The 248,138-nt window shown below is 39.2% G+C and overlaps 6 protein-coding genes across 6 annotated transcripts; 5 read left to right on the top strand and 1 right to left on the bottom strand.

Annotated features, from left to right (window-relative positions):
• Positions 1–5,261: 5,261 nt before the first annotated feature.
• LOC139730867 (neural-cadherin-like) lies at positions 5,262–70,214 on the top strand. Its single transcript, XM_071641742.1, is given in 40 exon segments — positions 5,262–5,384; positions 8,725–10,120; positions 28,653–28,838; positions 29,651–29,888; positions 30,491–30,704; positions 31,427–31,538; positions 31,820–32,215; positions 33,185–33,396; positions 34,480–34,756; positions 35,986–36,152; positions 36,772–37,100; positions 38,100–38,304; positions 39,176–39,323; positions 40,457–40,597; positions 41,182–41,459; positions 42,422–42,722; positions 43,423–43,614; positions 44,315–44,568; positions 45,823–46,112; positions 47,904–48,037; positions 49,055–49,291; positions 50,685–50,897; positions 53,334–53,357; positions 56,059–56,168; positions 57,756–58,160; positions 58,826–59,094; positions 59,446–59,812; positions 60,381–60,496; positions 60,823–60,892; positions 60,894–61,125; positions 61,894–62,069; positions 62,813–63,080; positions 63,509–63,686; positions 64,992–65,015; positions 65,017–65,059; positions 65,061–65,232; positions 66,447–66,574; positions 66,576–66,603; positions 66,606–66,713; positions 67,193–70,214. Coding segments are annotated over 39 exon segments (8,739 nt in total). The 5' UTR covers positions 5,262–5,384; positions 8,725–8,856; the 3' UTR covers positions 67,426–70,214.
• A 9,664-nt stretch (positions 70,215–79,878) lies between these two features.
• Positions 79,879–160,753, top strand: LOC139730870 (Golgi apparatus protein 1-like). Its single transcript, XM_071641747.1, has 23 exons — positions 79,879–80,615; positions 116,263–116,295; positions 134,388–134,474; positions 136,366–136,593; positions 138,292–138,537; positions 139,707–139,887; positions 140,641–140,852; positions 141,658–141,773; positions 142,908–143,009; positions 143,471–143,612; positions 144,765–144,902; positions 145,648–145,797; positions 146,359–146,475; positions 147,060–147,148; positions 150,868–150,982; positions 152,246–152,476; positions 153,177–153,256; positions 154,289–154,490; positions 155,442–155,477; positions 156,342–156,512; positions 157,129–157,249; positions 158,690–158,796; positions 159,351–160,753. Exons 1-23 carry the CDS (start codon positions 79,890–79,892, stop codon positions 159,516–159,518), a joined length of 3,798 nt encoding a protein of 1,265 aa, XP_071497848.1. The 5' UTR covers positions 79,879–79,889; the 3' UTR covers positions 159,519–160,753.
• Positions 160,754–170,463: 9,710 nt separating this feature from the next.
• On the top strand, positions 170,464–180,534 carry LOC139730858 (uncharacterized). Its single transcript, XM_071641733.1, has 7 exons — positions 170,464–170,570; positions 173,248–173,521; positions 174,772–174,835; positions 175,688–175,716; positions 176,572–176,652; positions 177,904–178,046; positions 178,968–180,534. The coding sequence occupies exons 1-7, from the start codon at positions 170,464–170,466 to the stop codon at positions 180,448–180,450; spliced, it is 2,181 nt and encodes a 726-aa protein (XP_071497834.1). The 3' UTR covers positions 180,451–180,534.
• Positions 180,535–191,983: 11,449 nt separating this feature from the next.
• Positions 191,984–206,901, bottom strand: LOC139730857 (uncharacterized). Its single transcript, XM_071641732.1, has 13 exons — positions 206,792–206,901; positions 203,317–204,264; positions 201,763–202,200; positions 201,203–201,287; positions 199,133–199,706; positions 198,138–198,196; positions 197,505–197,592; positions 196,247–196,394; positions 195,675–195,812; positions 194,928–195,081; positions 194,209–194,323; positions 193,563–193,801; positions 191,984–192,995 (listed from the first exon to the last, which is right to left on the bottom strand). Exons 1-13 carry the CDS (start codon positions 206,833–206,835, stop codon positions 192,792–192,794), a joined length of 3,234 nt encoding a protein of 1,077 aa, XP_071497833.1. The 5' UTR covers positions 206,836–206,901; the 3' UTR covers positions 191,984–192,791.
• Positions 206,902–209,223: 2,322 nt separating this feature from the next.
• On the top strand, positions 209,224–231,628 carry LOC139730856 (TBC1 domain family member 20-like). The gene is made up of 10 exons (XM_071641731.1): positions 209,224–209,321; positions 216,283–216,477; positions 218,439–218,624; positions 219,993–220,070; positions 221,013–221,107; positions 221,589–221,680; positions 222,382–222,483; positions 223,808–223,949; positions 229,645–229,829; positions 231,268–231,628. Exons 2-10 carry the CDS (start codon positions 216,378–216,380, stop codon positions 231,494–231,496), a joined length of 1,209 nt encoding a protein of 402 aa, XP_071497832.1. The 5' UTR covers positions 209,224–209,321; positions 216,283–216,377; the 3' UTR covers positions 231,497–231,628.
• A 13,693-nt stretch (positions 231,629–245,321) lies between these two features.
• On the top strand, positions 245,322–247,602 carry LOC139730855 (kelch-like protein 12). The gene has a single exon (XM_071641730.1). The coding sequence runs from the start codon at positions 245,323–245,325 to the stop codon at positions 247,141–247,143; it is 1,821 nt and encodes a 606-aa protein (XP_071497831.1). The 5' UTR covers position 245,322; the 3' UTR covers positions 247,144–247,602.
• The last annotated feature ends 536 nt before the right edge of the window (positions 247,603–248,138 follow it).

The raw sequence follows: 248,138 nt of genomic DNA, 5'->3' as shown, positions 1-248,138 counted from the left end.
ATCCGTACTTGTTTCACCAGGGTCAGTATTTCACTCTGTGTAGTGTCCACTAAGCGTTTAGAACGTTAGTGTTCCAACAGACTATCTTTTGGTCCTGTTGGGTTCATTACGAGGCCAACTAAGCAGCACTGGACACACATGCAGGCCTTTGCTGACTGAACCATCCCTCAGTATCTGGCTAATTAACAGAACAACCTATAGCACATAAAAAGGAAGCTAGATTCCCCCCCCCCCAGACACACACAGCACACACACACACACACACACACCGACAGTGCACAGTCGCCCACCTCGCAGATGTACTGGCACACTTCGAACTCTTTCCCCTTCAAGACATCACATGGTGGACACAACTAAAGATTTCTCACCCCCCCCCCCCCCCCCCCCCCCCCCCGAAACACCAGACACCACCAGAGAGAGAGAGAGAGAGAGAGAGGAGAGAGAGGGAGAGAGAGAGAGAGAGAGAGAGAGAAGTGTGTGTGTGTGTGTGTTTGGGGGGGGGGGGGGTGTGGAGATAGGCAAACACAAATACAGTTGAACCTCTCGTATCCGGACAAGTCGGGACCGGGGCTCATCCGGATAAGGGATTTGGCCGGATACGGGAGACTCAATGCTTTATACATGTACATATACATACACATGTACTGATGTAGCCCATGTAGTACCACATGTAGTAATGTGTATACTGCAACCTTTTCATTGTTACATTTGGGGATGTTTCGGGATGTTGAAATGTCTGAAGGTAAGCAATTTGGAAGGAAATTTGATGCAATGTATGTTAATCATATTGGAAGTAATATGTAATTCATGTGTGTTTGGGTAGGAGTTCTCAAGGAGTTGGGAATCCCCCTTTCTTCCCGTAATTATTAAAAAAAAAAAATCATGGCAAGATTGCGTCCGGATAATAGAGAGATCCGGATAAAGGGAGGCCGGATGATAGAGGTTCAACTGTACACCAAAGCTGCAAGGTACATTTTGTAGGCATTTTGTCGAAGTCCATTATTTTCCATCATGTTATCGTTGATGGCGCTCTAACACGACTACTGATGACACTGACTCCTGATAAAGCCGTGAGAGACTCTTAGAAGAGGGAAAAGGTTGTCACCTGTTCTTACCAAAAACGCTTTGTGATGTGGATTACGTAACACAAAAAAAACTACCATTCTTAAAGTTAAAGAATCTATTTTTCTACAGGATATTTTGAGATAATTATATATTCTACAAGACAGTACTTTCTTTTTTGGTTAGGTTACATGTTGGAATCTCGAAGTGATGAGCATAACAATAAATGGGGAAGTACAGTCATAATGATTATCCCCCCTCCAAAAAAAAAAAAATAAATGAATTATTCTCCTGCGTGAATCACCGTCTTACGGCTTTTTCAAGAAATCCTAAACAGCACAAACGGTCAGTATGCAGACAATGACGCCAAAAGGATACTGTACCATTATTGGTTTTTAAAGATTACTTGTGAGGATTGCAATAAGCCAGTTCGGAGCTACAATCTGTAGCTCGTTAATGAACATGGTACAAATTACTTTTCTTTTTTTCTCATTTGGTCAGGCACCTCACTCATTTTCAAAGCGACAAACCAATGTACAAGCTTGCCCGATATGACAACTTACGGAATTCTGTAGTCATGCTCAACTATGATTACGAACTGAGAAAGGTCCAACAATCAACATTTTGAAAAGCATCCACCTCCTTTTGTATTTTAATGCATTAACCATCTTTTTCCGTTGACAGGCTTACTGCCAAATACGCTGTCAGGTCAATGTACTGCCAAGCAACATGTATCACTTTGTTTATAAGGATGACTTGAATAATCATTACATAGTAGGCCTTATAAGATGCTTATCTCCGATTAATTTGAACATCTGCTCCTGCGCGAAGTGAAACTCCAAACTGGCTTATTGAGCGTCAGATAATATGCAGGAATGCTTCTCATGAAATGATATATCCTCATAGTTATTACAAATGAAGATCGAAAGGAAAAGTCACAAAAGAAAAATAATATAAATGCTGCTGTGTGAGTCACACTCAATGGACTATGTGCGTGTTGCTATTGCCAGACACTGCTTTGTCCGTTCGAAATTAATAATGCCCCGCAAGTTTGAATACAGCACTTTTTGCATAAAAGGGATCTACCCCAAACTCATTATGTGTATTGAGTTATAATGCAGTAGTTTTACAAAAACACATGATTATGATGATCCACAGCATTTGTGTGCCGCCAGATATCTGTTGTACAAATATTCAAACATTCAAAGGAACTTTGAGGAAAATCGGGCAGTTTGTTCAAAGTTATGGTTTAAAGATTGAATACCACCATTGTTGGATATCCAAGACTACTATAGGGACTGCAGGAACATTTTTTGAGGGTGCGTGTATGCTGGGGGGGGGGGGGGGGGGGGTCAAGGATCAATGATATTCGATGGTTTTGATGAAAGATCGGAAGCTCTATAATATTTATTATTGGTGTTGGTTTAATTTCAATTAAGTATGTTTAAAATGTGGCAGACATCTTTTCATGGACCCCATGGAAGAACAGATGGAACAATGAATCTGAAATGGGCAATCCATTTATTTTGTAATATTTCTTTGATTCATGAAGTTAGGCTATGCCCTAAAATTATTCTGTATACATTTGTAATGTGAAATTGAGAATGAATCAAACATCTCTTATTCAAATTGTAGAGGTAGGGCCTATGCAGAGACAGGGAAGTAACAAAGTTCACAGTCACTAAATGCAGACCTTGGATAACTTTTAACCTTGGGTTTTCCCACCGAGAAATCCTGACTTAAAAAGGAAACAATGTGATACAATGCATCGATCATTTTCTTCATTGTATACTTGGAAATTATAGGCACAAACAAGAGATTGCATAGAGCACAGGTATACGAACGTTTTCTCTGAAACTTCTGCAACTATACATTTCTTTCTTCAGCGCGGTTTATTTATTGTTATGACATAATATTTTTGTCTCATTGCTATCTTTCACTTCTGAAAGCGCGGGATGGTACACCATGTGTGCCAACTCTTAATATTCTGGAAACAATTCCTATATGTTGCACTCTCCCTTCCGGGCACAGAAAAAAAAAATATACATCTCATGGATTTCGTTTTCTTCTTCAACAACAACAGCAACAACAATAATGATAATAATAATAATAATAATAACAACAATAATAATAACAACAACAACAACAACATACAGGTGCACATATCTGATACCCAAAATCATTAATTACAATATATATTTTTCTTGTTAAAGGGTACACGTATAACGTACACATATATGTTATAAACACAGAGACGGAGGAAGATAGATAGGGAGAGAGAGACAGACAGACAGACAGAGGACAAAGGGGATATATATATATATATATACATATATATACAGTATACATAAGGATGTATAGGGCCCTACACAACCATAGTCAAATAATCTATGTTTCTATGTGGATTTTCAAATATATTGTCAAACAGCTGTAAGTTTCCTGCTCCTTTGCATGGTGCAAGAAAAAAAAAAACCAGTGCAAAATGGATTCTTTTTTAACGGGGATTTTCAACAGAACCTCTGTCATGAAATATATGTAGCAGGATGGAAATGTATCAATGACGAAATGTTCGAATCACATTAACAGAGACAACCCAAAGCACCTTCTGATCTTGAGATTCTCCCGCCAGAAACCCCTAGCAAACGGGAGACTCCAAGTTGATGTGTGCAAAGAGCGAAATTCCTAGGGTTCTAGATGCTCTCGAAGATTTTGGAGTGATCCCTGACGTCACTCCAAAATGAGTGAAAATGAGCATTTTCACCCAAAATTCACTCCAATTTCACTCGAAATTCACTCTTTTTTGTATTCACTCTTTTTAGAGTGAACATTTTCACTCGATTTTTTTTTTAGAGAGTAAGGCTTATTTTTTTCAACATACAATAGCAATAAGTAAGAAATCCTTTCCAACAGGAGACACGGAGCCAGGGCAGGAGAAATTAAATCTCAAACGGGAGAACGGGAGACTTTGCAAAAAACTAATGGGTTTTCGGCGGGAGATCTCCCGTCGAGAGTTGGAGTCTCTGCATTAAGAATTGATGGTTAACTTAAATTGGGAAAAGAACACGTAATGAGAAATATTTAGCATGACTATAGGCCTATGAAACACACAAACAGCAACGCGCTCAGAGTTTGTGAGTGTAAACACGCAGGAGTGACGATGGAAATGAAACAGCTCTCAACATTGAAGCAGCCCTGAAAAATAGAATTTGGATGACTAGGTCTTTGAAGAGGGCTCCTAGCTATTACTTTCAACTCGGGCACGATCATGGATAGACATTTTACGACATCGGGCACATTTAGTCCTCTTACATTCATTATTCATAATAATGAAAAAATAACGAAAATGTATTATTTTCATCGTATATCTCGTAATGTACATAAAAAGAAAATCATACACATAATTATGTTTGTCAAAAATAAATAGGCTATTTATTGCGCGAATTGCTGATGGTTGGTTATGTGTGATTACTGGATTATGGATATCTCTTACTTAGTATCTTAGTATTTGCTTGCACTGTCTACGCCTACACTATCATCGTGACTTGACTCGAAAGTTACTATAAATAAGATACGCTGGTGTAAAGAAGAAATAGTAGAAATAGAAGAAGAAAAGGAAAGAAAAAAAAATCCTCCGTTCCTCAGGTGCAGACATAGGCCTAATGTACTTCCGGTCGAACTTCCCCACGAATGATGATACAAGTGTATTACAAGCAATATCCTTATATGGCACACATTGCCCCGCCCTTTTATTTACCATTGTATGGTGTCATTTGTTGCGAAATTATGTACCGGTACTGGAGCGAGAGTCCCTAGCTAAAGTAGCTATGAAAACAAAACTCAACCTAGCTAGCATCTAGTAAACCGTTTCTCTTGTGCGGTTGATTAAAATATCCTATTGGCTATCCTACTTTTGGTTTAAAAAATCGATAAATGAAAGTAAAATGTGTACAATGTAGTATAGCATGTAGACTTTGATTAATGAAGACGTAAACTTCGGAATGCGAGCAAAACTTTGTGAGCCAATTTATCTGTAGTGGACGGTGTGGGATGGGATCACTGAAGTTCATAGTGTGGGGTGGATGGGAACATCGTAAAAGCCGTTGTGAGCTGTTTCTTTGGAATTTGAGTGACGCACACTCTGTGCGTCTCTCGTGCGCTACGTAAGGTACTATTTCGTGCACGACATAACGATACCGAACCTTACGCACACGCGCACGAAATATACAATCTGTCAATAGTGCGAGAGGGAAGGAGGACTAACATAGAGGAGACAAAAGTGACATCAAATTGGGGGCCTGATTTCACCAAAGTTAGTTACACTTGTAAGTATTTAACTCCTAAAAACTACGACTTAGGGTTTTCATTTCATAATCATGCATTTTGATGACAGTAGCATGAATGCTTTGACAACTTTTGTCGAGTGGATGTTCGACTCATCAGCTTGGCACTGCCGGTTTGCCCGTTATCTTTCAGCGGACGTCGCATTGCAAGCGGGCCTAGTGCAACGGGCTCTCGCTCGCACTGCACTCGCTACACCGCACACTGTCACAAGTCAAATGGAGATGGAGTGGAGCATATAGCTGTAGGACCTATAATATACGATACGCTAAGCTTAGCATACATATCCGTAGTCTATGCTTGCTGTATTAGACTGAGAAAATGGCAAATATCATTAACATTTGTAACAAGATACTGGTCAGATTATTACTGGTCATTTCTACTCAGAGTTGTAAAATCCTTGAACTCGCGCTTCCTTGATGGGGTCTGCATCAACTCACACAGACAAGTCACAACTGGCTGCTCTGCCACTCTCTGCTGCAGTGCGAGTGGCTTCAAAGTCAAGAATATCAATCATCATGACCTTAGAAATAGTAATTCATACTCAAGATTGAGAGCCCTTCCCTACATTTCTAATGATCCAAATTCCAATCAGGTTACTAGACTATCCACATTGGCCATTAACGCCATTTAACAGTCATTACTATGAAGTGCAGAGGAATTCACCTGTATTCACCTGTATTCACCTGTCTTGTCGGGCTTCTGGAAAGACAGAAGTCCTGTAATGCCCTCCCACTTTCAGCAAGTTTCCACTGTATGTCAACCTGAGTGATGCTTCGTCTATATTGCAGTAATGACTGCTACTAATCCATGTAATTATTCGTCTGAGTATGAGAACTTATTGTACTTCTTGGATAGGAAGGCATCTATTTCTGACTTGAATCTGTTGACTGTAGTTGCTTCCACGGCTGAAATTGGCAGCATGTTCCAATGAGTTACTACCCTGTGAGTAAAATTATTTTTCCTGATGTTCAGACGTGCATGCTGTTTCTGGATCTTTGAATTATGGCCCCGAAGGGAAACTTTCTCTTCCTTTGTCTTGAAGAGCTTAGAACTGTTGGTGTCAGCGAAGCCATTCATGATTTTGAAGACTTGGATCATGTCACCTCTGAGTCTTCTGTAGGCAAGAGTAGGCAGCTTCAATTTCTCTAATCTTTCGGCATAAGACAGATTATGTAGGTGAGGTATTATTTTTGTTGCTCTTCTTTGGACCTTTTCTATGGTACTTATGTCACGCTTGAGTTGTGGGCACCAAACACTATCGCCATATTCAAGATGGGGTCTCACTAATGATTTGAAGAGGAGGGAGAACATATCTTCATCGATATAGTCAAAAGTCCTTCTGATAAGGCCCACAATGCTGTTAGCTTTATTTGCCACTCTTCCTACATGCTTACTAAACTTAAGTGTGGGATCAAACGTTACACCCAGATCCTTCTCTTCCTCTCTTGTCTCAATTTTGGTACGTGTTATTCCATCTCTCATGTCATATGTGCTGGGGGAATGTTGTTTCCCATAATGCATGATGCCACATTTCCCAACGTTGAATTTCAATTGCCATTTCTCTGCCCAGTCACTCAAGCTATTCAAATCCTCTTGTAGTACATCGGAATCCTGTGGGTCCTTGATATGGGCAAATATTTTAGTGTCGTCGGCAAACATCTCTGCATGACCCCTCAGATTATCAGGTAGGTCATTTATATACATCACAAACATACATGGCCCTAAAATACTTCCTTGCGGAATTCCGCTTGTGACCCTTGCCCATGAAGACATTTTCCCACTCACCACCACACGTTGTGTGCGATCAGTTAGGAAATTTCTGATCCAATTTGATATGTTCCCACGGATACCCGGATACGGATACGGATACGGAATGAAAGTCTGTAGCCAGGTACTACACTAGTACTACTTTTACTAAGTAGTTAAAGTAGGACTGACCTACTGTACTAGTACTGTACTGTAGTGTAGCACAATGTGACTGATGACCAATGTGACTGATGAGCTCCCTGTCCTTGACTCACAGAGATGAGATGTAAGATATTGCATAGAACTCTGTCTACTAACAAATACTATACAGTGTCACGTCAGTGAGGTGAAACACGGCACTGATAGTGGTAAATACACTCCTTTAATACAGAGAATGCGAGTAAACATTGTTGTAGTGATTTTCTTTTTCTTACAACAAAGTAAAAATTCAAAGTTACTGTCATTATATAGAGCTAGCTAACTGCTACAACTTGTACTCTGTAGTTTATGGTACAAAAATTCCTTCACTTGTGACTTAACAAAATATGTAAAATATACAGACAAAATGACAGAAAATTGCTTGTCATGAGGACTGGTATAAAATGCTAACGCCTGCAATGTGAGATGTCTGTGTACAATATGTTGTAGTGTACTGTAGACTGAAAGATCAGTCTGTATTTAATCACTTATTGTGGAGGTCGGGAATACAAAATGTATATTCGGCAGAGACTATTATGTCTGGCTTCATGGAATCCCCTCTTACAGAAAAGAGTCTCCAGAGGAGAGCTAGATGAAAGTAAAAAATTGTTTTAAAACTCTTCTATACGGACAGATTTTACTGTTTGTGTACTGTAAACTAAAAAATCAGAAATGCTTGCTCGCATTAAACTTTGGCAAATGTGAGCAGCCAAGGTTTGCAAAAGTAAAATGCATGTGAAAAGTTTTTTTTTTTTTTGCTATTTGACAAAGTTTTGTGTCTGACTGAAATAGGGTGTCAGCTCCAATTCGTAAAAGTTTCATGCCACGAATGTTTCTGGTTTTATATTATGTTGTGTTTTTAATGTACTTAGGCTGTGGTTTACAGACACACACACAAAAAGTCCTGTTTCCTATCACATCATGAAATGTCATTTTGCTGCAACAGGGTTGTTTATTTATTCATTTATAATTTTTTTTTTTTTTGGGGGGGGGGTGCTGTTACTGAAGTGGTAGGTGAAAATGACATGGTCTGACGAAATACGAGAACAGATGTGTTTTCTGTGGATTAGCTAATGCACAGCAGAAGTGGTCATGATAGGGAAGATGCATGCAAAATGTAGTCAAACATGGGAACAGTGGAAAAAAAAAAAGAAATACATGGGAAGCACTGTATTATTTTATTGGTTTTCAAAAGTTGGTAGAGATGGATTGACCCTGTTCCTGCTTGATTTTTATAGTTCATAGATCTCCATTTCGGTCAATCAAATGGAGAAAAGTACTTTTTGAGTCTTCTGGGAAATTTGCAAGGAGAATAATTGACACAGTATATATGATGACATGCAGAGTCAAATCTTGTATCTTTCTGTTTCTTTCCAGGTAAATAACAGCCATATTTAATATGTGGATGTCGGAGGCATATTCTCAAGGGTGAAACACTAACAAGGTGGAAAAATACAGTAGATACTTTGAAGATCAGAGGACGAGTGAATAGTGACAACTGAACAAGCCATGGCTGCAAACTGTAAACTCAGGTCAGTTGACCTGTTGGTTATTTTTGTGATCATATGTTTCTTGGTAATGACGCAAAAGGCACTTGGCCTACACCTGGGCTTGCCTCAGTTCACTGTGCCTTCCAATGCCTTGCCAGGACACAAAGTGACTGATGTAATCAGAAAGGGACAAGTGTCAGAGATAATCTCTGAGCCACACTTGAAAGACCTATTTCAGTTAGCTGAAGATGGTGCCCTGAAGATCAGGGACTCTCTGGAGCACCTTGCAAACACTGACATTGCTCTCAAGTTGAGACACACGCTGGGGAATCACACGTGGGATGATGTCCTACGTGTCCGCGTCAGTGGAGAGTCAGACAAGCTTCCTCACAGATCATATTGGGGGAATATTGTAGAGGGTATTGAAAACCAAATTGTGGAAGGTCTTGAGGGTCTCGCCCTACCCTCAGCAGAGCACATATCATACCAGCTGGCTGGAGAGGGCAGCGACTCTTTCCGATTGAAGGCGCTACCCAACGGTACAGTGGAGATTTACTGCGCCGTGCCCCTGAGCATTACGGCCACTCCGCAAATCAACCTGCAGGTTGTAGCGTCTACCCCGACCGCTGTGGTAGCCAGAGCAAATGTGACCATCGCAGTGGTGGGAAGAAACAGCCATGCACCCGCCTTCGTAATGGACACCTTTGCGTCCAGTACCTACACAGGAGCACCGAGTGGAACGAGAGTGGTTACAGTTTATGCCACGGACGCGGATGAAGGAGAGAGTGGTAGAGTGTCCTATTCCATGGAGCCTTCAAGTGATGTCTTCAGTTTAGATGAAAACACTGGAGTTGTCTCTGTGAAATCTCCTGTGACTACCGGGGACTATTCATTCACTGTGCATGCTCGCGATCATGGAAATCCCCCATTGCCATCCCTGCCGTCAAAGGTTACGATCATTGTGCGTCCCCTGTCTGCAGAGTTTCATCCATACGGGGATGACATCATGTACGCCCCCGACCAAGGGAAGGTATTAAATCGTGTCGAGCGTGACGTTTTGCCCGAAGAAACCCACACAATCTCAGAAGCTGAGGATGTTGGTGATGTGGTATACAACATAGTAGCTGGTGGTATGGATGTTCGCTACGCCATGGGAACGCCTGTGAATGCAAAGTTCTCCATCGATCCAATTTCGGGGGATGTCACTCTGGAGCAAGCACTTGATTTTGAAACCAGTAACGAGGAGATCCTTAATGTGGTGCTGACCAATGCATCAGATCCAGGTAAGTGGAAAATTTTGATGAAGTTTTAGCACAAGTGACTGATAAGTGTTTTTAATGTTAGTGTTTTTCTTCACGTATTAAATAATAGATTACCCTTGTTCATTGTTTATGCTGTGTTCAAGAATACCAATACTCACATAATTGCAAGTATAATTGAATCCACATCGATCCTTGTCAATCCCTATCTCCAAGTCACAAAGATTCAACTTCAACATCACATTGTATACACCCTGTAATGCATACATTCTTGGTTCTTGTTTTACTATTCTTTGATGATTCCAGTGGAATGCTTTTATTTTCCAGTCAGTACCATTTGAGTACAGCCCTTATATCAAAGTAACAAGGGGAAGCCTGCTTTGATTTGGCAAGGCAACAAACTGAAGAGAGAATCACTTATGAATGTGAGATAGAACAACTAATCTAAATATGATTTTTGTGATCAGTTAAAGAGAAAATAATAGAAAAACAAACATACACTGCCAGATCATGTGAGAGATTTTCACTTTGTATCAGCGGTTCCGATCTTACATATTTGTTTTTGTACAGAGGTAGACAATTGAAGAAAACTCATACCCCAGATTTATACACTGTATGTACAGTACATGTATGCATGCTGTATTGCAAACCAAATGTACAAATATGTACAAGTACATTCTACTGTACATGTAGGCCTACATGTAAGTGAAAATAAAAAGTGGGTAGTGTTGTGCCTGTGATGAGCAATAGACAGACAAAGGAGACCATAGAATCATTTATTATTCACGCCCGGATGTACACCGTAAGTGATATGGTGCTGTGCTTGCTGTGATTGAAGGACCTCGTATAAGATTAAGAATAAAGAACTTATGAGGGTACACTGTACATGTATTTGTCTCAGCTTTGTGTGAGATACACCATGTGGTGTTTAGTTGCCCAAATACATGGTATGAATGTTTTTGTTTTGTTTTTTTTTTTCTTAGTGTCATGCCTCCGCCAATCAAGTGGATGGGACACCACTGACTTTAGGTCTGAGACAGGCCTGTTATAATGAAATATTAAAGCTCAAACAGCCACGTGGTAGAAACATTGCACACTATAAATGGATTTGAAGGGAAAGGAGTGGCTTTACAAAAATGTATAAGAACTGTACAGTTTCAGGTTTTTAAACTAGATTTTTTTTTCATAGATCTTTACAACTGATGAAATGAGAGTAAAGTGGCTGCTTCTTTCTCCTTATTTTGCTGAATGACATCATCTACTATTAAAAGTAATTCATTTTCTGTCAATAGATAACTATTTCCAAATACAGTACTAAGTGTACATGTGTGCTGTACCAGTATTGCTTCAATTCTGCATGTGCTGTGAAAGTGTAGGCCTACGTGTTGTACAGTAGAAAACAAAATGTCACCAGTAATTACATTTTAAGGTGTACAGAAGAGAAAACTTTTGAAAGCATGCATGTACCGGTATTTAACACACAGATATTTTACACAAATGTATGATAACATACCTTTAGACTTTTTTTTTAATGAAAAAAAAAAAATCCTTACGTTGAGAATGTTTGCCATCTTACTTACAGTTACACAGTAAACTTCAGCAAACAAAAGACAACTTGTGTAATAGTGTACACTGCGCTACAAAAATGTAGTTTGCATTCAAGATTTGCAAGTATTTTCTTGTACAACGTGTACATGTATGGACACACATGTACATGTAGGTACTGCATTGATATGCAGTATTAAAAATGGCATACCCAGTATAACTATTACTACCAATACATACAGTACATGTATCGGCTGACATTAATGCCCAGCTACGTTTGAAAGACATTTGGCAGTTTGTCAATTTTTTCTTTGTTGGTACAGTACCTGACACAAACTCGTATCAGTGTCAGAAAGCAGCATAGATATGGGATAAGGAATATGTATTTGACTGTAAAGTATGCTAATGAAGAAAGCTTTTCATACAAACACACAATGTACATGTATGCTACTCAAGGAGACAAATTCCTGCATGTCCCATCTATCATCTCTCAAGAGGAAAAATTCATCTGTAACCCCCTCCCCCTTTCTGTGGTTGCCAACAATCTCAATCACTCTTACATTGCTCAGACTGTAGAAATACCAATATTTACTCTGCCAGTGCCAGTGATAGGCACATTGTATGATAATGCTAAACAAATGCCATCAAAGTGTACACAGTAAAGACTGCACAGAGACGTACATTGGCTTGTACTGAATAACAATATTGATAATGCAAATGACCTGATGTCATGACTAATTTTGTCACTCAGCAACATTTCCACATTATGCTACATATTATTAATATGTGTAATTTCTAGTGCATACAATGTACTTACAGTTCTTAACATGCATGTACACTAATAGTACTGTAGTACACACTGTACCGGTATTTCAATATTTTGAGAGTTACATGTATGGTTTCTACAAGTCATTTCTTGAGTCAATTAAAAAAAAAAAAGAGTTTCCTAGCAATGCCACCACACATGTGACTCACTGACAAATACGACTATGTAGGCCTACATGATAACCATGTACAATGTGCAGTACAAAAATGATGTCTGTGTACGTACAATTGTATTTGTATGTGATGGTACCAGGGAGGTAAACTTCCACCTCCCTGATGGTACACAGGCGCACAAAACAATACAATGGAAGTCCTAAAACAGTTGTACAATGGTTGTAGGCCTGTAATGCTCAACAAGTGCACTGGTGCACCTTGTTTGTAATACTGCACATGTTTCTTACATACAATGTTATGATAGTCCTTGAAATGAATTGTTCATAAACAGTGACATTTTAGAAACTGTAGAATTATACAGACAGTGTGATACAATGTACTGGTACAGTATGTAACTTGTAATAGAGTATGAACACTGTGACTATCCTTAACTCCTTGATTGCAGACTTTTGAAATTAACTGTGAAGATAAAATGCCTGCAATATCATATCCATGTACAATGTGCTGGCAGGCCTACATTGTAGATAGTTTATGCAACCAGGGTACCGTTTCATCAAAGTTGTCAGCGCTGACAAGTTGTCAGTCTCTGACAATCACCATAGTAACAGTCAGTGACCAGAGCATCCCAGCCAATCAAAACCAAGGATTTTGTGGAAATTGTCAGCGCTGACTAAATTGATAAAACACCCCCCAGAAGTGTCGTTATAAAATCCTTTCAAAACCTTAGTCCTGTTTCATAAAACTAATTATTAGTAACAACTGCTTCACTTCTAGATGACAAATTTGCTCTCAGCCAATCAGATGCAAGGATTTCAGTAGCTTATAACAGCTATCGTAACCTGTTAAATTGATAACTAGAAAAGCACTCTGAGAGCGCAGACCTCCGCCAAGCATGCAAATCATTTTCATTACAGATCTTGTTCTTCCATAGAGATATTTCCACCTATGCTGTGCTGAAAGTCGCCGATTTCCCAATATAGAAGCCTTTGTTACGTCATAAACCCTCAGCTGCACACTGCGTGCCTCACCCTAGCAGAAACTAGAGCACGCACTTTAATGCGCGCATGCAAACCTCAAATACGCGCAGCCTGAACTCCCAAGTTCACTGACTCTCCCTGCCAAAATATCAAAAATCCTTCATGAATTCCCCCAAAATTCTCGGATCACTACCAAAAGTTAATCATTTGTTACTTGTGTCATTCTCAACCTTTCCTGCAAGTTTCATCCTAATCCATTGTCTACTTTTTGAGTTATTTTGCGCACAGACAAACGAATGAACGAACAAACAAACGAACGAACGAACGAACAAACCAACGGTAACGAAAACATACAGTGTAACCTCCTCCCTTGGCGGAGGTAACAAGTTTTATGACATGGGTCTGTGGTAGGCTTCTGCAGTTTATCTGGATCACTTGCATGAACTCAAATTGAAATTTGAATATATTCTGGTTTATGTACTTAAATCATCAACAGCAACTGAACAAATAAAAAAGAATTGGGGGGGGGGGGGGGCGGAAACCTGCATCTTGCAGTACGAGAAGGAAATAGCATTAGCTGTACGAGTTTCAAGTCGCTGTTGTGACAGCACTGAACTTGGAAGACTGCCATTCACACCTGTGCTGGGAAGTCACTCTGCGCCAATTAATCCCATTTAGGTGGCTGGCCCGGGCATCAAAAATAGCAGTCAATTAAGAGTCTAGCGCGGGTGGTGCAATGAAGCTGTCAGCGAGCCAGTGATTGATATCGCATCTGCCCTGCAGCGCAGGTATAGGAAAATATCACCCCCCAGTCATGTGTGTATATATTGCCCAGTCAAGACTGTCCAGCGATGGATAGACGGGTTTCAGGAAGTTGTAATATGTACAGTGTATCCCAATATAGTGTCTATAGATGCACTTGTAGCCAAGGTGCGTATTATACATGTACATGTTGCAGCCTTTGTGGGGCGGGATCATGCAACGGCTCAGACAGCATGCATCTCATGTTTTCAAATGGTCATGTGATATGAATGAAGTCATGTCACTATAATGTTTTATATGGGACAGTCTGTTAGGCAATCATGCTTGTAAACTGAATCACTTTTGACTATTGACTGACTGGGTGCAGCACAAATAATACTAATCACAAAACTTCAGTACAGACCCACTTTATATTACAGAGAAGGAAAGATTGATCACAGTCAAGATTGTAGAGATGCCTATTTATGGCTGGCTCACAATTTGTAGATCATGGCATGTCGGTATTGCGCCATGGTTTTGTGTCACACTGTACTTCCTTGAAAGCTGAAAACCTGTTTCTATCATGGCTGTATTTTTGAAGAGTTTGTTCACAAAAACCGATAAGTCCATATTTGCCAAATGGAGATTTTTGCGATTAAAGGTCAAGAAATATAAAGAGAATGATAAGAAAATTTTTGCTTCTTTTGACCATACATGTGTAACTTCAAAAATGTACCTTTATATGTAGTGACCAATAAAACATTTAAAAGGTATTATTTTGTACTTTATGACAAAGACCATACTTCAAAATCTTTAAAAATGGACTAATTGGTGTTTGTGAACAAACTCTGCATTTGCTTCTTGAATGTGATAGGCATGGCTTTATGTATGTAAATGAATCATTAGGGGGTGGAGGGGGGGGGGGGGGAGAAGGAGGAGAGGTAGGGTGGATGATCTTGGAATTGACAGCTCACATGATGAAAACCCCTCTGTTTTCAATTCGAAGTTCATATCATAATTTGACATTGTTATCCCAAAACAACTGACAGATGCCTACAATTGTACAATGTATCAAAAGCATTTTAGACCAAATTTATATTTCTGGGCCACATTTCGTAAAACTTGTTACTATGATAGTTGTTACGAGCTACTGAAATCCTTGCATCTGAATTTGTCATAGAAATGTGGCAGTTGTTGCTGATAACAAGTTTCATGAAACGGGACCCTGGTCTTGTACCTGTACCACAAACTTTTAAAAATCTGATGGAAGAAGTTCTTACGATACGAACTCCTACTATTCCCAGATGTATTCTCTGTGGTGGCCTTCGGGAGATCCTGCTGTAGAGGGCGACAACCACTCCGTGATCAAGATGATATTGCATTGTAGGCTATTAATTCCTAAATTGATGGAACAGAAGCCGTTTCATTATCAGTCAGAGGTTGAGAACATGTAGGGTTGTTATGTTATTGCATGAAACTGTGGTATTGATGAGGTGATAAGCACATGTGAAATGCAACATGTACAGTGTACAATGTACAATTTGTAATTTGTAGGTTGTTCTTCCCTGATTTGGGACTTGAAGTTCCAGAAATTGGATGACACATGTGCAATGTGTACATGAAACACACTGATCGTGATTTACAGTATGAATGTGAATTTAATGGATTCTTGGCATCAACAAATTGTGGAAGTACTACACCACATTTGTACATTGTACCACCACTACATCCGCTTTCCAAATTGCCTGAACAACACACACCAAGGGGGATGCACGATTTAAAATTCTTGAAAGGGAATAAACAGGAACTGAATTGGTACATGTAGGCAGGAACCAAATTGGCAGGTTTGACAGTGAATACAAGGTACATGTACCTTTGACTTGTGAAACTTTATAAATGCAAAACAATGCAGCGGGGAGAGATCTAATTTTACGGGAATGAGATTGACCCAGAGGGGGCCTCCTTGCTCTTTCATTACACCAGACATGAGCCTTTGGCTGTGTTAACAGTATTCAAGAATGCGATCAGTTGTGTGGGGGGGTGGGGGGGGGGGGGGGAGGTCGCCCATATCTACAACATGTCTGCTATCTCTGCGACTAGCACAGAGCTCATGAGAAAGGTCTCATACACATGACGGTCTCCGTGTCCGTGGTGCCTCTCCCTGGGATCGGCGGCTTGGCAGCTGAACTTCAAAGCATTCCTTTCTTGTCAACTCATTCATCGTGGTAATAGGGATTTGAAGTTTGATTTGTCTCGTCAGTTATTAACAACTTGGCAAATAAAAATACATCAACTATCACCATAGTATTATTACTTTAGTTTTTAGACAAATATGCATCAATGCATACAATGTGATTCTTTTTTCTACTTCATGGTAAGATACATACTATCTGTCGTGCTGAACTAGTACAAATACCTCTTAGAAAAAAAAGATGTGTTTATTCTTGTGCTAATATGTATTGGTTAAGTACATGTAGTATTTTGTCCATGTACTCAATTGAAACATGGCATGAAAGCCTTCACAAAAAGAGTATTTTTCTGTAATCAGATATTTTTTTTCTTCATTTTTTTCTGTCATTAGAAAGTTGTTCGGATTTATACATTGTACTACATGTATTACAGTGTTGTTGTACAATGTACGTTGTTCCAGTTTTTCAACATTTTTCTTTAACTCTAGGAATAATGTTGGAGTAAAGTGGTATTTAGTAACCCAGGTGATGACTGTTACATTTTGACTGGTTTAAAGAAAATACAAAGAAGAAGTGATTTTGGAATTATTTGTACAGTGTATTTTATTGTTATAATGCAAGAAATATCTTGTCTTTTGATTGGATTATCCCTGTACACATTGTAGAGTCATTGCAAGGTCTTACACTGTACAATTACACAATTCTCTTACCGGTTGTATACCAATAAAATGTGCTTCTCTCTTTCATTGGGGGATGGGATACTTACAAGTACCGGGTGTTAGAGACGAGTGATAGATTGTACATGATGTAGCAGATCGGTTTTGCCTAAACAGACTTGTCATTTCTTGTTGAGTGGGATGCAGATCTACAAATGGCCGGCTGGGAGAGGTGACAGGAAAATAAGCAAACCTGTCTTTAGAGCTATTACGGTGCGATCGATAAGACCCTTTATCCCCGGCTGATATTTACACTGCCTCCTGGCACTCAAAATGTACCAGAAGGATCTGCTGCTTTGCTATTCTCCGTGTGCAGCACTCGAACACAGCATCCTGCCTCGGGTTGGAGGCGTATAGTACATCAGCTGCATGCAGCCATGTCTTCAATGTACCATTTGATGTAATGGCTTGTCTGCGGAGATAATAAAACTGTTACTACACTACGTACGCTGTATTGTGTACTGTAGTTTCATACACACATCATGCAGGGATGCCAAGTTCAAAAAATTTTTATGAGTGAGATTTTCATGACTCGGCATCTCGGCGCGCGAATGTGCACACGAGCGAGGGTGTGGGAGGGGGTTTTCCCCCTCCCACGGCCCATTAGGGAGCTTTTTCAATTTTTAGCTCTTAATGGTGCGATCAGGTGCATACTTCAAGTGACTATATTTTTCACTTATTTTGAAAGACAAAAGGGAAATATATACCTTCAATTGCAACTATCACTTTAATCCTTTGAGCTATGCTCTATTTACTTGTAGGCCGAAGTTGCAGACATCGCCTGATGGGTGAGAATAATGGGCGCCATGCGTGCGATCGTGAGACGGACCCCAAATGCTTGAGTCTCACACAGAATGCGTGAGACTTGGTAGCTCTGCATCATGCTCACTGAAGAACGTTGTCACAGAGCACCTCTTTGAGGTAACATATTAAGTGCACATACTGTACATGTAAATGACATACAGTACTGTATATACAATACAAAATATACATGTACACCATTGTGTATATGTCCAACCTATTACTTTTGATGACTATCAAATAGTGTTGACATGTTTGGAATGGAGATAACATGGACATTGTATGATGACTTCCACGTAAGAAATGACCAAATACATTTATCATCATCTGCAAGTATAATTTAGAGGAATTTACCTTAAAAGAAAGGCCTATAATATTACTACTGAATAATAAAAATAATTGAGCTACTGGTACATTGTACTGTACAAGTGTATGTGTTAAAAGACTAAATAAACAGTATTCGTGCTACAGAACTTTGGATCATTTAAAACGTCATCTACAAGTAAGCGTGGCAGCAAAATGGAAATGTGCTGAAACCGAATCATTTCGTACTGCAGCTTGGCTGATGCACAATGTGAATGCATGGCATGGTCCTCTTGAGTCGTAACACATCTCCCTCGGAGTCTAGTGCATGTGACCTCATGCAGCAGGCAGGCAAACATGCATAATGCAAGGCAGATTCAAGTCAAGAGCTGAGTGTGAAAAGTTCAGAATGGGTGGACCCGAACCTGCAGTAGTATGCGTATTGCATTGGAGTAAACCTACGCCTTTTGTTTTTTTCCTCCCCTCGCACTCACAAACGTTGTGGGGGCCAGTGATTTGGTAACATGATGCCCTCCCGCTCAGACCTCCGCATCTTGATGGTGCGATGAAACAAAGGCGATGTGAAATCTTACAGGGTGGAAGAGGCCATCATCCTAAATACCAAGCCTGCCTGAACTTGGTTGCCTGAGCAATTGAGATAATTTGGAATTGAGTCTCTACAGTAGGCTATTTACCGTACACTACACATGCCTGGGAGAGGCAACAGATTACAAATAGATAGACCCTCTTTCTTGCATATCCTGCTTGAAAGACATCAAATCATGGACATTGTAACAGTGTTTTATCGTACAAACTTGTACAATGTGTACAGGGGCATGGGCTACAGGTGTACACTGTCACTGTATACTATTGATGTCCAATAGTTTCTATCATTGCATTCTGACTTGTAAATGACATCAACTTCTACCACAAAAATATTCTGTGGTACAAGTCTCATCATAATACATTTGTATGTTCCCTTTCCTTTCTAAAGTAACAATGCTGTATGCTATGGGGGGGGGGGGGGGGGATGGTGATAAAATGAGCATTCCGGCCTTACAAATCTTTAGTCTTGTTTGCATGTTCTTTTTCTTTAATATGGTCTGCAGTAGCTTTTTACAGTTTTGCTGTTTAATTTGTTGTTCGCAACAGTCAAGAGTACTGATTCTTCATTAATAGTACATGGACATTTGTGCAACTTTTTGGATATACTGTATACAGCAACATGTACACTGCAGCGTCTCTGCGTTGCTGTTTAACTGGCAGGGTTTGAATTGTCACGGGGTATGTACTTTGTTGCGACAGTTACACCAACTGTATCTATCCATGGATGTTATTATAATGGTATACAACACTCATTTACACCGCCAACCAGTCATTTGCATTGTGGGCAGTGTGTATGAGCCTTGCAGTTTGTCAATAAAATCAATGGCTGTGACCCATGAAATCAATGGAGTGCTCAGCAGGACCCCACCATATTGAGCTTACTTTGCATGGCTATGATTTGATCCTGTTTTGGAGGTATGCTTTGCAATAATCATGCGCACACATCCATTCAGGAAATGACTTGTCGGTGCCAATTGTAGGCAGATCCCATCAAATGTGTTCAAATGAAACCTTCATTAGTGTGTGAAGGCCTGCATGCAGAGAACACATATCGTACACATTTACACGCAGTTTTACGCAATCTTCTCACTGAAGACCAGCAATTTTGTCACAATCAAATCCATGTTTATCATACTTTTTTTTTCTCATTACAACAAAAAGGGGTATGCAAATGTTTATTTCTAATATTGTTTAATATCTTTAAACAGTTTTCTATGCCGGTAATGTAGCTAGAATATCTGTTACATTTGCTCCTGCGACAATTGCACCCATGAAATGTCTACACACTGAGCAAATTTTACAACACATTAAAAGATTGCAAATGGACAGGCATGTACATGTACATGTACAACTTTGTATAGGGCGCTTTCAATAGTCTCTGTGTCAAAATCACGAAACAACATCTCACAAAAATGTCTGCGACCTCCTCACTAGTAAAATACAGTATCTGTACGTGAAAAAACAAACAGCCTTTTCAGTACCAGAAAATAAGGAAATTTTCAGTGTGTGTATGTGTGTGTGTGTGTGTGTGTGTAAAGTGTGTGGAAGAGGTTGGCACCTGCAGTCGGTGCATTAATTCATTACTTCCTGAATGAGGAAGTTGTTGAACTACAACCTGTAATTCTCCTGTCATCAGTAAATCATGAGGAGGTAAAGTGTAGGCTTGCTGAAAGGGGCATACCCCATTGAACTATTCTCGCAATGTGGCATGTTGCAGGAAACTTTTATTCCAAGTAGTACTGTCGTTTGGATAAATTGCATCATATTGAAATGACATATACAATCATGTAACTCCTGAGTGAACAACTCAACATCTCAGTAAATACCACTGATAATAATGCACTACATGAGGTTACTAACACTCACCATATTCTAGTTATCGTACTGTAAATATTTTTGCTCATCACATCAACACATTTCGTATAATCAGTGAACATACTGTTGCACTTTGTACTTGACGTAAAGAATTAGTTTTCCTGAGCTGGAGGAAGTAAGTTAGCTCGGTCTTGGCATGGAGCTATAGTGAGTCTCATGAAATCATTAGGCCTATATACAGTGTAGTAGGCTGATATACAGTTTAGCTCACATAGCCTCTCCTCTGTCTTATTCTCTTCCATGTCTTAATTTTAGTGATATTGAAAATATGCATTTTCATGCACCTACATGTAGATCTACAACTGTACAATATGTAAGTTGCTGTATAGTGTATAGGCCTATACCTTACTTACTTACCTTACATTAATTTGCCAAAATAGAATATCAAACTTCCTAACTTGTACACTTCATTTTAGTCCAGGGGAGTTACATGTATCTTTCCTCTTCAGTTCTTAATAAAATTTCACAATATTTTTCCCATTTGTAGTACTGTATCACTTCATGTTTGATACCTATTTCACTGTGTCTTTTGGTGTCTTTAATACACTTCCATGAATATTTCATTTGCTGCCTTCTTGATATGATTAAGAAAGAAAGAATCACCCACTTCTCATTCCGGTTGATTTTTCTCAAATTACACGTACACCTCAGCCGCAAAGTCTTTGTTCGATCCATGCAGTTGTGAATCTGTGTTATTTGAAGTGCTCTCCCACTCCCATGCACGCACCACACATTCCAACTGACTTACACATGGCGTTGTTTTTCATAAAGGAGTCATTGTATGACCTCTTGTGGTTTCAGCCACACACTGACACCACTAGACTGAGAAGTGGTATTTTTGGAGTCATGTTGGGGAAAAACTATGTACATTTGTATCAGGTGTGTGTGTGTGTGTGTGTGTTTGTTTGTTGTGTGTGTGTGTGTGTGCTAGTCACAGTCCATTCACTGCACTCTTCTTTTCACATAGAGTAGAAAAAACAACAGCGTGTTATGAAATTCTGTTTATGAGTTACATTGTGTATGAAATATTTTTTTTTGTACAAGTGAGGTTTTTTTTTTTTTTTTTTTTTTTTTTTGCAGACATCTGATACAGTTCAGTACATACGTATTTGTATACATCACTGTATTAGTGTAATGTGACTTTGCAGTTTCAGCAGGAACATAAATTGCGAAAATGACGATAGTGTGTACCATTTTTCGAGGGTGCAATGTCAGCTCATGATTGCTGGGTACCATGAACTTTATTTTCATTCCCATTTCTTCAATCAAAATGGTGACATTATTTTGTTGTTGTTGTTGCTGTGTCATAAGTCAGAGACAAAGGAGTAATGAATAGTATAACAATAGCATGAGGATGGGCTGATTTTGCTACAACACGCATTTCCCATAGACACTTGTCCGAGACCGAGTATACTCGAGGACTCATCCTCAACAGGTTAAAGAGATGGTACAATTTCAATTGAGATGGGGCATCAGGTTTCTAACATTTTTTATGATTTTTTTTTTAGATAATCAAAAACTCCTTATCAAATATGAAAAAAGTATGTACAGTATAGGCCCAAATTCTTAGAGAAATATCAAAGTTTATTTGGTAAAATTGGTTTTGAAATGAATGAGACATCAAAAACAAAGCAATCCTAATAAAAAGTGGCACCCACCTTTTATTAGTCCTGTGATGGCTTTGTTTTACTTTGTTTTTGGATGTCTCAGCCATCTCAAAACTGATTTTCATGAAATAAACTGAATTCCTCTTAGAATTGTATACTCTTTAACATATCATAAAGTGATTTCTAAGTAGTGTATCTCAAAAAGAGTTAAAAGCTGAATTCTCACCTCAATAAATACTATGCCATCCCTTTAATTTCTTTTATACAACCTTATGTAAGAAAAAGTTTCTTTTACAGATAATATAGGAATTGAAATATGTATAGATTTATAGAATACCAGTACTGTAATTTTGTAAACAAGAATTCTGTATACATGCAATTATAATAATGTAATAGGAATAATATGATTTTACATTGTCCATTTACAACCATCTTTGAAAGTTCTCTCTGTAGTCACCAGTGAAATTTCTTGGTCAAGGCCATCTTCACCTTACAAAAATGTCTTTAAAGATAATATAAAGTTTTGGTACCTCAAAAGTTTCCCTGAGTTTCCTTGTCATAGTTTGTGTTTCACGTTACAGTACTACCTTTCATATAACTAACACTGTGAGAATTACTCGCCCCAAAGTGCTCTCATGTCTTAGTAATCATGCAATAATGGTTTCATACCAGAGCAGAGCGGGCTCTGAAAAATTCGAACGAGCTGTTAGTTTGACTCGACGCGGTACCGCGACAATCAATATACATGTATTGTACGAAACCATTATTGCATTCGATTACTAAGACATGAGAGCACTTTGGGGCGAGTAAGTCTCACAGTGTTAGTTATATGAAAGGTACTTTGACCTGAAACACAAACTAAGACAAGGAAACTCAGGAAACTTTTGAGGTACCAAAACTTTATATTTTCTTTAAATGTGTATAAGAAATGAAGTGTTTAAATGCCAAAACTGGACAATAGGCCTACAGTGTACAATGTACATTTTCATTAACTTGATAGGCCTGTAGATTGAAGCTGCTGCTAATGATTAAAATGTGTTTGATAATTTTAGTAATATCTTCAAAAATATCTCTTGTTATCTGTATTGTATGTTATGTAATCATATAAAAGATAAAAAATTTCTCTAATTAATGATGACCTTACTTTAAAAACTTTGAAAATGGCATTTTTCTGTTTTTACATTGAAACTCTTAAAATATTTGCATGTCTTCTTCCACATGATTTCAAAGAATAAAAGGTAGAGCTTTACAACGTACAAATGTGTTCTACTTTTCTGGCATTAAGCAAGGATCTGGAAAGACAAGTCCCCAGCCTTATCTCATGGAACATGAAGGAATTTGGGTGTATCTTTCTCTTTTCCTTTGTGTCATATCTCTTGTCTATTCACTTCTCTGATGATCCTGACTCCATGCTCATTCTCTGTGCCGACATGACAAAGTCCAATCCAACAAGCCCCTTTGTTTGTCAGACTGTTTGAATTGTTATTCCATTCGTTGATCACATAATGTGAACATTCTCTTATTGGAAGGCAAAAGGGCTTTTTACACTTGTAAATTTTTGCTTAGTCCCGTACCAACGGTGGGGCTAAGGGGGGGCCTTAGCCCCACCGTGGTACGGGACTATCCTTAGCCCACTTTCTGTGTACACTCGTTTTTGCCAAAGTGGGCTAGCCCCACCGATAGTCCGGTACTATCTGGCCCTGCAAAATAGCAGGGTTAGCACCGCAATTGCGGTGCCAAGCAAGCGAGTGTAAACAGAACGAAAAAATAATCCTGGGCTAAGCGACGGAGACGAAGTCCGACCCTCACTGACCAATCAGAAACGAGGTACAAATATTGTAATCAAGGGCTGCCGGTGCGTGTGTGTACGTGTACAGTACACAGCGTAATCATGAATATTCATTTGGTTTGGAAAGTCCGGGGCTAAGAAATACAAGTGTAAAAAGGTCAGTTTTCTCCTTAGCCCCGGACAAGAGATAGTACGGGACTAATTGGCCAGTGTAAAAAGCTGAAAAAATTGGTACGGGACTAACGATAGTCCTGGGTCAGAGAAAGTCCGGGGTTAAGAAACACAAGTGTAAAAAGGGCTAAAGAGAGACAAAAAAATCCCCTCCCCCCTTTAACAGAAAGACAAAAAGATGTGGAGGAAGAAAAGTCAACAGCATTACCAGTAGGTGGGGTTCTGTGAAAACGCATTTCATGCACAGTGAGAAGGCCAGGATTTGGCTTGGTCTGCATTCTCTGTGTATGACTCATTGTACTCCACAGTGTGTACATTGGCATTGATTTATACATGCTGAGTATACTGTAGACTGATCGGAAAAAAAAGGGGGGTGCTATATTCTGCAGAGTTGTGTGTCAGTGTGTTTGTGTAAGTGTGTTCATATATGCAAGTGTAAGAGAGGGAGAGAGAGATTAAAAGAAACTAAGACAAAGCATTTCATTATGGTGGATGTGTAAAACAGGTCCTTCGCTTCTGCGGTATACCGAGGTTCACTTGTACGGGTACCCTTTGTACCCCATATACAGTACATGGTATACCACACCTGGCAATTGTGTGTACAATGCTAACAGTGCATGGATGGTACAGGGAAGAAGTTGACTGGTACGGGTAGGGTTGTACATGTTGATGTGCTGATAATTTTGCAAGCACTTGATAAAAAGGTGGGGAATAAAAGGCCAAGGGGGTTGGGGAGTAGAAGCCTATCTTTTCTAAAACATGCCACCCAAGATTGCAACAAATAGTGACATTTTGAGGAGCAAAGAGGCCCTATGCTATCAATATCAAGTGTCTTCTGTGAGACTAAACGTAGATGCTCAATCTCCGTGGGGTATTGGTCAGATCAAGTGGATACCTTACTGCGCTGTCTGTCTTCTGTAGCTCAATGGGGACATTCATGCTTGAGTGATTACCGTCCCTTTAGCAGACAAGCCAGCTTCTTTGTTCTGTGAAGAAAGAAGGGCAAGATGTTCACAATGAGTTAGCTTCATCCTCTCTCAATGACACTACAGGTGTGACAAAGGAGGGGGGGGGGGTCATTGTGTATAATATCCAATTCGCAAAGCCAGTGGAATGTGTGTGTGTGTGGGGGGGGGGGGGGTGGTCTGCCTCTTGAATTACACATGACATACGCTGTATAGTGGGATTCTTTGGAAGATTGTTGGGATGGGGACAGGACAGGTTGGAAAAGTAACTGGGCTCCTTGTTATTCATTCATCCCTAGCCCAGGAAAGAGTGACTGGGCCCTGTCAGCATGTAGAATTTCCTCTTTGCTTTTCACGTCAAGGTTTAACGCAGATGCTAAAGGAAGTCAGTGGAATGATTGATGGGACTATCATTGACTGGTAATAGCCATCTTTCACTCTGTTTTCCATATCCTGCTACGTGATGATCCTATTCATTAGCAAACCAAAAGCAGGAGTGGCATGCAGTAAATCGGCAAGTGACGACCCAATAACAATTGGAAATGACAAAGAAAAGTATTTTTCATTTAATAATAATAATAATACTACATTTATAAAGCGCATAATAAGCCCATGCTTCTCTATGCGCTGTACAATTCAGATACAACATACAAACAAATGACTAACAAATGTAACACTCAACATAATAAATACAATAATTAACAAAAGGAGTAATGAATGTTTATCTTAATCAAGGAAGACGAAACAGGTGAGTTTTAAGACCGGATTTGAAATTTGCAAAACTGGGTGCACATCAAATTTTTTGTGGTAAATTGTTCCAAAGCGTAGGTCCAGCAACTGCGAAAGATCTGTCCCCCGTAATATGAAGTGTTGGTTCTGGGAATATGAAGAAGCGCTTGGGTGCTTGAGCGAAGGTTGCGAGGAGGGTGATACTGCTTGAGCAAATCTGCCAGATATATTGGGGAAGAACTATGTTGTGCCTTGTAGGTCAGCAATATGAGTTTGAACATTATACGTTTGTCGACAGGTAGCCAGTGTAATTTTTTGAGGGTATGGGTTATACTTTGTTGACGAGGAGTCTGTGTGACAAGCCTGGCTGCGATGTTCTGCAGCATCTGCATGCGGTGGATGTCGGTAGAAGGAAGGCCATACAACAAGCTGTTGCAGGAGTCTATCCGGCTGGTGACAAATGCATGAACCAGTGTGAGTGTAGCTTTATTTGTGAGGAAACCTCTGACTTGACTGATGCATCTGATTGCTGCCATAGCCGATTTGCAGACGGATTTTATATGTTCCGTTATACTGATGTGCTGATCAAAGATGACCCCCAAATTTCTAGCATGAGGCACAGGATTGATTTGGCCATCACCAACACAGACATTCAAAGGGTTGGGTTGAGAACAAAACTTTGATGTGAAATGGATCACTTCCGTTTTGGCATCATTCAGAGACAACTTGTTCTTCATTGCCCAAGCTCTGACATCAGCAATACAGGCGTTTAATCTTTTCAAAGATTCTTCACGCTCGGTGTTCTTAAACATTATGTACATTTGAGTATCATCTGCATAGAGCATTTGGGTTCATACTTGCGATTTCGTGACTATTACCTGTATTGTGTAGGCCCTAATTCATATAAAAGAAAATGAAACAATCATGACATCTATATGCTGCACTGCAGTTAAACACCTGTGGTAGTAGTCCACAATGTTGTATTTGTTTGTGTGTGTGTATGTTACGTACTTACAAGCACAACAAATAGAAATTGAAAGATGAAAAAAATATGCTCGTGTCTTGAAAAGTTTGAAGGAAAATAATAACTGTGTGGGACATAACCAGGGGGGGGGGGGGGGGGGGGGGGGGCAGTTTAGGTTGAAATAGTTGTTTGTGCACACGCCTTAATCTGTTGCAATACCATTTTACCAAGTTGAAGTTGAAGTCAAGGAAAGTATTGTGCCTGTCACATCAGCAGCAACGTTCGATACTTTCATCCAAATGAAATCTCAGGAAGACACCCGTTCAGCCTCCAATAGGACACCTGTTTAACCTTACATTGTTCCTCCTATACTCTGGCTACGTCTAAGCCAGTAATCACTGCTGTCAGGAGCTCCTCACTTTTATCCAGCAACAAACAAGTTGCTATTCATTTATTTGTGCATCAGATGCATGACAACCAGTAGATAGACTTCAGTGTGGCACACAGCAAGTTCAAAGGGGAATATGAGGTCAACACTGCATAGTTCGGTGCAGACTCCACACCCACTCTACAGACTCTCTACTTACATGTATACACACACTCATGTAGACAAACACACACACACACACACATACACACACACACACACACACACACACACACACACACACACACACACACACATCTCAGCATACACTATGCCACAGTTGAATAACTGGAAAAAAAAGAGGATGTGTTTTTCAGGTTGATGATAAACAAAGCATTGACAAATACGTAAAATGTGAAGAGAGGGGTATATTGTGTTGTGCTATTCCTATGTATGTGAACTCTTAATGACCCAAGATTTTTTTTTTTTTTTGTATTTTGTATTTATTTATTTATTTATTTATTTATTTTTTTTTGGTGGGAATGGGGGGGGGGGTACACTTTTTGTGGGGATGGGGGTGGGATTGACCCTGGGTAGGGATATACAAACGTAAATGTATGGAATCTGTGCCTAAATGATAGATGATATACATGTACCCTCAGTGTAAAAATTTATGCAACAAACTTTTACCTTTAGTAAGAAACTACAAGCGAGCACAATTACAATATGTACAGAAAATGTATGATAAAACTTTTCCACAAGACATTAACATTTACTCTTACCAAACCTGTGTAGTCATGATGAATAAAGACAGAGAAAAAAAAAAACACTCAGTAAAAGTAACAATTCCTTTGTGATGAATATTTTTCAGTCTCAAAAGAATTCCATGTACAGATCATGTGTATATATATTTTGTCCTGTGCAACTGTAATTGTGTAGAGAGTGAACTTTGATATCAGTTTCTCTCTGTTTTTTATTAGCACAACCCATGATAACCATAAGGTAATGTACAGTAACCAGCAATTCAGATGAAAATATTACAGCAGTGTCTCTCAAAATATGCATTGAATCCAGAGTTGGATTTGACGCGAGAAGTATCTCTCACTGTATATCTCAATATAGTGAAATATGTGAAGAGTCATTATTAAAGTTCATGCAGTCATGAAACATCTTGATACATGATGCACATGAAATTACTCGTCATATTTACTATTTTTATGTGTTATCTCTCCCCCCTCCCCCTTTCCTCTCCCTTGCTTTTCTAATTTGCAGATATGCTTGATACTTTGCGAGTGGTCTTCAGTATCCAAGATGCCGATGAGCCCCCTTACTGGACCATGGAAGTGTCCCCCTACATTGCCGTCGTACCCCTTGATGCCCCCAACCAGGCCTGTATCTACACCCTCACTGCCGCGGACGTCGACGTGGGGACCGAGATCACATACTTTCTGCGTGCCGGTGAGTGTCCGGCCTGTCTGATCTGCTAGCCCGAAGCCCATGAGCATATTTGGCTTGAGCCATGTCTTCAAGACATACATATGCATATCAAAACAGAACAATTTGGGGACTACTCTTCACTTGAAGATTTAATAAAGCTGGTATTATAAATGGTTTTTCAAAGATTTTGCTGATGTGATATTTAGTCATGATGTTTGTTACTTCTGTGGCAGTGTCTTTTATGTGTTTTGCATATCAAATATATACTTTCTATGTACTGTTAAAACTGTGAGACAAGCATTTAGCATCAATGTACTGGATTAAGCAAGAATTTAAAATATACAGAGTAAGTATCTGGGAGTCATGTCAGATATCTCAATAATGTCTTTTTCCATTTGAAGAGTGAGGTATATATCTGAGGAAATCTGAAATATATCGCAAGAGTCATTGTAGTACAGTTGTACATTTTGGTAGTTACCACATCGTATAGCAGGTGTTCAAGTTATGTTAGTTCAGCAAAATATTTGTTGTCATTGCTTATCACTGTTTAATTTCCATGCACTGATATTTTACAGTACACACTGTGATAGAAGTTTTTGCAAAATTTGATTTTACTTGACTGCATGATCAAGATGATATTCACATTGATAGTAACATGAACCATCTGGAACAATTTCAGCTCCATTCTTTGTGCATGATTTTCCACTGGAACTTCATGTTGATGCTTCGAAGATATTTTGACCCCATTGCATAAATCTTTTAGAAAGACGGCAAAATCAAAACAAGACAGAAGAATAAGTCAATGACGACGATAATCTCTACTTCAATTTCAGGTGGAAATGGCTGGTTTTCTGTCGATGAAACCAGTGGATGCATCAACACCGAAGTGACGGCCGACACCAATTACGTGGCGAATGAGGAGTACATCCTCAGCGTGTATGCCAGGGGCACGAGGACAGATGTATTCTCCGATGTCACGGCCTCCGTCTCTGTGTACGGTGGCTCATACCCGCCGCAATTTCGTGAGGATCCTTACGAAGCCTCTGTCAGTGAGGCTCAGGCCAATCAAGTGTGAGTTTAGCACTGAGATATACCCCTCTGCTGTCATTAGACAAATGAATGAACCCAGACTAAGGAAATGCTGGAAGTCAACCTACCCCCCCCCCCCCCAAAAAAAAAGAAACAGCCTTGATTAGTTATCTTCCCACAGAAGTATGGCTTACTATGCATTATGTGAGCAGAGAATCAAATGTGCTTTAAATGTATGTAGTCAAATTAAAAAAAAAAAAAAAAATTCTTTTGTACATCATGCCGTATTCTCTGATGCTTTAAACCCACAATTCACACACTGAGACACCCGTCAGCTCCAGTGGAAACTAGTACAGCTCAGTAGATAAGACCATGGATTTTCAAAGATTTAAAAAGCTACAATTGTAGCCCTGTAGTAGGCATGTCATATCATCCTCACTATCCAGTCCTTCAGGGGGACCTAACGCTGATGGTCCTGTGGTTGCTTGCTTGCAGGTATCCATTGCTTCCTACCAGCCGTGAAAAAATACTTGAATTTGGAATATCAGACTCTCCTTACAATCTTGCAACATTTTTCAGCTCAGTTGGCTTACTGCACTCTCCTCCATACTACTTACCCCCCCCCTCCCCCCACCCAATCACAGAGTCACTCAAGTAACTGCAGAGTCGTTCAAGCGCAATGTGGCGGTGACGTATTCGATCACCGGTCCCGCGAATCGCCCCACGCACACCATCAACGCTCAAGACGGCACCATCACCCTGACGGAGCAGGTTTTGTATGAGGAGCTACCGACCTACTTCCTTACTGTTCAGGCCGTAGAGAGCACAGCAGATGACCCTTTGACCTCCGAAGTCAGGGTAAGTCATCCGTAACCCATTAGTAACTGAACCGCTCAAACCTGCCTGTCTTATTACTTACGAAAACGCCCAAAACTGCCCTTCTGTTTTGTTATAGTTTATGCTTTACCATTTTTTTAATTTTCATATGAACTATATAATTACATAATTTCAAAGAGATCAAAGGTCAACAAAAGTATGTTAGAATTACTTTTGTGACACACCGCTCTCTTGGAAAGGTCCTGATAGGCTTTCAAATAAACATAACGTATAACAAACATAAATAAACATGCAGTGAGTTATTTAAAATAATTTAGAAAGTTGTCGAAATGAGAGTAGTACATATTGCTGTACCTTCTAGGGAACAATAGGGTATTATGTACAGAATTGTCAGTTGCTAAAGGGTTAGCAATGTACATACAGTGCACTTGTGTGTACAAATAACATTTGATTGGATGTTGTGTATATTTTGTTATACGATCACAGACCATAATCTAGTAATTTGACCACACTTACAATCAAATAGTTAAGGTCGATATAATATATTTTGTGAGTTTCATATGTAATGCCTAATTGTGGGAGTGGTGAATGCAAAGAGAAAGTATGCTGCCTCTAACAAGAATAATCACGATGTAAGGTGGGTTTTGACTGATTCATTACGACTACTGTGCTTTGCACTCTGCCCAGCATTTACATGGGCTCGGGATGTGCACTTTTAAACTCCTGCTTCCTTGTGTTTGCAGGTGAACGTTATGGTGGAGGACATCAATAACTGTGAACCGACCTTCAGTCAAGACGTCCTCAGTTTCAATGATGTCCCAGAAACTGCAGAGCCCGGAGACACCATAGCCACAGGTGAGGTCAAAGGTCATTCTTCTGTGAGATTCTCTGCCTGACAAGATTACAGTAGATGCCTTTTCATTGTGCGACAATAGCTTTGGTCTTCTGTGATCAAACAAAAAGGATGTGAAGGATAAATGGTATGATATAAGATGTTATAGGATCTGCACAAGACTGTGCTATCTTGTAGCATGGATATTTGTGGGGGATTACTATGCTGTTAACTGTTCGGCAGTTCTATGAACCACCTTGTATTCACGCTGATTATCTCACTGGATTTCTTCCCTGCTTTACAGTGGTTGCCACTGACTGCGACACTGGGGTGAATGCTGAGCTCACCTACAGTATCGTGACGACTTCCACCGTCTTCTCAATCAACAGCACCAGTGGGGACATCTCCCCCACTAGTGTCCTGGACTACGAGAAGGGTCCCCGCTACTACACCTTCACGGTCAGAGCCACGGATGGCGGCAGCCAGCCTTTGTCCAGCACGGCCACGGTGGTCATCTCCCTGGCCGATGCCCCGGAGGCGCCCGTCTTCAATCCCGACGACTACTTCTTCCGCATGGATGAGACGGCCAACCAAAACTACGAAGTGGGGACCGTCTACGTGAGCGATGACGATGTGGGAGATACCATCACCCTGGCCATTATTGGTGGGGATGGAACTTTTGCCATCAATCAGAATACAGGTAATGCCATGGGCAATATTACTTCAGAGAGATTTTATATCATCTTGTATTTTTTTACGCTGATTGTAGATAGGTGGCACTTCGAAATTAAGTTCAGGTCTGATTCGAAGAAGAGCACATGCACACAAAAAGGGGTCACAGTTTTCGTGTAAATGAGGAATATCCATTTCAGCAGATTACAATGCGAAGGCAAACAGGTTTCAATTCTCTCTTTCTTTTACAGGAGAATGAAACCAAAACATATATGTTAATTGAGGAGATGCAGCAATATTAGTTGATCACGTCAGCAGAGTTGAAATTGAACAGTTCTATGAAAAGTATTGAAGTTTTAACATTTTTGGGCTGCTATTGCTGGATGAGGAGACGTAACACTTCATGCATGTACAACAATATAAAGAAAATATTCAGAAAATTCGACATAATTTCTCATTTCTAGCATAATGAAAGATCACTTGACTTACCTCTTTCAGGAAACTGGGGAATAGCATTACTCTTAGCATTATGTCAGTAGCAATTTAAAAGAATTTGTCTTTTCAACAGCAATAAATGAAATTTTGTTGAATTCTGTGATATCTGTATATCTGTCTGTGTGCATGCATGATGTCATGAAGTTTGGTAGTCTTCTCATCCCGTGATGATAGCACTGAATATCTTAAAATTTGTAACTTGATTGAATTGTCTGTTTTGTTTGTTGTTGTTGGTTTTTTTACTCAAACTATGGTGACATATTCTGCTAATAATGCTGCATTCACTCAGTCCACATGTATAGGTTAGTCTCATTCCCTTTTTAAAAGCTTCACCATATGTGTGTAAACCACTGTGGGAATGGAATGAGTGGTGCTAAAGTTCCATATCTTCCTTTCCGTTCAATTTTTTTCCTAATCCTTGAGTGTTTTGTTATTTGTTGCTTCAAGGAAATACAGCATGTCATCACAGACATATAATGATGATTGTTTGGTCTTTCCTTAGGTGTAATATCAACAGTGCGAACACAGCCATTTTCATATCAGTCGGTGTACCAGTTCAACATCTCCGCTACGGATTCTACTGGACTTGTATCCATGGCGATGGCAGAAATTTCAGTCACAGACTTGAACGACAATATCCCGGATTTTCCAGATTGCGGCACCTATGCTCCAAACATATCAGAGGATGCTGACAACGGGGATGAAGTGATTCAGGTGAGCATGAGAGGTGTTTTTGGCTTTGCCCATGCCCACTTTGATCCCGTAACCCGCTCCTACCGCAATTCTCCGAGAGCCTTCATCAGTGCCCCCCAAACGCAATTCTTTTTGGCAGGTTGACAGAGAACAGATAGTTTCCTGATCTTCTGTGCAAAAGCGGTCAAGCGGTACATGTATTCCCAATTCCACGGTCAACTACATGTGCCATCGAACAATGCAAATCATCTGTCGGACATGAATTATGAATAGAGCGTGTGCTGATGGGCTCACGAAGTATTTTGTTATATGCAATAAGGGCACCTGATTCTGAATAAGGTCGGCAAAAGTCAAAATCTAGTAAGGTCAGCCGTGACAGCTGCATACTTCTTCATATGAGTTTTGCAACAAAACAAGTGTGTTACTGCATTGGAAAAATGGAGAATTGGCAAAAATATATGTAATTTTGAGACGGAAAGATTACAGATATTGGGAGGGTAAACTCTAATCTTTCGATCAAAGTCATTTTTCTTGGTCTCATAGCACAAATAAACATGAATTCAGATCACGAATACAGACACTCTTGTCTGCATTTTGGCCTGGTATACCAGGTTCCCGTATATCAGTTGACGCCATGGGAACCTGGTTCCTGTAATTAAGGGGTTAACAAAATTTTTCACCCTCTGTTTACATAAATGATAAGAAAATCTTAAATAGTTGTTACAATTTTTCAAATTCAATTTGCCCTTAAAGGTGGCAATTTTTTCTTCAAGGTGTCTTCAGCCATTCAGAACAATATGTACTCATATCTCAAGTAGATACTTATATCTTTTTGAATAAGATGTCATAACCTGAGCAGTACTTTGGATTGAAGGACCAAAGTAAGGTAATTCAGACAAGATGCAAGTTGTGTAATAGTCTGAACTTGCCAGAAATACTCTAATTAGAAGATGAACAATGCTGTAACATGTCATACTTATCTCATGTCTTACATAGGTCACACCTCATTTCTTGGATAAGTGACAGATGTCATGTTTCCACATATCTTCCCCCTTCTCCCATCCCCATTTACAATGCATTATGGGTATTCTTCCCTCTTGGCAGGTGACTGCAGTGGACGTCGACCAGGGTTCCAACGCCGAACTTAGCTATTCTATCTCCTCCAACGATAATACAAACATTGCCCTCTATTTCCGCATCGACGACGATGGCGTGATTACGACCACAGGGAACCTGAACCGCGAGGTCACCCCGATCTTCGAGGTGCTGGTGTCGGCGGAGGACGGTGGGGACCCTGCCCTGACCGGGTTCTGCACGTTCTCCATCACCGTCAACGATGTCAACGATAACCCCCCAGTATTCTCGCAGTCCCAGTATCGCAGTAAGTGTAGGAACATGTAGCTGAGAACTAGCAACTCAAGTCTTATGTTGGGAAGAATACTTATATAACTTTACGTGCGTGAAGTGTTTTGGAGGATGTAGTAGCGTTAGAATTCAATGAAAAAAAAAAAAAAACTTTCATTATGCTAACCTGAAATCAGCTTTGGTATGCTGTCTTTTTCTTCTGCGTGAGATATCATGGTTCTGTCATACCCATATAGAAAGTGAAATGTATCTGCTTGTACAAAAAAACAAAAACAAAAAATAGTCATGCTGTGTGACTAAGAGTGGAGCAGTGTGTTATTTTGGTTGTTCATCCGTCCATCCATTGGCCTGTCTGGCTGACAATTAATTTATTCTCTGCCCTCAGATTATGCTAGTTAAAGACAGCCAATGCTCCCCTGACTATTAGAGAGGCTCTCTGATTTTTATTCTCTAGTTTCAGTACACATTTTTAATGAAATATCAGTGCCTCCCTGATACAAAGTTTCTATCCTGTGGTCATTATATGATTTTGTATGGGAGGGTGATGCGTATGAGAAGGGTATTGCGTATTAGATGGGTGTTGCGGATTAGGATGGTGTTGCAAATTTGGAGGATCTTTTGTATTTGGAGGGTGCTGTGTAGTAGTAGGGTGTTGTGTATTAGAAGAGTGTTAGTGTGCTTGGAGGGTGTTGTGTGTTAGAAGGGTGTTGTGTATTAGGAGGTTGCTGTGTTTGAGGAGGGTGTTGTGTACTCTGAAGGTGTTATATAGTGTGTACTAGGATGGTGGGTATTAGGAGATTGTTGTGTGTTTGGAGGGTGCTGCCCAATACCATGTACACCATATATTTAATGAATCACATATTTTCACAAGTTGGGACTTGTCAACAATTTCGCAAGTGGTTAAATTTGCGATAGTGAACTACACCATGGAACCTAGAGATGACCAGTATGTGTGCATGTGTGTGTGCATGAGAGTTAATATTTTCTTGTGTTTTTAAATTTGTAGATAGCATCCGACTTGCAAAATTTGCCAAAATAAAACCTTGCAAAATATTTGGCGGATACTGTAGTCCTGTGGCAGTCAAGAATCTCAAGATTTTCTAAAGGAGTTTGTCTCAGGTGGAGTGACATTAAGGTGAAGTGGGTTGTTCAGGTGAGCTCTAGACACAGATCTCTTATTCTCAATAACTCTTCATTGTTTCATTTATTTTGCGCGTGTGTTTGTGTGTGTGCTTGTTGCTACAGCCTCAGTTAGATCTGATGCAGCTTCAGGTGACGTGGTCCTGACCGTGACAGCTGATGATCTGGATGAAGTGGGAACACTGATTTATGGTGTCCTGGACACCATAGACTTCGGCATCAACCCCGGCAATGGGGAGATTATCGTTAGAGAAGATTTGTCTTCTATTACGGTAAGCCTGTTTCCTTCCTGTCAGTCGTTCCCCTCCCTTTTCAAGTGGTTGAGCTTTGATACTACCATCCCCTGTAAACAGGACAGTGATGTGGTGATAGAACAGTGATTTGTAGTCCACATATTAACTGGGTGGTATTTCTGTATCCATATCATAATTCTTGTGTCTAGCAGGTTAACATTCAGATAACATAAAAGGAAGGGGGGTGGTGGTGTATTAATGAGGCAAAAAATCAGTCATTCAGTAAGTCCTCTGTAGGCGTGGTTTAATGACTCTGTCATTGAGTGGTTTTGTGTGTGGGAAATCAGTTACCAGACCCCCACATACCTGTCATGTTTCATTTTTGGCGTAAATCCTTTTGAACCCAAGGCCCTCTTTGGCTCCTGCAAAGTTTTTTGAGGCCTAGTTACAGTGTACATGTGTAGATTGAATATATAGAATGAATGGTGGCCCACCAGCAAGAGCTTCAACTTGAGAATCATAAAGTATTCAGGTGACCAGTGCCACACTGATGTGACTCAAGAACTCCCTCAGCAAAAGTGTGAATGCATCTTTGTGCTTTAATCAGTGTTTGATCTGTTGCTGAGATCCACAAAACTGTCTGTTTCCTTATCAACAGGAGGCTTCGTTCACAGTGACAGTGACAGACGGAGTGTTCACGGCGAGCAGCGACGTTCAAATTGACGTGCGTGACCCGACAGATACTGTAAGTCAGCCCACATTCGAGAACACGCCCTACCAGGTGACCATCCCCGAAAACTTTGGCTTCAACGAAGACATCCTCATGATTTCAGCCACGGATGGCGATGACCAAATCGGGTTCAACATCATCCAGGGATTACGTCCTGAGACCAACAGCGAACTAACCTTTACCCTGGACCTTGTGCCACTGAACAACACGGCCATCCTCACGTTACAGCAGTCTCTAGATTTTGAGACTGTTTCTAGGTACAATTCTTTTGTAGGTCGATGTCGGGCTACTCACTGATATATTTTGCCATAAATGATTGAGTCTTTCACTTGCATGTATGAACATGTGTTAATGCAGGAAAGAGATGTCATACGTACTGATATGTGCATGTGATCATGAATATTTGGCTTTTCAATCTCCAACCTACCAAATATCCATGTACAACACTGCTACTACCTTTGTTCTACACATACAGGCAAAAAGTTATAGGCTAAGGAAAGTTAGAATTGGTGCAATTTCTCCTCATGCATAGACATAGAGCATTGCGTTTGTGAGTATGCGCACATGTATGTCAAGCTAATCGCAGCTAATCTGTAAGTAGATGAAGGATGATGTCAGAGACTCCAACTCTCCTGCTTTCGACAGGAGATCTCCCGCCAAAAGCCCATTTTTGCAAAATCTCCCATTCTCCTGCTTGAGATGCAATTTGTCCTGCCCTGGCTCTGTGTGTCCCGCTTGAAATGATCTTGTATATAAAAATAAGCCTTCATAGCATGAGAGAGCATCTGGAACCCTAGAGCTTCCAGGGCCCTTAAGCGGGTCCTGGACCCCGGCCGCAAGGGACTTCATGCTTCGTGCACATAAAGTTGGAGTCTCCCGTTTGCTAGGGGTTTCAGGCGGGAGAATCTCAAGATCAGAAGGTGCTTGGGGGTGGAGTCTCTGTGATATGAATAGATGATATGATTAGTTAAGGGATGAAATAAATGCTGTAAATTTGTTACAACCGTTCAAGAAAAGATTGCAAATATAAGATTTGGTATAGAATTTAGGGAAGACTTTGTTTCGTGACATAATTGTGACATAGTCACATGACTATATTCTGATGATTGTAACTGCAGCAAAAACCAAGGTATAGCTCTCAGTGTGCCTTGCTGCACATACCTGTATCACTGTTGCGAGAGAATATTACCCTCTGCAAGTTTTGAAATCCATTTCAAGCAACTTTTCATGGATGTTTTACTCTTTGTAATCAACAGCTACAGTCTGACAATCAATGCCCAGAGCACTTCACCATACTCCACCGACACCATCGCTACAGTAACAATTGAGGATGTGAACGACGAGTTCCCTATATTCCCAGCCAGCACCTTCTATGCAAATATCTTGGAGAATCAAAATGCTGGTACACCGGTCATCAGAATACAGGCGACAGACAGAGATGCTTCGGCAGTTTTCCGTCAGGTAAAGCCAAAATGGCTTTCCTCCCCCCTTCCCCCTCCCCCTCTTCCCTCCTCCTCCCCCCCCCCCCCTCCCCCAGCAAACATATGAATATGCAAGTATTGTGCTTTGTAATGTGTGACTACTGGAAAACCTGCCAGACATTCAGTAGCAGCAAGAAATGACCACAAAGTGGTCCCCTAAATATTGCAGTGCATTAGGTAGGTTCATTTGAATGAAGTAGCCGTTTGGTAGGTCCTCAAAGAAAGACAGAAAAAATATCAGCTGAAATTTTGATATGTCTGTGAACCTACTGTAGTCTGCAGCAGGTTAGCTGTTACACACTGCAGTGGGATAATGAGACTTTAATTGTTTTTGATTCATTATTCTTGACTGGGTGAGAATCAGTAGAGGAGAAGCCTCAGTAGTGCCTTCCTGGGCCCTGTTTCATAAAGACGTTCGTAAAGTTACGAACGACTTACGAGCGACTGGTGATCAGTTCTTGTGCTGAATTATGGAAATTCTGATAAGTATAGCACATCAGAATTGATCACCAGTCGCTCGTAAGTTGTTCGTAACTTTACGAGCAGCTTTATGAAACACCCCCCTGGAATTATAAAGCCAGAGAGGCAAGAAGAATGAGATGATAGGGAATTGGGTCAGGGGTCATTGGACCAGGACAAATTCGCTGATGCTCACAGATGATCAAATGGGAACATGTTGCAATGGAAAAGATATTGAAGAAAATTTCAAAATCTCACATTCTGTTTTCATTCTACGTTGTTATTGTGTTGTGAGTACACCTTCCACAATGGTATACATGTAGCAGTTGATGCTGATGCGATGGGGAAACTAGTCTCATGGACCTTGTGACTTGTCTCTCCTCCGTGTGCAGATCACGTACAGCATACTGACGGCAGACACCAGCTTTGAAATAGATCCTACAACCGGAGAGATCACTTCCACGGAAACGTTTGACCGTGAAGCCCTCGACTCGGAGACGCTCATCATCACCGTGCAGGCTTCCGATGGCTTGAATACCAGTGAGTAATAAACCATGAATAATGTACAACGAGGAATGTCACTTGCATTTTAATTTCGCGGATTTCATGAGAGCTGAGTTTCGCAAAATTAAAATGCATTATATGCATTGAATGTTAGAGGCAACTTACAAAAATTTCATGCTCCGAATAAGGCTGTTGGCTGCCATTCACGAAAATTTCATGCCGCGAAAATATTGTGTTTTACAGTACTTTTTTTTTGTAACAATTTTACTCATTATATTGCATTACTGCACAGTTGTAAATATCTTCAGAGCTGCCAAGTCTTTCTAATTATGTAGGAGGCTTTTTGAAAACTTCAATATCTCATCATGTCTGGATAAGGGAATGTAAGAGTCACTCTGAAGTGGAATTTTTTTTTTCACATGGAGGTGCATGTCACACGCAAACATCTCCCTGATTACTCTGTAGCATTGCACAGATTTCTGATGGAAGAAGTGTTTACAGCCCTGACCTTTGCGATTGTGACTTCTAAGGGGAAGGGAGTTGTGGCTTGTAATCAACTGCATAAGCTGTAATTTTTGCAAGGGTTTAATTTTCATGAATTTCGCAAATGAATGTTGGACTGCAAATTGAACAACAGACCACGCACTGGGCAAATAATGCACCTACAATAGCCTGGTAGTGTCAATTCACGAAAGCAGCATCTGGCAAAAATGTCCATGACCTCATTTGAGAAAATATTTGTATACGAAAATAACAGCTTGTACAGTATTGACCAAGAATATGACTATTTTGTGTAAACCAGTAGAAGGGTCCTAAGCAGTGATATTACCACATTCACATATTTCTATAGGAGGTGGTGACCAATGTCATGAAAAGAAAAGAAGAAAGATGTGGAACTTTGACGTTCCATAATATTTGTATTCCATAACAGATGTTAATGAAATTGCCAATATTCTCTTTGTTGTTGTTCTGTTTCAACCTTTCTTATTTCTTGACATTTCATCATTTGTTAGTGTTTAGTTTTTTGTTTGGCTGTGTTTTTAGAAGATGATATTCTGATGCTAAATGCTACTTGGATACTGAATAATTGTTGCATTTAGTATATGCCTGCACAAGTGCTACTATGCCCTCCCCTGACCCCACTGCATCTTGCTCTGTGTTGACAACAGGAACCGCTCAGGTCTTCATCGAAGTTGTCGATGAGAACGACAACGAGCCGGTCTTTACAGGGGACTTCTCCTATGAGGTTGCCGAGGACACGCCTTTTGGGTCTGTGATTGGCACTGTCACGGCAACGGATGCAGATATCTGTGAGTTCTCCTCCTTACCCCTTTCTCTGCCAGGGACTTAGGACAGTGTGTACAATGCTATGGGTTTTTCTGTGCCCATTGGCATTCAAAGAACACAGGGGGTTAAACCATTGCACACACTTTCTTTCAAAGACTTGGAAGACATATTTCATGATTTCATACATAATCAGCAACTTTTTCATTCATTCTGTAGTGCATATCAAACTAGAAGTAAACTGCTCGTGTGCTTCAGCAGAAAATTCATCTTTTCCGTAATATGTGCCTTGAGAATTTCTTTTGGTGCTATGCTAGATATGTTAACATGAATTTACCGCCAAAGCAGTGCACAGAGGCAAGCAAGTTGAGATGATGCCGCATTCTGTTGTAGAGTTTGCATGAAAACTCCTGTGAGAAATGTTTGCGCAGGTCATGTTTTTCATCAATTCTGTAAATTATAAAGGCAGTTGGCCTGCTGCCATCAATAGATTAATTCTCTATTTATGTCTTCCCATCCAAATCATCAGGATGATTCATTTCCGGATCCATTTTGTCTGATTTGCCCGAGTTTGTGTATTTATTCATTTATTTTCTTTTTGTGCATTCAGCCCAAAACTTGGAGTATTTCATCAGCAGCGGCAACCAGGGGGGCGCTTTTGCCGTACGCATGAGCACCGGTGAGATAGTGGTGACTGGCAACCTGGACTTTGAGACGCAGACACAGTACACGTTGGGTTACAGCGTCAATGATGGCTTGAATACTGCAACCACCACTGTAGTTGTAAACATCACCAACGTGAATGACATTGCTCCGCAGTTCACCGAGAGCCTGTACACAGCCACGGTTGTCGAAAACACAGACGACTTTACGAGCGTGATCGTACAGGTATATGACTGTGACTGTGTATCTGCAGACAATCTTCCCAGCTCTTTTACTTCTGTTATTGTGTTGGGGGAGTGGTGAGGAGGAGGAACTTTTTTAGTTAAATATGATGTGTGAAAAATGCTTGAATTGAATTGAATTGAATTTTTATTATGAGCTCATTAACATAGCTGCTAGGTAAGCAGTGAAAGCTTCCATCTCGGCAACCACAGGACTGACAGCTATAAATCTTCCCAGTAGGACAAGGCAATAAGGATGAGGTGCCTTGCGTAGGGATACAGCCATTGCAAGCCAGGGTATTCACTGTCCAGACCTTTTTTTAACTGCTGGATGACAATAGATCCAGTGCCTTTCATCACCACAGACTTGGGTCAATTAGTGAAGCTACATAATTCAAAAACTTTAAAATCACTGTGAGGAATTACAAATGGTTTGAATGTTGTGTGCTCCATCATCTCACCCTTCTCATTTCTTCTTGTAAGCCTCTCGACCTGATTACTCTACATCTATTCCTGAAGCTCATATTCATCTTTCCAAGTATGTGTGCATTAATCTTAATTTAATGTGAGAATTGGGAATGAAATGGCAGCAAGCAGCACCAAAACCCAAAGATATGTTTCAATTCAATTCAATAATATATTTATTTCCATCAAAGAAAAAAATTTTTGACTCAAAGTGGTACAAAATGTTAATTTGACTTTCATTCATCTGGCCAGTTACGCCTGAATGATATTATAACCAAAAAAAAAAAAAAAAAAGAGGAAATAATGCACATTTTGTCATGGTTACAAAAAAGATAATCATAACAATGGAAAAGAATGTTTAAATTTATTTTCTTTACTTTTTATGTTGTACTTTGTAATCAATTTGTGGAAGGGAGGGGGCGAGCAGATGGAGTGGAGAATGCACTTTTGAAAGGGAAATAGTGTGAAGATAACTTAACCTGGTGTCATACATTTTGACAGGTGCAAGCTACCGATGGGGATGCTGGATCATCCAATGCTGACATTGTCTTCTCACTCATTGGCACTGGAGCGGGCGAAATCTTCGTCATCGACGAGCAGACGGGAGACATTCGTGTCACCCAAGAGCTGGACAGGGAGGAGGTCGCGCAGTATGACCTCGTCGCCATAGCGACCGATGAGAATGGCAACGGGCTCTCCAGCTACGTCGACGTCGTGGTGACGGTCGGGGACGTGAACGACAACGCGCCGTCCTTCCCCAACCTTGAATACGTGGGCAGCGTTGAGGAGAACAGGCCAATGGGTGAGAATCCATCCTCCAGGCTTGCTGTAACCCCTTTTTCTCTGTGATAATGCTGCCACAAATTATGAGGACCTGTCCAACATGAGAATGTAATTGATGGTTTCACAAGATAATCGTATGGCAATTTGTGTCAGACTTATCGTTGTCTGTAAAACTTCTCAAAGTAAAAAGATTAAAGCTTTTATGCTCTAACATTCATGAGTTTGAATGTGAGCATTTTTACTTCTACTGCTCAACATAGTATTTGTATATATATATATCTATTTTATTATTATTATTATTATTATTATTATTATTGTTGTTATTATTATTATTATTATTATTATTGTTGTTGTTGTTGTTATTGTTATTGTTATTAGTATTACTATTATTATTATTTATTCGACCAGGTAAAGAATATAGGATACATATCATAAACATATTCTATACATATATACATATACCAGGGCTCCACACTAGCTTTTATTTTTGGTGGCCCAAAGGCAAATATCCGACCTTTTTTGGTGTCCCGATCGGGCCACCAAATTCTTCATTTCTGAAATTTTGGTGGCCCGACGTGCATTTTCGGTGGCCCCTGGCCACCGGGCCACCGTTAGTGTCAAGCCCTTCATATACACATATACATATAATGCGGAGCCATTGATAACCTCTGAAGAATGATATATCATGCACAGTCATCTCTCTTAACTGTATCTTAAAGGTACGGAGGTGATGGAGGTTGCGGCTGTAGACCTCGACACAGATCCATTGGTATACTCCATCATTCAGGATGATGCAAATGCATTTGCCATAGACCCTGACAGTGGGTTAGTGACAACGACGGAGGTACTTGATCGGGAGGTCCAGAGCGAGTACGAGATTACGGTGCAAGTCTCCGACGGCAGCTCGACAGGTGAGTTGTAGCCTTCGTGTGTGCTCCGACAACGTAGAGCTGATGCACTTGTACTGTATCAGTATTCTAGGTGTCATGGCTAGTGAAACAGGAATAATGAATGTAACTTTGATTTCCATGACATGTTTTTTGGCAAGGTGCAGTCTGTAAATTCAAAATGCTCAACACATAAATTTCATTCTGTTGCTGTTCCAAATGCAGTTTTCTAATCCTTACTCTTTGTATACAAGGGGACAGTATTGGCCATTGCCATTTAAAGAAAAATAGAAGAAAATTCTCATGAGCGAGTGATAGTGGGCCTGCTGCTTTTAATGCATTTCACAACAAACCAACCAATCCCCATCAGGTGTAAATCATGTTCAATCTTGCATATGAAATGAACGAATTAGCATGACACCCAAATAAACTTCACAGCAGCATATTGCCTTTGGTATAAAGATTGTTTTTCAGCTTGAGAGTGCAAGGTGCATTGCAGCGTTGCGGCAGATCTGTACAGCTTGAAAATAGTTGTGCGTCAGGGTTTTATCAATCCTAAAAGATTTGAAGGGAACGCATCTTTATTTCACCCCTGACAAGTTTCTCTGGTTCTGAGTAGGTCAGGCTTCGTCCATCAGGATCTTAGTCAGGAGTGTAAAAGCTCTGAGCAAAGTTTTGCATGATGCCAAATGACAGCTTCCTTGTTTCCCTGTTTTCTTCACAGCACAAACCACTGCCACCATCACGGTTCTCGACGTCGACGATAACAGGCCCATATTCGTGGGTGAGCCGTATCTACCCACCACCATCTCGGAGGATGATAGTGTGGGCTCTACGGTCACCATGGTAACAGCGGCAGATGACGACGTAGACTTCCGTGAAGAGGTCACCTTTGAAATTACGTCGGGAAATATCAATGACCGGTTTGCCATTATCTCAGACCCGGCTACTCTTACTGGCGTGGTGGTAGTCAACAGTGTAAGTGCTGAGATGCTTTGTGCGGCTGAGTGTGTCTGTGCCATAATTTCTGCTAGCCCATATTGGTTTGATTTGAATAGATATGTGCATTTTTCAAAGCAGTGCAAACATGTGCATTATTTGATGCATAATATGAAATTTTGAACCAAAGAAAGAAATGTGAATAGTTTTTTTTCTTTCCTATACATTAGCATGATCTTGAAAGCAGCTATTGGGAACAGAATTTGCCAGTGTTGTATCAGAGATTCAGAAAGTATAATTTTTTGTCCCCGCCGAACGAGTTCGAGTGGACTATGAAACGGGCTCCGTACGTGTGTGTGTCCGTGTGTCCGTGCGTCCGTCGTCCGTGTGTCTGTGTGTGCATCCATGTGTGATCAAAATCTTCAATTTGCTACTTCTCTGTCATTTATCAGCCAATTTTGATTCTGTTTGCTTTATATGATAGCACTACATGGGAGCTTGGAAACTTGTACACCAAATTTCAGTTGTGACCTTTGACCTTGACCTTTGACCTATATTGTACATTTTGCTACAAAGTGCTACTCCTTCGCCATTTCTACACCCGATTTCGATTCTGTTTGCTTTATGTGATGGCACTAGGTGAGGGCTTCAAAACTTCTACACAGAATTTTGACCTTTGACTTCTTTGACCTTTGACCTTGATTTTTTACCCATATTGTACATTGGCTACAAAATGCTACTCCTTCGCCATTTCTAACCCGATTTCGCTTCTGTTTGCTTTATGTGATGGCACTAGGTGAGGGCTTCAAAAATTCTACACAGAATGTTGACCTTTGACTTCTTTGACCTTTGACCTTGATTTTTGACCTGTATTGTACATTTTGCTACAAAATGCTACTCCTTCGCCATTTCTAACCCGATTTTGATTCCGTTTTACTCTATGTGATGGCACTAGGCGAGGGCTTCAAAACTTCTACACAGAATTTTGACCTTTGGCTTATTTGACCTTTGACCTTGATTTTTGACCTACATTTTGTTGTACATTGGCTACAAAATGCTACAGTACTCCTTCGCCATTTCTAACCCGATTTCGATTCCGTTTGCTTTATGTGATGGCACTAGGTGAGCGCTTCAAAACTTCTACACAGAATTTTGACCTTTGACTTCTTTGACCTTTGACCTTGATTTTTGATCTATATTGTACATTTTGCTACAAAATGCTACTTTCGGCGGGGACATATATTACGCACCGCGTAATTTCTACTTTTCCTTGTTTGTACAAATCACCGGCAGCCTCTGGATGTGGATGATAGCAGTGAGCCCGGTCACGTCGCGGATCCCACCTCCTTCTCTTTGCAAATCACTGTGACCGACAGCGTCAATGCCGCCAACCCCGCCACAACCGCCATCACCATCAACATCGTCAATGCCAACGACGAGGTGCCCGTCTTCGACCCGTCGACGTACAGCGGGCAGGTGAGCGAGGATGCACAGCCAGAAGACCCCGTGATGGGCACGGGACCCAATGAGGAGCAGGTCATCTTGCTGACCGCCACAGACAATGATCCTGGAACCACCCTCACGTAAGTGTTTCCACATCACATTCTGCCCAGAGCCAAAGTGTTTCTGTCAACATTGGGACACTAATAGCGTTGAGTCACAGTCAACCTCACTTAAGTCAAGTACTGTATATGCCGAATATTTCGCGAGGTTTTTATTTTTGCAAATTTCTCGAGTTGGGTGCTTTTTCGCGAAATTAGAAACAAGCGAAAATAGTGACTCTGATCCCAGTGTGGGTGTGATGTATACATGTACATTAAAGTCTGTTCAGTACAGGACTCCATGATCGCGAGTTTAACCACTCGCGAAATTGTTGGGAATACCCGATTCGCGAAAATTTAGACTCGCGAAATATATGGCCTATACAGTATCATGGGACCAGAGAATATCATTCAACTTTCTACAAATTTTGACTTACCCTGGTACACAATAGAATCAACGCGTATATGTACACTGTATATATGTGTCGGAGGTAGAATTTTTCTTTTGACTTTTGCGAGGTCTACTGAAGTAAGATTGATCTCTTTCAATTTTTCTGTGGTAGGATTAACCCTATTCTAACTGGGCTATTTGAGACCAAGTTTTTACTGAGGGGGGGTCAATTTGACCCCCCCCCCTTCAGATCTCGGCCGCCGATCGCGCGATCGCCGCGAAATTTTGCCTGAAGATAGAGCTGGATGTCAACTACAAGATTACATGGTCACACAATAGAAAAATATTGCCTTTCTATTTTTAATAAATTAATTATGCAAATTTGTGCATGAAATCATATTTTCACCTATAACTCCATTAAAAAGACTGGAGGATTGCTAAATTTTTGTGTCAGAATTCCTCAAGACACATCAAACAATTTTTGTGTAAAAAAGTAGCACAATCGAAATCAATTTCTTTTCTTTTTTTTTGTTTTGTTAATTTCTTATGTATTCTATTGTTTTTTCGACCCTTTGTTTTGTATTGTTTTTTTTGCCAAAATTTGTTGCAGGCACTTTTTCAGGCTTATCTACACTAGAATTGATTAATTTCAATGGTAAAAGTTGAAATAATCTAATTTATATCAATTTAGCCAAAAAACACAATTTGCATTGGATTTGCAGACGATATCATGAATTTGAGCTGTTTTTTGGTTGACATGCATATGCAAAACATTACGTAACTTCAAAACGGTGTACCCGGACGTCGCAAATTTGGTCTCAAAATATGCGGGAGACTTCAATGAAAAAAGTTGTGAAACGATGCGGCAAAATCTTTGCGTGTTGCGAAATCGTGGCACAAAACGTCGAGGGGGGGTCAATTTGACCCCCCCCCCCCCCCAGTTAGAATAGGGTTAAAACATAAGTGTTGAAGCTGGTGGTTTTGAATAAGCAGGGACACTGATACATGCTGTGTGTTGTTTTGCGTGAAAAGTCTGTCTCACACAACAAACATATGTGCAATAAGATGCACCTAATGGGTGCCCCCAAATCTGCCCTTCAAGAACGTCAAAACCTCTCAATATCACATATGAAAAATCCTACATTTGTGTTAGTGTCTTTTTGCCACTCAACCAATAAAAAGAAGCAAGAGAGGCAGTGATTCAAATGTAGATGTTGGTCGAGCTTTGTTTAAAAAGTTGATATGATCTTTCTTGTTAATATAGGTTTATATGGTTATTTTTTTTTTTTCGTGCAGTGTCATTGATTGCAAGTTCCCTTAGACTTTTACAGCACAGTGCCTTGAGCACTCTACAGAGTGGATTTGGAGCAATACAAGTTGTTTTTAGATCATATCTGACATCACTGTTATTGCCCTCTGCTTTTTTTTTTAAAATTACACAGGTACGTCATAGACCCCACAACTGATCCCAATGGTCAGTTTGATGTTGCAGTTGATGGCGCTTTAGTGGTGGCCAGTGCACTGGACCGAGAGACCACAGCCAGCTACGAACTCAAAGTCTGGGCACTCGATAATGGTAAGTCAGATTTAGTGGCTGACTCAAGTTTTCTTGTGTGCATTGATGACGTGTGATATTTTATGATCCGTATCATCTGCATTTTAGTCCTCTTTCAGTCAGACCCACCAAGAACTATGATTCAATGATGCTTAATTTGTGTTTATTCTTTTTTCTTTATCTTCAAGTGATAGGCTGTGTTCATGAAATTATGTTTTTCTGTTTTCTGAAATATGATTTAGCATGCTTAACATGTCAGTCTTCCCACTTTTTAAACCAAAAGTAAATGAATGACTAAAAAATGTCTTTTTAAAAAAAAATTATCTGTGCTTCATAATGTACATGATCTACTGAAGTTGGTAGTCCTGTTCAACAGGATATCCAGATGATATTCTTTCATATGCTGTTGACTCCTATGTCACTGAGAACCTACAGTTGTGGATTGAGAAGAACCGATGTGAAACTCTTCCAATCCTTGACTCGGCTTATTTTTCTGTCAATAGATTAAAAAATCAATTAACAAACGAGTACCTGAAATGAGTGAATAGAGAAAGAGAAGGGAATAAGAATTTTCATAATAGGGAAGGTGTTCATCATCATGGTAGTTGTTGAAGGATTAAGATTAATCAGTTGTCACACAAAGCTAGGTAAAGATGAAAAGGATTTACAAAGTTTCGGCCACAAAATCTGCTGGCCTTCATCTTACAAAGTAGACCCAGCGCTGCAGTGAACATGTATTGAAAGTGCTAGCAAAGGACACATTGTACTCAGCAAAGTGGAACAATGGTGTACTTCTGAGTACAATGTTCACTTGCTAGCGCTATGAATACACATTCACTGCAGTCCTTGGTCTACTTTTGCAGACGAAGGCGAGCAGATTTTGCAACCGAAACTTCATAAATCCTTTTCGTTTTACCTCACTTCGTGTGACAACCGATTGATCTTATTCCTTCAAGAATCATATTAGCAAGACCCTGCTCTGCTCCCCTGCATATGATTAGCTCTTCCTCACCCGTTCATTTTGTCCTCATCTCGCAGGAACACCTCCGCAGACTGGCACAGCCACGGTGAACATCAACATTCTGGACGTGAACGACACGCCTCCAATCTTCGCCGAAGACTACCAGCCAGAGGTGATGGAGAACAGCGAGACTCAGGAGGTGATTGTCACGGTATTCGCCACGGACATCGACGACCCCCCGGCCGGGGACAGCTTCACCTACAACGTCCAAAGTGGCGCGTGGCAAACTTATTTCACAGTGCCCGACGCACTTAGTAAGGAACCAGGTCATTTTCTTTGTGACCAGTACAAGTTGTAGTATTAACCTGTTGAGGGATGAAATGATATTTGATGTGGCAAGCATTCCCTATAGACATCTGTCCAAATATACTTGGGATTAGTCTTAACCCGTAACTGCACTGGGGGGGGGGGGGGGGGGGGGGGGGGGCCTCGGAGGCCCCCCCCCTCGATATTTCGCACGATTACTCTGCAACACTTAATGCTCTCGCCGCGATGCTCCATGACTTTTTTCTTTTGAGTTTCCCGCACATTTTGACACCAAATTTGTGACGCCTGGGGGTACGGTTCTGAAGTTACATGACTTTTTGTACGTGCACGTGAGGTCAAAAATGGCTAAAAAATGTGATTTTGTGTACAAAGTCAATGCAAATTGAGTTTTTTCGCATGGTTCATATAAATATGCTTATTTTTACTCTCAATGGCTAAAATTAGTTTGTTTTAGGCGTATTATGCTTCAAAAAGTGTCTGTGACAAATTTTGTTACAAAAAACAACAAAAACAAAAGGTCGAAAAAACAAAGAAATACATAAGAAATTTATGAAACAATAAAATAAATAAGAAACTAATTTTGATACCGAATTTTTTTTTCAAGTACATTTGCTAAGAATGCCACAAAGAATAATTATACCAAAAATGAGCACTTTTGAAGCTTTATTTACTGATTTAGATGAAAGATTCTGATTTCTCACATAAATTATCATAATTAATCAAAATAAAATAAAAGAAGACTATTTTCTAAAATTTAAAAACACGATCGTGTAGATTACATCGCACACTACCATTGTGCAAAGTTCCGCGGCGATCGCGCAATCCACGGCTGAGATCTTGGGGGGGGGGCCCTTGAGGCCCCCCCCCCAGTCTTTCGAGCTACCAAAATAGCCCAGTCTTTTTAGGGTTAACCCTAAAATGGCTGGGGTGAAATCAACTCCTACCGACGGCCAAGATCTCGGGGGGGAGTTGATTCAACCCTCTCCTGACCACAGAAAAGCCAAAAAAGCCCGACCTGGTTAGGGTTAAACCGAATTCTGTTGTTAGAGCTTTTGGAGTGTTAACAAAACAGTGGCCATTGTAGACAGGTTTATTGCCATCATTTATTTGTAACAGTTTGATGGGCACATCCAAACCTTTGCACAATATGTACAGTGTATGTAATATGTGATGTTTGGGTGTGCCACATTGATTTGAGCTGAAAGAGTTTGCTTATATGTGATGAAGACAATTTTATGTGTATACTGTTCTGTTGTTGGTTTTGTATTTATTTTTTATGGATTTTTGTTTCCTCTGTGTGTTAAATGTGAAGCTTGTGTTAAGTGTAAAAATTGTTTTGCTAGGCAGAATTTCACATTTACCCTGTCTTCTCATTGTTAGATGTGCCCACCTCAAATGGCATTCGTGTGCAGACCAATGGCGTGCCCATTGACCGCGAGCAGTTCCCGTACTTCGACATGGTCTTTGAGATGGGTGAAACGGACACGACCGAGCTGCTGACGGGAACCAGCACCCTCACCATCACCATCCTCGATGTAAACGACAACCCCCACGAGGCTTACACCAAGAACGTCCTGGTCTACAACTACGAAGGTGAGAGAGGCTGTCAGTAGTGCCAGTAGCCAGCGTGATGACACTGTGATAGTTGCCTCTGTGTGCTAGAGAAAATAGTCCGTTTGATGCATCATAACTGCTCCCCGTGGTGAATTTGCAGTGACGCCGTCCTTAACTTAAACCCCGAGATGTTGCGAGAGTGTGTGATGTTTGTTTTGCAAATCTCTTCGCATATGGGCCACAGCAGCAAAATTCATAAGCTTGCTTCTGGATATACGACACAGCAGCTGTGGATAAAATGCTAAACAAGTTCTGTAGATCACAAAATTGCATTAAAAAACATTTTATTGCTCCTTCCACCCCATGAGGTCATCAATGTCCCTCAGTGGAACTTCAACGTGTCAGGTGAGAGTGGTAAGGTCCCTGGGCTTCCTTGAAATCTGCAGAGACTCCAACCCCAAGCACCTTCTGATCTGGAGATTCTCCCGCCCGAAACCCCTAGCAAACGGGAGACTCCAAGTTGATGTTTGTGAAGCGCAAAGTTCCTAGGATTTTTGGATGTTCTCTGGTGCTATCTAACATTAAGGCTTATTTTTTCAACATTCGATAGAAATAAGTAAGAAATCCTTTCCACCGGGAGACACAGAGCCAGGGCGGGAGAAATCAAATCTCAAATGGGAGAACGGGAGATTGTGCAAAAATGGGCTTTCGGCGGGAGATCTCCCGTCGAAAACGGGAAAGTTGGAGTCTCTGAATCTGTTAGCTCTGCAGTCCACGGTTAGATGGTTAGCACCTGTGATCCATGCTCAGAAGTCTTACTTTACATGCATTCTGAAGGATGTGTGCATCTGTGACTGTGCCTGTGTCTGTGTCTGTGTGTGTGTATGTGTGTGTGTGTCTGTGTGTGTCTGTGTCCGTGTGTAGTTGTAAACCCTATGATTAGATTCATATGGCAGTCAAGTCTGTTGGTGGCTGGATGTTGTTTTCAGTGGATGTTTGTCATTATGGCTGCTTGTCCAGGGTCCCAGCTGGTAGGAGGCTGATGGAGCAGTGATTGACATGTTTGTTGCCGAGACATTATAGTCTGCAGACAAAACTCTTGTCAGAGTTACATTACCAGAGGGTTCCATGGCGTGTTGTGGGATGTACAATGTACATGTATTGTCTGATATATTGTCTGATGGATTACTATAAAAGTGGATATTTTTACGCGAGTAATTTTTTGCGCTCTGCCGAGTAAGATGAATTTCGCATCATGTTTCTAATTCCATGGAATCCAGACATTACATTTTTGTACATATGGCGAGCAAAAATATTTGCATGGTTTTATTTTCGTGCTTGTTTCTGATCCGTGAAATGCACAAAATTTCCACACAGCAAAAATTTCCACTTTTATAGCTTTTTTTATTTTGTCAGATGCAGACTCTGCCCTCATCAAAGCGTGAAAAGTAGGGACATTGTAATGCAGTACATCTCTGTCGCAGAACATGTAACTTCACTTTTCTTTAGCTATTGTGTCAACCATACTGTAGTATCGTCTTCAAGAAATCTTGTGTTGTAACGTCATGTATCAAGTATCAAAAGTGTGTTGACCCCAGGACACTGTCAGGGGCTGTGGAAGTGGGGGTACCCTTTACCCTCTTTTGGGCAGTTCATCATTACATCTTGACACTAAGCATCAAAATGCCAAAGTCAATCACTAAGAATTTCACTGATGTCAAAACTTCCAAGAGAATCTTCTTTGCCCTGAAAAAAAAAAAAAAAAGATCCTGTAAGAGATAGGGTAACCTCTTCAAAGTTCTTAAAAGCGCTTATCAGAGGGAATTGAGTAGCCATTTGGCTGAAATGGGACATCTAGGAGGGAGTACCGATGTCATGTGGCGATATGGAATAAGTTCTGATATTACCACATCCCAGACTGGTAAATCGTAAGCTTTTGCTCTCGTTTGATTGTGTTCCAGATTAATTGTTTAAGAGACATTCCATGTGTTTGCAGATTTCCATGGGAAGAGTTTATAGAAAGTGATTGTGTGGATTCCGCTGTATACATCTTTTGTTCCATTTCTTGCAACAACTGTGAAACTAGAGTAAAGCTGCAATTTCATGTTCATGCTTTTCAAATGTGACTGTGTGTGTGCTGCAAATTTGCTACAATTTATTGAAGCTGTGCCCAGCCATCATAAACATACAGAAACAAAAAGAGAGAGAGAAAAAAAAAAAAGAAAGAGCAAAGCTGACAAAAGAATATGCTTAGCAATGACAGTAGATATATATAAAAGATTTCTTTCATTCATCCATATTTCATTATATAGTCTTGGCAATTAATACCACAATTACATCAAAAGGCTGTATATGCATATGTACTGTTCTGTTATTGTTGTTTTTTTTTTAAAATGAGAATTTAATATGCTTTTGAAAACTAACTGGTGTTGTTTTGCCTCTGTGCAACTCTGCGCTGCATCCATTATCATATAGGCCAAAATCCAGATGTTAATATTGGTATGTATTCTCCTCTTCTCCTCCACTTAATCATGATTAATATACCCCTGTGTGAACACAGCATCCTTCTAGCCCAAGCTGTCCTGCTAACCCCAATCCTTTTTAATCCCTTCCCCGCTGACCCATCCCACTTCTAGAATTTTTCCACTCACTGTGTTTGGACAGTGCCAAGTCTTCATTATGTCTTTACCTTGTTTGTTTGTTTGTTGTTTTTTTTTTTTTTTTGCCACACTGTTGAGCTTTGTCATTTGTTTTTTGTCCTTTTTTTGACATCATCATTTTCTTATGTGAGATGTGTTGTGATTAATTTTAGTTTTACATCGTCGCATGCTTCCATTTTATCAACCATCCCTCTTACGTTCCCCATACACACACCACCAAACTTTACTCCCATGCCCCCCCACACACACAAACATCACCAAACTTTACAATGATGCATGCAATTTTGACAAAGCATAGTTATGTGTCCCTGTTATTTCTGCTACACAACATAATGCAATGCCTGACGTACAATTTTTTTTTTCCAGTGTCGGTCCTTGTTTAAAAAACAAATATTAAGCTTGATAGCTGTTTGTTGACAATATTGTATGAAAATTCAAAGTAGGAGGAAAGAAACTTTTTTTGTTAACTTATATATTTATATTTTATATATATCTCTAGAGCTAAATTGGTGTGTTTAAGACACACAAACACACAGTATAATAAAATGCGTACACATTACAAGTAGTGTATATCTGCACTTATGATTGTTTTCACCATCATTAATCGCTTAGAAACACTTGAGTTTCTTTTCTTCCCCCAACCTCGAGAACTACTGTATACACTAGATATTTAGCAAGTCTAAATTGTTTGCGAATCGGGACTTCTCAACAATTATGTGAGTGGTTAAAGGGTGTGTACAGTTCTGGTTGAGGTGAGGATTTAGCTTTTAATGTTTTGCGAGATATTGAGAAACCACTCTATGAGATGTCAAAGAGCATGCAATTCTAAGGGGTATCAGAAGTTTTTTGATGAAAATCGGTTTTGAAATGGCTGAGATATCCGTAAACAAGGTGAAACAAAGAGATCCTGATAAAAGGCGTGGCCTGTCGCCTTTTTATCACTTTTTTGGATATCTCGGCCGTTTGAAAACCAATTTTCATCAAATAAAAGTTGAATCCTTCTTAAAATTACATGCTCTTTCATATTTCATAAGAGGTTTCTCCTTATCTCACGTAGGAATGTTATAAACCTGAATCCCCACCTCAACCAGTACTGTACAGTCCCTTTAACTTCGTGATCGTGGGTACAGTACTGTATGGAGAAATGTATGTTTGCATGTCACTTTCATGTTGGGATCAGAGTCAATATTTTTGCATGTTTTTCAATTCGTGAATAGACATGACTCACAAAATTTGTGAAAATAATAACCCCGCGAAATATTCGGCATATACAGTATGTCAACATGTTTACACACTCACATTCAACAATGAACAAATGTTGAATTTGTGTAGGTTGATGCATCTCATTGTGTTTTACTTTCTTCTCATAGCATGAAACCTATGCCCATCTTTTTGCTCTGCTAAACTGTAGATGTCTCAATTTAGACTAATCCAAAAGCTCATAATTCTCTCTGTTTTGTGTATGATGAACATTTTCCATACTGCTGTGTGCTACATTGTTTGTGTTGTGCCTTATCCTTCTTAGTTTACAGAAAGAACCTGTCCTTTGTGAATTTGAGAGTCTGACTTGTATTTGATCTTAGATGTAGTAGGATCCATCAACATTTGTTTTGTTTTTGTAGATTTTTCCTCCATAAGCTGTTTATCATGTGTTCAATGGTATTGTGCAGATTAGAGTTAAAGTTGATTTCAAGCTAACAGGTGCTAACATGTATGATCTGTGTTCTATGTGTTGTCGTGTCGTGATTGCAAGGTTTTAATGACTCATGCTTTGTAAGCCTTTTTTAAAATTTTTTTATTAGAGATAAAGTTGACCTCAGACACTATATGGGCCCTCCACAGTTGCAAAAATGAGATCTTGGGAGGAAGCTGTTTACAACAGTAGTAGTTTGAAATAAAAGTGTGCAAAAACCTCTTAAACAGTAATGCACTCTGGTAAAAGTTATTTTCTCCCAGTAAGAAGCAGAGTGATATCGCTAAGTGCTGAAAAATGTTACGGTTTGCACATCTGTGAAGTATTCCCATTACTTCCAGCAGGCAAAATGATGTCTGTTTTTAGGTTAGTCTCCTGTTGTCATTTCTCTACTGAGGGCTGCCATGACATTGTAACATCCCATATAGGTCCCTCAAATGAGCAGTTCTTAATTGTCTTTATTCAGAATTATGTCATGACATATAATGTGAATTATCTTAGCATATGACATGAACTTTAAGTTAAATAATAAAGGCAGATGACCAGAGCCGTGATAGTGAAATAGTCAGTACCTTTTTCATTTCAAATCTTGGAATGAAATGAGCAGAAAATAAAGTTGTTAATATTTGTTAATCTGTTCACAGTATTGAGATTTGTCTCTTCCCATAAGAGGACATAATTTGCTTGTTATGGTATAACCCATTTTCAGACATATGAATGAACTCTTCATCTTGTGAATTGAGCAATGACACAGCATGCGAGTATGCCATGATGTAATATCTTTAGAAGGAGCGTGTCTGATTGGCAATATGTGTTTCTTTTTTCGGTGGTGGCTGTCCACACGTAGGCGAGATTCCAACCACTCAGGTTGGACAGGTGGAGGTCGTTGACCCAGACATCCTGGACGACAAGACATACACCATTCCTGAAGATGCACCGTTCCCAGAGCAATTTGAGGTTAGCCACACTCTAAGATTCAACGAAGCCACCTCTTCTCTCTCTCTCTCTCTCTCTCTCTCTCTCTTGGTCTCCCCTGTCTCTACATCAGGCGCGGTCAGACTGGCAAAAGATCGAGAAGTTTAAGATCGTGAAGTTTGGGCCATTCGTACGCGCGCAAGAAAGAGTGCGCCGTCTGATGGCTAGTGATTGTGATGTAACAATGCACATCTGTACATGACAGTGGCCTCGCACTTCGGAGACAGCGCCCGCAAACAGATAGAGAAGTTTCGCGAGAAGTTTCGCGAGAAGTTTGCGGTCGCACTGGCAAAACTTCGAGATCTTAAAGATGGCAATCTTAAACTTTGCGATCTTAAACTTCGTGATCTTATGCCAGTCTGACGGCACCAGTTGTCTCTCTGTTAGTTAGTCTGTTGTTTATTTGTCTGTCTCTTTCTCACTTTTGTCTGTTGTTGGCAGTTCATTGCAATATTAAGATTATGCTAGGATGTGAAGGTCCTCAATAATTCTGAGTAGCTGGTATCTACACTAGATAGTGTATCTACGTTCTAACCTGCCTGTAGTGGCCACCCAAGGAGGACAGAAAAATGGCCCTTATAGACGGGTGGCTGCTACATACAGGGTCTTTAACAAGACTTTTAAATCTCGGGGAAGTTTTTTGTAGTGACCATATACTGTGACTGTATATATTTTCTCAATTTTTCTTCTTCTTTAAACAAGTATGTGGCTATTGAAATTACAAGGAATTGCTCATCTTGATGTCATACTGTAGGTATTCAGTTCGTGGTGTCAGACTGGTGTGTACATTAGTTCAATTGTGTGTGCATGTTACATGACATTTTATATTGTATACCTTGTATGAAGCCTGCATTCAATATAACGTTTCATACAGTACCTATGTAGAATGTAGCTGTCCGATTGGTCAATTGCCCATCACATGACATTTACTGAAAAGTTCCATTGCACACGCTCTGATGTCACAATAAACAAACATGTGCCACGCGCACTCAACAATTACAAGCGTGCTTACAAGCACATACTTTTGTCACTCATTTTTGTAACAACTTCGTTTGCCAAAGGTAGGTACGTACATTACACATGTACATACACGGTGACTGCGACTGTGAGGCTACTCATTTGTCTTTCACGGAAAATGGTTGCCATTTCTGTGCTAAGTTCAAGAATCTGTGAGTACCAAATCTGTTGACGTTCGAGGTGTTGTATAAAACAAATAGCGCATGGTCTTTACTCGTGCAATGGAACCAGATTTCGCACTCGAAAAATGAGCCGAGTTGAATAGAGCGCCTCTATCTTTCACCTCATGCGAAATCTTGTACCATCACACTCGTGACCATTCACTCTTTGTATAATATTGCATCTTTTAATGAACCGAAATAGGCAGCCATTGCTCTGTTGTTGGCATTTCATTATACTTCTAAACTTGCAGAGCAAAGCTAGGTTTTGACTTACTGCTTGAATGCAGTATGTGAATTTGGAACTTTGTTGTTGTTGTTTTTTTTTTCATAATTACAGCTTAATGAGTTTTAATGAGGTTTCTATCTTTGATGTATGAATTTCACATTCAAGCTGGATGAGCAAAGTGGGCAGATCATCATGAAGGAAGGGACTCCAGATGGCGTGTATACCTTGAAGGTCATTGTTTCTGATGGCGGGGAATTCCCCGACCAGACTTCCACCGTCATCGTCACGGTCAAGGAAATTCCGCGCGAGGCCGTCTTCAGCTCGGGATCCATTCGCCTGTCGGGCACCACCGCCGAGGCCCTGATCACCCCCAACGACGAGGGCGTGACCCCGCTAGACACCCTCAAGGGCATTCTTGTAGGGGCGACGGGAGCTCGGCCAGAGAACCTCGACATCTTCAGCGTCATCAATGTAGGGCCAAACTTGGTGGACGTTCGCTATGCTGCCCATGGTTCTCCTTACTACCCTGCCGACCAACTTGACCTGGCGGCTCTTGGCGTGTTGGACGAAGTAAGTTAAAGTAGCACATCATCATTCTCACATCCCAATGTTCATCTGCTGTCAGTACTGGAATTGGGTTTTGTGTAAATTTGTCCAGTTCTCTTTGGGTACCATGATGAAATGCAATTTCTATTCTCTATTTCACAGGAAAATTTTCTCTCTTTTTACACCCTTGATAATAGTCTAAAAGCGTTGAGCTGAAAAATCCTTTAAAGGGGCATTCCAGACGATTTTCATAATTTTACATCATGGAGTACATAAATCCACAGTTCCATGTATAGATTTGTGGAATTTATTGTGGTCCTTGAGCAGAGAAATCAATGTTCTTAAAATCTGAAACAAATTACACTGAACAGTGTTGATGACATGGGAACCTCACATAATTCACAAATGTAGCAACCTCATCTGTGTAAAATTTATGCATGCTTCCTTCATTTGTTCTGCTTCCTTGAACTCCTAATGCATTCATGTAGTGAGGTTGTCATGTCATCATCCTTGTTCACTGTGATTTGTTTTAAAATTTGAAAACATTCTTTTTCTTCCTCCCAATCACAATAGATTCTGAAACTCTATACCAGGTATAACCAATTTATAGTTGACCATATGTAAAAGTCTGAAAAATCATGTAGAGGTCTCCTTTAACCTTTGTTTCGTTTTATCCTTTGTGCTTTCAGATTGAGAGCCAGCTTGGTGTGACAGTAGCGCAGCTCCCTGTCGACCTATGTGTGGTTGAGAGCGTGTGTGAGTCTTCGTGCAGCAACGTTCTGAAGGTCAACAACACCCCCACCGTTGTGGATTCTGGCTCTGCATCTTTTGTGGCTGTCTCCTCCTACGTGGAGGCAGTCTGCGAGTGTGCGTCCCGCACAGAGCAGCCAGGCACCTGTGAATCCAGCCCCTGCCTTAACGGAGGCACCTGTGTAGATGTCTACGGTGGCACTTACCAGTGAGTTAACCTTCACTTAGACTTATAGGGAATATTAAAGGACAAATTCATTTGGGAACAGAGAAACAGATAATCTTCTGTCATAGATTTGTACGTGGTTTGGATAACATCATTTTTTTTTAAAATTCTAAACAGTGTGATTGCCAATAGATTTATGCACTTTCATGCATAATAAGTCTCATTTTGGTGTGTCATCACCACTATTTTGTAGTCTTAATTGTTAAGAGTCAAACTAAATATTATTTTAAGAAGAGAAAGCAATGTCAAAGGAAAAAAAATATGGGGAATGGTTTGGCTCAAGGCAAGTGACTTTCCCTCTCAACAGTATGCATTCCTCTCTCCCTCCAACAGATGTACGTGCCCGTACGGCTACGACGGCCCCAACTGTCAGCAGACCAAGCGCAGCTTCAACGACGGCTATGCCTCGTTTGCCACACTACGGCAGTGTGAGGAGACCAGCCTCTCCATTGAATTCATCACACAGGTCTCCTCAGGGACCCTGCTCTACAACGGACCCCTGGGGCCCCTGTCGGACGAGGAGACGGACCCCAGGGACGTGATCCTCCTGGAGTTGGTAGATGGCCGGGCCCGGCTCACCATCAATCTTGGCTCCATCGAGGGCACCACGGAGAACCTGGTACTCTCGGTAACAGGGGAGAACACACTGGAACTAGCGAATGGAGAGTGGCATCGCATTGATGTCTACAGAAATGGACAGGTAATGAACAGATTGTTAATAATAACAATGATAATACTTGTAATACATTTATATAGTGCATTTTCCATAAAAGTACATGCATGTTCAAATGCGCTTTACCATTTGATTATTAACATAAATGAAACAAATGAGTTTTTAGATGCTTTTTGAAGATGATTAGAGATTGCTGGTTGCGGAGAGTTTGGGGTAGTTGATTCCAATGTTTGCAAGCAGCAGGTGAAAATTTGTCGTCACCAAGTGTGACCAGCATCTTGGAAGTTGGATGATTCAGTGTGATACCTTGTGAGGAGCAGAAGGTGTACCGGGATGGATGAGGGATGGTTATGAGTTTGGATAAGTAAGGAGAGACGAGACCATGAATACATTTGAAAGTGAGCAGAAGTATGAAGAGAGAGAAAGATAGGAAAATGAAGAGAGAGAGAGACGTCTTCATGCACCATTTGCAATGTGTTTCCCAAATGCGTCCCTTTGCCTTTTATGCACGTTGTCAAGAAATGGTCCATCTTCAGAATGCTCGTTGCGATTTTGTTGGTGATATTTCCACAATGTGTTCCCTCTCCATTTCCAGTTTGTGGAAATGACGGTGGACCGCTGCGAGAATGCTGTAGTTACTGAAACGTCAAGCTCAACGTCAGCAGACTACAGCGTGTGCAGAGTCAGTGGTCAAACACCAGGACCAAACAAGTAAGGTTTCATACCTCCTCCAACCCCCTCCCCCACGCATGCAATTTCTTTCCAGATTTTGATACTGGTAACTTGTTCACTACACAGATCGTTTTTCCAATTACAGTCTGTAGGTTTCTTCTCTTCATAACCTTTGCAGTGTTTTTAATGAGCCTCATTACATTCAGTTATCATGCCCTTTAATGCCCGGTGTTTGGACATGTAGTGGCAGGATTTGATTCAAATTATCCATTTTGTCACTTCTTCCAGTGTCTGTATGTTCGGCTTCAATGTCTTCCACATTATAAGGAGGGGTTTCTAATTACTTGTCTTTTCTCTGACGGTAGATTCCTTAACGTCAAGACGCCCCTATTCCTTGGTGGAGTGGACCCAGCCTATAACATCCCTCATGTGACACCGTCCTCCCGGATTTGACGGATGCATCCGGAATCTGAAATCCGATGGTTTCCTCTACGACCTGGAGACTCCAGGCGTTTCCTCCAAGACCGAGGCCGGCTGCCCCCGCACGGACGGACAGTGTCTGGACGACGATGGCAATCCCGTCTGCAACAACGGGGTGTGCGAGGCAGACCTGGATTCCTACGTCTGCATCTGTTATCCAGGCTATTCAGGCAACGATTGCTTGACTGGTGAGACAAAGTGTACTTTCATTTGAGCAGTTGCAGCTTTTCTTGTTAAAGGGACTGTACAGTACTGGTTTAGGTGAGGATTCAGGTTTATAACATTTTTGGGTAAGATAATGAGAAGCCTCTTATGAAATATGAGAGAGCATGTAATTTCAAGAAGGCTTTAACCTTTATTTGATGAAAATTGGCCTTGAAATGGATGAGATATCCAAAGAAGCGATCCTAATAAAATTGACGGGGCCACAACTTTTATTAGGATCTCTTCGTTTTACCTTGTTTTTAGATATCTTGGTCATTTCAAAACCGATTTTCATCAAATAAACTTTTGATTCCCCTTAGAATTGTATGCTCTTCAACGTTTCATGGAGTGGTTTCTAAATGTCTCACAAAACATTACAAGCTGAATCCTCGCCTCAACCAGTACTGTACAGTCCCTTTAATATTGTCTTGCCACTATCTAAAATCTTTCTTCTCAATGCACAAAAGTCAATTGAACTCACTATTTCTGTCCAATATTAATGCATACATTGTTGCCTTCGTCTAACCGAGATTGATGCTACCAATCAAAGGGCTGTGTAGGAGTGTGTGGAGTAGTTACATACGGGATAAATGTTTTCACATGGCTGTAGTTTGGGCACATACATGTAAGTCCCGTATTGACAATGTCACTGTATGAAGGTTGAAGCCTTCATGAAGGTTGTAGCCATCACTTTCTAACACCTCCTCCATATTCTCTCTCTCTTGTCTCTTCCTCGTCTTTTGATTCTGCAGAGCTGACACCGTATGACTTTGGTGTGGACAGCTATGTGAATTACCGGCTCTTAGATGCCACCCTGTACAATGATGGCCGCACATCACTCTACCAGATTATGGTCCGCACACGAGAGCCCAGTGGTCTCATCTGGTCCATCTCCAATGCCAACACATACGAATACATCAAAATGGAGGTAGGTCACGACTCCACTTCTTTTACAAAACTCATCCCGTTGCTATGGTAAGGGGATTACGTAATGAGTGCAGATTGTCTGGTCACAACACATGCATATGCGAGGAGGACTTGTTGAGGGCAGTTTACAATAGTATGAACAAGTGGATCATACCAGTCATTCAAATAAATATGTTTATGATAGTGGTATGTATCCAACAATGCAATCCTTGAGAATATTTTTTATTCTCTTTTGGCCTTTTCGAGAAATGTTAAAAATGTGTTTTGGTGTTACATTTTCTCTTTACTCCAATATAAGAAGATTTTAGAGCCATACTACAGCCTTGTTTTGAGTAACTGGCCTGCTTTAGTCTGTCTTTTTTAGCTGTTGATTTGAATAGAAATGTCAACCTTTTCAGTGTGATGGGGTCAGAGGAAAGAAGACTTGGAACTACTTCGACACTTAAACCACAGAAATGGTGTGAAATTTGGTGTGGTGGAGGTGGAGACTGTCTCCCTGGTCAGAAGTGTGTTTCAAAAGGTGATTTGCAATCTACTGCATAATATACAGTGATTGCGTGAAGCATTGTCACAGTGAAATATTTGCAGCTGGTTGCTCACCTGCTACTATGGAGACCTGCAATTATTGTGCATCGCCATCGTTGTGAACTGCTTCTGTGAATTTAGACCCATGTTAGCAGTAGGTACAAGGTAGTGTCTGGCAACAAATCATGCAGTGTATTGTCCTCATCATCCTCTTCACAGGTGCTCAACTCAAACCTCAAGGTAGACTGGCATCTAGGAGATGCTCCCGTCTCAGTCACGTTGGACGGTTTCATCATCAGCAATGGGGCGTGGCATGTGGTCCGTTTCGACCGCTACGACAACCATGTGACCATCACCATCGACGGAGGAGGCGGGGCCAAAGAGACGGAGAGCAGGGAGAGCACCTTCTCGGAGCTGTCGGTTGACCCCGAAACACTGGTTATAGGAGCTGTGGTTGACTTGGCTGCCATCTCTGATGACTACATGGGTGAGATATTGCACAAGGTTTTGGTGTGTCTGAGTGCCAAGTTGATGAGTTATTGTTTATATGAGATGTGGTTGAAAGTGCTTGATCTATATGTACAACCTCTTTTTGGTGTGGTGAAGGTCGATTTCAGTGAGATTGTTCAAATTGTGTCCTGATATTTTATGTATAAGCAGTATTTTTCCCACTTTTTTTTTTCAACAAGGTATTACTTTCAGGAAGATCATTCACATACCGGAATGACACCTTGTTGTGATTTGTCATAGTGGGAGAGAATTTATGAGATTCTTTGTATTAGTATGTACATATCATGGAATGACTTGCAATAGACTCTCATTGTTAATTGCTGGGAGGTTTTGTGACCCCTACATTCTTCATGTGACGGCCACTGACCCTCCAATTAAAATCGTCTTGCCTCTCTGATGTCACAGGTTGCATGAATGACCCCAGGATCGACAACCGCTATCTTGGTTTCACCGGCACCAATGACTACGCCGCGGCCACACCCTCCGCCGGCGTGGTGGAAGGGTGTCCTTCGGACGTGTGCGAGAGCTTCCCGTGCACCGGAGATCTGGAGTGCCTTGATCATTGGCGATTGTATGAATGCATGTGAGTTGAATGTGACCTTTGACATCTTTCGTCTGTCCCCCTCCCCTCTTCTTCTGATGTAGTTAGTGTCTTGGTGATAGATTTAATTAACTGGACGAGACCAATTGCTGTGTATCTAATGCCTTGAATAGGAAATTGTTTCGAGTAGCCAGATCTGTGCCATTGTAAGAATGTCTGAAGGAATGAGAAGCTTGAAAGTGAAGTCATCATGTGGAAGATGATAATATCTGTGTTCATAACCTTCTCCCTCATGGGCCATGACGGTAAGGCAGTACTAATCAGTTTTGACCTCGACTGAAATCAACAGATTTACAATGATCAAATAGTGGAGTAGCTGTCCAAAAACAAAATAGATGAAGAAATGTTTTGCTCCTCCACATCACCAGTCTTTGCAGACTAGTCTTTCAGCATTTATACCACAGTGCAGTTGCCACATCTGTCATGCTTTTGGTTAAAGGACAAGTTCACCTTCATGTACATGAGGATTGAGTGAATGCAACAATATTAGTAGAACACATCAGTGAAAGTTTGAGGAAAATCTGAAATCCTTTCAAAAGTTATGAATTTTTTAAGTATCTGCACAATTACTGCTGGATGAGAAGACTACTACAGTGTGTGATGTCACATGCGTACAACGATATAATGAAAATAAAAAGAGAATTTCACAAAATTTTACTTTTTGAATAAAGTGCACCTTTCTTGGACTTGTTACTGATGTATGTTAAGGATAATATTATTCCCCTTGCCTTCTGAAAGAGAGAAGTCAGAAGTGTTGCTTTTATTCAAAAAGTAAAATATGTGAAATTTCTTTATACTTTTCTTTATATCGTTGTACGCATGTGACATCACAACTAGTAGTAGTCTTCTCATCCAGCAGTAATGACTGCAGATACTTTAAAAATTCATAACTTTTGAACGGATTTCCGGATTTTCCTCAAACTCTCACTGAATGTGTTCTACTAATATTGCTGCATTCACTCAATCCCTCATGTCTATGAAGGTGAACTTGTCCTTTCAAGTTGAAATTTATGTGTATATGCCTTAGTTTTTCTTGTAGATCAGTGTACGTCTATATGTGTTTTTAATCATGTTTTAATGATGAGTTATCTTAGTCATTTAGGGCCCAAGACATTAGATGGATAAGTCACTGAGATCCAAGAAGTGATAAGAAGGGGAATTATAGCAAGAGATTGAAGGACATGAGAGTATCTATTTTTAGACATTTCATCTGGATCTCATTCCCCTTTGCGAGGCATTTGTAAAATATTTCCACTTGTCCTGTCTGACACTGTGTGTTGCTCACAGATGTCCCATTGGCACCCGAGCCGTCTTCGGGTGACACGTGCACTGACATCATAGAGTGTGAGCCCAACCTCCTGCCAGAATGGAGGAACATGCAACGAGTACACCCCAGGGTTCAACTGCACCTGCCCCTTTGGATACAGGGGCACCTTGTGCACGGACGCCTACGGCACGCAAGTATCCAACCTGGGATTCAGCCCTCTAGGCATCGGTCTCCTCATCCTCTGCATCCTGCTCATTATACGTGAGTATACAAAGAAATACCCATACTTAAACCTGTGCATCATTTGTTTTATAAAATGGTTCTACGAACTATTTTGTCGTTTTACCTTATGGGTAAATGCCAGTCAGCTACATGTGGAACTTGCTCAAAAGCCACAATGTCTGGAGAAATGTTCCAATCACACTTAACACAAACTTAGGAAATGTTAACAGTAAATTGATTGAGTGCATGCTTTAACTGATTGAGTGTGCACTGTTAAAGTACGCAATTGTGACATTGGTGAGTGTGATTACGGCAAGCCACTGTCACATGGGTCTCATTGAGGGGTTGTTTGTACTGGTTGTATGCTTACAATGGTAAAATCTTATGCCTGCTGGGCAAGTTAGGCAAAATTAAAGATTTGTCATGTGAGTGCTCTTAACCAATCATTTGATCAGGATCCATACTACAATTTTCTTGATAGCCACCCTCAAACTCCCTGTCTACCCCTGTCCTTACATCTGCCTTCTGTGGTGCATTTTAGGATGACTGCATTTATTTGTTTGTTTGTTTGTTTTAGACAATGCACCCATAGCTGTCATGTAAGGTTTTTCCATGCTATCCCCATGCTGTAGAAAAATACAACTAGTGCAAACAGGATATAATCATTTCATAAAGTAGTTGTAATGCATTCTTTGGTTTAGGGCTTGGCAATTAGACTGCATGGCTGTTGCAAGCCATCACTGGTTGCACTGAGATGATTTTGCATCAAAGTTTATATCATCAGGTGCTCTGTTTCCTGTTCTAAGGTATATGATCAGATATGATATCATTGAATAATTGCACAAAAAAAAAAAGATAGATGTTTACTGTAAAACGAGGAATGTTTGCGTGCAATTTAATTTCGCGAGCGCCAAGATTCGCGAAATTAAAATGCACGCAAAATTTCTTATCTTCACTATATGCATTGAACACAAGTGGCAATTCGCGAAAATTTCTTGCCACGTAAAAGGCCGTCGGCTCCAATTCGCAAAAATTTCGTGCCGCGAATATATCATGTTTTACAGTATTGTCTATTCTATTTTTGCCTTGCCAGTGGAATGGGTAGCCTTCATGTTGAAGAGATCTTATGTTAGGCCCTTTTCATCAGGAATAAATCCTTTGGGCAATAGCTGATGATATGTTCATCGAGTTTGAATCTAATTGTTTGATCACTAATCTATCTATTTTCTTATCATTATTCTCTCTTCTTCCAGTGGTGCTTCTGTTCCTGATTGTCTACACCCAGCAGAAAGACCGAAAGTCAGCCAACATCTTTGCAGTGGACCCAGAGGACGACATCCGCGAAAACTTCATCAATTACGACGAGGAAGGGGGCGGAGAGGGAGGACAACGACGCGTATGACCTCAACACCTGCGAAAGCCGGTCAACGAGGTCGAGAGAATCAGCACGAGCAGCCTCGAGAAGAAGCCCATCCAGCCGGAGTCGGAGATGCCACGATTTGCTGCCGGCAGACCGCTGGGTAGGAGCAAAAGATCTTGCACGTTATCCCTTCCTCCCGTAGACAGTTTCAACAGTTTGCCTGATGGTGTGTAATGAATGATTGTACATCATGATGATCAGACTCACAGGGCTGAACATGATATTTTATCTTGATGACTAGTTGTTTAGTCCGTTTTTCTGTGTATATTTGAATAGCTTGTTTATGTTTAACAGAAAAGGGAAGCAGATCGCCCCCCTGACTGGGTTCTAAGCGTGTGATAACATGCGGTCACAATTGTAGATATTAATGTCACACTCCCACTATTTATGTGTGTGTACGTATGTCTTTCTGTCTGTTCATCAGATAGTGTACCTGTGTATATGTTTGTCCTTGTGTATGTGTGTGCAGGGTAGGACAGGAAAAAAAAGGGAAAAGTTACTGCCCATCAGTGCAAATCAGTCCAGGTTAATCGTACATCCTTGCATCAATTCAAACCTCTGTTCCTTTACCCTCCGTAGGTGATGACCCCAACGTCGGTGACTTCATCAACGATCGGCTGAAGGGAGCCGATGATGACCCCAATGGTCCGCCTTACGATGAGCCCCACTTGTACGACTACGAGGGTGAAGGTTCAACAGCGGGATCGCTGAGCTCCCTCAATAGCAGCAGCACGGAGTCGGAGCAGAACTACGACTACCTCAACGACTGGGGGCCACAGTTCAGGAAGCTTGCCGACATGTATGGCAGTTAGGCACGTTTGGTAGTCGGGTGGGAAACCAGCATGCTTCTGTCTCATTTGAGTGTAAAGATACTGTGCAGAGGAAAAGGGTTAGAGCATTGCACATATTTCTTGTAGAGGTCACTTTTTTCATGGATTTATATCCAAGATTTTTACCTGCTTCCAGGACAGTATCACCCAAGTCATTTCTCACCCATAGCTGTTGACATGCAATAAAACATTTTTTCCTTTTGTTTAATCCGGTCAGCTCATGTGATTACAAAATTAGCGAAATTGATTGAATTGAAAGTGATTCAGCTTATGTGCATTGTTAATAATTCACGCACATACACTTAGTGACCGATTCACAAGTGTGTATGGTCGTGTGCAACAGTTGCTCAAGTCTATACCTGTAAAGGATACCTAGTGCAAGAAAATGCACAAAATCTTGCCCGTCAGATGGAATATGTAGTTCTTTCGACGATTCCAAACAAAGTATCAAAATACAGAGGTGGTTAGATGACAGGAGCGATTACATTTAGTACTGAGAGTTTTTAAAGTTTATAGAGAAAATCAAAAAGAAACTTGAGTGTGTGTGTGTGTGTGTCTGTTGGTGTGTGTTTGTATATGTATGTGGGTGTGTCAGTATTCTGAGGGGGAAAAAAAGAGATAAGAATAGAATAATCGTGCGTATGCATTGAAGGAATATGACATTTACCTCACTCAGTGAATTGAGGTTAGAGTGAAAGATTTGTGTGCATTTTATATGTGTAACAAATGGCAAGGTCATGCATGTTGCTAGTTACAGTACAGCTAATTTATGATGTTCTTTTGTGTGCATTTGCTGTCATCTAATGGTGTTCATTCTGATGGTCCACAAACGCTAGGATAGTTTGCATTTTTCCAGTCGTAATTGCAGTTGTGCCGATGATTTGAGGATGCTCTTTACAGATGGAAAAGTGAAGTAAATCGAATCTAAGAAGCACGCCAAGAAACAGATTATCAAATGTTATAATACATCAGTTGTGCATTATTTAGATATGGTTGCATTTCTGCTTTGCTTCATACTTCATGCTTTGTTTAGCAAAAACAAAAGGATGTGTATTGACCTGCTTGTGCGTCTTTCAGAGTGGAGTATTCAGCATTTCTAGAGAAGATAGCACAGTTACATTGCATTATGTAGCAATTGCTGGTGATCTGTGAATAATATTTGTATTGGAACACTGAAACACAACATCTTTGTGTTTACGTATTTGTTTTTGTTTTTGTTTTTGTTTTTGTTTTGTTTTTTGCTAGTCATCCTACAGAAACATGGTGTATTTCTAGAGTTCTTTAGGGCCATTATGACCACCGCAAAATTTATGCATAAACATTGCTATAAATGTCTCACATTCTTGTTAAACTACTTTGCTTTGCTCTGTGGTGCAGCAGACATAATTCTAGAGATGGCACAGAAATGACAATGACTTATCAGAGAACATCAATATGGGATCAGTCATGTCGTAAATCCGAGCAATGGCGTCAATTCTTGTACAAACTGAAAACTGCTGCACCCATGCAAGTTGTCAATGCATCACAAATTTGTGGAGCAAAGGGGTGGAAATTTGCTGGCCATTCTGAAGGACTGTTTGCAGTATCGTATGCCTGTCCAAACAAATACAGCAAAATACTAGTTTTAAAAGGATAGAGAAAATGGATAAAAAGATATTATAAAATGGGCTTTAGAATCTCTGCAATCTGATTGGTAAATTGTCATGCATTGATTTTTACTGATCCACACTTATCCTATGCGTCCGGTAAAATCCGAAAGTACGGCTCAAGCCTTCTATAGTGTAGGTGTATCGGACCCATGATGGGCAAAATGGTTGTATTTCATGAATTTGTGGGCCCATTTTATAACACAAATGATGCATAGGCCTATTTCGTGGATCAGTGAGAATTGGATGCTCTCTGACCTGTGCATCATTTGTATACTAACGTACAGTGCCTTCATAAATCATGCATTATTCCTGCTATGTACGGGGGAAACACCGCAGTGAAGCTCGTTGTGAGCAAGTCATACATACACTGTGTTGTTTAAAACTCGGTGTAAAATAGGTTGCATTCCGTACGCTGAGACTGAAACCAAAGATGACCCCCCCTATTTAATCAAACATTGTTCGATAATCTCTCTTTTTTTTTCATACTGTATATTGTGTTTGCTAGTTCCAGAGTTACACCCCCACCCAAACCTGATAATCTTACTGTTGAAGAGATGTAAGATGCAGTTTGCAGTACAGTGATCCTACAGAGATGTAAATTATTGCCATATGGTGGCGTTGTGTGAATTTCTTACACAAATTATTACTCTGTTGTGTCCCGTGGAATCTTGCTATTAGAGAGATGTAATATATGTATACGGTGCATTAATTGAGTGAAGATTTAACTCATTTTCCGTGTAAACGAGATAGTACGATTTTGAGACAGTGTTATAGTTTGAGTAAAGAACAGTCAACACTGAGTAGATGTAAATGTCTAGTGTAGTCTTCTGTGATCCAGAAAATGTTTGTAGTACTTTGGTATTTACAGAGATCACCTACAATCGCAGGATTAATGAAACCTAGAAGTCAGGAGTTATTTATGTTTTGTTTGTGTTTCACATTCTTGTAATTGCATGAAATGCACAGTATTCAGTGATGAAATGTCTTTTCAGGACTTTACTTTACGTTTTATCAGAGGTTTATTTAACATATGTCAGATTAAAGCATTTATTCTTAATTCATTGCACTCTCCCCAGTGAAATTACCATCACATTTCCTCTTTTTTTTTGGGGGGGGGGGGGGGGGGGGGAACATAAGACTTTTTGGCTTACTGGGTTCTTGAATCTGCTGCGATGCAGAGTTTGGTATGCGGGCAGCAAACTTGTATTTCTATATTTTTAGTCAAACACATGTCTAGTCAAAATTTCCTGGGCATGCGTCTTCCTAATAGATTTTATTTGTTGAATTTTTCCGGGGGGGGGGGGGGGGGGGGGGGGGGGGGGGGGGGGGGGGGGTAGGGAGGAGAGACAATTTTTTTTTCTTTACACATTTTATGCTATTTGATATTGGTGTGAAAATGTAAATGAACAAATATTTTGTGTGATATCAAAGATAAGTCCAAATTCATATTACTTGATGTACAAAAACACAACAACAACTGCTTCATTTTGGTATTACGCAGTACATTTGCAAATACATTGCCTCAGCATTTACCAGTACCAGCCACTATGATGTCTCTGTGTTGCAACACATGCTTTGCATACTTTAAAATTCAAAGTTTCATGCCTTCTTTGTTCTTGTTAGGCAGAGAAGTAAGTTTCCCCAGTCTTGTAGAGATCAGTTTCCCTGTTTTTTATATAGAGGAAATGATGCAACATTTTTGAAAAATGCACTGAAACTCAGCACAGACATCTGTTACATGTGCCATGGCAGTCCTTTGTCGCATTTCTTGACAGGTTGCATTTCTACACTGCAAAGGATTTGCCCAGAAAAGACTAACTATTGTTCATGACTGCAAATAAAGCTGTTTCCGAAGCCATCCAAGCAACCAATGTCTTCCCTACCCCCTACCCCTCCCTTGTGGATTAGTCTGTCCACAATAATTGCTCAATTTGTATGTGGGGAGCTTATTTAAGATATTGTCCTGAATTTGAAAATCAGTTAATCATGGTTGTTACTGTACTTACTCCAAAATTTGTGGTCTTGTGTATTCAATATAAGATATTTGTATATATTTGTATTTTGAGAAGGTCATGGCTGTGACCAGATTTGAAGTTGTAAGATATCATGCATTTGCCATAACATGTCACATTATCACAGTCAGTCGCTTTTAACCATATTTTGAGTATTTATATCACCATTCTCCTGCTTTACAGTTGTGTGTAAGTTATTGTTCTTCTCTGACAAGTAAATAGCTGTATCCTAAAACTTGTTTTTTAAGGGAATAGTACTGTACGTAAAAAAAGATATTAAATTGATATTGCTAAGATTGCTTGTGGTCACATTTCTCATACAAAATGATTGATAGTAAAAAAACAAAAAAACAAAAAAAAAACGAAGAAGAAGGAGAAAAAAACAAGAAATGCTTCTAATTTCCATGCTTTGAGAAGTTACATTTGAGAACAAATCCTGTTATGCATTCATTCAAAGCTACTGTGTTTTATTTTGTTTTTTCCAGATGTTGTATAGGTTTGGCATTAGTTAGTCCAATAACTTGCAAAGAAACCATACAAGTTTCTCTGCAAATTTCAGCTGAATATAATCATGTCTTTTGCCCATTTAGTAAAGGCCTGACATCTCATTGCAATGCATATTTAGGCATTAAGGCATATTAAGGCATATCTGTAGAGTTTTTGAAATGTCCTTGATTGACATGGTAATCATTGAACAGCACTCGAATTTAACTTTTCAGTTTGTATTCAGAGTAAAGGAATATTTTGTATTCGTCTTGTATCAGTACTTTACTACAGTAGCTTTGACTGTCTTTGTTTGCAGTATTACTGAAAAAAAGAAGAAGAAATGATATCAACTGTAATTTTCATCCAGAGACTTTGTCATGCATTTTTCACTGCTTGTCAATGTAGTTTTAGCTGTATTTGTAGGAAACTGAAACATGTGTTTTAAAAAAAAAAGGAAAAAAAAACTTTGTAGAGTGGTGGTTTTTCTTTTTCAAAACTGTTGCTAGTGTTTCATGCGTTTGAAATAAATACAGTAGATCAAAACAACAAAGGAAGGAACCAAATGGTGTGCCAACAAGACTAGATGCTGTATGTTGTCAAATTATGCACGTTTGTAGGCTTGTGAGGTTATGTTTGTGAGTGTAACGTACATGTGGTGTGCCTTGGGTAGGTGGGATATTCTTCTTTCTTACCCCCTCTGTCATCTGGTCTTGTTCCAGTCTTTGCTCATTAACCCATTGAGGACGTTTTGATTTTGCTACAACACGCATTTCCCATAGACGCTTGCCCGAGTATACTCGGGACTCGTCCTCAACGGGTTAAGTGGACATGCAGCTATCAGATGCCATTCTCACTGCATATGGTCGGGCTAGACTACACCATATTTCCTGTTGCGTCCCACTATGGACCACCTCCAAGTTTTGTTGCTGCTTATTACGGGCTCTCATGTTTTGTTGTTATAATCCAGTTTTCCTTGAGCCTACTAGGTTTTCTAATCAGCACCATGACTACTGTGGCAGATTTTTTGACAGTTAAAAATCTGAACGGGCATCCACGGCAATCACGGCCGGTCATGTTTGCTCATCCTGTTCCCCTTCGTTGTCTCGCATTCATCCCATTTCGTCCATGGTGGCTTGAAACACGATTGTCATGGTCGCCGGGAACATGGATTAAATGTAGCATAAAGGTTAATGGACAAAGAGAGAGAGAGAGAGAGAGAGAGGTGTGACTGTGTGCATGTATATGTGTGTGTCACAAAATAATTGATATTACCCTGAAAACAAAAAATTGCTGAAAACAACAAAATTTGATATCAGTACTTGGCCTGGGCATATTATCTCCAATAGGGCCTTATTTCTTTGTTGTTGTTTTTTCTCTTTTCATAGTAATGAAAACGACAAAACAAAATCTCACTGGCTTATCTAAAAGATGTATGCCACTGAAGGCAGGGAAGCTGATGGCATGGCGATGTGTGGCTTTAGACTTCATCCTCCAACTCATCGTAGGCAGAGACTCCAACTTTCGACGAGAGATCTCCCGCTGAAAGCCAATTTTTGCAAAATCTCATGTTCTCCCGCCTGAGATTAAGTTCTCCCGCCTTGGCCCTGTGTCTCCTGCTTGTAGTTGTACGGTTATGTAGATGCCAGTCAATTTCATATGCATGCAGGAATAGCATCTGCACATGTTTTAAGCCAAAATATATAAGTGGTGGATCCAGAGGAGGGCGCACCGGGCGCGCGCCCCCTCTTTATTTTTGTTAAAACAAAAGAAATAAAAAGAAAAATGGGGGGGGGGGGCTCTTGCACTCCCTTTAATTTTGTTAAGGCGCCTCCCCTTTACGGAAATCCTGGATCCGCCCCTGTATGTGATTTGAATCACTGAATTATTACTTACCTAGTGCCATCGTATGTTGAAATATAAGCCTGAGATAGCACAAGAGAGCATTCAGAAAACTATTGACCCAAGGGACTTCGCTCTTCACACACATCAAGTTAGAGTCTCTTGTTTGCTAGGGGTTCAGGTGGGAGAATCTCCAGCTGAGAAGGTGCTTGGGGTTGGAGTCTCTGCCTAGGCTGATCTACCAAGTCTCGCGTCACAGCCAATCTCACGTTTGCCCACTCTGCAATCATTTCATCATCTCTCAAACAATAAACACAAACAAGCAAACCACAGCACGAAGATCAATAACTAACATTGAATGGAAAGCTTGCTAATGTTTAACCTGTCTGTTACAGATGACAGCTATTTGCTATTCAAAAATAATAATCCAAAAAGGTCTCTAAAACTTTTGCCACCTTTTCAGTTGTATAATTGGACTCATTCACCCTTGAACACAATTTTTGGGGAAAAAATTGATGAAAATAATGTCCTTCAAGACCCACCATCCCCAATAAATGGATGATAATTGTGCAACTATATTCAGGAATGAACCAAAGTGCACAATTTCTAATCGGAAATGAAAAATCTTACAGCCGTTTTTCTTTCTGACTACACTGTAAATATTCCAGAGAGGTCTCTGAAAATTGTGCCATTGGACTTCTCTGTGTTTTGAATTAAATGCGTATCAAATGACTGATTTTTACCCAAACAAGGGAAGTATAAACACAGCCTTTAACACGTTAAGTCATGCTAGTCATACAATCTAGACTCATTCACCCTTTACCAAAATTTGGGCAAAAAAAAAAAAAAGAGCTCAAAATGATGTCTTGCAGGACTATCTTGCATAATGAATAGATGAAAATTATGCTAGTGAAAGTGTGTTACAAGCGTGCGCCGGATTTATACAAGATCTTCTTCCAAAATGAAATCGCTAAAAGGGGGGGGGTTGGATGACATAAACTCTATCACTTCGGTTGCTTCACTAAATCACAGGTAGATCTAGTCACAGTTTCTCATTCCTAGCCAGTTGAGAAACTTGGCATAACTTGGCATCTCTGTACCCAGGACTTTCAGTAACCTCACAGACAGTTCTTGCAACCAGTGTGACAGTAGTTTGGCATCAGCTATTAAATCCAAAGCAAGAATTTCTGTTGCACAGTTCGCTGTTGCTATGGCAATTACAACTTGAGTTTAGACGAGAAAAATCTGTCAGGACACCCGGCTGTTGATAGTCCTGCGCCTGACGAGAGAGGGCGTTAAACACTTACCACCAGAGCGGGTTAACCCGCTCTGCTTACCACCAGTGAGTACCGTTGGTAGACGTATACAAATCGTCTGCTGTGAGTACATAATTATTTATTACATGTATAATTATGATGTATGTAGATATGATGTTGTGATGTCACATAAAAGTACTTGTTTTATGAAATTAAATTTCCCGAAGTGACAGTACGAAGCAGCGTTCGATTTCACAAGTGTTTTGTGACATCATTTCACTGTTTGGAGTGTCATGGAGTGTCAAACATGCTGACATTCATAGTCGAAAATACACTTTGGAAAGTTGAAAAGGTTGGAGTTCCGCAACCAATTCACTCCCAAAGAAAGAATACGTGCTAGTGGCTACTAGCTGGAGGGGCAAATGCTCTATGGTTCCAACTCGCTATAGTTATTCAGTAACTGTTGTCAGTTTTTGATGCGCAAAATAATCCACAAGTTTATTTTTTATGCCTATGCCTGATCGGGGGTTTGATGCCGCCATTTTCATTTGAACTCTATAACATCATAAAGACATATATTTTGTATAATTATTTTGAATTAGAAATTAATCCTGTAGTGACTGGTTGCCTAGAGCCACACATGATTATGTATATTTTACTATTTCAGAATGATGGTCTGTTTCACACTCCATTGTATACTGGAAATGACGTGAGTGCTTATCACGGCATTTTCCAAACAGTGCACAATTCGAGAAATGTCACAAACCAATAAATAATGTGACCTCTAAAAGCAATTCTGACATAGCGCGCTGCCTCGTATGGTCACTCGTGAAACTGTAACAATATTCCTAACAAAAGCAATTCTGACATCACGCATTGCTTCGTACGGTCACACTGTGTCTTTAACAATTTTTCACAAAGTAATTATGACATCACAAAGCAATTCTGACATCGCACACTTCTTCGTTGGCCACTTCGTAAAATTGTACTTTATTCTCTTTCTAATGTTAAATAAAGATAATTGTGACAGCCCGCCCTTGTCAGGTGTATAGGATCCCTCCATAACATCGCATCCAATACGAAACTTTTCACCTCACATTTTCCCATTCTTGTGTTTTAATTTTCGTTCCCATATTATGCAGAATAACTCTGCCGAACTTCGAGTTTCTGGTTAAAAATTTTGGGTCTTTGTGTCTCCAATTTACTTCGGGACTGCGCTCCTCAGTGAATAGGCGTATTGCTACTTTTGAATTCCCTCTGCCCATTGTTTTAACCATAAACTCTAAAGACAGTACCTAACCTATATCTTAGAGAGTGACAGATGATCAAGCAATGAGAGCCCGCTCTGCAAAAAGTCCGGTGTTAAATATGAAACACCGCGCTGGTGTTAACTTTCCGGTACTCATTCATGGTGTTAGATTAACACCTCCGGGTGTCATTACAAAATACAAAATTGTTTTTTTTTTTTTTTTAATACTAGTAGTTTCTTGGGGACTGAATTTCTTGTTAATTCTGAACAAGACGATGAAGAATTTCCGATAAAGTACTTGATTTAAAAAAAAAAAAGTGTAAACACATTTATACCACAGTAACACCAGTTGGTGTGGTCTCCTATTGAAGCTGGACGGGTGTTATACTATTGAAATTAACACCACCAATATCAAATCAACACCAGTAAGTGCGGTGTCATTAATGAATTAACTCTAGCGCAGTGTCAAAAATATCACCAGCCACAGTGTCAAATTAACACCACGAAGTGCCAGGTAAACACTTTTTAACACCGTCACAATACATTTTCTACACCTGTGGGTGTGGTCCTTTATTGAAGCTTGATCGGTGTTAGATTTAACACCCATGGTGTTAAATCTAACACCAACGTTTTTAAAGTGCGGGAATTAGAGATGAACCAAATGTCTTCCTTTCAGTGAGGTATATCAAGAAAGCACTTGTGTATTAATGTAGACAGTACTGTCTCTGTGTACATCTTTTTTTTTTTTTTTTTTTTTTTGTATTAGCGGATCAACCATTTGGGTTAACTCAAAGGGAATAAGATTGTTGTGACGCCATCTCTTGAACCTCCTTGGTTTTACTGTGTACCACCGCAACAGAAATAATACTATTTGAAGAGGTTCCTTAATTGATATTATATTTTGGATCAAAAATTTGTCCTTTAGTGATTGGTTGAAAGAGCTTCACGTGATTACTGGTATTCCCCTTGTTTTGTTTAAATTTTTGATCCAAAATATAATACAATATACTTTGCCTTATTTCGAGTTTCTTGTTAAAACTAGGCCTCGGTGTCTCCGAAAGAGCTATTCACCTCTGCCCATAGTTTTAACCAGAAAATGCTGTGCCGTCACCCTGTAAAATGCAACAAATAACAAAACAATTGTGACGTCATAAACCAACTCTGACATTGGCGCATACATCGTACCCGGACCCTCCCCCTGACCCTAACCCTAATCCTAATCCTGAACAAAATCCTAACCCTAACCCAAAACCTAACCCCAACCCTTATCTTTATAGAATTATTCTAACCTTTATCACTATACTATTTAATCGGGGGGGGGGGGGGAGGGGTAATTGCCCTCGGGGAGTAATTGCCCTGATCCGCTGACAGATCTCTTCACAACATTCCATCCACTACACGACGTCTCACCTCGCATTTTTCCCATTTCCCCCTTTTTTTCTGACCCAAAATACAAAACAAATATGCACTGTCTAATTTCGAGTTTCTTGTTAAAACTATAGGCCTCTGTGTCGCTAAAAGGACTATTCACTTCAGTGCTATATGAATAATCCTTTTGTATCAATCTCTTCCCATAGTTTTAACCAGAAACTCTCAACAGGGACGGCGCAGCCGTGGGGGCCGTGGGGGCCATGGGGGCTCGGGCCCCCACACTTTTTGTGCGCCATACAAAGGCTTTTTTCAACCCGGAAGTACGTAAGAGGCACTACAACGGGAGGGTAGAGAATGAGCTGGGGACTTTTTTATTTTATTTTTTATTTTTGCTTGTCAGCTGAAGAAACCCGGAAGTGGACGGGGACGGGGAGAGATAAGCTGAGGACCTTTTTTTTTGCTTGTTAGCTCATGAAACCCGGAAGTGGGCCCCCACACTTTTGAAAACAGTGCGCCGGCCCTGCTCAAGGCAAAGAATATTATTGTGCACAAACACACACACACACACACACACACACACACACACACACACACACACACACACAAGAAGAATGAGTCTCAAGCACGCCATCTGTATAGATCCAACAAGAAGGTTTTTATTCACAAAATTTTCAACCCGCCTCGGGCCTTCGTCAGTGAAGTGTATATATGCACATATATATATATATATATATATATATATATATATATATATATATATATATATATATATATATTATATAAGTATTGGAACAAGTTCACTCGGTTGACAGCAAGTTCATCCGTATTTATTGCTACTCGGAGTTTCATGTCACCTCCATGAGGCGCAATCATCAGGCAAATACGGATGAACCTGCTGTCAACCGAGTGAACTTGTTCCAATACTTCTGTCTAAAGCTCTTCCTTTGAGGATATCGAGCACTCTTCATAGAAGGATAGAATCACCAAGTGTATATATATATATATATATATATATATATATGCATACATATATAATGATACTTGTAGTCCGCGTGTTGGTACCAGCTAGTACAGAAAAGATGACGAAGTAGGGTGGTAATGCATTTCAGTCCACCAGTGCTATTTATTCAGACCAAATTTCGAATTGTCATTGTCGACCCTCAGGAAGACGAATGTATTCGACGAAAATCTGTTCTGAATAAATAGCACTGTTGGACTGAAATGCATTACCACCCTACTTCGTCATCATATATAGATATAAACTATATATAGTATAAAATGTATATTGTTTTTTGTTCACTTATTGTTCTCATATTCTATCTTCTATGATATCATAATTATGTTGTAAGGTAACATATCTATTCATTCTCTTTCTCAAGCCCCTAATGCTTAAAAATTCTTATTCTTATTCTGCTTCATATAGTTATTATCACTACTGTTATCATTGTTATTACTAATAATAACATTATTATTATTATTATCATTGTTATTATTATCATTATTATTGCTATTATTATTATCATTGTTATTGTTATCAACATTGTTATTATTATTAGTAGTAGTATTTTCATAATTATCATTATTATCATTATCATTACTATTATTAATTATTGTTATTATTGTTATCTATGACCACCATCTGATCCATTCGACAATTATGTAATAATAATAATAATAATAATAATAGTGGCTACTTGTATAGCGCACAGGTCCACTTTTCAGTGCTCATGGCGCTTCAAAAATGAAAAGATATCATATATTTACATGCATATACATATTCAAACATTTCAACAAAGAAGAAAATGGTAAACAAAAACAAATATATACCAAATAAAGAATACAACATATACCAGTTAAAAATACAATATTGATCCAACATTAATGACAAACAGCAATTGCAGTCCTCAGTATGAAAGGAACAGATAAGTTTTAAGTTTGGATTTGAATGACTCTGTAGATGACAGTTCCCTTAACTGAAGAGGTAACTGATTCCATAATTCCATGTAAGCGTGCTTCTATTATGATATACTCTTTGATGTAAGCTTCATCATGCGCTAAACCTGCATGCTGCTGCTACACATGTCCATGATGAATGAAACGAAAATCTGTGCAGATGACAGCATGATTTTGTTATCGAAACACAAACATACCAAAAAAAAACCAACAACACTGAGACACTTGTAACCGTGGTTATACTAATAGTGCATGTTTATCATTTTGACATTGTTCTAGGAATAAGGCCAGAGATGATCACATCAGTGGCGGGTGCAGTTCACACCAAAGAGTATAGAAGCGCACGCAGTGCTGCGCTTCTATACATACTCTTTGGTTCACACTAAGTTTGAGATGACGTGGCTGATCGGTACCTGCTACCTGCATAATATGTGGGTGAACTGAACAGCGTGTTCTCATAATCGCCGCGCCTGTGTGGCAAGTTCTGCGGTGCTAGCGCCAGCTAGCAAGCCGTACCGTGGGAACACGCACACACGTAGTAGTGAGTGCATGCAGTGTGTGTGGTGGCTCGCGCGATTGCGATTTTGATGTGTACTGAAAATTTTCAGTTGCGAAAGACATCGCATTCAAAATGGCGACCTTCCTACGTGTCAGGTTAGCGACATGTGTTGTATTTTTTATATTACTCGAAGTATCACTCGCATTTGGAGTGGGAAGACACGATGCTGAAAGACATGATGCCATCGAAAGGGGAAGAAACATTGATTTAGAGGATGTAAAGCACAGAGTAAGGCGTGGTGCATTGGCCGACCAGGAGCAACCTCCTGCTGGCAACGCCGGGGTCGGTGGCGGCATCGCCCGTGGTGGTAGAGGTATGGACATGCTGCAGCGGGGCCGTGGAGCCGGTGTAGTGCCAGGCAATGATGCCGATAATCAGTTTGGCAGGAGGAGGGACATGAGGGACGATTTGCAGATGCAACAGCAGATGCAACCAAACAGGTTTGGAGCGATGAATGCCGGTCCTGCTCGAATGCCGAATGATCAGGGAAGGTTTCAACAACAACAAGGCCAGCCCCAGGCCCAGGGAGGTTTTAATGCACAGATGCAGTTCCCTCAGGCTCAGGGAGTTGGAGGTCAGGGCCTGCGGGTAAACATGGATCAAAATCCAAATTTTAGGCAGCAACCGCCACAGCTCCCAGACCCTCAGACACGGAAAGATGCAAAGAAACAGCCACCAGCCAGACAGACACCCATGAGACCCATTAGGATAGCTGACCACCCTGCCTGCGCTGCTGATGTTCAGCACATGTGTGCCCGAAAGGGAAATAATTTTGCTGTGCTTGATTGCTTACAAAAGGTAGGGCCTAAACAAAATTAATCTTTTATTGTCCTACACCTAGGCTTTGTCATTGATCTTGCTAAGTAATATGGGTACCGTAGTTATGGGTAAACTCCGCCGAGCGGGTAAAGGCGGCCCCCAGTACAACTACTACTAGTAAACCTTACTTGTAATGCGCGCGCTGATCTATTCCTATTTGTTATGCGCGCACTGACTTTACCTGCTAGGCCGAGTTTACCCATAACTACGGTACATTTTCTTCATGGGGGGTTATACATTTTGTATACAGCCCAGTCCCTGTATAACTCGCGACAGGGCTGTACCTGCCAGAGAGGCCCACAACACGGAGCAAAGACAAAGCAAATTTTACGATGATACCTGACATCATTTTTTGTCACCTCAAAAAAGACAATCTTCATTAAATAATGAGACTTCATAGCAGGCTATGTTATCAATAATATTAAATTTGACATAGTCTACACAGTTTATAACTTACCGAAAACAAAGATTATACCAGAGCAGAGGTACTGTGCAGCATGTGCAAATGGTACATCGTCTTTCACACCAAGCCATTTTGAATAAATGGGACATTGGGAGTTCACGCGATCTGAATGCACTTTTAAAGAGATCCCTGCACTTCCAGCCACACACGCATGCGCATAATATGCAGAGAGGTCAACGCACCATTTTGAATTCTGCAACGATGAACCCCTACAGTCAGGGATTGCGCTAGAAACTGCCATTTCTTTGTTCCATGTATCGCGAGGGCTGTCTATGGACTTCTGTACCTTCTGTATTCAATAAGCATGCACTTTACGTGAGTAACATATAAATTTGTAGATGTTTTTTAGTGTGTTGTAGTTTCTGATGTGATGTCTGGGCGTCTGGTCGATGTCGGGCTATGCATTTTGTAGCAAGAAGGTCATTCACCTGGCTATACACAGTCCAGTCGAGTCGCTGTAAACAACGCGACAGGGCTGTACCAGCAAGGTCCAAAACATAAAGTGAACATGTTGATCGCGTTGAGTTTTGATTCCTGACGACATCTTTTTTGTTACCTTGGACTCATTAAGGACAATCTCAATTAATTAGAGGTCTTGCTTCATGTTTTTGTTATGGACACACACAATTCACAACTTGTAAACCGAAAACGAAGATTTTATGTGGGAGTGGAACATCAGTCTTTTCGTGCGGCCATTTTTTATCGCGAACGCTATCGGAACTGTACTTTCAAAGATCATGCTGTTGACCATGCTGCAACACTAGCGGCGCACACCACAGAACTCTCTGTGGCACACGCACAGACTTTGGTTGTGAAACGCATAATTTGCGCATTTTAACTAGTCTGGTTTCCAGACCCTTTGCCAACTGGACTCCTTTTACAAAATGCGCCCTCCGCGGAGGCGTAGGCAAACCAATATTCTATAGCAAATAGTACGAGCAGAGGATCTTGAGGCCAGACTACCGCACAACTTGCATCGTTGAAATCTTGTATGTATTTTTAATTCTGTAACGATGAACTCTGACGGTCAGGGATTGCCCTAGAAAGTGCCATTTTTTGTTTCATGGCCTTTGCGTGAGCATAATGTACAATTCTTGGCGGAACGTATCAATTTTCTTTAGTTTTATAGTTGTGGTGTGGTTTTCGCTTTGATGGCGAGGCCTCGCTTGTCCGACGCCGTGCTCTGCACGGCATTCATGCAAAATAGTGCTTAAGAGCATGCTGTTCAATCTGTTATGTGTAACACTCTGTAGTGGGACTGAGTATATTACAGATTGTGTCCAGCATGTTATATGAAATAGCTTTCAAGTGAATTGGAGCTAAAAATCATGTTTTAATGATATGTGGCATGTTGAATGAACTTGGTTGAGAAATACAGTTCATAGAGAGCACACAAACATGCAAAAACACACACAGACAGACAAGCACTGCATTTTGCAACTGACTTCATTCAACCATAAATAATTTTTAAACACAAAGCACTATAAATGAATTCAAAAAGATTGATTTTTCACCCCCGGTTTTAAATTGACAGACCATACTAGTACATTGCATACTAGATGGCTAACTTCAGTTTCAGATTGCGCAGGTTGCATACTAGATGATTAACTTCAGTTTCAGGTTGTGCAGGTAGCATTTACCACAATTGCTCTCAAAGAGTGAGTTGTTGCACATTCTCTGTATGACTGTGGGGACTTCCGTGGAAATGGTCTTTATAGACAGTTGCTCACTCACAAAGGTTTTTAGTTCTGCTGTATTTACTTCAGAAGATGTCTAAAACATATGACATTTGTATTTCTCAAAGAAAAAATTATAAAAACTCCCTAGCATGCATACATATCTGTATACAGTGTACATACCACCTGTATACAGTGTACATACCAATGATTAGAATTGTCAGCTTTCATTTGGATTTCTAAATTGTAAAATAATTTATACCAGATATGTCACATTCTTTGGGCCACAGGGAAAACATAAAATGCACAGTTGGAGTCCTGACTGAACTAATGGATAAAAGTGTGGAATTTTGTAAAATTCAGGAAATGCATTAGCATAGCCTTGACAAAGATTTTATATTGAAGTGTATGTGTATCATTTGTCATAGCATGGTAGCTTTTATGAGTACACTGTACTGTGTATGAGCAAATGAAATGATTAGACCACTTATAATATGTTGTTGAAAAATTCAACAGACCTAGCACTCTTTAAGTAAGGCATTTTGGTTGATTGTGTGAATATGTGCTGAAGTCTGAATGCAGTAAAACTTCGGGAAATAGTAAGGAAGGCCTTTGTCATGGTCAAGTCTCGTCACACCCAAATTGCATCATCAGAGACCACACAAAGTACACTTGTACTGTATGTCTCCATCTAAATAAACTTTGTACAATACACGTAAAGATATTGAAAGCCTTCTTTGCAGAGTAGGCCAGAAATACTGCACCTCACATACAGTGTATGATGTACTTACACTGCTATTGTTCTTCTATCAAGAATGTAAATACTGAACACTACCAATATTGATATTGCCCTTCTGACTTCTATTCTTCCTATCATGACCGCTTCTGATTTTTGTACAGCTGTCGATGCTACAATTGTTGTACATCTGGTATTGGTTCGTTCTGCATCTCTCTGATACAGGTCTAATTCAGAACTACAGATACAAGCCTGTAGACGTAATGGAATGGTATTTCTGAGGCATTCAAGATAGCACATCCACATACACACATACACCAATACCTATTCAGGGAATCAAAGATTGTGTTCTTTGCTAGTACTGGTAGTTGGTTTGCCTACTCAGGGGTGGCTGTGGAAAAGGATGTATTAAAGGGATAGTACAGTTTTGGTGGAGGTGAGAATTGGGCTTTTAACTTTTTGCGAGATACCAAGAAAACACTTTATATGAAAGAGTACAGAGCATACCATTTTAAGAGGAATTCAAAGTTTACTTGATGGAAATCGGGTTTGGAATGACGGAAACATCCAAAAACAAGGTAAAACAAAGCGATCGTGTCAAAGTGTGGGTCCCACACTTTATTAGAATCGCTCTTTTTGGATATCTCAGCTTTTTCAAAACCAATTTTCATCAAATAAGCGTTGACTTCCTCATGAAATTACATGCTCTTTCATATTTCATAAGAGGTTTTTCATTATCTCACCAAAAAATGTTAGAAATCTGAAGTTGGGTCTTAACCGAAACTGTACAATCCCTTTAAGGCTGTACAACTTTACAAAGTCTAACTCTTCTGTTGTTACTTTCTAAAACACCACAACATGTACAGGCTGTACTTCTAATATACTATTACTGCTACAGTCAACTCCAGTCATAACAAAGTCCTTAGGACCAGCAGTTCTATTCAGTTATCTCAAAATTTTGTTACAATGGAACAAAAATTTTACATATTCAAAGATATAAAGATAATTTTACACAACCTGAAATTTTACTTCGTAGTAACGAAAGTTAAAAAAAAAAATAGCCATGTTCGTTTTATAATGGCAGTGCCCTGTACTACACTGTACATTTTGAAACTACATTCTAATCCAATACTACTACGTACAATACTATGTGTACATACATGTACAGTGATAGTTCTATTGCTACTTGCTGCTATGTACAGTAGTGCCTGTCTGCTGTCTAGTTCAATCTGTCTTATGTTGCTTTGACAGATAATACATGTAGACCAAGCAGTCCGTAGAATTACAAATGTCAATGCCATCAATGTACTGATTTGTTTCTATTCAGACTCTGCTTTGATATTATCCACCACCCTCATTATTTTCAGATAGGCCTACAACGTACATGTGTTATCATCCACTTGATCGTGTGAAATGCAGTACTCCAGAAATAACATTCAAGCTGCTGAGTTCTGTATTGTGCAAATTCTCTTATAAATGATAAAATCTGCAAGATGAATATCAGATGAACAGTACGTGAAGCTCTGAACTTTCTACTCAATACTCGCCTCTGTCAGTGCTTACATTGTATATTTACATAGCACTTCGGCGGTCAAGTTCCAAGTCACACACATTATACATCCACACAGACGCAGATAGAAAGGCAGAAGCATAAAATTCACAGAATGTTTGTAACAGATCAATGGCTGTGTATTCAGATGTTCTCACCAAATAGCTGTACACTTTGTAGTTTGCTCCAGGGCTATTGAAATGCATGGAAGTTGGCAGTGTTTGCATTCATTTTCGATTAGATTTAGTCTGAAGATGCTAGCAAACAATCTGTATGGTGCTGTTGACAGCTGTAGACTCAAATTTATCTTTTTTTACCTACAGTGTTGTATTTTAAAAAGTTTTGTATCATTGACAATTTCTTTTTTCTCTTTGTGATAATATATTTCTTCAATTGATCTTCAACCTCTCCTCATACAATAGATAATGGCATTTTCTGGCTGTAATGATTGGTGTCTGGGTTTATATGAAATGGAATCCAGGAAGTGGTGAATTAGGATGTATGAAACAAATTAGTATTCACCATTTCAGTTATGATCGGGTATCACAGTAATATGACTGGAGACAAATAGTGGCTCCATTTTATCAAAAGATATAATGCCACTGTAATTTCCCTTACCACACAGGCTGCCATAGACTTGAATATGATAGAAATCAACTATATAGGCCCTAATCAATTATAACTCGTCATCAAACAGGGCCCAGGTATTCTTTTTACAATATCATTCCATTACCAGTAAAGATGTGAAGCAGTATCTTTAGGAGATGACTTGATCTAACCTTGCTGTCATCTGTCAGTGCCACATTTAACTTTAAGCATTAACATTGTAGAAATATGTATTTATATCTTTTTTTCTTAAATTGCAGATGTTTTGAGCTTATTTTTTTTCTGATATTAAGCCTTTAAGTTATTGGTTGAAAAGTATTCTACAAGCTTGTAAGTCATTTATGATTTTGTAACTCTTGGTGTAGTAGAAATGGTTAGATAGTATAAATGACTTGAACCTTCTTTATAATTTTCCCTCATCCTTTGACAATGCTCCATTTTGCATGACTGCTTCACTAAAAATAAAGTGGCTTATGTGCCCAGAATATTATAACAGTATTTTGCTCAATTCCCCTTCCATGCATTGAAAAAGAGAAGGCGTCTTCAGAGTACAGCCCCCCCCCCCCCCATTTCAATACATAGAGAGGAGAGTGCTTTACACACACAAACACATGTAAAATGTAAGGACTATTTATCATTTAAACAGAATTCCCCTTTTATGCTGTACTAGCTCATATTGAACGTGCTCTGCTTGTGTGTGTGTTTGTGTGTGTGTGTGTGTGTGTGTGTGTGTGTGTGTACTGTACTATACATGTGCATCCATGTGTAAGCTTCTGTCCTGGATAGGGCAATATGTAATGCTCTTCTTTATGTAGCTCACTGCTCACCATTTATATTTAGGCTTTTGTCTGCAACGAAAGAGGTCAGCTGAGGACACTAATTACGTGCTTCAAACCCACTGCAGCCAAAGTGTGTCCATATTGTCTGGCTGCTGTGTCTCTTCCTGTTTACAGAATGTAAACTCTTTAACATTTTGTAGATTGGAGAATATTTAAATGAGATTTTTGCTTGAAGCCCAAGTGGCTCCACAGTGCCAAATGTTACGCATTTGCATGGATTTTATTTTCTTGTTTATTGGGTGTTGGGTGTATGGCATATGATGTACAATAACTCCTTGAAAGGGGAATATAAGTGTATGTCAATGATGGGTGTGGCTTATACTAGAATATCACACACCTTTGTGTGTGTGTGTGTGTGTGTGTGTGTGTGTGTGGGTGTGTATGAGAGAGAGAGAGAGAGAGAGAAGGAGGGGGCAAGGGAGATACAGGTGGATATGAACATGCCAGAAGCCATTTTGAAAATGCAGATGGACCAATGGACAAACTGCCAATTTGTGCAGTTGTTTGATTGGAGTATTCTAATGTCATTGCACAACTGGGATCGCATGCATCACATTGACGAATAAATGACAAGTGAAGATGCCTCCACTTAATTACAATGTAAGTTAAAGCAGCAGTATTTAGGTGAACATTTGGTCCAATTGATGATACAAAAGTTGATTAAATATTTGATCAAGTGGTGTATGTACAATATTATCTGACATTATGACAACTGATTATTTCTTCATTCTGTCATAGATCTCAAATGACTGTAATAGTTAAATCATACATTTTTGGTTTGCCCCCTCCCCCCCCCCAAAAAAAAAAAAAAAAAATTAGAGTGTTTTGCTTTTTTTTTTCACATTGAGTATATTCTTAGAACTGTAGGTAGAATGTTAGCCTATAATTGCTGGCAAATTTCTGCCTATGATAGAGTGTGGTACAATGTGGGGGATGCACATGTCAAAGTTCGTTGTGGTCATGATTGAGATGGAAATGGAATGATATCTGGCAGTGTTCCTGATGATAACTACATGTAGCCTTCTGCTCTATAGTTAGCATGAAACAGTCACAGATTCATCAAACACAACAATGCAGCTTCAGTCCTGTGTAGAGAAAAAAAATTGTACAGATAGGTGTATCAATTTATCAGCTAGTGTTTTTTTTTTTTGTTTTTTTTACTAGCTTTTTTATTCTATCTAGGTTTAAGGGTAAAATATATAATTGTTTTTCTAGGCTTTAAAAGTTCAAATGTTATTTTGGAATGTTACATGAGGAATCATAATGCTGTCCTGTTTAATATTAAGTTTCTGTCGCAGTGTATTGTAGCGTTATGACCTGTCTATCAAATGATATACTAGTACATACATTCTCATTAATATTCCTCTCAATTTCAGTGGGAGAGAGAGAACGAGAGTGAAAGAGAGAGCAAACAAAAACAATAACATCAACCAAGCTTACAGGTGCATGATGATAAGGTGATAAAAAAAAATGAGTGCCAAATCGGACTCCATTGCCTGCCAGAATGAGAGTATACAGGATAGGTATCTTGAGATATTGTAAGTATCTTGCAGGTGGTCGGCTGATATAGTGATAAAGTATTGTACGTGACTTGTTTCTTTTTGTTTTATCGCCATGCATGAATGTCATTAATGTGACGCAAGTATTATTATTATAGCACAGGCAGCGTGCTAGGTACACAGCTGTGAAAGCATCCCCCATCCACCACTTTCTACAGAAGACTGTGTCACACCCCCCCCCCTTCCCTGGGGAGATACGACATTTTCGACTGCAATAGAAGCATCATCTATGCGCTTGGCTGGTATACTGGTGATCATGGAGTATGATGATCAGCTGGTGGGAGGGGAGGAGAGACCCCCCCCCCCCCCACCAGATTTCCCCAATGTCCTTTCGTCGCGCGGTCGGAATGTTGTGTGGTGTCACTAAGTGGTTCATCTCGCCGACGACATAATTCATAGCCCTTGGCCATACGTGCTTCTGCAGTCAACAGTGTTATAGCTCAGTGCCCAGACGCTTAACAACAAATGCGTCCCGCTGACTGCGTTATGATCAAATTGAAAATGGCGTTCAATTTTTCAGAGTATAGTGGTCATTCTTACCTCTCCCTCGAATATTTTGGGAATTCAAGGAATTTCATCTGAGAGGAAGGGTTGCACTTGATCAAAGCAGCAAAGTTTCAGGTGCTCTTCTGTGGAAAAAAAGAAGAAGAACAATTCAGCATATGATTTGAAAGTCACTACCATATGGTACAAACGTTGTACATAATTCATATGATATACATTGTATACAAAAAATGTTGTGACCAAGCACGCAACATCCTGGAATGGCTGTTATAATCCTATTCACTGCATATGATTTGTAGATTTTGCCAGGAAATATACTTCAGTGGTCAAGGTACACTATGTAGTTATCCCATAACACTAAAATTTCATCCATCTTGCCATTGTTCATGGTCTGCTTTACCTTTATTCATGTCCACCACTTCCACAACAGTCAACGCTGAAGAATTGCTGACTTGTGATTTAGACAATAGCAGTTATAGGATTCTTATTTAATTTAAACCACTTTATGAACAGAATGCCATCTTCATTTGTACATGTGAATACATCCTACTCCTCAATTATCTAACCAGTGTGCAACCGATGCATCGTGCCCTACAATAGTGCGAATGCTGCACAGGCGCATTGACAAGTTTAACCACATGTAGACATGGTAATTGCAGTAATTACAATATTCAAAGACTTGAGTAAAGCCGAAAGGGAAGTTTCAGGTTACATAATCTGGTGTGAGTAAGCCAGTTGTCCACTGCTCCTAGCAAGTCAAGGGACTTGGATACTCATAAAATGATGTCACTTGGAGTAATTTCCTAACAATGTGGGGCATTTTCTGTCAAACCAGTGTAGCATTATTGGATGTTTGTTCAAAGAAATGAATGCTGTGTAGCACACATGTTTGTACCATTTTATGAACTTTGATTCAATTTCGTATGGAATAGCTTGTAAACTGTATTCAAATTCTTGGTTTGTACATGTCAAATCATAATTCATGTTCTTTTGTCTCAAATATAAAAGTCTAATGTGTCAATTTGTCAATTAATACTGAAATTTGTCTCTGCTGCTAAGCAAGTTAAGAATGCTGAGATTAAATTTATCATTTTTGTTTTCAAATAAATTCTTTATTTTGTAATTCAAATTGGTCGAGTATTAAGTGGGCCTTTAACCATTGATTTTCTGTGTGTCGGTTGATTAGATATGTGGAAATCAGTGCTGTGAAAAGGGAATGTGTTGTTACACGTGATTAAAGTGACATATAATGTGATATGTGATTGATTTGAATAAGACAGCAGTTACATTATACTGTAAATCTGACCATTTTGAGCAAATATATGGAGTAAATGAATGACAAATAGAGGAATTTATTTTGTTGTCTTGTGCTTAACTACATGTACTTCGACCGACAAATTAAAATTGCAATTGATGAAAAGAAAAAAAAAAATGGATTACAAAGCACAAAATTGAATGACAGTGTTTCAAAGATGATTGATGAAATTGAAATGAGCATTCACACATTCCAAAGTGGATGAAATTGAAAACACATGTAAAAATTGAAGAAGTGATGGTATAAAAGGATAGGCAAACCTACTGAAAATGCTTCAAATGATTGTGTGCCCCTGTGTGATTGCCTATTGAAGGTACATGTACGTAGATGCTACAGAAGTTGTTTACAATCTTTCCATAACACAGTATTCATGTACATTGTAGTAGTGATGAAGTTGATTTAAAGAGCATCTGGCTTGATTTTCAAAATGATTGAATACACAGGTTCTTGTTCTGGAAATAGGTGTACATGTGGTGTACATAAAGTTGATAAGAAGGTGCGAAAGGCTTTGTAGGCTACTAACTGGTGACACAACAGCTAACCCCTTATAATGCCTCAGATAAGTAATATCTGAATATCTTGAGTACAATCGCATGCAGTGTGATCCAGATCTTTTCTTTCTTACTAAAAGAGAGAGGGAGAGAGACAGACAGAAGAAATGCATTTGATTAAAAAAAAGATGAGAAAGCAATTCTACGTTGTACGTATTTCTGGAAATTATAACTTGTAGCTTCAAGCTTTGCATATGTATGTACACTTGTTCACTTTGTGGCAAGACCAGGGGGGTGTTTCATCAATGTTTGTCAGCGCTGACAATTTCAGCAAAATCCTTGGTTTTGATTGGATGAGATGCTCTGGTCACTGACTGTTACTATGGTGATTGTCACTGTCAGCGATGACAACTTGTCAGCGATGACAAACGTTGATGAAACACCCCCCAGGAGTCTGGAAGACTGGTCTCAAGCAAATATTGATAGAGGCAGTACAGAGTACAGTTTGGGTTATACACCGAGTACACTAGTATGTAGCTACGTAACCCACTGTGTAAAACATGTCATGGTGCACACTATTAGGAATACTCTTTCATTTGCCTTTTAGTGATGTGAAATTTGGTGTCCGTGTTGAATGGCTACTGTTGAAACATGTTAAAACATTGTCCTCAAAAGGCCTCAAAATCCGTCTTTAACCAGTTGAATTTGTTTGCAATATATTGAAAGGCTCTGCCAAGAAACTTGTCTGAATGACGTTATTTGCTATGATGATGATTGTTTTGGAGCATTTTGAGATCAAAAGGGTGAAATGATTAAAGTCGGTGTACCCAACTTTTATTCATGAATTCCCAATTCACCCTTGCGCGATGGATACTGCTGTGGTCCGATATATCGTATTTGAATTATAAATCAATTACAACATGACATACAATGTAAAAACCATAATCAGGTATGCCCTGAGATTGCAATCTTCCTGTGTACCTTTTTGGGCTAATATTTCACATTGTCGTTGTTCCCCAACTGAAATCTTGTCATCACAGCATTAGTTCACACATTCCTTATGCATATAGGTCTCCATTTTAAAGCAAAAAACTACAGTTTCTGCAGGCATATTGGAACTGCGTTTTACCCTCTGGAAGACTTTTCTAGTCTTAAAATGTCATGATCATTTTCTCCAACAAATGTTATGGTCACGATTGTTCAGACATCTCTGCTCCATAAGCCAGATGAATTACCTGTATTTCCCTCTTCTGCTTGTGCAGTGCCAGAAACATTAAGGGCAAGTCCAAGATAAGGTCCCCTCAGAAGGCAAAATTTCATCTTTGCTCAATATTGACATGTTTGGTATCATTTTGAAGCTTATGAGTTGAAGTTTTGATTTCCATGGAGGAAAAAATTATATTACGTAAATTTATGCAAATTTCAAGGGCTTCATTTGCATAAATGTGAAACACAGCGTTACGTATGGGACATTTATAAAAATTCATACTAATTCAAAGGAAAGCAAATGATATTTGATTAATATGTGGACATAAGAAGTTCATCAAATAGTTTAACTTGGTATGAAAATTTAGGGATTATGCAAATTATTATGCAAATTAGCTCGTGTCCTATCATGAGATGTCCCATACGTAACAAATTGAGGTCATTTTTTTAGGTTTTTTCTGAAATTGCTAAGGTTATATTAATGCCCTTTTGGAAAGTTCTAATTTATTGTTTAGAGAAATTAAATACCACAGAAAAAAGAAAAAACAGTAAAAGGAATATTTTTTATAAGGCATTGAAATAATGTTACGTATGGGACAAGTGCGTTACGTATGGGACATCCTCATACATAATGCATGTGAATGCATGTAGCTAGCTGGGGAGGTCTCTCAGTACACAAATGGTCAATCATCCTGAAGAAAGCATCCCAACATTGTCGCTACTTTTTGAGTTATAGACACTTTAAACAATACATGTACTTGACTGAACAATTTTCAGAAAGGGGGAGGGGAAAATGGCAAAATACACAATGAAAAAACAGCATTAAAGGGATGGTATAGTTTTTTGTAGAAATGGGGATTCAGTTTTCAACATTTAATGAGATGATTGGAAACCAATTATTTGAATTACTAAAGAGCATACAATCCTAAGACTAGAGGAATTCAAAGTTTAGTGATGGAGATCCAATTTGAAATGGTTGTGATATAAATATTTAAAAAGAATATAAAGTAAAATGATTTTTTTTTTATTGCAAGTGATACACAAATTGTCCTTATTCAGGTTTCAATAATAGCCACGACAAAATTCATGGGTATACATACTGAGGTGTGACTCGAATCAATGACCTGACTGCTAGGCAGACATCATACAGTACGCGCAATAAGAAACGCCTCCGTCAATTTCGTTTTCCAACGAAAGTTCGTTATCGATCGAGTAGCAACGAAATCTGGACGAAATTTGGACGAAATTTCGTTATCGATCCAGTAGCAACGATTCTGACGCTTTGTGGACGCTTTGTGGACGATTTCACGCACGACCGCCCGCTCAATTCCGTTCGGCAAATGCGTTGCTCGTTCGGAAAATGCGTGTTCGGAGCTCGGCAGTTTCGTCCAAATTTCGTTAGAAGCGTCCGTGATCCGAGGCGCACATGGAATACAGTACACACGTGTGTGTGTAGTGGCCACAGCCGCTAGCCGGCAAGAATCACTGCAAGACTAAGTAGCACAGCGGTCGGGAATGAGAACAGTAGACAGGCGTGGAATTCACCTGATAAACATGATAATATTAAAATGGTAACATGTATACATACACTATATCGATGCCGTTTTTATTGAAGCAATTTGTAAAAGTTTTAGTTTCCCTTACCCTTGCTGTATACGGTACCGTTATCAGATTGTTCACTGCATTAAAACCACCTGATACATCACATGGATACATGCGGGCCGCATGTAACCAGGGAATGTGCACGTGTGGGAAAGCGAGTGCGCCGTGTGTGCGTCGCCATTGCTATGGCATGGCTCGCTCGGCTGAACGAAACAGAGATGTACGATGTACTGTGTAGTTCACGTGTTTGTTTGTTTTTTTACAAGCAGAAAATAAACAACTGTTGATCATGAAATAGACTAAATTACCAATCAGAGATCATGTGATTCGGGTTCATAGTATTTAAGAGAAATCACGCAATTTTGGCGAGGGTGAACCCACAGGAACCCACAGGAACCTTATCGTAGAATGCCGACCAAAAAGAAGATGGTTTCACTAAAATTGCGTGAACGTAAAATCCATTTGAGTATATAGAAAGAAAATTAACCCCCAAAAAGAGGGAAAAAGAAATTAGAAGGATTTGTCCGCCGTTATTTGGTCATTAAATATATTTTCTTTCTTCAGCAATTGCGCGTTACATTGCCCATTTTTTTATTAAATCAGGGCCCTGTTGCATAGAACCCTTACCGCTGGACTACCTCTCCTTTCTAGCGGTAAGTCTTCAAATCAGCGGTAAATTTTATCATCCTTGATGCTGATTGGCTGTGATGCCTAATTTTGACGGTAGTTACCATTGAAATTCAATGGTAAGTTTTATGCAACGGGCCCCAGAAAAGCAAAAAAAAAAAAAATGTTCAAAACAAGACAATAAGTTTAATTCTTAGTTTGATATCGTTTATTTCTTTATTGGACAGAGAGATAATTCAGACGGTATACGTGGAATTTTCAAAGCGACTAATTCAGACTGATTCTTAGTTTGACTTGGCTCGCTCTCTCTTTCTTTCTTTCTTTTTTTTTGGGGGGGGGGGTTGAGGGTCATGTTCGTTGTACCCATGCACCCATAAGGTTCGTTAGTACGAAAATGAAACATTCAGATACACGCGACTTCCCTACACAAAAAATTAGATGTTCGTAAATGTGATAGTCAAATTATGATTCATAATCCGAAAATGCACGAATGTTTGTGATTGGATAGGTGCGTTTTTGTCGGATTAGCAAACCTTATGTAATGTAGTATCGAGTATGTTGTATTCACGGATAAACGAACTTTTAAAATAATGAATTTTATATTCAGAGCAAGACAATAAGTTTAATTCTTATATACTTGTAGTTTGACATCGTTTATTTCCTAGTTGTGAAGCGGGAAGCGAGAGATAATTCTGAAAAGAAGTATACAGACGGAACGTGAAATATTCAAAGCAGCTATGAGATTAAATCTTAAGTTGTTTATTTGTATGTTTGCTTGCTTGTTTGTTGTTATGCTCAAGTGTTGGTGTAATTATATATACATTTTTTTTTTTTTTTTTTTTTTTTTTAGGGGGAGGCATTTTTGTAGTACCCACTGCACGTAAAGTTCGCTGATGCGAAAGTGATAAAATGTTCCGTATAAAAACACGCAAATTCCCTACACCTTGTAGATGTTCGTACGTAGTGTGAAAATAAAATATATTACTATTATTATTATTTTTTTTTTTTGCCATTGTATATCGATTAGCAAACCTTCGGAGTGTCAATCCTTTCGTTTTCGGATAAACGAACTTCCTTTACTCACAACACCACTTTCAGAGTAACAAACTATAGTCATTATTTTATTCGGGCATTGGGCATAGTTCAGGAAAGAAATATAGAAGGGAGGAAAATCTTTATAAGGCAAGAATTACGATGGATTCTTAGTTTGAAATCATTTATTCATTTCCGTGGTGTTCATTATTCCGAAAAAGAAAACGGGTGCGCTATTCCGATGGTTACGGCGTTATTTCGAATCCGAAACACGCATATTCCTTGTGCCTATCCATGTTTGTTGATTCGAAAATGTAATCATGCTGCGGGTAATTGCTGTAGGGCCATATATTGTTTTATTTCTGTCTATTATTATCATTATTATTATTATTATTATTATTATTATTATTATTATTATTATCGTCTTTAACATTATTAACCAATATTTTGATTAACGAGCATTTTGTGGGCTTTTTTTTTGGGGGGGGGGGGGGCGGCATTGCCCGATTAGCAAACCTTCGGAGTGTCAATCCTTTTGTTTTCGGATGAACGAACTTCCTTACCTCAGAAGAAGAAATCACAGTGACAAGTTACACTAGTCATTATTTTATTCGGGCATTGGGAATAGTTCAGGAAAGAAATATAGAAGGGAGGAATCCGAAACACGCATATTCCGTGTGCCTACGTCATGTTTATTGATATGATGCGGCTAAGGGCCTATTGGAGGTCGTTATACCTCTCGTTTGGTGTACGATTTCTTTCGTTTCATATCACTTTATTTGTTCCCTTCATATTCTGAAATATTTAAAGGTAATTCTTTCAATTGCCTCGCACTGTGTACACGCATTTTCGTAACGGCGATTTTCCGCTTTGCTGCAGTATTTCGAAGGGTGTTTGATCCCAGCAAGTTTTGGGAGTGTACATGAATGTTTTTAGGATAGAGTCAAAAGGGACCTAAGCTTTCGATCATAGCAAAATCTTCGTCAGAAGCAAAATGGCAAATAGGCAGAAAAAGCAACCACATACATGTAAAGCGACTTCACACAACAAGAACAGTCAGGAACAGGCAAGGGACACGGAACAAAGAAAACAAAAGGAGAGGGTAGGATGTCATGGGCAAGGAGCCCAACAGGTAAAGGGAGGGGATTAGAGCAGGAGGATGGACAGACAAAAGGCAGGGGAAGATAGTAATGGCCGTGAGGGCCAGGGGGCAACCATTGAAGGAAAAGGATGAATATGGAGGCAACATCAAACAAGATAAGGAACAACAGAGAGATAAAGGAAGGTAAAGTGTGAAATAGCAACAGCAAAGGGGGGGGGGGTGAGCAAACAGCAAGCCCTAGAAAGGATCTGTACAAGTACCAAGAGGAGGCAACAAAATGAAAGTGAGAGTCAATCAACATATGCAATTAACCATATCAAAGTATGGTAATAATAATACAGCAATAATGATGATATTGACAAAACAAATTAGAATAATAATCATTAAAGCACATAAAAAAAAAGGGGGGACACAAAGTCCATGGGAGAGAAAATGTATACTTGCAAAGCAAGTATCAATAGGCAAATTAAATACGTTTCAAAGAGTTGGTTCATATGAAATCACCTTTGATTTATGATTTTACAAACAAGAATTTTCATCGCTTACCTATTTCTTTTATTACTTTAGTAATGTCATGATATTTCATGATGGTATGTGTTCTGTCTTTACATGGCAAGATAGGTTTTTTTTTTCCATCCAGGGTCAAAGAAGAAAGTGATAGAAAGATAATTGAAAGGATAGAATGAAACACCTACTCAGCAGGCTCTTGATATAACACAAAAGCAATTCATCAGAAATGCAGTACAGTTCTAAATAATTTATCAGTGGAAAAATGAGCAAAGAAAATGGGATTTCGAGTTTAATAGGAGTAGGAACATCGCAATTTACAGACTTAGACCTGATGCAAACATATTGCCTAGCTTCTGGTTGAGTTTCTTCAGAGACATAAATTTTGGGAGCAGTAAACCAGAGTGAACAAGCAAAAGGATACAATTAAATGAAAAAATAAAATGCAGGTCTCTAGACCACTCCAGTGCACGATCGAGCGAGCAACACTAAAACAGCCCCAAGGGCCAGGCCATGTCGTCAGTGTCACTCTCGTCTTAGATCATACAGGCCTAAATGTATAGATTACTCGTTTCGTACTCGTCATCGCCAACGTCACAATGGTCGGTCACACGAAATAAATTGCATCATCATAAGAGCTCTTATATCAACACCACTAGATAGTAGAATCATTATCATTATCACTATCACTCCAGTCAATCTCATCCACCGCGAAACCCTCAAAATCATCGTGGGTAATACTCTCACAAAACACATCTGTAAACGATTCAGACATCGCAGACCTAGCTACACATCTTGCACACAAAAATGAAATGGAGGTGGAAAACTACGATGAATACACAAAAACTATCGACGATGGCATTTTACCGTAGCAGAAAATACACAGAGTATCTTGCACCGGAAAAAAAAAATGGATGTGGAAAACTACGATGAGGAAAACTAGGGTGAAAACCCGATGCGTGAAGACGAACGATGAAGACACTTTACGGTAAAAATACTAACACGGAAACAAACGAGTGGGTACGATGGTCTCGCACACACGAAGATAATCGACACATCGTTCAATCGAAAAACTCAACAAACACTCGAACAAAAACTCACCCCAAATTGTGGCAAACAGGGTAATCACTTAATAAAAATGGGGAAAAAACACTCTCAGAAGTATGATTGTACTCTGAAAAGAAAGGGATACAATGATACGAAAGCAAAATAGAGAAAATGAGAGAAATGGAGGGGAAACCTAGAGAACTTCGACGAAGGAAGAGCAAGCGATTCGCGATTAGAGCGAACTTTGTATACACTTGAATAGCTAGCTGTGTGTGTGATCGCGTGTAGAAAGGGTTGAAAGCGTTGAAAGCATTGAAAGCGTTGAAAGCGTTGAAAGCGTCCACAGCTTCGGAAAAGCGTTCGGGGATTTCGTTGAATTCGTTGAATTCGTCCAAAATCCGTCCATGAAGTCTTGACGCAAAAAGCGTTGAAAACGTCCCCGGCGAAATCAACAACGAAAAAAGCGTTGGGACGAAATTTGGACGCACTTTCGTCGGGCGTTTTCTATTGCGCGTACTGTATATCTACTCGATCACTGGGGTTCCACGCAGCAGGTATTGCTTATTTATAAAAATTAATATTTCTTGTGTCAAGTTGTTTTTTATTGAAACGAAATGGCAAACTGCCCTTCATCAATGGAAGTAAACACTTTAAACTATTCAATTTTTCAGAAGTAACTATCCTGATAAAAATAGGGCATACCCCATACTCAGGTTGGTCATGAAAATATAGAATATGATTAAATATGATTATGATGGTAAATATTTGGGGAATATTGTTCCCTTGTCAATCTGGATCAGTATTTGAGTAGTTTCAACTGATTCCATTTCAATAATTATGCAAAAATTTGTTTATGGGTATTTTGCAAAATTATTTTGCAAAACACCCATAAATGTTCAATTCATGAAATTCTTCCGTCGAGATGTTTTCATTGCAACTGATTGACAAATTGCCCTACATCGACGTAAATAAGCACTGAATTGATCAGTGTTTTAGTAGTAGCCATGATAAAAAATCATGGGCGTACAAACTCGAGCAGGATTCGAAGGTCGTAGGTTCGAATCCTGCTCGAGTTTGTACGCCCATGATTTTTTATCATGGCTACTACTAAAACACTGATCAATTCAGTGCTTATTTACGTCGATGTAGGGCAATTTGTCAACCCATAAATGTGTCTCTCCACACACTAAACGAATGGGGGACAAAGGGCATGCATACTCAGGTTGGTCATAAAAATATAAAAATATGATTGAATATGATTAGGATGGTGAATATTTGGGGAATATTGTTTCCTTGACAATCTGGATCAGTATTTGAGTAGTTTCAACTGATTTTACTTCAATAATTATGCAAAACACACATAAACATGTTTCTTCACACACTAAATGAATGGGGGACAAACTGTCCCATACGTAACTGTCCCATACGTAACACGTCATGTCTGTCTTTAATTAGAACCTGTAATTAGAGCTTTTTACCCAATGACACGAAACTTACCTGTGATAATCTTGAGTGTTGTGACTTTCATCACAGTGAGTTACAAGTTGTAGAATGAAATACTTTCAGAGAGTTTTGAGGTTGAAAAAAATGTTCAAAAAAACAAAATTTTTCTGGTCCCATACGTAACGGCACATATTTTCTCTTCTAGAATATAATTGTGAAGGTCATTTTTCTCCATTTTTTGCATGATTATACTTCTCCTAGATATCAATCACCATGATAAAGTTTGATATGATCAAAAGCCATTAACACTATTTTTCAGGTCATAAAAGTCTCTGAATGTCCCATACGTAACGCGCGTGTTATCTTGGACTTGCCCTTAAACAGGTACGTGTAGCTTGAGAAGTGTAGAGCAGAGCATTGACGCCATGCTATACTACCCTTGCACAATGGACAGGGTTATTGGGAAAAGACGTGCATGGGCCACATCCGTTGCTCTTTTATGTGTGTCGTCGCAGTTTTGCATTCCTTTTGTGTGAAATCATATTTCAGACGCTGTTGAATGGGTTGTACAGTTTAGCACGAAGTTTTGGAATCTATGGCCATTGTGACGTGGCAGGACCAGAAATAGTACACCTGTAGGTTGTGTACAGTGTAGCTGTGCAGAATGGATCATGAATGACATTTATTTGTATCATGCTCCAGCCTCAAAGTGTGTCATATTTTTTTTTTTTTTAGTTTGTCTGTCCGTCCATCCATCACTCTTTAAGATGTTGTCATCACATCTTATGCAAAGCATTTTTTTTTTTTTTTTTTTTTTGGTGGTGGTGGTGGGGGAGGGGGGGGGGAGGGGTGGGGGTTAGTTGTTAAATGCCTCTGCCCTGAAGGGTCCTGGTAATATCTTTTCTGATTGCATGTCTGTTTAAATCTGTCGCAGGATTTTGTCATGATCTGATTTAAGAAAAAAAAATTGAATGGATCTTCTCCGTACCAAGCACAAGTAATGCTACATGAGGTGTAGATATATTGATTTGGCGTGGAGCAGAAGACTTTCAGGTCAAGCTCAAAGGTTACTAGAGAACTTTGGCTAACTATGACATTTTCGTGATCAGCTCTTAATAACTTCATGTAGCACCTTAGGAATGAACAGTAAAAACAAAACTTGGTAAGGATGGGTGGAAATGGCTTGATATTATACGAATGTTGTATATTTTGCAGTGGTTTACTTTTGTGATTTTTGTGAATTTGCAAAATGAACAAATTGTGAAGATGTTGCTTCCCATAACATGAATACAATATTTGTAATGTCTGAGGCTAGAATTCATTTTTTTTTTAAAGAGAATCTTCTTCTTGCTCATTTCATCTCTTGGGTTGGTGATTTCAAATTTAAGAAGTCATGAAATTGTCTTTCAAGTCCCAATTAGCGAAAGATTATACCCTCGAACTACTGTACACACAACTGTAAAGTGTATAAATTGACAGTAGTGAAAAACCAAAGGTCATGTATGAAAATATATAAATTTACCTCAAAATATGTATTTTTAGCTGTTTTGTCACGTAGAAATGCCTATATTTGCATTTTAATTCTAGAGGAAAGGGTGAATATGAATTAATCTAATTATTTGCATGAATTTGATAGTGGTGATAGGTCAAAAGTCAAGGTCAGAGTTCACTGTTCTTCAGTTTAAACCATTTATTTCCCCACCATTACGTGTACAAAGTGTACATGTACTTCAACTAGGAATGCCCAGAAGTGATGTGTAATAGAAAGGATAAAATTAAATAGACAGCTGGTTGCCTGAAATGTCCATAGTGAAAGATCTAGAGGTCAAAATTAAATATGACTCTAATTCAGCTAAAGTACACCTTGTATCATATGTATGTATTTTTGCAAGAGCTCTGACTGTGGCAAGGCTAAGCCAATTACCATACCTTTCATCCCCTATCCATTTCTTGTATTCCAGAGCATAACAAATTCACTGTGGATGCATGATACAAGTGTTGAACATTGTGATGACTGGTAATCCAAATGTCCTTCATGGTAATACGTCGATGGGGTTCCACTTGATCTACATATGATTGCAAACTGTTGCATAGATTATTCAGTTCATTTCATTTCAATTCAAGTATTCCATACTGTAAAAGTGGATATTTTCGCGCAACTAATTTTTCGTGCTTGGCTAGGTCAGAAGAGATTCGCGTGTTTTTAATTCCGCGGAATCAAGACATCACGCGCAGGAACTTATGGCAAGCAAAAATATTCGCGTGCTTATATTTTTGCGCTAGTTTCTGGTTGCGCGAAATGTGCACAAATTCCAACACCGCGAAAATTTCCACTTTTACAGTATGCTGAAAAGAATACAGAAATTCACCTACTCATATTGCACATCACATTTAAAGGGAAAACGGAGGAAAAAAAGGTCATATGAGACCTACCGAGGCCAATTCCAGTCCAATGAATATAAATGGTACAAGTTTTAATTCAACAGAGAGATAGAGTATAACTACAGTATAAGAAGTATACACTAAGCAACAAATCGAAAAGGTCAACACACAAAAACAAACATACCAACAAACAAAAGGGCAGTTTTTTTGCAAAAATTATTCAATTACACTTTAGATTAAAAACATTTTGTATTTACACCTAAAGATAACAGTGTTGTACTCTCTATAAAGAGCTGGTACTGTAAAAGTGGAAATTTTCCCGCATTTCGCGCAACCAGAAACTAGCGCGAAAATAAAAGCCCGCGAATATTTTTGCTTGCCGTAATGTTCCTGTGCTTGACGTCTTGATTTCGCGGAATTAGAAACATGCGAAACTCTTCTGACCCAGCCAAGCGCGAAAAATTAGTCGCGCGAAAATATCCACTTTTACAGTAACTCATTCCAACATTCTGTTCCAATGTATCAGAATGTAGTGTTTGAGAACTTATCTGTATACTAGTAGTATCTGTATATTCAGGGAATAATCTTCCAACTCATTTTTGATAAGCACTTTCAGCTGATGAACAATACAATGTATTTCAAATGGTATTCTGTACACTTTATGTGCTACACAAAAGTTAGTTTGTGTAGCAGTGGTGTATAAATGCATAGCAAATTGCGATACAATGTATACCAGGAAAATTATTCCCATGTATTATAGTAGACACTGGACAATTTATGACGTTAAGATGCTTGGAGGTTGATTTTATCCTTTCTAAAAGATATAGTTGTGTTTTGCCAGTTCAGATGGGGAGCATTTGATGGTAAAATTAAAATTCTTTATGAAGTAACAGTGCTTAAAAAAAAAAATCAGATACTTCTAATATAATCCATATATCAGAAAGCTTGTACAATGTACAGTATGTGACATATTTTCTACATATTTTCCAACCTATGCCAATAATGTGCTGTCTCTGTAACTCCAAACCCTGAAAATCATCACATTCAGCACCTTGATAACTCTACCTCGTAAAACTGAGGTGCTATGGTTTTTTTTTTCTCTTCTTTTTTTTTTTGTGTGCGCTACCACTAAAGTTCAAAGTGCAGAGTCTCTTCTGTTCCTATAGAGAATATCATTCAATTTGTATTGATCAGCTCCGCTGGAGAGACAGTCCGGACAATATAGAGATCATCACCTTTCAGACAGCACTGTGATGTCATAAAGCTCAGACGAACCAGATAAAGCAAATTCTTGTGTGCTGGTGTGACAATTATGCTGAAATGTCAAAGGAGAAGTTACCATGGGGATGATTTTTTTTTTTCTTCATTATTATTAATCCAAACTGTCTGGTGATACCAGTAGATTGGTAGAATCCTTTAAAAAATACATTATGTGAAAAAAGCCATAATCAATTGAATATGAGATAGATGTATCATCCGCCATGAGTTATTTTGAACTGGCTGGCCTTATCACAGAGCTGTACATAAAATAAAAAAGGCTTGCCCAGTCACTACTGAGTACACTGTGTATGTGTATGCATCAATCATGGCTGACACAATCTTATTTTGTTTTCTTTTTTCATTGCGGTCAGAATATTGACACAGTCTACCACACACACTATCAAAAGTATGCAGAATTTAGCCACTCTTAGATGCTTTTCTTTCCATTTTATTGTTTTTCATTTGTTTGAAAATATGTTTGCTATGACTAGATTTGTACATACACAGATACACACACACACACACACATATTGTCTGTCACACACATTGATGTGCACATGCAGTGCATGCACACAGCAATATTGCCTCACCCCTTGTTTGATGGATTTCATGTATTAAACCTGTACATGTGCATAATACAATAATTGCCATAATTAAATACTAGTAGGCATGGGCTTGGGGAAGGGGGGGGGGGGTGATATCTTGGTGGCACTGGCTATTTTTTCACAGGACTGCACTTTTGCTCAGTGAGGACTATCATTTTTTACATGAGGCCCATTCATACTTAAAATGAAGGAGCATGATATTTTGTGCTGTATTCTGTAATGTGAATACAACTACAATGCCAAGTGCCTCATGAAGTACCATGGTATTTAGGCTTGGTAATGCAAACTTAACGGAAAATATGCATACAAGCTTTTGAGTGTGAATCGTGCCACAAAATTTGTTGTATCACCAACCGCACTGTGGTGTACAATGTATCAGCACCCTGACACACCTCTGTCTTGTCCCTATAAGAGACTATGTACACTGTAAAACAAGGAATGTTTGTGTGCATTTTAATTTTTCGAATTTCACAAGAGCTGAGATTAGCGAAAATTAAAATGCATGTGAAAGTTCTTGTCTGCACTATACGCATTGAATGTTAGAGGCAACTTGCGAAAATTTCATGCTGCGAAAAAGGCCGTCGGCTCCAATTCGCCAAAATTTTATGCCACGAAAATTTTGTGTTTTACAGTACATGCCTACATGTTGTGCTTATCTCAGAAAGGTACACAGTACTTTCAAGCCAGAAATGTCAAGTCTGTATCTTAATTTTATCACTGTGAATGAGGATAATATCATTTGAAATAGTGGGGTATCACCATGGTATTCTGCCAATGAGATCAGTGACAGCAAATCACAGTGGTATTTGATGCCATGGTAATTGTAATGTGTAGGCCTCTGCACAGGTATCTACCTGATTTTTAGTGTGTGGATGTTTGCTGCCTGCCTTGATTCATTGTAAATGGGCTCCATAATGCTTTTCTGTACATTTGACGGCAGAGAATATGTGCATTTTAAAAGCCAGTAGAATATCGATGTGACTTCCAGGAAATGGATGCATGAATTCCATTTTTTATTGATACAGACATGGCAGTAATTTAATCATCGTTATTCAGCAGTTTTTAGTCCTTGCTGTAGATGAGGTGTCTCTTCGTTTTCTCTGCATCTGATGGAAAAATATCGCTTGCATAAAATCTGATAGAAAATGTCAGTTTGATTGCCGAGACCTCGATAAATTGAAAGCCATTTTTTTTTTATAATGCAGACACAGCAGCCATTTGATAATGGGTGATCAGAAGTTGAGTCTGTGAGGGACAAGAGAGATGTGCTTTGGGCAGGAAGATTTGGAATATTGAATTATTGATTACGAAGGCCTACAGACCTTGCTTTGGGTGTTAAAAATGTAAGATATTGAATCATAGATTTTGAAGGCCTAATATACCTACTGTTGTGGGTGGCAAGAGATGAGAGAATAAAAAGCAGTTGTTATGAATGCTTTTTCTGCGTGTGTTCACTGGTCAGCTGCATGCATGCATACACCGAATGCACTGTTGCACTGTCGGCTCCAATTCGCTGCAGTCCGCTGGGGAAACGATATGGCTAAAGTAGGCCGCTGTGTGCAAAATGTGCGACGTGTAATTCTATCCAGGCCAACCTGGGTGGATGAGTATTGGTGATTCATGCACCGCCAGTATTACTGGTACATGTGTCAATTTTAGCCAGTGAGAGCCGACAGTGGGGAATAGGGTGGGGGATGGGGGAGGACCGATGTAAGTTAGTGGCACACCTTTTTCACCTCATCCTTAAAAAAAAAATCTCATAAAAAACGGGAAAAATACAGAATAATACCTGGAGCATAAGACTGAAAATTCAGTTGCTTTTTTATCATTTGCTTTGTTTGGGGGGATGAAATTTTAAAACTTGATGATATCTGTTAGAAATACTCGGGTTGCTAATAGAAGGCTTTATTTTACTCAATATTTTGAGGTGGCTTAAGACGGATAGGACAGCTTATCTTTGTTAGTTTGACGTGGTGCCACTAAAACTGATGTATACAGCACAAATATTTTAGAATTTCACATGCAAACAAAGGTGAAGGTGGGACCGATTCAAGTGATGGTGTACCAGTATATAGGATCAAGGGTTTTTTGTGTTGTGTTGTTTTTTGTCCCCGCCGAACGAGTTCGAGCAGGGGACTATGAAACGGGCTCCGTACGTGTGTGTGTCTGTGTGTCCGTCCGTCCGTCCGTGTGTCCGTGTGTGCGTCCGTGTGTGATCAAAATCTTCAATTTGCTACTTCTCTGTCATTTACGAGCCAATTTTGATTCTGTGTGCTTTATATGATAGCACTACATGGGAGCTTTGAAACTTCTACACAGAATTTCAGTTGTGACCTTTGACCTTGACCTTTGACCTATATTGTACATTTTGCTACAAAATGCTACCTGCTTCACCATTTCTAACCCGATTTCGATTCTGTTTGCTTTATATGATGGCACTAGGTGAGGGCTTCAAAACTTCTACACAGAATTTTAACCTTTGACTTCTTTGACCTTTGACCTTGATTTTTGACCTGTATTGTACATTTTGCTACAAAATGCTACTCCTTCGCCATTTCTAACCCGATTTCGATTCCGTTTGCTTTATATGATGGCACTAGGTGAGGGCTTCAAAACTTCTACACAGAATTTTGACCTTTGACTTCTTTGACCTTTGACCTTGATTTTTTGACCTATATTGTACATTTTGCTACAAAATGCTACTCCTTCGCCATTTCTAACCCGATTTCGATTCCGTTTGCTTTATATGATGGCACTAGGTGAGGGCTTCAAAACTTCTACACAGAATTTTGACCTTTGACTTCTTTGACCTTTGACCTTGATTTTTTGACCTATATTGTACATTTTGCTACAAAATGCTACTCCTTCGCCATTTCTAACCCGATTTCGATTTCGTTTGCTTTATGTGATGGCACTAGGTAAGGGCTTCAAAACTTCTACACAGAATTTTGACCTTTGACTTCTTTGACCTTTGACCTTGATTTTTGACCTGTATTGTTCATTTTGCTACAAAATGCTACTCCTTCGCCATTTCTAACCTGATTTCACTTCCGTTTGCTTTATGTGATGGCACTAGGTGAGGGCTTCAGAACTTCTACACAGAATTTTGACCTTTGACTTCTTTAACCTTTGACCTTGATTTTTTACCTATATTGTACATTTTGCTACTAAATGCTACTTCCGGCGGGGACATATATTACGCACCGCGTAATTTCTACTTTTCCTTGTTTTTTTTGTGTGTGTGTGTGTGTAAACCAGCCCAAAAGTGTGTTCATGTGTGTGTGTGTGGGGGGGGGGGAGGGGGGGGGGCTGCAGCATATGCCGTTGCGCAAATCTTAGGCCCTTCTGCTGGGCAGTCAATAAACTCATCTTCATTTTCCTTCACTCTTGTCAGATTGTAAATGTCTGATACTGGAATACACCTTGGATATTTGCACATAATATTGAAATTGAAGCCATTCCTTGCAAATGACACGCTATGGATATGAGGCTGTCATACATATTATATCCACATTCAAGTGTGTGTATCTTATTTAGTGAGCTGTATTGGAGACGGATCTATTTTTGGGAAACACATGATGTGAGCACCTGTCTGTGAGTCCCGTACATCCTGGAAAAGCCAGAATAAAAAGCTGAAATTGTGTTCGCTGCAGGATATGGTGTAAAAAGAGAGGATAAAGGGCTTCTAGCATCCATGGACTGCAGCCATTCAAGCTAATCTCGACATGTCACAAACAGACACTTGGCAACGAACATGCGAGCTTCTGTTCTTCCTCTTACACTTTTTCCTCTCTCTTCCTTTCTCTCCCTATCTTTCCCTATCTCTCCCTTTCTCTTCCCCTCTCTCTCTCATCTCTCCATCTCCTCATTGGAAGCTGCACTGCTATTGACCGATTCTGTGACGCGTTATGTGTATTTTTGGCATGGGCAGCGCCATTACTCGGTGTCTCAGCCGACCCCCCCCCCTTCCCACTCCCCACCCCTCTCCCTACATTAGCACGCGCACAGAATGAAAAACTGCTTTAGCCAATGGGCGTCTCGTACTGAGTGCGCGAATGCTTGCTAAGTGCGCGAACCTTTGTTACAAGTGCGTGATAAACATGTTGCCCGGGGTGGGGGAGAGCAGGGGGGGTCGGCTGAGACACCCACTATGGCTGCGCCCAGTGCCATGAAATGTCTGCTGCCCTCAACGAACCCGAATCGGTCAATAAAACGGCATTCGTTATATCCTAATAGGCCCGAATTCATAAAGGTGGTACAATTGAAACCATGGTTTAAATCATGGACAAAGACCGTAGTTTTTTATGGGGCGCCAAGTGTCGCATGACCTATTTCGTTACGAAATCAGTCATTGCGTCGATGAAATGACCATTTTGTTACTTACATTTCATAATGAAGTGAACATTTCATTGACGAAATGACTGATTTCGTAACGAAATAGGCCATGCGACACTTGGCGCCCCATAACAAAACTACAGTCTTTGTCCATGGTTTAAACCATGGTTTCAATTGCACCACCTTCGTGAATTTGGGCCTTAGTGTTTGATCATTTCTCGTGGTGTATTATCCAACTGAGTACCAACAAAACACACCAGAAAACTTGGATATTCACACCTGATTGTACGAGTGACCTTAAATCCAGGAGATGAAATGCGTTATAAATACACCTTCCTGTTCCCCCCCCCCCCCCTGCTCTATGAAAGAAACAACATTAAAGGGGGAAGTCCAGACAATTTTCATGATTTCACATCAGGTAGTATATGAATCAACAGCTCCATGCATACAAACGTAGATTTGTGGAATATATTGTGATCCTTGATCAGAGAAACCGATACTCTGGAAAAACTAGAAACAAATTGCACTGAACAAGGATTATGACATAGAGGCTCACACATTTCACGAATGTTGCTTTCTTCCCTTTTTTTTCTTCCTTGAACCCCTCTCCCACGCATTCTGATCATGGTAAAGCTGCCATAATTCTTGATCATTGTGATTCGTTTTGAGTTTTGAAAACATTCTTAATCCTGATCCCAATTGCTATGAATTCTGCAACTCTGTAACAAGTAGGCCTATAATCAATTTTGTAGTAGTTAAAATGTAAAAGTCTGAAAATCATCGGGATCTCCTTTAAGCTATTTGGTGTTAACTGGAATACAGCCAGTTCCTATGATTTACATCACAGCTTTAGCTGTATTGACTTTTTCAGTCCATTGCATGTATTTGTTTATGTATCTACACCATATCTATCCATGTATGTATACTGTACATTAATACAAATATAATACATGATACACATATAAATATTAATTCATACATTCATACAAACATGCATATGATTAGGGTGTCTGGAGTATTTTTCTAACTTTCGAAATTCTTTCAAAAGGCCATTATGAACAATTTCATATGAAAGAGAATTATTTCAGTTAGACATATTTCAAATTTCATGACGAAATGATGTTCCTATCATGAGAAATTAAGCTTTGAAATCACGCCAATATTACAACTTTTTCTCGCTGAGAACGAGCGAAACACGGTCCAAATCATGTTAGCAATTAGCGCTGAGAAGCTGCATGAACGTGCGGATCTCCAGCGACCGGTTAATGAGCGCACAGCGGTTAGCTAAAACGCGTAACCAGCGCAGAAGCCACTCCCCCTAATTGTGTTGTCATACCCATGTGCGCTGCGTGCGTTCGTACATGCTCGCTGGTCGCTACTACAGACGACATTCGATTTGCAGTAGTTTGAGCGCCCTACGTACCAACTAGTACTACCTACTGTTGAAACCCGCGTATTGCAGGCGTAGCCCCGCCAGTAAAATGCGGGGAGCGGAGAACATCGCGATCGTCAGCCAGAGCAGCCGGCGTGGCGAGCAGGGTTCAAAGAAAATGCAGTCGATTGTCGAGAGCAGGTGCAAGCAGCTCGCGTGAAATGTACAAGCTACTAGTACAACCTCTACAGGCATGGAATTAATGCCACATTAGCACTATTGGTACGTGCATGAATGACCAAAATGCGAGTCTTCCGAAATCTTTTGCACGCCCTTTTTGTCAATCGGGTATTCTTAATACAAATTTGCAGAAGTACCGCCACCACAGTACGCCTACTTCGTACTTGGCAAGCAGACATTCACAGTCGACTTCTCAGTGCCAGTGACTCAAGCATCGCGAGTGCACTTTCGAAATATAAATAAACCACGATAAGAACATTACCAATCCACATGTAAACTATAATACTAGTAGATAGAACTTTAGTAGAGTCTAGAGCTTGATGTTCTCCTTTTTCAAACTGATTAGCCACGACGTACATGATTTGTGAGCGTGACTGTATCCAAATGTACAGAGTGCTATGTGTGATGTGTGTTGTAGAGCTATATGTACCGCCGTTCTGATAAGATATGGAGAAAAACTTCCTCTTTCATATGATACTAAATTTGTCAGGATTCGTTAATGGCATGGTCTGGGGATTTGGCAATAAAGGCGAATTTTGGCACAAAAATGCTGGGTCAAAATAGCGTAGGGGCGCGGCTCCATTGCGTTCTATGGGACTTGTGTGTCATAAGATAGGGGCACGTTTTGTCTGAAAGTTGGCAGTGCGCGATCAGACACCCTAATATGATTGCAGATATATTTAAAGACAACTATAGAGATCTATAGACACACACAGACATACACAGACTGTATGCCTGACTCTAGCAGTCAAAATAACAAACATATAAAAAATAGGGCCTGTCAAGTAAATTTCAAAGTCATCCAGACTGTGTTTGCCTGCAGTGTGTAGTGTGAGTGTGCCACACAGATATATTGTACAACACAGATAAAATGTGTACTGCTGTGCCAACATACCAAGAGGAAGCTGAAAATGATAGAACACATGGTAGCAGCTATACAATTTATGTTTCAGTCCATTCAAACCAGCTGCAAGCCTGTGCACCAACGTTATACATGTATCTATGCCACATGGGCTGAAAATGGTAAAACACTGTTTTTGGTAGTGACTATGGGATTCATTTTAAATAGTCCATTGTATAAACCAACTAGGTACTGTACATGTATTATTCATGCACACACACACGCACACATAAAATGTACAATGTATGCCAACTGTTTCCTTCTGAAGGTGAAAAACCTCAGCATGCATGAGTTTCATATCTGCTCCTGGTGATGCAGGCTTGCCTAGTATCTCCTTGGTAAAGTGGACCATGGACCAGTGAGCACTGCTATACTAACACAGATACGACCTGTGTTATGATTGACCTTTTGTATGTCCCATGATTTTTATAGCATTTAATTTCCCAGCTCACGCTGAGAGTGTGATTTCATGCACGAAAATAAGCAGCCCTGATTTGCTACTGAAGCTGTAGTGCCAGGGAGAGGGAGAAAAAAGTCATTTGTATCACCTGAAGCACAGTGAAATGTAGACAGGCTTCCTTGGCAGTGACTTGCTATGTACCTGTCTTTCTTCAATTTGTCTCTGATGACCCTTTCATGGATAACAATAACATTGCCAATTTAATGTAGTACTGTAGAGGTGGAATTTTTTGTGCTGTGGAAATCTTCAGGCAGAGCAAAAATAAAAGCATACAAATATTGTTGCTTGCCATATATTGTTGCTAATCGCATTCTCTGCTTACTGGAATTATGTTCCAGTAAGATATGTCTTGATTCTGTGGTATTAAAAACAAGCGAAATTCATATTACCCAACTGAGTGTAAAAAAATACTTTTTTTTTTGGGGGGGGGGGAATGGTAAGTTTTGTGTCTTATTCAGGGAAATTTAGGATTATTTTAATTATGAAATGTCTTCTTTCCTAGTGACATTGTTGGTATAGTGAAGGGCTGGTTTCAGTCATTTGATCCATTTAATGATAGAGGGACATCAATTAACAGCATAGATATGGTTGTGGTTTGTACTCGAGGAAAACTCAGAACTTAGAATTAAAATGAGGAGCAAGGACAAGTGGCAGTTTAATATTGTCAGTGAAGAGATTTCATCTGTCTTGAAACCAACATGTGGTACTGAATAGCCATGGCCTTTATCTCACAAGTGACATAGATGGCGCCCTTTAGAGAGTCATTCGGCATTCCTTCTTGACAGCGTTGAGGATTCCAGTAAAGTATGATGGATGGCGATTATTTCCGCTTCATGATCAGGATAAGGGGCTCTCAAAATATCATTGGGCATGAATCACTTGCCATTACATGACAGGGATTCCCAGCTATGGGAAGCATGATGGTGCAGGCAGGACCACAATTTTGAAGCTCCAGGTAGATTCAAATAGTGAGGTTCATACTGAGGTGGCTTAAATTTAACTTATAGCTTTAATAGGGACACCCTACTAAGTTTAGTGATAGTGGAAGCTGTGAGAGTTAAACGAAAAAGCTTCAAGTTCAGGACTGTGTGAACACTTTTTGATGCTCCCACATAACCACAAGGTTTCTTGTGGGTCTGTTGTTGGTAGCTGAATGATGTACAAAGAGGTGTGTGGGGGGGGGGGGGGAGGGATGTGAATGCACATACAGTACTGTATACGGCATTATATATTTCGTGAGTCTAAATTTTCGCGAATCGGGAATTACCGACGATTTCGCGAGTGGTTAAATTCGCGATCGTGGAGTCCTGTACTGAACAGAGAAGTGTATGCGTACGTCACATTCACATCGGGATCAGAGTCAATATTTTCGCGTGTCTTTAATTTCGCGAATAGCACCTGACTTGCGAAATTCGGGAATCGGGAATTACCGACGATTTCGCGAGTGGTTAAATTCGCGATCGTGGAGTCCTGTACTGAACAGAGAAGTGTATGCGTACGTCACATTCACATCGGGATCAGAGTCAATATTTTCGCGTGTCTTTAATTTCGCGAATAGCACCTGACTTGCGAAATTCGCGAAAATAAAAACCTCGTGAAATATTCGGCGTATACAGTATATCATGAACTTGTGGTTCAGCTTGACTCCTGCAAACACTAGATTACTGTTGATATGAAATGAACATCTTGTTGGCACGCTTTTGTTGGCAGTTTTCTGTATCAATGTACCATTCCATGTTTCAGTCACAAAACACAGCTGCAGTAGATACATGTAGGTCGCTGAACTCTGCTGTTCTCTTCAAAAGTTTTTCCCAAATGCTTGCAATAATAATAGTAATAATAATAATAATGATAATGATGATGATGATGATGATGATGATGATGATGATGATGATGATAATGATAATGTAAATGATAATGATAATGATAATGATAATGATAATGATAATGATAATGCACTGTCAAACAAGTTATAAGATATTATATGCAATGCACAAAATGGGGGGGGGGGGGGGGATGGGGTTGTTGCATCCAGGACACAAGACTCTGGATTTTATCATTAGGTAGTGCTTGTTAAAAGAATCTATGAGACCTTCTTTATTGTATTAATGACAAGATCCATGTGAACAAGGTGAAGAATCCAGTTAATCTTGGAGGAGCTATACCTATCCGTATCATTGCTGGTATGTTGTAGTGGTAGCTATCATTGGCGGTTAACAAGGTCTAACAATGTGAACATGGTATGTGAAGTTCATGACTACATTATTTTACATATACGCATATATAGAAACATAGCTCAGCCCAATATGAATTTCTCTCATAATTTTTTCGTAAAGTTGAAGCGCTCCCGTGCCTATTTCAAGCCCCCCCCCCCCCAATGCTGTTTCATCATCAGATTCACAAGTCAGCCATGTATAGCATAGCAGGGAGTAATTTTCCAACTCATATTTGATTAGCAATTTCAGCTAACGAACGATATTTCAAGTGGTATCCTGTACACTTCTATGGAAGAAAACTGCTACACAAAAGTTAGTTTGTATAGCAGTGGTGTAAAAATGCATAGCGAATTGCGATGCGATACCAGGAAAATTATTCCCTGTATAGTGGGTTAATGGGGGGGGGGGGGGGGGGGGGCTGAACAATGGACAAGGGTGTGTTCTGTGCATTGCTTGGAGACATGTGTTCTCTTTGGCAAGTTCCCCTTCCAAACACACTTCCTCCAAGATAGATTTTGTCACCATCGTTATTAGTTAGCTAAAATTTGAAATCGAAAGAGTAAGTGTCGAGTTTCTATTCAACTACAGTACATCGTATCTTCATTGTGTAGTGATGAGGATGTAGAGAATTATATCCAGCGTGTAAGTCATTTCTCCATCCTTGAGTAGGCCTTACTGTTTGAGCAGCACCTTCTGCAAATATCGTGACGTGAAAGTTTATTCAAGTATGACCTGTCATTCCATGGTTTCAAATTTCTCCATGCCATGCTGTTTGTAGCTGCCTTTGATAGAGAGTATCTTTGGATTTCACCCCCTCTTCCATAATATTTTTTTTTCCGATTTTTTTTTTTTTAAATTAGACTTTGTCCATTTACACGTGGTGCTGTAAATTATACACAGTATCAACCATTTTTCTCTTTCAAACGATGTTGACACATGAATAAAATTAGCACCTTTGGACCTTCCCGCTAGACGTTGTCTCTATCGTTAACATGCTGCAATATCAAAAGTGTATGGTTACCACGTTCAGTGTAGACTGTGGTTCGCATGATTACAATAATGTTCTTGATGACTTACTAGAATCAGTGTGTCAACTTCCATATGTGCTACACAAATCTGTGGAATTAGTGTTCGGTACAAGGAAATTTATAAATTTGCAGACTGTTTCCCCAGCTCTATCCAAACTACCATTTGCTACTGGGCTTTGTCTGTGCATTGTAATTGAAAGCAGCATATGGTACATGCCATATGATATTTGGCACATTGTGACTTGTGAAGCAATTTCAAGAGTCTGAATTCTTGATCAAAAGCAACATTGTTGGAGTAAAAAAAAAAAGAAAGAAGTATTCTCTTTTCGAAAGAAAAATAAGTTAGTAATGTCTTACCTTTAAGTGACCATATACAACACAATTGTGTCATGGTTGCCAATATCTTTATGAGTTGTTTATTTCACCAATATTGGTCATTGGTCATATTGGTCATATTGGTCATATTGGTCATTGGTCATATTGGTTCTTGATCAAAAGCAACATTGTTGGAGTAAAAAAAAAAAAAAGTATTCTCTCTTTTCGAAAGAAAAATAAGTTAGTAATGTCTTACCTTTAAGTGACCATATACAACACAATTGTGTCATGGTTGCCAATATCTTTATGAGTTGTTTATTTCACCAATATTGGTCAACTTCCAAAGTTTGAAAAAATAAAAACACTGAAATATATGCCATGTACAGTGTAGACAGTAAATACCATGTGGAGCACATGTGTATCAAAATACTGTCTGAGGGATGTATTTAGGACTTTACTCTTGTTGATTTATACTTTCTCTGTTTCAGTATTTGCCTTACAAGGTCTTTCTCTCTGAACCCCCCCCCCCACAAAAAAGTAACAAAGTACAATGTATGTATTCACTTTGCCAGAGAGGAAATGGCACAAAAATGTTCTCCACACATTACCCTGGTGTATTGTTTACAACTACACATCCGCAGCCCTAGCCTGTTGCTGTTCAGTAAATAAATAGGCCCTATGTATTATGTGGCTGAATACAAATTTCGAAGTCTTGGCAAAGGCGGCTGTCATTGCAGGAGTCTAACGGTGCCTCAGTCCCAGTCTTGTCTTTCTGTGTTTCCTGGTTGCCCTTATTCCATTGTATATGTGTGCTATTGAAAGTGTGAGAAAGCCATGTTCCTCTCCATTGAACTATGACATTAGGCATATGTTTTCCCTCATGAGCAAGGGTGATGTATTCTCAGCCTCCTGCCCCTCTGCACTACAGAGGCAGCATTGAGCCTGTGTGGTCATTTTAATTCAGTTGTAAGCTAATTTCTTGAGATATTGTAGCCTAGGTGTGTTCACACTTTGAAAACCTGTCATAGAGGAAGTGCAGAAGAATTAATACCTTTTCAAAGCCCCCAGATATAGCTCAAATTATCACAAGTTATAATGCAAGCGGAAGGCTGAAATTGTTTGCAGTGGTTATACTGTGTAAACATTAATACTTTCGCATGATTGATTTTTCGCGCTCAGCGGCTCAAAGACATATTCGGGTGTTTTTGAATTCATACTGCACAATTGTCAACACATTCACCACGTGCAGAGAAAATTATGAAGACATTTTCGCAGGTGTAAGAATTTGCTCTAGCCAGAAGTAGCTCAAAATATGCGAACATTCATGTACCGCAAAAATTTCTGCGTTTACATGTACAGTATGTGGTATATTTTGCCGTGTTGCAAATTTTGCAAGTCGATTGATATTCTTGAAAGTGTTTCAGTGATGTGTTGTATGTCATCTCCAAGGTTGGAAATATGCTGAGAGTTCTCTTAAAAAGTGATAACATTTTTTTCATTCCATTGCTGTGATTTTTGGTCACAAATTCAACTACTCCTGAGATTGTCTAGCAGGTCCTATTGCACACAATGTTCCACAAATTCATAGATGTATCCAATCCTTGACATGCAGTTGGTCTTACACTAGACATGTTATAAGTACGTATACAGTACATACTTCTCTGTTAGAATAAAAATGTTTTCTACACAGAGATGAATAGACATTATTATTTTTCTTGTTTAAGGACAAATGTTTATGTGACCATGAGTTGGTATTCATATGTGTATGCTTTAATATATTTTGTTCATATTGATAACAATTTGTATGTTTAAAGAAATATATTGTATTCACATGTAGTTTCAATTGCATTTCTGATGTCATGACTGGTGAACAGATTGATATTTCAGTGGTCAAGTGTGATTTTAAAGTCCACAAATGGTAGTATTGTGTTCACTGTAGAATGCATACTACGGTAAATGTAGAAATTTTCGCTTTGTGGAAATTTTGCACGCATTGTGTGCGACCAGAAAGTAGCGTTAAAATAAAGCACTCGAACAATTTTGCTTGGATATAGTATATGCATTTCTGTTTATTCCAATGTCATATCTGCTACCTATTTTGCTGTTCTGTTTGTCGCTTGTGCTCTCTCCTTGTCATTTCAGTACTGACGACCTTGACAAGTAATGCATTTTATTGATAATTCCCCACTCTTTCATCTTTGCATACAGGGTGAAAATGACATATCACCGGACTGCAATCACGTGAGTACCTCTAGATATTTTATCGCTATGGCAACAACATGCCCATGCATGTAACACATTTGTATAATCTGTGGGATATTGATTGTTGTCAATCGAACTCTGAGTGGTAATTTCTGAGTGTTTGTGTGTTGCCGCAGTATTGAAAAGGCAGTGCACTGTTTTAGATTATTGGAGATTGTATTTTACAAACATGTATGAAATGGAGGTCTAACCTATGTTTGTCTCCAAATCTATGCCATCTGGTATTTACTTTTTTTTTCTTTTTGGCAAAAATCAATTTGGTGCAATTAGTTCTTGTTTGACAGTCTGATAATGTATGTGATTCATTACTGTTTGCCTTACCTTGCCCAGCTGTAATCATACTGTTTGATTTCAATAATTGGCAGAAATATTGCATATCTAAATTAATTGAAGGCTTTATTTGTATTCAACAATAAATTGTCTGTTCCAAAAAAAAAAGGTAGCATCTTTTGTCTCAAGATACCAGATTAAGATCTCGAAGAAAAAATAGCAATAAAAGATTTCCTCAATCAGTCATGTGCTTATAGGCATTTTGTAGCTAGCACTTGTCAAAGCTTTGCCATCAACGCTGAGTTCGCCCCTCCAATCATGACCTAATTGTAATCTGGTGCAGTGCTGTACCCCATTTAACAGGAAGACAATGGTGGCACGATAGGGATTAGTGGGATAGGGTAATCTCTATTCATTAGCAGGTAGTTTCTAGACATCTGTACCAATCACTGAATAAAGCACTCAAACAGTCACATCAATCAGTAAACAAATCTCAGTAAGGATTAACAAGTCATCATATATCTAGATTTCTGCCATCATAAATGGTGTAAAATGCAATGAAATTTGACATACTCTGTACAAGTTTCCCTTTCCATGCAAAAGTTAAAATACAGTCAACCTCGCGTAAGTCGACATAATCGGGACTGAGCAAAACACGTCGACTTACGCGAATGTCGACTTACGCGTAAGTCGACATTTTGTCGACTTATAAATGAAAACTAATTTCCCCTGTACAGAGTTATAGATTTGGATCACGATGCGGATCGCTATACCCAGATCTTATTCCTTTTGCCGCCAAAACATGCCTACTGACATCAGCAACAATTATGTTTTAGTTCATGCATAAATCTCGCGCGGGTTAGTAACGACAACGCACAATTCCCAAATCTCTAGAGAGATTTTGACAGTGCGGGATTGGAAACCTAGGCCCGTTTCTAGACACTTTACGTTTTAAACTTGATTTGAAATATCAAATGCAAATTCCCCAAAATTGCCTTAAACTTTGCGATTTAAATTCAAGTGCGTTGCTGCGGAGATATGCTTGTGATTTTGCATGATTCTGTCGAGATAATTTTTCAGTGCCGACTGAGTTGAAATATGTGTGATTTTCCTTCCTTAAGTCGCCATATTTGTTCTGTTTAAAATTTGTATTGCCATACTCTGAAAATGAATTGTTCTCGCGCTCCGATTCGTATTGACATTTCCGCTCTGTACGGCGCGGGCCCGTCTGAAATAAAAAGAAGAAGAAAAGTTTGTTTGAAAACGACATCTTTCGGACTACTATAACCTTCGCAAAAACAAACCTCTTTCCATTGTCGGACTAATTTAACTTTGGACTGAGATTTCAACCTTCGGCATAGCGAACTTTAACAATAATTCGTTGTCATTTTTTCATTGACATTTTGTGAAGCAGCATGCGTTTCGTCAGTTTGAAACGTGTGAATGTTGCGATGTCTTTCCCCTGCAAGTGCAGACTAAGTTCGGTTACGGCGAAAGTGCCGTTACGAAATAAAGAATAATGCGAGCCTTTTCAACTATAACTCACTTCCGTAAATTCTTATGCGTTTAAACGCAGTTTCTAGTTTCGGACAAAACCCGCAAGTCTTTTCTGCAACGCTTTTGCTTTTTGAATACAGCGTTGCTTGTGATTTGACGGACTTGCATTTGATTTTTAGAGTTGCGTTTAAACGCAATTGAGTTTAAATTTCATACAATTTTCTAGTTTCGTATGATTATCAAACGCAAGTCTTTTCAGCGTTCCGTGTGATTTGATGGACTTGCATTTGATTTTCAGAATTGCGTTTAATTTTTAATTTTGCTTACGAAATGAAAAATAATGCAAATCTTTTAAATAACACACTTCCGCAGATGTTTAGAGATGCGTTAAAACGCAGTTTCTTATAGTTTCGTACAAAATCGCAAGTCTTTTCTGCAACGCTCTTGCGTTTAAATACAGGGTTATGTGTGATTTGATGGACTTGCATTTGATTTTTAGAGTTTCGTTTAAACGCAATTGAGTTTTAAAAAGTTCCCTACAATTTTCTAGTTTAGTAAGATTGTGAAACGCAAGTCTTTTCAGCGTTCCGTGTGATTTGATGGACTTTCTTTTGATTTTTGGAGTTGCGTTTAAACGCGATTGAGTTAAAAAAAAAGTTCCCGACAATTTTCTAGTTTCGTACGATTATCAAACGCATGTCTTTCAGCTTTCCGTGTGATTTGATGGACTTGCATTGGATTTTCAGAGTTGCGTTTAATTTCTAATTTTACGAAGTAAAAAGAGTAATACAAGTCTTTTCAACAATAACGCACTTCCGTAGATGTATAGAGATGTTTTTAAACGCAGTTTCTAGTTTTGTACAAAACCGCAAGTCTTCTCTGCAACGCTCTTGCGTTTAAATGCATCGTTGTGTGTGATTTGATGAACTTGCATTTGATTTTTAGAGCTGCGTTTAAACACAATTGAGTTTCAGGTTCGTACAATTATTTTCTAGTTTCATGATTATCAGTCTTTTCAGCAACGCACTTGCGTTTAAATGCAAAAGTTGCGTGTGATTTGATACACCTGCATCTGATTTTTTGTTTTAGTTGCATTATTCGTTGCATTGTAATAACTTTTCTAGGAAGGGTCCAGGTTTTAATACCGCTTCGGAATAATTAACGTCAGAATATTCGGAGATTTACAAAAACATTTCATGTTCGGATAATGAATACCTACTGGGACATAGTTAAGTGTACACAATTTTTGCGTTTTGAGAAAAACGAGAGGGAGGAAAGGGGTAAAGTGAACTGCCTTGGGTACTACATTGTAATACTCCAGGTGTAAATGAGTGTATGTCCTTTCTATTCTGGCATACAAGACGATGGACGCATGGCGCGAACGCTACCGCGCCGTACACTAGCGAATTACCGAGTAGAAATGCAGCGAATCGGAGCGGGAAAACAATTCTTTTTCAGAGAATGGCGATAAGATTTTGAGCGAAAAATTATGTCGACTTAGACGAGGGAATTAACACGTATTTCAGCTCAGTTGGCACTGAAAAATCAGGTCGACTTACGCGAGTTGTCGACTTATAAATGTCGACTAAGACGAGGAAATTTTCAAGGAATAACAAAGGCAAAAATCGGGACTTTTTTATTGTGTCGACTTAAGCGAGTTGTCGACTTATGCGATGTCGACTTAGGCGAGGTCTACTGTATGTTAAACTGTTTGTGTGCTGCAGATTGTCCTGTGGTTGAATATTGTGATGCCCTCTACATTTCGTAAATCTTCCATCGATGAAGAATGCGAGTGGGGGACCATTTTTTCGTGAATTTTAGGTTTTCCCAGCACTGGTTTACTTTTTCTGGAAAATTTGCTTCCAAGTAGACATTAAAAAAAAAGAAGCACTTTTGATGTTTTGAAGGTTAGCACTGATGGTAACATCAGCCATGTTTTTATCATCTTGTTTTGTGAGAGAAAAAGCAGGTCATATTGCATGATCACATTTGTCCATGTTGCACCAAGGGTGAAATACCAATGGCTGAATCCCCAGAACCAGTATTCAGGTTAACCTGTCTGATACCTGTTAAAATCATCAGACAGGACATGACTTATCTGACATTTACTTGACCTGCGACCAAAAATGGTGTAAATTATTAGCTCGTGAGCTTTAGTTCCTTCGTTGTATGATCTTGCCTCATCGGATTACGCCCGACACATGTTTGACATTGATGTGATAGTTGACCAACACAAGTCAGATTAACCATAGACTGATATGATGTACTTCTGTGGCTGATGGGGAAAAAAAAAAAAAAAAACCCTTTGCTTCCGGACGACTAGTGACCGATGAGAAAACAGGCTCTGTGGATGGGGCGCGATAACAACCCTTGCTCAATGCTCCTTCAGTGCTCTGTGCCGAATGAGCTGACAAAACTCCTTGACCCATTTCATTTAGCATTTGGGGCTTTAGAATTCTGGATACATTGTGAACTTTGTATGAAGAAAAGTGGTAGGGGAAAGAGAGATGGCTGCATTGTCTATTTATCTCCTACTGTGAATTACCCTTCGATTAGAATCTCTTTATGAATGAGGGATAGCCAATACCTGTGAAGTGATATACTTGTATTGAGACTTCTAAATACTGCACAAATTCCACCTGCTTGATCCCTGCACCTCATTCAGTGTGACCTTGTTGAACGTTTCATCCTGGACGAGAGAGGGTCGTGGAGTGGATCCTTTATGATGATAGAAAAGCCAGGGTTGCTACTCACAGAAATCATACATGTGTTTGGAAAGTTAACGGCTGTTCAAATGGTCTACAGTGAGTCACCATTCACATACAATTCTTTAAAGTTCTATAAGAGCCATCATGGCTGGTATGTTTCTTGTGTACTAGTAGCCAAGCTGACATAAATGTTGTATTTTCCCATTTTTTTTCTTCATTATGTTAATTGGCATCTTATTTAATACATTTGTATTCTTGAAGATAATTTGTGTTACAAATCTTTAAGGAAGATATGAAGTGATCCAGTAAAGTGTTCTTTGTATGTATGTAATTTATATGCATGGTTACTTAATAGGTGACCACTTAGATAAAATGTAGGTTGTGATAATGGGCAATATTCCCCTGGCTTTTCAGTTTTTATGCCTCCGCCACGAAGTGTCGTCGGAGGCATTATGTTTTCGGGTTGTCCGTCCGTCCGTCCGTCCTTCCGTCCGTAATCAATTTTGTGGACAGCATATCTAAAAAACTGTTAGAGGTATCCTAATGAAACTTGGCATGTATATGTATGAGTGGGCGAAGTTGTGCCTATCAACTTATGAGCGTACATGCTCAAGGTCAAAGGTCAAAAGGTCAAGGTCAAATGCTCAAAATTTCACTATTTCCCCTATTTCTATGCAATGCCTGGAGGTATTTTCTTGAAACTTTGTGTATGCATGAACTACCAAATAAAGATTCCCCAGAGAGAGCTTTGGGTCATGAGGTCAAAGGTCAAGGGTCAAAGGTCAAGTGAAAATGTTAAAATTTCACTTTTGTTTTTTTTCTCCATTATCTCACAAATATTTCAAGGTATCTTCATGGAACTTAGTATATATGCATGTACTGACTGGCAGTGATCATGTAGGGAATTTAGGGGTCATGGCTCAAAGGTTGGGGGTGAAAGGTCAAGGTCAACTCATCAAAATGTCATTATTTCTCTCTTATCTATGCAATTCCTGCAGGATTTTTTCTTGAAACTTAGTGTATGCATATATTACCCAATACAGATTCTCTCGGAAGTTTCTTGCCTGAAGGTCAAAGGTCAAGTGAAAGTGCTAAATTTCACTTCTTCTTTAAACTTATAGAATGGTCAAAAGTTGGGTTCAAATCCCCAAATACCTGCACTCTTAGACAGTATAGCCATTCATCCAAATAAACCTAGTTCAAGGATAGTGAACACTCAATCCATTTGTGACAAACCTGTTATTTTAATACTTTGCCAGTTATGTGAAGCTGTCATCACACATTGTCAAGACATTGTGCTATAGACCTATTCGGAGAACCGTGCATTATGGCGGAGGCATACCAGTCGCCATAGCGACATTTCTAGTTAAATCATAGCTTCCACTAGGCAAGACTAGTATTATTTGGTGGACTATTGATAGATTGTATAGATAGGGAAATATTTTCTTTGGTTTTGCATACAGTATACTAGTAGCTCTACAAGTGTGTGTAGAGATTGTAGGGCTAAAGGTCAGTTCTCAGTAATTTACTCAGTTTCTATATTAGGATGCAATGCACATTTCATCTTTATCTTACCACTTCATTCTTCCATAGAAATTCTTTCATTGGCAAATCAAACACATGTATTATAGTTCTTTGTTTTTGCCTCATGTGCTATATTTCTCTTTGGTACAACTACACTTTGTATAGACATGGTGGTTATGCTCATATTAGGCCTACTACATGGCATTTGAACCAAGGAATTTGAATCAGACGGGTGCTGTTCGTTATTCCGAAGGTTCGCTATTCCGAAGGTTCGTTATTCCGAAGGGTTGTTAATCCGAAACACGCAAATTCCCTATACCTAGAGGTTCGTTAATCCGAAAATGAAAAAGGGTTCGTTAATCCGAAAATTTGTGGCGTTGTTCCGAAGGTTCGTTATTTTGAAGAGTGGTTAATCCGAAAATGAAATTCGGAACAATGAACCTTCGGAATAACGAATCTTAGGAATAAAGAGCCTTCGGATAACGAACCTTAGGAATAACGAGCTGTAACCGAATCAGACATGGTAGCTCTATGGTGATGTGTGTAGTGGTGATACATTTGCTCCTTTGCACAATTGCTCCTGTCATATTTTCTCCAAAGACTGAAGGGTTAGGGTTAGGGTTGTAATAGGGTTTTTGGTTTAGTTTGATATGAGGATTAGGATAAGGGTAAGCGTTACGTTTGTGAGTAGAATTAATGTTTAGCTTACCGTGCAGATATTTCATGGGAGCAATTGTCGCAGGAGCAATGTCACGGAACCGTGTGTAGCAAACATAGCAGAGGAAGAATTACCACATGAGTATACTGTCATCGCCTGTCATATTTCTCAATATTTTAACCAGAAACATGATTGGCAGATTGTGCAAAAAATAAAAGACCTTCAATAGATAATGCAAAACCCTGCTGATGTTAACTGAGTATAAAGGAAGATTGACATGACCTCATCCACGTCACAGCAGTGCATATGTCTGTATTTGTGCCAACTGAAACGATGATGATGTTCACTGCCAAAGCTCTGAAATCCATCCGCCGCAAATCAAATGTCTCCTTCGGCCGAGGACCTATCACGGTGATGCGTGTGATGGATTCTAGCCAGATCCTTTTCAGGGTGACAAGAGTCAAAATCAGTGTATAAACTGCATTGATAAACCACTGTGAAGGAAGCCATCCTGTTGAAATTAATTTTCATATTCTACACACTCCTGCCCAATGTAACAGCTTTCTCAACAAATTTAATTGACTTCCGTGTATTTTTTTTTCCACAACCAGAGTATGGTTGCCCCCCCCCATATCAAAGGGCCAGAGAAAAGTACTTGACATAGAGACATGCAAATGCATATATGTACATTGTAAATTCCAGTAGTGTATGAATATGCATCGAACGATAACTTTCATCTTTATCATAATGGTGATGGCGATGATGATGAAAATAGGAATAATAGAAATTGAAATATTAATGATAATGATTATGATGATGATGATAATAGTAATAATAATATTAAGATATTATTATTATTATTATTATTATTATTATTATTATTATTATTATTATTATTATTTATTGTTCTTATTATCATTATTATTATCATTATTATTATCATTATTATTATTATTATTATTATTATGATCATCATTATTATTATAACAAAAAAAATAACCATGACAACATGATAAGAATTACAAGGAAGGTATCAAAAAACAGACCACTTAAAGTCATTAATCAGGACAAATTAAAGCCCTGTCAGGGACATACCATGAGATGTCCAACCTGGAGATATGTTTTTTTCAGATGTCTGTAAAGTAGACAAAAATACCATCGTGAAAAAAAAAAAGGTGCTGTAGTGTACACTGTAAGTATTCACCTGATTTGCAGCAAGTTGGAGACTTGCCAGATCTGAAGTGTGAATTTCATAGCCTAATGATGTCACCAAACAGGTTTGTGCACATGACATCCAGTGCTTCCTATGGATATACACAGTGTAATGCATTGTACAAATACCACGTTTAGACGTGTTCATTAATGTAAGCCATTGATGTAAAAGCCCTGCATTTCAAGCGATTTCTCATATTACATAATAAAGTTGCGCGGTAGGCTGTGAATGAACCGAATTGAGTTGCTAGTGTGAGTGCAATTCCTGCCTTCAGTACTGTAAACGTGTGCTGCACGCATGGTTACCACTTTGTGAACACAGGACTAAAATGATAGTTTGCCTTCGTATGATATTGGCTAGTTAGCACACTCAGTGATGCACACAGACTCATGTCATCTCATTTTCCATGTGTCCACAAGGCTGGACTTGACCTTGACCTATTCTTAGACCTATTGGATGGTCAAAGGCATGAAACCTAGGGAGAGCTACTGACCTTTTACACTTAACAGTCATCTTTTATCAGTGACCCCGCCAGACTTGTTATTTATTTCTCAATTTCAGAAGCTATAGAAATTGGCATGAATTCATGAATTAATTTAAATAGAATACAGACCACAATTATTGTCGGGAACCCGACAGACCACCCGTTGGTAACCTAATGGACTGCTAGTCATTCAGTGAGAGGAATTCTGAGACCTCCTCACATTTCAATCAAAGGTCCAAAGGCAATGAAACCAAATAGAAATTTGCTATAAAAAAATGTTCATAGTACAAGGAAAATTATTTCAATGAATCAACGGGCTCTATACAAAGACGATCAGATAATTCCTCTCTGATTATATGGGAGAATACAAGAATGATTAGTAAATTGTGCACAGACATGTTGGCAGCTATTGTACAATGTATGCTCCTTGATGAGTCTGCATTCACGACAGTTTGGAAGGCAAGTTTTTATAACCTTTTATGTGTAAGTCGTTTTTTTTTTATTTTGAAGCAAACTAAATGTTGTAATAACTCAAGAACTATTCACTGGGAGTCATAAATGTCCTTGAAAAAGTGATTAATCTAATTTATGGTTAGTTTTTATGGTGTTTTTACTTTGGTAAATATCAGATGGTAGATTTATGCATGTCCTCTTTAGCATTTGGTGAATTGTGGAAAAATATCCCCAAACAAGAAGGTCATGGCCTTTCTTCTTTTGTTAATGGAGATGACAAAGAATTTTCTAGTCTTTTCCTTCAATTGGCACAATAAACATGATTTATGTTAAAGAAAAACAGGATGTGCATTGTACTCATTCACTACAGTCTAGGGGAATACAGCATTGCATCGATGTGTTATTTGCTTTTCGTCATGGCTTGGCTCTTCCATTCATGCAGTGATGAGGGGGGAAAAAAACCCACCCCACGTAATCCCATCTCATCTTTTTCCAAAATTAATGCACAAATCTAACAACGACAGGAGGATAATATCTGTCGTAAATTGTCCCAGAGCATGGTGGGTTGAGGGAAATTTTAGCCTTGAAGTTTAATAGGGAACGAATCCTGTGGTGATACAATGACAGTCGTCACTTTGGATGGATTACCTCGATACGTGTACTCTGTATTCGACAAAGGCTTCCTTCTAATTAACCTAATTTGTACAATTTAAGGCTTATACGGCGTCACATGGTTGGAGGTGTTGCTCTATTGAAGGTCCAGATTAGGTCATTAACAGTGTTTGAATATTACAAGGAAGGATTGCTCAAAGGGGGAAATTAGTCTGACTGAATGCACTGCCTTACAGTGCAGTGCTCTGTGAGGATTTTGCTCAAATACGGACAATCATGCAGTTCACTTTAAATGATGAAATGCAGTAGACTTTACAAGCATGGTGTGATCAGCCTTCTGGACCACTGTTTCAAAATACCATTGATATTGTACATGATTTACCTGACTTTGGCTGTAGTGGGGTTTTAAACGGCATCTTGAAATGCGTGCTGCATTTACAGCATTGTGGTGTCATGTGGCATGGTGATGTTTGTTTGTTTATTTGATGTTTTTTATCAACAAAGTTCACCAGTTTTAACAAGATTTTACTTTAGCCATACACCTCTGACTTCCCAGTTGGTGTCACCTTGCTTTGGCTTTTACCTGTTGGATTGCCCATACATTGTATGTGACCAATTTCAACCACTTTAATTATGTTGCTGTTTTCTGCATGAAAGAATTCATCTGAAATATAGTGTGTAGAATTGTCTCTATAAAAACATTGTGTGCATATATTTGAATATTCATGAATCAAATGTTGCGAAGATACAATTTGAAAGTGTTGGAGCTACAACCTATTTAATACTCCCTGCATTCAGTTTGGAGCAATTCCATCTACTTCCGTACTTAACTGTGCACTAACACATGATGTCGTGCATGTAAACGTACATTGTACCTTTACGTACAGCTCATCTTAGGAATCACAACATCTGACCTGTTCACAGTGCCATTGTGTTTTCGGCAATGCCCATTTTGCCCTTAGGCCAAAAAAAAAAAATTGTTGCATTGGCGTAACATGAGATTTTCAAATAGGGTCGGTCGGGCGGATTTTTTTTTTTTTTTTTTTTTTTTTTTTTGCTACCTGCATTTTACGTGTAAAACTCGTGCTCAGCTCAGTAAACAGTTACAACTGCAGCACCGAATGTGCTGTGTTCATCTATTCTACAAATCATTTATGAGGCCGATATTACTGGAATTATACCCCTTCACAGAATTTAAAGATGTTGAAATCCCTATCCTGAATGTTTTCACTTCATATTTTACTATTTTGACTTAGATAAGATAGATGCAAATTGACCCATATGTACGATCTTTTCATCGCACACAGCGATCTCTATTACAGTCCCACATATACAGATTCGTGTAAGTTCTCCACACAAGAAACCTATGGCATAACTGTGCACAATACATCGCAGTCTGAATGCTACGTATACACTGAATAAATCTTGTTAGAGTACGTGTCCGTGTTGGAAACAGATGACGTACTGATCAAGGAAGGCTTATGCGAGGCGCCCTCGTACATCCGATATCCCCAGAGCCGTTTCCACTTCCGGGTTTGTGCGATCGCGATCGCAATCAACAAGATATATGATATCGATAGCAAAAAAAAAAATAATAAAAAAACATGGGGTCGGCGGAATTTTTAGGGTCGGGCGGGTTACGCCAATGCAACAATTTTTTTTTTTTTGGCCTTAGGGTAGTTCATTGCAGTGATCAGTGTTAATTATGAATCAATTTTCCTTTGCACGAATGGATACTATTGTCCGTCTCAGCAGCGTGCTTCCATTGTTACTATGGTGATGACTGACCCACTTCGATATTGACCCGCCAAGTCCAAAGTTTTTTTTTTCTGGGTTTTAAATCATTTTTCCGTCTTAAAATGGCCAATTCTGAATTTTACAGAGTATCTTGTTTTGGAGAATGATTAGATAGAATGGGTCAGAGATATTGAATTTACACAAGATCAGAAAAATATTGCAAATTCCAGACTGAAGCATAAACTTTTATCTCCTAAAATGTATGGCCAGTTCTTTCTATGGCCAGTCATTAATTCAGGAATTTAGAAGCGTTGATGACTCTGCAACAGAAATACTTTCTAATGAAATTTGAACAGTGCATGTTAAAACTACATTTGTAATAATTAAAAAGATAAAGCGTCGATTCGAAGAAATGTACTTTCTCGGACTTGATCAGTCAGAAGAAAAAACAAAAAATTAGAGAATAAGGTCAATTACTACAGTATTTTATGATAACATTACCAAATGAAAGGAATAATTAGTGAGAAATACATGGGAATCGAGATATTTCAACAGTCCAGTCACGTCTGATCTCACAGGCCTGCAATGATCTCGCATTCATTCCTCTATTAAAGAGCAGTCAATATTTCTGCACTAGTTAGTGATTATTCCTCAAACTTACAGAGGAGAACGCTTGAAAATTTACCCTTCAATATTTGCAAACTCTCTCAGTTCATATGAGGTCGTGTATAGACAGTATTCTGTGAGTGTTTGACCAATCAAAAGTAAATATGCCTGCCCTTTATGGAGCAGGAAATCAATGATAGTTTCTCTTTCATTTTTGTTCTGACCAGCTGATGCTGGAAAACAAAAAAGACAAAGATCTACATTAGGTATTCACAAAAAGGAAAGGAGAAACCATGAAGAGTGTTCTGAATGAGGACTCGTATCATAGCCATAGTCATTAATATTAATCACCATAGACTACAAGATTGTCAGGCCAGCATTGAGGCCTGCAGACAAGAGAAACACATGTTATCACTTCACAGCCGTTATCCCTTTCCCTTAAAACTCCTCATTACCTAATTATGACAAGCCTACAATGATATGGTATAAATATCAATAGGATTTGATTTAGTCTTGTTTATTCAATGGAAAAAAAAAGAAAGTTTACTGAAAATTGGAGTGCAGTTCAGTGTACGACATGTTAAGAGGATATCATGACCTCATCTAATTTGCATTTATAAGTGATTGAAACAAACATTACCGTTTCAGGAAATATGAGAAACCTATTGAACTCTATAACTAATTTTGTGTCTGATGTTGTGTTAACATCTACTTGTGTGTTTGTTTTGATTGTTTTACTCTTTGTTAAAGTCAGTTGGACATGAATAGCTTGTTGACTCCAAGTGCTACTACATTATACAACATATTTGGGATTTAAGTATGTTGACAGTGTGTAAAGACCAAAGGATGATATTCAAATAACTTGAAACACTGTTCGTGCATAATGTAATATGAGATCACATGTTACCTTAGATACCATATGCTTTTAATGTGTACAATATGCTGGCCTCAGCAATTATTTGTATGTGCCTGTAGTATATATTTTTCGATATTTTTCACCCAGGGCTTGTTTGAAAATTGTCACACAAGATTTGAGAGTCTTTTACATGTATCTTTAATACAGTAATTCAACCGTTCAGATGGATTTTGAAACATTTATTCATGAACAAGACAAACAAACAAACCAGAATTACATAGACTCATATTTGATATTTTTATGTGTGTGTGAAAGATAGAACCTGTGAAATAGAAGAGAATCTTGTGCAGTCAGTTTTCCCAAAACCGTGAAGGAAGTTTGAGTGGTAGAAGCTTTCTTTTGTTGGATGCCAAGTAGAAATGGACTTCTTGCAACCTATGATCCAGAGCGATCCTTCCTTTTTCGTACTTAGCAGTCATTGTATCACAGTATTGCTCATGAAGAGCCAACTTGAGCCTGATTTGATTGCATGTAGTTCACATGCTGCTCCACCAAAGCTTGTGAGTGGTAAGCATGACATGTAGTCACAGGGATATCTTTCCTTTCAAGTTTTAGTGATATCACAAACAAAAACAACAAAAAATTGGATGGCGACCTGTAATCTTATAGGCTAGTGAGGAACAGGAATAAGATATATATGATGCTCGCAGGCTAGAGCAGTATGATACTGAAGTGTATCTTGTGTCATTTCTGTATGAAACCCACACTTAGCTTGATAAGGGGATCTCCGGCGAGCTGCGAGAGAGAAAGAGAGCAAAGATGTGCTGTCACCGACTGATCCCTCCCGTCTGAGGGAATGACGCTTTTTAATTTTTTATGTTTTTTTTCTCACAGATTTGTATTTCCTTGAAAGCTTAACAATGCCATTAGCCTAATAGCTGTATTTGATTCCAGCCACTCAGCCTATAGGTGTTTACAGTCATTGCCTTTTGAGGAGGGTGTTTCAAATGTCCTCAGGAGCATACAATTTGGTTTGCCTCACATATTTTAGTTCAGTCATTTGCAGGTAGAAAGTCAATAGCACTATGAATCCAAGCTTATTTATTTGTTTTCTGATTTGGGATTCTGGCATTATCGCTCCTGAAACTTGATTGTAAATGTGAAAAACACATTTTTCTCCCCTTGCCCACCCAACCCCCCCCCCCCAAAAAAAAAAAACCAACCCCCCCCCCCCCCAAAAAAAAAACCTAGAAAGTAACGAGTGACATCACATTAAAGCTTGTGGCTAGTTTTGATCCTTACTACAGGATCATGAGAGCATTCAAATCCTAAATGCTGTGATATATGATGTTCAGTTTTGGCTATGCCTCCACCATGTTGTGGCACCAGAGGCATTATGATTTCGGTTGTCTGTCCATCCGTCTGTCCATAATTGATTTTTGGACGATGTACCTTAACCGTTTGAGGTACCAACTTGGCATATTATGTTGGAATTGAAGAAGCCGTGCCCATTAACTCTGGGCGCACACGCCCAAGGTCAAATGTAAAGGTCAAATGCAATATTGTCACGATTTCCCCTTCTTTCGTGAACCTTCGTGTATTACCAGATCATGTTGTACAGGCAATGAAGAAACTGTATTGCTGTATATTGTAAAGACAATGAAGAAACTTACTTTATTAACATTTCTAATGTTTATGTATATATGTATGGTACCAACAATGTATGTGTATGTATCTGCATGTGCAATGATAATGCAGGAACCAATACATCAAATCAAATCAAATCAAATGTTTTAATATCTCCGTAGAATATCAAAGATATGAGCACCTGAATGTGAATTGAAGGCATTTAAACCTTTACTTGTCCAGGCACTTAGCCATAATTAGCCGTTCATCAGCATTTGGTTGATATTCCAAACTCAAACTGATTTTAACTTAGCCAGCCCACACAGGAATACAGTTTAGCAGTGAGCCTTAAAAAAGTCCAGTAAGTAAGTCATGGTAGGCCCATTCACATACAAGAGTTATCTATTTTTGGATCGTGTTGCAAAAATTGATTTTATTTGCCAACGTTCTTACATTTTCTTTTTTCTGCAATCGCAGCACTTTTATTCTCCAAATTGTGCATGCTTAAACAATTACCGGAGTTGTGCTTAAGGAGTCAGTAGTGCATTGTGTACTTAGGTGCCTCACTTTTAATTTTGAGTGCTTAATAGGAGTAATAACGTTTTAAGAGGATCAATTGAATATCTCTTTTCGGGGCTGAATTTCTGGAATTCTTTGAATTCTGCTGACTGCATTCAAATGTAGTGAGGTAAAATGCAGATTAGAAAGACTGACATTGGGCTGGCTTGTATTCCACAATATGCACACATGCTCACATGCTTGCGCTAACTAGAGTCATATGAACAAAATTGCATAAATTCCATTAAGTTCCGTCGTATCTTAAGTTTGTAAGTTTGAATTGATAACTTCACGACTACGTGTACGTCCCTTAACCCATTTTATTGTCCCTATGAGTAGGGTGGTTGTTGTTGTTTTTTGTAGTTGTGCAAAATGATTTATTAGGATGGACACAAGCTATTTTATTTTGTTAAATTCCTGAAGCGAGAGACATTAGAACATTGTGCAGAAGATGTAAATGCAGGTTGATGGCAGTGTTTTGAGATAGTGCCATCATCCCCTCATGTAATTAGCATGTGTTTGTGGTGACAGCAAATGTGACTGTTGTTGAAAACATGCCTGACTTGCAGATCCAATGGTTTCCTCTTTTTTTTCACTTTGGCTCGTAATGGAACTGCTATAACACTGCAAGTTCAGTTTACTCCATTAGATGTTGAGTGGAGGAGTGATTTGGGAGGATAAACTCCCCATCAGAGAGCTGTCAAGTCTGCCAGATTCTGCCCTATAGGCTTCTTGGTAACCGTAAAGGGATTGTATAATATTGGTTGAGGTGAGGATTTAGCTTTTAACATTTTGTGAGATATTTAGAAACCACTAGATGAATTGTTAAAGAGCATACAATTCTAAGGGGAAGTGAAAGTTTATTTGATGAAAACTGGTTTTGAAATGACTGAGGTATCCAAAAACAAGTTAAAACAAAGTGATCCTAATAAAAGTTGTGGCCTGTCACATTCAATATATCAGGATTGCTTTCTTTGGGTATCTCAATTATCTCACAAACACACACACACACACACACACACAAGTTGGACACCTGCAGCCCCATCTCAACCAAATCTGTACCTTCCCTTTAATCTCTTCATGTCTAGACAAGAGAATACAAAAATCTCCCTCAATGCGAGACTGATTTTTGCCCGCTGCTTTGAGATGTGTGTAATACACTGGTCACTTTTTCCTTGATTCCTCTTAAAGGACAAGTTCACCTACATAGACATGTGGGTTGAGTGAATGCAGCAATGCTAGTAGAACACATCAGTGAGAGTTTGAGCAAAATCGGACAATCCGTTCAAAAGTTATGAATTTTTGAAGTTTCCGCTCAGTCACGGCTGGATGAAAAGACTACTATAGCTTGTGATGTCACATGAGTACAACGATATAAAGAGAGAATAAAGAAAATTCAGCATATTTCCATTTTTCTCGCATAACAAAAGAACACTCAACTTCTCTCTTTCAGAAGGCAGGGGGAATAATATTACCCTTAACATACGTCAGTAGCAAGTTGAAGAAATGTGCACTTTATTCAAAAAGTAAAGTTTTGTGAAATTCTCTTTTTATTTTCATTATATACTGTAAAACGAGGAATTTTCGCGCGCATTTTAATTTCGCGAATTTCGCGAGCGCCAAAATTTGCAAAATTAAAATGCACGCGAAAGCTTTTGTCTACACTACATGCATTGAATGCCAGTAGCAATTCGCGAAAATTTCATGCCACGAAAAAGGCTGTCGGCTCCAATTCGCGAAAATTTCATGCCGCAAATATATCATGTTTTACAGTAGTTGTACGCATGTGACATCATACACTGTAGTAGTCTTCTCTTCCAGCAGTGACTGCGCAGATACTTAAAATACTCGTAACTTTTGAACGGATTGTCCAATTTTCCTCAAACTTTCACTGATGTGTTCTACTAATATTGCTGCATTCTCTTAATCCTTATGCATATGAAGGTGGACTTGTCCTTTAAGAATCTTCCAGATTTTGGGAGATGAGTGTTGGAAGCCCTGCTCTGACATACTGGTGATGCCTTGTGTTATGTAGTTGGTAGAGTAGTTTAAAGAATTGTAAGAGGGCCCATTCATTCATGATACCAGTGAAAAATTGCAACATTTGAAAAATCACAACATCTGTCTCAAAGTTGCCAGTTAATAAGTGCCGTATGCCACTGGAAACGTTGCCAGAAAACTTGCATACCATGAGTTTTCTGACTTCCTCTAAAGTTTATCATGATACAACTAGTCTCCAATGAGGACAGGTACTACAGAAACTCATTATGTCAGATAGTCATGTGACTTGCACTCAATGTTTGGATTCCTACCCCTGGCCAGACACAAAGGCCCGAATTCAGGAAGGTGGTTTAAACCTGAAACCTAGACATGGTCTAAAAAAAGCTGGAAATAGGCATATTAATGCGAGTTTGTTACTGGATGTCTGTTGATGTAATCTGTCAATCGCACTTACACAGAAGAAAATTGCATAAACCATCGTTTAAATTTGCACCACCTTCATGAATTTGGGCCAAAATGTGTCGCTAGCCGTTGAGGCTATTGAGGCATCATAACAGTAGTTCCATCACAGCTGCTGCTGAGCCGTATGTGCATGTTCCTTCAGGTGACAGTATCTTGCAGTATCTTAACAATTTTTTTTTTCACATAGTGTAAAACGTGGAATGCACACGTGGAATGTTCGTGTGCATTTTAATTTCGCGAAATTCGCGAGAGCCAAGATTTGCAATATTAAAATGCAGGTGAAAGTTCTTGTCTATACCATACGCATTGAATGTTAGAGGCAACTGGCGAAAATTTCATGGCACGAAAAAGGCCGACACCTCCAGTTCGCGAAAATATCCTGTTTTACAGTAGTGCAAATGGAAAATTTCAAATATCACACTGTCACAATAAGTTGCCTGAATTGGTCTCTGGTTATGATCAACCAGTGTGTCTGAACTTGAAGCTTTGAAATCAGTTCAGTAGAGGATGTTAACACACCTCGTTACTCGCCTCAAAGCTCTCGTGTACATGAAGTCGTGATTGGTTTATTGATCAATTTCTCTGAAATACATTTTGCTGTATGTTCAAGCTGCATCCTATTCTTGAATGCATTTCTCGATGAGAGCTAAACTCATATTACTACCCATATCTTCTCCCAATCTCTCTTTCCCCATTCTCCTCCCTCTCTTTCTCTTTTGTCTCCCCTGTTTCTTCTAATTTTTTCCTCTCTCTCCCTTTCTGTCTTTCTTTCTTTGCTCTCCTCATCTTAATGTTCCTCTCTGCAGTTTCTATGGAACTACAAGATGAACCTGACGAAGGACTACCGTTTTGACAATGCTGCATCGGAAGTTTGTCGTGAAGACCTCAGGAAGGTAAGTTTTCTCATGAACAGGGCATTCTTCAAGCAGCTGTGTAACAAACCAGGGCCCTGTTTCATAAAACTGTTCATAGAGTTATGCATGACTGCACATGCACAACCGGAATATGAAATGCCAACATGTGTGCCTTTTAACAAAGTACGACTGTACATCAGTATCTAATCTGCATTGGGAGAAAAATACACTTTCAACCTAAAATGTTTGTTAAAATGTATTAAGAATAATCAATTTTATCTGCAAATTTCAATTGTAGCTATTGAAATTAACAATGATTAAGAAACCCACTTGGCTGCCATATTTAAGCTGTTTGTAAAGTTGTGCGTAACTTTACGAACAGCTTTATGAAACAGGGCCTTGATTATTATGGACATTTGTTCAGATTTAGATGATTGTAACAATTTTTCTTTGTGGTAGTTTCAAGGATAATATGGCGTTATCACCAAAGCTTGATAGATATATGCTATGGTTTTTGTCTCGCCCACCGGAGGTGAAGGCGAGACTAAGGGATCCAAATGGCGTCCGTCCGTCGTCCGTCGTCCGTCACAAATGTTAAAGTTTACCTGCAAGACTCTCTTATGATGCATAACTTGGCAACTGTTACAGCAATGGCAGCCACACTTGGGTGATAGAAGCATTAGGGGTATCTTCATGTTATGGTGTTGTTGGAGGTCATGTGATGATGTCAAAGGTCATTTGAGGTCATATATTAAAGAGTATGTGCAAGACTCTCTTTTCTATGTTAAAGTTTACCGGCAAGACTCTCTTTTGACAAATAACTTCACATAAGTTGCTTGGATTACAACCTAACTTGGGTCATAGATGCACTAGGGGTACCTTCATGTTATGGTGCCGTTAGAGGTCACAGGATAAGGTCAAAGGTCATTTGAGGTCATACATTAAAGTTTACTTGCAAGACTCTTATCACACGTAACTCGACACACGTTGCTACAATGGCAATCAAACTTGGGTGATGGATGCACTTGGGGTACCTTCATGTTATGGTGCCGTAAGAGGTCACATGATAAGGTCAAAGGTCATTTGAGGTCATACGTTAAAGTTTACTTGCAAGACTCTCTTATCTCACGTAACTCAACACATGTTGCTACAATGGCAATCAAACTTGGGTGATGGTAGATGTCTCTTGGGAAGTTGAAGGTAACCACAAGGTTAAAGGTTACAGACAGGGGTCAACAAACTTTTAGGGCCCAATGTTAAGTTTTTAGGGCGCATTTCGTTAATGGCTCATAACTTTTGATCCCTTTGTCCGTTTGTGACCAAACTTGGATGGAAGATGTCCCTTGGGGAGGTGAAGGTCGTCACAAGGTCAAAGGTCACAGACAGGGGTCAATTAACTTTAAGGGCCCAATGTTATGTTTTTAGGGCGCGTTTTGATTGTGGCTCATAACTTTTGATCCCTATGTCCGTTTGTGACCAAACTTGGACGGTAGATGTCCCTTGGGGAGTTAAAGGTCATCAAAAGGTCAAAGGTCACAGAAAGGGGTCAACAAATCTTTAGGGCCCAATGTTAAGTTTTTATGGCGCGTTTCAATTATGGCTCATTACTTTTGATCCCTTTGTCCGTTTGTGACCAAACTTGGATGGTAAATGTCCCTTAGGGTGTTGAAGGTCACCACAAGGTCAAAGGTCATAAGCAGGTCAATTAACTTCTGGGAGTTATAAAAAAATATTAATTCCTTGTACGCGAATGGGCGAGACACAATTTGGCGATTGCCTCGTTAAAATTAGATTTTCCTGTAATTGACTTCAGGAGATCATACATGATATGTGTGTGTGTTTGTGTGTGTGTGTGTGTGTGTGTGTGTATGTGTGTATGTGAATATACATGAAAGAAACTACAGAATGCTCTCATTCCCTGGTCACACAGTTCAGTGACTGCACCGGTATGGAGCCCGGTAAGGGACTGATTCTCCCCTGCTTGCTGGACCACTTTGACGATATCGCCAACCAACAGTGCGTCCAGTACCTCAACCGCATGAAGGAGATCACCTTCAGCGACTTCCGCCTCATCACCGGCTTCTACGAACAGTGCAGCGACGACATTGCCACCTTCAAGTGCGGCGTGGTGAATGAGGACGGTAACGCTGCCACCAACGTGAGTCGAAAATCCATGCTGCAATATATCTGCTCTTCATTGCTGTACTTTCAATATGCAGATACAGTACCAGCATGATACCTGCTGGCACAAAGCCCCATCTCTTAAGGATGTCAAATATTCAGGAAAAGAAAAAAAAATGGCAGCCAAAACACAATAACAGTTGGGATTGCTTGTCCTTTGACATACTGTGCTGGTGTCATTTTGGGGCTAAGACAGCTCAATTTTGGACAGGACATCACATAACTGATTATCTGACATTAAATCCAAAAAATGATTTTCACAAAAACCTGAGATACAAGCTTTTGTCACCCCAGCAACGATAGGAGTGTATGGATTGTTGTCATAGCGACTAATTACCACCTGTGAATTTTTAAAGTGGTAGAGTGACAAACTGTGTGATCAGTATGATAGTTGACAAAAGCGTAGATCATTCACAGTGATGATGCTACCTTTGTATGTAACAGTGAAAAGGGCTTAATTTGGTACAGATACTTGTGTGACATTCGTTGAAATGAATGTCACACTTCAGTTGCATCAAATGCCATTTAGCAGTTAGCTGAGGCTGTGTATTGAGTGGTACACAAGCATCAATATTTGGACGCCGTGTGAACATTTGATAGAGTGTACATAATAAAGAGAAAATGTTACCTTTGGCAAGAATGCTAGACTGTTTTACGATGAACAAGATTTTTTTTCATATTGTTTTTATGTTGTTGTTGTTTATGTTGCCTTATATATGGTTGGAGAGGTATATTTTCTTCAAAAGTGCATGAAGAGTCTGACGAAAAAACAGTGAGTTTAATCAGTCGGAATGAAATGTGACTTGTGAATATGATTTAGATAATGCTTAGTCCCAGGGGATAGTTCCAAGGTTGTGTTTGTGTCTTATCACAAATTTTGTTTTGCCAACAGTGGTTTCTGTTTTTGCTCCATTTGTTTGTTTGTTTGTTTGGTTTAGTGATATTGATATGTCACCCTATGTCCTTCTGCTGCCTTGCTTCTTTTCAGTGGGTGGGACAGGAGCTTAGTCTGGTAATTGCCCTTTTCATAGCTCCAACCTGTACAATTCATAATTAAAAGGTATTAGAGAAAGCATAGTGTGGAAATGGTCTATACTGACAGACTCATTCCTCTTTAATAGGTATCGCATGGTACACTAGACAACATACATGGTGTGATTTATAAAAAAAAATGGCTTGTATTCATTTTTCTGCTCCTTTCACTAATGAAAACTTGAGAATAATTTTGAGAAATTTCTCTTTGGGCTTCATTCTATAAAAAAAAAAATGGGTGTGTCAGTCTTATCATATCTGTAATATCAAATTGAAGAATGGAGTATTATTCAATTCAATTCAATTCAATTCAATTCAATTCAATTCAATTCAATTCAATTCAATTCAATTCAATTCAATTCAAATCAATTCAGTTTTACTTGGCACATAATAAATAAAAAGTACATTATGTACACAATAAAAAAAAAGCAATGCGTATATTGTATATACAGTACATGCACATGTTAAGGAAATTAATGCCAGGACCCCTTTGGAGTATTATCTGAAAGGATGAAGGGAAAGAGATAAAATCTTCTTTTTATTCTCACCCTTCTTGAGCTGACAATCTGTGGAAGGAGACTTTCGAATGAAAACAGAATGACAGACAGCTTTGTGTGCAATTAATCTCTTTTTAATCCCTTAGCTCCACCATTCCCAAGGAGGCACCATCCACTGCCTAGAGAAGAACATCAAGAAGCTTGGAGGCAAGTGCAAGCTGCAGATACTGCGGGTCGCTGAACTCTCCTCCCGCGACTACCAGGAGGACCGCGCCCTCTTCTTCGCCTGCCGCGACGACCGGGAGCGCTTCTGCCCGAAGGAAGTCAGCGGCCAGGGACGCGTCTACAAATGCCTGTTGAAGAACAAATTTGACAAGGAGATGAGTGAAGACGTAAGGCATTACATTTGCAAGCTCTTTTATTTCTAAACTGGGAAAGCTGTGACATTCTATTCAGATTCAGATTCAGATTTATTCAACACTTTCAGTAAAAACAGAGGAAAAATACAGAAAATTGACAACACTATACTATAACAAGAAAAGAATAATCACAATAAGCATCAGTATAACATTACGAATATACAATACATTTGAAATTGTTCGGAGACGGACAGAAAGGCTATGCTTTATACAAAAGTCCTGTCCCCATACTATTTCATTCATAAAATATCAAAATATTGATTGAATACATTTCTTTATGAACTAATACACACATACATAAGCACACACACACACACACACACACACACACTGACATATTTTATAAGAGAACAATTTATCACACAATTTCGACATACTGATTCAAAACATGCAATTTTAATCTTCTTTTAAATTCATCAATCATGTAAAAAGTGCCTTTCAGTGTCCTCATACTTGCTTAGAAAAGCAGATTGATTGGTACATTCAAGTAGCCAAGTGTGCAAGTATTCAGTATCTAGAAAAAAATCAAGAAAAAACCCCAACAACAGACAAAAAAAAAGAAGATTAAATGCCCTATTAATACTGTGTAGGCCATGTTTTTAGTAGGGTTTTTATGTTCGCAAATTTCGAGAGGCAGGTGCTATTGGCAAATTTTAAGACATGCAAAAATAGGAATTTTGATGCCAACATGAGCGCTACTTGCACATTTCTCTGTCCATTATTGTGCTCGCAAAATTATCCAGAAGTCCCAATTCGTGAATATTAGACTCTTTAGATATATGGCATATGAAGAATAAAGCAAATATTAAAGAAATGACTGCATTGCCGTATCATTTCAGATGTGCATATAGACTCATTCGTGGGCAGTTGCTGGTCCTTACAAGCATACGATTACCAATTGCTTCTACAATACCTGATAAGATATTTGTAGTAATCAGAAAACCAAAGGAATTCAAACACACTGTGATATTCTTGAATGCAACTTCTCCCCCCCCCCCCCCATCTTCTCACCACTGCCTTATTGTCTGCCCTCATTCTACCCCATTAACACCCCTCTTTCTACCCCTCCTTGACCCCCTTTTCACCCACTCCTTCATTACCTTTCCGCCAACCCCTCCTCCACCCGTCTTCCCACCGTGCAGTGCAAAGAGAAACTAACGACGAGACAGAAGGTTGTCGCCGAGGACTACAAGGCCAACTTCAGGCTGATGCGCAAGTGCAAGAAGGAAGTGGCAGAGGCGGCGTGTTCCCTCGGTGACGCTAAGACCAAGGAGATGAAGCTGGCCAACATCCTGCTGTGCCTGGAGCGAGGGAGCAAAGAGAGTGAGTGTATCACAAGCACCCTCCTGAGACTCGTGATCGAGGGGGAACATTAATTTTCATGACTGATAAGATAATTCTGGTCTGTGACCTTTGCCCTTTTCATGTGTAGAAAAGTTGAGAAATGGCACATCTGGTCCTTGATGTCATTAGCACAAGACAAATTTATCCATCATTAGGGAATGTTTGCCTGTCACAAGAGTCAGAAAAAATAATGATTACTAATAAAAAGTTGATAAGGATAAGCCATATCTGTTACTAATGGAGCTGAAGTACATTTTGTCATGATTGCGATTCATGTGATGTAACAACTATAAGCCAGTTAGGAGATAGCTCATGTGCACATTGGTACAAATGACCTTTCTTATTTTTTTCTCTTAGGCGCTTCACTCATTTTCTCTTCACTCATTGCTCGATGTAACAGTTTATGGAATTCGTCAGTCATATTCAAACGAAGGATGAACCTGTGTAGATTAGATAGTCAGAATGGTCTGTCAGTTAACATCTGGGAAAGCATCCATTTAATCATTGTACATTTAAAGTATGAACAATTTCTTTCTATTGATATCATTTAATACCACTTCCTGAAAATTTCAATATCTGATCATGTCTCGATAAGAGAATATCAAAATCTCCCTTAATTTGGGAATTATTTGTGTCCATTGAGATGCATATAATTCACAAGAATCTCCCTGATGTGGATGCGTGAATGTTGGCAGCCGTGTAACGTCGTTCTTGTCATGTGTTGTGCCGCAGAGACCGTGACCATCAGCGGAGAGTGCCAGGCGGAGCTGGTGGACGTACGGAAGGAGATCATGTCAGACTACATGATCAACCCGGAGCTGATGGAGAGCTGTGCTGTGGAGATCGAGGCGGACTGTAACGGGGTGCGCCGCGAGGGCAAGACCATCCACTGCCTCATGGGCCTGGCCAAGCGCAACAAACTCTCAGACAAGTGCAAGAAAGGCGTAAGTGCAAGCCCTCAATGGGCTTTAGTCTTTTCTTCTCGCGGCGGCGCATGTGGGGGGTCTTTCCCTTTGGAAGCCATCGTGACAGGCAGCTTCCGGATTTAATGTCTAATGATGCTGCTAAAAAGTCATGGTGCATTCTAAAACTCATTAGTTCACCCCTTAATATTTCATATTTATCCTTCAGTTTTACGTGTATGCCGCTTCTCTTTGTGTATTATTTGTTTGTTAGTTTGTTTTTCTTGAGGAAACCATCCAGGTAGAGAGTCTGAGAGTGGTGTGTGTTCCTCTTGGAAACGTGTAGTGATGTGAATCAAAAATCGTCTATGGATGTGAGTGATCATCCTTGAGCAGATCCGTCCTCACTGGACTGCACCTATATAAAAAAGAAAAAAAAAACAATGGTTCTTATCAGGGCCGTCCATGTGGTGATCATCCCTTCAAGACTTCACTTCCTATCAAATAGACTATATCCAGTCCTTTTTAGGACTGTCCACATGGCACTTCACCTTCGCATCACACCCAATCTCAACACAAGAAGACTCTACTACCCCTTCTCAAATGGTGTACTGCAAATCTCTCCTTTTGTTAACGGATATGAGTGTTTTCTCATTTGCCCATTGTTGCAGTATAATTGATGTGAATGTAAATTATAAATGTAATGCCATGGCTGGTCAGTGAGATCAATGAATTAACTTGTTCAGATAATTGATATACATGTGAATTATGCAATGTAAGAGAAAACAGAGGAATCACTTCTTTCTTTTCTTTTCTTTTTTCTGTGATGTCGCTGTGATGTCATCAGCTTTCCGATCTGGTGGAGGAAGCAGATGCGGGATCAGACTACAGACTGGACCCCGCCCTCCACGAAGCTTGCAAACCAGTGAGGGATGCCCTCTGCCCCAAGAAATCAGATTCAGAGTGAGTTCGTTTGCGAGCCAGAGCCAAACCCATCCCTCTCCCTTTTTCTTTCATATCCATCCATTTACATTTACATTTCGCATATCGTCTCTTGGGTGACAAGACCTCGTATCGATAAAATGTCAAATGTTCAGGAGAGCATTAAAACATGGCGGCCAAAGCACGATAGCAAATGGGATAGTCTTTCCTTTGACATGCCGTGGTGGATTCATTTTTTTTTTTGGTATGACAGCTGGGATTTGGACAGAACATCACTTAACTGATTATCTGACCATTGATTTAAAAAAAAAGTCATTTTCACCAAAAGTTGAGATACAAGGTCTCGTCACCCTCGCGACGATATATATTTAAAAATATACTTAGGCATATGCACATTCAAATCATCACACTGACATACATGCAAATATGATTTATGAATAAGGAGTGTTACCATATAGTGAGAAATAAGAAAGCAATGTTGAATATTGCAGTGGATATCAAGGAATGACAAAGACCCTTGACCTAATGTAAAAGTGGATATTTATTACGCATGTAATTTTTCGCGCTCGATCGGGTAAGATGGATTTGGTGTGTTTTTAATTCCGCGGAATCAGGACTGGAACATAAGGCATGCAAAAATATTCGCATGCTTTTATGGTCGTGCTAGCATCTGGTTGCACTAATGCGCAAAAATTTCCACTTTTACAGTATCAGGCATCAGCCTTGATGGACTGGACTGCACCTTACAAATTTGCATCATAGCCTTTATGTAACTTATAGAGATTCAGAAAATACATGTAGACGTAGAGGATCAAGGAGAAAGACAGGCAGGCAAATAAAAATGAAAAATACAATTGAATGAAAGAATTGATACGACAAGGATTGATCTGGAAATGTTAAGTAATCAAGATTTAGGAAATATGAACTTTCCAAAGTAATTGTCTATGTGCATATGTATGTATAGCATATAGAAAAAAATTCTGGAGGGAAGATGCGTTTTTGTGTGAAATTATAATTGTAATTGTGAAAATGTGTCTTCCTTTCTTCAGCCCCGCCCCCTTTCTGTTTCGCTGTAATGTCTGAGAAGTGTACTGGTAGTCCAGCAACTGTGATTACTGCAGATTCCATCACATTTTCTCTTGTCCTTTCTTGTAGGGTGCTACAATGTCTGATGGACAATATTGATGATAACCAGATGAAGGATGTTTGTGCAGAGAAGCTCCTGGAAATACAGTACTTTATTTCGAGAAATTTCAGGTGAGCCATTTTGTGTTGTCTTTGATTCTTCCTGGAGCAGAGTGGTCCCTTCAGAGTGCTGTGTAGTTCTTAGCCTCGTTTTATCAAAAGATAAAATCGATTTTAAATGTCCTTACTACACAGGCTGCCATAGACTGACAGTTGAAATGAACTATGTAATCAAGTTTAACTCTACGTAAAACAGGGCCCTGGTCCGTTTTCCATTGGGATGACTTTTGTCTGTGCTAAATATGATACTGGCGTAGTAGTTCTGTATGCTTTCTGCACGTTTGGTATGCATTGGAATGTAAGTAAGAATGTGTGAAGTGAAAAGCTGACAACTTGGTCGTCAGGAAAAAGATTCACAACTTTGAGTTTATCAGTGTAACTTCCAAGTCGTTTTTTTATCACTGATTCCTGGCACGTGTTGAAGATAAGATGACATCCCCATTTTTTTTTTTACTCCATGTCATCTGCTACAGGTTAGATCCAGTGCTCTACAAGAACTGCCAGTCTGATGCCAAAGTTCTGTGTTACACAGAGAACTGGACAGCCTCCAACAACGTTCCTGCTGGCATCGTGTTCTCTTGCCTCCACGGCCATCTGCATAATGAGGAAAGTCCGGTAAGGAGATGAGAAACTACAGTACCGACAGCAAATTATTTTCCACGCAAACGTTTGGGAATATTTCCGAATATTCGCGAATTGCACATCGGCGAGTATTCCCGAATATTCGGGAATATTCGGAAATAATTATTATCCTGGATCAAAAAAGAAGAAGTATCCAATGCATTGCAAAAGCGTGAATATTCGCAAATTTATGATGCGCGCATATGTGTGCAATGCGCAAACATTCGCTAATATGTGGAAAATGATTTGCTGTCGGTACTGTAGAAGTAGTGGGAGAGTGGAGACATCCGGCAAAGCCTTAGGGTCTCTAGTGCCGCTTAACTGGACCTGAGTCCTTTAAAAAAAGAAACGACAACAAACAAACAACAACAACAACTAATTGCTGTTCACCGCAACTTCTTGGGTAATATTGATATTTTTATGCACACAAACATACAGGCTCCAGCAAGAATTCAACCTCCTTGGTAGAGGGTACAAGACAAAGCCAAATACTTGGTTTGGTCTCTTTTGATGCAGCATGTACAGATACCCTGATACAGAAGTTCACTTAGTTCTGTTTTATTCATGAATAACCGTGGTATATCTGGCAAGTTCTGTGCATGTGTCTATCTCACATGGGAGGAGATAAGAATTGTTTCGAGTGAAGTTGGAAATAAACTGCTGCATGATTTATAGTACTTCATGACACTATTACCACTTACATCTTGCATGAGTATTCCTCCTGAAGTGTGCATTACCACTCTAATCACAAGTACTAGTACTTTTGTAATGTAATTCTCATGAAATAGCATTCGTACTATGAATTACCATGTGACATACTGCAGTATGTCACCATAAATGCGAAGGTACCTGATGTTATACAGCAGAGCTTGCGGTGTACTGTTGAGTTCATTTGATAACAAACTTTTTGATTTGTGATTATTGTTATTATTTTTCTCACCCTCTGTGTTTTGATGTTTCATTTCCTTTTATGGCCAATCTCCAGGCTGTACTTTCTGTGGTGTCTACATGGATGAGACCAGATTATTTTTTTGGTTGTCTTTTTTTTAGGATTTGTGACTGTCTTTATAGATATGTGTCTAAAAAAACAAGAAGACTGTCCCCACAACTATACTGAACCTCTTTGCTGTTTTCCTGTCCGCTTAGCTCCAGCCCCGCTGTGCCGACCAGATCCATCGGGTCCTACGGCAGCGGGCCGTCAGCGTGCACCTCAACCCCCGCATCGAAGAGAACTGTCGGATGGACCTGGGCCTGCACTGCAGCGACAAGGTCAAGAGGGGAGAGGTGAGAACCACGCTGGAGGGTAAAAACCAGTTCGGGGTTTTGAAATGAGGAAATGAATTGAAATAATAGCGCTGTAGTCTGTATGAAGCATGCATGAAGGTGAGCCGGTGTGAAATGCAGATTGCATTCCAAGGACCTGTTGACCTGTTGATGAGGCATCATGATATGTGACAAGGAGGTGATGTAATAATGGTAGCTGTGACTGGTTGGTATGCTCCTGACTTTGTGTGACATCTATGTGGATAAGTCAATGATCTCTCTCTCTTCCGCTCTTTGTTTATCTATCTATCAATCCATCTATCTATCCATCTATCTATCTATCCATCTATCTATCTATCCATCTATATATATATATATATATATATATATATATATATATATATATATATATATATATATATCTTTCCCTCTCTCTCTCTCTCTCTCTCCCACTTCTCTCACTCTGTCATTTTTTTTGAGCAGTTTTTCTCACCAGTGAGTGAGTTGTTTTGCATGAAGACAAGAATGCCATCATGTCGTGTCATTCATGATTATAGGGACATAACACATAAAAACTAAATGAATGCCTCATGTGAACAGCTCTTCAACAAAACTAGATACCCGGCTGCTATTTGCATTGTATCTTGATCTGTTACATATGATTGCATTGTGGACAGAGTCTGTATGTAGCCATTCAAACTTGTGTACCTTCACGAATGCCACTGACTGCAATGCCATTTCTGTGTATGTCTGACTCCACCCTAAGGAACTCCAATGCCTGCAAGACAATGTAAACGACCTGACGGACCAGTGCAAGCAGGCTGTCGGGAACTTCACAATAGAGGAGGCAGAGGACATCCAGATGAATCGCAAACTGATCTCCGCCTGCGCCCCGATGCTTCGCAGGTTCTGCCAGGTGAGAATTTCAGCAGAAATTAGTACAGTCTGACCTCTGTTAATGGGCCATAACGGGACCAGCGCCCATCTGCATAAAGAGATCTGGCCGGATATGGGGAGAAACAATGTTTATGTATTCACGTGTATGGGTACAAGTAGGCTGCCGGCTCAAAGGTAGATACATACATGTAGGTAGTGTACACTACAACAGTAGTATAATTTCCGCTAGCCTACCTAAAATCATAGTCATGAAAAATGAAATATTTTACTGTAACATTGATAACATGTTTCTGTAGGGAATATTATAGGTAAATTGATCAAGTTTTGGAGGAGTTTTAATTGTGCTTCTTTACTTTCCTGATAAGAATGCATAAGCTCTCTGTGTTTTCCCGACAATGTTTCAGTGCTACAATAATGAAACATGAAATAAAAGAGGGCAGTTGTTTGTCATAAAGAATGGGAACTAACAGTAGCATTTAACTTTTCACTGCTGTCAATTGTCAGGATTTTTCCAAGGTTTTGATTGGTAATATCATAAAGACCTCATTTTTTTTTATTTTCCTCCACTTTTTCTTCCCAGGACAAACTAAAGGCTAAGAAGGTGGATGAAGGAGAGGCCCTGCGCTGCCTGATTGAAAACAAGAACAATGATGAAATGGAGGTCAAGTGCCAGGCCAGCATCGAACATTTCCAACTGGTGAGACCCTGCAGATGGTTGGATGGCAAGCTTTGATCGAGTGAAGCGGGGGCATTCCACGCAAACATTTTCAGGGGGTGTAGTGGGGTTTGTCTATGGCAGTATGCAGTGCCAAAATTGCATCTGTTAAAGAGGGGTGGATTTTAAGAAAAGCATATGCTGAGCCAAATTTTGTTGTTGCTATTGATTTTCCTGTGGAGTTAACAATGAGTACGAAAAGACTAATGATTTGACCAGAGTAAGCTTTGTCAGGTTTTGGGTGATTGTTGTAGCAGGTATTGTTGTAAGATGTCATTCTGTCCAGCTTACTTCAACAATGACAAACCATTTATCCAGCAAATTTGGATTTACCTGTAAAAATTAACAGCAGGTAGATGATTATCTAAAAAAGAGATAGGCTTATGGGTTTTTTTTGTAGTGCGCATGTATGTTTCTAGTCAGATGTTGTGATTTAACAGTCGTTGTGCATGTTTTTTTTTTTTTGTGTGTGTATGTGTGATTGTGAGAATTGGCTACAAGTAGTAGTAGAGATGTAACTTGTAATATCTTTAAATGGTATAATGATTTCTTTGCATGGGCAACAGCTGCAGCTGAAAGACTACAGATTTAGCTTCAAATTCAAGGAGAGCTGCCGTAAGGATGTCCTGAAGCTGTGCAAAGGAAGCCGAGACAAGTAGGTTACCATCTCTTTCAGTTGTCTGGATGATTGTGAGGAAGTTTAACCCTAAAATGGCCTGGGGTGGGGGGGGGGGGGAAGGGTTTGAATCAACACCCCCTCAACATTTTCCATGACCATTCTTCCGCGCAAAATTTTTTAACAGCACTGCTCACTGACTTTTTACTTTCAAGTCTCGCACACCTTTTGACACCATTTTTGCATAAATTGGGCATACCCTTACAACGCTGCATGACCTTTTATACGTGCTTATCAGACTGAAATGGCTCAAAAACTTGATTTTGTGTACAAAGTCTATGCAAATTGAGTTTTCTCACCTCATTCAAAAAGATGTTATTTTCACTTTCAATGGCTGAAATTGATGAATTTCAGCATAATTATGCTTAAAATAGGTTCTGTAATAAATTTTGCAGAAATAAAATGAAAACAAAAGGTCGAAAAACAAAGAAATACATTAAAGATTCGTAAAACAATAGAATACATAAGAAATCAATTTTGATACCAGATTTTTTTATTCAAGAACATTGTTAGGAATACTAGATTGAATAATGTCACCAAAAATTAGGGAGCTATTAACTTTATTTTCCAAGTTAGAGCAAAATTTATGATTTCACGCATGTCAATTAATATAAATTATAAAAAATGAAAAATTCAATGTTTTCTTTTATTGTGTGGTAGATTTTGCAACAGGTAATGTATGTGTCAATTTTCATAATGATTGCGCAATCGACGGCGGAGATCTCGGGGGGTTTTACATCAACCCTCACCCTCCCCCAGCTACAGAACAGCCCAAAAAGCCTTGCCTGGTTAAGGTTAAGATTTTTTCCATCACAGTGATAGTTGTCACGTTCACGCTATTGGATGATGTCATGGCTTTTCACATCTCCTCAGTGCTCAGATTCTTTCCTTCTCTAAGTGAATTTAATCTTCCGCTCAAATTGTTTTAAGTTTATGATGATGCATGAAACACAGATGACATTTTAAAGGGGAGGGCGTGAAAAGAGTATTTATTGGTGGAATTTAATAGTTTTGTGCAAACCAGTTTTAAACCAGTGGAAGAGAGAGTAGGCAGTTGCAATATTTCCTTCTGTTATTCACATGAGTGGTTGTGGTTGATATTACTCTTTCAGGAAGATGTGAACCGTCCAAAATGTTGATATTATTGTATTTTAGTCTGTCTCTCTGTGGAACATGCTGTTCTGTTTGTTTGACTCAACTCTTCTTTTCAAGATCAGCGTCAGCACATCATTTGGTTTTTCCTTTAATGCTTTCCTTCATCCATGCATATTATATAAAGTGTATAAGTAAGTCCCATTTTCAATGCACACACCAATTTCTCACTTGAACAGATGACAGGTTGGAAGAATCCTGATGCTGATTACGTGATTAGCATGTCCTCCAAAGTCAATGTGGCCTTGGAGGACGAACAACCTTGCACTGGCCATGCCTCTCTGTGAAATAGTGAAGGAAATGCTACGAGGTTGATTAACGAGTTTGGATGTGGCTGCGGGGGCATTGCCACTGCCAGACCAGTTTGATCATCCGTACAGAGCAGTGCTTGATTTAATTCATCGCCATTGCGAGTGCAAATGTTAACTCTAGCGCCTGGTGGTTTTTTTTCAGTGTGTCAACCTCTGTTCACTGCAGATAGCATTAAATTGCACAGGATTATTGGAGATTAGAATTGAATTACAGGGGAAGGATACGGGGATGAAATGAACCAGGCAAAGAATCACATCATCACACACCCACACCCCACATCCGCTCACATACGCACAGACACATGAGGGCAATAGTGGACCACTGTGTGATATTTGAGATGGTCCATTACAGTCAGTTCTCTTATTCAAGTCATAATTTGTAACTAATATGACAAGTGTGTGTACAGTAATTTTGCTCCCGTAAAAGGTTGAAGAGTTCACACTCTGCATCATGCTTTGGTTTTTATCAGTGATATGAGCTTCAACAACAACAAAAGTCCATGCGTATATGAAAAAAGTAAAATATAATGCTTCACAGATGAACTGCCAAAATAACAACAACAACAATACACTTGTAATGTTTCCAAGTGCAGAAAAGCAATATTCTTCTAGGTTTGATGGAGGCAGTCTTTCCTGAAAATGTTAATATTTATACCCCCGCCAAACGAAGTTTGAAGGGGGTATATAGGAATCAGCGGACGGTCGGGCGGTCGGGCGGTCGGTCGGGCGGTCGGGAGGTCGGTCCGTTGCAAATCTTGCGTCGCGAACTACTTCCTCAGTTTTCAACCGATTCCCATAAAACTTGGCACAGATGTGTGCCTTGGGTTGTAGATGTGCAAGACGTATTTTTTGACAGTACCTAAAAGTACGTTGCCATGGTAACGGCATATTATGGGCAAAAATGGGTACAAATCTTGCGTCGCGAACTCCTCCCACAGTTTTTGATCAATTTTTATGAAATTAGGTTTAGATGTTCATCTGAATATGTTAATGTGCAAGACACATATTTCCGCAGTGGCAAAAAGTGCGTTGCCATGGTAACGGCATGTTATTGGTAAAATATAGGGCAAAATGCTTCATGGCAAAACTGCTTCATCAGTGTTCTTCCAATTCTCATGGAATTCATATTGAATGTTTGTCTTAGGATATAGGTCAGCATGACACATTTCTTGACAGTGACAAAAAGTATGTTGCCATGGTAACAGCTCACATATTATGAGCCAAAATGATGGAAAATTTTGTGTTACAAACTACTTCCTCAGTTTTTGCCCAATTTCAATGAAACTTGGTACAGATGTGTGCCTTTGGTTGTAGATGTGCAAGACGCATTTTTTGACAGTACCCGAAAGTACGTTGCCATGGTAACGGCATATTAATGGCAGAAGATCAAGGAAAGATCTTGCGGATTTAGCTACTTCCTCAGTTTTTTTACCAAAGCTTATGAAATGTGGCACACACCTTGATCTTGGTGGGAAGATGTGGAAGACATATTTTTCGGACGTGTCGGAAGCTGCGTTGCCATGGTAACGGCATATAAATGGCAGAAGATCAAGGAAAGATCTTGCGGATTGAACTACTTCCTCTGTATTCGACTGAAGCTCATGAAATGTGGCACACACATTGGTCTTGGTGGGAAGATGTGCAAGACATATTTTTTGGACGTGTCGGAAGCTGCGTTGCCATGATAACGGCATATTAATGGCGGAAGATCAAGGAAAGATCTTGTGGATTGAACTACTTCCTCAGTTTTTGACAAAAGCTTATGAAATGTGGCACACACAATAGTCTTGGTGGGAAGATGTGCAAGACATATTTTTCGGACATGTCGGAAGCTGCGTTGCCATGGTAACGGCATTTAAATGGCAGAAGATCAAGGAAAGATCATTCCTTGGGTAAGACTGTCGTCACGGGGCGGGGGTATTAATCATTGTATCTGCAACATGCTTCAATAGAGTAGAAAGTAGACATGCGCAAATTCCTGTAGAGAGAACGAACTGGAGCCCCTCCGGTTCAAAGTCGAATGTATATGTTTATGATATTATTCCAGATTTATTCTGTGTTATGTTTTGTTGGAAAAACAAGAACAAAAATAAATAAATGAATTGAATTGAATTGAATTGAATTGAATCGAATTGTATTACATTGTATTGTATTGTATTGTATTGTATTGTATTGTATTGAATTGAAAAGAAAAAACAGGACTTGATGCTGTCACTCCTTGTACCCCCCTTGCAGGTCCTCCATCATCAAGTGCCTGAGCTCCAAGGTGAGGGATAGCATTCTCCTGAGCCAGGCCCCGCCCGTCACCGAGGAGTGTAGGCAGCAGCTCAAGTTTGAACTCCTCCAGAGGGTGAGTGTGCGTGTGTGTGTGTGTGTGTGTGTGTGTGTGTGTGCGTGTGTTGAGAGGCGCTTAGGCACATGGGGTCATTTACAAGGCACTGCTGACCGCTCTGGCCATCAAGTTAAGGGAATGGCCCCCTTGTCCCTCCCTCACATACACTTATTCTTATGTACAAGATATACTGTTAAAGTAGAAATTTTCAATTTTCATGAGTAATATTTTGCAATCAGCTGAGGAATATGAATTTTCATGTGTATTTTTTTTAATTCTGTGGAATCAAAGAGATGAAATATTATTACATACAAGAAGCAAAAATATTTGTGTGCTTTTACTTTCATGCTAGCTTCATGTTGCGCAGAAGACGTGAAAATTTCCACTATTAACAGTATGATTTTAGATGGCTGGAGACCATCCAATATTACATGTAGTTGCCCAGAAGGTCTGTCATGGAAGAAATAGATGCAATATGTTTGTAAGCGCAATGCAGATAGCGATATAGATCATTCGTTTCATATTCTGAGTATAAACATTCAGAATTTAGGAGGCGAGTATTTGTATGTCGTAAACATGTTTATTGAAAGGTATTTATACGATAACATCCATTGCAGCCCACAGGCTGAATCACAGACATTTTACATGAATTATCCAAGCTGTTCCAAGCCTGTACTGATAAATATCAAAGATATATCATAGACAAATGAGTTGCAGGCTAAAAAATGAGAGCATGAAGAAAGTTTGACTGTGGCATGTTTTCTTTACCCATGTACAAAGAGCAGGTCCATGTAATATGCATTTTCCTAGGGTATTGCATTGGAAAAATTGTCTGTGGACAGTGGTAGATAAAAGTCATATGAGTCTCTCATGTTTCTTTGGTTTGTGTGTGAAGTTGCCAATCCATTTGATGCTTTAGAAGATAAATCGTTATTGTAAGATACTATATACGCCATATGCATGTATCTAGCAAGTCTAAATTTTGCGAATCGGAACTTCCTGCCGATTTCGCGAGTGGTTAAATTTGCAATCATTGAGTACTGTACTGAACAGAGAAATGTATACAGTGCACGTCATATTCATATGGGGGATCAGAGTCAATATTTTTGCGTGTCTTTAAATTCGCGAATAGCACCCGACTCACAGAAATTCACGAAAATAAAAATCTCGCAAAATGTTTGGCATAAACAGTACACCAAGTTTGTTTGTTCTGTCACTTATGAATGAGGGTAGCACCGGTTTATTCTTCTGTTTGTGCTCTCATTTTGCTCGATGGTAAAGGATGAGAACATCGAGCTGGACCCTGAGCTGCAGAAGGTGTGCAAGTCGGAAATACGCCGCTTCTGTTCTACGGTGACCCAGGGCAATGCCCGGGTCATCGAGTGCCTGCGCTCGCACCAGGCCGACCTGGACAACGACTGCCACGTGAAGCTCTTCAACCGCGAGAAGGAGATGGCCGCCAAGCCGGACATTGATTATGCCCTCATGCACTCCTGCAAAAAGAGTATCAAGGTAGGTTGTCTCCTTTGTCATGTCAAGTTTTTGGTGTCTTTACATTCAGTTTGTGTCTTCATATGTTTTGTTGTGTCGAAGTAGCCTATTCTAATGTCACACTTGTATCTATTTACGTGTGTGTGCGTATTTGTGCATGTGTTTTGATGTTCAAATCAGAGAATGTAACTCTACATTGTAAATAACAAAATGCTGCAATGTGGCTGCTGGCCACAAAAGATACTGATATAATATCGTATAATGTCATATTGATGACATATCATTGTCAGGTGCAAATTAAATCTGTTCAAATTAAATCAAATCAAATCAAATGAAGCCCTTCCCAAATGGATCCACTCTGGGGAGACTTCTTCAGTTCTGTCATTGCCCTTTGCAACTTATCGTACAAAAAAGGTCGATGACATGTCTACAATTGTGATATGACATGGGTTAAATAATGAATTGATGGTATCATTGATCGAGTGACATTCTGAAGTCATAGTTTCGTTTTATTTGTTTTTGTCAAATGCTTTGAAATCTTATCCATTGAATGATAAGAAATAATGATTTGTAGGTATAACTTTTGTTTTTCTTGTTTGATATTGTTGTGTAAAAAATCGTTACAAGGTACATTTCATCTTGGAGAACTGTATGTGCTTTAATGTCTCATCAATCCTTGTTTGCTTTTGAACTGGATGTGTGTGGATGTGTGTGTTTGTAGACAAAGTGCAAAGATGCCAGCCCTGATACCATGATAGACTGTCTCAAGAGCCATAAAGATGACCCGGACATGGAACAGAAGTGAGTCTTCTAAAAACCGTTCACCCATTTCCCCAAATGTTGTGGATTGCAAAGTATGAGGAATGTATGAACGGGATTTAGCAAAAGCCGTGTATTCCGCACAGTATGACTTGCATACACAATTTCGTGAGTGGTTGAATTCGCAAGCCAGAATCACATTGACTAAATGAAAAGGACATGGTATCCATTACAAGAGGAATGTGAGGGATAGAATAGACCTGACATGTTGTCATGTCAAAATGGGTTCTTTTGGGTGACAGAAAATTATTCATGGGACTAGTTAATTGCATAAACACTATTTCTGTCTCATTCTTCCAAATAATGTCATACAATGTCATCTTTAAGGTTGTATTTGCTTACTTCAGAATTCTAGTTCTCTCTTTTTTACTTCTTTCTTGTTTAGAACAGTTTCATGTGAAAACCATTACCAGTTATGTTTCAAACTTCTATGTGTAAATTTCTTCTTTTTTGGGGGTCATTTTTGTACGTGAAAGTGGAAATAAATGTCAATTCAATCCAATTCAGTTCAAGGAGACTTACCCCCCAAAAAGTAACATGCTCCACATCAAACCTTTCTATTTTGAATTTCATTCATAGAGGACCAAGCATCGTGTATGATTTTTGTAGACATTTGGTACAAATGTGTCAATGTCATTATCATATTATGATGCATAAGCTGGCATGGGGTGTGATGTTCATAATATTATAGAGGAAAGAGCTTCCTATGTGGTAAAATCCCAGTTGGCTGACTTTGTATGGACAGACAGGATTTCGCAGTCAAACTAAGATGAAGTATTTACTGTTAGACTTTGGCTTGAGTCATGGTTCAGATGGCAGATTTTTCAGGCATTAATGACATGGGCGAAACTAGAATTCAACCATTTGGGATTAATCCATATAAATGTCTGAGAATCTTTCTGTGTGTATATGACACACTCAAGGCGATGAGCCACCAGGGTTCAAGTCAGCTTTTGAGGAGAGATTTTTACTACAACAAGTAATCTCTCCATCTCTCGCTTTCTCTGCACATAGATGCAAAGTTGTGCTCACCAAGCGCCAGATTGAGCGCAACTCCAACATCCAGCTGAACCCCGCCCTGCGCAAGTCCTGCAAGCTGGACATCAACAAATTCTGTCGCGACGAGATGAGCGCCCAGGAAGGAAAGGCCAACCCAGCAGAAATGGAGGGCAAAGTCATCCAGTGCTTGCGGTCAGAATTCCAGAAGCGACAATCGGTGAGCGTCCCCCTTCCTACTCGCTCCAGGGGAATGTTGTTGAAACTATTTACATTTTTATAAATTTGTTACAATAGATTGTAATGTACAGTACGAGTCCTATTACCCCTCCATGATGCTTTGTGGAGTAATCTTGGATTCCTTGTAATGTAGTGCCACTAGTCAGATGCAGAATACAGCCGACTGCTTGTCCCCGTTCTCACTGTGTCTGAAAAGTGCCTTTGTTCCATAAAACAAGCCTTTCAGGGCAGCCTTTCATTAAACTTGTCAGTCATTGACAACTGTTATAAGCTTCTGAAATCCTTGCATCTGATTGGCTGAGAGCAAATTTGTCAGTAAAGATTACTGCAAAAACACTTGATGAAATTCCCCCCCCCCCCCCCCCCCTTGGTGTTACTGTGTCTAATTTTGGTTCCATGTTGGGTCACACTTGGTTTCTGCACACGAGCTGTGGCATTTAGTTACTTTTGCGCAGAGATTGAGATTATGAGTAAACAGGATTTAAAGTAGACTGTATCAAAGTGCTGTGCATTGATAACTTCTGGTAGAGAAAGTTTTTGGATATTATTTTAACAACTTTTTATTGATTCTTTGTAGTTTGAAGAATTTCTTTGAATTTGTTGCCTTTATTTTGGGGCAGCATGCCTCAAGTTGGGGCTAAACATGGCTTCTTTTTATCTTTTAGTTGTACCGTTTTTGCTTTCCTCTAAACCTTAGAGCAGTCAGCTATCATTTGTCAATTAGATTAGACATGGAATAGTGAATTGGCTCTTTGATTTAATGAAATAAAAGTGCTGTGTCATTAGTCTGATTTAGGAATTTCAGTCACAATGCCTATAACTCTCAATTTTCATATTGCATATTTCTGTCTAATGAACTGATAGTTTTTCAAGGTATTCATTTTTGATCTGTTTGTTTTCCTACTCTTCTCTCTATTGTGCTTTTCCACAGAAATTGTCCCCGTCTTGTGCCAGGCATATTGGAGCGGTGAGAGCTCATGAATTCTGCTGCAGCATTTAAATCACAATCTATCAAGACTGGGAACATGAAGTGCATGAAAGGGGATGAAGCATTGGAAGTGGAGGGGTGGAGGGGTGGGGGAGGGGGGAGGGGGGAGGGGGATGTAGGCAGTGGGACATTGAACCTTTGCATGATGGGCTAGTGCTCAGCAATGAAAAGAGCAGTCGTAAAGTTGGGCTCTAGAATAGTTGTTTGTCTGGCCAAACACAACTTATTTTTCATGAAGCATTGTGGCCATCTTTCATCATCAGATATTTTAGATATTATGTAGGACTATTGATTAAGTATATATTAAAGAAGAATATTGTGCTTTTTTTTTTTAAAACATATTTCGGTGAGATTTATTGCGCAGGTGTCTTCTTTGTTTTATAGATAACCAGGTTTTTGAGCTACTTGGCATTTGCCTCATCAGGCAATTGAGGATAATAAAATTTTGTAGCACCTTTCAGTGGGTTCTGGACTTTGTGAGTTGCTACTTAAATTCAGAGCTGCCAACTGTCCCTTATTTTACAGGAGGCTCCCTGAAAACATGAATGTCTCTTTGTGTCCTGAAAGGAGAATAAGAAATCTCCCTCAATGTGGGATTATTTGTGCTCATTGAGATGTTTATAAGACACGAAAGCTATACCCTATTTACACTGTGGCCAAGTATGTTTGTTTGTAGTGGTTTGTTTTTGGAGGGAGGGGTAAGAATGAACACTTCAAATTTCATGCTTGGCAAGTTACAGGTGTGATAAGCACATGAGTGCATACAGGCCTGTTGTAATTTTAGAGGTGTGCAGTACCCCCTTTAGATTTCACAGTGTACTTTCATTTCACCCCACACCACAGGTGATCAAAGAGGGTGCAGAGGACTACCGCCTGGACCCCATGCTGAACAAGTACTGCCTGGATGCTATCAATGAGAGGTGCTCAGAGGAGAAGGAGAACCCAGGATCAGGGCGGGTGGAGGAGTGCCTCAAGATGAACCTACAGTACATCTCTGATGCAAAGTGTCGGCAGGTCAGTGCAGAGCGGCAAACCAATCATTTGGGAAACCTGTTAACCCGTTAGAAGACAAGTCCCGAGTGTTCTCGGGCAGGTGCCTATGGGAAATGTGTTTTCAGGCATGATGTTCTGTAGATTTAAATCTGATTTCAGATTTTATTTTTCTCAAGTCTATACACATTTTGCTTTTTCCATGTATCAAAATAAGCTGAAAATTGTGATTTCTGTTTTTTTCAACAAATTTCAATATCATCCCTGCGTGCTGTAGCAGAATCAGTCCATCCTCAATGGGTTAAGTTCATTTTTTATTTTTTTTTATTTCATGATTTCTTTTGGTATAACAAAGGATGGTAGGGGTGCAAGGGCATAACTTCTTTTCATTGAGATCTCGAAATTTGCGAACCGTTTCATAAACAGCTCCCACACTGTAGAGCCTAAAACATGTCACATCAATTGGCTTGCTGCATTCACCTGCTTTCAGAGGGAGATTGCACTTAACTCCTCTTCTCTCAGATTCTGCAAAATTCCCATGGAGTTGATTCCGTTACACATGGAATTTTCCCTGATGCGAAGGGTCAAATTTTAAATGACTCTTGTGATGTGTGTCCATCTGTTCTGCATCCTATAACAGCAAGTGATCCAACTCTTCCGCGAAGGCCTCGCCGATGTCCACGTCGATCCCCTTCTCTACAAGGCCTGCGCGCTGGACATCAAGCACTACTGTGTGGGAATCCCTCAAGGCCAGGGACAACGTGAGTACCCTGTCGAAGAAAAAAACAAACAAACGACTGCTTTGAACTTTTCTATGCTAGGGACTGAAGACAGTGAGTGCTTACGCTATGGTGGTTACTGTATAATGAGGAATGTTCGCGCGCATTTTAATATCGCGAATTTCGCGAGAGCCAAGATTCGCGAAATCAAAATGCATGTGAAAGTTCTTGTCTACACTATACGCGTTGAATGTTAGAGGCAACTCGCGAAAATTTCATGCCGCGAAAATATTGTGATTTACAGTACTCTGTTAATTGGCACTCAAAGCACACGAAGGATTAACCCTTTTTGTGCCAGGGAATGTGGACAGTGTGGGTAACACTATGGGGGGTTGTTATGCCAATTGATAGTGAAAGCATACTAAGGGTTAAAGGGATCGTATAGTTTTGGTTGCGACCAAACTTCAGGTTTCTAACATTTTTTTTTTGTGTGTGAGATAATGGGAAATGTCTTATGAAATGAGAAAAAGCATGTAATTCCAAGAGGAATACAATGTTTATTTGATGAAAATTGGTTTTGAAATGGCCAAGATAATCCAAAACAGAGCAATCCTAAATAAAGATGGGACCCACTTTTTATTGCGATTGCTTTGTTTTACTCTGTTTTTCGATGTATCAGCCATTCCAAAAAACAATTTTCATCAAATGAACTTTGAATTCCTCTTCGAATGGTATGTTCTGTACTATTTCATAAGTGGTTTCTTGGTATCTTGCAAAAAGTTAAAAGCCTGATCACCATCTCCACTAATACTATACCATCCCTTTAATGTGGGAGGCATGTCTGATTTTTGTAGGCTTGCAGGTATTTTACTGTCTTATCATCTCCCTGTAGCTTACATTGCAGCTGGTCTAAAGATGATACCAAAGCTACCGTATTGATGGAGTGAGGTAGAATGTGACTCCAATGAAATGAGGCCAGTCTGACATTGAAAGTGATGTGAAACTTTGCAATGTTTTACATACAGAAGAGAATTCAGCATGTTGGCAGGAAACAGTTAAACACATGAGAGAAATAGATTCTTCATCTGAGAGAATGTAACAACTGCACACGTTCATGTTCGTAATAATTACCGGTAATTCCCATGTGTTCTTTGAATGGAAGAGTAAAGACTGAACACAAGAAAATGATTTCAATAGGGCTGTACTGTAGGCATCCTTTAATTGAACTGATATGTGTGGGAATTTTTTTTTTTTTAAATATAAAAATTGCAGCAACTTTCTGTTCAGCTCAAATTAAATGCATAATGCATCAGATGGTAAGATAGCTGTAAATGTTACTGCATTGTCACCATACAATGTAGCAGGTTTTACCTTTATGGCGGACACTCAGTGGCTGCTGATACATTTTCCCGATGCCGGTAGATGCCACGGTGTAGATTGATCCGGTCTCATGTGAGCCCAATGCTCTCTTTGTGTGTGCAGAAATGTCCTGTCTGCTGGAAACATTGGATGATAAAACAGTGAGGTTACAGCCGGACTGCCGCCGGATGCTAGCTGAACGCAAAGAAATGTGGGAGTTTGCTGCCAAGGTGAGCAATACCAATGATAGTTTTATATTTTATTTCAAGCATTTCAAGACTTTTGGATTACTATAATTATGTTGCCATTTTTACCACTACTTTTCTTTTGTTGCTGTTGTTGAATTTTTCATATTCTTTATTTTTGTATGCAGAGAACTCTCAATATCTCTATTAGGTTTTTGTTTTTGTTTTAATTAGATATTGGGTTTTGACCTGCTGTAAAACTGTCATTTGGTAAAAGTGATGTGATATTCACAAAACTTCTTGCAGGTGAATTTGCTCATACAGGCCTTTTTTTTCATAGGTATCAGTATGATTAATTTCATGTCACTGTTTTTGTGTTACATTATATAAGCCTTTTTTCCTGTTGTGCATAGTGAATGAATTATATGAATGATGTAAGGTGTAATCTTTGGAACTCCCTGTATTCAGTATATTTTTACATTTTATGTGGTAGATATAACTGTGTCTGTTTTCCTGGTACAGTTAGACAGTGAAATGAGCCAAATCCAGAATGGTCTGATGAGTGTTTTGTCAATTGGGATTTCCTTTACCTCCCACAGGTTGCTCCTGCCGAGGACTTCCTCGACATCTTCAACCAGATACGGAATTCGCCGTCCCACAACTACTTCATGCTCGTCATCGTCAGTTTTATTGGCATGCTCTTCTTCTGTGGGCTGTGCTGCGGACGGGCGACAAAGCGCGTCAGGCAAGAGCTGAAGAACAAATAATGAAGGGCTCCCCCAGCCTTCTGACGTGCGGGCTGCAATAACAAATTTATATATGATGGATATTTTTAAAGTAGAATACATGAAACAAGGAAATCAGCAAATTTCTACCTGTCTCTATCTCACGCTACCCCTGTCTCTCCCCACTCCTTTTGATGTGTAGTATGTAAAATTAACCAGCATCTAATTTACTTATACTGGATTTTTCATTTTGATTAATTTCCATTAATGCCTGGGTCCATTAGGGTGCTGGAGGTATTATGACTTGAGGTTGCCAGGCCACCCATCTGTCTGTATGTATGTAGGTCAGTCTCATATCCCTTACCATGGTTTCACCACACACATTCAATGGATTTCCTTAGATACCTGGCCTAGCTATGCTACATGAAGTGTAGATGTATCGAATAGAATTTTGCAAATACCCATCGAGATTAAAGGTCTTTGTTCCCTGAACTTGAGCTACAAATCGCATTATTCAACTGTAATTTCATCCATTAGTAATAAGTAGGAAGGGTACAAATAGGGGTAAAATTTCAAAAGGGCAAATTTAACATAGTCCAGCCAGCCATAAGTCTGACAATCATTTCATGAAATGAAATGGATATAAATATATTGAGAATATTTCCTTTGTTCACAAAGGATGAAAGGTCAACCTTTTCTCTGTGGTCAGGATCGCATGAACTTCATCAAAATGTAGTAATGACAGATGTAGTGAATGCATGAGACGTGGAAGAAACCCAGTCTACTGTGCATAGCATTTAGACTGCTCTAGTGTTAGTTTCTTTGTTGTTGTTTTTGTTGTTTCTTGGTTTTTGTAAAGGGTATTTTGAAATTCCAGTTGGGATTTTTTTTAATTGAAAGAACCAACATCATGACCACAGTGCTGTGAAATGCAAAACTCAGTTAGCAAGTCAGGGCCATCCGAGAAGGGTCCAAGTGTCAATCCAAACTGGTGGCTGAGAGAATTGATTTGGAGGGGCTGGTGACCGATATGCTTTCCTGCACAGTTCGAGTGGCTGCTTTTCGTGTTCAGGGACCATCTTCTCTGGAAATGAAATTCTGTGGGCGTATCCAGTCGTCCGTAGATGGTGGATGTACAGTCCTTTCTATTAAACGGATACTTTACCGACTGTCTAAATTTAAACCTTGCTGAGAGCATGTGTGGAAATTTGTTTGTGAATTTGTCTACTGTGGTCATTCATTTATTTATATTTTTTATCTTGGGGGAGAGGGGCATGAGGGAGAAGTAGTGTTAATTCTATAGGAAGAATTGTAGAAATATTGTAAAACTGCTTTGTACCACAGAAGTGTTTCCGTATTTAATAATTCTGCATTCAAACATCACACCTTGGACGAGTCTGGGAGGAATCACATTATTACGGGTGCGGTTCTGCCAATGACAAGGAAAATATTTTGGCATAGTCCGGACATTTTGTTTGTTTGTGTATTTATGCCTGCAAGATTTTGTGATTCAAAGTTACAGAGGCCTTCTGCCTTCCAGACACTGTAATAGCATAAATACAACACAGCATTTGACCTGACTCCTTTTTTTTCTTTCTCTTATTGTTGTATGAACATTTAGTTGTCTAATTGTGATAGAGTAACTGCGGCCCAATAGTCGATACCTTTTTTCCCCCTGCAAAATACATTGTGTATTTTTTTCACTGTGGTATCAATAGATTGTCACTATGTGCGTTGAATATGAAATATGCAGTTGAAATACAGATGTGGAGGCTTTTATATGATTACATTGTAGCTGGAGTATGTTTCTGCTGTCTTTGCTTTGTTTGTAGTTGTGTCGCCCTCTGATCTATCTTTCTACCAGTCTGACATCAACGTAAGAAAAAAAAAAGAGATGCATTTTTTTGTTTGTGGGCAAGGGGAGTTTATGAATGCGTCCTTGATCATTCAGGGGGTGTGAGTGTGGCATGCCTCTTTGCTTCACCGATTAGCAGTTTATTGGATTCTTGGGCGATGCATGGCTCGTGCAGTGTTCTTGTGAAACTTTGGTAGTGGAACACCCATATCCCTCTTGTCTATCACAGTTGCAGTTGAAGGGAAAAGAACCGAAGCAAACTGCAAACCCAGAATGCTGTCCTCCTTGGGATGCCATAACAACCAGGGTGTACTCTTCTGGAAAGAGAAGACCTCAGTAGTTGCAATGATTGCAAACTCAAGGCTGCCTCGATGGCGGTAGCGGATGTCAGTTTTCACCTGAACGGGAGCATTCCTTAATGTCAACAGTATTGTCCTTGCGTGTTATACAAAGAACATCAGACCTAGCGCACAGCAAAGCAGTTCTGCAGATACATTGTACATCTATGTTCTATACATGATGTGATGTGTTGATATGTGATGATCGTTCGCATGTCTTTCATTCATATATGATGTTTCTTCTCGTCTTGGTCATTTTTCTTTTAGGTGGGGGGAGGAACAATATTCACTATGTTAGCACAAAATTACGGATTATGTTTATTTCTCTGATTTTGCATGTATTCTACAAGGGCATGAGTCATCGTGTCTGTATTACCAAAAGCCTTTAGATTAACAGTTAAACTGAGGGAAGGAATACCATTTGAGCTGTTGTTTTTTTTAGATATATGTGATAATTGGGAGCAGACTTCTTTATGTTTTGCACTTTCCTAGTTGTGTTTTGGGGCCAAGTTGTACATAATTCTTATTGTAATTCAAATGTACAGATATAATAGCCCTTGAGTAGCAGAGAAAAAATAAGACATAAATCATTGTATACATCAAGAGAATTAGAAAATGTGTTATAGCTTTCTTATATAGAATTTGTCATGTAGTTTATCTGACTAGCAGTAATGTACCATATATAGGCAATTTTTACTCGAGAAATACAAAACAACAACAAAAAAAAGGATTAGCGAAAGAATGGTATGCTTCATTTTTTGAAGCGTAATATATGATCCACTGTGTTGTTGTAATGGTCATTGTGATATCTTCTTCTTTCTTGTAGAGAGTTATCAGATGTATCTTTATTGACAATGAGCTGCTGGTGCTGCATGCACTCGCATCTGTGATGTGTTGTCGCTCCTTTCTGCCTGGCGTCACCATTGTTGGGTGCCGTCATTGTGTACGTTTGATCTGTCGGGGCTGGTTAGAGACCAGGCCCAGGTGGCAGAGCAGGCCAGGAAGTAGCGAGATTGTGGAGAAGGGGTCACGAGGTCTGATTAATGGTGACCATCTGTGAAGTGGACTACCCCCTCCCCCCTCCTTTCTATCCTCTCCTGTCGTGTTGAAGACGAGGGCTTTGCTGCTACAAATGCAACCATGCTGTGCTGAGAGAAAGATCGAGTGACGCAACACAAGTGAAATGGCAGAGGAAGAATGTCATGTCTTGTGGGCGTTATGGTTTTTGTGTCAAAAGCGCATATCGCTCTGGACTCCTCCTGTTGATGTTAGCTTCAACAGAGATTTAGGGAGAATAGAACGACTGACAAACATCCATTGAACGCAGCAGGTGGATGTTTGAACGTATTGCATCCTGTCTGTCTGTCTGTCTGTCTGTCTGTCTGTGTTGTTTCTGCAGGAAGTAAGATGTGCAATCGTGTTTGGTAGCATGTTTACAGTCTCTCTTTCTCCCCAGTTCTTTGACTGACAGAGAAGAACGATGATAAGGAGGGTTGTGGGGGGGGGGGGGGGGGGGGGGGAGGGGATTAGTGTCCACCTGCACTCTAGTGCAGTCATAATCAATCAAATTAACAAAGACTGCCTGAATTTTCCTTTTGTGGTTTTCTATTTGGATAACGTGACAATGGACTGTGGCTATTTGTGCTTAGATTTTACAGTTCACAAATGGCAAAGAAATAATTCTGTTCAGATTAGAGGAGATGTCTTGTATTGTTGTCGTTGTTGGGTTTTCTTTTTTTTTAGTATATTTATATGTGCATGTTATGTGTGGTTTTTTTTTTATGTGACTATCATTGTATGCAGGAAGCTTATTTTGTTTCTGAATGAAGTATTGCAGATAGTGAACATAATATATTTGGAGTTGCAATGTGATCTCACATGTCAAGAGTTAGATGCAGACAGTTTATATGTGAAATGGATCATGTTCATGACTTTCACACTTTAATTATGGTTCTCTCAGATGTTCCTGCTCTCCAAGCCTCGTACATGTATAAGCATCGTAACAAGTACAATATCAAGCTTTCCCAAGGAGTCCATGTTATCTGTTATGTTGGTGTAGACCTGTATGGTAGAGTAAATCTCCACATCTTCAACTTTATATTTGTGATGGTGGCTAAAATGGTACTAGGTGAGCGGTTATGTAATTGTAATGTAGCACATGTCTTTGCTTCAGTCGATGTACAAGTGTTCAGTATTTTTTGTATCATACTTGTCTTTTCTTGACACTGTCATGAGAGAACGAATCGAAGACTGAACTATATGTGAGAACATATTATTTTTTGTGTGTGCATGCCATGATCATTTTTTTTAAATATTATTTTTGCTTTTGCTTAGAAGAGCTGAAGTGACTTGTCTGTTTTCAGCAAGTGGTAGAGTATCTTGTATATCATTTCATCTGAAATCAGCTAAAACGTTACTTATATCAAGAATGCCATGTAGGAGGAGAGAATCACATGTCGCATGTTTGAGCTCTCAGCCTAGGCATCATGAATTTGTTGTTTGATGCTGATGATAGAGAGGTTTTTCTCTCTTTGAGTTCATCTGAAACACTTCAGTCATGTCCGGTGCTTGTAGTTGCACTCCTGGTTGAATAAAAAATTCCGTCAACACATGGACACATGCGCACATGCACGTACATTTAGATTATGAGGCATCACCTTGTATGATGAAGCAAAGTGGCAGATTGAAGTATAGCAAATTGTCCTAACATGGTGCAAAGACATGTAATCAGGTAACTAGTCTTCGATTCCAATAAAAAGCCCACCTTTACAATGAGAACAGGTAAAACTTATGTTCCTGTGATAGCTGAGTCACAAGAGGAGTTCCTGAATAGAAAACTGTGCTGTAAATGTCCAAGGATTCATGTCATTTGTTCGATAAAATATCATCATGAGATAAGAAACTAGCGTCAAAGGTATGTACCCTGAAGTCATTCTCAGAGAAAAGGGCAGTGTGTTTTTAAGAATGTTAGTCATCCTTGTATTTAGTGTGTATGACCTGATAGAATGCCAGAGATTTTCTTTTATGCAACTAGAGTTTATATCTTAGCATTTCTTTTGTGCTCTTAGAGGCAACTGTATTTTGCAGCCATTTTTGTCTGATTTTTTAAAGTCGGATAAAATATGTCATGTAAGATGAGCTGACAGAAGCATTAAAGGAGGACGGTAGGTATATTTGACAGGTGTGCCATTGGTTACAAATGTATTTGTTGGTATAGCTATCTTAAAGGCTTGGTATTCAGTTGAAAAAGTAAACAGTGTCAGTACTTGATTGAAGGAAGTGGCCAGCAGGTGCCAAATTTCTTCACATCAGAGGCTGCATGAATTTGTGGGAAACTGGAGTTGAGTTATGTCAAATACCTGTGCAGGTCACTGATAGTAAGAAAGTCATTTTTCTTTTCATATTGCGTGCCTTTATCACAGACTGTTTGCCAGGGGAGAATTGATAGACATACACATTGACTTAGAATTGACCAAATGCGGGCCATGTATAAGTACCCAGATACGCAGATCAAAATGTTCATGTGTTAACCCAGAGTCAAAATGTTTTTTGTTTTTATATCATTTCTCTCAATTCTCCATGGACCTCAGTGTGGCTTGAAAGTTGTGGGAATGCACTAAATGCCAGGATTTTAGCGCTTTTGCATGCACATATTGGTCAGTATGAAGGGGTGTGTAAGGTGGAGATCTTAAATGTGAGCTATATTACCGCCAGCCCTTCTTGTTCATATGTAATTTTGCTGCCTATTGTCACAAACACTTATCACTGAATTTTTCAAAAACATGAAATATTGTTCTGTGATGCATGACATAAGTACAAACTAGTGGTTAGACTTGTCATGATCACTAAAACAGTTCAGTTGTGCATGCAAATTTAAGTTATCTAACTGTTAGCTAGCATTTAAGTAATTAGTCAATGAGATTTTCACCTAAGGTTCACAGAAGTTCTAATTGTTGAATCCTGCAGCTTTGTATGTCTCTTTAATTTGATCTTGTCACATACGTAATTTGAGCAATTTAGACGGTGTCATGATTTCTATGCATTGGTAATTTTGTTTTGAAATCTGTTATTTTTCTTCTTGCTTTGTTATTTTTCTTATTCTTTTGGTGTACTTTTCCTCGTCTCAGAATCTGGAATGACATTGATGGATGTATGTATGTAATAAATGATTTTCCTTTTTCAATATGTGGGAGTTTTCAAATTTGTCTGATATGATTTCTCGTCATAAATGATCAGTCTCATCTACTGTAATCCATGTGATGCTTAACCCTCTGGAGACCACCGTAAACTAAAATCCTATTGACTTTATACAAGGCTCAATGCAGACTTGTTTTTCTTGGTAGCCTGTTCGGGCCACCAAAATTTTCAAATTCCAATTTTTGGTGGTCTGACAGTGAAATCTGGTGGCCTGACAGTGTAATTTGGTGGCCCAGAAAAATAAAGAAAAACAATGAAATAAAATGTTTTAATAGAACATTAGAACAATTATAGATCATGGTGATTATGTGAAAATTGGCAGGTATAGTAAAGTGCTTCAATTACATCGTATTGTGACAAGAGAGGGAGAAAGAAAAGCCTTTAAAAATTAAACAATTTTACGAAAGAATTATCAACCATGACGATCATGTTTAAATTGGCCATAAAGGGTTTCAAATACCATATACCATGAGTTCACTAACTCGGCATTTCAAAAACGAATTGTTGCATGAACTTAATTTTTTTTCCTCCATGACACATCATAATCATTATATTTAAAATACGGATGTACAAACTTCATTTTCAGGTAGATAAAATTTTGTTGTAAAATTTGGCCATGGGAAAAATTGTAAAAAAATAATTTGACTGGAATTTGGTGTGACGACTAGCGACAATCTGGCATGAGCCGTACAATTTATTCTTCCATCTTGTGGACAAAAAAGAAAAAGAAATATGTATATATATATATATATATATATATATATATGGGCCATGACGCGAGAAAAGGGCCCTTAGCACCGCTGCGCGCAGACGCCAGAAAACTGCGCGGAAGTTTGACAAAGCAATACGCGCGAAAAAGATCAACTATAACTACGCGCACACGCATAGACGTATCAAAAAGTGACAGGATTTGGGCAAAACATGCTTTTTTGAATGTCGTAATGGGGTCATTTAGGATTGGAATTTCAGAAAAAGGTTTGCATATCTAAATGCGTCAGAGTTTCTTCTACAATGTGGAGGTGAAATCTCATTTTCGGTATTTAATGCCCTAAGGGCCCTTTTCTCGCGTCACGGCCCATATATATATTTACATAGTATTCATACATACATGTATATACACATATAGATATACATGTACATTGCATCATGTTATATGTATGTGTTTAATTGTATCAGTGTGTGCGTGTGTGTGTGTGTTCGCGTGTGCGTATTATCCATTTCCACGCATAACCAAAAATTTACAGGATTGTAGAAGGCCCTAATATGAGACTAAATGTACTAACAGTATTAAATAAAACTTCAAAGAATAAACACAGACACACACACACAAAAAACCCCAAAGGATGACACAGACGTTTTTGACTCATATGATGATGACACGAGAAAAGTCACTTATTTGATTTGACAATATGACAAACAAAAAAGAAATTGAAGTGATAAATTAGCACTCTCCAGGCTTCTCTAAGGCCGTAAATACGTCCGATGTTTATTAAATGGTTTGTAAGAAAGAATAGGGGTGTGGAATAGGCGATAATTTGTTAGTCTTTCTATATTCCGTTACGATCAAAAGGGGATAGCATTGTTGTTTGTGTTTGTGTGTGTTTGTTTGTGTGTGTGTGTGTGTGTGTGTAGTGTGTGGTCATTATCATCTGCTATCTATGGCTTGAGAGAAGTGGAAAATGGAATAAAAAGACGAGAATTTTAACATCCCAGGCAGCTAAGATTTGGAAAGTCAAACGACAATGCACACCCTAGTCGGGCCTTGACCACGTACCTCATCATGCCTCTCAACACCCGCCTTTATTTGAAACTCGACTTTTGCTTACACACACACACACACACACACACACACACACACACACACACACACACACACACACACACACACACACACACACACACACAAAGATAAAAAGATTAAATGATAATTATCGCGTTCCGTATCGATCGCGATACAAAAAAATGATCTTTTGTCTTACTTTTCTTTTTGAACCTCTGTATTTTCAAAGACGTACTACTAGTCTCGCCTAGTAATTCCTAGGTATTTTCCCTCCATGAAAGAAATGAACACATTTTGTTGTGTGTACGTGTGTTTTTTAAACCCGATTTCTTTGCCTTCTTTAGTCTACCAAGAAATTCAACGTAGGACCCTTCTGTGTTTGCCAATACCTGACTCGTAGTCAGTGATAAGAAGACGAGGCTATAGATACATCAATTCAACATTTAGTCGTTGAATATTTGGTGAACATTTCTTGAGGAAAAAACTAGGTGTAGGCACTACGTGAATTTCTGAATGTTTGGTTCCACCTTACGGATTAGAGCTTTGTGACATCGATGTACAAAATTATGTCACTTGCCGATATAGAATTGACGCAGTTCTGGAGATAAATATCCCATGTTTACCCGAGCAAACGATCAATACGCCTTCAAAAGGTCAGGTGTTTGCTTGTGTGAATTGGCTGGAATGCGGCTCTCCGTGTATGAATGGCCTTTATTGGCTCGCTGAATGAAACTTAAAATCAATACTACTCCGGCAGTTAGACAAAAATACATGCTTTTGTCATTTCAGTGTTAGATTAACGAGCTTGGGCTGAAAACGGCCAAAACACCGGCTCTTGAACTGAATACGCAGGTGTATGGCCTGATATCGCCCTGCATGTAATTCACGGCAGCACAATGAGGCTCCGAACAATAGCTATTTACTTATTGCCACAACGACCCTGAGGCAACATCTGATCGTACCATCCATTTGATTTTCATCACTAATGCTGCTATCAATTGTCATTTAACTGCTAAATAAAATATACTAGTATTGCGATGGGAATTAAGGAGGAGCCAGCGGGACGTCGTGTGATTCTTCACTTTCTTTGCCTTTATATGTCGAGTTTTCAACAGCCGCTTTACTAGTTTCCTCCGGGCTACCGAGATATATATATATATATATATATATATATATATATATATATATATATATATATATATATATATATATATATATATATATATAGTCATCATCATCATCACGTTATCGATAGTTTGTGATATATATATATATATATATATATATATATATATATATATATATATATATATATATATATATATATGTAATCACATTATGAATAGTTTGTGATGTTTCCCCCTTTTCTCTCCGGGTCTAGACATCTTTTCAGATCAGTTTTTAGTAGTTTTAAGAATAGCTTTATACACTCACCCGTTCTTTCCTATTGTTCGTTGTTGTTGTTATTTTCAATTAAACATCTGTGCTTGTAAATAAAAATAATTCTCTGATATTTGTCTTTGCGTAATATTGAAAACAAAGAAGAAAACAAAACAAAAATCCTTCAACTTGAACGAGTTTTCTGTCTTGACAGTGTCAACCTCGCTGTTCGCCAGTGATGAAAAAATAACAGACGCTATACTAGTAGTTCATTCTTTCAGTATTGAGTTCAACCTGACTTGACATTAATCATGCAGGTACAAAATAAAGAATCAGATCAATTTTCACCTTCAGAGACGGAGTTCTGCCAATGTTGTAAACTATAGTCTTCTGTCTGTTTGGATCGGACAACTGTACTGGGCTCAAAATCAATAAAACCATTGATCTGGCAGGAATACTTCTTTGGTTTTCACTAGCCTTTTTCTCCTCATCCACCTCATGAAACTTTTTTTTTTCCTGCACGGAAATAATACGCTTATCAATCAATAGTTGGATAATAATTCGGCGCAGCTATTCTCTACGTTTGATAAGATTGTGTCAAAGAGCCTGAAGGCCATACCTCTGTTGGATTCATTGACCTCTATTGTGACTGGCCAGCTTACAATGCCAACGGTAACAATAGATAACAGGTACCGAATTAACTTTTGTTATGGTAAACCCATTGGTTGCCAAGTGGAGTATAGGGATATCTTTGCAATGATTACATTAATGAATATATCTTTCAAATCTTACTGTTAGGTGAAATTGTAAGCTGATAAATATTTTGAGAATAAAAACGAAATAGATGGTAGGTAGAATGAAAGGTAGAGCAGCAATATTGTTAAATAGGTTAATGTATCAATCAAAGAACGGAAGGACGACTTGTCGCACCCACAGAACCCTCTCGTGGTCGCGCCACTCAACAGCCCCCCCCCCCCCCCCCCCCCCCTCGCCCCTCCACGGAAAGCGTCCAGTTACTGTAGTGACGGTGCGACAGACAGGTGTCGCTACAGGTTGTGGTTTCAGGCCTATAATTCACGCACAGTAAGCACAACGTGAAGTGACTAGCCCAGAGTTTCGGCCTCAGATGTCAAGTGGCGGTCCGCTAGTCGTTGACGACTTGGTTCTTCGATAAACACCTGCAACTCATGCAACCTATGCGACATTATTTCCTCTGTGCAGTTGTATGCGGTATATCCACTTCGGATATAAGCTTATTATTAGGCTCTGCTGACATCGCAGCGTCGATTTCTGGGAATCAAGTTACTGCACGTTTTAAATATACGCACAAAATGAGACGCCAAAAGTTGTGGAGCCCTGGTGGTTTTCACTTTTCAGTGTAGTGCGAGTGGGTACAAATGGTGAGCGCTATCGCTTGTGATTGTCCGAACAAGAAGAATGAAGTCACAGCTTGACGTTTCCAACACTGCCGTGCTGACAGCAGTCTACAGTCAGTGTTGGCCCGCTCCTGACCCGAATAATACTCCGAGAAAGGGTTTTATTGGGTGAGTTATACTACTTTCCTGACAAACTTTGATTTGTAAACATTATTCAACATTGCCTTGGCAATCAAACAAGGGAACCATGGCCATGCTTGCAGCTCCAACATTGGAAGAAGCATATACACACAATCAACTCACATTCTTGTAACTAGAACCTTCATCGCTGTGAACATTTATGGTTTTCTGAAAATAATAGTAATTTATATAGTAAAGTAGTCTCTATAAGATCTTTTGAGTGGGGCACACAACTTGTAGATTCAAATCTACTTGTTGATACTGATACCACATGTACAATGTAATTTAACAGTTTTTGAAGTTTTGTGGAATTCACACACACACACAAAAAATAGGTATCAAGAATTTATAAGCACACATTCTATACCCCTGAGGTTGAAGAGGAATTCTGGACCAGTTAAGGTTAGTCTGGAGAGAAAGAGATAATTTTACAAGTACTATGAAGACATCATAACATTAGATATATTCTTTTAAAGTAGAAGAATTAAATGCTGTCATTTTTTTTTACCTTGATACCTTGATGCAGTAATCCCTTGAAGCAGCTTGTACTTGAAGCTAGAAACTATACTGGGATTAACTTGAGAGCTGTTTTTGTTTTTGTTTGTACATGATCAATGGAGAATTGTGAAATGATATCACCAGCTCACTCATTTGCATATTGATTACAAATGTATATCAACTATTTGAGAAAAAATATAGCAAATTTTTAAAATTTGATATTTACCTTTCAATTTTCTGTTGTGCTTGTAAGTTGTTTTTTTTTTATAACAAAAATTAGTTTTCAATTGGTCCAGAATTTCCTGAGGCTTGTTCTTGGTTGAATATGTTTCTAGATTTATGAATGGTTGTGTGCACATGGAACTGTGAATAGATTGATCAGTACGTATACTTTAAGGCATATGTGGTATTTCTGATCCATACATTGTACATGTGCATTGATATAGACCCCCGACTAAATACTGGTTAGTGATAAGGTTAGAGTGAAGTTTAGAGTTAGGGTTAGGTTTAGGGTTAGAGTCTGGATTTGGTTAGGATTAGGCTCAGGATTAGGATTAGGGTTAGGGTCAGGGGAAGGTTCCGGGGTAATTGCCCAGGGGGTAAATGCCCTGGACCCTATACAATGTCCATTTTGTACAATGGGTAAATGGAGTATCACCTTGAATAACAAGTTCTTTACTGTTATAAAGTAAAACAATGCAGGATTATATGCCACATCATGAAGAAGAAACAAACACTAAAGCATGGAACCCTAATGTGAGCAACATGATTAAAACATATACAGTGCACTCCCGTTATAACGAAATGCTCGGGACCGGCAGTTTTCTTTCGTTATAACGAAATTTCGTTATAACCGAACAAATACAATATATAACGAAAACAAGGAACCACGTATATATATCACATTATGTTTGCTGAATACTCATCATACACTGGAAAGCTATGTGAAATGTGATGGGATGACTGTATTACAATAATAAACGCAAGTTTCCCTCAGAAATTGTGCGTGACACAAGGAGCGAACACACAGTAGTGTGAAACGTTCACCCATGCAGAGACGCTATAAATGCTGTAATGTTCCGCTACGTATTTTCGAAAGCAAATCGCATTTCGTTATAACGGAGCACATTCCCTTTGTTTCTCTTTGTCTGTGGTGCTCGGAAAAGACTTCGTTATAACGGAAATTTCGCTATAACCGTGTTCGTTATAAGCGAATTTTGTACCATAGACTTTAATGGTGATAATTTTGGGACCAGAAGATCTACTTCGTTATAACGAAATTTCGTTATAACCGTGTTCGTTGTAACGGGAGTGCACTGTATCTAATACTTGGCTTATAAAGAATAGAAAAAAATCAGCAAAAGGTAATATATTAGGTGAAAGGGATGGGTGATTGTAATGAAAGAGGATTATAAGTAAAGGTACAAGTTAGGGAGACAAAATGGTAGAATTCTGATGTTTTTTGACACATTGTGGCATTTGTCATATTTCCATATCTTTCAGCTACAGAGAAAAAAAGAGAGATATAAATCCATTATAAAGAATGAAATGACCCGACATCCTCGTTTATCAAAAGACGACAAAGACAAAATCCTCCAGAATGTGCTTTGCTTCACACTCCTGGAGTAAATACCGTCTGCAAACTATCAAAAGATGATATTTGATTTCCACAAATTTGTGTTCAAAATTTAAAATGAAGGACCAAACATAATTGTTTTGTATGTGAATATGTGACACCAATGTGCATGAGTCTTGTAACTTTGAAAGAATTATAAAGTTCCCTGTGTTACATAGAAACCAACTAGCACGAGCGATGGGGATTGTTGTAGTTGAGTACACTGAAAAGCCACTTAGTTAAACTACTGAATCATGTCTGCATTATTTTTGGTATCTCTGTTAATATGGTTCACTCAAAAGGGCATTCGGAACATAATACAGATTATTATAAGGGCTTGATTGAAGGTTAGCGCAGTATGCATAATTTTATACAAATAATATATATGTACATATCGTCGGTTGAGAATGATAAGGGCGTTAAGTTGCCACTAAACCCATAGTGTTCAAGACAACTTAACGCCCTTCTCATTCTCAGCAGACGATATATACCTGGTACCATATCTGAAATAAAGCAAACCAATTTCTTTTTCTTTTTCTTCTTTCTTTGTAGGTCTCATCAAATGAAGTCATCTTCACCCCGGTCCACCCATCAAGCATCCTCCACCAACAGACCAACGTTCCCTGTCAGGGGGAACAAACAGGTGCCCCACCCCACCCATCGACCCCAGGGTGGGTTGGGAAGGGGAGTCAATAACCGGCGAGCCACCCAGGGATTATGTGTGAATGGAATGAGAGCCAGTGACCGATGGGGCTTCCAAAAAGACCGATCAGAAGAAGGCTTTGTTCGCAGCAATGATCTTCCACTCCATCTCGGTTTGGATAAGGTACGGTACAGTTTTTATCATCACCAATAATGTTATTGTTAATACTTTGCATTCCAACCAATGTTAAACGGACATATTATTCCAGACGATTTTCAAAACTTCACATCATGGGTAGTACATAAATCGACAATTCCATGTTTTCATAGATTTGTTGAATTTATTGTGGTCTGTGAGCAGAGAAACCAATACTTTGAAAAACCTAAACAAATCACACTGAACAATGATGATAGCATAGGAGCCTCACATATTTCAGAAATGTGGCAGTGTAATTCCATTACAATATCACTTGCTTAATAAGTTCACCTGTGTAGAATCTATGTATGCCATCTTCTTTTGTTCTACTTCCTTGAGCCCCAACTCATGCATTCTTATGGTGAGACTGCCATGTCATCATCCTTGTTCATTATTGCAATTTGCTCTAAATTTTGAAAGCATTCTTATTCCTCATCCTAATCACTATAGATTCTGAGACTACTAGTATGTACACCCAGTATAACTAATTTGTAGTTGTTCAAATGTAAAAGTCTGAAAATCATCTGGAGATCTCCTGTAAAAGGCCTACTGTAAAAGTGGATATATTCGTGTGAGTAATTTTTTTTTTCCGCTCAGTCAGGTAAGATGAGTTTTGTGTGTTTTAAATTCCACAGAATCAAGGCAGCGCTACTGGAACATATAGCAAGCAAAAATATTTGTGTGCTTTTATTTTCATGCTGGTTTCTGGTTTCACAAAAATTTCAACACCACAAAAATTTCTCCTTTTACACAATAGTACTGCCACAAGTTGCTTGCTTTGACATGTCACATATGATAAAAGAAATCATAACTGTGTGTGAGTTGACCTTGATTTTATTTATAACTATTTCATGTGTAACTTCATGTTGTGACCCGATTATGTGTATTCCTTAATCAGTATTTATGTGATATGTCTGTCTATGACAAATATTTTAAAGGCATAATGATCAATTTCAAGTAGAGCAAATTGACAGATAAGTGTGTGTCACAAGACAAACAAACAAATAAACAAACAAAGAAGCAGGACTCTGCAGATACATAGGTCTTTATATTTTTATTGAGTGTTATATGTTCTACTTATTTCACTGTAGTGTTTTTTTTTGTAACTCTGTAATCAAAATATCAAAGAGCAATCTTTGAACAATGTTTCTCATGGATGGAAGTTATCAGTTGATGCATTTGTTTATAAAAAGAAAGAAATTATAATCCAAAAAATTCATGTGAAATTAATGTCCCAGGGCACACTCCACTGGAGAAGTTGGTCTCACTTCAAGCAGGATTTGAATACTCAGCTTGAAGAAGGTATGTTAGGTAATTCCATATAGTACTTGTTGCTCGATAAATGTAATTTAAAACCAATTAAAAAAAAAAAAAAACACCGAAGTAGTGAAAGCCAAAATTTAGAAGGCCTCCCTCTCCTCCAAAAACGAAACATAGCAGTGAAAGCAAAAATTCAGGACTTACCCAAAAGACCAAAAAAAAAAAAAAAAAAAAGTACTTGACATAGCATGGAAAGTACATGTTCTGAATGACAACGATGTAACAAATTTGAAGAACACAAACAGACTAATGCAGGTGCATTATACTACAAAAGAGAAAGAAAATTTGTAGTAAATCTGCAAACATATTTATTTTCTTGTACACCACAATATGTCCATTTTGAAGGAGAGGAGTATGATGATGATGATGAATGTAAGCATTTAAATATAATGCCACTTGTCTAAAAAAAATGTGAGAAAGACATTCATTTGAATTGCATTGGTAGATATCTTTAATACTCAGTATATCTTGACTTCAAAAATGCAAGAGTACAATGGGAACATAGTCTTATATCTGAGATGTCATTATACTGTATCATATGTTATCTAACATACTGGCAAATTCTGCACAATTGTAGTGGAAAAAGTAAGCATAATATAATGCCATAGGCTATAGTGCAAATTGTTGATTTGCATATTTTATTGAAATATTTTGTGTACATGGTAACTCCGAGTTGGATTGTAGCTGCATTGTTTTAATGCATTACTGTTATGTTAATTTAGTTGGATTGATATTATGTGATTGTCATTATTCATCATTTATAATTGCTTCTTAAAATCACAATTTCCATGAAGGGACATCCTATAAAGTATTCTGTTTTTATTCAATTCACAGAAGATTTATCCCTCTACAAAATTACACAGGTAAGTTTAAACTTTTTAACATATTTTGAATTACCGTATTCCCATCTTCACAGTAGATAGATTTGTTATTGTCCTCTCAATTGTACATCTTAATATGTTCAGTGGATGTCTTGTTTAGATAGATGATTTAGGATGTGTGACATACTGTAGCCTTTAATCTCTTGCTATACAATGTGTTCTACATGTACCAAGAGTGTACTCTTGGTAGCAGGGGTGGATCCACAAATTCTGTAAAGAGGGGTGCCCTAACAAAATTAAAGGGGGCGCATGCACCCCTCCCCCATTTTTTCCATTTTTTTCTTTTGTTTTAACAATAAAATGAAGGAGGGAGGGGTGCACGCCTGGTGCGCTCCCCCTGGATCCGCCACTGGGTAGTGTCATGTCATGCTTACTTGCCTACAAGATGATATTGAATCTTATAATTGCAGGTGTACCAGTCCAAGATATAATCAAAATGTTCATCAAAAAGGAATGCATTTATTATCTTTTTTAAAACCCTAACCAGAGCCTTTCCTATCTTGTAACATTGTCTTTGAACACAAACCAAATAAGATGGGCTTTTTTTATTTCTTCTTAAATCTGGAATTACAATTTTTTCTGTTCTGGAGTTATATAGGATATAATGTTTTCAACACTTAGAGACACCTGTCGCTGGTAGATGAAATATCACTATTTTTATATGTCATATATTTCCAATTGAAGATAAATCATGAGAGTAATTGTGTGAAAAATGTAATCACAGTAAAATGATTTATGATTGTGGCGTGCCTACTGTACAACTTTTGTCATTCATCGCTATATCTTCTGGAACAGAGCATGAGTGAGCAGTATCGTTTGTTGATATCTTGTTGCTAGGATACCTTTCGGAAGCTGACCCAGCAGGTCACAGAAGCAAGCCTCCACCTGAATGGCAGATATGGTTCTACCGGGTTTCAGGTAACTTCCCTTCTCCTCTTATTCAATGTAAATAGAGCAGAACAGAACAGGAAACTAGTCTTAGCTGCAGACCCCTAAAAGGTTTTCCAGTAACTCATTTTCAGTATACACATAACTGATACTTCATATCTCCTGCGCTATAGAACCATATTTGACAGTTTTATAAATCAGCTGTGTCATCAGCCTTTGTTATGCTGTGAAAGAATTTTCATTCACCCACCCCCTCCCACATACACACAAACCAAAACAGATACTGTACATCTTGCACATACATGTATTAACATTGATTCTCCAACTCCTAATTGACAGGTGTAATGAATTATTTCAAATACTGTGCACTATGACTAATAGAAGTAAGAAAGAAAATCATTACAAAATCAAATTATTTGATAAAACATTAAAATGATTGTAAACCATATAATTACATTGTATGTGAAGATTGGTAGGTATTATAAAGTGCTTTAAAATACCATGTACTGTGAGAAAGTCCACTAAATCTAACATATTTAATATAGAATTAAGGCATAAACATGACTTTTCTGTGGCACCACATATTCATGAAATGTTTATATTCAACAATTTAAAGGTGTATACCTATTTCTATTCTTTGGCAGAGAAATATTTAATGAGAAAAAATTGATAAATTTTTTAATCTTGCAATGAGTTGTTTTTATTGCAACTGTGTGACAACTGTCAATTAAGGGTACTTGTCAATCAATTGCAAGAAAAATAGTTTCCCTGAATTTGTAGACTGAGCTTGGCTGTGAAGACTAGCGGCGATCAGTGGCAGCCCTGGTTGCAGCAGCTAGCTGAAATGCATGCAGTTATCAAGCACTGGTATGCAAGTTATTCTCTCTTTTTCTGGATGTCAAAAACATGAAAAGAAATGTACACAAAATGTTTGGTTATTTTTTGGTTTTTGTATTTATTTTGTATCATTATTATTTTATATATTTATCTTTTATTTATTTATTTTTATTTTTTTGTTGGGGGGGGGGGGTGGCCCACTTGGGCCACCAAAACATATAATTTCTTTAAAATGATGGTTGCTAGGCATCTATGTCTGGTGATGGTAGTCTACTATTCTTTCTTTGTAACTCTTTCAAACTTTGTCACATTTTGTAGTTTGTACTAGTAAATCAAATGCGTTGAATGCTGCAGTTCATATGTTTTGGATGGATTATGGAATCCTTCGTTGGCTCATGGCAGCCAGTATTTCAAGCGGTGTTTCCTTCCTCTTGATGTTGGTAGGGTGTGAGACGAAGCCAGCTGGCAGCCAACCTACCCTCCTCCCATCCCAGCATTCAGAACCATCGGGAGGCCTCGGGGGAGATGGAGAAGTTCCAGGCAGATCTGGCAATCCAGTGTACCCCTTTCAAGGAGCGGAAGAAGCAGTAAGATTTTCTACTCAATGACAGGGAAACCTTGCTATATAGTGCACTCCTGTTATAGTGAACACAGTTATAACGGAATTCAGGTTATAACGAAGTGAAAATTCAGGTCTGATTCTGATTCAGGTCTGAATATCATATCTCTCTATACTTCATTTGTTGAGAAATAACGAAATTTTGACATAACAAGAGAAAACTGTTGGTTCCAAGGACTTCATTTTTAGTTGGAGTTGCCTATATAATGAGATGCTTGAGACCACTATAATTTCCTTGTTATAATAGATTTCTCCTTATGTCGTGGATAAAAATAAAAGAATATAAATTACCTTGTTATACCAGGTAGCTTCATCAGATGTCATGAAAACAAGGTTTCACTTTACAATTTTGATTGAACAGTTAAAAACTTGCCCAAATGGGCAACTCCAGGGAACTAAACAAAAGTGACCTAAATAGACAGAAAGAATCACAGAAAAGAGTTGGTCACTAAATTTCTTATCTCACTTGACCCAATATTTACTCAATTGAATTTCAGCTCAGTCCTTTAATCATGTATCATTTCTATTCATCCCTTGCCCAGGTGTAGTTGTGTATGGTTTGTTGTTTTCTAGTAAGTCCAGTGTTAATAGAATATTGCTGTCGGCTCATAGACCGACAGGTGTAATGTTTATCATAAAATGCCATGTTTCCCGTTCCCTAATCCTAATATTCAATACATGCACCAAACAAATCTCATAATACTGACTGTTGATCAATAGTCAGAGAAAAATATATTCACCATAAACATTGATCTTGATATCTTCAAGCAAGAAGGTGGTATGTCTCATTCTTATTTTAGAGGAATCAAATTCGTAAGCAGATCCTGTATTAAACGAAGAAAGACTTTGGAAAGGTCAATTAGTTATTCTCTGTTTTTGCTGATTGCAGGAGGCCCAAGTCTCATATGGTCTCTTCAAGAAGGAGGAGATTGAGTCCACCACCTCGCCCTCACTCCACCCTTGGAATGGCTACCAACTTGTCTGATGTCAGGCGGTTTGATCAGCTCTCACCCAACGTGATTCACCAGCTACAAGGTGATGGAGAATATGGCAGAGAAGACGGGACATCACTGGACGGTGAGTGTAGCCTTGGACCCTACGATATCGTCAACGATGACTACAAGCTTGATGAATCAGACTCTGACTTGGGTGTGTCTGAAGACCTGCATTCGCTGGTGAGTGACGAGGTGGAACAGAGTGAGAGGCGGTCCATCGGATCCATGGATATGGATTCCTCGGAAGATGAAGAAGAGATCCGGGAGAGGATGGAGCGCATGCGTCGCCACAGGGAGAAGATGAAGAAGAAACTGATGCGGCTCGACCTCCCCCCAGAAGTGCTGTCAGGGAACATTGACTGCATGTTCCCATACAGTGGATCCAGTGCAGCCAAGAAGAAGAGGCAGGATCCCTTTGCCGATGCCCTGAGTGAACCCTACTGCCACATGGATCTCCTGGAGCTCAGCATGATGGACAAGGACTGGCGAACCATCATCAGGACCGCTCCGGATGCAGATGATGCGGCCCTGATGGAGAGGATGATTGAGATGGAGAAGCTGCAGTATCAGACAGCCGAGTGGGAGAGCCAGCAAAGTTCCCCAAAGAGGAGGTCTGCATCTGCCCTTGGGCTGCGGAAAGGTTGGAATGACACTGCTGCCATACCCACAGAGCGAGCGCACAGTGCTCTGGCAAAACCAAAGCAGTCAAAGAACTGCTGTGAGGAATGCCTTCAGCTGGTGTGTGCAGGAGACTGTCCAAACAAGAATGCAGCTGGCAGAGGCTTGTGCATCCACTGCCGACAACCTTACTGCAACGGGGTTTGCACAGAATTTGGTTACCACCTGCACATACGACATGCACGGCAGGAAGAGAAAAAGAAGAGGAGACCTAAATCATGCCACACTTGCAGACGGAGCAAGACTCCTAACAATACCATCAACACAAACAACATAATCCTTGGCAGGCCGCGGTCTGGCTTTGCCACATACAGCAGTTCAAGGGTGCAGAGCGCGAGGGCCAACAGAATGACTGTCGCCTCGACGGAAGGGGCGGAGCACGTTTCAGATAGGATGGAGAAGCTGGGGTTGTCTGCTCGAAAGTATGCAGACAAGAGTGGTGACGAGGGGGAGGATGAGAGGGAGGGGAAGAGTGACAAAAAGGCGAGACCAAGAACTGCAGGATCAAGACGACAGATACGCGGCAGGGATGCCCTCATAGCGGGCAAGAGTTTCCAGTCACAGCGAAGGTTCTCTCTGACCGAAGAACCAGTCTCCACTACAGCCGCCAGCATGAATCCAAGGATTCTCCGTGTGAGGTCAGCTCATTATCGCACAAGGAAAGCAAGACAGAAGGGTAGGAAGGTAAAGAAGAAGTAAAAATCCTCTAGGAAATTTCATGAAAGTATTGTTATCTTGGATGACATGGAATATATTAGGAGAGCATGAAATTTATTTTGAGAGCGTAGGGGCATGAAGTAAGGTTCTAAGATTCTAAGATCTAAGATTGTAAGATCTGTGTATGATCAGATTAACAAATATTCATTGGTTGTTGACATGTGATCAAGGTTGAATGAAATTTACTTTTGCTGCGATTGCTTAATTAATCAAAACCACAATGTACAAACTGACAGATAAGTTCTATGTCATCAAAGTGAGGACATTTGAATGTTAGTCTTTTTCCTCAGGTCCCACTAGGGCACTTTCCAAAAATTCATCTGGGACATTTTAGTGTGTTTTTATTTGTGTGTGACTTCCTATGCATTTTGGAGTTTTTAAGCAAAGAATGTCTCTATAATTGTACATTTTCTTCAAAGAAATATTTCCCTGCTGTTCTCAATGAACTCCATCAATGACATGTTCGTGCACATCATCCTATATGGATGGAGACAGTTCAGTCCTTAGTATTTGATCTTAATAGTTTTGTGTAAAGTAACTCTCTTGGTGGTAGAGGCCAAATTCTCCACAATGTTGCAAAGCAAACATTACAGTATGTGCATGCAACATGTTGCCATTTTGTACAGTCCTGAACTCTTGTACTTATGCCCAGGGCAAAATGGAGCAAGCTTATCACATGCGAGGTTGTGAACTGCTCTTGAAATTCCCCAACCACCAGTTCAATTCTCATTTCAAGAATTTTCAAGAATTACCATACTTGTAGCTGCCTACTGGTAATAAAAACTTCTTTGGAATCTCTGAATGTGCAACAATGTCTTCCACTTGTAATATCAACATGCAAAATGTCTGGACATGTCTAGACTAGTAGTGTCTTAACTATTTATGACATTGACATATGGCTGTGACAAGTGCAGTGCTTACTACAGCGCACTGCCGTTACAACGAACACGGTTATAACGAAATTTCGTTACAACGAAGTAAATCTTCTGGTCCCAAAATTATCACCATTAAAGTCTATGGTACAAAATTCGCTTACAACGAACACGGTTATAGCGAAATTTCCGTTATAACGAAGTCTTTTCCGAGCGCCACAGACAAAGAAAAACAAAAGAAATGTGCTCCGTTATAACGAAATGCGAATTGCTTTCGAAAATACGTAGCGGAACAAGCATTCATAGCGTCTCTGCATGGGTGAACGCTTCACACCACTGTGTGTTCGCTCCTTGTGTCACGCACAGTTTCTGAGGGGAACTTGCATTTGTTATTGTAATACAGTTATCGCATCACATTTCACATAGCTTTCCGGTGTATGATGAGTATTCAGCAAACATAATATGATATAATATATACGTGGTTCCTTGTTTTCGTTATATATTGTATTTGTTCGGTTATAACGAAATTTCGTTATAACGAAAGAAAACTGCCGGTCCTGAGCATTTCGTTATAACGGAAGTGCACTGTATGAAACCATTTAGCATTTTCTTGATAGCCTTCTGACAGTGTATCGTAATGATGGTTGAACCAATGCGCAAAAACATCTCGTAGTGTAGACATATTGTTATATGTTATGCAGTGAGGTTGATAGGATCTCTTCCAATGCTATGTGTTGTGTGCTGTAAGTGTAGCCAAAGTTTTTCTAGAATGTGTTGTATCTGTTTAATGTGTTCTTCTTGAAACAAGAAAATGTAGTGTAGTTGATCTAGAATTATGGGGATAGAATCCACCAACACCAAAGAGCTCATTAAACAGATATGATAAGGTTTTCGTTGTCTTCCGTGTGCATGCTACAATACACAGAGATGTGTTGGTGCCCTACAAACAGGCAGGTGAAATCTGACAAAGACTTTCTCAACACAAACAGGAATTATCGTTGATTATGATATAGTTATTATGATATCATATATATTAAGATAACTTATATTAATAATGATATTAAGATATATTGATTACGATACATGAATATATTGTAAGAAGCGGTGGATTCAATCAGAATGCCACACGACTCCTATTGCTACTACCAGTGATTGCTATTGTAAACTCCTAATTCTGCAGACTTGGCAGTATGTGTACTACTTCTGGCTCTGGACAAGAGAGTTGATCTTTACAAAGTATAGAACCCCAGGAATGCCACACTGGGCATAATCCCTCTCCGCTAATTGGGGCTATAAATACAGGAACAGGAATTATTGTACAGTGTATGCTGAAAAATCACATCAGCATAAAGTTTTACACTACAGTAGCAGCATTATATTGATTTCATTCTATTCCTAACATTAGTAATTTATGTACAATTGTATCATGGCTGATGAGCTATTTGTATTTTAATTCCTGATGAAATAGTGTGCAATAGCATTCTTTTTTCATGTCTTCTCAAGTACCATTGATGCATCAAATGTGAGTTTATGTTTCTGAGGTTTCTATGAATGACTGAAAACATAAACAAACAAACAAAAAGACCAACCTGTTGTACTCAATATGTTTGGTCCTAACTTATAGCACAGATCGGATCAGATGAAGGCTTTTTTTTTCAGTTTTATATTTCTTCTTCAGTGTTCACTTTTCAGGAGTGCTGCTAAATACTAGGGTACTTAAATGTTACTTAGCTTGTTGATATGTTTGTGTGTAGTTGTTGAGGAAGGGCATGGAGGAAGAAAAAAAATTTTAAAAAGTATATAAAGCAAACTGGGAGACAATTTGATTAGTATTAATTAGACAAGTATTAATCTCCAAGCATAAATCCATCTTTCAGGCTGTACTGGGTATACCCTGTTGGTCCTTGAGCAAAACAGGGATGATCTGTAGAGGAACATAACAATAACAAGAAGAAAAAGATACCCAAAGACCAGCACGCTGTGCCTCAAGTCAACTTGTCTATATTTCTTGTTGTTGTTGTTGTTGTTGTCTAGAACTGAAATCATGAAAACTGTGTATTGATTAGGTAACAACTCAGCAAGATATTTTCAGTGTCGATGTTCATATAAATTACATCAGATGCTCATAATTTCAAAATGTGTATTTGTGTAGATTGTTTCAATAGTACAATGTACTATCATATTTATTCTACTTTGTGTAATTCTTTTTAAGTATATGGCATATGTACAGGCATACCATGTACATACATACATACACACACACACACACACACACACACACAATTATTTGAACAGTAAAAGAATTAAAATTATGTTTTTCTGTGTAAAATATTGGAAGTAAATCGAAGCAGAAATGGAAAGCTTTGATACAATGCTTGACATCAAGATGCAGTCGCATTATAATGTATTATATATCGAAATTGTTGACACATCCACTGTCTTTTCCATCACCCGTGGTTGGAGCTTGCTGCTTGATACATGTAGGCCTACCATGAAACCAGCTGAAGATATTGGCTGTCAAATTTATTGCATTATGCGCATTCAGTTGCAGCTGAATATTTTAAGTCTCCATTAACTTTGCAAATTTGTATAAATTTTTTTTTTCATGTGAGCATTTAGAGGCTTCCTTGATGTGATTTGAACCAATTTCGAAAAAAGAAAATAACATACTGTGTAGAAACCACGGGGAGGTGGAAAGAGTGAATTGATCTGAACATCATAATTAATGTTTTATGGTGGTTATTCTATGGGGTTTCTAGTTACGATAGAAGCTGTCATACATGTATGAAACAAACAAACTTCTGACCCAATGCAAGCACAGATTTACTATATCAGTAACCAACAATAATTGTGATTATTATGGTAACAGCTAGAAACCTAAAATATTACAGTCAGTGGGCATAATATTTCAAGTTGTGAACATTTTCATGGTGGAAATTTGATGAGAATTTTGCACTCTAATACTAATGTGAAAATAAGTATATGTGCTAATGTTTTAGTTACATCGTTTTGTTAAAACATATTTATACTATCAGTAGGAAAGTGGGACAGTCAGCAAACCTTGGACATTTGAATATATCCCATTAGACAGTACTTATAAATTTCCAGTTTTGTAGCAATTGGCTGAAATCATATTTGTGGCGATTGTTTTAAATTGCTTTTAAAGTGAGTGATAAGTCATGGTGTGAAAACTAAAGAAAGAAAAGTGTTCTGTGAGATTTTGGAGGAAAATCGCACAATCCATTCAGTTGTGGATTCTTACAATTTTGGTTCCTCAGCTGAAAATACTACAATTATTTGTGATATCACAAGAGTAGAGAGAAAAAATAAAAGGAATTCTTTAGAATTAATTTTTCTAGGATATCGGACGATCACTTCACCAAAGACCTGCAGAATGATATTTGCGATGATATATCCTTGTAACAGGTTAAGGAAGTGTGTTCTTTCCATTGACAAAAAGTCAGACAAAAAAGAGACTTCCAAAGTTATGCCACTGACATGCCTACAGTCTTCTCTGTCAACTGGAGTTGTGTGTTCGCTGTAAAATGTAATCTAGGTCTACAGGGTGAGTGGCCACTGTGCAGTCATAGACTTGCAGGCTTTTATTCTAGGTATCAACTGATTTCATAGGTAAGATCAAGTGTGCGTTCGAGTGCTCAAAAGTCAACCAAAGCAAACTGATGCTAAGCGAACCATACCGTTTTGTGCCAGATTTGGAGCATTCGAGTGCGCTGTTGAGAGAGCGCACCTCACAAATTATTTTTAGAGGGAGGTCACGCATTTTGTAGCAACAGGGTCATTCATCTGGTGCACTTAAACTTCTTACAGATGTCCTAAACTGAGGAAATGAACTCTTTGAATTATGACGTATGTCCATGTTAAGCACATTCTTCAAATGCGAACTTTTGGTACCCTCTTGGTACCCTGTAGGGGCTCATCTTTAGGTGGTCCACTTTTGACTCGGTTAGGTTTGGTACGGTACACTTCAGGAGTATTCAAGTGTTCCTCTGGCACGGGTTTAGTACGGTTCTGTTCGCTTCAGGAGAGCGCTTGAAGGCACCCCAAGGGACATTAGTTGACTAATGTGCACTGTGCTGTGTGTGTTTTTTTTTATTATTTTACTTCATTACAAATCATGTCATATAGAACCTCAACAATAGGGAGCTGAGCTACAATGTAAAGTGCAACTACAACAACTATTGGACAACTACCAATCTGCTGTGATTGTGTATGAGCAGTTGCCATGGTATCCCATTATCGTCATACTCTACGACTGATACAAGTCTTGGCGTGATGTGGTCTTTAACCCATATTGGTGTTAGAGAAAAGACATAGCACTGACATAGTGCTAAGTCATGTAACTATGAACTGCATTTGGAATGTATTGTAAGAAAACAAAAATGACGCTACATGTATCTGTTGTGTACAATGAAGGCAATACCACTGCCTTGTCCATCAATGCGAACCTTTTTGATGAGTTGATCTAAGTACATTTGTGTCATGGTTTATGAATTGTTTGTGGATTGTGGTTAATGGACATCATAGCAGATTACAAATTGTACCATTTGGCATGAAATATTTTATAAAGTGTGCCTCAAGGTTGTGTGCCATATCTTGAAAAATTGCCTTGGATTCCAGGATGCTGCTTTCATCTTTGAAATTAAAGAAAAGAGAGAATGAAAAAACAAGGACTACAGATGCTTTTTTTCTTATGGTTTTGTGTATCAATCAGGTATGGTTTTCTAGTGTTTGTATGTCTTACAAATTTTCTGATAACGTACTAAATGTAAAATGGGATGAAACAGCTCACTTAACTATACACAATAGTCTCTGGCTCAGGTAAGTAAAAATGATGCTGGACTACACTGTACTACTTTTTTTTTTTTGGGGGGGGGGGGGAGTACTACAAGACATGATGAACCATCAATGACATGAGTAAAAGCATACACAACAATCAAGGATAAGTTTTAACAATTTCAGACTTATTTCCCCATTTGAATAATGTGAAGTACTACATGTATTTGCCTACACGGCACAGGCACTAAATATGAAGAATGGACAGGTGCATCATATACCCCTAACCTACCCCTAGGGCCTTAAGAGGGCACAATTTACTCTGTTATAAATACATGTACTCTGAACAAACGGGCATATGCCCGGTGTGAAATAAAATCCTGGTTGCCCGAAGTGAAACTTACCAATATCCCCTATTGAAGCCTTTTACGATAACATACACAACACACACACATACAGACCAAACTCATAAACATACATACGCTACTGTGCACAGGAACACACACACACACATGCATGCACGAATGCTGAGCCTTGCACTCTAGGGCATTTCAAATACATTATGTCACTACTCTCCAACACACGATATATGATGATGATACTGACTATTACTCCCTCCCCCCACCCCCACCTCCCCAATATACTTGCTAGCTAGCTGACTTGTCACTTGATTGGAGATTGACTTATTTCCTCCAGCTTGGTCATCAACTTTTCATCCTCAGCATTGGGCAGATGGCAGTCGCGAGGGACAGAAAAAATGCAAGAGAGAAAAAGAGACGGATCAGAACAAATGACTTGCAACAATCCTGTATCAAATATATCATGAAGAGGGTATTGAAATATCACTCTTACAAAATTACTGTCCTTGATTGGTTTGAGGGGTAAAAAATTCTAGCAGTAAGTCCTGAAGGAGTGCACAGGCAATTCTATTTCACATATGAAGTAACAAATTTTCAACACATCTATCAAGAACTGACTTTTGATTGGACAAATCATGACAAATCTGGAACCATGATGTTGAAGAATCGATATCATCCGTTCAGTGGTAGAAATCAGGCGACAGCTACACTGCAGCTGTAGACAGTCACTCATGCTGCAATATCCATTCTCCTACCATGAACAACCTCACATACAAACATTACAACCTTATTCGTCGGGTCACATCTTTTAGAGACAAGTTTTTGAGACAAATTGCCATTCACACAATGCTTCCATTCAACAGTCTATCTCCTTTTATTAAGAGTTTCCATAGCTGCAGTGTACGACAAAAATATTTCCTTTGACCTATGACACCAGACCACTCTGTCTGGCTAGAGGTTTGATGATTAAGAAGTTTAATAGAAGAAGAAGAAGACTCAAATTTCAGACGATCTTACATATTATTTGCTGACTATAATCTTTCCTGAAAATTAATTTCAGAGTTCATTTATGGAGTACGACTCATAACTCACATTCAAGAAAAGAAAGGATAAAAAAGTGCTCTTGGTAAAACACAAAATCTGTGACAATACCCAATTACCAAAAACATATAAACGTGCGCAACAATGCTCTCAGAGGAATATTTTGTATAACAGCTGTGCACACAGAAAATCTCAGTCTGGTACTCTTAACAGAGTGACAACATTGCGGTCATATACAGATCTTTGAATAGGAACAGCTAAAGCCAATCCATAGAGTGTGCAATGGTCTCCACCAAGTTCTAAATTATCCCATTTAAAGAAATACATCACAGCATACACTTCCATATCTACAAATATTTCATGCTTGTCATTCAACAAATTTTTACATGGGGTCAGCCATGTTCAACTTCCAATGGTTACATTCACAATCTTGACAAAATTACTGCTCTCTCTCAATTGCCTCAAGTTCTGTTCATGTTTAGTAAGACCTCATGGACTTCCTACACAAACTCTGAACTTACATGTAAATGTCACTTGAAACTCAAATTTTAATCAAAGAACTACAAAGTCAAACTTGTTTCTCTCCCAAATCTGTGGAAAATCAAATATTATGGAAACTTAAATATCAATGTTTATAATTCTTGACCTTGGAGAAACTATGAGTGTCACTGCAATAATTGAATTGTCTTGTTTTGAACCACAACACATGGAGATAACAATAATGGCGAGTACGATGATCTAATGAGGACAACCCATCTTCTTTTTTTTTCTTATGCATATTATTTCTGTAGATCCTCATTCTCACACATCATTCAGTTTGTACTTTACCCTTGTTAATAAGCAGGATGAACCAACTTTCTTAAATACTATCTTAGGGACCGGAGTGAGCTGGGCTGCCAACAGGGGTGCAAGTCGATCAGCACTAGTTGTGGAGGGGGAAAGAGAGTGGACAAAGGAAGTTAGTCGTGAAACACTATCCACAGAGTAGACCATTTGTTTGATTTTCATTCACAAGTACGCCATTTGTTATCCACTGATTTTTTTTTTTGCATTTCAGCAGCTTTATAAACGAATGGAATGATTAAAGATTTTCATTCGCATATATGCAATTTGCTATCCACTGAATTTTTGCATTTCGGTAAATTCCATTAACTTAAAATTACTTGAGATTTCAATGAATGGAATGATGAAAGAGAAAGGTTCTGAGTTTCTGGTGGAAACCAGAGTATTTTGCATTTCTGGCTGCATGCATTGGTCAGGCAGAAACAGCAAACCAATATACAGCATCGTTAGATCTGACCCCATCTTTCATTCAATGCATGACAAGATTGTGAAAATCAAACAAATGTCATCAAGCACATCAGTATGCCTACTCTGATGTAAGTAGAGACTGTAAACGTTCTGATGAAGTTATTGCATAATCTTTGCTTACTGTAGAATTGACTCAACCTTTCACATGACTGCTCTCTTATAATACATCACTTCTCAAAGTTTGATTACATAAATCTTTCACACATTTTTGCCATACTGAACAAACATGAACTTTTCAATATTTCATTTGCATCATACTTTGCCTTGAGTGAGTTTTACCATTTTAAGGTTTTGCACTAAAACAAATATGTAAAAAAGAAAACATTTTTAGCATTCATTGTTTTAAGTATAAGGTGCATGTGTTATTGATAAAGTTTATAAAACTGACTTTAGACCTTGGACCTTTGCTTGGTAAGATTTGGCCCACAAATGAATTCAGTAATTTTCTTGTCATTCTACACAGATCTTAAAGAGTGTAATGAAATAATGTATATTACTATCATGTGTTACTGAATTTTTGGAATAACAAGAAAGAATCAAGAAAGGCAACATCCGACCCCCCCCCCCCCCACCAAAATAAAAAATAGATAAATAAATAAATAAAATAAAGTGAAATTACAGTCTCTGTATACAAAATCAGTATGCAAACTATATTACAGAATCATGTAAACCCTGGCTTCATTACAAGAATGAATAATGTATCGTATCATTTTAATGGTTTGGTCTGTTGTGCCCCTTTTGGGAATGAAAGCCAGCCTATTGCCAAATGACCTGTTTGCATATTTGACAAAGCAGTCAAAACTCATCAAAAATTCAATCTACTGCTAAGCACTGAGAATGTCTTTGAAAATTGCAATTATCAAAGAGTCTCATCTAAAGCAAAAATACAAACATTACCTCACTATTTCATGTTAAATGACACATGCTCTAGTTTTTCCCTCAGAAATCTCTCTAGTATGCTATGAAATGCAAAAAGATATTGGAGAGACAGTTATCATTAAAAAATAGTAAAACATTTGACAGTCATTACACAAACTACTGTTGTGCTCACACATGACTTTTTAACATCTGTTGGTACAACTTGGTATGTGCAGAAACGGGCAGGTTCCTGTGAAGGAAAACAAAAGAAATATTAGTAGTACTTCTTGTTTCACTCTACTCAGAATTTGCACTAACAAAGAACTTGACAATGAGGTCATCTATGATGACAAATTATAAAACAAAACAAATAATACATGGCCATACTGAGTCCTCAAAGAAAAGACCAAAAAGTCAACTGCAAATAACAATTGAAAGTGTAAATGCATGTTAATGTCAATATTTTTTTTTCATGTTACCTTTGGAGTAATTTTCCTGCAACTGCATCACAGCAGACTTATATAGTGGCCTTATTTCAGGCAATATCTCAACAACACACACAAAAAAAAGAAATACCGAGAGAGAAAAAAAAGGAGAATACCCTTAAAACTCAAATGCAAAAGGGCAGGGAGTCAAATTGGTGTAAACGAATGCAATAACATGGAAATAGTTTCATTGATTAAGCTCATTATCAGAATCTGTTTCTCCTTCAGTAGCATGACAAATACGGCCAAAATGATCAAATTAGGGATTTTTTGTTCTAATTCAAACGACTGAACACATCTTTTCGTTCAGACTTATAAATTTAAAAAAAAAAAGGGTACAGTGCCCATGTGTGAAAGAAAAAAAAAATGAATCTGTGTTAGAGGATCGGTGCATAGCTTCACACTTCAGAATACATTTAGCTCTTGCCAATGAACCTGCAAAGGGAGACGTGGCTCCTACAACATGTTCACATGATGAAAGGAACATCATTCACCTGTGTGTAGAAGTGACCACGTCACATGGAACATGGCCAAGGAACACAAAAATGATTTGTGAGAAATCCAATACATTCTAAGTAAAGCATGTACATTATTCAGTGTTATTGCTGGTGGGTCACATATTTGACATACACACAATGCAAAATCTTACAAGATAAAAGAAATCAAATTCTTTCTCCTGTGAAACTCATTATCGGCAAATATACATGCAGCTGCTATTACACAAGGAAAATTCTCTTTTCTCCTGTTAAAACAAACAAAATATCCTTTCTATGTAGCAATGAAATTCTACTTAATTCCATCAAAAGTAAAATCCTGTTCAAAACTTTCCTGAGGCAATACGGGCAAATGATGACTGAAGACATCAGTTTTGTAACTGAAGCAGCAAACTGCAAAGTTTACAAATCTCCATTCTGTTTTGCACAAAGATGTGGTTTTGTCTCTTCAGTACTATTTGGAGGATTTGGTTGGGGATGAATTATTTGGCTCAGACCCAATGACTTAAATTGAAATACTTCTATAACATTTATCTGATGAATAATGGTTAACATTTCGCGACAAACTTTTCAGATTATTCCCTTGAGCCATAAAAAAGAGCTCCTCAAATTAAAGTATTTCCCGCTAAAAATTGTCTGTTTTTCCACAAAGACTTTGGACACTTGTCGGCTACAATCACCAGAGGGTAAAGGTGGTACACAGGTGCACATCAGATGTTTCTGAGAAGGGTAGTGTAAGTTTAAAAGGCCTTAATTTGGTTTTGGCAATGGAGCAGTGCCTCAAAGTTTCAAATGGAACTGGCTTGACTTTTTGTATTGAATGGCTTAACAGATGGGAATTCCCAAATATCGTGGCTTGAGTAGATTAGCAAAAGTTTAATCACCCTTTAAACAGCTTGCTACGGATTATGTAAGTTGAAAATACCAACAGAGGTACCTGTACAGGAGTTATACCATCACTCTATTTTGTTTCATTTATTATCCTTCATCTATGTTTTTTCCCATGAAGAACAACCTTGCTGGAAATTAATTATGCAAATGTCGGCTGCGATACCTTTTTCTTTGTATACGCGTACCTGCATGCTTAATTTGAGGACGACTTTGATATGATTGCACAAAAGAAGCATAAAGCTTGTCATGCATCATATTCCCCAAACCAAACTGGGGGCATTCAGCAACATACACAAGCAGCATTTGATTTCTAGACTAACTTCATTTTGAAATGATACACTTGCTAATTATCAACATTCTTACACGGGAAAAAAAAAATCATATTACTGTCACGTCAGATCTCGGGATTACACAATGACCAAAAAAACAAAAAGATCAAGATCAAACTGAAGAAAAAGGCTAGCCAGAAAATGTTGTCACATTGCAGCGAGTGTGACATGAACCATACCATATTAGTTCCTTTGGGTAAATGCTCGTACAAAATGAAATGCTCTCAATTCAGTCAGAACAACATGTACAATTAAAAACTAATCACTCAAGAATTATCATTGATATATTTCATCTCATTTGGGGATAGAGGACAGAAAAAAAGAAGACGACACACTCATAATACATCTTTTGACAGAAAAACTCTTAAACTTTGACACTTTTTTTCAACCTGCATCTGTTCTCCAATCCTCCCGTTATCTATACACCTTATTGGGGTCTACTACACTAAAAAAGAAAAAACCCACATGATACACTATGCAACAAAGAAAATTGATTGCCCAACATCAAACCTTTCATGAGCCTCTTACTCTGCATTTGGACTCAGAGAACTTGTTATCGAAGGAGTAACTCTCATTTCATGATTGGTCGGTGCATGGCAACCCGCCTTCAGCTTGCCGCAGAGTTATGCGAGCTGATGATAGCTGGACGCTGTGGACCCCTGTAATCTAATACCTGCCATTGTAGCACACAGCGATCTGTGGGGTCAGGCCCCAGTCATCCATACAGGATGGATCACATGAAAGAATGCAGGGGAATATTATACACCTAAAACACAAATGGTTTGATGCTCCTGTAATGAATCACCTGGGGCAATATTCAAAACGGACAATCGACATGAATAACTATTTTCATTTTTTCCACTGCTCCTCGCTTTTCAGAAGATCTTCATCATATCTTCTCCTGGATGAAGGGGTGCTTGAGAACTTCGTTGATGGACATGCGCTTGGAGGGGTCAAGCATCAGACAGCGGTCAACGACATCCTTCAGCTGCAGCACCTTCCGCTGCTGGTCCTCCGGTAGACGTTGATGACCGACAAGTTCTGCGGTCAGGTCCTTGGTGGGGTTGATGACCGTCATGACTGTCACTTTCTCCTGAGAGGGAAGAAGGGAGGATATGGGTGGAAGAGACAAGGTAATGAAGAGACAAGGACGAATTGTGAACAAAACGGTGGAGGGAAGGAAGGAGAAGGGTATTGGAGGAAGCAAGGGTGGAAGGCAAGGGTTGGATGGTAGGATGGAGGGGAGAAAGGAAGGTGGGAAGAAAGAGGAAAGGAGGGAAGGCAGGAGATAGAAGGGAAAGAGAAGGATGAAGAGGGGTGAAGGAGGGAGCAGTAGAAAGAGGCAAGATGAGGAAGACAAAAGGAGGAGGGCAGGGGTGAAAAGAAGGGGGAAGGACAGAATGAGAACAGAAAACAAGAATGGAAAGAGGAAATGATAGAAAGATAGATAAATTACAAGTGGTAATTAGTGAAGAGGGAGAGTATGCACTAATTCATTGACATTACTGATATATCATAGCTACAAAACATCAATAACATACCATGAGAAAACTGTTAATATTACCTCAGATATCAGTACTCAACAAAAGTCAACTATGAAATATAAGGAACAAAAAACAAAACACAACAAAACAAATATCTCTAAAGATGACTGACTCACCCTTTCGGTGACCTTGTCCACCTCAATGAACTTGAAGTTGCAGTTGGTGTCGAAGTGTTTGTCCCGCAGCATACCCTTACGGATTATCTTGTGGGGCATCTTGCCCTTGAGGTCCATGAAGAGTTTCAGCATGTGGTTGTTGGTCTTGCCCGGGAACATGATCTTTCCCGTGGCCAGCTCGAAGATGGTGCACGCCGCGCTCCACATGTCGATGGCGGAGTCGTAGGCCATGCCAATGACTGTGAAGGGAGATCAGCAGTCCGTAGGTTGTTTGTATGACTGCTATTCTTGTTTTAATGTATTGAGACAAGTATGGCTACAGTCCACAACATATGCATATGGAATCACAAGTTAGGTCACTTTTTGTTAGATAGACAACGGAGGAAGAAAAAGAAAGGTAGTCATTTCAAACATGTGAATGCCCAAACAATTACACTAATTCATATCAACAGCTACATTAACTCATTTTTTTTTTCATTCCATTCTTTATTTACAATCAATCTACAAATAAATGTCTTCATAAGATGTCTGAATAAACAGTGATGTTTTGCGATACTCTTTCTGATGCTTGCCAAAAATCATACTTGCATGCTGATGATAGTATGGTAAAATGATTCCTATTCTTAAAGGACACCAAAGTACTCACTTATTTCAGGGGCGCGGTAGAATCTACTAACGAGGTAAGGTGTGATGTCACAGTCTGCTACGTGAGAGGCCGAGCCAAAATCACACAGCTTCAGTATTGACTTTGATTCATTGACCTGGAACAAGAAAGGCAGCAAAGACCATGAATGACACAAATCTGGTTTAATTGGAAAATTGGGATCAGAAAACAGCTCAACAGAAAACGTTCAGCATCAAAGACAATGATGAATAATTGTATGAATGGAAAACATTGATGTGACATTTGGAAGGGTACTGTACATTGAATGTGCTTTCTTCCCTTCTCATGGGCATAGCCACTCACAAACTAAGTAATTTCAGTTATAACAAAAACTTTTACTCAAGACTCAAAACCTGCCACAATCTGGCTGGATGTCGTAAGTTTTGATTCAAGCATCTATCACAACTTGCACACATACATATGGAATGATACCAGCTAATGATCAATTTCAAATATTTTTCAGCAGGAGGATGAAAGCCACTGCTGAATTTTACAAACTCATAACAGATACCGCCGGAGTTCTGATAGCCATCCCCCATCCCCATGTGTTTGATGTCACTCTAACTCAACTCCCTCCAAGCTCTGCCAAGAAGAAAATTTGGATTTCCCCCAGAAGTTACTGTGCTGGACGAATCCAACATCGCATGCCAGCAAAACTTCACAATCACAATTCGCATTCAGTGACACTATAACTTTCTCACCAGGATGTTGTCTGGCTTGATGTCAGCATGGAGGATGTTGCATCTCTTGAGGAGCTTGAGAGCAAGAAAGAGTTGCTGGGTGTAGGAGCGCACTGCCTTGATGTGGAGGCCGACGTCCTTGCCGTACCGCTTCAGCACCTCGCGCAGATTCATGCTGTGTGAGAAGAAGCCAGTAATGGGTAGATGTGAAAACACAGGACCAGTAAAATACAAATTTTCTAAAGCACTTTTCAATCACTCCTGGAAAACAAAGACACGAGTAAAAGTCAAAACCTGTTCCCATGCACAAAGAAAGTCTCAGAATATAGCTCACGTTCATAACCACTTTGACCTGTGATCAACTTTTGAAAACATTTTGCTAGATGTGGCAAGAGTGCATCAATTTCAATAACTTACAGATCTTTGTACAGCAGAATGAAAGGTGCAATGGAAAGGCTCTATAGTCCTTTTTGACAAAGTAGGGGCACCTAAATGTCATGGCATACAAGTCACTCAGTCAGAGGATACTTACAAAACCCTCATGAGAATACTAATCATCTCTCCTCCCAGGTGATCTCGTCTTCCCTTATTCAGCACACAAGGTTAAAATTCACCTCAACCAAAATAGACCTACAATCAGAGCAAGGTTAAAATCGACCTATGGCTTCTACTGGTGATATACTACGCTGCAGATACTGGGCACAGATGTATATTTCGCTAAAAAAAAAAAACGACAGGGTGCTGAGGAAAAAATGGATATGACATTACCTGAGAGGTTCAAAGACCAGACAAAGATGCTGTCGATAGTTGAAGTGCCTGAAGAGACGGACACAGTGAAAGCGGTCCTCCCTGTCCTGGTCGTTTAGACGTTTTAAGTACTCGAGTTCCTTCATACCCGTCTTGTGCCTGAGAGGTTGGAAAGGAAAGCATGTTACCTGATTGAAAATTAATATCAGCAAATTTGAGGTGTCTGTAATAGACATTCAACAAGCAAATGACTGTATCAGATTATCATTGCATACACTTGCAGAACCAATATATGTGTCTTGTTCATACCAACTAAAGAATAACACCAAGGTTGTCAACCTGCGTAGATCAAAAAACATACTGCTGAACAGCAAAAAGACAATAGAAACATATTTTGAAATCACGCATCACTTCTTCTTTTGAAAATGGAAAAATTGCACATACTGAGTATGGCTAATGAAGTCTCAGAAAAAAAAAAAATTCTTAAAAATATACTTTGTTAATTTTATCCAAAAAAAAAATCACATTCAATATTGTGAAAAGACATCAATTTGTCAGCTCTGCAAGACCAACAAAACACATGCTAAACTTACATGAGTTCATTGTTGCGAATAATCTTGATTGCAACGTCCATCTGACCCCGGGCAGTGTCTCGTGCCCTGACCACATTACTGAAGACGCCCTGTCCCGTGTAGCCGTAGACACTGTAGCGCTTGTCCAAGGTCTCACCAATCCTGACGCCTGAAAGTATAATTAACCGAACATATATTACTACAAAATCATAGGTGCACATAAGCATAAGCACATAAACTCTGTCCCTCTTTTCCACTGAATATGTTTTAATCTTAAATCTTAAGCACACTATGAACAGTATAATGTTAGGATTCATTTTCTTTTTGGGGGGATAGTGGAAGTAATCCATTACTAATTCACATTAGGCAGGGGGAAACATGGCTACATTACAGGGTTCGAAATTGGCGATGGTCTGCTGGCCATTGGCCACCCAAAATCACGTCGGACTAGCTAAAAATCATAAAATTCCGAAGTTACTAGTCCGTCTCACACTCTGGCTAGCCAAAATATTGCTTCAGTGTCAAAATTGATTCTAAGTAGTCCGCCTGGCTGTTTAAAAAAAAGTTAAGTGCGACCCCTGCATTACTGGTGTGGAAAGAAAACTGGACTCATGCATCGAACTTTATTTTTCCATAAGCCAAAAATTTACACAAATGTATCGCTTCCCCACCTTCTACGATCAAAAAATAACCCTGACTTTCCTCCATATTGATATCTGAAATCATCAGCAAGTGCACAGCTCTCTTGTAGGAGGATGCAAAGAGGGTACATAAATATGTATCAATGATTTAAAGATTATAGCAATACTCTTAACTATCAACCCTTCAGTACCATGGGCTTGGGTCAATGTGTACAACATTATGGGGTTTGAAAGCAGGAGATTATCAAGCAGAGGAGTAAAGATATGGGGTAATGAGTTAATAATAAAATAATCTCTTGCTTTCATCTAATATGCCTTGTCTGCCATGGACTACTCGATATAACAGTGTTTGAATTTTGGAGCTTGGGTATTTGTTCCATGTTCATCATGTCACTGCCGGCAACCAGGGGTAGCCTGGTAGTAGTGCCACTGCACTGAAAGCAGTAGATGACAGGTTTGATTCCACAACTGGCTCCTTTTTGCCAACATGTTTGTCAAAATGTAGATCAGCAGTTGCGATCTTACAAATCCTGTTTGTTCAGACGGAGACAAATAATTGAAAACTCATACCCCACTATGGGGTTTCCTGTGCCAATCAGCTCTCACAGAGCACACAAAAGGTTAGAGAAGTGACTTACGATAATATCCCTCAGCATCATCCCAGTTATCGGTGAGACTTGGGTTCTCTGGACCCATCTGACCAATACCGTCTCGTGTTGATGGACTCTGGGAGAAACAGAGCAAAGCAATAAACTGCGTGAAAAAATGCACTGAATACATATAAAATCATGCTTTACAGGCAAGCAGGAAATACATTGTGTAAATATGTTGCTCTGAAGATAATATCAACACCCTCTAAATCAGAATGCACCTTCTAATCAAAGACAATTTGGATGACATTTTCAACATCACAGTCAATGACACTTTATACACTTTAAATAGTTGTATCACAAGTATTCAGATAACCTCTGTTGTTTAACTTCTCACCAAGATGGCTACTACTGTTTTTAGGGGGCCACAAACTGCTAAACAGTAGTTTCACATTCACTAATTTAAACACACTTACAACATGGTGGTAAGTGCAGGTCCATTTCTCTCATGTTATCCATTTCATTAGAGCTTGTTCTTGTGGGAACAAGAGCATGGACAAAATAATGTTGTACATGTACATGGTACAAGCTTTTTAAATGATGATTCACAGCATGATTTCATCAATAATTCCATTCATACATTTCTCACACATTTGCAAACCTACTCGTTTTAGTACTCACCATTTTGAACATGTCAAGTTCACTGAACATATCCAGACCATTACGGCTAGCTGTTTGATCTGCATGGAAGTCAGCAAAAAGTACAAAATCTTACTTAGATCACAAAGATGACATTAACTGACAACCCTGTCAAATGAATAGCCATAATCCATCTTGAACTCGATTACTTGCAGAAGAGCTATGGCAGAAAACTGTACAACACCTAGAGCATACCAGATACCACGTCATAATTTTCTCTCCTTCAGTCTTGCTGGACAAACTAAGATATTGACCAGTCTTCTGAAATGCAGACAGTCATGCCAATTGTTATTTTCAGTCTCAGTCAACTCAGTTCTGCTGAAATGACAGAAAATCACATGGATGTGTTGCGTTCTACGATACAGACAGCATTTTTTCGGCACTGGGCTATAGTCATTAGAGAGTTAGCATAATAAATCTACTGCAGAATAAATACTGTAAAACACGATATATTCGCGGCATGAACATTTCGCGAATTGGAGCCGACGGCCTTTCTCGCAGCATGAAATTTTCGCAATTTGCTACTGGCATCCAATGCATATTGTGTAGGCAAGAACTTTTGTGTGCATTTTAATTTCACGAATGTTGCCGCTCGCGAAATGTGCGAAATTAAAATGCACGCGAACATTCCTGAATCTACTTATTTCATCCTGATAAGATATTTTTCACATACATAGTACAAAGGAAATTAGAACTGAAGGATATCAAATGCGCTATCACAAACTCATACTCAGGAATGACATTTGCTTATGAAGTGTGGAATCTTTCATACAACAAAATCCAAAATATAGGTACCTCACTAAGCACCAAGGTGCACTTGCTACAGTCTTGAAAAACAAAACAGACAGGGTAATCTAGACATACTTAAATGAAAGGATTGACCACATAAGCCCATTCATTCATACATATGGAACAGATTAAATCCCAGACTTTTAGTACTGGTGATGACAACAGATTGAATCTGCAAAGCCACTTGCCTTTTTCTGACTTTGGCTTGACAATGTCAGCTAACTTTTTCTCTGCATTCTCCTCCCCTTCTTCCTCTGCTGCAGATTTGGCATCCATCGGAGACTTTGTCTCTTCATCACTTTCACTTTCAGCAAACACTGCTTTCATCCTCTTCCTCTCAAGCTCACGCTTGATGGCTTCTTTGTCAACATCGTCTTCATCCTCCTTCCCATTTTTTTCCACCACGGTGGCTTTAGGGACCGCATCTTTATCATCCTCCTCCTCTTCCTCCTCCTCCTCCTCCTCATCTTCTTCATCCTCTGCCTCCTCTTCCTCCTCACTGCTGTCATCGCTGCTGTCACCGCTTTCAGAGGATGAGCTGCCATCGCTGGCCTCCTCTTTGTCTTCCTCTTCGTCCCCCTCCTCATCCTCATCCTCGTCTTCCTCGTTGTCATCGCCATCGGCTTCATCATCGGAGTCTTGGCTCCTCGTGACACTGCCTGCCTTTTCGCTGACCTCAGGTGATTGGTCCTGTGAGGGAGGTTGTGAGGTCTCCTGGGCTGGAGTGGAAGCAGCGCTCTCTCCCTGTGGAGCTTGATATTTCTGGTCATATCAAATACATGAAACATATCGTATAAAAAATACAGCTTAAAATAACCGTGGGGGAAAACCAGAAATCTTTACAAAACCAAGACAGTCAGAATCATTAAAAGACAGCCTATTTTTTTGAAAGCATTATAACATCTTTGCAAACCTATGATGAAGCTAAGGCCAAAAAAAAAAAATTGTTGCATTGGCGTAACCCGCCCGACCCTAAAAATTCCGCCGACCCCATGTTTTTTTATTATTTTTTTTTGCTATCGATATCAAATATCTTGTTGATTGCGATCGCGATCGCACAAACCCGGAAGTGGAAACGGCTCTGGGGATATCGGATGTACGAGGGAGAGATCTAGCGCCTCGCATATAAGCCTTCCTTGATCAGTACGTCATCTGTTTCCAACACGGACACGTACTCTAACAAGATTTATTCAGTGTATACGTAGCATTCAGACTGCGATGTATTGTGCACAGTTTTGCCATAGGTTTCTTGTGTGGAGAACTTACACGAATCTGTATATGTGGGACTGTAATAGAGATCGCCGTGTGCGATGAAAAGATCGTACATATGGGTCAATTTGCATCTATCTTATCTAAGTCAAAATAGTAAAATATGAAGTGAAAACATTCAGGATAGGGATTTCAACATCTTTAAATTCTGTGAAGGGGTATAATTCCAGTAATATCGGCCTCATAAATGATTTGTAGAATAGATGAACACAGCACATTCGGTGCAGCAGTTGTAACTGTTTACTGAGCTGAGCACGAGTTTTACACGTAAAATGCAGGTAGCCAAAAAAAAAAAAAAAAAAAAAAAAAAAAAAAAAAAAAAATCCGCCCGACCGGCCCTATTTGAAAATCTCATGTTACGCCAATGCAACAATTTTTTTTTTTTTGGCCTAATCATCAAATATTACTTGCTGTTCTTGAATTTTCCACAAGGGGGGTGATAAAAGACTAAACTGTTGCATTGGTTTTTAATCACAAGCGCACTTTGAGTGTTGAACAAAGTATTCTTGCATTAAGTCTGAGTGATATCATGTTAGAAGATTTGATATTAACTCTACCTCTCCTGGGAATGATAAACTGACACTGGAATAGACTAACCCTTTGTCAGTGAGTGTATTAATAAGACAGAACTGTTGACCACACCCTCGGAGAAAAATTGATAATTCACATGGTCAAGCAAAGCTCTGACTGAAAAATGACATTGTCACTGCTGCACAATCTCCTCTAATATCACGAACACCTACATGTAAGTAACAATTTGTATTTGATTCTTTTCTTTACACTAAATCAGGTGAAGTCTCACCAAGGCAGCATAAAAAATCAACGGAAGACAAATATCAAAGAAAAGAAGTCCTATACCATCAAGTCTATGATATTCAACATGCATCAAAGACATTTTAAAGAGAGAAATAGCATGCAATGTTCAATATTTTGGCCCTTCACTGTGATCACAGAAGGGATGGAACTACATTGAAAAGTCTATTACTGACCTGCATGAGTTGTTTCCTCTCTCGTCGCCGCCTCTCAATGACAGCTTCTTCATCTTCCTCATCATCTAGATCCATATCAGGAATTCTGATGAAAGAAGAGAGAACATGACGAGATCAGGAGAGCACTTTTCCCTAAATCAAACAAGGCTTGATCAGCAACAATCTCAAGTCATGAAAATGATTAGCTCTACTCCCATCTGGTGCACAAACATTGCATTTGCAAAGGTTTGGGTACTGACAGGCAAGAACATATGATCATGTGCTATTGCTGAGCAATCTCATCAATTTAGCAGAAGAATGGTGGTACAAGTAACATATAATACAAACGTTTGGATTTCATATAAAGAGGAGTGAATAGAAAAGGAAGTCTGTTGTAAAGGACAGCAGCTCAGCTATGAGGTTCTGAAAATCTGCAAGATGCGACCTCCACCTGTAGAAACTGCAGTGAGAACAGGTAAAGGCTGTCCTTGGGCAGTCATGGTGGAGGTTTCAGCATTGGATATTGCTCTGCGCAGATGTATAGTGAGAGGGTATAGTGAGAAAATCTGTACAACACTCACTCATCATCTGAGGACTCCTGCTGCACAGTCAGCCCTTCCGACAAGCTGCCCTTGAACTTGTCTCGCGGTGACCTGCTCCTACTCCTGCCCCGCCTCCGTCTGCGTCTGTCAGGCGACCTGCTATGATTCCTCCTCATAGGTGACCTGTTCCTGGTCCTCCATGGTGGAGAGGGGCCTCGTTTGCCACGGCCCCGCCCGAATCTATCAGGTGACCTGTTGCCCGGCAACCTCCTCTCCAACGGACTGCGTCCTCTTCTTTCAAGTGGGCTCCTCCTCCTGCCTGGCAGAGGGCTGCGACTTCGCACTCTCACCTGTGGGGACCGGCTTCGAGGGCGCCTTTCTCTGCTGCGTTGGATTGGGCTTGGAGAGGGAGGGCGGCGTGGAGGTGAAAGCCTTTTGGATGAGGGGCTTACTCTTCTGATTGATGAGTCTGAAACTCTACAGGGTACAATCGAGAGAAACTTCCCATCACAAAAGCACATGAAAGGTTGATTCTAAGTAAGCAACTCATTAACTTTTACCCATACAGTCTGCATCCGCTGATCTACACGATATCCTGTAGTTCCCCAGACACTGCAAACCCCAATGTACATGATAATCAGTAGCAAAAATACATGTAACTGGGACAACGATGTCTCTTTATGCATCTTATTATAGGTGTGAATTGACCTAACATCCCAGTCCTTTGTCTCACTTCCCTTCACTACTTTTTGGATTTTGACCTTCACTTTTCAAGTTTACAACTGTCAGAATGGGTTTGTATCTAAGAGAGATTGAACACTGCCGTAAAGCATACATACTGCAATGTAGTCCTATTCAAATGGTTCAAGAGCTACCCTAGATCACAGCAGCTGTATCAGTTTCCATATGTCATCACATTTATAAGCATCGTGATACTTTATGAAGTCATATTACACTGGAAAGCTTGGAAAGCTTACATTATGAAGATGTACAAGATAAAGATTATTACTTTTTCATTAGTGGGATCTTTCGAATAAGTGAAAAGATTATTCATATACATATTTCATAGGTGAATATCATGTGACATCACATGCATGTACAGTACTTCTCAGAGGATTCTAATTTACATCTTGTAAAAAGACTATCATTTTCTCTCTCAGTTGATAAATTATTTTCCATACTTTCCTTCTCATAAGTGATGGTGACATCAATTTGAAGTTGAGAGAGCAAAGATGAGTGAACATGTGCGAAATAGCTTTGGGCCTCAAGAGCTTATAAATTGCATTATGCAATACGTGAATACATCTGTATGCCTTAATAAAGCTTCTATGGTGTTGCTGGAAAAAGTAACAGCTGTTTACAGAGCATTAGGAACACAGAATATGATTTGTTGACATAGATTTCTAAATCTTACCTATCAATATGCAAAAATGTATGACAAAAATCTACTGTAAATGCAGACACACATTGCTTGTATCACTGACTTGAATACATACAAAGAACTTATGAATCTCGTTAGATATGCACTGATGAGAAAAATTATATTTACAGAAAAGAGACACAAAAATAAATGGTAATCATGCTTGCTCTTACCTCTCCCTCTTGGGAGAATGTGATCTGTTTGGCCTCGGAGACCGCCGGCTAGTGTCCTGCACTGACCTGTGTTCACGGGAATGTCTGTCTTTCTTGGGAGAAGACCTGCTTTCATGACCTGAGGATTTCCTGGCCTCTCTGTTTTCCTTCTGGTCGGTTTTAGTGGCACTTGGTGGGGGAGATCGTTTCTTGGAGTCCCTTTTACTCTCCCCATCTTTGGAATGCTTCCGGTCACTCGATGCAGAGTGACTATGTTTACTAGTCCTACTGTGGGCAGATTTGCCCGTAGTATCTAATTTGCTACTCGACGACCGTTCCTTGGCCGGTGACTTGCTGCGATTACGTTTTCTGTGCGAACTTTCGCCCTCTCTCCTCTGCGATTTCTCCTCGCCCTTTTCGACTGATTTGGATGTGGATTCAGCATCTCTGTATGCCCTTTTTGATGCGGAATCAGTCAGCATTTCCGCTTCCTCCTCCTCATCTGTCTGGTATCCCTGAGCGATCAAATTCATCCCTGAGTGTTCGTCATCTGCTGTGGCAAGGAGCTGCGCCTGTAGTAGCTCTTTCTGCTTCTCAAGTTCCGCGAGGTCTGCCATTTCCCTGGTCTCCCTCCGGCTTGGCTTCTGCTCGAATTGAGGCAGGGGAATGGTGTCTTCCAGTTCTATATCCGATTCTTCTTCCATTACCACCTCCTCCTCTCCCCTGGCTGTGGCTTGTGACTCTTCGTTTCGCTTGCTGCTCTTGTGACGTTTGTGTTTGTGCTTGTGTCGCCTGTGCCCCTCCTTGTCTTTATGGTGCTTGTGTTTATGGTGGCTCCGCTTGCTCTTGTGCTTGTGCTTCTTGTGGCGACTGCTGCCGCTGCTGTGTGTTCGGTGCCTGCTGCCATGACTTTTGGCCTGTGTAGATGTCTCCTTCACAGCATTTTCGTCATCTGAATTACTGGATGCTCTGGTGATAAAGAAAACACAACAACAACAAAAATATTACTACTACTGTCCTGCAGAATGTGACAAAACATTCTCTTGCGCACACTTACGTGATGTCATGAAACCAAATGCGTTTTACAGTACAACCAAAGTATACAAAGAGAATACTCAATTTGCTCTACAGCCTTGCCCAAACATGTTCATGACCTGCAACTAGTAAATTACATTACAGGCACATTAGCATCAGACAAGGCCTGTATCTCAGTAAATCACATGCAGTGTACTATCTTTAGGGAAATCTTGACCATACATTGCCTTTCTGTCACCACGGATGTTTGCATGCTGGGTGTTTGAATTTGTCAGATGGCCCCATTTTGCCCAATGTACACTGCAAATTAACCAATGACTTTTTTTTCAGCTGTTGATATCTTTGATAATGATAATGTATGCACCTTGTTATACAGCAATAGCTGCACAGACAGACAAACAAATCTACACAGTAACATAAGGAGTTAGAATAGTTCATTTCTAGTCTTTTGTTCAGTCAATGTTCTTTTTTTTTTTTTTACCTAAGTACTGCATTAGTTAATAGGGTCTAGAGTAATCAGCCCTGTTTGCAACAGAGTGACTATTTGCGACATGGGCTGTTTTATTCATTGATAAAAAGGCCCAATCATGTGTGAGATCGGAGAGTAGTACCCTCACTTCCCTCTTCAACATTGCAACTCCCACTTTTGTTCTAAAGTGGGACTAAGGACACTTGATACATTTGAACTGTTTTATCAATGGATGAAACTGCCCTGCTGCAAACAGGCACCCTGTCGCTAACACGGATTACTCTAGATCTAGTACACATTCATTCTCACTTGTGTCATTTTTGTGACAAGATTAAGGAGTGACTTGGCATGACATGTTTCTAACTCCGATTTAACACCATGTGAAGATCATAGTATAGTCAGTAAATTTGAGTGCTAGTACTCTATTGAATGATGGTTCCTACTACATTTTGGATCAAAAATTTATCCTCTACTGATTGGTTGAAAGATTTTCATGTGATTACAGGTACTGCATTTTTAGCTATGTCAGGATATCAGCATGTTTGACACTCCATAAAGTAGTGTACCATTTGCAATATGATGTCACTTCTATGATGACATTTTGCAAATAAAATACCAGTACTATACGCAAAATAATATCACAAAGCAATTTTGAAATTGTGCGCAGTTTTGTACCGTCACTCTGTGAAATGCAACAATTGTGACATCACAAAGAAATTTTAACATTGCGCACTGCCTTGTACCGTCACTCGGTGAAATGACATGCATAATCCCGTTCCATGCGGTCCCACGATGCGACTCGAGCCATGATCTTAGAGGGGAGGACTGCACTTTGTACACATGAGGTTTCACACTTGGTGAGCTCAATGGACTTAATCAGAAATGTAACTCCATACCTTTAGTATGCCTTGAGAGTGAGACTTGAGTGATGATCTCTCCCAACCAAGAACAATACTTGTGTGAGCGGAGTGGCACATGACATGCGGGAGAGCGTGCTCACTTTGTTTCTTCTTTCTTTCTTTTTTCATTTGGTACGCTTTTCATATCAGTCACTGATACACCAATTCTTTCCAAAGATCATCGATAGGTAAAAAATCGGCAATCATTTGTGATCGGCATTGGATCGGCATCAGATCGGATGATTGGTTACACCACTCTCTATCCACCACACAACTTCTCGCCTCACATTTTTTTTCCATAGACCCTATTTTCCTTCTATTGTTTAAATTTTGTATCCAAAATATAATATTTACCAAACATATTTTCTGGTTAAAACTTATAAATAGGTCTAGTGTAGGCCTCGGTGCTTCGAAAAGAACTAAAATTATTCTGTATTCACCTAATGAGGGGCTCTTTTGGAGCCACCTCAGCTCTGTCTGCCCATATAGACCCCGTTCTAGTTTTAAAGGGACTGTACAGTTCTGGTCGAGGTGAGGATCTAGCTAGCTAATACTGATATCGATAGTAGGCCCTACAGTTGTACGTCTAACGCTATGAGTCTAAGTAACTGTTGTGTTTGACGCTCGACAGTTACTTGCGTTTTTGTGTGTAGGACCTTGTAATACACTCCACAAAACACAGCACCAACAACACAACGTCAATGGCGCAGTGATTGTGATCCATTCTAGTCGTAATCTCGATTCACGAAACCCGAATTTGAAACTAACCGAGCTGCGTGCAGAGAGCTTATCTACACTAATACATCATAAATACTATTGTTTAGAACACTGCGAAGTGTACAAATGTACATTTAAAAGCATTAGTAAGAGGTAATGCAGCAGGGAAACACAATTTAGCGTTGATCATTGTATTCGCCGGTTACAGACTGCCGCTTGTAAGAGGGCTATCTATCCACACGACGAATACCGATTCTCTACACGAGTGTGATGACGAAAGTGTGATTTGCGTTACTACCCTGAGCTTTGAGAGCAACCATGCGGCTTGAACATTTTCGCCGATGGTGCTATGGAAAATGATTCTTGATAAACTCACCCATCTGTCTCCATATTTTCGTCAGGACTCTCGGTTTTTGCCATATTTTTTCGATATAAACGAAGAGACACTCCGTCTTTCTCTCTTGGTCAGGTGCGCGTCGTTGCTTGATCCCACTCAGTGTATCAAGTGCTAGCGCGAGCGGCACACACACTGCTTGCATGCTGCACCCAATACTGTAGCACATCCACAGCACACGTACAGTACGTATGATGCTGTAGTACACGAAGTGATTCAGCTGCTGCGTTCGCAGCGCTGCTGCTGCTGCTGGCTGAGGCTAGTAGGCCGATCGTGCCCTGAAACGTTGAGTACGGTTGGTAGCTAGCACGGTACGTCGAGGAGTCTACACAGCGCAGGCGCAGTGACAAGCTGATGAGGGGAGAGAACTCGCGTGGATCAGGCTGGGTATTTTCTTATAGTAGAGATTCATTATCTCGCTATTACAAAATGAATGGTCTGTAGAAGCCTTTCCTTATCATAATATACTACTAACTAGATACAATGTATGTCAGTTATGATTATCATCAACGTCTGATATTAAGTAGAGTCTCTTTTCTTGACCCGGGAAGTTTATAAAGGTGTAAGCAGCATGAAATTTGATCGCTGTATAGGCCTATATGAATCATGAAAATATAGCAACAATAACTGCCTTCACCGACTCCCTGGAAATCATTCAAGATTCAAGATTCAAGATATTTTATTGTCATGTAAAAAATATACATCAAATTTGTTTTCGGACATTTGTGCAGAGTGCAAAGGTGTCATACACACAGTAAGGTAATCACTCGCAACTGAACGACATGCAAAATATACACAATGACATTCAGTACATGTCAACAGCAACAGAAATAAAAGTTCAAATCATGAGTTTTATTAGTAGTTTTTAGGCGTGATCCATAAAGAGAGATATATAGAGATGATATCTCCGTGGAACTAGTATCTATAAGCCTACTCAATCTGAGTCGCTCAGTGTCAAGTCCGTGTCCTTCCTTTGAATGAATACAGTTATTACAGTATATAGCTGGAGTGTTTGTGTGTTGTTGTTTTTTTTTTCTTTATTGGACTGCAACAGCCACTTGAATTCATATTCAAGATGATGTTACCACTATATGAAACATAATGAGGTAGAAAAAGATCAAACAAACACAATTAAAGATTGCAATTTCCCTCCTTGACTAGGCTGGAATTGATCATGTGGAAGAAAAATCAAAAACATAAAAATGAAGCGTAACTGACCCTAATGTAACTTTAGCATGCTTTCTTGATATTGGTCACAATTAATGTTTTGCATATCTCACAAAATCTTCCCGAAAATTTCGTTAAGACTTTGTGAAGACAACATAAACAGTTAATGTTTGTGTTGTGTTTCATGATTTTAAAACCAAACTTCAAGTGTATCGTGTATATCCATTGCATCAAATAACTTTAGGGTTGTAATTCCTTCGGTAGCATTTCACCTTTTTTTTTTTTTGGGGGGGGGGGCTATAATTGCAAAATTATCTACCAATAATGTTATAGCCCATTTTTACAATATGTATATTGTGTCATTAGAATAATTACACAGGAGTCAAGGAGGCTGTATATAGGCCACCTCATAGGTGATCGATGCCATCTGATTTACATACCTGCGAAAGCCTTCACTGAGAGTGTAACTGAGAGTGTAACCGTTTGAAGAAGGGGTTCGCTTTTAATGAATAATGACAAGAAAAAGACCGAGGGAGAAGAAGATCTAGAACAAGAAGAGGAAAAAGAAGTGGCCAAGAGGAAGGCAAAGAAGAGGAAGGGAGAGGAAGAAGAAGAAACTTAAGAAGAGAAAGAAAAAGAAGAAGTGAGAAGAAAAAGAAATTTATATAGACGAGGAAGACAAGGACGAAAAAAGAGGTGGAGGAACAAGAAGAGGAAGAGGAGGAAGAAGAAATTAATATCCTTACCTATCAGCAAAGGAAGCTTTTTGTTTTGCAAGGCGAAGATCGAGGTTGAGGGAAAAGAAGAAGAGGAAGAGGGAGGAGAATTTGATACCAGATGAGGAGGAGGAGGAGGAGGAGAAGGAAGAAGATACGGAAGAACTGAGGAGAAGAAGAAGAAGAGGAAGAAAAGTGCGCATTTGGCGCATAAATGAAGCATTGTTGTTTTTGTTTCGGAAGAAGAAGAAGAAGAAGAAGAAGAAGAGGAGGAGGAGGAGGAGGAGGAAGAACGCGCTTAAAATTTATCGCGTTATGTCAACTCCATCAGTCAGTGCTTAGTGTCGTTTTTTGTTTTTGTTTTTTAGAAGTACATGTACTTTACGCCCACAGCCCACAGTTCTGTGCCACAGCCCACAGTTCTGTGCCACAGCCTTACCATAAACATGAGAGGGCGCTCGCTCGGACATTGGAATATTGGTTGGTACCGCAAGATTCCCAGTGAGACTTGAAAGGAGGAGATATCTCTTGATATTTAGCAGAATTTTGTTCTCTGGACCTACTTGTGACTGTACAATATTTTTATCTGTCGATAATAGGCATTGCACTTCCGCTTCTGCTTCGGCGAGGTGAGTTCACTCAGTGGATGTAGACCAGACACCACGTATGTTCGTGTGTAGTGACAAAATGTGTAGTCCCAGCTGTTTGAATTGGTGTGATTACAAAGAGATCAATGTTCAACACGACACGACCTCTAACGTTAGACTTGTTTACTAAGTTCTAGTTCTATAAACTTAAGTTTATAAGTTCTAACGACAGTAACGTTAGTTACGGCAATTCAGGGATTTAGGGGTCATGTGCTATTTTGACCGAAAGATCGGTCTGTATCTGTCCGTCGGGGAATGTTCCGCGGAGACTGCGTCTGGCTTCACGGATCCCCTCCGTATACAGACCGAAGTCAATGATTGCGGCTCCTGTGTGGAGCAGTTGCGCACAGATGAAACGTTACGATAAACCAAATTTCAGACAGCTTTTTTACATTCATACAAGTTTGACATGACATGACACAATATGCAGCAATATTTGGGATAAATTTCTCAATTGTGCAATCGAAATACTCACATAAACTCGGTTATAACGCATAAATTTTATCGATATCGCAACATCGCCGTTCGCAAGCTGTAAGTCGCCATTTTGAATCTGTAAGCCAATCACATGCGAGGTACGTGTTTTAGTAAAACAAACACGTAGAAACTACCTTGCATGTGATTGGCTAATAGATTCATAGTGTATGTTTCTGCAGTTTGAACGTGACGACGCGACAGGCTGTGTTTTACGTTGAAAATTCTACTAAATTGTTGGATTATTCATTAATCTGGTGAGTGTAATGTATTCTCAAAAAGCTAATTTCACTATACAAGCTTAAATTTGCCGACCTAGGGCCGTGAATTAGACGCAATCGAGAAGTGTGAGGTACCTCACCCAATTTTCCATAGAGACAGTGGTTAAGAACATCCACACAGCAATGGGTACTGCAACCTTCCGTCTGTCTACGGAGGACGGCGTTAATGGCAAAATATAAAAAGAGTCCTCCGGACAGACGGATCTTTCTGTCTATGCGCTATCGTGACCTGACTTTAGTCTTTGACACTAGAACTAGATTCTAGATCTAATTGATATCTTAAGTTACAGAAATAGAGTAAGAACCAAACCCCAATTTTCGGCTGGCCTCCAAAATCCGGACACTTACCACTTATCACAAGCCAGCAAATTCTACTGTCACAACACATGCATATCACATCTTGAGTCTTGAGTCTTGATGGAGAAATCCCTATAGCAGCTGCAAGCACAGCTAGACTGGGATGGGTTGGTGCAGTGGCAGTATGTGATGGTGCACGTGATTATATCAGGATATGTACAGTTAAAACGTGATGCATGTGCAAGTAAAAGATGCTCTTGAATTACAGCATCCTGTCACCAATAGGAGGCTTCATCCTTCTAATAGCTGGAAGGGCAGCCTCTTGGAAAGCAGCCAGGGTTTGTGTTGTTACTGCTTGAGGTGGTAGACAGTTCCATATACGGATGGCTCGAGGATAGAAAGAAAACTTGTAGGAATCTATGGTGGTCACAGGTACTGTAAGCTTGAGGCTGTGGTCGTTTCTGCTGATGTATGTTGCTGGTGTTATGAAAGCTGGGAAGGAGATATTTACAAGTTGCTGCCGTATTTTGAAGAACATTGTGGATTGTACAAGGAGGCGACGTGTGTGCACGTGCAAAGGTTCCCATCTAAGCTGTCTCACGAGACTCGAAGATGATGTAGTTGTTCGGTAGTCCCGGGTAACAAAATGTGCAGCTGCTCTCTGGATTCGTTCAAGGTTTTCAACACACTGTGATGTGTAGGGATTCCAAGCTTCTGAGCTGTTTTCAAGTTTGGGGAGAACCAGGGCTTTGTATGTATTTTCTTTTACCGTCTTTGGACATGGTGCAAGAGTTCTGCGCAGCAGGCCAAGAGTCTTGCTGGCATTGTTGGCCTTTTGCTGGCAGTGTTCATTCCATCGGAGGTCTTTGGTGACTGTAATTCCCAGGTATTTGTAGCTGTCAACTCTAGGGATGGATCCATTGCATAGTGTAAATAGTTGTAAATGTTGGGTCTACGCTTTCTTGTAATGGTAAGCACTGCACATTTCTTCACATTGAATGACATAAGCCAGACTTTGGACCAGGTGGATAAGACCTCAAGATCATGTTGAAGGGAGATGTTGTCATCTTCTGAGTGGATGTCCCTATAGATAACACTATCATCAGCAAAAAGGCGCATAGTAGATTGGATGTTACTGGTAATGTTGTTGATGTAGAGTAAGAAAAGAGCTGGTCCTATTACGGATCCCTGGGGCACTCCTGATGTCACTGGCAGCCATGATGACCTGGAGCCGTTGACAATTACTGCCTGTTGCTTATCAGATAGCAGTGCCGTTGTCCAACGGAGTGTATACCCTGTGATTCCATGGAATTTTAGTTTGGTTTCCAAATGGCAGTGGGGGACACGATCAAATGCTTTCTGGAAGTCCAGAAAAGCCACATCTGTCTGTCCCCTGCATTGGAGTGTGTAATGTCCAGACTAACCTTCAACCGTCTGACCACTAATGGCCCAACTAATACCCCTAAGCTATCATCTGTCAAACACCCAGCCTCACACATTCCTCACTTCTACCGAACCACATTTTATTACGATAATGTATTTTCCATGTACTTCAGATTTGTACTGACCACCGAGACTTGCAATAAACATATCAGTTATCCTCCCAACTCTGGTCGAGTAAAGACTCATTTCTTCCAGCAAGCATTCTTATGTAGCTATATACCCACACAGCTATATTACAGAGTGTATGTGCCCAATCGTGTGTTGCTGAGATAAGTTGGGTGTTGGTGGACAGCTTCTGGCGAAATCCATGTTGCTCATTCACGAAGATGTTGTACCTAGAAACATGCTTGGAGGTGTTACTAAGCACGACATGCTCCATGACCTTGCAGCAGATGCATGTTAATGATATGGGTCGGTAGTTCCCAGGGATGCACTTATCACCAGATTTATGGACAGGTGTTACAAGGGTGTACTTCCAGTCAGATGGAACCTTTCCAGTGTTGATGCTCTGCTGGAACATACTGGCACATTCGTTCACCACAGGAAAGTGCCTGAGTCACCTCCACAAATCCATCTAAAATCCCAAATTTTGCCATCGAAAAAGCAGAATCGCCGCAACTTTTCCAAAGGCTAAAGGCTTAAGGCGCGCGCAAATTAGGTCAAATGTAAAGAATGAGGGTCGCTGAAAAAGCGCTAAAAATTGAAAAATTACGCCATTCTGTTGCAAGATTTTTCGCTTATCGTAAGGTCAGAGGTTGATGGTATCCTCAAAAACACAAAAGAAAAACAAAATCTCCGTACATGCCGATGCAGTGAATAAATGTACAGGGGCTAAATGCAAGTGCAGAGTCCCCAAAATTCGGACACGAAGGGGCGCCGCAACGTCCCCGATGCAACCTTGCTCCAACAAGGTATGGCGGCGTGGATTTTTCAGCGGTCTTGTATGCGTGTTGACATTGCACGCGTGTCCGAATTTTGGAGAGGCTGTCCGAAATTTGGGGAATTGACAAGGTGGTAATATTTGGGGATTCTGTAAAATTTTATGATCTATTTAACAAAATCAATATTGGGAAAAAGTAGGTTGATATATTTAACATACATTATTATAGATGTAATTTTGTAGAGTATTATTCGAGTTGAACAAATATTGCAAAAAAGCTTAAGTGTCCGAAAATTGGGGCTTTTACTCTATATAGTATATCTATTCTGACATGTTTGAGCTTCTCAAGTAACGATGTCGATGGTCATTGACATTGGCAATTGTCAGACATTGGGCTGGCATTGGCATTGTGAACCAAATAGTTCTAATTTGACAATTAATAGACTTCTAATTTCATGAAATGAGTATTGCCATTGGGAGGGGGCATGGCGGCATTGACTACACTAGACTCTAGTCGAAATTTTCTCTGAATATTATTGGATGCATAAAAAACCTGCACCAAGGTTCGACCTCCCGTGCCAAAATCAACAGTTCGACCGCACGCACCACACGCAAAAGCATAACGTTCGGTTAGGTCTTTACATGTATAGCAGCTGGTCAAATTGTGGACAGTGTTATGATTGAATTTCGAATGAATAATATGGGCGGCTTGCTTTACGGTGTCTAGGGTAATAGGAGTATTACAGACCCTCAAAAATTGCAACTATCCAGGGGTTTGCCCCGAGGTTTAGTTACCTCGGCATAGAATGATTCTAATTGATATTTTGGGCTACAGGATCATGTTTTCACATGTTTCAGTTTCTCTTCAAAGTACATTGTCATTTTGATGGAATTTGGCCTTAAATAAGGAAATTATTGCAATAAAAGTTGCCAAGTGCGCGCAGAAATAACAAAAAACTAGTATGACATTAGCTTCGCTCACTACTCATCGTATGCATACACGCCAATGCCTGGCGGAGGAGGCGCACGTTTTGCTGAAATAGCCAGCAAATGCCAAGTGTGATGAATTGGCACAGTTGTGGGGTATGCTGGCCTCTGTTTAAATGCTTACTGTGGGGTTTGGCATGTTACAGCACAGCCCCATTGATAAATGATAGAAACTTGACATGCGGTGGAACTTCAGATCAAACGCAAGTATCGCCTGAAACTCTGCGTTGGTGAGAATCAAATGGGAAGCTGCATTTGATATTTGCATAGGAAACATTGAAACATGAAAGATGAAGACAAAAGTGCCAGGAATATCCAGTTTCACTCTTTCTTTTGTCTCATGTGCTAGAAATGACCAATGTGTTTATACACTTTGTACAGCAGAAATTATAGACAGAGGAGTACATGTACATTCCCATTTCCACTTTGTAGTGAGAGATGCTTAAGAAAGAATACTGTCTCATGATTTACACTGTACACAAGCCTCTACTTGTACATATCTGGCAATATAAATCATTCAGCTGCCAGTTTACCCACTTTGGATCATTTGTAGTACACAAGTGTCTCTAGCCCAGTGTAAGCAGTGACTACAGACCATTTCATTTAAGAATTGATAGATTCTGGCAAATATTTGCTGATACAATTGTAGAATCTATATCACATAGGGATAAAATGAGATGCATGCAAACTTTGAAGAGCCCTGGGATAAGCTTGTTTAAATGTCAGATATGGCAATGAAATTCTTGTGAATAGGTTACAGTGAGTGTATCTGTATTGGAATTATGCAATGAATGTCTTAAAATCAGTAACATGTTAGAAACACAAGTACATGGGTACCCTGTATCAAACACTAAAAAATAGTACACAAATCACAGTCAACTTGTGGCCCTCTAATGCTGTACCTGTATACAAACATGTAAATGGTGATTGCTCTTTAAATGATGCTTAAGTTGATATCATTGCAGTGTGGTCAGTGCAGCATATTCCATTTATTTATAAATGTTTTTTGCTAGTCTGCTGACACACCCAATACAAGTCGTGTTGGTTGCATCCTGACATTCTAAGTCAGAGAACCAATTTTTGACACAAATCAACACCTGAGTGTACAATGTATCTACAGTACCGGTACTTGCAAACTATCTTTAATAGCACATACAATGTTATCTACTTTCTGAACAGAATTTAGAAATGATCAGAGATCAAAGCTATTTTCTCTACATCCGGAAGCAGTTCAACCAAATTGTGCTGAACCAGTTATTCTTAAAGGTGAAAAACAAGTTGTAAATGACAGTGTTAGAACTGGGGCTTGATTGGGCACTGAGGGGCATAGCAATTTTGGGCTGGGACCCAAATGGTCAAAATTTAAAACATTATGTGTTGTATTCATCGTACACATTCAAAATTTTACCACTGTTGTACCATTTTGTTTGTTTGTTTTTTAGTGATAAAAAAAATAACAATGAATTTTGATAATGGAATAATCGTGACTGGCTATTTTGAAGAAGGTAACAGCACATTGAGGCCCAGAGAAAAAATTACCTGGTGATCATTATAGAATTGATACCTCACATAAATTCGATACTATCATAGCAAGCAATCATGTTGTAAATGTTACTAAACTTTGCCCTTGAACAAATGTAATTTGTGATTGATATTCATCATCTTCATGAGAGTACAATGTTGATCATATGTAAAATACTAGTAGCCTCTTTGAACAACTTAAAAGACATATTTTGTAAAAGCTTTACTGGCACGTCTCTTGTGGCAGCATAATTAGTCAGACATTTTAAAACCTGTTCAGCTACCATGTGTTACATCAGGGATATTCTTCCATAGCAGAGAGTTGAGGCAATGTGTAAGCTTTGATGTACATTGTAATTCACCCTTTATTCTAGTAGTCTCCTAACAAAAGGAGAGAATAGAATATTTGTTCCACTCTCCAGTCAGAAATACACTTATATGGTACTTGTGGCATGTTTATGTACTGCTAGCAGTTTTGTCCATAGCAGGGTGCTACGTAACTTTATTATACCACTTGCCCGGTCGGGCAAGCAGATTCTCAATTTTGCTGCAAAACACTTGCCCCAACATTAATTTTACTTGTCCGAAAAGAAAGTAAAAAATGAAATAATATAGAAAATCATGTGTTAGTCCAGGGTTTAATAAAACACAATCATTGGAATAAACGGCACACCGATCAAGTGTTGCCTCTGCAGTGCATTGGGGATTCTTCATGTACATGACGTAAAGTAAAAGAATGTGTTAGAAAGTTGCTGAAATGAGATCTAGTGTGTTGCATCACTAAACAGCCATTATCTTTGGGCTTCTGTATGGTTGACTTTGTGCGTTTGTTGGGAGGGGGAGCAAGTGAAAAAAAAAAGTGACTTCAAAACTTTTTGCTTGCCCAATTCGGGCAAGCATTTGTTCTTAATGTTCAAAAACACTTTCCCGAATTTGATTTTCACTTGCCCCGGGCAATCGGGCAAGTGCTTATGTAGCACCCTGCATAGTATGAATCTGTTGTTAATTTGATTTTAGTCAGGCCCCGTGACTGCATTTGATCCTTCCATTCTCTAGCCAGGTCTGCTGCTCTCAGCATTTTGCCGTCAAGTCACACGCAAGGCCCAAACTGTAGGGGAGATTTTACTTTGATGCCAAGTTCGAGGAGAAGTCTGTATGAGCACCAAACGACGGCACCGCCCACCCAACAAGAAGACATCTGGAAGCCCAGACATCAATGCTACCTTCAAACCGATTGCTTCTAAATCACCCCAAGGTATGTCTCCCTTCAGGCATAACACGTTGCAGTTTTAGTTCATCTGTGATAATGTAATCTTGAGATACTTGTGATACAACTTCTCACTTGGTCATATCTACTGTAGATAGCAAACTGGACAGCCACAATTGTATGTAAGGCATGTTGTCCATGGTCATAGTGTATATGGTACTGACCTTGGTAGTAAGTGTTTAGCAACAGATACTGTAAAACACGATATATTTGCGGCATTAAAATTTTGCGAATTGGAGCTGAAGACCTTTCTCGCAGCATGAAATTTTCGCGAATTGCCACTGGCATCCAATGCATATTGTGTGGGCAAGAACTTTCGCGTGCATTTTAATTTTGCGAATGATGGCGCTCGCGAAATTCACGGAATTAAAATGCATGCGAACATTCCTCGTTTCACAGTATGCAAAGTGGTTCTCATGGTTTCAAGCATGGGGAAAATGCATGCACATGCCATGAAAGCCAAGATTACAAAAGCAAAGATTACAGTGGTTTTATTTTGACTTGATGTCATGCTGTAACCAAGTTGGGAATTCTTGCATGGCCCTTCCATTCCGTTGTTGTTTTTGTTGCTAGCATTGTTTTTAATTGCAGGGCTACGATTTTGAATATATTTTCATTCATTGTTATGTGAATATGTTGACTTTTGAGTTGCATGCACACTGCCTTGTCAGAGATATTTGTGTTTTCATCAAGTATAAGATAAAAAACAAATGAACAAGAAAACTGCCAACATTTTTTTTCTGTCCTTTACAAATATGTTTCTTTTCATTGTTTGCGGAGGAGAGCCAAGATATTTAACCAGGATATATATTTCTTTAATGTACATTATAAAACAAAGAAAGAATACTTTGGATTTCAGGAATTGACACAAAGCATCAGTGATTTGTGATTATTGTTGAAATACGAAAGGCAGAGAATGTATCGCAACAGTCTGGTGAAAAGGACAATCAACATCTTCTTGTTGCTTCAGTGTACAATTTGTCTCTTGTTTTAATTGTTTTAGTAGAACCTTGCGTTGTTGTCAGCATGTATTCCAACCTGTCAGTCAGTCAGATATTGCACTAAATGTGTGAGAGTAAGCTCATTGCAAGTGGTTCAGTTGCTAAACTCTGTTTGCAGTGCATGGAACTCAAATGAAGACTTTTTGACTCTGTGCTCAATTCCTCCCGGGCTGCACAAGGCATTCAGTGATTGTACATTGTGTCTACAGTACGCCAGCATGACAGCCTTGCCAATTACAACCCACCTCATGAGTGCCGTCAGCTTCCTGCATGATGCCCACTGTTGCCGTGACAACAGTGGTGGCAGTGGCTGTGTTGCACAAATATGACAGTATCTGAAGTTCTCTGAAAGCTTTGAGTAGGCTAAGGGAATGCGTTTGGATTTGGTGTGCAATCGTATGAAAGGATAACCAATTGAGAGGAAGATAATGGGAGACTCTTTCTATACTTATCATGCAGAAATACAAACTATAAATTGGGTGTTTCACTAGAAGCATGAGGTGCTGAACAAAAATGCCAGTCTGTTTTAGAAGGATGCAATGACAATGACACATAATTTTTATTGCTTTAAACCAGGTAAAATGTCATTGATTGATTGATACAAGTGTGAGATGGTAGTACATGTTTATATACCTGGGTATATTAGGGTGGTCCATGAGGGGTTTGAGCATGTCGCCACAGCATGCTCAAATATTTGTGCAACATCCTTGAAAGATAGCAACATGTTATGCCACACCCTCAAGAACATTATGAAGCATTCTGTGCATCATCTCATTTTCTGAAAACAGACTATTGTCTCATCCTGGACCATTAACTACAACCCCCCGCTCCCAAGATGTAGAAATAATTTTACAGATGCCAAAACCTGATGATCATCTACCCTCCTCTCAAAAGAGACCATCATTTTATAGTCTGTCATTGCTTTTGTGTGACATTGTGTTACTGCAGGACCAGAATCGGCCCGCAAAGCCAAACTTGCTGCAATTCACACTGCGCTGAATTCCGATCCCGTGGATGTGGCAGCGCTCCGCAAGCTGGCCATTGCCCGGGGTGGCCTGCTTACGGATGAGATTCGGAGGAAAGCCTGGCCCAAGCTGCTCAATGTCAATGTCTATTGCCAACCCCCCAAACTCAGTGAGTCAAATTGAGTTCAAGGACCCTGATCCTCTTTGGGAGTGTTGTCCATTTTGCCCGTACAATCTTCTACGCTGGACATGTATATAAGATTCCTTCTTCTGTTGATGCATGCATTGTCTTTTTTAGGCAGACGGGCTTGCAGTCTGTATTAACAAGATTTTTGGCAATATTTGATTATCCATTAGTGCCTCAATCAGGATCTTTAATCCATGTTTTTTCTGCTTGATATCAGTTCCTCATAAAGTGTAAATTAGTTCTGAAGAATATGGTTTATATGATCGAGCTGTTTGACCTCTTGAAACAAATACTAGTAGTCTTTTTTTGTTAGTTTTTTTTTTTTTTTAATTGAGCATAATTGCAATACTGTCACTTAAAATGAAGTGACATCATATTCCTAGCCCAGTCAGGATTACATGCACTACTAGCCAATCTACTGCAAGTTCTGGAAAATTGATGAGTAGCCAGGCATTGCATGTAATTTCTTTCACTCTGTGAGCATGTAGTCATGCAGAAGGTACATGTTCACACAAGATAAAAGTACATGCAGTTATGCTGTATATCTGTTGACAAAAGTGCACATTATTTTCAAATCCACTTGTCTCAAAACAAGCATGGGCACATGTTCATCACCTTGATTTAGTAGGCATTATGTTGCACTGGTGAATAATGACACAAAAACTACCAGACAGTATCAGATATACCTGTGTTTATTTTGCTGGTTATTCTTTTTTCTAGTTAAAACTAAAAGAACTGCCCCTCTCTTGTGTTTCGTTGACAACTGGAAACATGGAATCTTTCAAGCGCTGAGATTTTTAGGCTGGGCCAATTTCAGCAAAGCTATCCTTGTATCATTTTGTGGATGAAAGCCTCTACATATTTCAATATCTCAATGAATATTCTCATAATCTCAGTTTGGCTACTTTTAATACCAGAGTGCAAAGCTCGTGACAATATCCGCAAATACTGTAAAAGTGGATATTTTCGTGTGAGTAATTTTTCGCGCTCTAGATCTGTCGAATATGATGAATTTCTCATGTTTTTCATTCCGCGGAATAAAGACATTACATAGTGGTACGAATCAGAGCAAACAATAATCGCATGCCTTTTTTTTCGTGGTAGCTTCTGGTCAAGCGAAATGCAAAAAAATTTCCACACCGCTAAATACAATATTCCATGTTTGCGTTATTATGCGAAACAATGTGAGCGTTTCTTAGGCTTGCCAGAATGCATTGAAATTATTAAAATCTATGTATGCAGACCAGATGGTTGATAAGTACCTGATATGAATGCTCAGTTTATGTGTGAATGTGTTTGGCCTATATCTTGACATTTATCATACTGAGGTTTTCTCTCCTTCCTTGGTAGAAATGCCTCTGGAGGAACACAGAGATTACAATCAGGTAGTACTCGATGTCAACCGTTCTCTCAAGCGGTTTCCACCAGGTAAGCCGACCTCTCTCATTGTGTCTTATACTATTGACTGATGCATCTTAAAGGACAACGTCATCTACATTTATTTCTATCTCATGAAGAAATTGAAACTACAGTAACTTTATCAGAGATACCAGATGATGTCATTCAACTTAACATCTACTTTGCGGTACTTTCCCAGTTTTGCCCTTACTTTTGTTAATCTGTTGCATTGATTTCACCAATTCTTCTCAAACATTTTTTTTTTTTGGGGGGGGGGGGGACGGTAGATTTCCCTCCAGTGTAGTATAACTGACAGGAAAAATCTACAATGACATTGAAGGATGGTATGCTTTCAAAAAAATAAAAACAAAATAGAATCATTCGGTGTGGTCCCAACAATAGGGAGCTTTATATTTTAGACGCGCGGACGTTCAAAGGAAAAAAACATGATCTGAGCTTGCGCAGTAGCGCGCGTAAAGTCAATCTATTTTTAGCTTGCGTCGCCTGAGTTGTTTACTACGCGTACTGGGCTATTTTCACGTCCGCACAGTTTGCGACGTAGAGAGCTTCTTCATGCACTGATCATATGGGGGCGCGATTTTATTTTTTTATACGTTGCGTCCCAGCGTAATCTAAAGGTACTTTTCCACACGACGCAGGGAGAGGAGAACGTCCAGCGCAAGCGTCGGCTCAAACGTCCGCGCGTCAAAATCTAAAGCTCCCTAATGACAGTTAGCACATGACATTTTACATCAAGTGTTGTTAAATAATCTGTGACCACATATGACAACAAAATGGCAGTCGAATGCATTGATATTTTTCTTATGTTGCGCTTGAATACCCAAGAGTACTGTACTCTAAGAGGTCAATATCTTTCTTGATTCCATTCTTTTTATAAGTTTCTGCTACTGTGGGCCTGTCATTCAATGATACATGTATAAGAACTGTTGTTGTCCACCATATTCCTTAAAGGAATGCGGGATGAGCAGCGTGAGGTTCTACAGGATCAGCTTGTCGACGTCATCGTCCGAGTGCTCATCAACAATGATCAACTGCACTACTATCAGGTCAGACATCATTGCTTCTCTGTAATTAAGTAGGATTTGAATCTTTGCGGTCCCCCTGTGATCCCTGTGGAAGGTCTCTGGACCATGCCTACAATATGCTGTCTTTGCCCTTGAGGACTGAGCGATGTTATGGCTTCATCCAATCATTGAGCTCTGCTCAAAACTTTGGGGTTTTTTTTTCTCTTTTTTTTTTTCAGTGTCATAGTTTGTGAGTTTCAATCGTATTTGAATGATTTGGTCCAAAATGTCTTCCCAGTGGAATGAGAGCAATATAAGTTGATTTAGTCGTTGATCAGCTAGTACTCATAAATTGCTTTCTTGAAAAATAGCACACCTGCACTGTGAAACACAGACTTTAATAAAAGATCAAAGTAAAACTTTTGACACAATTGTGACAAATGTTTTCTCATTCTTTGGCAGTGGAATAAGTGATATAAACAAATGTTTTTTCTTTCTTTCTTCTTTGTATGTCCTTTCCTAGGGCTACCATGACATTGTGGTGACATTTCTTCTGGTTGTCGGCAAGGAAATGTCATTTGCCCTTGTCGATAAATTATCAACACATCACTTATGGTGAGTTGCGACTCTGGCATTTGATATACATGGTACAGTCAGAAGATGTTTTGTGTTGAAATAAAGACATTTTGCTGATTCCAGTGTTTGCACACTGTCTTTCCCCCTGAGATTTGCAGCATGGTTCAATGGGTATTGGCATAGTTGTCACACTGAAATGTTCCCTGCTTACCAGGGGGGTGTTTCATGAAGGAACTTGTCGGATAAAATATCTGACAAGTCAATTATATCCGACAAGTTTTGAGAAATTCTTTAGTCTGATTGGCTGATTTCTCTGAACTTGTCGGATATAATTGACTTGTCGGACATTTTATCCGACAAGTTCCTTTATGAAGTGCCCCCCAGGTGATGGTGATTTCAAATATATGAGAGAATCCCTGTGAGGATTGCCGAATTAACCCGTTGAGGACGGACTGATTTTGCTACAACACGCATTTCCCATAGACCCTTGCCCGAGTATACTCTGGACTCGTCCTAAACGGGTCAAACAAGAGTGGTGTACCGAGTACTACACAACCATTGAAGACTGGAAGCAAAAGTGAAATCTGTATCACTACAGAATCAGCCACAACCATAATCCTACAGGGTACTAAACTGGCTGGTCAGTATTCGAAGTGTTTGTAAGGTTCTCCAGTCCCTTAATAAATGATACGCAATCATGATGATAGCTGATTGATGGTTGTTCCTTGTTTTGAGTACAGCGACTTCATGGATTCCACCATGGACAGAACCAAACATATGCTAAACTACCTCTTGCCAATCATCCGGAAGGCCAATCCAACCTTACATGAGTTCCTTGACAGGTAATGCCACATCACAAAAACTTATGTAATTTCATCCCTCATCCATCTGTCTGTCTGTTTGTCTGTCTATCTATCTGTATCCCTGTAAATATGTATACATATGTATGCATTCCTATATGTGTTCATATAATGATGCATATACACACAAACACAGTACATATATACATACATACACACAAACACTTATTATGTAAGTACATATGAATGCATACATTACATACATACACACATACTTATGTACATGTACATACATATGACAAGCTTGATCACAAAACAAGTTAACTCCATTCTTGTCAATTTGAGATATTTACAATTAAACCTGTGAAAAAAACCCAAAGAAAATAAGAAGAAAATGTGTTGTTTCTTTTTATCATATCATTAAAATTATTTTATTATTTACACAACATGTGAAGTACCAGTAGAAAGGCTTTATTCTACTTTATCTGATGGTGGACTTACCTTAACGGGGCATGGTCCCGGTAGTGTAGAGGGCGCTGTTGATGATACTGCCGATCACCGTTAGCATTGATACGAAGATTACCGAAGATGAGCTGTCATCAAGAGTAAAGTGCGTAGGTGTTGCTAAGTAACGTTGCCTTTGTTGTCTTCTCTGCGCATCGCGCAGTCTGTAGTAATGCCAGGGTGCGTGCATATGTGCTTGTTATTATGACATCACAAAAGAAGTTTGCTAAAGCTGTCATCCCCCTCAGCCGAATCATGAGCCGAACTGTGATCGGACCACTGACTACAGTGAATCGGACTTCTTCTTACTCGGGGAAGTGGGCCAAAGCGTAAGCGCTAAAGAGGAGTTGATAGCGTAGGTCTCTATAGGAAACTTGCGCCGTGCGCCCGCGTACGCATTTGACTAAAACACTGGGACCATGCACCTTTAATGTTTGAAATTGACACTTAGTCCATTTTGCTCTCTTCATGTATACAAACATGCATGCACATACTGTATATACATTCATATGCATACAGACACATGTATCTCTTTATGCATGCAAAACTCTTCTGTGTATTTAGGTTAAAGGTAGTTTGATTGAGAAGCAGTACTAAGTGAGTTGTCCCTTGAGATTTCCAAATGTTGTGTGTGAAGTGATATTGGAGAAAAGCAGGAGCTTACCCAGATATTGTATCCCTCTGATGTTAAACCATGACAATGCTTTAAAAAATTGACAATAAGATGTTGAGCGTTTAAGCTTTTACATCATATTTAGTCTCAAGGGCTTCCCATATTGGTAGTACTTGTCTGATGTGGCTGAAAAGGTTCATAGTTTTGTTAAGTTCCTTTTTTTGTTTTGTTTTGTTTATGTACCTACAGATCTCAAGTCGGTACAGTGTTTGCACTTGCCTGGCTGATCACGTGGTATGGTCACGTCCTGAACGACTTTCGCAGCGTGGTCAGGCTGTACGACTTCTTCCTGGCGTGCCATCCTCTCATGCCGGTTTACCTCGCTGCTGCTGTAAGTATTTGTGGATGGATGGCTGGATTGATGGAGTGACTGACGGATGGATAGATGGATGAATGAATAATTGGATGGATGGATACTTGATAGTTGAATGGATGGATGGATGGATGGATGGATATAAATACTTGTAAAAATGGCATGGCTGTATTACTGACTCAGTTGTGAGGAATGCACAATGCATACGGTAATCATGTTTGGTACAATGAAAATGGTGATGGTGATGGTGATGGTGATGGTGATGATGATGATGGTGATGTTGATAGCGATGGTGATGGTGATTGTGGTGGTGATAATGATGTTGTAATAATGATGATGATGGTGGTGATGGTAATGGTAGTGATGCTGTTGGAGGCAACGTTCTCGCCAGGCGTTTTACGCGTGGCGGGCGCGCCACGCGTGAATTGTGGCAGCCAATTTTGCGCCACGCGTAAATTGTGGCGATCAATTTTGCGCCACGGGTAAATTTCGACTACCACGCGTAATTTTCAGAGTTTTTGTTATCTTCCTTCCCCTTTTTGTAATGTTTCCCATTTAAAAAAATATATATATCTTTTGCAGTTTCCTTCGAACGCATGCTCGACAGTTACTTGCTCGGCGCTCGCTTTAGCGGCAAGATCATCGATCGTGTGCGATGTACCCGCATCGCACGCAGTCCATTACCGATTCCACTTTGCTTGCCAGCATACGCAGGTGCACAGTGAGCGCAGTGTTATACCACGTTCACCGAGATTCCGGTGCAGAAAATTTACGGGCGCTTCTCTCCGATCACTGTGAGTTGCCACTGTTACTACATGATTGTATGCGCGCAATCCCCGGAGCACACAGCAGATCGCAGATCGAGCCATGTGCGAGTGATCCAGCAACCAAAGCTGCCAATGTTTGGAAGCACGAACTAGTATTGTACTCAGCAGCTCTAAAATTCGTATTTTTTTTTATTTCATACGTTTCAACCTCCCTTTTTTCGGATGTTTGCCTTTACTTTTGGAAATGAACAGCGGTATCAAACAATCGGCTCCGTAAGATGCTAAAATTAATGTCGGATGACCTCTTTGACGTTCAGAAATGAACAACAATAATACTCAACTCCGTACAATGATAAAACAAATGTCTGATGTTTGCTCTTATGTTCGAAAGTAGATAGCAATAACATTCAGCTCCGGAAGATGCTAAAATAAATGTCGAATGTTTGCTTTGACGTTCGGAAATGAATAACAATAATATTCAACTCCGTACGATGATAAAATAAATGCCGGATGTTTGCTTTTACGTTCGAAAGTAAATAGCAATAACATTCAGCTCCGGAAGATGCTAAAATAAATGTCGAATGATCCCTTTGACGTTCGGAAATGAATAGCAATAATATTTAACTCCGTATGATGATTAAATAAACATCGGGTGTTTGCTTTCACTTTCGAAAGTAAATAGCAATAACATTCGGATCCGGAAGATGCCAAAAATTAATGAATGTCAGATTACTGCTTTTACGTTTGGAAGTGAATAGCAGTAACATTTGGCTCCGTACGATGTTGAAATAATTGTCAGATGATTCATTTCACTTTCGGATGCGGGCAACAGTAACTTTCGGCTCCGTACGATAATAAAATAAAATAATGTCGGATGTTTGCTTTTAAATTTGGAAATGAATATAACGGAAATATTCTGTTCCGTTCATGCTAAGATAAATAACAGATTGTTGCTTTTACATTTGGAAATGATTAACGGTATCAATCGGCTCAGTTAGATGCTAAGATAAATAACGGATGTTTCCTTTCACGTTCGGAATTGAATAAGGATAACATTCTGCTCTGTAAGAAGCTAAAATGAATGTCGATTGTTTGCTTTTGCATTTGAAAATGATTAACGGTATAACAATCGGCTCTGTAAGGTGCTAAAATACTTGTAAATGTTGGATGATTGCTTTTACAATCAGAAATGGTAACTTTCGGCTATTTACAATGCTAAAACAAATGTCGGATGTTTACATGTTAATGTCTACAAAATAATGCTCCCACTTTCTCATTTCAAACGTAAGTTTTGACCACCAAAATAGGCATCAACTTTTATAACAATCTCTAAACCTATAATATGTTAAATCCTAGAACTCAGAATAAGCCATACGTTTTTATATATAGGCTTTTTTTATTTTATTTGATTTTAAACATCATCATTTTCCCAAGTATTCCAATTTCTTTTCCCATGATTGAAAACAGACTGTCTGCCATAACGATGATTGCTAAATGTCTCGCCGTGTGTGGGTGTGCCGATGTGCGAGACACGTGCCCTGTGCTCTTGCCTTGTTTGAGGCTACTTCAAGTTCAATGAATCGAATGCGCCGCAGCTGCGCTTTATGGCTTGATTGCGGTAACAGTTTACATTCGATACGAAGAAATCGTCATGTCTTGTACACGAGCAAAAACAAAACCAAACAAAAACAAGCAAGCAAACAAACAGACAAGACATAACAAAACAAGAAACAAACGAATGTTGATAGCCAAATCATCTCCGTATGTAGTGGACCGTCACAGTTCATAGATGAAATTCTTTCAAACTTTGAAAAGTAATACACAGTTTTAATGAGCCTGAAATTGTCGTGATTTTACTGTCTAATCGGGTAGTGGCTGCATATCACATACTCGTAGTGAATTTCTGTCTGCAATCGAGACGTGTCCTTTCATAATTATTGTCTTTCTGTGATTCAATAAATCGAGTGATTGATCAATCCCTTTCTATAGTTCAGGAACATCTAAAATAATCAGGTATACACTATTATCCCGGATTATGATCGACTGTTCGATGCTTCTACTATGGGCCAAAAGAAAGACTAAATTAATAGAATCATGATCCTTGTAATGATTCCTTTAATTGTACTCTCGAGCTAGTTCTTCGATCGATATTTCCAGGGTATTTACACTCTGTTTATTAACAGAATTCTAGTGTGCGCATTCTTTCGTTTGGCACCTGCGTCTAGCACCTGGTTTTGTGGAAATTTCTGCGAGGGGGGGGGGGGGGGATGTCAAGCGTCTCTTATACAATCTTTCGCTTCTATTTGTTGTCGTATTTCCCCCTTATTCTTTGCTGGCAATCAACAGTTAGATTTAACTTCACGAAGGTTGCTAGCACGTGGTTCTTTGTGTTGTGAGGGAGACATGTACATAATTTTTATTTTCATCATTCATTGGAGGAGAAATACAGAAAAAGAGGGAGACAAGAAATAAGAGGAAGACGTATGCATGTTCTCCTAAATTGCGTGATCTTTGAAGTATTATGGAAAAATTGACGAAAGAATAAAATGTGATGCAAACCTACACTTTATTACTTGATAAGTACTAACGATTATAAACGAAATCATAATTTCGGACTCTATGAATGCCACATTTTAGTGACATAAAGCGTTGATATAGTGTGATGTCACGGACTCTGCGATCAGTTCGTTCCACTCATACTTTCTTCTTTTAAATTATTTTCTTTTTTTTCTTTTCTCTTAAATTTCGCGATTCTTGAATGATAAAATAAAATACACTCTAGATATCAAAAGTCACATTCTCAGCGACGCAAGAAAGCTTTGATAAAACGCAGCTTTCATATAGCGGGATGCCGGGCTTCTGTTATCTTGTTGCACCGATATTTCTTCAAATCAGTGTAATCCTTAAAATAACTTAATATAGCGCAAAAGAAAGTATGAAAGCAATTCAAACCCTCACTTTATTAAGTGATAAGTATCCACAATATTGTCATAAAAGAATCGATAATTTCGGAGATATTTTTGAAGTCACATTTAGTTCCACTAATACTTTCTTCTTTTAATCTTTTCTAGCTGTTATTTTTTTCTAAATTACGCCACTCTTGACATAAAAAACACAAAGGAAATTATATAAATGCGATTGAAATATATGCTTTAGTTACGTGATAAATATCAACAATTATGTCATGAAAGAAAAGAATTTCGGACACTTAAGTCACTTCACAGAGACGTTTAGTTAAACTAAATGCAGTGTTGATAGAGCATGGATGCTGTTTCGTTACGACAGTTGCACTATTTTTTCTTCTTCATCATCTTCGTTTTCTTTCCACATTCTTCTAAATAGCGTGATTTTTTAAAGACAGAAAAAAAAATGAGACGAAAGGAAATAGTGCACAGATGCAAACCTTCACTTTAGTTACATGATGAATAACAACAATTATGTCATTGTATGATGAAAGAAAACATAATTTCGGACACTGGAAGTCACATTTTCAGCACCGCAAAGTTAAGCTATAAACGCAGCTTTGATACCGCGATGCCGTTTTGTTATACTTGCATCAATATTTTCTTCTTTTTCTTTCCTTTTTCAAAACTTCTTCCTTTGCTCATTTTTTCTTCTTAATCGTGTGAGACTTGAAATAGAGAAAGAAACAGACAAAAATAAAGGATGAAAGCGATGCAAACTTGCACTTTATTACGTGACAAGTATCAACAATACTGCATTAAAGGAAAGATAATTACTACGACTTTTAGTCACGTTTTCAGCAACGCAGCTTTTATGGTGGGTTGACGCTTCGTTATAGGCTAGTAGCACCAATATTTTCTTCCTTTTTCTTTTTTTCTTCAAATCATCATATCGAAATTTAAAAGCAAACATCCGACAGTTGTTTTAGCATCGTATGGAGCAGAATATTACTGCTATTCACTTCCGAACGTAAAAGAACTCATCTGACATTTATTTTAGCATCTTCCGGAGCTGAAAGTTATTGTTATTTAATTTCGAACGTAAGAGCAAACATCAGACATTTATTTCATCATCGTACGGAGTCCAATAGTATTGTTATTCATTTCAGAACGTCAAAGGGATCATTCTATATTTATTTTAGTATCTTCCGGAGCTAAGTCTTATTATTTAATTTCGAACGTAAAAACAAACTTCCGGCATTCATTTTATCATCGTACGGAGTTGAATACTATTGTTACTCATTTCTGAATGTCAAAGCAAACATCAAACATTGAATTTACTATCGAACGCAACTAAATGTTACTGTTATTCATTTCGAAATTTAAAAGCAAACATCAGACAGTTATCTTGGCATCGTATGGAGCCGATTGTTACCGCTGTTCGTTTCCAAAAGCAAAGGCAAACATTCGACTTTTTGGGTGACCCCGGGCCATCGTTAATGTCGAGTCCTGCATAAGACCTGTTAAAAACGGAGGAATGATTTCGGACACTTTTACTCCTTTAGTTCCATTTTTTTTTAGCTACGAAGCTGTAACGTTATAACGCAGAGTCGACAGTGCGATACCGCACCTATTTTGTCCCTTTCTCTCTCTCTTTTTGTTTTGTTTTGTTTTTGCATGCTTCTCACGCACGCGCATGTCGGTGTGTAAGCGCCGTTTCTTCCCCCGACGACCCGACCACGTGTTCAGTTTGAGCCACCACGTGTAAATATTTCAAACTACCTGACGGCACTTTTCCGCCACGCGTACTTCATTTTCTGGCGAGGACGCTGGTTGGAGGTGATACATGCATTGATGATGTGAATGATAATAATGGTAACGATGATGGTTATAATGATAATGAGAAGAATGAGTAATATATCAGAAACACAAACTAAATACTAATTGCAGTTTTCATAGTGTCTTCCATGCCTTTGTAAGCATCTTAATTGTATGTAGAAAGGAGACAATGTTACCTCTGAATGTGCACCTTTAATATTCCAGATTGTCTTGGAGCGTGAGAGCGATGTGCTGGAGGTGGAGTGTGACATGCCCTTTGTGCACAGTCTCCTGTCCCGCATCCCAGACAACCTACCCATGGAGGAGTTGGTCGTCAAGGCGGGGGACCTCTTTGTGCAATACCCCCCTCAGGAGATGGCCAAGGAGGCACAGCTCCAGTATAAACAAAGGTGGGTGTGGCGGCGATGTTCTACTACTGTCTACGCCATATATCTAGGGAGTCTAATTTTTTTTGCGAATCAGGGCCCCATTTTATCAAAAGATATAATCGATCATAAATTTCCTTAACACACAGGCTGCCGTAGACTTATGATAGAAATCAACTATATTATCAATTATAAGTCTTCATGAAACAGGGCCCAGGACTTCTCTACAGTTTTGCGAGCGGTTGAATCCGTTATTATGGAGTACGACAATGAACAGAGAGAGTGCATGCATACATGTTGCAGTCATGCCGGGATGAGAGTTAATATTTTTGTGTGTTTTTAATTTTGCGAATAGCGCCCGACTCAAAATTTGCAAAAATAAAAACCTCGCGAAATATTCGGCCTGTACAGTATCAGACTGCATTTAGCTGATAATTCATTGAATGAAGTGAATTTTTTCTGTCCAATGGGATATTATATAGATGATGACGAATGTTCCACCCGAAGGGTTTGAAATGCTATTGAGGGAGGTTATACGTCCCTCGACTTCGTCTCGGGACTTATAGCCTCCCGAAATAGCATTTCAAACCCTGAGGATGGAACGTTTGGTACATGTTCCCGACAACAAAAGTCATCATCTGTTATATTATATGGGTTAGTCAAATACGTCAAATACGTCAAATACGTCAAATACGTCAACGTCAACCACCAGCACAACGCACTCGATCGCTCGCGCAGAGCCAAATTCACTGTGCGCGCGGTCCTAGGCCTTCTGTCATTTGTTACGTGAAAATGTTTTCCCATGGGAGAACATTACAAAAATGTTCTGCCCATGGGCGAACATAACGAATATATCTCCATCATGTGACTGTGTTTAGCCAATCACTAACCGGTATTTGACTAACCCATTTAATGTACACAAATATTTAGAATGTTTAGGAACAAGAACCATGTAGTAATTTGTTTGTTAGTTAGTTAGTTTGTTTGTTTGTTCAGTATCAGGGAACATTATAAGGTTGGTAGATAAAAACATCCAAGAAATACTGACGATGATTATATTATAAAATCTTTAAATAGGTTTGTCCCTGGGAACAGAACAGCCATGATTCTGTGGTAAAGTAATTGCATGTAACATTACGGGCCCTTTTGATTTTGAATAGGAAATGTTAGTTCTGTGCAATTTGTGTAATGTGCCAGAGCCACAACGAATATACAGAAAAGATCCCACATCGTTTTTCTACATGTGAAAAGTAGGATACAAACTTTACAAAGTTATCTGCTTCACGCACACCTCAGAAAACAGGTGAATTATGCAAAGCCCTTGCAGTTTGTTCCATGTGACGAGCAGTATTCAGGAAATGGTCTCGTGCATTGTGTCATACAGGTCGATGAATGTTATGAGTGAATGAATGGATCAGTGGTGTAAAACATTGCTTATGTGTCTTTGTGTACGTGAACTCAGCACCAGCATCAACAAGCACAGAGAGCTGGAAGTGAGGACTCTGGGCCAGAGGCCGGACGCTGTCCTGAGAAGACTACGAGAGCAGCTAGGCGGGCCGGACAACCAGCCAGGGCCCGCTGGGGCCCGGCAGGGCAACAAGGTGGTCAAGATGGCCGTCTGGGCCCTGTCTGCGGGCATCGGGGCGGCTGCTCTGGTTGTTCTCAACAGTGCAATGGAGTACTGGGTCTGAGTGGGCAGGTGTCAATATTTGAGTAATAATGTGCCATCCATCCAGAAGGCAGGGTTGATCCAAGGTCCTGTACTTGCATGGCTATGTACTCCCAATGAATCTCTGCTGTCAGAATGCACAAACACTGCCAATCACAACATGCAATGTTTAGGTGATGATTATCTTTTCTTCACGTCCGATTTGTGCACTTGTGATGTTTACGTAGGTAGAGGCATAAAGTTGACATTTGCAGGAAGATGGAAATATATACATGTAGCTACAATTTGGTATCATCAAAGCATTACTGAAAGTACTGCCGAAAAAGAAATTGCCTCCTTCACAGTTTACCTGTCATGATGAAAGGTATACGTGAGAAAAGCCAATTAAAGTTTGCTCCAAATACAAATGAAGTGGATTTGGAAGACTTGTATCTATGCTAGAAAGGACCAAATATGTGTATGGGCACATTGGATCATCAGGGTTATATTTCGTCTAAGAAAGAGTAATCCACCAGGCTCTTGAATGGTCAGATCTTGGTACGTGAAGCAATTCTCTTGTCTGGACAAATGTATACAGGCAAACCTGTCTTAGCAGCCACTCACTTATTGTGGCCACTGAAAAATCCCCCGCACGAAATTGCTATCTTATAGAACCTTTATATAGCAGTCACCTGCCTTTAAACGCGGCCAGCGGCCACCATTTTGTATCCTGTGGTGAATATCTAACTGCGTATAGTGGCCACAAAAATTTAGCTGAACCGTTTAATCAACCATGAATATGTTGGTTGTTACGTTCATTGCATGAATTCTACCAAGTCTTATCAAAAGAACAAAAGTAGGCTAAAAGAAAATTTGAAATGAAGTTAATTGTTTAAAAAAAAAATACCCCATCTTATAGCTGCTCATGCAAACTTATTTGATGTTAAATAACATGTGGTATTTTATGGTATTACATAATGCAAGTGTTGAAATTGAAAATGGCCACCGATTTGCTTTTAGTGGCCACTTTTGTTTTTTCCCTTGGGTGGCCACTATAGGCAGGTTTGACTGTACTTTGAAAGTGTTTTGTTTTCATTTTGACAGACGTCAGTGAAGATTGGCAATATCGCTTGTGATGATCTCCCCTACTGATGTTGGGAGGATGTATTCAATATTCCAGCACGTTCGACTAGGCAAAGAATGTGAGACTCTTCTCCTGGCATATACCTTACAAGATGAACAATGACAGTGGAGGCCCACTAGTATAAGACAGTATAAGATTTAGTGTTTTATAACCATAGATGTCTATGAGACAGAGTAGATACACACTGGTTTCGTTTCTTGTGTCGTTTTCCTCATTTAATGAACTTTAGCTTTATCTATGTTCTCAAAAGAAAAGATGCACGGCAATTACGACATCCATAAAGTGAGTTCATAGAAACTAAAGATGAGTGATGGATGGCCACTACATTTAGGTTGAGTGACTCTTACTCTGAAACATAAATTCATCAAGAACTGCTAGTTTCAGAAAAAGTTTACAGTGTTTGATGTTTTCACACTGATGTGATGCTCTCCAAAGATTCACTATTACAGACATTTCCCATATATCTACGGTATATCTGTCCAGTTGAGAATAACATGGCCTTAAAAAAAAAAAAAAAAAAAAAAAAAAAAAAAAAAAAAAAAAAAAAACATAACCATCGTTTACTCTCATTGCAAATTGTTTTTTTTTCCCCGTTTGGATTCCATCTTCCGTAAAGTCATTTTAGTCACCACCCACTATAGTCTGCTGCATTCACCTAATCATATGTTTGAGAGTTTTTACTTTTTATTGAAAAACAAGCAAACAAAAAATGAGATGAATTGAGATTCTGAATGAACGTGTTCTCAATCGAGTCATAGAGCCACCTTATCTAAGTTTTTAAAAGTACTATGCTGATGCCAAATACCATTTCTAAATCTTTGATCTTAAATCTTAGAATTATGGTAATCTTCATGACAGTTTTTTTATTTTCACCTTGTTAGAGCTTCTAGTATTGCCCTTAAATGTTTTCTTTTATTTTCCTTGATTGTTGATATCACAAAACCTACTGTCTGATTTCAGACGTAAAAAAGAAAGAAAAAAAATATACAATGGCTAGGATGAAAAAAAACATTGACAACACTACTTTAAGGAATATGCAACTTTAATATATGTACATTGGAATTTCAAGAATTTGCAGTACTGGAAGGTGTCAGTCTGTAAGCAAGGAGTCAGAGTAGAGAAAAACATTTGAAGTATAGTGATGAAAAAACATAACACAAAAATTAGAAACATTAATTTGAATAATTCATAAAACTTACTGTCAGTGACAACTGCCATATTTCTATGACAAATTTGCTCTCAGCCAATCAGATGCAAGGATTTCATTAGCTTGTAACAACTATGACAAATTGTCACTGATAACAAGTTTTATGAAATGGGGCCCTGGACACTGTTTCCTGACAGTTGTCAGTCTCTGACAATTTTCAGTAAAATCCTTGATTTTGATTGGCTGAAAAGCTCTAGTCAGTGACTGTTACTGTGGTAATTGTCAGAGACTGACAACTTGTCAGGGCTGACAACTTTCAGGTGCCCTGATCTGTTTTTGAAAGGAATACATCTATACTGTTGAAACTGAGAGTGGAAAGTTTCATGCGAGTAATTTTTGCGTGGCTAGGTAAGATTAATTTTGTGTGTTTTTAATTCCGCAGAATCAAGATATAAAAAAAGTATTTACGGTATAACAAGCAAAAAATCACCTACTTTTATGTTTGCACAAGTGCGTAAAATGCTTGAATCCACTATTACAGTTACTTCATACATCGGATAGAATTGCACTTGATGAGGAACAAGACAGATAGAGAGAGAGAGTGATGAAATGAAATGAAATGAATGAAATGAGCCAAAATGCAGATATTTAAAACTAAAAAGTTGATATTTGTACTTACATGTAGCTTTTTGTACTCAACATTCCATAATGGCATATATTAAAGCAACTTGATATGTAAGATCATCTTCAAAGCTAAACAATTTTTACTCATCACAACAGTAAGTGAGATCGGTAGTATTCAGTCATTTGTATACTGTAAAAATGAGGAATGTTTACATGCAATTTAATTTCACAAATTTTTTGCGAAGGCCAACATTCGCGAAATCAAAATGCATATGAAGTTCTTGTCTACACTATATGCAATGAATGCCAGTGGCAATTCATGAGAATTTCATGCCACAAGAAAGGCTGTCGGCTCCAATTTGCAAAATTTTCATCTTGCATATATATCGTGTTTTATGGTATCATATGAGAAATATACTGTAGTGTGTCATCCTTGTACTTCGCATATGTAATATGCAAATTGAACAATGTCCTAAAATGCTTACATTTATGCTGGACCACAATATATGCATGTTCTCTCCTGTCTGAGGTACAAATATATTCAGAAACTAATAGGAAATACAAAACTCTGACTTCAGATATATTGCCTTAAAGAATGATGGTTATATTGTAGTTTACTTATTTTAGGTTATCTCATTTGATTTAGTGTGTGTCAAGTTTGGCACATGACATGATGGTTCCTGTCACATGTCCAGCCTCAATCTTTCAGGTGCACGTCACGAGACAGACACCCATGAGTCATACAGCCCACGAGTCATACAGCTCACAAGTCATACAGCCCATGAGTCATACAGCTCACAAGTCATACAGCCCATGAGTTATACAGCTCACAAGTCATACAGCCCATGAGTTATACAGCTCACAAGTCATACAGCCCATGAGTTATACAGCTCACAAGTCATACAGCCCATGAGTTATACAGCTCACAAGTCATACAGCCCACGAGTTATACAGCTCACAAGTCATACAGCCCACGAGTTATACAGCTCACCAGTCATACAGCCCATTAGTTCGACACTAAGCTAACAAGGCCCACGAGACTGACTCATTAAGCCCCGTGTTGTATATGTCGAACTGTCGTGGGCTGTTTTTACCTAGTGTCGAACTCATGGTCTTTACTTGCCTAGTGTCGAACTCATGGGCTGTATGACTCGTGAGCTGTATGACTCATGGACCTGTTTTCAATGTCGAACTCGTGGGTGTCGGTCTAGTGGGATGACCCCAATCTTTCTGTCTTGGAACCTACTCTTTCTTTCACCAGCATTCATTTTGCTCAAATGCTTGGCTGGGTTCTTTCCTATTAACCCTTCCTGTGCTTTCTTGGCCCATTGGCACGAATGTCTGACAAGTAATTCTTACCGAATAGAGATTACCTAATCCCCCTAATCCTGATTGTGTCACCATGGCCTTCCTGTTGGACTGAGGCACATAGCTACATCTGAGTGGGTTTGCTAATCTACAACTAGGTCAGGTTTGGAAGTATTACTGAATGCTAATGAAAAGCTCCGTAAATTATGCTAACTTCCTAGCACAGGAAAGGGCTTTCCTCTTTGAGCCGTTTTGGTATCCAAATCAGCAGCGTTTCTCCATACCTTTATGTGTGCATCCAATCAATGAAATCAAATGTTTTACTTCATGACAAGACATTGAACTTTCTTACCTGAAGCTGATGTTAACAAAGATGTAGCCCTCTGTATGTTCTGCACCTGCCTCATTATTGTGCTTTAGGGGAGTTTAGTTATTCCGCAAACGGTACTAACTTAGCATGGAAATTTAAAGAAAAAAAAAAAAAAACGTTTTCCGCGTAATTTGTTGCTGAAGTGCTCCAGATTAGGTGCTTTTGTTGGAGAATAATATATCCTTCAAACTAGTCGTACAGCCACATGTGTGAAGGGACATCTCATCTTTCAAGCCAGGTGCAATTAATTGGAGCCTGCTACTTTTTGTCCTGACAACCTTGCATTTTGTATAAACTGCATTCTGAAACTTGCAAGGTACGGGGAAATTCATGGAGCGTTATCAGTCATTTGAGTGTTCAGTATTATGGCAAATACTAGTAACTAGCCTTGTCATTCAGTAAATCCATGACATAAAGTACACCTTGTTTGCATTGTGTTTTAATGCATGTGTTCAGGAATCAATTGTTTCATGCATAGATGCACGAACCTTCTACTGTCTAGAGTAAGAGAATAATTCTCAAGATTTCTTTTATGCATCTTAAAATGTAGTTTGGTTTTCAATGTCTATAAATTTACAGAATGTTTTAATAAGGGTATCACCCCTTTGAAATGTGAATATGATACACTGCATTGAAAATTGTTTCCTACAACATTCATTGCCAGCTGTAAAGATTTTCAGCCAGGAAATCATATTTGAAGCAGAATGTATACACATTGAACTTTGTCCCTGGTAATGTCACAACATTGTCACGTAAATTTGTTACTTTAATTCCTTTGATTCCCAGTTTTAGTACTGGTATTTATCCCATGTCAATGGAATGCGTAGTCAGAAAATATTACAAATGTCGATCAGAAAATAGCTTATTACATATACATTATGTAGAAGCACTATCACCTTTTATTTATCCTGTTTGTTTTCTTTATTTTGGTTTTGATTGTCTAATGCTCTTGTCAAGCCGTGTTGGCAGTCACAAGTTTCCTTTATTGTTGCGAAAAGCATTCAATATTTTACCGCTAATTTCCATACATTGTAATGTGTGTGTAAGTTATTGTACTATATTACCCTTTGTGGATGCAGATCTTGCCCTCGTCATGGGGTCATTATGACTACCTTTTTGAACAACAATTTTCTGGATTTCTACAACATAAAAAAAAAGAAGAAAATAATGCCATGGCACACCTTTTCACAGTTTTACCTCATTGAGATAGAGATTTACCAAATTATGATAGAATAAAAATTATTATTTATTTTTATTTATTCATTTTGTTGTTGTCATGAACATAAGCTTTAGAATGAAAAGTATGCAGTCCTGACTATCACTAAGTGGTTTCAAGGGATATGAAGAATCCAACCAACGTGTCTGTCATTAGTGACAACTTCTGATGTAAACACCGCCCTCTTGTGTTCATATGATGTTAGTGCCAACACTTTCCATTTGTGGGTTCCATTCCCTTGTACAATATTTCAAGAGAAAGATCTAATGCAAGTTTGATACTGCACTTCAGTATTTGATGTTTGTGATATCTTGCATATCTTCTGGACTGTGGGAAACATATTGTGAGTCAGTGTCATTTATTGCTGCAAGAGATTAGACAAAAACTTTCGCATTTTGGAGTATTTCTCTCCAGTTTGATATTGTGTAGTTATTGTGCCAAAATCAGGAGTGAATTGTTTTCTTAACAAAAAAGAGATCACCCCATACAATGTATGTTGGCATGTATGATTGATGGACTCACATAGACATTATACATGACTGGACACATATTATGAAAACATTCAGTTGTCCACAATGCTTGTACAGTGTATGCACACTTTACCACTTTTCACTGACTTCTAGCCGTAGTTTGCATGGTAGAGTGTACATCACAAATTGCTCACAAATAGCAGTCAGAAATGTGATTACCAATATTCATTTATATTATTTTCTTTTTTTGCTTTAGCAGGATTTTCAGGTAACATGAGATTAAATGTTTTATGAAAGCATGCAAATGCCAGAAAAGACATCATTTATATTGGTGTTCATGTAAAACGTGCCATCATTGTGAACTGCCATGCAATGTTTTGTTTTAATGGAAGTGCTACTTCATATTCAAATTCAAACAAAGTGAATTCAGATAACCAGAACAAACAAAATTTTAATGAAAAGCAGACACAATGTGAAAGAGTCATGGATCTTTTCTAATTTTTTTTAAAATATTATTTTCTTTCTTTTTTAAACTTTGACATCTCGTTACGACACTGGTGTCGGCCATGATCACAGTAAAATTGATGGTCGGTGCCTCACAAGTATCCACTGACATGCATACAAATCACTACAAAAATATCCTTGTATGTAATAAACTTTAAAAAATGGGAGAATAAGCAGGATATTCTGTCCAATGAAATGTAGCAAAATGTGATGACTTTTATGGAAGAAGGGGCTGTGGAATTGCTACATTGGTGACTAGAAAATGGTTTATACAATACTTTTTTTGTGTGGAAAAACAGACCAATAACTTTGATGTAATGACATAACTGCTTCATCTAATTAAGCACGTAGATGTGGCTGAGACCTGTATCACTATTTTGTGAAAATTTATGACACTCTAATGTTCTACAACCTTCTTAATTTTCATTCTTTGTCAATGTTAGCTTAGAGTGGCATATTTGGAAGTTTGCCAAGGAGAGCTTCTAATGGTAGAGTCCTCCCTCCCCCCCCCCAAAAAAAAAAAGAATGAGGCGATGTAATTGTCAGCAGGACACAGCCTGAAAGCTTGACCAATACGTGCAATGAGACTTTTCAGTAGGTAGGATCGAGGCTGTCAATCATTTCTTGATTAGAAGAAAGTGAAAGTTAAAGGGGAAATCAAGTCCAAACATAAGTTAGTCTGATAAAAAAAGAGTAAAATCTTACGAGTTCAACAGTAAAAGTTTGACTGAAATTGGATGAAAAATAGGAGAGTTGTGACATTTTGAAGTTTTGCTAATTTCTGCAAAATAGTTCCTGTACAGTGGATATGAATATACAAATGAGTGAGCTAACCATGTCATAACCTCACAATTTTCAATTGATCGTGTACAAAAAATGACGAAAATTCAATGTTTCTGTCATTTAGGTCTGAAACATGATGCTATCTATTCCTGGTTAAATAACTTCAGAATAGTGGTCAATTAGATATATGAGGATTTGAGCCACGGGCATAATTGCATTTGAATGAAAAACTGGAAATTTCAAAATTTTATGTACAAACTATATGGTTAGTCGTGAGGGGATGACATGCTCACTTTGCGATTTGCATATTCCTATAGACCGTTCAAGAACTGTTTCTTGAAAAAATAGCGAAACTTCAAATTGTCATAACTTCTTTATTTTTCATGCGATTTCGATCAGAATTATGCAGTTGAACTCGTAATATTCTACTCCTTCTTATCATATTAACTCTTATTTGGACTGGATTTCCCCTTTAATATCACCACAGGAATATAAAGATGTCAGAGGCAGAGGTAGGAAAAACCTCACCAAAGATCTCAGCAGCGACTAGAAATCTTGGATGCTTCAACCATTCTCTGAACACTCCATCTGTCAGTAGTTATCCACTTGTGCTTAATTGATGTGCAACATTTGTAAACAGTGTCCATTCTTTGTGTTTGTGTTTGTATTATTGGGTAAATTTTAAGTAAATGTCTGAGAGCACTGGTTGTGTCTGCGCATATTACGATCCAGTTGCCAATGACTTGCGCATCCTGTTCTATTTGTGAGTATTCTTGACCTCTCTGAGAAGAGAAATTTTTATGTGATGTTGTGCAGCAGTTTGTAGATTAAGTGAGATGTAAATAATGATAATTATACAGATGATAAATGTGCAATGAAAAAGTAATGGTGTAATGTGCATTATTCAACATGGGGACACATGTCCTTAGAGTCATTTGAGTCTTCACAACATAATCTGGGGGGTGTTTCACTAAGTCGAACGCAATTAAGATTGACTAAAAATTATGGTCTGCCACCAGTTTCCCTGTTCAATTTCATGAGCCTAATCACCACCCACTTCAAATTATCATTACTGTTTACAGAATAATTCCATTGTTATTTACTTTTTCTTGTATTATCAGTGACTACATGAAAAAAGTCTCCAAAATCCTCATTTTCTTTAGAAAGTTCAGCAACACAGAAGACACACACAGCATACCATAGTCTTATAATCAATCTTAAATTTTAAGTTCGACTTAGATTTCTTCGTTAAACACCCCCCTGGTAGTTCAGTGGAGCCAAAGGTATTTTGTTTTCTAGATGTATGTGTGTATGTTGTGCATGATTGTGTGTGTGTGTGTGTGTGTGTGTGTGTGTGACTGCGAGCACATTGTGATTACGTAAGTGACAGATCGTGAGTAATATTTTTGTGTATGTGTGCGTGTGTGTGTGTGTGTGTGTGACTGCGAGCACATTGTGATTACTTAAGTGACAGATCGTGATTAGTATTTGTGTGTGTGTGTTTGTGTGTGTGTGTGTGTGTGTGTGTGTGTGTGTGTGTGTGTGTGTGTGTGTGTGTGTGTGTGTAGTGGCACAACAGTGACTGCTTGATCAGTGGTTCAGATGTCAAAGGTCACCAGTCACAGATTAAGGTAAAAGTCGTATCTTTCTGTGCAGTAACTTAGAAAGCATTATACCAACACATGAATTTGAAATTAGTTTCAAAGCAGGAAAAATGATCAGATGTTGTTGTTTTGTTTTTTCATGGATCTGGCACAGTTAAATGGTCAAAGTTTAAAATTGCAGTATTTGTGATAGCTCAAGAAATGTTTGATAACATTCTATCACAAGCAATAGAAGCACAGACAAAGTAAAATTTTTGGTAAATGTTCACAAGTTTAAAGCATTAATTTTTGTGATACCTCAAGAAATATTTCACAAAAAACATTCAATCACAATGAATGCATGGATTAACAATTGCAGAACAATTGAATCCAATCTTTTTTTAAATGAATGGTGGTTAGTCGCAGCTCAGAAGGTCAAATTTATATCCCACGATAACTTGATCTAGTTTATATACCAGAGACATGCAATAAAATCTTTTCTTGAGGACAAGCACAAACTACAGATAGATAGTTTTGATTGCTGCAGTTGTAAATTGCTCTTCTAGAGGTCAAAGACCAATTATGACATCACACACAATGTAATAATTACTGGCTAGGTAAGTGGAGAATGCTGGGTAGTATTACAGATAGCAGACACCTCAAAACCTGTAGAGTGAAGTGGAAAACAACCAGCAAGAAACACAGCTTATCAACATTGTGACATTGAAATCTCCTCAACATTTATATTTTTTTCTGGATGATTGTGAACCAAATAAAGATTTTTTCTCACTAGACTTTTCTTTTATTGTTATCCAAAAACATGCTCAATAAAAAAATACCACTCCACATTTATTTACTGATATACAATATGAGGGATAATTGATATTCTACTAAAGATTATTAACCTGTTGAGGGTGAGTACAGAGTATACTCGGGCAGGAGTCTATGGGAAATGCAAGTTGTAGCAGTCAGCCTGTCCTCAATGGGTTAAGTGCTCTCTTAGTTGCTTCATTGGCACTGGCACACAGTTGATACATATTTGTTCTTGCCTTGCCTTTGGGCAAGTGTTACTTGTGGTTTTTACACGGACATAATACTGATTGAAAGGAGACAGGCATTCATATTTATAAAAAAAAACCCAACCAAACCACCATATTTTATATGCTTACATCACTGGGTCAATATTTGTACAATAATGGAGCATGAGTGTATGCGTGTGTGTAGGTGTCTGTTAGACAAGTCATATAGGTGTATCTATCTGTCTATCTATGTCTATCTGTCCCCCCTTTTCTCTCTTAATGTTTATCATATATGATTTATTATACCTATACTATATATGATATTATATATTATTACCCACGCCGATGAAAATCGGCAGGGGGTTATGTAAAGGGTTCCGTATGTTTGTTTGTTTGTTTGTTTGTTTGTTTGTTTGTTTGTTTGTTTGTTTGTTTGTTTGTTTGTTTGTTTGTTTGTTTGTATGTTTGTTTGTTTGTTTGTTTGTTTGTTTGTTTGTTTGTTTGTTTGTTTGTGTACAAGATAACAAGAGAACGGGTAAACGGATTTGCACGAAATGTTCAGGGAATGTTTGGATAATGACAGGAAAGAATCGATTAGATTTTGGTGATAATCGGTTGACCCTTGCAAATTCTGTGTGACCTTGAAGTTTTGACCCCATGGTATAGTGACCATTCCGAAAATTTCCCGTTTCTCACTTTGCGATTTTCCGCTACCATACGAAGACATAAACTCCCCAACGATCCGACTTCGCTGCTCAAATGTTCGTAAGAATTCCGAAATTTACGTTTAGGCCTATTTGAGGGACTATGTCCTTCTAGATTTATGAAAGTTCGTTCTCCGTCATCACAAACTGGCCCGTATTTTGATGATTTTTCAAATTAACATTGATTGTTTTTTTCGTTGGAGGAGCATTTTGCTCGGTCGCAGTCACACTGCACGATATGCGTGCTCAATGTCAATGCGTGTGCAAGGCCGCTGAAAATGCATCGCGCTCTACACTGTTGGTGCAAAATTGCACCGGGGACGTTGCGGCGCTCGTTGGTGGCCGAATACTGGTGCAGTAGACATTTGCATTCAACCCTTGCATTGAATAATTCCCGTAGACACTAATCATAGGGGTAATTGCCTAGGGGGTACGTAAATTTTGTTTTTCTTTTTTGCTTTTGTGGATACCATCAAAGATCGTACACTCATACGACCTTTGATATTTGATGATTTTTCAAATTAACATTGATTGTTTTTTTCGTTGGAGGAGCATTTTGCTCGGTCGCAGTCACACTGCACGATATGCGTGCTCAATGTCAATGCGTGTGCAAGGCCGCTGAAAATGCATCGCGCTCTACACTGTTGGTGCAAAATTGCACCGGGGACGTTGCGGCGCTCGTTGGTGGCCGAATACTGGTGCAGTAGACATTTGCATTCAACCCTTGCATTGAATAATTCCCGTAGACACTAATCATAGGGGTAATTGCCTAGGGGGTACGTAAATTTTGTTTTTCTTTTTTGCTTTTGTGGATACCATCAAAGATCGTACACTCATACGACCTTTGATATTTGATGATTTTTCAAATTAACATTGATTGTTTTTTTCGTTGGAGGAGCATTTTGCTCGGTCGCAGTCACACTGCACGATATGCGTGCTCAATGTCAATGCGTGTGCAAGGCCGCTGAAAATGCATCGCGCTCTACACTGTTGGTGCAAAATTGCACCGGGGACGTTGCGGCGCTCGTTGGTGGCCGAATACTGGTGCAGTAGACATTTGCATTCAACCCTTGCATTGAATAATTCCCGTAGACACTAATCATAGGGGTAATTGCCTAGGGGGTACGTAAATTTTGTTTTTCTTTTTTGCTTTTGTGGATACCATCAAAGATCGTACACTCATACGACCTTTGATATCATCACACTCTCGGCTTGCTATAATCAAAATATCCCGCAAGAAAACGGCGTATTTCTCGATTTTTAGCGCTTTTTCCGCGACCCGTCGCGTAGACAATACTCTTAAAACTGGACTTCATTCGCGCGCGCTTGGAAAAGTTCCGATTCTGCACTTTTGACGGTGGAATTTGGGATTTTCGATGGATTTTTGGAGGAGACTTAAGGACTTTCCTGTACGTGAATGAGTGTTAATACCGTATGTGTAATTATGTGATTTGCGTGTGATGTGACTGTAGAACCAAAGATCGTACACTTCAGTGTACGATCTTTGGTAGAACTCACTGGCTGGTGATAAAGCACACTGGCAATTAAGTGGCCGAATTCTGGTAGATGACCGAATGCACATTATGTTTACCCCGACTTTGTACTTAGGCGTGGGTCTGCCGCCTTTGACGGCCCCTCTCTAGTATTATACTATATATTATAGATATTTATATATACCTGTATGTATATATATATACATATACTATATATATATACATATACATATCTGTATATATATATATATACATATACATATATATATATATATACATATATATATATATATATATATATTATATCCAAACATGTTGAGATTTCATGTATTGGATCCATGAAGAAATGAACAAACAAACTGGTAATGCATTTTTGCATAAATATACATGTTTACCTATATATATATAATCTTACCTAAGTCTAGTCTGTCAAGAGACAAAAATAAAGCATTGCAAACTATTTTTTTTTCTTATGATAGAAAGAAGAATTTTATTTTGTTGATTCTTAACAATATTTCTTGGCCGCCGTACTCCAACTGACCATAGATTACAGACTGCGTTATCTGCTGTTGGTTGTCATGCCACTGGCATACCATTTAGGGATGTGCATTGTAATTTGTAACAAAAATCTTAGTAGGCTCAAGTGGAGGTTTCAAGAGCAAGAGCAATTCAATCATTCATATGTGTAAAACAAGTACAAACATCATTTTATCTGGAAAAGGATTCCATTGTAAAATGTAAATGAGGCTTTAAGAGGACTCAACAGCAACTGACACTTCACAATGATCAATGGCACTGGTGCAATAGAAAAAGGAAGTTATTATGACAAAGCCACACTTTTCATTTTGGAAAACGCTTTCAATCAAACAGGGTTTTTAATGTAACAATCGAAACATAACAGAAAGTGAGGGAAATGGTGATGAAAAATAGGACACAAAATTATTCTATTGTCAGAGAAAGTTAAGAGGCATGGTTAATTATTATGGTTGCATTTTCAAGTTTGTTATATGACAATATTTTTAGTAGTATCACACATAACAATTACCACAGGACGAAATGATAAGTAGAGGGGCATCAAATTGTCATTCGATGAAGAATAGAAGACTGAATGGTTTAATTGTTGTTGGTTTCGGCTCTGAGTCAATGAAAGTCATCAATTTTCAACGAAATTACCCATGGAGTCCGCTGGGGCGGATCCCTACTCGTCAATCATTGTCGGCCAGTAGTCTGAAAGGTCTTTTGTATCATCGGACCACTCATTACATGGAAAGTGAATGTCAACTGCGTAACTGCTTTACCTGCTCGTGTCGAACGAGGGCGCCCTTCACACTGCAAACAACGATATCACGATGACGTTCTTGTATTGGTCGAAAAGAGAGAACAGCGAGTTATTATGCTGGGGCACGGCCAGGTACTGTGCTGCCACAGTGTGTGGTACGTGCGGCTGGGTATTGTTCTGCGAGGGTGGCGGCGGGTACGTTACGGCTGTAGTCAACCGTTATAAATGACTCAGTCAGCTGGCGTGAATGCAGTCAGCCAACAATTCTCCTCTCTGTCGAACATGACACGGGCTCGAAAAGGTGGAGGGATGGAGTTTTCAGAGCAAAACACTGGATCTCGCATCCTGGAGAAGCTTAGGATACAGCGAGCAGATGAGAAGTACTGTGACATCGTTCTGAATGTGGAAGGAAGAGTATTCAAAGCCCACCGAAATGTTCTCGCTGCCTGCAGCCCGTACTTCGATACCATGTGCAATAGTGGACTGGAGGAAGACAAAGTGGATACTGCGGTGGCCACAATCGAGTGTACGTCGGCTGAAGCTATGGACGAGATTCTGAACTACATGTACACTGGTAAAATCTGCATCAATGCCAATAACGTGGAATCGATCTTGCGAGGGGCAGATCCATTCTTAATGACCGCCCTGAAGGAATACTGTTATCAGTTCATGTGGCAGAACATGGATGCCTCCAATGTCTTAGCAGTGCGGCATCTGTCTGATTTGTATGGCTTCAGGGACTTGTATATGAGGTCAGAGCAGTTCATTCGTAACAAATTCATGCAGGTCATCCAAGATTCTATGGAGGATATCCTCAGGCTCACCTATGAAGACATTTTAGAGCTGATCACAGATGAGAAAATCCGGGTTGAGAAGGAGGAATGTATCTACGATATTGTGGTGAAATGGGTGAAATTTGACACCACATTTCGCAAGCCGCTCTTTCCCCGCCTGCTCTCGCATGTTCGGCTGCCGCTTATCAACAGAGACTATCTGCTCTCGGTCGTTGGCAAGGAGGAACTTGTCAGCGAGTTTGAAGAGTGCTGCAGTATGCTGGCTGAAGCCAAGCATCAGACTGACACGACTAGACGCAGCTACTGCAGTGACAGTCCAGTATTGAAGCCCCGCAAAGGACGTCTGACAGATGTGGTTGTTATCATAGGAGGTGTGTCTGAAAGAGGACCAGTGGCTGAGTGCTTTGCCTACCTTATTGATGAAAACAAGTGGAGCTCACTGCCCGCCTTGCCAAACGAGTTGCGATTTCATGCAGCAACAATCCTGAATAATTGCATGTATGTGGCAGGAGGCACAAGCAATCAGCTCACAACGAACAGAGTGCATTGCTACGACCCCATCAACAATTCGTGGAATGAAGCTGCATGCTTGCTCACGCCACGAGAGTATCTTTCCCTTGTGCCTTGCGATGGCCGTCTCTATGCCCTCGGTGGACTGCGATGGGATCGCGTGCAGCAGAGTGTCGAGCGCTACGATCCTGATGCAAACAAGTGGTGCTGTGTATCCCAGATGCCTACCAAACGCTACAACATGCAGGTGGTTACCGTTGGCAACAGGTATATCTATGCTATTGCCGGCAGAGATTCCTCTCGCCGACCTACCCCAGTTGTGGAGCGTTATGACACAAAGACAGATGAATGGATGTCCGTCGCACCTATTCCTACAAAAGATGGCCGCTGCTGGGAGTTCCCTGTAGTGGAGGTGTATCAGGGCAAAATCTATGTGACAGACTTGTCTACTAAGCTGTATCAACTCAGTGTGGACCGCAATGCTTGGATTGAGGTCAATTGCAAATTTGAGCGCATTCCAGAAAGGACATGTTTTCAGTACTGTGCCATGAATCGCAATGTTTTCATCTTCGGGGGATGGGGCAGTGAGCGTTCCAGCAAATCGCCAATATCTGATGCGTGCATTTTCAACCAAGAACTGGGACTATGGAGCAACATTGCTCCTCCCCCTGCCTCTACTCTTGCATCTGCATGCTGCTTCCTCCAGGTGCCATATGAATTCCTGTCGGAGAGTGGAACATGAGGGAGCAGCGAACGTGAGATGCTGTGAGACCATGGTAAGAGCTAACATTAAAGTTCAGCTTTGTTACCATGTCAACATCGCATTCCAGTTAACATGAACATCAGTCATTCAGTCAAAAATCATGAGAGTGATGATTGAATCAATAAACAGAGACAAAGTTCGGCTTTCTGTTGGCTGCTGGTATGGCGAAATGGCTAGATGAATGTGCTGGGAATACATTAAGTGTACTGCATTTGATACCAAATGAAATGGTCTTTACGTAAAGTTGTCATTAGATACTTGTCAATAGATCATTTGACACTGGGACACCGCTGTGATGCTTAAAGCATAAAGGAGCGCCAGAGTCAAATGAATACGATATAACTGAATATGAAACTTTCTTAATCATGTGTAATCCAGAAAAGTGTATGAAGAGTTGAAAATGTAATTGTTTTGCTTCAAATGTGTGTATCAATAGCCTTTTTGGACGGTATCAATCAAAATCAGTACTTGTACTGTTGAAGTGTCAACTAATACACTTTACATGAGGTGTGTCAAATGCTGGTTCTGACAGTTGATAATTATGGTTTATATGACAAGCAAATGAATACCACAACCAGACATAGATTAATGCACATTAATGAGAGTGAATTATGTGTGATGCAAACTATAAAGATGTAGGCCTACAATGTACATTTGTGGCTCTCTTGCTTATGAACAAAATGACATTTTTTACATTTCCAGGGGACCACACCTCAACAGGCCTTCTTTATACAGGTACTATACTGCTAGCATTGAAAAAAGACGATGTACTCTGCTGCTCTGATAGTAAAAATTGACTTCCTGGTACGCATAAAATACCCAATTATATAACTGTGTACTTTGAATATCTATAGGCGTGATTGCAAAAAGGAAATGAATATGCCACAAGGATGCTTATTTGGACAGTTTCAATTTTAATCTGTCTTGCCTAGTCCTCAAAAGTATTGTGAAGAGTATTGTGAGGTACAATTGTA

Source organism: Diadema antillarum, unplaced genomic scaffold, assembly GCF_040938485.1.
Source record: "Diadema antillarum isolate AM-2024a unplaced genomic scaffold, OU_Dant_1.0 seq00000340_RagTag, whole genome shotgun sequence".
NCBI classification, from domain to species: Eukaryota; Metazoa; Echinodermata; class Echinoidea; order Diadematoida; family Diadematidae; genus Diadema; species Diadema antillarum.
Note: the sequence above shows the minus strand (reverse complement) of the source record. Positions and strands in the feature narration are given on the sequence as shown.

Excerpts from the sequence above, each read along its gene's own strand:
- LOC139730870 (XM_071641747.1), top strand. The coding sequence starts at position 79,890 with ATGGCGACCTTCCTACGTGTCAGGTTAGCGACATGTGTTGTATTTTTT. Across the intron at positions 80,616-116,262 it reads TGCTTGATTGCTTACAAAAG|GGTGAAAATGACATATCACC; the intron begins GTAGGGCCTAAA and ends CTTTGCATACAG. Across the intron at positions 157,250-158,689 it reads CCCTCAAGGCCAGGGACAAC|AAATGTCCTGTCTGCTGGAA; the intron begins GTGAGTACCCTG and ends TTGTGTGTGCAG.
- LOC139730858 (XM_071641733.1), top strand. The coding sequence starts at position 170,464 with ATGAAGTCACAGCTTGACGTTTCCAACACTGCCGTGCTGACAGCAGTC. Across the intron at positions 174,836-175,687 it reads GAATACTCAGCTTGAAGAAG|AAGATTTATCCCTCTACAAA; the intron begins GTATGTTAGGTA and ends TTCAATTCACAG. Across the intron at positions 176,653-177,903 it reads ATGGTTCTACCGGGTTTCAG|GGTGTGAGACGAAGCCAGCT; the intron begins GTAACTTCCCTT and ends TGATGTTGGTAG.
- LOC139730857 (XM_071641732.1), bottom strand. The coding sequence starts at position 206,835 with ATGGCAAAAACCGAGAGTCCTGACGAAAATATGGAGACAGATGG. Across the intron at positions 204,265-206,791 it reads GAAAATATGGAGACAGATGG|AGCATCCAGTAATTCAGATG; the intron begins GTGAGTTTATCA and ends CTTTATCACCAG. Across the intron at positions 196,395-197,504 it reads TGATGCTGAGGGATATTATC|GCGTCAGGATTGGTGAGACC; the intron begins GTAAGTCACTTC and ends TTATACTTTCAG.
- LOC139730856 (XM_071641731.1), top strand. The coding sequence starts at position 216,378 with ATGAGCACCAAACGACGGCACCGCCCACCCAACAAGAAGACATCTGGA. Across the intron at positions 216,478-218,438 it reads TGCTTCTAAATCACCCCAAG|GACCAGAATCGGCCCGCAAA; the intron begins GTATGTCTCCCT and ends GTGTTACTGCAG. Across the intron at positions 221,108-221,588 it reads ATCAACTGCACTACTATCAG|GGCTACCATGACATTGTGGT; the intron begins GTCAGACATCAT and ends GTCCTTTCCTAG.
- LOC139730855 (XM_071641730.1), top strand. The coding sequence starts at position 245,323 with ATGACTCAGTCAGCTGGCGTGAATGCAGTCAGCCAACAATTCTCCTCT.